Source organism: Mustela putorius, unplaced genomic scaffold (assembly GCF_011764305.1).
Source record: "Mustela putorius furo isolate JIRA1106 unplaced genomic scaffold, ASM1176430v1.1 tig00000698_pilon_pilon_pilon, whole genome shotgun sequence".
NCBI classification, from domain to species: Eukaryota; Metazoa; Chordata; class Mammalia; order Carnivora; family Mustelidae; genus Mustela; species Mustela putorius.
In genome coordinates this window covers 136,252-360,255 of record NW_025421449.1, presented here as the reverse complement: position 1 = coordinate 360,255, position 224,004 = coordinate 136,252, and the positions used below count along the sequence as shown (strand labels likewise).

At 39.8% G+C, this 224,004-nt stretch overlaps 5 protein-coding genes and 1 pseudogene across 27 annotated transcripts; 4 read left to right on the top strand and 2 right to left on the bottom strand.

Annotated features, from left to right (window-relative positions):
- The first annotated feature begins 8,790 nt into the window (after positions 1 to 8,790).
- On the top strand, positions 8,791 to 64,180 carry DNA2 (DNA replication helicase/nuclease 2). 2 transcript variants are annotated; one of them, XM_045083434.1, is made up of 21 exons: positions 8,791 to 8,975; positions 11,036 to 11,218; positions 12,049 to 12,232; positions 15,276 to 15,421; positions 22,530 to 22,661; positions 31,022 to 31,241; positions 34,405 to 34,522; positions 35,900 to 36,065; positions 38,455 to 38,649; positions 40,053 to 40,283; positions 44,296 to 44,412; positions 44,493 to 44,602; positions 45,719 to 45,828; positions 46,634 to 46,858; positions 54,991 to 55,184; positions 55,277 to 55,366; positions 55,451 to 55,655; positions 58,182 to 58,271; positions 59,263 to 59,412; positions 61,832 to 61,978; positions 62,612 to 64,180. In XM_045083434.1, exons 1-21 carry the CDS (start codon positions 8,803 to 8,805, stop codon positions 62,678 to 62,680), a joined length of 3,255 nt encoding a protein of 1,084 aa, XP_044939369.1. In that variant the 5' UTR covers positions 8,791 to 8,802; the 3' UTR covers positions 62,681 to 64,180. The 2 variants fall into 2 exon arrangements, with proteins under 2 accessions (XP_044939369.1, XP_044939368.1); XM_045083433.1 differs by having other exon boundaries at positions 8,792 to 8,975; positions 59,263 to 59,445; positions 62,612 to 64,179.
- On the bottom strand, positions 24,422 to 24,541 carry LOC123393017 (annotated as a pseudogene).
- A 4,318-nt stretch (positions 64,181 to 68,498) lies between the features above and the next one.
- RUFY2 (RUN and FYVE domain containing 2) lies at positions 68,499 to 125,633 on the top strand. Of its 12 annotated transcripts, none has more exons than XM_045083422.1 (18): positions 68,523 to 68,943; positions 70,853 to 71,026; positions 74,910 to 75,027; positions 79,185 to 79,286; positions 82,503 to 82,626; positions 82,807 to 82,868; positions 83,561 to 83,626; positions 86,868 to 86,934; positions 89,679 to 89,780; positions 89,923 to 90,039; positions 93,396 to 93,563; positions 96,107 to 96,204; positions 98,845 to 98,964; positions 105,963 to 106,092; positions 107,056 to 107,150; positions 117,293 to 117,341; positions 123,200 to 123,277; positions 123,357 to 125,633. In XM_045083422.1, exons 1-18 carry the CDS (start codon positions 68,538 to 68,540, stop codon positions 123,498 to 123,500), a joined length of 2,220 nt encoding a protein of 739 aa, XP_044939357.1. In that variant the 5' UTR covers positions 68,523 to 68,537; the 3' UTR covers positions 123,501 to 125,633. The 12 variants fall into 12 exon arrangements, 10 of the variants coding, with proteins under 10 accessions (XP_012904063.1, XP_044939361.1, XP_044939362.1 ...); XM_045083421.1 differs by having other exon boundaries at positions 86,865 to 86,934; XM_045083425.1 differs by lacking the exon at positions 68,523 to 68,943 and adding an exon at positions 68,950 to 69,382 and having other exon boundaries at positions 86,865 to 86,934.
- Positions 125,634 to 126,887: 1,254 nt separating this feature from the next.
- On the bottom strand, positions 126,888 to 137,868 carry HNRNPH3 (heterogeneous nuclear ribonucleoprotein H3). Of its 9 annotated transcripts, none has more exons than XM_004777837.3 (10): positions 137,758 to 137,868; positions 132,274 to 132,408; positions 131,606 to 131,744; positions 130,902 to 131,086; positions 130,354 to 130,440; positions 129,931 to 130,046; positions 128,358 to 128,493; positions 127,499 to 127,594; positions 127,325 to 127,417; positions 126,888 to 127,186 (listed from the first exon to the last, which is right to left on the bottom strand). In XM_004777837.3, exons 2-10 carry the CDS (start codon positions 132,383 to 132,385, stop codon positions 127,110 to 127,112), a joined length of 1,041 nt encoding a protein of 346 aa, XP_004777894.1. In that variant the 5' UTR covers positions 132,386 to 132,408; positions 137,758 to 137,868; the 3' UTR covers positions 126,888 to 127,109. The 9 variants fall into 9 exon arrangements, with proteins under 9 accessions (XP_004777894.1, XP_004777893.1, XP_004777895.1 ...); XM_004777836.3 differs by lacking the exon at positions 137,758 to 137,868 and adding an exon at positions 137,339 to 137,504; XM_004777838.3 differs by lacking the exon at positions 137,758 to 137,868 and adding an exon at positions 137,339 to 137,504 and having other exon boundaries at positions 130,947 to 131,086.
- A 20,059-nt stretch (positions 137,869 to 157,927) lies between these two features.
- PBLD (phenazine biosynthesis like protein domain containing) lies at positions 157,928 to 180,654 on the top strand. 3 transcript variants are annotated; one of them, XM_004777833.3, is made up of 9 exons: positions 157,928 to 158,051; positions 170,275 to 170,374; positions 170,749 to 170,847; positions 173,687 to 173,796; positions 173,884 to 173,913; positions 176,257 to 176,345; positions 176,611 to 176,789; positions 179,290 to 179,352; positions 180,405 to 180,654. In XM_004777833.3, the coding sequence occupies exons 1-9, from the start codon at positions 157,968 to 157,970 to the stop codon at positions 180,515 to 180,517; spliced, it is 867 nt and encodes a 288-aa protein (XP_004777890.1). In that variant the 5' UTR covers positions 157,928 to 157,967; the 3' UTR covers positions 180,518 to 180,654. The 3 variants fall into 3 exon arrangements, with proteins under 3 accessions (XP_004777890.1, XP_004777889.1, XP_004777891.1); XM_004777832.3 differs by having other exon boundaries at positions 176,215 to 176,345; XM_004777834.3 differs by lacking the exon at positions 179,290 to 179,352 and having other exon boundaries at positions 176,215 to 176,345.
- Positions 180,655 to 215,565: 34,911 nt separating this feature from the next.
- On the top strand, positions 215,566 to 217,647 carry ATOH7 (atonal bHLH transcription factor 7). The gene has a single exon (XM_004777831.3). It carries the CDS (start codon positions 216,681 to 216,683, stop codon positions 217,137 to 217,139), a length of 459 nt encoding a protein of 152 aa, XP_004777888.1. The 5' UTR covers positions 215,566 to 216,680; the 3' UTR covers positions 217,140 to 217,647.
- Positions 217,648 to 224,004: the final 6,357 nt, after the last annotated feature.

Genomic DNA, 224,004 nt, shown 5'->3' with positions numbered 1-224,004 from the left:
GTAAGGACTATGTGGGGTACCTGGATGGCTCAGTTGTTAAGCGTCTGCCTTCTGCTCAGGTCATGATCCGGGAGTCCTAGGATCAAGCTCCACATGGGGCTCCCTGCTCAGCGGGAAGTCTGCTTCTCCCTCTCCCACTCCCCCCGCTTGTGTTCCCTCTCTCGCTGTCTCTCTCTCTGTCAAATAAAGAAAAGCTTTTAAAAAGAGTGAGAGAGATGGGTGCCTGGGTGGCTCAGTGGGTTAGACTGCTGCCTTCGGCTCAGGTCATGATCTCAGGGTCCTGGGATCGAGTCCCGCATCGGGTTCTCTGCTCAGAGGGGAGCCTGCTTCCCTCTCTCTGCCTGCCTTTCCATCTGCTTGTGATTTCTCTCTGTCAAATAAATAAATAAAATCTTTAAAAAAAAAAAAAGAGTGAGAGAGAGAGACTATGTTCACCTCTTAAATTTGGCTTGGTGCACCTAGGACTACAGTGGGAGTAAGGCTATGTGACTTTTGAGGTTATGTCACAGTGCTGAGATAGCTTCTTTTGGAATTCTTGCTCCTGGAATCCAGCCACCATGCTATGAGGAAGCCAAGCAGCCTCTGCAGAGAAACTAACAGCCAGCCTCAACTTACCAGCCATTTAAGTAAGCCATCTTCAAATCAGGTTCTTCAGTCCCAGCTGATGGCTTTGTGGAACAGAAACAAGCTTTCCCCAATGAGCTCTGTCCAAATTGAAATTTCACAAACTAAAAAAGATTATTGTTGTTTTAAGACACTAAGTTTGGGAAGTTTGTTTTGTTTTTATGTAGTATTAGATAACTGTAACAGTTACCCATGAAAACCCAACAGCTAGCATCATACTTCATGGTGAAATATTGAATGCTTTCCTCCTAAGAGCAGGTAAGGATACCCAGTGTCACAACTTCTATTTAACCAATGAACATAGGTAAGAAAATGAAATAAAAAGCATAAAGAGCAGAAAGGAAGAAGTAAAACTCCCTCTATTTGTAGATGACATGATTATTTACGTAGAAAGTCTTAATGGACCCATAGCACAATTTCGAGAAATTATAAGTGAATTTATATCTCAGGATATAAAGTAAATGTAAAAATATACATTTTTTAAAAAGATTTTATTTTCATTTTTATTTGCAGCCCCTGCTTCTGTCAAAGATTTTATTTTTAAGTGCTCTCTACATCCAATGTGGGGCTTGAACTCACAACCACAAGATCAAGAGTTGTATGGCCCACCAAGTGAGCCAGCCAGGTGCCCCTAAAAATATATACTTTGATTCACTATCAGGAAGCAATTCGGAAGCAATTTTTTAAAAAGATTTGTTTATTTATTTGACAGAGAGAGACAGTGAGAGAGGGAACATAAGTTCGGGGAGTGGGAGAGAGAAGCAGCCTCCTGCAGAGCAGGGAGCCTGATGTAGGGCTTGATCCCAGGACCCTGAGATCATGACCTGAGCCGAAGGCAGATGCCCAATGACTGAGCCTCCCAGGTGCCCCTGAAAAAAACAATTTAAAAGCAATTTCGTTTAGGGGTACTTGGCTGGTTCAGTCCGTAGAGCCTGCGACTCTTTTTTTTTTTTTTTTAAACATTTTATTTATGTATTTGACAGAGATCACAAGCAGGCAGAGAGGCAGAGCCTGTAACTCTTGATCCCAACGTGGTGAGTTCAAGTCCCACATTGAGCATAGAGCTTACTTAAAAAAAAAATTCAGCAGGTGCCTGGGTGGCTCAGTGGGTTAAAGCCTCTGCCTTTGGCTCAGGTCATGATTCCAGGGTCCTGGGATCAAGCCCCGTATTGGGCTCTCTGCTCAGCAGGGAGCCTGCTTCCTCCTCTCTCTCTGTCTGCCTCTGCCTACTTGTGATCTCTGTCTGTCAAATAAATAAATAAAACCTTAAAAAAAAAATTCAGGAGTGCCTGACTCCCTCGATTGGTGGAGCATTGAAGTCTTGTGTGGGTTGTGAATTTGAGCCCCACATTGGGTATAGACATTACTTAAAAAAATAAAATCTTTAGGGGCACCTGGGTGGCACAGTCAGTTAGGCATCCGACTCTTGGTTTTGGCTCAGATTGTGATCTCAGGGTCATGAGATCCAGTCCGGCATTGTGCTCCATGCTTAGCTCAGAGTCGGCTTGAGGATTCTCTCTCCCTCTCTCTGCCCCACAAACTCATGCCCTCTCTCTCTCAAATAAGTAAATAAATCTTAAAACAAACAAACAAACAAAAAACGAACAACCTTTAAAGTACCTGGGTAGCTCAATCAGTACAGCATGTGACTCTCGATCTTGGGGTTTTAAGTTCAACCCCATTTGGGGTATAGAGACTACTTAAAAAAAAATCTTTAAAAAACAATAAAATCTGTAAGTTAAAAAAAGGAACACAAGAAAAAACAATTAAAAAAAAGATTTTATTTATTTATTTGACAGAGATCGCAAGTAGGCAGAGAGGCAGGCAAAGAGAGAGGAGGAAGCAGGCTCCCTGCTGAGCAGAGAGCCTGATTCGGGGCTCGGTCCCAGGACCTCGGCAGAAGGCAGAGGGACCATGACCCGAGCAGAAGGCAGAGGCCTTAACCCACTGAGCCACCCAGGTGACCCAACAATTTAATTTATAATACATCAAAAGTATAAAACATTTCAACTTAGTAAAAGATGTGCAAGAGCTCTACACTGACAATTACAAAATGTTGCTAAGAGACATTAAAGATCTGTATAAATGGAGAGATAACCCATCTTTATGAATCAGAAGACTATAGTGTAAAGAAATTAATTTTTCCAAGTTGATGTATAGATCAAATGCAATCTCAATCACAATTCCTGTAGGCTCTTTCAATTATTATTATTATTTTTAAAGATTTTATGTATTTATTTGAGAGAGAGCGTGAGGCAAAGATAGAGCACGAGCAGGGAGGAGAGGGAGAAGCAGGCTCTCTGGTGAGTAGGCAAAGACTCAATCCCAGGACCCTAGCACCTGAATGGCAGGGAGGACTGAGCCACCCAGAAGCCCCCAGCCCTCTGAAGGCTCTTTTCTAGAAATTTACAATCTGATTCTAAAATCTGTATAGAGGGTGCCTGGGTGGCTCAGTGGGTTGAGCCGCTGCCTTCGGCTCAGGTCATGATCTCAGGGTCCTGGGATCGAGTCCCGCATCGGGCTCTCTGCTCAGCAGGGACCTGAGCCCTCCCAGGTCCAGTCCCCCTTTCCCTCGTGAATTTCTCTCTTCTAATAAATTTACAAAATCTTTAAAAAAATTCTAAAATCTGTATAGAAACTCAAACATCTAGAATACCCCAAACAATCTTAAAATAGAACAAAGTCATCACCACCTGACTATATGACTTACTATAAAACTGTAGTAATTATAACATTGAGGAACTAGCATAATGATCAACAAACATCAAAAGAACAGATAGAGAGTGCAGAAACAGACTTGTACTTAAATTGTCATTTGACTTTTTAAGGGTGCCAAAGCAATCCAATGGGGAAGGAAAGCCTTTTCAACAAGTGCTGCTGGAAAAACTGGATATGCACACAGTGGGTAAGGGAAATTCAATCTCTACCTTGTACCACACACATAAATTAATTTGAGATGGATTATGAACCAAAATGAAAAATACAGCAATCAAGCTTCAAGAAGAAAAGAGGAGAATATCTTCATTACTTAGGGGTTAGGAAAGACTCCTTAGGCCACAGGCAGCAAAAAGCATGGAAGAAACATGGACAAATTATACTTCAGAAAGACTTAAACTTCTCTATGTCTAAAGATCTTATTAAGAAGGTGAATAAGTGGGGTGCTTGGCTGGCTCAGTCAGAAAAGCATGTGACTCTTAATCTGGATGTTGTAAGTTTGAGCCCCACATTGGTTGTAGAGATCACTTAAAAATAAAATCTTAAAAAAAAATTGATGAATAAGCATGCCACAGACTGGGAGAAAATCCTTGCAAACTTATGCAACAAAAGTCTTGTATCTAGAATATAAAGAATCTCTGTAACTTAATAATAAAAGAACAATGCAATTTTATTTTAACTTTTTGATTTTTTTAAAAAAGATTTAATTAATTTATTTATTTGACACAGAGAGAGAGAGACTGTGAGAGAGGGAACACAAGCAGGGGGAGTTAGAGAGGGAGAAGCAGGCTTCCAGCTGAGCAGGGAACCCAGTGTGGGGCTGGATCCCAGCACCCTGGGATCATGACCTGGGCTGAAGGCAGAGGCTTAACGACTGAGCCACCCAGGCATCCCTATTTTAACTTTTTTTTTTTTTAAAGATTTTATTTATTTATTTGTCAGAGAGAGAGCGAGCACAGGCAGAGTGGCAGGCAGAGTCAGAGGGAGAGGCAGGCTCCCTGTGGGGCAAGGAGCCCGATGTGGGACTCGATCCCAGGACGCTGGGATCATGACCTGAGCCGAAGGCAGCTGCTTAACCAACTGAGCCACCCAGGCATCCCCCTATTTTAACTTTTAAAAAAGATTTTATTTTCAAGTAATCTCTCTACCCAACATGAGACTTGAACTCACAACCATGAGATCAAGAGTCCCATGCTCTACTGAGTAAGTTAGCTAGGCACCCCAAGAGCAACGCAATAAAAAAAAAGAATAGATAAAGGATTTGAACAGACATATTATATTGAAAGGTATAGAAATGACTAAACATGCCAGATAGAAAATAGTGTGTATCATATGATTCCATTTATGTGGAGTTCTAGGGTAGACAGATCTAATCTGTAGTGGAAAACAAAGAACAAAAACATACTAGTGGTTACCTCTCTAGCAGGGATGGATGTAGGAATTGCTTGAAAAAGGGCATGAGAGAACTTTCTAGAGTGATGATAACACATTCTTTGTTTAGTAGGGGTTTGAATTAAACTCGTTTGTCAAAATTCATCAACTGGTACACATAAGATCTGTCCATTTTTAAAATGTAAACTTTAAATCTTTACATATAAAACATATTAAATTTAAAAATTTTTAAAAAAATATTGGGAAAAGGGACTGAATTGCAGAGAGCCAAGTGTGGAAACACATTTAAGTGTGCTGAAGTTTTTTACGATAGAGATAATGATTGGATAGTGACCTTGGAGACAGAAAGGCATGAAGAGATTTAAGAAAGTTCTAAAGGCTGAATCTATGGGTCTGCCTAGGGATTGAATGTGGGTGGTAACAGAAAGGAATCAGGAGAACTTCTGGGTTTCTGGCCTTATATTCTGGGTAGATAGTGCTATTACTGGGAAGAATAATGGGTCTGTCGAGAAAATGAAAAATTCCATTTTGGCCATGTTATAATGAAAGACTTCCCCTCCACCCCTAAATATTTCAAAGTGTAGCTATCAAGTATATAGTTGGATTTTTGAATTCAGAGGAAAAGCCCAGCTATACATACGAATTTGAGAATTGGCAGGATAGAGATGGTATTTAAAGCCATGAGCATAGGTGAAATAACCTAGGGAGCTGGTCGATAGAGAAATTTGTTCAGAACTGACCTCTGAGAATTTTCAGTGTTTAGAGATTGGGCAGAAAATGAAGAGATAGTAAAGGAGACTGAGGAGGGCCTGTGAGGCTGGAGGAAAACAGCTGAATGTGGTATCACAGATAGAAAATCTGTATCTAGGGGTGCCTGGGTGGCTCAGTGGGTTAAAGTCTCTGCCCTCAGCTCAGGTCATGATCCCAGGGTCCTGGGATTGAGCCCCACATAGGTTCTCTGCTCAGCCGGGAGCCTGCTTCCTCCTCTCTCTCTCTCTGCCTGCCTCTCTGCCTACTTGTGATCATTGTCTGTCAAATAAATAAATAAAATGTTAAAAAAAAAAAAAAGAAAAAAGAAAATCTGTATCTATTCCAGGTGAGCATTTTCCATTTTTTCCCAAGAAGTTTCTCATAATTTTTGTATGAATTAACATAAATGTAAAAGATAACTTTTTAATTGTTTATTTTTTAAAAGTTTTTGTTTGTTTGTTTGTTTTTTATTTTTCAGAGAAAGAGAGACAGACAGAGTTCAAGCAGGGGGAGCAGCAGAGGGAGAAGCAAGCTACCAGATGAGCAAGGAGTCCAATTTGGTACTGAATTCCAGGACCCTGGGATCGTGACCTGATCTGAAGGTAGAGGCTTAAGGGCCGAGCCACCCAGTCATCCTTAAACAACTTTTTTTTTAAAGTCTTTTCTTTTCTTTCTTTCTTTCTTTTTCTTTTTCTTTCTTTCTTTCTTTTTTTTTTTTTTTTTTTTTTTTTTAAGATTTACTTGTTTTAGAGAGAGTGTGAGCACCAGCACAAGCTGGGAAGGGGGAGAAGGAGAGAAGCAGACTCTTCTTCCCTGAGTGCTGGGTCCCAGGACCCTGAGATCATGATGTTAGCCAAAATCAAGAGCTGGTCACTCAACTGCCTGAGTCACCCAGGCGCCTGCTCCAAAAGATAACTTTTGATAAAGATTATTTTAAAATTGGATGATGGGAGGGGCACCTGGGTGGCTCAGTGGGTTGGGCCTCTGCGTTTGGCTCAGGTCATGGTCTCAGGGTCCTGGCATTGAGTCCCGCATTGGGCTCTCTGCTCAGCAGGGAGCCTGCTTCCTCCTTTCTCTCTGCCTGCCTCTCTGCCTACTCGTGATCTCTCTCTCTGTGTCAAATAAATAAATAAAATCTTTAAAAAAAAATAAAATTGGATGATGGGGGATACCTGGGTGGCTCAGTTGGTTAAGCATCTGCCTTCGGTTTGGGTCATAATCCCAGGGTCCTGGGATCAAGTCCCATATCAACCTCCTTGCTCAGTGGGGAACACGCTGCTCCCCCTGCTTGTGCTCTCTCTCTCTCTTTCTGTCAATTAATAAAAATCTTTAAAAATAACAATAAATAAATAAAATTGTATAATGGGGGCACCTATCTGGCTCAATCAGACAAGCATGTGAATTTTGACATTGGAGTTATGAGTTTGAGACTCATGCTGGGTTTAGAGATTCCTTAAAAGATAAAATCTTCTGGGGAGGGTGTTGGGAGGCATGGGGTGGCTGGATGGTGGATATTAGAGGGTATGAGAAAAAATAATTTAAAAAATAAAGTCTTCTAAAAATTGTTATTTTTAGAAGATTTTATTTATTTACTTGAGAGAGAGCAAGAGCCAGAGAGAGAGAGAGCATGAGTGGGGTGAAGGGCAGAGAGAGAAGCAGAATACCCGGTGAGCAGGGAGCCTGTTATAGCACCCGATTCCGGGACTCCAGGATCATGACTTGAGCTGAAAGCAGACTCTTAACCGACTGAGCCACCGAGGTGCCCCCAAATCTTAAAAAACTGTGATAAAATAAAATTGGATGATAGCTTTATGAGGTGATTATTTTATTATTTTTAACACATTATATTCAGAAATATTCCCTAGTATATTATTTTTTTGAAGATTTTTTTTGGGGGTAGGGAAGCCTGGGTGGCTCAGTCAATTAAGCCTCTGCAGGGAGAAGCAGGGAGCCAGCTTTTCCCTTTGTCTTCTGTTCCCCCTACTTACGCTCTCTCTGACAAATAAATAAAACTCTTTAAAAATTTTTTTAAAAAGGATTTTATTTATTTGAGAGAGAATGAGAGAGAACAAGTAGGCAGAGAGGCAGGCAGAGGAAGAGGAGAAGCAGCTTTGCTGAGCAAGGAGCTCTGATCCAGGGCTCCATCCCAGGACCTGGGACCATGACCCCAGCCTAAAGCAGAGGCTTAACGGACTGAGCCACCCAAATGCCCCTTAAAAACTTTTCAAAGTTAAACTAATATCTAAACCCAATGATGTCATAGATGAAGAAGCAATGCCCTTGAGAAGGAGTACAAGGAGGGTGGTTCATTGATCAGTATGGACTTTGTCTACTGTTGAAAAATGTGGAAATAGGTTATAAGACAAGTACAGATATTAGTACTTTTATAGATTTAGTTGTGTCTTGATGAAGAAGTTCTTATCTGACAGCTTCTATTTTCTCAATGAGTTTTCCACATTAAAAAAAAAAAAAAAAGAGGAGGAGGAGGGGCTCCTGGGTGGTCTCAAAATTCAGCCCCACCTGGGGCTCCTCTATCTATTTTCCCTCTGCTCTTCCCCCTGCTCATGCTGCCATAAGCTCTTTCTCCTTATAAAATAAATCAATCTTAAACCAGAAGAGGGGCGCCTGGGTGGCTCAGTGGGTTAAGCCTCTGCCTTCAGCTCAGGTCATGATCTCAGGGTCCATGAATGGAGCCCCGCATTGGGCTCTCTGCTAGGCAGGGAGTCTTCTATCCCTCGCCCCACCTGCCTCTCTGCCTACTTGTTAATCTCTGTCAAATAAATAAATAAATAAAATCTTTAAACAAAACAAAACAAAACCAACAAAGACAGGGGCACCTGGATGGCCAGTTGGTTAAGTCTCTGCCTGCCTTCCACTCAGGTCAAGATCCCAGGCTCCTGAGATCCAGCTTGCCTGGGGCTCCCTACTCAGCCCGGAGTCCGCTTCTCCCTGCTCGCCCCCCCCCCCGCCCCCGTGCTCTCTCTCTCTCTCTCTCTCTAAAAAAAAAAAAAAAAAAAGAAAGAAAGAAAGAGGGGAGGTTGTTTACCCCCAAATTGGAAAATTCTGCAAGCTAACAAGGGACGGCTGGGTTTGGACAATTGATTTTAAAAGTGTGAGTTGAGCAAGGATTGGCGTGTCTAAGAGAAAGAGCGGGAGCACTTAGTCTGGGCCAGATTAGATTTCTCGTCTACGACAGCCGAAAGCAAGGGAGTAAAGACTTTGTTCAGACTCCCGCGACCGAGTGGGGGGCTCCGCGTGGAAGCGCCAGACCAGGAGGGGGCTCTTTCGCGCAGGTCCCTTGGGGCCACAGCGGGAAGGCGCATGCGCACAGCGCCTCCCCAACTCGCGCTTCTTTTTTTGTCGTGGGAGCTGCTGGGTTTCTCTGATTTTACCTGGCGACAGTTTGCATTTTCCGCGCTTGCTATGGCGCAACTGGAAGAACTGGAGCTGCTGAAGAAGAGTCTCGGGGAAGAGGCTGAGCCGCCGGCGGAGCGGTGAGCGGAGCGGAGGGAGGGTCTGGGAGCCCGGCGGGAGATTTGAAAGGAAGGAGCGGGAGAGGCCGCCGCCGCGCCTCGGAGGAGCCGGGCTCGAGGTTAAAGGACCCCACTCGGGGCTCCCGACGAGTTTGTAAAGCTGGGGTCCGCTTCGTAGTATTCTCTTTGGGGCCGCGCTCGGGCCAGAGCCCAGAGACGACTCCCTTAACGGTTCATTTCTTTTTCTAGATATCACTCACCCGAATTCCGGGAGGGTAAGGCACCTTAAACGCCTTCATAAAGGGAAGTTGCAACTGTAGATGCTTTCCTCTAGGTTTAAGTCGGGGAAACTTGCTCCAGGAGAGCTCTCTACCCTCAACTTGGACTAGTCAGGAGGACAACTTGACCCATAATCATGGTGTGGAATTATTTTCAATTAATAATGATACTAATTATTGTTGACGGATCTTTGCATTTTGGTTTTTTTTTTTTTTTTAAAGATTTTATTTATTTATCAGAGAGAGAGGGGGAGAAAGCAAGCACAGGCAGACAGAGTGGCAGGCAGAGGCAGAGGGAGAAGCAGGCTCCCTGCCGAGCAAGGAGCCTGATGTGGGACTCGATCCCAGGACGCTGGGATCATGACCTGAGCCGAAGGCAGCTGCTTAACCAACTGAGCCACCCAGGCGTCCCTGCAGTTTGGGTTTTGATCAGCATTATCCTTTGCGAAATCCTTAAGGCGTCCAGCTGACCCCGGGAAATTCATGGCCTGAGGCCTCCTGAAGTAGGTGAATGAGGTGATTACAGAGTAAGAAAGCCCAGGGTTGGGTGTTTATAGAGGTAACGACGTTGGACTCAGGTGTACTGTCACTGACAAAGACTGCAGTCAAACTGGAAAGACTAACGAGGGACTTAGTGTTTTCTATAATGATTAGAGAATTCTGCAGTTTTCAGGCGGATTAAGGATTGATGGATAAAAGTGTTGTGAAGTTGACCTGCCCGTTATAAATAAGAAATGTGTGAGTTACTCCGTGAAGGAATGAGCGAACATGACAGGTATTAAGCTTGCTTTTCTCTGCGAGGTAGGGGCTAGTTGTTTCTCACTGAATTTTATAGAAGGATTTTCTTCCTGAAATAGTAGTTTGGAGTAGTGATTTCTTTTTTCTTTTTTTTTTTTAAGATTTTTAAATTTTTTTTATTTATTTGACAGAGAGAAATCACAAGTAGTCAGAGAGGCAGGCAGAGAGAGAGAGAGGGAAGCAGGCTTCCTGCTGAGCAGAGAGCCCGATGCGGGACTCGATGCCAGGACCCTGAGATCATGACCTGAGCCAAAGGCAGCGGCTTAACCCACTGAGCCACCCAGGTGCCCCTGGAGTAGTGATTTCTAAGTAGGCCTAAAGGTTAATGTAAGACTGTGGCTCACAGTAGGACATCACCAAACCACCCACACTATGCTTTTCCCTGACAAATATCCCTTTCATTTACAAAAGGGTTAGTGTCCAAGTCATTTCCTTTCGCTTGTACTTTGGTAAGGTTTGCACCAGTGGTAGGAATTTGTTATTTAATATTTTTCAATTTATCCTTGATTTTCGTGATTATGGATGTCCCAGAGAGCTCCTCCTAAGAACTAAGAGTGTGTTTGGAAAAATCCATATCATAAGCATGTTTTAAGTGTCATTACGTCTGGGAAGTTTTTTTAAAAATTTTTTTAAAGTTTTTTTATTTATTTAATGGAGAGAGAGATCACAAGTAGGCAGAGGCAGGCAGAGGTGGGGTGGGAAGCAGGCTCCCTGCTGAGCAGAGAGCCCTATACAGGGCTCCATCCCAGGACCCTGAGATCATGACCTGAGCTGAAGGCAGAGGCCCAACACTCTGAGCCACCCAGGTGCCCCATGTCTGGGAAGGTTTTTAATAGGAATTCTGCTATGCCCTTAGTCTCTTAATTTTTACCTATTTAGCTAATGATCATTGTGATAAGCTTTCTACAAGAAGCAAACCTAGAAAATTGAGAAGGTTGGTTTGTAGATAAAGGAAATTGGATGACTTATTTTATATTAAAGTAGTTTTGTTTGTATATTTTTCAGATTTCAGAAGAAGGTGGAAGGTTCCATTTCTAAAATGGTTTTGAACGGAGGAATGGATAACCGGTACCTGGTGTTAGCGGTCAATATTGTACAGAATGAAGAAGGAACCCATGAAAAACACCTAATCATTACTGCTTCCCAGTCACTAGAAAATAAAGAACTGTGTATCCTTAGGAATGACTGGTAATTTTCGTGTTACTTTGAGCACTAATCTGGCTTAAGGGGACCATTTTAAAACTCATCACATTGGCTTTTGTGGATGTTGCTATAATTTAATTGTTAATAAAGGGAATAGAAATGAACCTGAATTAATTTCTTGTAGAAATTGTGCTTGTTACCCCAGCATCTCAAGTTCCTTATTCTGAAACTTGGTTTTTATTGTCATTTGAAAATTTATTACAAAGGTCCTTATTAAGCGACTACTTCTAAAATTTCCCAGTACTTTTTGTCTTAAGATTGCAGCTTTTCACTAAGAGCAAAATTAATTACAGTATTAGAACATTCTTAAACCCTAGAGTTCTCTACTCAAGCAAAGTATGGTTTGTGAGGGGTGAAGGGGAAATGCCCAGAAAGTGGAGGTCTAATTTTGTCTATTTAGGCTTTTTGTCCAGATAAAAATGATAAATATTTTATGCTTAACACATTGGGTTTGGCTTCATGCCTTAGGACTTACAGAAACTAGATACACTAGAAGTTTTAGGAATTGGAGCAATGTATTAACACTATTAAAGATTTGGTAGCTTTTGTGTTAGATGATGCTAACATTAAGCAGTTTTCCTTTTTGGTATTTCAGGAAGACCCCTGAGTATTCTCAGGTATATTTCAAAGGTAGAAAGGAGTAGAGTGACTAGGAGAAGATTCAAAAGACTACATCCTAGTGTTAGATTTTTTTGAAAGACCCATAAGTTTACAGATACCCTTCCTTTAGATAAAATATTTGTTTACTTTTTGAAGCTTCTTTAATATGTTTAAATGTAGGAATCTAAACTATGTATACTATGCTTTATTTGTAGGTGCTCGGTACCAGTGGAGCCAGGGGACATCATTCATTTGGAGGGAGACTGCCTATCTGATACTTGGATAATAGATGAAGATTTTGGATATTTGATTCTATATCCAGACATACTGATTTCTGGCACAAGCATAGCCAGTAGTATTCGGTGTATGAGAAGAGCTGTCTTGAGTGAAACTTTTAGGGTGAATAATATTAACAGCTGGTGTTTCTACGGGTATTAGAGTTACAGAGCACTTTCACACTTTCAAAAAAAAATCTTTTTAAAAATTTATTTACTTGACAGAGAAAGAGAGCACACAAGTGGGGGAGTGGCGCGCAGAGGGAGAGGGAGAAATAGGTTCCCCACTAAGCAGGGAGCCTGATGGGCTCAGTCCCAGGACCCTGGGATCATGACCTAAACCAACGGCAGACACTTAACTGACTGAGCCAGCCAGGCGCCTGATAACACTTTTTTTTTTTTTTTTTTTTTTTAAGTAAACTCCCATGTGTCCATTTTGTTGTTCTCAAACATTCTATTATTTTGCAAGTAAATGAAAGCTGAAGATATTTAAAATATAAATATAATATCTTTATCATACATAATATAAAGAATCGTAATTCCTTAAATTAATATAATGCTCAATTTTCTGTAATGTCTTTTTATTATTTCTTATTTTTATTGTTTAGAGAGAAGGGGAGTGCTTGCGGGGTTCGGGGGGTGGGGGGAAAGGGAGAGAGAATCTCAGGCAGGCTCTGTGCTCAGTGTCAAGCCAGACACGCTCCATCTCACAACCCTGAGATCATCATCTGAGCTGAAATCAAAAGTTGGATGCTTATCCGACTGAGCCACCCAGGCGCCCCTGTAATGTGCTTTATTGAAAATATCTTTTTAGGGGGACCTGGGTGGTTCAGTGGATTAAGCGTCTGCCTTCAGTTCAAGTCATGATACTGAGGTCTGGGATCGAGCCCTGAACTGGGCTCTCTGCTTGGTGGGGAGTTTGCTTCTCTCTCTCCCTTTGCCCCTCCCCCTTGCTCATACTCTTTCTCTTGCTTGTGCTCTCTCTCTCTCAAATAATAAATAAAAGCTTTAAAATTTTTGTCAGAGGGAGAGAGAGAACACAAGCAGGGGGAGTGGCAGGCAGAGGGAGAGGGAGAAGCAGGATCCCCGCTGAGCAGGGAGCCTGATGCAGACTGATCCCAGGAGTCTGGGAGCATGACCAGAGCTGAAGGCAGGCCCTTAACTGACTGAGTCACCCAGGTGCCCCAAGAAAATATCTTTTTATTCAGTTGTTTTATTAGAATTAGTCAGAATCCAAAAGATCCAAGATCTTTTTCTTTTTCTTCCTTTTTTAAAAGATTTTATTTACTATTTTTTGAAGATTTTATTTATTTGAGAGAGAGAGAGCACATGGGAGGGAGAGACAGTCTGAAGCAGACTCTGTACTGAGTGCAGAGGGCCCTTTACAGGGCTTGATCATATGACCGTGAGAGCAGATGCTTAAGCAACTGAGCCACCCAGGCATCCCTTAAGATTTTATTTTTTATTATTTTAAAATTATTTTTATTTTTTTAAAGATTTTATTTATTTATTTGTCAGACAGATCACAAGTAGGCAGAGAGGCAAAGGGGGAGGTGTGGAAGCAGGCTCCCTGCTGAGCGGAGGGCCTGATTTGGGGCTTGATCCCAGAACCCTGAGATCATGACCTGAGCCGAAGGCAGAGGCTTAACCTACTGAGCCACCCAGGTGCCCCAAGATTTTATTTTTTTTTAAGTAGTCTCTAATCCCAACATAGAGCTTGAAACTATAACCCCAAGATCAAGATTTGCATGCTTCTCTGACTGAGCCAGCCAGGTTCTTCCAAAAAAAATTTTTTTGCATTATGTTTGGTTGGTATGTCTCCCTCTTTGCTTCAGTACCATTTGTTGAAGAACCTGGGTTTTATTTGTTAAAGAATTTCTTCTTTTCAGGGTATTTTAAAAATTATACAATTTATATGTATATAGAAATCCAAAAATACAGCTGAGCAAAAAGAAAAAAAAAGAGAAGGAAAAATCCCTAAATAGACATTTTCTAATAGTCTTAGTTGTCAATTAATTGTAGTTTTAAAAAATCAGCTTTATATTTTCATTTGTGGGTAAGGGCTATCAACTTGTCTTTTAACTACATTTTATAAGTTAGCCCTGAATATTTTTTAATTCTTAAAAACTTTCTATTTTAAGTTCTTAGGACTCACAAAGAACTTGCATAAGTAGTACAGAGAGTCCTCTGTAAATTAATTTTTAAGATTTCTGAAGCGTGTTTTGGTGGCTTTATTATATCTTTAAGAGGAAGGTCTAAGCTAAGAATAGAGTTAATTGAGAAATATGGTGTCTTTTTTTAAAATACTGGTTCTTTCTGAGTGGAGGGAACATTTTTGACAAGTCCCCTTGTCAAAAATCTTTGTTGTAAGTTTGAAGTTTATGGTTTTTGTTTGTTTTTTTAAGATTTTATTTATTTGACAGAGAGAGACACAGAGAGAGGGAACACAAGCAGGGGGAGTGTGAGAGGGAGAAGCAGACTCCCTGCTGAGCAGAGAGCCTGATGCAGGGCTCAATCCCAGGACCTGGGAATCATGACCCAACCTGAAGGCAGACGCTTAATGACTGAGCCATTGAGATGCCCTGAAGTTTATGTTTGATAATATCTTTTACTTACATGAATTTATGAGCTATGGCTGCATTTAATTTGAGTAGATTATAAAGTGAAATTAGAAAATAATATGTTAAGCATTTGAGAATACATTGAAATTTTACATAGAGGTTATTTTTAATGTTTTCAAAATGGAAATCACTGATTAAAAAGAACATGCTTGTAAAATCAAGTAATTCTGAATAGAAGAAAGTAAAAGTTGGGTGCCTGGGTTGCTCAGTCAGTTGAGTGTCTGCTTTTGGCTCAGGTCATGATCTCAGGGTCCTGGGATCCAGCCCTGCATTGGGCTCCCTGCTCATGGGGAGTCTGCTTCTCCCTCTCCCTCTCCCCCTGCTTGTGTACTCTCTTCTCTCTCAAATGAATAAATTAAAAAAAAAAAACTTGAAAGTTAAAATCATCTATAATTTTACTCACTAGAAAAAAGTTATTTAATATTTTGACATTTGTCTCACCTGTGCACTTTGGCTGTGGTGATCTAATAGGATAGGTAATAAAATATGGGATCGTGTCTTTAATATGTTTTGAAATAAAATGTATGATTTTTTTTTTTTAAATAGAGCTCTGATCCAGCCACGCGCCAAATGCTGATTGGTACAGTTCTTCATGAAGTATTTCAAAAAGCAATAAGCAATAGCTTTGCCCCAGAAAAGCTACAAGAATTTGCTTTTCAAACTGTTCAAGAAATAAGGCATCTCAAGGAAATGTAAGTAGTTACAACATGTGCTATAGGTACTATTTTATTATAGAGAATTCTCTCCTGGAATCCATACGGTATTTCATTATTAGACTATTAAATATAAATCAGAATAATACTAGAATTGCAAGTTCAAGGTTGTAGTACCCCACTGCAGTTCTGTGATGATCTTCTGAAATTGCAGAATAGAAACTCTTGAGCTAAAAATATCTGTACACGTGCACAATAGACTCCAGTTGCTCTCCAAGAGTATGAAAAACATTTTGCTTTATTTCTAGAAATGTGACATACTATAAATTGTATGGGTTTGGGAGTCAGATGGACCTAGTTTTAAATTTTAGCTTTGCCAGTTTTAGGTTTGAACAGGTTACCTAAAGATTTTGAAAAAGGCGGTAATACCTATTTTGCAAAATTTTTATGACAGTGGAGCGAATATACGTAAACCCACAAATGGCTAATCATTGACATTTTATGAGTGACTATATGCAGAGAGGTTGGCATATTCTGCTTCTTTGAATATTTGAATAACAGAATATAGGCATATTCTGTTTCTTTGTGACTCTTATTGCAAACCGTGTTTTTTCACAGAATTATTTTTATTAGGGGTAATTTTGATTTCTAGACTAGTTGTCGTAAACCTTTTCCCAGATGTAATTCTCTTTCCCAGTTTATTTATTTATTTTAAAAAAGATTTATTTGTTTATTTATTTATTTGACACAGAGAGAGATCCCAAGTAGGCAGAGAGGCAGACAGAGAGGGGGGGAAGTAGGCTCCCTGCTGAACAGAGAGCCCCATGTAGGCCTTGATCCCAGGACCCTGGGATCATGACCTGAGCAGAAGGCAGAGGCTTAACCCACTGAGTCACGCGGTAACCTCTTTCCCTGTTTATATGGAAAAAATGTGTTCCAGAATGCCATACAGTTGTATGCTAATGCCATATGATCTATTGTCCTAAGAATTTTTTCTTTTGTTTTTCTTTTTTTCTTTTTAATTTTTATTTATTTATTTGAGAGAGAGAGAGAATGAGAGAGAGAGAGAGCATGAGTGGAAAAAGGTCAGCAGGAGAAGCAGACTCCCTGCCCAGCAGGGAGTCCGATGTGTGACTTGATCCCGGGACTCCAGGATCATGACCTGAGCTGAAGGAAGTCTCTTAACCAACTGAGCCACCCAGGTGCCCCTCTTTCTTATTTTTTTTTAAAGAAGATTTTATTTATTTATATGAGAGAGAAAGAAGAGGAGAGAGCGGGAATGGGGGGAGAGGCAGAGGAAGAGGCGGACTTCCCACTGAGCCAGGAGCCCAATATGGGACTCGATCCCAGGACCTGGAGATCAGGACCTGAGCTGAAGACAGATGCATAAACAACTGAGCCACCCAGGCACTCCATCCTAAAAACATTTTAGAACCCTGATGTGTGTCAGGCCCTGTGTTTAGTGCTTTTAGTCATCTTATATGATCCGTTATAAATGAAGAAACACTAACACAGAGAGATTGTGCCTTGGTCAAGGTTTTACTGTAAAACAGATAATTTTGCTTTTTTATTTATTTATTTTTTTTATTTTTTTTTATTTTTATTTTTATTTTTTTTTAATTTTGCTTTTTTAAAAGAAATGTCATATATATAAAGTAACTTACCTTTTTTTCTTTATTAAGTTTTTAATTACACTTCCAGTATAGTTAACATACAATGTTATATTAGTTCAGGTGTACAATGTAGTGATTTAGCACAGCCACACATCACCCTGTGCTCATTGAGATAAGTGGAGTCTTAATCTCCTTCATCTATTTTACCCATTCTCCCACCCACCTCCTCTCTGGTAACCATCAGTTTGTTCTTCACAGTTAAGAGTCTGTTTTTGGGTCAGGACCTTTTTTTCCCATTGTTGGTTTTTTTTGTTTTTGTTTTTGTTTTGTTTTTTTGATTGTTTCTTAAATTCCACATATGAGTGAAATTGTATGGTATTTGTCTTTCTCTGACTTCCTTCGCTTAGTGTTAAACTCTCTAGGTCCATCCATGTTGTTGTAAAAGACAAGATTTCATTCTTTTTTTATGGCTGAGTAATATTCCTGTGTGTGTGTGTGTGTGTGTGCGCACGTGCGCACACTCTCTTGCCATCTTTATCCACTTATCTATTGATGGACACTTGGGCTGCTTCTACAATTTGTCTATTGTAAATGCTGCTATAAGCATAGGGGTGCATATACCCTTTGAATTAGTGTTTTTGAATTCTTTGGGTAAATACCCAGTAGTGTGATTCAGGATCAAAGGGTAGTTATATTTTTAATTTTTTTGAGGAACCGCCATACTGTTTCCACTGTGGCTGCACCAGTTTGCATTTTCACCAATAGTACATAAGGGTTTTTTGGGTTTTTTTTTCCCTACATTCTTGCCAACACTTGTTTATGGCATTTCAGAGTTTTAATTTTTTTTGTCCTACTCTAATCAACACACAGTGATGCCTGTTGTGTGTTGTATTGATCATTGCCCTGAAACAAATCACATCAAAACTTAGTAGCTTAAGGGGCGCCTGGGTGCCTTGGTCAGTTAAGCATCTGCTTTCCTCTCAGGTCGTGATCTCAGGGTCCTGGATCAAGCCCCACCTTTGGCTCTCTGCTCAGCGGGGAGCCTGCTTCTCCCTCTCCCCCTGCCTGCCACTTTCCCTTCTTGTGCGTACTCTCTCTCTGTGTCAAATAAAACAAACAAACAAACTTAGTGGCTTAAAAAAAAAACCATAGTGGCTTAAATGACAAGTATTTAATCAATTATCTCATAGTTTCTATAGGTTAGGAATTCAGAGGTACCTTAGCTGGATGGCTCGGGCTCAGGGTCTCCTGTTTGGAGCTGCAGTCCTTTTTTTTTTTTTTTTTTTTTAAGATTTTATTTATTTATTCAACAGACAGAGATCACAGGAAGGCAGAGAGGCAGGCAGAGAGAGAGAGAGAGGGGAGGAAGCAGGCTCCCCACAGAGCAGAGAGCCCGATGCGGGGCTCGATCCCAGGACTTGGGATCATGACCTGAGCCAAAGGCAGAGGCTTTAACTCACTGAGCCACCCAGGCGCCCTTGGAGCTGCAGTCCTTTGAAGGGAGGATCTGTTTCCAAGGTGGTAACAGTCATGGCTGTTGTCATGAGGCTTCAGTTTCTTGCCATGTGAGTCTCTCCTACAACACAGCAGCTGCTATTTCAGATTAAAGGGTCTAAGAAAGTGTGCAAGCAGGAAGCTGTAGTGACCCTTTTTTAAAGTAAACTCTACCCCACGTGTGGGGTGAAAACTCACCACACCAAGATCAAGAGTTACAGGCTCTACTGACTAAGCCAGTCAGCCGTCCCATCAAGAGAAAACTTATTTTTTTTTTTAAGATTTTGTTTATTTATTTGACAGAGCGAGATGCAGTGAGAGAGGGAACACAAGCAGGAGGAGTGGGAGAGGGAGAAGCAGGCTTCCCGTTGAGCAGGGAGCCAGATGCCGTCGGACCCCAGGACTCTGGGATCACGACCTGAGCCAAAAGCAGACATTTACTGACTGAGCCACCCAGGCACCCCAAGAGAAAAATTTTTAAAAATTCCCAGACCCTAAAACAACAGGTTGAAAGTTCTTTTCTACCCTCTCATAGGTCCTTCTACCTTATTATAGATCTTAGAATAGATTTTTAAAGATTTATTTATTTGTCAGAGAGAGCGAGCACAAGTAGGGAAGCTATAGGCAGACGTAGAGGAAGAAGCAGCTTCCCCGCTTAGCAAGGAGCCTGATACGGGACTCTATCCTAGGACCCTGGGATCATGACCGGAGTCAAAGACAGCTGCTTAACCGACTGAGACATTTAGATGTCACTTTTTTTGTTTGTTTGTTTTTTTTTTTTTTTTTTTTTTTTTTTAAAGATTTTAAATACAGGAGAGATCACAAGTAGGCCAGTGTGGAGAGCCCAGCACTCGATCCCAGGACCCTGCATGACCTGAAACTCCACCCAGCCCCCCTGTTTGTCAAGGTGTGGAGCCCAGCAGGGGCTTAAACTCACAGCCCTGAGGTCAAGGACTGAGCTGGGATCAAGGGTTGGATGCTTTTTTTTTTTTTTTTAAGATTTTATTTATCTGTTTGATAGAAGACACAGCGAGAAAGGGAACACAAGCAGGGGGAGTGGGAGAGGGAGAAGCAGGCTTCCTGCCAAGCAGGGAGCCTGATGCAGGGCTCTATCCCAGGACCTTAGGATCATGACCTGAGCCGAAGGCAGATGTTTAATGAGTGAGCCACCCAGGCGCCCCAAGAGTTGGATGCTTAACCCACTTAACCCCCCAGGTGCCCCCAGATTTTTATCTTCTATGCTTTATCTTCTTGTTAATACCTATAAAAGTCTAGGCTCGGAGAGCCTACCTTAAGTATCTTAATAATTTCAGGAAAGACCAGGCTGTTACGTGTTGTTTTTCTGTGACTTGGCTAAAATTAATAAGGGAGAATTTAAATGCAGAAGATGTTAAATAACCAGTATGGACTGGTTTGGAAATTTTAAAGGGTCTACTCTGTAAAAAATAAAACACTGGGAAGAATTTACCTAAGGACATCATGACAATGAAGAATGGCTCCAAAATGGTTGGAGAAAGTTATTTAGGAAAAGATTACCCAAATGTGTAGATTTTTTTTAAAATAATGAATTATTATTCCTAAAAAGGTTTTAAATTTGTATATACCCTATTATGGGAGTATAAGAGGCTCTCTGGTACAAAGTAAGTCCTTTTTCCCTGCGTCCTCCTCGTCACGTAGTTCCTCTTCCCAAAGGCATCTACTGGTTTTGGTTTCTTTTTTTAAGATTTTGTTTATTTGACAGAGAGCAGAAGTAGGGGGAACAGCAGGCAGAGGGAGAAGCAGGCTACCTGCTGAGCAGGGAGGCTGATGAGGGATCCAGTCCCAGGACCCTGGGTTTATGACCTGAACTAAAGGCAGACACTTGACCGACAGAGCCATCCAGTTGCCCCAAAGGCAACCACTGTTACCAGTTTCTTGTATGTCATTTTACAGAGATTTCAAGTGTTTATATGTGTGTGTGTGTATGTATGTGTACATATATATTTTTTGTTAGGTAAATTGTAGAATACTGGGGCACCTGAGTGGCTCAGTGGGTTAAAGCCTCTGCCTTCGGCTTAGGTCATGATCCTGGGGTCCTGGGATCGAGCCCCGCATCGGGCTCTCTGCTCAGCGGGGAGCCTGCTTCCCCCCCGCCCCGCCCTGCCTGCCTCTCTGCCTATTTGTGATCTCTGTCTGTCAAATAAATAAATAAAATCTTAAAAAAAAATTGTAGAATACTATGTATGTTATTGTGCACTTAAAGGTTAAGTGTGGTGATCATTCCTTGGTAGTACTTTCTGAGCTTTTATTTTTTGAGAGAGAGAGCATGGGTAGGGGGTGGTAGGGGCAGAGGGAGAGGGAGAGGGAAAAACTTAAACAGGCTCTACACCCAGCCCAGTGCCAAGCCTGCTGCGGGGCTTGATCTCATGACCCCATGGTCATGACCTGAGCTGAAATCGAGAGTCTGACGCCCAACTGGCTGAGCCACTCAGGCACCCCTGAGCTGTCTCAATTTTAATTAATAATGGTGTAATATTTCATCGTATGGATGTACTGTAATTTATTTAAGTATCCCCCTGGCATTTCAGTCTTTGCTTTTATTAGCAATCGTGTAAGAAACACCTTTAGGGGCCCCTGGGTGGCCCAGCTGGTTAAGCTTTCAACTCTTGATTTCAGCTTAAATCATGATCTCAGAGTCGTGGGATTGAGCCCTGCCTTGGGATTCTGTGCTCAGTGTGGAGTTTGCTTGAGGTTTTCTCTCCCTCTCCCTCTGCCCCTGTCTTCCCTCTCTCGCTCTCTGTCTCTCCAGTAAATAAACAAATCTTTAAAAAAACTACCTTTATATATCCCTTATTTCATACCTTTGAGGCATATATCTGGCTTAAATACTTAGAAGTAGAATTGTGGGGCCAGAGAATATATGCCCTTAAAACATTTAAAACATCTTTTTATTTGGAAATAATTTGAAATTTAGAGAAAAGTTGCAGGATTAGTGCAGACAGCACCCATATGCTTTTTACTGAGATTCACCTATTAGATGTGTGTAGATTCTAAGATTAAGTAGTATATGCCATGGTATACACGATGGGCTGTATACCACGATGACAGTACCTGTAGAACAGGCTGAGCAGGGCTCTGGACAGTCCAGCGTTCCCCGTGGGCTCAGGAGCCCCCACTACATTGGGCAGCGCTGGTCTTGCTCACCTTGCCTTCAGGCCTCTCCCCACACAGCCCGGTGGCTGGGGCCTGCAGGTGGTGACATTCGATGTCTGTGTCAGGGGTCTTTGTGCTTGGTGTGGCGTCCAGCTATTAGCCAAGGACTTGGCCAGATTTCAAGCAGCCTTTTGCAAGGATAACCCTTGCCTTTGGTCGTCTGAATATGTGATCATTTGGAGCTTTCTGGTATCAGCATTTGCTCCCCTGAGGAATTTCAGCTTGTCTTGTAGCTTGAGGTTGCTACTGTGCTCAGGAGAAGCAATTTTGGCAGAACTAGGTTGCTAATATTGTTTTCTCTGCTGAACCAGTTCTTTTGGAGGACCGATAGGCCTCTGCTTTCTTCAGTTTTAAGGCTGAATAATATTCCATTGTATGTATACACCACATTTAAAAAAAAGATTTTATTTACTTAATTTTTTTTTTAAGATTATTTATTTACTTATTTGACAGGCAGAGATCACAAGTAGGCAGAGAGGCAGGCAGAAGAGAGAGAGGGAAGCAGGCTCACCGCTGAGCAGAGAGCCCCATGTGGGGCTTGATCTCAGGACCCTGGGATCACGACCCGAGCCAAAGGCAGAGGCTTTAACCCATTGAGCCACCCAGGCGCCCCTATTTACTTAATTTTTAAGTAAACTCTTTCCCCAATGTGGGGCATGAGCTCACACCCCTGAGATCACGAGCCAGTCACATGCTCTGTGCTCTACCAACTGAAGCAGCCAGGTGGCCCATATATATCACATTATATATCCATTAATTAGTTTGTGGATAACTTGTTTATTTGGATGTTTTGGTTCTTACTTACTTTTTCATGTTTATGCTTTCTTGTTTAATCTCTTATTTTGCAGGTATCGATTAAATCTGAATCAAGAAGAGATAAAACAAGAAGTAGAGGAGTATCTTCCTTCATTTTCTAAATGGGCCAGAGATTTCATGCATAAATATAATTCAGCTGACTTACCCCAGATGCAGCTCTCTCTGTAAGAAACTCATTTTGTTTATATGGTGTTCATATGTTCAGATCAGGATTTTACTCTGTGTGTTGAAATACAATTTTTTAAAGGTCGAGTTAGTATAACTAGCTTTTTTGTTTGCTTATTTTATATGTTATGGTCCCGAGTGTCTTTACAGGACAAAAAAATAATCTAATGAATAGAAATTCTACTTTCATTATCATACAAATCTTCTGATTTTTATATCTCAGTTTGTTTTTTTAAGATTTTTTTTTAAGTAATCTCTATACCCAACGTGGGACTTGAACTCCTAACCCAAAGATCAAGAGTTGCATTCACCTGAGCCAGCCAGGTGCCCCTGTCAGTATGTTTTTTAAATAAAATAACCAATTTATAGATCTTCTCGGGATTGTAATTTGTATGTATTTCTATTACTATCCTATATGGTCTGTGTCACATGCTAATTGTCTTGTGGATTTGTGCTCTATGTTTAAATACTGTGTTGAAGCATTTAACTCATTTTGGCATTTGGCAGTTTATTGGTTTTTTTCCCTTAAAGAAGCGTTCATGTAAGTTTATAAGTCATACATTTTTTTTCCTCTTTCATTTTTACTCATTCAGCAAGTGTTTATCTAGTGCCTAATATGTGCCAGGTAATGTTCTAGGTTCTGGGATTATCATGGGTGTTGGGGGGAAGCAGCTGACTTCATGACGTTTCTATAGTACTGAACAAGTAAACAACAGACTGTGATAAATGCAGGGTAGAACAACATAAGAAAGAATGTGAAGTTGGTGGTAGTGGTGGTGGACATATTATTTCCAGTGAATGGTTGTGAAAGGCCTTTCCAATAAGATGACGTGGAGATGAAGCCTGAAGGAGATGAAGGAGGTAACTGAACAGCTCTTTTCAGGACGAGTGTTCCAGGCACAGCCCCTTGGGTGATGACACCTGCCAGTGAGGTGGGGGCAGAGCAAGGAGGGAAGGAACAGAAGTAGCCTTCCGGGGCCTCGTAAGCCATGTCAGGACTCTGGGTGCTGTTCTGATTAGATAAGAGGCCACTGGAGAGCTCGCTTGCACAGAGGGTTTTGATGTAATTTCCTGCCTCCCACCCCTCCCCCTTATCAACATTTTCTTTTTCTTTAAAGAGGCACAGCTTCCATTTATATAAATTTTCTTACCTTTTCTCAGTATTCTTACTATTTTATCGCAGGACACTTTGTGATCTGAAAAACTTGTTTAAGATTTGTGCATCAGAAACTTAGGAACCGTTAGTTCTTTGGACCAGTTTGTTGTTTCAAGTTCTCTGTGGTTCAGAGAGATCTACACTGAACCTGGATGTGAATCCCAGTTTTGCCGCAATTTAGCTCTGTAACTTAACTTCTCTGTGTGCATTAATCAGATTTACTTTATTTTTTTAAAAGATTTTATTTATCGGGGCACCTGGGTGGCTCAGTGGGTTGGGCCGCTGCCTTCGGCTTGGGTCATGATCTCGGAGTCCTGGGATCGAGCCCCTCATCGGGCTCTCTGCTCAGCAGGGAGCCTGCTTCCCATTCTCTCTCTGCCTACCTCTCTGTCTACTTGTGATCTCTCTCTATCAAACAAATAGATAAAATCTTTAAAAAAAAAAAGATTTTATTTATTTGAGAGAGAGAATAAGAGAACACAAGTGAGGAGTGGAGAAAGGGAGAAGCATGCTCCCCGCTGAGCAGGGAGCCTTATGTGGGACTCGATCCCAGCACCCTGAGATCATGACCTGAGCCGAAGGCAGACGCTTAACCTACTGAGCCACCTAGGTGCCCCCAGATTTACTTTATTTTTATATGTTTTTTTAATTTTTATTTTCAATTAGCAATAATCGCGCCTCGGATAAACCTCATTGGCTACGATACTGCCACTGTGCAAAGCTTTTTTATTTTTATTTTTATTTTTTATTTTTTTTTTTTTTTTAAGATTTTATTTATTTATTTGACAGAGAGAGAACACAAGTAGGCAGAGAGAGAGGAGGAAGCAGGCTCCCTGCTGAGCAGAGAGTCCGATGCGGGACTCGATCCCAGGACCCTGAGATCATGACCCGAGCCGAAGGCAGTGGCTTAACCCACTGAGCCACCCAGGCGCCCTATATGTTTTTTTATTTAAGTGACCTCTCCACCCAGCATGGAGCTTGAACTCATGACCCCGAGATCAAGAGTTGCTCTTGTTACTGAGTCAGCCAGGCGCCCCCATCAGATTTCCTTTTTTTTTTTTTTTTTTTTTTTTTTTAAAGATTTTATTTATTTATTTGAGAGAGAGAGAGAGAGGAAAGAGGTCAGAGGGAGAAGCAGACTCCCTGCTGAGCCGGGAGCCGGACAGATTTACTTTTAAAAGGATCATTCTGGCTACTCTTTCGAGACTGCGTTGTAGGATAAGGGCAGAGGTAGAGAGACTAAGTTGGAGGCTCTTAAAAGAACCCAAGTAAGGGATGTTGGTGGCTGAGACAGTGCAAGTGTGGAAGTGATGAGAATCAGTTGGACTTCAGTCAGACTTTAGTGGTAGAACGGATAGTTTTGGATTGGATGTGGAGTGTGAGGGAAGGAAAAGTCAGTAGTGATTCCAGGGCAGAAAATGTGATGAGAAGGATGTCAAGAGAGAATGGTAGAGGAGGATTTGGAGACAGGGAGTTAGGCAGCTGTAGTGAGGGGTTGTTCTATGAGGGGCACATAGAAATGAAATGATAACCAGAGGCTTATGTGGAGGCCAAGAGAGTTTTGTTGTTTTGAAGATGGGAGCTATAAAGTGCTCATGTGCTCATGGGGAGAATTCCACTGAGAGGGCAGAATTCATCATGAGAGATGGGAAAGGTCAGATATGTGTTGATCATGGCAGAAGGAATGAGAGTACACAAGTGGAAGGGTTGACTTATGGGACACTTATTTCTTGCCGTTAAAATCTCAAGTGGAGGGGTGCCTGGTGGCTCAGTGGGTTTAAACCTCATGATCTCAGGGTCCTGGGATCGAGCCTTGCATCGGGCTCTTTGCTCAGCGGGGAGCCTGCTTCCCAGTCTCTCTCTGCCTGCCTCTCTGGCTACTTGTGATCTCTGTCTGTCAAATAAATAAATAAAATCTTAAAAAAAAAAAATCTCAAGTGGACTACTTCATCAAAGATATTTGGAAATTTTACAACCTTTTACATAGTGCTAGAGTTCTCTGAGAATTTTGTAATCATTTTAGAAGGTTGTTAGCAATGTTTAAATGTCCTGTATCTGGATTTTATTTATTTTTATTTATTTAATTATTTTAAAAAGATTTTATTTATTTATTTGACAAAGATCACAAGTAGGCAGAGAGGCAGGCAGAGAGAGAGAGGAGGAAGCAGGCTCCCTGCTTAGCGGAGAGCCTGATGCGGGACTTGATCCCAGGACCCTGAGATCATGACCTGAGCTGAAGGCAGAGGCTTAACCCACTGAGCCACCCAGGCGCCCCCTGTATCTGGATTTTAATTGTTTTTAATTGTTTTTATTTCTTTTATTATTATTTACAATTCAGTGACTTTCAGTATATTTGTAGAGTTGTGTAACCATCACCATAGTTCGCCATGATTTTGATATATATTTTAATAATGGTTATTTAAAAAAAAATGAGGCTTATCGTGCTGTTAGAATTGGGTTTATTTTTCATATTCCTTTTATTCTAAAGTGGTCTTAAATATACCAGTAGCTCCCTTCCTTAAACAAATTAAAAAACTGTAATAAATGGGTTAAATTTATAAGCGCTTCATTCTTTGTTATTTCTTTGAAGCAAATTGCGTATGTCTAGAATAGGGGGTGGGTCTCTGTGCATTAGTCTTCACTGTGATAAACAGGGAAGTGTTTATTAAGTAGTCGTTCTTCTCATAATTTGTTTCATTGTTTTGTAGTAATTCTGTTATTCTAGTTTCTTGATTTTCTATCATGATTACAAACTTAATTTTTGTCTTATGGTGTTCCTAATCATTTCTTTATCCTTATTTACCCTTTCTCACTACACACCTCTCTTTTCCTTCCTTATTATTTATTTTGGAGTCATTTAAATTTGCTTGAGGATTAAAGTTGTGGTGGATATACCTTTTCTTTGTTGTTTCACATATTAGCTTTTATTTTACTCTTTAATTGTTTCAGCTTTTGTCTGCATGTTTTTTCTTTTGGTTAAAATGTATTCATTGTTTTTGCGGTGGTAAGCTGCCATTTTCTCACTGACCCATGGGTTTAGCTCTTTAGCAAACACTTATTCCATGCAGTATCTGCTCAGCAGTGTGCTAGGACCTGGTGTTCCAGGGAGACTAAACCCCTCCAAGAACTCTGTACTGGTGGTAGTTGAAAACATAGACCTGGAGGGTATTGCTTAGAGAGAACATGTAGGGCAACAAGAGGCATGAAAGAGTGTGCTATGTAAGGAAAGAAGTAGAGAGGAGTAGAATCCATCAGTGGAGGCTGGGGAGGCTTATGATGGACTCGTAAGGAATTAGGTAGCCTGAAACAAGCCTTCCTGATAGGAAGCCAGGGAAGGTGTGGGATTCAGATCCCTGAAAGGGATTTTTGAGGTCAACTCTTAGTTTCACATAAGGAAACTGAGATCCAGTGAGAGGTATGACTTTTCCAGGTTTTATGTGAAAGAAGAGTGGTTTAGCTGAGTCTATAGTAATAATTCTTGATTCCTAGCCCAGTGTCCTCCTCTCTGTATCTTGGTATAAGACTTTTTTTTGTTTCAGTTACTTCCAATGGAGCCTTCTATGTCTGTGAAGGAAGAGCTCCTTTATGTTTTAGCTTGTGTCATTTTTGCAGCAGTTTACAGCCACCTTAAAAAAAAATCTTGGGGTGCCCGGGTGGCCCAGTCGTTAAGCTTCTGCCTTCAGCTCAGGTCATGATCTCAGGGTTCTGGGATTGAGCCCTGCATCAGGCTTCCTGCTCAGTGGAAAGCCTGCTTCTCCCTCTCCCACTCCCCCTGCTTGTGTTCCCTCTGTCATTGTGTCTCTCTCTGTTAAATAAATAAATAAAATCTTTAAAAAAAATCTTTTTTAGACTTTAGCACAGAGAATAAGACTTTTTTTTTTTTTAAAGATTTTATTTATTTATTTGACAGAGAGAGTGAGCACAGGCAGATAGAGTGACAGGCAGAGGCAGAGGGAGAAGCAGGCCCCCCGCTGAGCAAGGAGCCCGATGTGGGACTTGATCCCAGGAGGCTGGGATCATGACCTGAGCCGAAGGCAGCTGCTCAACCAACTGAGCCACCCAGGCGTCCACAGAATGAGACTTTTAAAGGTCATTTAAGGAAACAAGTTTTCTCACCCATTTGGTAGTAAGAGTAAATCTTCATTTTTACGGTATCATATTCTCCATCAGAGTTTTACAGCATTATTTGGTCAAAATCATAGTAGTTAAATTGAAATACTGTCATTTATTCCACAGACCTAGGTCTAAAATCACATTACTGGGGCGCCTGGGTGGCTCAGTGGGTTAAGCCTCTGCCTTCAGCTCAGGCCGTGATCTCAGGTCCTGGGATCAGGCTGGAGTCAGACTCTGTGCTCAGCAGGGAGCCTGTTTCTTCCTCTCTCTCTGCCTGCCTCTCTGCCTACTTGTGATCTCTCTGTCAAATAAATAAATAAAATTTAAAAAACCACAAAACACAAAATACATTACTTCCATTTTCTAGGGGAATGAATTTCAGTAGCAATTTTAAAAGTTTCATTACCTATCTTCTATTAAGTATACATGTGATATTTTATAAATAATGAAGTTTGCTTTATTTCATTGGAGCATATTTAAATATATAACACAATTAGATAACATTTGGAGAAAGAAAACAGAACAATATTTAAGAAATTTTGGATAAGTTGTAGTTTCCTTGAATTCCTCTGTTGTCTTCCTCAGAGACTGCAGAAGTATACATATATTCCTGGAGACTATATATATATTTTTTTTTTTTTAAGATTTTATTTATTTATTTGACAGACAGAGATCACAAGTAGGCAGAGAGGCAGGCAGAGAGAGAGGAGGAAGCAGGCTCCCCGCTGAGCAGAGAGCCCGTTGCGGGGCTCGATCCCAGAACCCTGGAATCATGACCTGAGCCGAAGGCAGAGTCTTTAACCCACTGAGCCACCCAGGCGCCCCTGGAGACTATTTTTAAACCAAAACAGTAAAAAAAATTACTGAAATGTCATTTTTTTCTCTAGAAAATATTCTCATTTGTTAAGATGTAGTTGCTGATCTAAATAACATGAAATTAGCAAATCAAAGTCAACTAAATCATGTATTCTGATAGAATTCTTAAGCTTTTAAAATCTCAATTCTCTCTTTTTTTTTTTAGATTTTTATTTATTTGACAGAGAGATCACAAGCAGGCAGAGAGGCAGACAGAGAGAGAGGGAGAAGCAGGCTCCCCGCTGAGCAGAGAGCCCGATGTGGGGCTCGATCCCAGGACCCTGAGATCATGACCTGAGCCGAAGGCAGTGGCTTAACCCACTGAGCCACCAGGTGCCCCTTAAATCTCAATTCTTATTTTATTTAATTAACATTTATTTTTAAAGATTTTATTTATTTATTTGACAGAGAGAGGGCACAAGTAGGCAGAGCCGCAGGCAGATCCGAACCTAGGATCATGACCTGAGCTGAAGGCAGAGACTCAACTGACTGAGCTACCCAGGCACCCCAAATTTCGATTTTTATGATCTAAAATATATTTTATTACTAGAAAATTTATCCTTTTCCTGTAAGATTTCTTTATTTTTTTATTTTTTAAAGAATTTATTTATTTGACAGAGAGAGATCACAAGTAGGCAGAAAGGCAGGCAGAGAGAGAGAGGAGGAAGCAGGCTCCATGCCAAGCAGAGAGCCCAATGGGGGACTCGATCCCAGGACCCTGACTGAGATCATGACCTGAGCCAAAGGCAGAGGCTTAACCCACTGAGCCACCCAGGCGCCCTCGTGTAAGATTTCTATTAGATTAAGTATCTTATCTGGCTTTGAGTCTAGAATAGGTTTAATAAAAGTTGGTGCTATCTGACTTTTTTCTCATGCTGAATAATTTACTGCTCTGAAAATGAGTAAATCTTAGATAAGAGCCTTAGGTAGGAAGCTTTCAAAGTTATTTTCACCTCCTAATTCCTTTGATGTTTATATATATATTTTTCTCCTTCCTGTGCTCTTGGTTATTTAAGTTAGGATAGTAGACTCAGAACTTCTTTTGTAATATAAAAAACAATGCCGAGGGGCGCCTGGGTGGCTCAGTGAGTTAAGCATCTGCCTTCGGCTCAAGTCATGATCTCAGGGTCTTGGGATCGAGTCCCCTATTGGGCTTTTTGCTTGGTGGGGAGCCTGCTTCCTCCTCTCTCTCTCTCTGCCTCCCTTTCTGCCTACTTGTGATCTCTCTCTGTCAAATAAATAAATAAAAATCTTAAAAAAAAAAAAAAACAATGCTGAGTACTTAGTTTTAAATATTGGTAGTGATGGAAATGGATTCATTTAACGTTTAAGTAAAGAAAACAATGAGGAATTGTAGGTGCACACGATGTCCTTTGAAGATTGTTATGGGGAGTGTAGGAGCAAAGTGTTTGATAATCAGGCTTCATAATGCATGGATGATGGGGAAAGACAGCTCATTCTTAAATAGTTTAATATGGTATCACTGAAGGAATACAGCCTTTGCTACCTTGGGTGCAACCACATGCAAGCCATTTTATATTAACCTGTGTAATAATTGTATATCAGAATATTCATATTGGTATTGTGGCTTCATTAGGTCCAAATAGTGATACTTGTAGTAATCTAGGCCTGAGGAGATAAAGGCCTGAGTTAGGAAGATTATAGTAGGAATGAACTCAAAAGTATAGATGGTAAGTATTAAGACTTAAATTATGTGAGTTAGAGGCATTGGACAGCGGTTCTCAATCTTGAGCATGCATCAGAATCACTTACAGAGTTTGTAAAACAAATTGCTGGGTTTTACCTGCAGACTTTCTGATGAGTAGGTCTGGAGTGGAGCCTGAGAATTTGCTTTTATTAGAAGTTCCTAGATGAGGGCGCCTGGGTGGCTCAGTGGGTTATGCTCAGGTCATGATCTCGGGGTCCTGGGATCGAGTCCTGCGTCGGGCTCTCTGCTCAACCGGGAGCCTGCTTCCCTTCCTCTCTCTCTGCCTGCCTCTCTGCTTACTTGTGATCTCTCTCTGTCAAATAAATACATAAAATCTTAAAAAAAAAAAAAAAAGTTCCTAGGTGATGTTGATGATGCTCGTCTAGGCACCACATTTTGAGAATCGCTTCGGTAAAAGTGTATGGATGATCTCCCATCCCCCAATCCTCTGTCTGTCATAGAGTCAGTGCCAGAATGTGAGAAAAGTGAAGTGTTCTAAGGAAGTATTCTTGTGTTTCATTTTTTAGGCCGAGTGATGGTAATAACAATAATTCAACATGTAATATTGAAGTCATAAACTCATTGGATATTGAAGAAAGCATTTGGTCCCCTAGGTTTGGATTGAAAGGCAAAATAGATGTCACAGTTGGTGTGAAAATACATCGAGGATATAAAACGAAATATAAGATAATGCCACTGGAACTTAAAACTGGCAAAGAATTAAATTCTGTTGAACACCGTAGTCAGGTAGGTATAAGTCTTAGTAAGAAAATTGTCTGAATATTTAGTACACTGAAAAATGTAGGTCTGCTTTATATATTTTGGTTCAATTTGGGTAATTTTTAGTTAAGTTTCATATAGTACTTTTCAATTTGGGATGTATCCAGAGTACTCAAATTGTTTGTAAATGTATACAAGGCTAGCCGAAAGTTTTCTCTAGTGAAGAAATACAGCAGCTGAATTTATAAGACAGTGTTGCCAAGTTTATGTTGCCAAACTACTAGTCTAAACAGATATTCCTAAAGAATTCTTTGGTGATAAAATTTGCTGAAACCAAGTATATTTGGAAATTTAATGATGCATGGTAGCCTATTAAAGTTTCTGAGAAATCAAAGTAATACGGATTTGGTTTAGGTATGTTTAAACCTGTTGTTTTCTAAACTTAGTTTAACATGGGACTATTGTTTTCATGTAACATCTAACATAGGATACTCTTAGAAAACATCAGTCTAGGGTGCCTGGGTGGTTCAGTCCTTAAGCACCTGCCTTTGGTTCAGGTCATGATCCCAGGGTCCTGGGATTGAGCCCCGCATCAGGCTCCCTGCTCAGAGGGTAGCCTGCTTCTCCCTCTCTCACTCTCCCTGCTTATGTTCCCTCTCTCGCTGGGTCTCTCTGTCAAATAAATAAATAAAATCTTAAAACACACACACACACACACACACAAATCAGACTAAATCCATTCTTTTATTTTTGTCTTTTAATCTGATTTTAATGATTATTATCTAAAATGAAATATAGGGTCGCCTGGGTGGCTCAGTGGGTTTAAAGCCTCTGCCTTCTGTTCAGGTCATGATTGCAGGGTCCTGGGATCAAGCCCCTCATTGGGCTCTCTGCTCACCAGGGAGCCTGCTTCCTCCTCGTTCTCTGCCTGCCTCTCTGCCTACTTGTGATCTTTGTCAAATAAATAAGTAAAATCTTTTTAAAAATAAATAAATTTAAAAAATGAAATATAGAGCCATGTCTTATTACCATTATGTTAAATTCAAGTTCTTATTAATCTTTTCTTCTCTTTGGTAAACATAACGATCTTTTGTTGTCCTTGAAAATTATCTGAAATTTATATTATTTATAGTGACATAAAGTAATTAACATAAATCTTTCTTTCCTCCTACCTAGGTATGTTAATTATAATGACTGGTCTTGGTGTTTTGGAATTTCATGATTTATGTATTATTTATTTGGGAGAGTGAGACAACATGAGCTGGGGCACTGGGGGAGGGGTGCATCAGGACACTGAGATCATGACCTGAGCTGAAGGCAGATGCTTAACAGCTGAGCCATCCCATGCCTCCCAAGTTTCCAACTCTTGATCTCAGCTCAGGTCTTGATCTCATGGATGAGAGTTCTGGTTCCACACTGGGCTTCAGGCTGGGTATGGAACCTACTAAAAAATAAACAAACACATAAATCATTCAACATTTTAATCTTGTCCTGGAAAGCATACTAGCTTCTTTGCAGGTTGTATATGACTAAATGACTTGCTATTGTTGCTAAGGTGGTTTTATGAATTGTAAACCAACTGTTTCTAACTTGTCTTAGATGGTTTCTTTGGAGAGTACCACATAAATTTAAAGCAGCTAATAATGATTCATGCTGTGCAAAAAACAGTGAGCTTTGTAGAGTTAGTCTCATTTAGTTGTCCTAGTAACTATGATGTAAATAATATGCATTTTAGTGTTTAATTCACTTATTTTATTTACTTATTTATTTATTTTAAACAGGGAAATTTATTTATTTACTTATTTTAAACAGTTCATTTATTTTAAACAGGGAAAGTAGTGTCTAAAGACTGTTAACTTCAGAATGTAAAATATAATTTGGCTAATTTCCCTCTCTAATTTATTGGAAATCTTAATATTTACTGTCTAAGAAAAATTCCATTTTTTTTTTTTTTTAAGATTTTATTTATTTATTTGACAAAGAGATGATAAGTAGCCAGGGAGGCAGAGAGTGAGAGAGGAGGAAGCAGGCTCCACGCTGAGCAGAGAGCTTGACGACGCAGGGCTCCATCCCAGGACCCTGGGATCATGACCTGAGCCACCCAGGTGCCCCAATTCTATGTATTTTTAAAAAAATATTTCATTTACTTATTTGAGAGAGAGAGAATGACAGAAAGAACACAAGCAGGGAAGGGGCAGAGAGAGAGGGATTAGCAGACTCCCCACTGAGGAGGGAGTCTGACGTGGGGCTCAATACTAGGACCCTGGGATTAAGACCTGGGCCAAAGGCAGGCCCTTAACTGACTGAGCCACCCAAGCATCCCTCTATGTATTTCTTTATTGTGTAAAACTGGAAGCACAGACAAGTGTTTGTGTTGTAGAAGTTCAATATTTGACATTGAATTATTGTGTTATCTTTATTAATTTGCCTAATGTTATTTTCAAAATGGAAATAGTTTAATGGACCTTTTGATTTTTTAATTTATTTTTAAAGATTTATTTATTCATTTTGGCGCCTGGTGGCTCAGTGGGTTAAAGCCTCTGCCTTCGGCTCAGGTTATGATTTCAGGGTCCTGGGATCGAGCCCCGTATCGGGCTCTCTGCTTAGTGGGAAGCCTGCTTCCTCCTCTCTCTCTGCCTGCCTCTCTGCCTACTTGTGATCTGTCAAATAAATAAATAAAATCTTTAAAAAAAAAAAAAGAATATGTGTGTACATGTGTGCATGCAATGGAGGTTGCAGAGGGAGAGAGTTTTTTTTTTTTTTTTAAGATTTTATTTATTTATTTGATGAAGAGAGACACAGCAAGAGAGGGAACACACGCAGGGGAAGTGGGAGAGGGAGAAGCAGGCTTCCCACTGAGCAGGGAGCCCGATTCCAGACTCGATCCCAGGACCCCAGAATTATGACCTGAGCTGAAGGCAGTCGCTTAACAACTGAGCCACCCAGCCACCTCAGGAGAGAATCTTTCAAGCAGACTATCTACTGAGCAAGGAGCTGTTTGTGAGGCTGGATCCCACGACCCACGAGATCATGACCTGAGTTGAAACCCATAGTTTGTTGCTCAACTGACTGAGGCACCCAGGTGCCCTGACCTTTTGATTTTAAAGTTACAGTATGTGTTGATTGCTAAACACGCATGGACATATGAAAGGTAAACTTTTATTTGACAAAATGTACAATGTTTTCACAGCTTGTTCTGTACACACTGCTGAGCCAAGAGAGGAGAGCTGATCCAGAGGCCGGCCTGCTCCTTTACCTCAAGACTGGCCACATGTACCCTGTGCCTGCCAACCATCTTGATAAAAGAGGTTGAGTTGTTCTCTCTCCAGTTACTTCTCTGGCTGTTGTTTGTTTCTTTTTTTCCTTTAACCTTTGGTCATCTGTATATATACCTGAAAAATCATTCACTGTACTTGCTAGGCCTAATACAGGTTATAATATATAGTTGTGGTTTTATTTATTTATTTGCTTGCTTCCTTATTTATTTATTTTTAGTTGTAGTATTTTTTAAAAAGGAATTTTAACAATATACTCTATATTTGAAAACAACTTTAATCTTTTTTTAAAAGGTTTTATTTTTATTATACAAATTTTTATTATACAAAATTTATTTAAACTTCCTGTGTTATTGAGACACTCTGGATAGTTGTATTTATCCTTACCATTTAGCTAAAAAATCAACTTCACAATATTTACTAGTTATGAGATATATATATGACTGTTTATTTTTTTTTATTTATTTTTTTTTTTTTAAAGACTTTATTTATTTATTTGACAGAGAGAAATCACAAGTAGGTAGAGAGGCAGGCAGAGAGAGAGAGAGGAGGAAGCAGGCTCCCTGCTGAGCAGAGAGCCCGATGCGGGACTCGATCCCAGGACCCTGAGATCATGACCTGAGCCGAAGGCAGCGGCTTAACCACTGAGCCACCCAGGCACCCTATATATGACTGTTTAAAAGAACTTATGAAATGACCCAAAGGGGCACATGCACCCCGATGTTTATAGCAGTAATTCCACAATAGCCAAACTACGAAAAAAAGAGCCTAGGTGTCCATCAACACATGAATGGATAAAGAAGATGTGATCTGTATATACAATGGAATACTCTGCAGCCATCAAAAAATTTGCATCAACCTGGATGGAACTAGAGGGTATTGTGCTAAGTGAAATAAGTCAATTAGAAAGATAATTATCATATGATCTCATTCATATGCACAATTTAAGAAACAAGGCAGAGGATCATAGGGGAAGAGAGGAAAACATGAAACAAGATGAAACCAGAGAGGGACACAAACCATAAGAGACTTTTAACCTTAGGAAACAAACAGGGTTGCTGGAGTGATGTGGGGGAGGGATAGGGTGACTGGGTTATGGACACTGGGGAGGGTATGTGTTGTGGTTAGCGCAGTTAATTGTGTAAGACTGAGGAATCACATTTCTGTACCCCTGAAACAAATAATACATTATATGTTAATAATAAAAAAAAAGAACTTACGATGTGAACAAAATTTAAGCAAATATATACCAAAATTTTTTTTTAATATACACCAAAATGTTAACAGTTATTCTAGTGTAATGGGAAATAAGAACGTTCATTTTATGTTTTTAACTCTGAAAGTTTTACAAGAGAAAGATATATAAATAAACTTAATTCTTAAACACACACCTACCTTTTTGTTCCATAGAATTATTAAGGCTAAGAAACCAGATGGCATTCTCTTTGTTTCACCGTATTAGTAAATCTGCTATTGAAAAGGAGAAGACAAAGCTTGCTCCTTTACCACAAATAATTGAGGACCAGCAAACTTGCAAATATTGTTCACAGATTGGCAACTGTGCTCTTTATAGCAGGTAAAAACATTTTCTTCCCAAAGTATTAATTCCAGTTAAGTATTTACTTAGCTCAACATGATTTAACTTTGTTGTCTGATCTGTAACTGATGATTTCATTTTAGTGATTTTTCTTCATGGGTAGTATTTCTAAAATGAAGGGAATAGAAAAAAACAAACCACAGTTCATATTTTGTAACCAGCCTATTTCCTTGGGGAATAATAGAATGCTTTTTAAACTTCTTTCAAAAGTGGTTATTTTAATCTTGCTGCAGATAGTTTCTGGGGAAATGAAATACTTTTAGGACTTAATGGAATCTGGTTAAGAAGGGGTAATCTTCTGTTAAGAAGGGGGATCTGGCAGGTTCATTTAGGGGAGCATGTGTTTTGATCTCAGGGTTTTAAGTTTGAACCCCATGTAGAGTGTAGAGATAACTTAAAAAAACTTAAATTTTTTTTTCTTTAATTTGTCAGAGAGAGGAGCACAAGCTGGGGGAGCAGCAGGCAGAAGGAATAGCAGACCTCCCTGCTGAGCAGGGAGCCTGATGCAGGACTGATCCCAGGACACTCGGATCATGACCTGGGCTGAAGACAGATGCTTAACTGACTGAGCCACCCAGGTCCCCCAGGAAATTTTGATGTTGTACGACTTTTTTTAAATGTTTTTAAAGATTTTATTTATTTGAGCAAGAGAGTGAGAGCATGAGAGGAGGGAGGGTTAGAGGAAGAAGCAGACTTCCCGCTAAATAGGGAGCCAAATATGGGGCTCAATTAGGGCCCCTGGGATCATGACCTCAGCTGAAGACAGGTGCTTAATGACTGAGCCACCCAGGCACTCCAGGAATTTTAAATATTATACAGGTTTTTTCCCCATTATTTTACTTATTTATTTGACACAGGGTGGGGAGAACATGAGCTGGGGTAGTGGCAGAGGGAGAAGGAGAAACAGACTCCTTGCTGAGCAGGGAGCCCAACACTGGTCTCGATCCAGGAACCCTGTGATCATGACCTGAACTAAAGACAGATGCTTAACTGACTGAGCCGCCCAGGTGCCCCAAGACTTTTTTTTTTTAAGTGATCTCTACACCCAACATGGGATCCTAACTTACAATCCCAAGATCAAGAGTTGAATGCTCCACTGACTGAGCCAGCCAGGTGCCTATATGTCTATTTTTCTACCTATGGGAAGTTTATTAGCTGTCTTAAGACCAGTCATTTGTATTTATACCTCCATCAGCCAGTGAAAGTTTTGAAAGACATAAAAAAGTAGTTAGATGTAAATATAGAGTAGGAAACAAGTTCAAATCAAGACCAAAATTTACAATTCAGCCTAAAAATTCCCATAAAGGACTTTTCAAAGTATTATATCAGATAAATGATTTCTTAATGCAGAGGAAAATGAGCTTTGGGAAGTTTGGGCCTATAGCACAAGCACATTTTTTTTGAAAGTCTTATTCTCTATGTTTTGTATGCTATCTTATAATTGTTTTTATATAAAAATTCAGAAGTTAATATTAAGCACAATTAATACTCCATATAATTCTCCATTTTTTAAGACTTTTTTTAAAAAAAGATTTTATTTATGTATTTGACAGACAGAGATCACAAGTAGGCAGAGAGGCAGGCAGAGAGAGAGAGGAAGCAGGCTCCACGCTGAGCAGAGAGCCCGATGCGAGACTCGATCCCAGGACCCTGGGATCATGACCTGAGACGAAGGTAAAGGCTTTAACCCACTGAGCCACCCAGGTGCCCCTGTCCATTTTTTAAAAAAAATATTTATCTGGGGGTACCCTTCCTCTCTCTCTCTCTGCCTGCCTCTCTGCTTACTTCTGTCAAATAAATAAAAATCTTTATAAAAAAATATTTATCTGTTGGACAGAGAGAGAGAGAGACAGTGAGAGAGGGAACACAAGCAGGGGGAGTGAGAGGGAGAAGCAGACCTCCCGCTGAGCAGGGAGCCCGATGTAGGTCTCAGTCCCAGGACCCTGGGATCCTGACCTGAGCTGAAGGCAGATGCCTAGTGACAGCCACCCAGGCATCCCAGTTCTCCATGTTTTTTGTGTTGACTTTCTAATGTTATAGAGCTGGATGTACACAAATTGTGATTTTGAGAAGTGCAGTTGTACAAAAAGCCGGGTACTGATACTATTATAGTAATGAAAATTAGAGTATACCAAACTTAAGTAGGTATTAGGTTGTAGTCCTTAAGGGCAAAGTAATACTATACTGGGTTTCTTAAGCATTTTGCTTTGTAAAAAGCCATTTGGCTTATAAAATGTTGAAAAGACTTTAAAGAAAATTAGGACCTGTGGTTATAGGTTACAGTGATCATCATATATGTTGCTTATTTTAGAAATAACCTCATTTTTATAGCCAGCCAGTAAAATGTTTTTTGTACATCTCTCTTTAGAGCAGTGGAACAACAGATGGATGACAGTTCAGTCCCAATTGGCATGCTGCCCAAAATAGAAGAAGAAACCCAACATCTAAAGCTTACACACTTAGAGTATTTCAGCCTTTGGTGTCTAATGTTAACCCTGGAGTCACAGTCAAAGGATAATAAAAAGAATCACCAACATATTTGGTTAATGCCTGCTTCAGAATTGTAAGTGGTCTATCTAATACAGTAAAACTTCAGTAATTTGGATTACCTAATGGGATGGTATTCGGAATTCATGAAAAATACAGGATACATGATATCATGTTAGGGCTGTGCAGTTTCATATATTCATGCCAACTGTAGATGGTTGTCCAGGAATTGTTTCGAAGTAGAGCACTATTCTTATTTTCAGTAGGTTAAATATGTCTTGAGAAATCATTTTTTTTTTTTTTAAGATTTTATTTATTTATTTGATAGAGACACAGCGAGAGAGGCAACACAAGCAGAAGGGGTGGGAGAGGGAGAAGCAGTTCCCCACTGAGCAGGGAACCCGATGCAGGGCTCAATTCCAGGACCCTGAGATCATGACCTGAGCCGAAGGCAGAGGCTTAACCCACTGAGCCACCCAGGTGCCCAGATTCAAATTTTCTAAAGGTGGTCCATCTTTTATTTTGTGAGATCTATTTTTTATTATAAAAATTTTTTTAAATTTTTTTTTTTTTTTAGTTTCAGGGGTAGAGTTTAGTGAGTCATTGTCTACAACACCCAGTTACAGTGCCTTCCTTAATGCTCATCACCCAGTTATCCCATCACTCTACCCCTCCCCTCTAGCAGCCCTCAGTTTGTTTCCTCTAGAAATCTTTTTTTACAAGTTGTTTATAAGGAAGTAATTCTGTATATCTTTGCATAGTATTTTTCTTTATGTAGTATTCCATTGTTTTTGATCTACCTATTTATAACTTTTAGAATGAATATTGATTTTAATGTGACTTTAGAAATAATTGGAACATTATTTTCTTAACAGTAAATTTTAACACCAGGAATCATTACAGTGGATTAAGTTGTTTTTGATAGACCATGTCAGCACAGTGAATATGTCAAGTGTACATATCAACAAGCTTCTGAAGCTGTAATTTAACAGTTGTGCCTGAGAAATTGTAAATGCTTAAAACTTGCTTCTTGGAAGCTGTGGAATTATCAGTTTGCTTATTATTATTTTAATAACTGATTATAAATCCTCTTGTAAATACTAAAGAACATCAAGTTCAGGGAAAGTATTACCATTTATCTTCCTCATTGTTATGTGTATCAGCATAGGAAGTAGGGACATCATTCAGAGTTCAGAGTACTGAGACATATGTTGTTCAGCGATCCCAGCCTGTGGCTGCAAGAAGGGATGGGCTACCTAGCACTCGTCTAGAGGTCTTTTGATGAGAGATTATTTTTAAATTAATAGAATGTTAGCATTTCTAACACTTGAATGTAGATTGTGGAAAATGTAAAAATGAATGAGTCAGTATTATGGCTTCCAGGGGCCAGATGAACAAGTAAATTGTGGAAAAATGCTAATATAGTATTTATATATATGATGTAAATGGAAGCTTTCTCTCTTTCTTTCTGTTTCATAGGGAGGAGAGTGGTAACTGCATTGGAAACCTGATTAGAACAGAATGTGTGAAAACAGTTTGTGATGGACAATATTTACATAATTTTCGACGGAAAAATGGTGACATGCCTGTCACAAATCTAATGGCAGGTGATAGAATTATTTTAAGTGGAGAAGAGAGAACACTGTTTGCTTTATCTAGGGGATATGTGAAGGAGATTAATGTGACATCAGTAACCTGCTTATTAGACAGGTAATGAAATGTTCCTTTGGTGGGGTGGCAGCTTTATGGATATGTAAATTGCATCCTATTCACAGTTTATTCATTTAAACCATTATTCATGGTTTCTAGTATATTATAGTTGTGCAGCCATCACCAAAATCACTTTTTCTAGAATATTTTCATCACTCCAAAAAAGAATGCTTGTACCCTTTGGTATTCATTCCCCCTACTCTAGGCAATCACCAGTTTCTTTTCTGTCTCTGTAGGTATGCCTGTTCTGAACATTTCATAGAAATGGGATCATATATGAACTTCTGTGACTGGCTTTTCTTTACCTAGCATACTGTTTTGTTTTTTTTAATTTGAGAGAGAGAGAGTGACAGAAGGAGCAGGGGGAAGACCAGTATAATGTTTCTGAAGTTCATCTTTGTTTTGGCATTTATCATTACCTTATTTCTTTTCTTTTTTTTCTTCTTTTATTTATTCATTCATTCATTTTATTTTAAAAAAGATTTATTTATTTATTTGACAGCAGAGATCACAAGTAGGCAGAGAGGCAGGCAGAGACAGAGAGGAGGAAGCAGGCTCCCTGCTGAGCAGAGAGCCAGCCGCAGGCTTGATCCCAGGACTCCGGGATCATGATCTGAGAAAAATGCAGAGGCTTTAACCCACTGAGCCACTCAGGTGCCCCTCTTTTCTTTTTTTTAAGGATTGTATTTATTTGACAGACAAATATCATAAGTAGGCAGAGAGGCAGGCAGAGAGAGAAGGGAAGCAGGCTCCCAGCTGAGGAGAAAGCCCAATGTGGGGCTCGAGATCCCAGGATGCTGGGATCATGACCCCAGCTGAAGGCAGAGGCTTTAACCCACTGAGCCACCCAGGTGCCCCTCTTCTTTTTTTAAAAAAGAGATTTCAATTACTTATGTGATGAGAGACAGCGAGAGAGGGACCACAAGCTGGGGGAGTGGGAGAGGAAGAAGCAGACTCCCTGATGAGCAGGGAACCTGATTCGGGGCTTGATTCCATGACCCTGGGATCATGACTTGAGCTAAAGGCAGATGCTTAACGACTGAGCCACCCAGGTGCCCCGGTACCTTCTTTCTTTATGGCTGAGTAAGATTCCATTATGGGGATAGGCCACATTTTGCTCTTCCATTCACCAGCTGATGGACATTTGAATTGTTTCTACTTTTTGGGTGTTAAGGCTAGTGTTGCTGTAAATATTCATATAAAAAGTTTTACATGAATATATATGTATTTTTAGCGATTTATTTATTTTGGAGTGAGGGAGTATAAGTGAGGTGAGGGGGAGAGGGAGAGAGAGAAGCAGACTCCCCCTGAGCACAGAGCCCAATATGGGGCTCAGTCCTAGGACCCTAAGATCGTGGATTGAGCTGAAATCAAGAGTTGGACTCTTAACCATCTGAGACCCCACAAGTGTCCCTATGTAAATATATTTTTACTCTCCTTTCTAGATGCCTACTGGTGAAATTGAGTTTAGCATTTTGAGGAACTACCAGAGTGCTAAGGTTTGGTTGGTATATTCTGTTTCATGATGCTAATGTGGACGTGATCATACCTAGTTCTCATCACCACATGAGTGTCAGACAGGCTAGATCCTCAGTTAGCCATGAAGCTTACTTGTAGCACTCTGGGCACTCACCATTTCATTTTCTCCTCCTAGAAAGAACCATTTTGGGGTGCCTGGCTCACTCAATCAAGCATACAACTCTTGATCTCTGGGTTATGGATTTGAGCCCCATGTTGACTGTACAGGTTACTTAAAAATAAAATCTTTTTCTAAAAAAACATTTTTTTCCTATTTGTAGTTGGAAAATAAAGTATATTTATAAATAAAGTATATTTATCTCTGTTAAAACAAAGTGAGTTTATTTAAAGAAAAATTAAAAGAAAAAGTTTATTTAAAGAAAAGTAAATCGAATAGTTGGTATGAACATTTGTGGTTGAGACTGCTACCCATGCTCACTAATGTCTACATTCCCCTCTTCCTGCCCTCCCAGCCTTCCTTGCGTGAAGTGCAGGCCAGGCCTCCCGTATCTTAATGGATGGAGATTAGGAATTGGGATGCAGTGACTTCTGGGTAACTGCCCTGGATGTGTCCGGGCTTGTCCTCTGCCAGTCAGTAATTCTAGTTTAGCTACAACTAGCCGCAGACTGGGTTTCATGATATGGGATATGAGGCAAAGTACTTCTTTTGTCTCTTAGGATTTCTGGCAGTCACTTGCAGTTATTTATTTAGTGAGTATCCTGCTTTGCAAATTGTTGAGGAGTTTATAATCTTGGGGGTAAACAAATAAATGTATTTCTGGTCTAATATGACAAGTGTTTGAATTGAAGAGAACACGGATGAGAGGCATTGAACCTAATTTTAGAAGGCTCAGGGAAAGCTTTTGAAAGAGGTCATTCTGGATCCTTCACCTGGTGAATTAATTGCCTGGTGTAGCAGTGTGAGAAGAGTGTGCCGGACAGAGGAACGTGGTGCATAACAACATGAAGCGTGACAGTATGTTCAGCAAAGTGCAGGAATGTAAAAGATGAAGAAGATAGTGTGACTGGGGAGGTAACTTCATAGAAGATCTTACATAACATGTTAAGTTGTGACTATTCAGATGTATTAAAGAGTTTTAAACAGAAAAGCGATAATAATTGGATTTGCATTTCTCTGTGGTTGCATTGTGAAGAACAGTTGATTAATAGAGATGAATCTGAAAGCATGGAAACCAGGAAACTTGTAGTGGCCCGGGCCCAGATGATTGAGGGCAAGGTAGCTTTGACAGAGAGCATGGAGTGATTTTGAGAAGTATTTGGAAAGTAAAATTGGCTAACATTTGGATGCTGATTGGATATGGAGGTTGAGGAGAGGGTGAGGGGAAGGGAGAAGGACGGACAAGGCAGTGGTGTAGAGGCACGTGCTGTTGACTGGAATCAGAGCCACATAATAAGGATCAGGTTCAGCGGGAGTAAAGATTTGTTCAGTTTTGAATGTATTGAGTTTTCATAGCCTGGGTATTGACCAAGTGGAAAATTCTTGCTGCCTGCCAGATATCCAAACCTGAAGCTCAGGTGAGCAGCCAGGCAGAAGAAGAATGTGAGGTCAGGCCTCAAGATGTAGATTTGGCATTTAGAGCTAAATGAGGGGATGGAACCAAGGGAAAATGACAAGAAAGAACAGTATAGAGGACCAGGGGTGGGACTCTAGGGAACCCCGGGGTTTTAGGAGTTGGAAGAGGAGTGGGAGAAGGCATCAGGAAAGAGACCTGTGCTCCAGGCTGGAGGAGAGAGGGGCCCTGTGCTCAGGATCCTTCTCGGTGTGGTGAGTCCAGGCTAGATTGCAAAGCTAGGCCTAGTGAATTGTCAGCAGGTGTTGTAGGTTCCTGATTAATTGATTTGACCTTAGTGTCTTGAACCCTACTTTTCTCCCCTTTCCGGCCAGTGCACCATTCTTTTTTCTTTTCCTTTTTTTTTTTTTTTTTAAGATTTTATTTATTTATTTGACAGAAAGAGATCACAAGTAGGCACAGAGGCAGGCAAAGAGGGAGAGAGGAAAGCAGGCTCCCTGCCGAGAAGAGAGCCTGATGTGGGGCTCGGTCCCAGGACCCTGGGATCATGACCTGAGCCCAAGGCAGAGGCTAAACCCACTGAGCCACCCAGGCGCCCCAGGTAGCCATTTTAATAGCTATTGTGGCTCATTTACTCTTTCAGCAAACAGTAATGTATTCCTTCCTCCCTCCCTTCCTTCCTTTCTTCCTTCCTTTTTAAAGATTTTATTCGTCGGAGAGAGAGAGAGAGAAATTGAGAATACAAACAAGGGGGGGCTGGCAGGCAGAGGGAGAAGCGGAATTTCTGCTGAGCAAGGAACCCAATGCGGCACTTGATCTCAGGACCCTGGGATCATGACCTCTGCTGAAGGCAGCGGCTTAACTAACAGGCACTCGGGCATCCTACAGCAATGTATTTCTTATGCAGACCAACTGACTATGTTAAATGAAGAACATTCATGTCAATCTGTTTGCTGTTTTAGGAACTTGTCAATACTCCCAGAATCAACTTTGTTCAGATTGGACCAGGAAGAAAAAACTTGTGATATAGACACCCCCTTAGGAAATCTTTCTAAGTTGATGGAGAATACTTGTGTCAGGTTTGTAACAATGAGTGAATCTGAAATTTACCCTTCTTTCTTAAGGAATATTACTAAAAACACCTTTTTTTTCTTTTCAGCCAAAAACTTAGAGATTTGATCATTGACTTTCGTGAACCTCAGTTTACATCCTACCTCAGTTCTGTTCTTCCATATGATGCAAAGGATACAGTTGCCTGCATTCTAAAAGGTACGTGATAATCAGCATGTCTGCTTCCATTGATTGTTCTTGGTTGTATATATAATTCAGTGTCTATTATAGCCTAGCATTTTTGTAACTTAATAAACTTATAATTTTTAGACAGATTTTCTTGGGAAGTAGTTTACCTATATGCTTTAATATCTCCATGACATTTTCTTACTTTAAAAAGACATATTGAAAAACAGACTTGAAGAGAGGCTGCCTTTTTTTTTTTTTTTAATTTTTTATTTCTTTTCAGCATAACAGTATTCATTGTTTTTGCACCACACCCAGTGCTCCATGCAATCCGTGCCCTCTCTAATACCCACCACCTGGTTCCCCCAACCTCCCCCCCTCCCCGCTCCTTCAAAACCCTCAGACTGTTTTTCAGAGTCCATAGTCTCTCATGGTTCACCTCCCCTTCCAATTTCCCTCAACTCCTGTCTCATTTCCACCTCCCCATGTCTTCTGTGTTATTTGTTATGCTCCACAAATAAGTGAAACCATATGATAATTGACTTTCTCTGCTTGACTCATTTCACTCAGCATAATCTCTTCCAGTCCCGTCCATGTTGCTACAAAAGTTGGGTATTCATCCTTTCAGATAGAGGCATAATACTCCATAGTGTCTATGGACCACATCTTCCTTATCCATTTGTCCATTGAAGGGCATCTTGGTTCTTTCCACAGTTTGGCGACCGTGGCCATTGCTGCTATAAACATTGGGGTACAGATGGCCCTTCTTTTCACTACATCTGTATCTTTGGGGTAAATACCCAGGAGTGCAATTGCAGGGTCATAGGAAAGCTCTATTTTTAATTTCTTGAGGAATCTCCATGCTGTTTTCCAAAGTGTCTGCACCAACTTGCATTCCCACCAACAGTGGAAGAGGGTTCCCCTTTCTCCACATCCTCTCCAACACATGTTGTTTCCTGTCTTGCTAATTTTGGCCATTCTAACTTGTGTAAGGTGGTATCTCAATGTGGTTTTAATTTGAATCTCCCTGATGGCTAGTGATGATGAACATTTTTTCATGTGTCTGATAGAGAGGCTGCTTTTCTTACAGTTAATTTGCTCATTGAAATCCAACATTCTTTTTCCTCTTATTTTAAAATTTAAATGTAGGTTTGAATAAACCTCAGAGGCAAGCAATGAAAAAGGTACTTCTTTCAAAAGACTACACACTCATCGTGGGTATGCCTGGAACAGGAAAAACAACTACAATATGTACTCTTGTAAGGTTATTCTTTTGCTTAGAAACTATTTAAATCAGCTTATCAGTTTGGAGAATGTGATGTTTTCTATTGAAAGGACTGAATTTTAAATCAAAAGGCTTTATTTCAAATTAACCTTTAAGAATGACATGAGGAGGTGCCTGGGTGGCTCGGTGGGTTAAGCCTCTGCCTTTGGCTCAGGTCATGATGTGGGGTTCTGGGATCGAGCCCCGCATCAGGCTCTCGGCTCAGTTGGGAGCCTGCTTCCCCTACCCAACTGCCTGCCTCTCTGCCTACATGTGAACTCTCTCTCTATGTCAAATAAAAAAATAAAATCTTAAAAAAAAAATGAATGACAAGAGAAACATAAAAGCTAAGTCACAAAAAGTTGTGATCATATTGTAGGTTTTTTGCATTTAGGATTATCTGAGATGTCTTTTGGTTGGTGGCATGTGTTTCATTGTATGTTTTCTTTGCCTTAAAAATTGATAAATTATACAGAGATGGTTGAAATAGATTTTTCTGGGATTTATTATTCCATGTCAGTAGATTTCTGTGCTAATCTTAGATTAATCATAATGATGGCAACAATTATTTGTTGATTGATACTGTGTGCCAGGCACTATTCAAAGTTTGGACTTTGTACTCAATTTTATTATCAATAATAAATAATAAAATATACCTAATTTTATTATCATTAATAATATGGTATTAATATATCATTAACGAGATAATGTAAATTGTAATGTAAATTGTATTTGAAGCATGTTGAAAATTATTTGGAATTAAAAGTAATGTTATTTTCCTTTCTTTTATTCATTATTAGGTAAGAATTCTCTATGCCTGTGGTTTTAGTGTTTTGTTGACCAGCTATACACATTCTGCTGTTGACAATATTCTTCTGAAGTTAGCGAAGTTTAAAATAGGATTTTTGCGTTTGGGTCAGGCTCAGAAGGTACATCAAGACATCCAGAAATTCACAGAGGAGGAAATTTGCAGATCCAAGTCCATTAAATCCTTAGCTCTTCTGGAAGAACTCTACAACAGCCACGTAAGTACAGTTATTGCATAATAATACCAGCAGGAATTTTTGTAGCCAGACTGAGTGGAGAAACAACATTCTGGGAAATTCAGTCACATTGACCAGTTTTATTAATTTATAGTTTGCTCTTTGCTTTTGAACTGAAATGAGGATTCTGGTTTATTATTGAGGGCTCCCATCTCCTAGTTTAAACTATCCTAGTTATGGAAAATGCTTGTTTCTCTCCACTCATAATACTTCTGACTCTAGTTAGTGGAGGTAGTGCTGATTCTGCAGCTTACTGCTCAACCCCTTAATAGGATTGCACCATCCACTTCAGTTCCCAGTTGTAAGTCCGGGCCTCCTGTGCAACTGAGCTAACAACCATAAATCAGGGTTCCCATGACCCCATCCAGGGATACCTTGCTAGAATGGCTTACAGAATTCAAGTAAGTGCTTTACTGACGAAATTACTGGATGTATTCATAGGATGCAATTCAGGAACAGTCAAATGGAAGAGATGCATAGGGTTAGGAATGCGGAAAGGGATCTAGAGCTTCTATACCCTCTCCAGATGAACCACCCTTCCAGCACCATGACCTGTTCACCAACCCAGAAGCTCTCTGAACCCCTTTGAGTGGGGGTTTTTATGGAGATTCCATCATGTAGGCATGATTGATTAAATCATTGGTGTTAAATCATTAACACCAATGATTAAGTTAAGTTAACTTAACTTATCTACTGATTCCCTCAGTAGAGGGGTGGGGTTGGGGGTGGGGTCCAAAAAATTCTAACCCTTTAATCTCTAGATTGGTTCCTCTGGCATCCGGCTCCCATCCTCTAATTAGCATAATGCAGATATGGTTGAAAGGGGCTTATTATGAATAACAAGAGATGTTCCTCTCTCCCCTTACACTCAGGAAATTCCAAGGGTTTTAGGATCTCTGTGTCAGGAACCAGAGGAGGACAAACGTGTATTATTTTATTATAATATCACACCTAGAAAACTACTAATTATTTATTATTAGTAAATAATTTACTAAAAATTAGCAAATAATTAGGATTATTTAGCCTGTTTGAATTCCAAACAATAGTACATGAACAGTCTAATGATAGGTTTTTCTAGACTTAGAGACTTTTGATATAGAGCCTAGATTTTATTTTATTATTTAATGTCTGTATTTTGGGGGGAAGTTTTTATTTTATTTATTTATTTATTTATTTATTTATTTAAATTTTATTTATTTATTTGACAGAGAGAAATCACAAGTAGATGGAGAGGCAGGCAGAGAGAGAGAGAGAGAGGGAAGCAGGCTCCCTGCTGAGCAGAGAGCCCGATGCGGAACTCGATCCCAGGACCCTGAGATCATGACCTGAGCCGAAGGTAGCGGCTTAACCCACTGAGCCACCCAGGCGCCCGGAAGTTTTTATTTTTTAAAGATTTTATTTTGGGGGGCATCTGGGTGGCTCAGTCATTAAGTGTCTACCTTCAGCTCAGGTCATGATCCCAGGGTCCTGGGAAGTCTGCATTGGGCTTCCTGCTCAGCAGGAAGCCTGCTTCTCTCTCTCCCACTCCTCCTGCTTCTGTTCCCTGTATTGCTGTGTCTCTCTCTGTCAAATATATAAATAAAATCTTAGAAAAGAAAAAAAGATTTTAATTTTGGGGGCACCTGGGTAGCTCACTTGGTTAAATGTCTGCCTTCAGCTCAGGTGATGATCCCAGCATCCTTTTGCTCATCAGGGAGTCTGCTTCTCTCTCTCCCTCTGCCTTTCCACCTGCTTGTGCTCTCTCTTTCTCAAATAAATAAGTAAAATCTTTAAAAAATTTTTAAATTTAACTTAATTTATTTTTATTTTTATTTTACTTTATTTTATTTTATTATTTTTTTAAGATTTTATTTGTTTATTTGACAGACAGAGTTCACAAGTAGGCAGAGAGGCAGGCAGAGAGAGAGAGGGAAGCAGGCTCCATGCTGAGCAAAGAGCCCTATGCAGGGCTCAATCCCAGGAGCCCGAGATCATGACCTGAGCCGAAGGCAGAGGTTTTAACCCACTGAGCCACCCAGGTGCGCCCAAAATTTTTAATTTTTAAGTAATCTCTACATCCAACTTAAGACTTGAACTCGTGACCCCACGATCAAGAGTTACTTGCTCTACTGACTGAGCCAGCAAGGCACTCCCCACCCTGGGAAGTTTTAACTGATAGTTTTGTCTTTGAAAAAAATCATCTAAAATAAATAAAATAAATTTAATAGGCTGTTCCTTCTATTCCTTTTTCTATTATCTATACCAGTTATTGAAAAATTTTGAAGGGCACCTGGTGGGTGGCTCATTTGGTTGGGGGTCTGCCTTTGGCTCAGGTTATGGTCCTGGGGTCCTGGGATCAAAACCTACATCTGGGTCCCTGCTCAGCCGGGAGCCTGCTTCTCCCTCTCTCTCTGCTGCTCCCCATGCTTGTTCTCTTGTTCTGTCAAATAAATGAATAAAATCTTTAAAAAAAAGAGAGAAAAGAAAAATTTTTAAGTGTCTAAAATGTATATCTGATTAACTTCTTAAAAATTAAACTTATTGCGGGACGCCTGGGTGGCTCAGTTGGTTAAGCAGCTGCCTTTGGCTCAGGTTATGATTCCAGCATCCTGGGATCGAGTCCCACATCGGGCTCCTTGCTCGGCTGGGAGTCTGCTTCTCCCTCTGCCTCTGCTGCCACTCTGTCTGCCTGTGCTCACTTGCGCGCGCTCTCTCTCTCCCTCTCTCTCTCTCTCTCTGGCAATAAATAAATAAAATCTTTAAAAAAAAAAATTAAACTTATTGGGGCGCCTGGGTGACTCAGTGAGTTAAAGCCTCTGCCTTTGGCTCAGGTCATGATCCCAGAGTCCTGGGATCGAGCGCCATATCTTGCTCCCTGCTCGGCGGGAAGCCTGCTTCTCCCTCTATCTCTGTAGCTTCCCTGCTTGTGTTCCCTCTTTCACTATGTCTTTGTCAAATAAACAAAAAAAAAAAAAAACTTAAAAAAAAAAAACCTATTGGGCGCCTGGGTGGCTCAGTGGGTTAAAGCCTCTGCCTTCGGCTCAGTTCATGATCCCAGGGTCATGGGATTGAACCCCGCTTTGGGCTCTCTGCTCAGCAGGGAGCCTGTTTCCCTCTCTCTGCCTGCTTCTCTGCTTGCTTGTGATCTCTGTCTGTCAAATAAATAAATAAAATCCTTAAAAAAATAAAAACCTATTGGTTGTATTTGACTGATACAAACATTCTCAACAGTGTATTCACAGATCAAATTTAGCAGGGCATTAAAAGGTTTGTACACTGTGAACAAGTGGGATTTGTTCCCACGATAGAAGGATTATTGAGCAAGAAAATCTATCAGTGTGATCATTCATCCTTCAATTTTTAACATGCCTTTTATCATTAAATTTGAAGTGACTTTCTTGTATAAAGTATATAGCTAAATAATGTTATCTGCTCTGCCAATCTTTTTTTTTTTTTTTTTAAGATTTTCTGGTTTCTCTTCAGATCGCATAAATCTTTCGCCTTTTACTAAAGATTTTATTTATTCATTCATGAGAGAGAGAGAGAGGCAGAGGAAGAAGCAGGCTCCCCACTAAGCAGGGAGCCTGATGTAGGACTCAATCCCAGGACCTGGGGATCATGACCTGAGCCGAAGGCAGATGCCCAAACATCTGAGCCACCCAGATGCCCCTGCCAATCTGTTTTTTAATTGTTTTGATTCCTGTCTTTTTTTTTTTTTTTTTAGATTTTATTTATGTGACAGAGAGACAGTGAGAGGGAACACAAGCAGGGGGAGTGGGAGGGGAAGAAGCAGGCCTCCCACTGAGCATGGAGCCCAATGTGAGGTTTGATTCCAGCACCCTGGGATAATGACCTGAGCAGAAGGCAGAGGTTTAAACAACTGAGCCACCCAGGCATCCCTAATCCCTGTCTTTTAAAATATACATGACACATATATAAATTGTTTACATTCATCATAAACATTGATACATGTTAGGTCTTAAGTCTGCCATTTTATTTTTTGTTTTATGTTTCCTATGGTTTTTATTGTTGTTGTTTATTTTGTTTTTATAATCACACCCAATGTGGGGCTCAAACTCACAACCCTGAGATCAAGAGTTACATAAGTGCCCCTCTTTTTATTGATTGTTTTCTTTTTCCTGCCTTATGGTTTACTTGAACAGTTTTTATTCCATTTTGATTTTTGTGTGATCACTTTGAATAGCTTTTAGTGGTTGGTCCGTTGCTCTGTGTATTACATCAGACACACATGCACACGTAGTCTGTTGATTTTGTCCTTTTACTAGTGCTTGTGAAGTTAGAGAGCTTAACTCCATTTATGTCCCTTTCTTCTCCTGTTTATGATTGTCTTTTTTTTTCTACATAAACTATGTCAGACTGTGTTCTAATTTTTACTTCAACCATCAAATATAATTTTTAGGAAATGAAAAACATATCTTATCCATCCATATATTTGTTTACTATGTTCTTCCCTCCTGATTTTCCAAATTTCTGTTCTTTTATCATTTCCTTTCTGTTTAAAGATCTTTCTTTATCCATTCTTTCAGAATAGTAGGTCAATTAAGAACAAATTCCCTTAGTTTTCCTTCATTGTGGGAATGTCTCAATTTCTCCTTCATTTCTGATGTATTGTTTTGTTAGTTATAGGATTCTGGGTAAATAATTCTTTTATTTTGGTACTGGAAAAAATATTATGCCCCTTCTATAAGGCTTCTGTGATTTCTAAGAGAAATGTGCAGACATTTGAATTAGAATGTTTTTCCCCTAGAGCAAGGTATAATTTTCTTGGGCTGCTTTCCAGACTTCTTCTTCTTCTTCTTCTTTTTTTTTTTTTTTTTAAGATTTATTTATTTACTTTAGAGAGGGAGAGAGAGAGCACACTCAAGTAGGAGGGGCAGAGGGAGAGGGAATCCCTGAGCATGGAGCCTGAGCTGGGACTCAATCCCAGGATCCTGAAATCGGGACCTGAGCCAGAAGCAGATGCTTCACCAACTGAGCCACCCGGGCACCCCCTCCGACATTTTTTAGTTTTTAGAATTTTAATTACTGTGTGTCTCATAATGTTTTTTTCTTTTTTTTTTAAATCATGTTTGAAGTTTTCTCAGCTTATTGAATCTGTATATTTAGTATTTTTTGCCAAGCTTTTTCAGCCACGATTGCTTCTAGTACTGTTTCAGCTCTTCCCTCTTTTTTTCTTCTTCTAGGACTTTGAAGACAGAAATGTTTGATCTTTTGATTATTCCACAGATCTGTCAGGCTCTGTTCATGTATTTTCCTTCAGGCTATTTTCTTTCTGTTATTCAGCCTGTATAATTTCTTTTTTCCTATTTCTCAGTTCACTGCATCTTTGCCCTGTCCTCTGCTGTTGAGTATATTCCATGATTTTAAAGTTTCAGTTATTTTGTTTTCAGTTCTAAAATTTCCATTCGCTTTTTCTTTTGTGCTCTATTTCTTCGTTGAGACTTTCTATTTTTTATTTGATTCAAGTATGTTTGTAGTTCCTCAGTGAAACATTTTTATCATGGCTGCTTTAAAATCTTTGTCATGCACTCTTGATCTTGGGGTCATGAGTTTGGGTGCCACATAGGGTGTAAAGTTTACTAAAAAAAATAAAAATAAACTTAAAAAAATAAAATTTTTGTCATACAATTCTAACATCTCTGATATCCTTCTGGTTGGCATCTTTTGAGTACCTTTTTTTCATTCAGTACAAGATTTTCCTGGGTATTTTTTTTTAATGTATTTTTTACAAGATTTTATTTATTTATTTATTTGACACAGAAAGAGAGAGAGAGAGAGAGCGCACAAGCAAGGGAAGAGGGAGAGGCAGGCTCCCCACTAAGCATGGGGCTTGATTCCAGGATCCTGGAATCATGACCTGAGCCGAAGGCAGATGCTTAACTTTCTAAACCCCCTAGGCTTCCCTTGTTTTTGTTTTTTATGTAATAGTTTCTTACTTCCTTCCTTTCTTTCTTTCTCTCTCTCTTTCTTTTTTTAAGATTTTGTTTATTTACTTGAGAGAGAGAGAGCCCAAGCAGAGGAAAGGGGTAGAGGGAGAAGCAGGCTCCCTTCTGAGCAGGGAGCCTGATGTGGAACTTGATCCAGGACTCTGGGATCATGATCTGAGCCAAAGACAGAGGCTTAATCAACTGAGCCACCCAGGTGCCCCCCCCCCCTTTTTTTAAAGTAGGCTCTGTGCCCAGTGTGGGGCTTGAATTCAGAACCCTGAGATCAAGACCTGAAGTGAGATCTAGAGTTGGACACCACCAATTGAGCCACCCATGTGCCCCTGGCTATGTATATTTTATGACGAACCTGAACATTTTGCATTATTTTATTTAAGATTTCTGTTTTAGCTGGCTTTCCAATTCTACTCTGATAGGGCAAGAGAGTACATCACTTCATTACTGTCAGGTGGAGTTGAGGTGAGGTTCCCATTTGGCCTCTTAACATAAAGCGGTAGGGGCTCCTCATTACTGATGGATAGGGGTAGAAGTCTGGGTTCCCCACATGGTCTCCACCAACATTGTGAGATGGGGCCTTATTATCATTCAGCAGGGATTAAAGTCTTGGCTGCCTCCTTGCCCGGCTGCCCCAGTAGGACATTGGAGTTCCTTTGCCTACATCAGTGGGGCATAAGACTACAGTGTTTTTTGTGGCCTTTGGTTAGGGTAGAGTGGCTATTATTGAGTGGCTATTGTATACAAGTTTTCTGTCTGCTAGGCTTTCTCTTTTCTCCTCCTTTGGCTTTTTTTGAGGTTTGTTTTTGTTTTTTGTTTTTTTTTTTTGTCTATGCCTATCAGCATAGACAAATTCCTGGGTTAAATTCTTCAGATCCAAAGTTGAGACAGATGAGGGCCAAAGAAAACCCAGGAAACAAACTACTGTTCCTCAGGTCTCAAGGTCCCTAGATGGTCCAACTTTTCTCCACTTTTCAGAGTCCTTATGTTTGTTTTATATATAATGTTTAGAGTTTGTAGGTGTACTTTGTGGGAGGAGTGAGGAAAAGCACTCCATTTTACCAGAAGTGAAGTCCTGTTGATATTTAAAAAAAATTATTGGAGGTGCCTGGCTGGCTTAGTCTGTTAAGCAGCTGCTTTCGGCTCGGCTCATGATCCTCGGGTTTTGAGATTGAGCCCTGCGTCGTGCTCCACCCTCATCCCCTGTACTCTCTCTTGCTCTCTCTCAAGGAAATAAAATCTTTAAAAAAAAAATTAAAAAATTATTGTGACACTTGATCTCAGGGTCATGGGTTTGAGCCCCACACTGGGTGTAGAGATTACTTAAATAAATAAAAACTTAAAAAAAATAATTAACTTACTACCTCTTGAGTGTTTCAGATTTCCATTTGGAAATATCCAAATTTGAGCAATGTCAGAGTGTCCAGAAAATTTACTTGATTTTTCTTTCTTTTTTTTTTTTTTAAGATTTTATTTATGAGAGAGGGAACACAAGCAGAGGGAATGGGAGAGGGATAAGCAGGCTTCCTGCTGAGCAGGGAGCCCAATGTGGGGCTCGATCCCAGGACCCCAGAGTCATGACCTGAGCAGAAGCCAGATGCTTAATGATTGAGCCACCCAGGTTTCCCTTGTTTTTAAATTTGCAGTAAAAAGTTAATTTTTTTTTGCATACTACAGATGTTTCAGAATTAAATAATATTGGTGGATTCCTGTCGTTTGGGACAAAAATCTTTTTGAACCTTAAATTTTTTTTTTAAATTTTTTTTTTTAAGATTTTATTTATTTATTTGACAGAGAAAGATCACAAGTAGGCAGAGAGGCAGGCAGAGAGAGAGGGAGGGAAGCAGGCTCCCCGCCGAGCAGAGAGCCCAATGCGGGACTCGATCCCAGGACCCTGAGATCATGACCTGAGCCGAAGGCAGCGGCTTCACCCACTGAGCCACCCAGGTGCCCCTGAACCTTAAATTTAAAAAATGGTGGGGTACCTGGCTCCCTCAGTTGGTAGAGCATGCAACGCTTGATCTTGGAGCTGAGTTCAAATCCCACATTGGGGAAGAGATTACTTAAAAATAAAATCTTTAAAAAAAATCAGTAAGTAAATCAAAATATGGGAAAAACAAGTTATGTTTCTTGGATATGTTACATAACCCATCTATTTTCTTTCTTTGTTTTTAGCGTATAGTTGCAACAACATGTATGGGAATAAACCATCCAATATTTTCTCGTAAAACCTTTGATTTTTGTATTGTGGATGAAGCCTCTCAAATTAGCCAACCAGTCTGTCTAGGGCCACTCTTTTTTTCTCGGAGATTTGTGTTGGTGGGCGATCATCAGCAGCTCCCTCCCCTGGTGCTAAACCGTGAAGCAAGGTAAGCTGACATTGAGGTTTTAATTTTAAATTAGATTCTTCTTCTGGGACAGTGTCTGGGCTCTGATAAGCCTGAATCTGATTTGTTGACAGAGCTCTTGGCATGAGTGAAAGCTTATTCAAGAGACTGGAGCGGAATGAGAATGCTGTTGTACAATTAACGGTGCAGTACAGAATGAACAGGTATTTGTAAGAGTGTCCACTAGGATTGTTTTTCATGTTTATTTTCATCTGTCAAAACTAAAATTATTTTTGTAATTGCCTTAGTCAAATTATGTCCTTAAGTAATAAGCTGACATATGAAGGAAAGCTGGAGTGTGGCTCAGACAAAGTGGCCAATGCAGTGATCAGCCTGCCTAACTTTAAAGATGTAAAGCTGGACCTGGAAATTTATGCTGATTATTCTGAAAATCCTTGGATGATTCGAGTATTTGAGCCAAACAATCCTGTTTGTTTTCTTAATACAGACAAGGTAAGAAAACAAACAAACCCTGAATATTTTGTTTTTTCCTCCTTTTGTCCTATTATTTAAATTCTTTAGTTTTTAATAGGGCTTTAATAGAGTTCAGTTAAAACTACTGTATTTCTTATACTTCAACACAAAAGAATCTTCTTTCTATAGAGCCAGTGTCTTTGGAAGGAGGTTTATTCTGGGAATTAATAGATGTCAAAATCGACTTTTGAAGTAGAAGAGCTAGAAAGTGAACTCAAGTGTATAATTACATTTCTTAAAAAAGAAATTGGCATTGATATTGTTAAAGGGCTGGGTTTACAAATGGAGACTTTATTTTCTAGAGCAGTTTTAGGTCCACAGCAGAATTGAGCTTGACAGTACAGATAATTTATTACCTTCTGCCTCCACATATGCACATAAAGACCTCTTTACAAACTTATCATTCAATAGTACTTCACAAGGACTTTAAATTGACTTGATTCTTATTTCTAGGAACTAAGAACAAAGTTTTGACCCTGTTATTTCTGTAGTTTGTTTTATGTAGTGCTTCTTGGCATTCATTTGGAAGTCTTTATATGACCTGATAAAAAGTAGCAACCAGGGAGGCCTGGGTGGTTCAGTTGGTTAAGCATCTGTCTTTTTGTTCGGGTCATGATCCCAGTGTCCTGGAATTGAATCCAGCGTTGGGCTGCCAGCTCAACAGGGAGTCTGCTTCTACCAATTGAGCCAGCCAGGTACCCCTGCAAGTAAGGCCCTATTTTTAATAACCACCCATCATAATAACAAATGACATAATGATTTATGGTAATATGATACATATAATTGGTCACTATTTATTTTAACTTTAAAAAAAAACAATTTATTTATTTATTTATTTATTTGACGGACAGAGATCACAAGTAGGCAGAGAGGCAGGCGGAGAGGAGAGAGAGGAGGAAGCAGACTCTCTGAGAGCCCAATGCAGGGCTCTATCCCAGCACCCTGGGATCATGGCCTGAGCCAAAGGCAGAGGCTTTAACACGCTGAGCCACCCAGGTTCCCTAGGTCACTATTTTTTTTTTAAAGATTCTATTTATTCCTTTGCCATAGAGATAGAGTATAAGTAGGGAGAGCCCCAGGCAGAGTGAGAAGGAGAAGCAGGTTCCACTGAGCAGGGAGCTGGATCTCCATCCCAGGATCCTGGGATCATGACCTGAGTGGAAGGCAGCTGCTTAACTGACTGAGCCACCCAGGCATCCCCAGCATTAGGATTCCAAATAAATTTTTTTTTTTAAGATTTTATTTATTTGGGTGCCTGGATGGCTCAGTCAGTTAAGCATCTGCCTTCGGCTGAGGTCATGATACCAGGATCCTGGGATCAAGTCCCACATCAGACTCCCTGCTCGGCAGAGAGTCTGTTTCTCCCTCTACCCCTCCCCACTGCATGTGCTCTCTGTCTCTCTCTCTTTCATGCTCTCTCATGCTCTGTCTCAGATAAATTTTTTTAAAAAATATATTTATTTATTTATTTGAGAGAAAGAGAGCACAAGTAGGTGGAGGAGCAGAGGGAGAGAGAAGGAGACTGTCCATTGAGTGGGGAGTGATGCGCGGCTCAATCTCAGGACCCGAGATCTCAATCCCAGGACTCTGAGATCAGGACCTGAGCCGAAGGCAGATGCTTAGCTGACTAAGCCACTCAGGCGCCCCTGCCCCCAAATAAAAGGTATTAAAAATACTCAAGATTGGAATACTTGGCTGGTTCAGTCAGTAGAGCATGCAACTCTTGATCCCAGGGTTCTGAGTTCAAGCCACATGCTCTGCATGGAGTCTGCTTTAAAAAGTTTACGCCTGGGTGGCTCAGTTGGATCCCAGGGTCCTGGGATCAAGTCCTGCGTCAGGCTCCTTGCTCAGCCTGCTTCTCTCTCTGCCTCTGCCTGCCACTCAGCCCGCTTGTGTTCACTCTCTCTCTCTCTCTGACAAATAAATAAATGAAAATTTTTTAAAAAGTTAAAAAAATTAAAAAAAAAAAACACATAATAATCATGATTACTTAAGGATTATGTAGGAGCAAAGTAGTTCCTGGAGAGTTTTACCAGCTATGGTAGAACCTGGGGAATTTTATCTGCTCCATTATTTGTATGAAAGGCAACAAGAAAATGGAAAGAACACAGATATGAGAACCAGATCCGGGTTTGAATCCTGCAGTTGTGATGTACTGTGAGGCCTTGGCCAAGTTACTTATCTTTTCTGGCCTTTGATACTTATAAACTACGGGGTAAAAGAGTAAAGTATGAGAAGCCCAATGTGTGCTTGGCTCCTAGAAAGATTTTAATCTAAACTGTAGAATGTTTAAGATGTGTTGTTTCTGGGCTTTCTGAAAGTGACTACTATCATTCATTTTTGTTAATTCTTTAAGCTTCAACTTTTTATTTATTTGTTTGTTTATTTTCGTGTACCTTCACCTTTTAAAATGAGGATATTTTTCATTTTTCTCCACAGCTGGTAATGTACTCCCTATGGCTCTCTGTGTACTGACCATACTCTTAACTCTTTGTTTCTGTTTAGGTTCCGGCACCAGAACAGGCTGAAAAGGGTGGTGTGAGCAATATCACAGAAGCTAAGCTAATAGTTTTCCTGACCTCTGTTTTTATTAAGGTAATTTAGAATTTAATTATGTGGGCTAGCAAATACTAAGATGAAGTGTAAAATAATGTTAGAATGCAAGGAACTTAAGGCCTAGCATAATCCTTGTTCATTAAGAGGACTGAAGCCTGATTGCTTTTGTTCTATTTTGGGAACATTATCTAAGATGTAATTTTTTTTTTTTTAAAGATTTTATTTATTTATTTGACAGACAGAGAGAGAGGAGGAAGCAGGCTCCCTGCAGAGCAGAGAGCCTGATGTGGGGCTCGATCCCAGGACCCCTGGGATCATAACCTGAGCTGAAGGCAGAGGCTTTAACCCACTGAGCCACCCGGGCGCCCCTAAGATGTAATTTTTTATAATGGCATTTTGGGTTTCTGTTTAAGGTAATGTTTTGTAACATCAGATAATTCTGATTGTGTCAACATAAGGTTGCTTCAGTGCGATTGGGGATTGAAAACTTCAGTGTAAGGGATAGCAGAAAGTGTAATGTATTTCTTTGTGCTTTTTTTTTTTTTTTTTTTAAAGATTTTATTTATTTATTTGACAGAGAGAGATCACAAGTAGACAGAGAGGCAGGCAGAGAGAGAGAGGGAAGCAGGCTCCCTGCTGAGCAGAGAGCCTGATGTGGGACTCCATCCCAGGACCCGGAGACCATGACCCGAGCCGAAGGCAGCGGCTTAACCCACTGAGTCACCCAGGCGCCCCCTTTGTGCTTTTTCTTTTCTCCTATAGCAGCACTGTTCCAGTGGCATGCAAACCATTATACTGTCATTAATCTACAGAAACCAAGAGAGCAATGTTTGAGAACATCATGAAGGCTCAGAAAATACGGATATAGATTTAGAGCAAATTTAGAAATTTTATTTACTCCTTACAACAAGATGATCTATTATAAAAATTAATTGGGCACATTATGTAAACATTTAATTTAATAAATTTAGTAAAGCTTAAATAACAAAAATCAGGATTTTCATTTTCATTGTGTTTCTTTTCTGTTTAGGCTGGATGTAAACCCTCTGATATTGGTATCATTGCACCCTACAGGCAGCAATTAAAGATCATCAATGATTTATTGTTCCTATCTTCTATCAGGATGGTTGAAGTTAACACTGTAGACAAATACCAAGGAAGAGATAAAAGTATCATTCTGGTATCTTTTGTTAGAAGTAATAAGGATGGACCTGTGAGTTCATTGTATTTTCTGCTGGGACATTTTTTTCTTTGCTTTTTTTTAGGTTGTGGTAAAAACTCTATGTAATATAAAATTGAAAATCATCACTGTTTTTAAGTACACAGTTCAGTGGCATTAAGTATATGCACAGTGTTGTGCAGCAGTTTTCTGATATTTTTTCATTTTGCAAAACCAAATCTCTATACCTACGTGTAACCACCGTCCAGTTCTGTGTCCCTCCAGGCCTTTGCAATCACCAATCTGCTGTCTCTGAATTTGACTATTACAGTCATCTCATATTGGTGGAATTATACAGTATTTGTCCTTTTGTATTTTTTTTGTATTTTTTTAAAGATTTTATTTATTTGAGATGACAGAAAGAGTATGCTTGAGCACAAGTATTGGGGAGGGGCATAGGGAGAGGGAGAAGCAAACTCCCCACTGAGCAGGGAGCCCAATGTGGGGCTCGATCCCAGGACCCCACGATCATGACCTGAGCCTAAGGCAGATGCTTAACTGACTGAGCCACCCAGTTGCCCCAGTATTTTTCTTTTTGTGGTTGGCTTATTTCACACAGCACGTTATATTATATTGTTGTATATGTTGTATTATGTTATATATGTTATGTATCAGAATTTTGTTATATTATGTATTAGAATTTTGTTCCTTCTTAAGGCTGAATAAGATTCTGTTACATGTTTATGGCATAGTTTGTTTATTCATCAGTGGGCATTTGGGTTGCTTCCACCTTTTGGCTGTTGTGTTAGGGACATTTTAAACAGAGAAGCTTTCTTAGATATACTTTTATTTTATATATAATTCCAGGGTGGTTTATTTTTGCATGTTTATCTCTTTTTCATTCATTTTTCTTGATTATATGATACCTTCATATGGTTCTAAAGATAGAATAAGAAGTCTTTCTACCCAGTAACTCTTCTACTCAATTCTTACCCTCACAGATAATCACAATTTGGTGTTTTTTGTTTTTAATTTTAATTCCAGTATAATTAATATACATGTTACATTAGTTTCAGGTATAAGATATAATGATTAAAAAATTCTGTACTTTACTCAGTGCTTATCATGATAAGTGTACTCTAAATCCCCTTGACCAATGTCACCCCCATACACTGTCCCCCACAACTTCCCTCTGGTAACCATCAATTTGTTCTCTATAGTTAGAGTCCATTTTTTGGTTTGTCTTTTTTCTTTGTTCATTCGCTTTATTTCTTAAATTCCACATGAGTGAAATTATGTGGTATTTGTCTTTCTTTGACTTATTTCATCTAGCATTATACCCTTTAGATCCATCCATGTTGTTGCAAATGGCAAGATTTCATTCTTTCTTAAGTCTCAGTATTATCCCAATTTACATATATATATATATATATATATATAAATGTATATATATATCTCTCACATCTTCTTTATCTGTTCCTCTGTGGTTGGACACTTGGGCTGCTTCCATAATTTCGCTATTGTAAATAATGCTGCACTAAACATAGGGGTGTGTACATCCTTTGAATTAATGTTTTCGTATTCCTTGGGTAAATGCCCGGTAGTGGAATTACTGGATCATATGGTAATTCTATTTTTAATTTTTTGAGGAACCTCCATACTGTTTCCCACAGTGGCTGCACCAGTTTGCATTCCCCCCAACAATGCATGAGGGGTCCTTTTTCTCCACATCTTTGTCAACTCTTGTTTCTTGTATTTTTTATTTTAGCCATTCTAATAGATGTGAGATGATTGATAGCTCATTGTGGCTTTGATTTGCATTTCCTTGATGATTAATGATTTTTCTCATGTATGTCATCTTTGGAGAAATGTCTTTTCCTGTCTTCTCCCCATTGTTTAATTGGATTATTTGGGGTTTTTTGGTTTTGGGTTGGAGTAGTATACAATTTGTGGGTTTTTTGGGGTAACTTGTAATTCCTATCCTTTAAACATATACAAACAGATATGAATCAGTATTCATATTTCCCTTTTTTCTTAATAGCTTGGAGATCTTTCCCTGTCAATATACAGAAAGAGACTTCATTGTGTTCTTACAGTTGCATAGTTTTCTGTTGTACATACATGTCATGGTATATTTAATCACTTCCCTTAGTCTAAGTGTATTATAGGTTTTTATTACTGTTACCAATAATGCTACAGTGAGTGGAGATTGCTTCATTTCCTTAAATTATTGTTCAGAAATCACATCCCAGGTAGAATATTTGGAAGTTAGCATTATGGGCAAGTTTTTCCAACTGTCCAAAGAATTTTAAATGTGCAATGAATCCTTTTTGGAATATATGCTTAAAGTAGGGAAATAGTTCATAACAAACTGTGTTCTTTGCCAAAACAAACTTAAATGTATAAGAAAACTCAAATAATTGAAAATTATTTATTTCAGCTTGGTGAACTCCTGAAAGATTGGCGACGTCTTAATGTTGCTATAACCAGAGCCAAACATAAACTGATTCTTCTGGGATGTGTGCCCTCACTGAACCGCTATCCTCCTTTGGGAAAGTTACTTCATCATCTAAACTCAGAAAAATTAATATCCTTTTTGTTTTGTATATGGTCATATCTGTGCCATTGTGAGTACTTTATTTATGTACTTATATAAATTGACAACTTAATGTTTTGTGTTTTCCATGGGCACATTTCAAAGACCTGATTCTATAAAGGGAAAAGGGAAAATAATTCATGGAAAATAACTTTAAGCAAAAAGTGAAATAATGAAGCTGTTGGAAAAGGATATTTTTGAAGTGAGAAAGGAGAAGAAAAGAGACTTGATTTGGTGCCCTAGGAGGAGGGTACATTTCCTAGAACACATCTAGGGAAAGTGGTTACCCCTTCTGGTTCTTCTCACCCTAATTTATAACCCCCCGTCTTTTTTTTAAAGCTAAGACAAAGCATTAAAATTTTTTAAAAATTAAGAGAATTTTTAAAATGGAGAATTATTCCTTGTCATAATTGTAGATTATGATTAAAATAAATTATCTTTAAGAAATTATATGCAGGTCTTGGGCTAAGATATATAAACCTTATTAAGTACATTATTATCCATAGAATGTCACAAAAAGTTTTCAGTGATCCTGTAAACCAAATTATAAAATGTTAAATAATATCATAAATGTTTTTGTGCAATTCCATTTTTTGTAAAGTATATCTTCCTTAATTTTTTTACATCATGGATCTTCCATCAGAGGAACATGAAAGTCTTTGTCGTGTATTGGGCGATTTTCAAAGAAGATAAAGCACTATTTTCCTTGATTTCTTATACTGGCCTATGAGATCTCCTCTAAATATTACCTGTTATTTGCAGTTTGGATATGCTGTAATGCAGTGCCTGGTTAGATTGTGAAGATCACTTTTATCCTAAGAGTAGGAAATGGTGTAAATGTACTTTGTTGAGAGTTCCAGTTTTTTGTTATATTTATTTATTTATTTTGGGGGGCTATAATCTTGTTAAAGTTCTATCACTGTGTAAAACTTAACACACTATTAATTTTTTCACTATAGGTGTACCCAAAACTGAAAAGTCTAAGTTTTGTAGGTACTATCAGTGTGTTTTGTGTGACCTAGAGAGAGTTTGATAAAATTTTACCAGCTTTAATGATAGATTAACTTTTGGATCTGAGAAACTTAAAGTCTAAAATTTCAATCCTGATTTGATTTTGTAGATTTTTATCATATTTTCTTTATTTAAGAGATTAGGTAAAAAAGAGTTGATTTGTTTTTATCACTTAAGCACAATCTTGTGATGTTAACACAGGTGTGATTCTTTTCTGTGTTTCAAGGTCTGTGATCGAAAGGCCATTTTACTGGTTTTTTTCCCCCCGACTGTTGCTTTTTTGGAAAAAAGTACATTTTCACTTTAAACCTAGGCTTTTAAATTATTACTTATAAATGGATTCTTTCCACTTAATTTCTTTTTTTTTTTTTTTTTTATTTATTTATTTGAGAGAGAGAGCGAGTGAGAGAGCACATGAACAGAGGGAGAGGAAGAGGGATAAGCAGACTTCCCTGCTGAGCAGGGAGCCGGATGGGGGGCTTGATCCCAGAACCCTGGGATCATGACCTGAGTTTAAAGGCAGATGCTTAACCAACTGAGCCATGCAGGTGCCCCTTCAATTAATTTCTGATTACGCTTTCTCACTTATTATTTTTAGTATTCAGTATTCTGCTGATTTTTATATAAAAGAAAATAATTCTTTGAGTTTTGTTTGCTGAATTGATGACAAATTAAAAAGGCATATCCCTGTTTTCACCTATTGTTCAAATGCTCCCTTTGTTTTGAGACACTACTCAGTTTTCTCAAATTTTTTGAATAAAGATATTTTTGTAGGGCGCCTGGGTGGCTCAGTGGGTTAAGCCTCTGCCTTCGGCTCAGGTCATGATCTCAGGGTCCTAGGATCGAGTCCCACATTGGGCTCTCTGTTCAGCGGGGAGCCTGCTTCCCCCCAACCTCTGCCTGACTCTCTGCCTACTTGTGATCTCTCTCTGTCAAATAAATAAATAAAATCTTTAAAAAAAAAAAAGATATTTTTGTAAATCAGAATTACCTCAAAGTGCTTAGTTAAGTGACAAATTTTAACCTCAGTTTATCCACTTTTGGTTGGAGTATGGATATCTCTGTCTCAAAGTTGTTTTTTTCCTTTTAAAAAATGAATGTGAAATATGTCAAAATTGTTTCTACCTCATGTTTTAAAAAAATTACTTGCAGTTTTTTATTAAATGAATTGTTTTCTACTATTAAGTCTTAGTGTGTCAGTTATTAATTTTGAATAATTAAGTTCGGGGCTGTCTAGCAGTAAAAAGTCAAATATTGATAATGTTCTAAATCTGTGTCTAAGTAATATTATACTAGCATAAAAATGAAAATCATTCTTTTGTCAGAAAAAACCAGGAAAAGCTTTTTGGAGAAGGTAGCATCTTAAAGTCTGGTTAAGACTGGGTACAATTACATAAATTGCATAAATTCTAATGGAGGAATAGACAAGTCTAGACAGAAGGTATAACAAGTGGGAAAAGGAAAAGACCTGTACAGGGAGTAGCCTAGTTATAAGAAATATACAAGGAAGTATTAGAGACCATGGGTTACAAACCATGATTCCCCAACCTGTTACTGGCACATGAAAGCAATTTTAATAGGTTGCAACAAGCTTTATTTTGTGGACTAGAGTGGAAAATAGGAGGGTGTATCACATATAAAAAATACACAAAAGTAGAATGAAATAAGTGAATTCCTATACAACCATCATCATACTCAGTAGGTAGAAGATTTTGCTGCAATTGTTTTCAATGTCCTTTCTTTTTTTTCCCTTTGCTGACATGTTTTAAAGCAAATTTTAGATATCTTTTAATTTCACCTTTATATTTCAGTATATGATGAGCTTTTAAAAAATAATATTTTTGTTATGTGATGATACTAGTAAGTTTAAAAACCTAGATTGTTGGCTTTAGTAAATCCAGGGCTCAGTATAGATTAATATTCTACTTTAACTCTATTCATTTAGTTTAAACAATAGATACTAAATTCCAATTCTAATCCCAATCGGAATTGGAATTTAGTATCCAGCAAATGTATATTTTGGAATTTAAGAATATCCACCTCAACAGTAGAATTTATTTGCTTTCTTGCTTGCTTTATTTATTTAGCTTGCTTGCTTTAAATAAAACTTATTTACTACTGAATTAAATTTCTTTCCTACCTATTACCTATGAAGGTAATTTCTTCATAGGTATTTCCTACCTATTACCTACCTAATTTCTTTCCTTCCTGTTACCTATGAAGTCACTGGGGGAAAAGCAATCTAGGAAATAAAACTCTTTTCCTCTGTTCTCATGATTCTATAAAGTTAGTATGTACTTTATTTGCTTTTTTAAATGCACATAGAATATAAATACTTACTTTTTTACCCATCATTTGGAGAGAAGAAAAAATAAACAAGTTAGTCATATTTCAATGCTTAATAGTAAGATGGAGGGGGTTAGACTTGCAATGAGTTTTAGACTCCTAAACTTTAAAAACCTTTATTTTGAGATTATGAAAATTGGTGCTACTTTTGTATTGGTTCAGATTCTGGTTCTGTCACGTAGTTTTTCTGAAGTTATTTAACCTTTCAGAAGTTAGTTTAACCTGCAAAGTGCAGACAATTCCTTCCTCATGGGGTGGTTTTGCAAAGGAAGACTTTGGCCTAGGAACTGATGTAGAGTTACATGCTCACTGATACCAAAGGGGTATGGAAGATCAGTGATGAAAGGATAATGGGAGGAGTGTCTGGGTGGTTCACTGGGTTGAGCCTTTGCCTTCGGCCTGGGTCCTGGGATAGATGATCTCAGGGTCCTGGGATAGAAACTGGTGTGGGGCTCTCTGCTTGGCGCAGAGCCTGCTTCCCCCTCTTTCTCTGCCTGCTCCTCTGCCTACTTGTGATCTCTTTCTCTGTCAAATAAATAAATAAAATCCTTAAAAATAAAAAACAAAAAGAAGGAAGGATAATGGAATAGTTAGCTATACTTGTAGAAAAAATATTTGATCCTGTTCCATACCATTCACTAAAATCAATTCTGGGTGCAATAATAGGCCTAAATATGAAAGATAAAACTTTGCAACTTCTTTTTTTTTTTTCTTAAGATTTTATTTACTACCTCTGAAACAAATAATATGTGTTAATTAAATAAAAAATTTAAAAATATATTTTATTTACCTATTTTAGAGAGAGAGAGAGAGAGAGAGAGCATGAGCTGGGGGAGGGGCAAAGGGTGAGGGAAAGGGAGAGAATCTCCAGCAGAATTCCGGCTGAGCATGGAACCCAGCAACAGGGTGCTCCATCTCATGGAGATCATGACCTGAGCCAAAATCAAGAGTTGGATGCTCAACCCTACTGAGCCACCCAGGAGCCTAGCACATAAATTTAAAAAAAGGCATACCTTATTTTCAGTTACTTTATTCTTTTTTTTAAATTTTTTAAAAAATTTATTCATTTGAGAGAGAAAGCACAAGCAGGGGGAGAGGCAGAGGGAGAAGCAAGTTCCCCGCTGAGCAGGGAGCCCGACGTGGACTCCATCCCAGGACCCTGAGATCATGACCTGAGCTGAAGGCAGACGCTTAACTGACTGAGCCACCCACGTGCCCCAATTCTTAATTATATGTTCTAGTGTCTCTCTTGGTCATTGGCATAAGGATATATGTACACTGGGGCACCTGGGTGGCTCAGTGGGTTAAGCCTCTGCCTTCGGCTCAGGTCATGATCTCAGGGTCCTAGGATTGAGTCCCACATTGGGCTCTTTGCTCAGCAGGGAGTCTGCTTCTCCCTCTCACACTCCCCCTGCTTGTGTTCCCTCTCTCGCTGTGTCTCTCTCTGTCAAATACATAAATAAAATCTTAAAAAAAAAAAAAAAAGGCAAGGAAATGATTCTCAAAAAATCCAGAATGGTATTTACCTTAAGGGGGACAGTGAATGGTGGCTAGGGGCAGTTCCCAGGGAGGATGGCTCTGCCTGTGCTCAGTTGATCTGATGGTGGTTACTTAGCTGTTCACTTTATAATGATTCTTTAAACTGTATGTAGAGAGCAAGATGGAGTCACTTATGTCAAGTAGGGGCCTCTGTCAAGCAATGATGTAAACACTTAAGTGTAATGCATTAATCAGTTATCTACCAAGACCAACAACAGCTGACGGTCCCCCAGAACTGATAACAAGCGGAAGCAGAGGAGCTCTGTAGGGTCCTAAGACTGATTAATCCTTTTTTAAAAAGGGAAGATCCTTTTTCTTTTAACAGATCAGCAGGTTTCTTCTTTTTTTTTTTTAATTTTTAAATTCTAATTTTTTAATTATGTTCAGCTAGCCAAAATCATTAGTTAAAAAGGGAGGATTTTTTAGCAAACTGTCAGACTCCTGAACATCCTGTATGTCTGACTCCTTAACAAAAGACAGCTGCTGGGGCTCCTGGGTGGCTCAGTCTGCTTAGTGTCTGCCTTCAGCTCAGGTCATGATCTCAGGGTCCTGGGATCCAGTCCTACATCAGGCTCCCTGCTCAGTGGGGAGTCTTCTCTGCCTCTCCCCTGGCTTGTGTGCATTCTCTCTATCACTCAAATAAATAAATCTTAAAAAAAAAAAAGAAAGAAAGAAAGGCAGCTGCTGGGGCGCCTGGCTGGCTCAGCCAGTTTAAGCAGGTGCCTTCAGCTTGAGTCATGATCCCAGTGTCCTGGAATCCAGCCCAGAGTGGGGCTCCCTGCTCAGTGGGGAGCCCTTCTCCCTTTCCCTCTGCCTCCCACTCCCCCATTTGTGTGATTGCTCTCTCTCTGTCAAATAAATAAATAAAATCTTAAAAAGGCAGCTGCTGCTGACAGGCTCTCCTTGATTGATCTTGGAACAGAACTGAGATCCTTCACTGCTGGAACTTAATAAGCAGTAAGTGCCTGGAGGTGACCCTGAGGAGACCTAGCCTTATCTCAACTGTGCACCCACAGACTGACTTCTTGTTTGGTTCCTTAAGTTCCTAGTCCGTTATCTTTTGTTGTGTGACTTGTGTTCTGCTTTGTGTGTCTAGGAAGAAGCCAAGTTGATCACGTGGTGAAATGTCATTGAGTTTGAAATCCTTAACTTGCTTTATGACTGAATAAAGCTGACATTGAGGAAAGACAACTCGTGTGTGCAGCTTCATAGCCTGCTCATTACAGTTTGTTTTATACTTTTCTCTCCGTGTGTGATTATCTCACAGTAATGGAAATTGTTAAAACCAAAAGAGGTAAAGAAACATGAAACTATTCTAGCCAAGGTGATGAGAAAAACAGCCCCATTTTCATGACGTATCTCCGTCTTTCTAGCTCAGCCACCATCTTAACAATTGCTAATCTAACTGCGGAATAGCTTATTCTTCCCAAACTGCTAGAGCTTAACCTAGTGTCATCTGACCACGAGAGGTTTTTTTCCTTCCCTGAGTGAGAAAAAATTGGCTTTATCTCTACACGTCTGTCCCTTGACGAGTGCGGCCCTTCCCACGGCCGTCGTATTTAACGGTTTAAATGCCGTGATTGGGCTGCCTAGTTTTAAATTCTTGGCTCCTAAGACCTCGTGAGGCGGGAAGGGAGGCGGTCAGGTGTCTCAGATGAACCCCGCCGCCGCGTGGATGAAAACGTTTGCACGTGGCTCGTACCCCTTGGCAAAGCCGCGGGCACAGCCCCTTGGTGAGAGGTCGGTGGTCCGACCAGGGCCCGGCCTCCAGCTCCGAACACTCGCGGTCTCCTTCGCGCTCCTCTTCCTCCTTCTTCCGGTCAGGCTGGACGCGAGGAGGCCGGGCGAGGGCGGGCTTGTCTCTTGCGGGTTGCAGGCCGGGTGGCCCCCTGCTCCACTCGCCGCGCCGGGGGACCTCCCGGGCGTCCTCCGGCCGCCGGGAGCGCTGTGGGCCGCGGCGGGCCTGCTGGTAGACGCCGTGGCGGCCGCCGCCCGCCTGAAGGGAGCTGTTGGCGGGGCCCACGGCGTCCCCGCCCGAGATCGCGCCACCGACGCCATGGGTAAGGGGAGCGGACCGAGAGCGGACGCGGGGCTCTTGGTTGGAGGCTGAAGGCCGAGGCCGGGAGAGGAAGACTGGTGGTGGTGGGCACCCAGGCCCCGGGTCGCAACTCCGGCCCGAACCCGGGTCTGGGGCTGGGCGGGGGCAGCCGGGGACTAGGGGGCGCCCGGGGTCGCCATGGCAACGCGCTGCCGCCCCCCGTTCCTTCTGGTTCCCGCCAGGGTTCTAGGGCCTAATGGCCGAGGGCTTGTGCTCTGACGGCTTCCTAGGGGCGAAGACACGGCTGGCTGGGGGGCCGCTCCCGGGTCGGTGGAACAGTCGGGGACGGGCGATGACTTTTCAGGTTTGGGGGTGGCGGAGGGAAGACGCGTCTCAGGTTTTGGCCTGGGTGCCCGACGCCGAGGGCGGGAGAGGTGCAGCGATGTCGCGCAGGACCCCGGGTGAGCCCTCCGCGGGGGTCCTGGGGCGCCCTGGACCTTTTCGGCAGCCTTGCTGCGGGGAGGAAGGGAGGCTGGGAGGGGGGCTCCAGGCCCGGGCAAGATGCAGGGACTGGCCCTTGGCCTTGTTGGGGCTGCGACCAGCGGGACATGTCTGCTAGCCCGGGCGGGGCGCGGCCGGCGTGTAAACGCTTCTGGGGCGAGGGTTCCCCCAGCACGGACCCGCCTCGGAGCAGCTGTAGATGCGCCCTTTGTCTCCTTGTCGCATCGCAAGTCACGGATCGTAATGGGCACTGTGAAAAATGAGGATTGGTACAGATTATGAAACATCAAGTGTCCCCCTCCCCTCCCGAAAAAAAGAGGGAATCATACCAAGCTGCAGATTTGAAGTCATGATGTGTGTGCAAATTTTTCACCGCCTAGCTTGGTCATAGCGATGTGGCTGTTTGCATTTTTAGTTGATTAGGGTGCCGCGTCAGGCTTTGCCCTTAGGTATCAGTTCAGAACTCGAATACTAGATCATTGGGACCCCTGGACTTTTGTTCAGTGAAGGAAAACCAGACACTTGGTTCACTTGGACTAGTAACCTTGCCAGAGATTATGAAACGTTAAACGGAGTGCTTCATTTTTCTGCGCTTCATTTTGTCATCTGTGTTTGCTGAAAATATTCCTGCCAGTCACTGTGGGAAAGAAAAAAAAAATAGCTTTTTGTGATTTGAAAATATCAGTTACAAATCATTTTTTTAAAAGTGCATCTATTAACTTAGTTTTTGACCGAATCAGCTGTGTGGAAGGGCAAGGAGCTTAAATGTGAAACAGGACTGCTTTTATTTCCTCTGGGAAAATAAAGGAGTTATGCAATACAGAATTACAGTTGCAATGAAAATACAAGATGGAAAGAGGGTTAAAATGAGTGAAAGAATCGAATGGCTTTTCCTGTATTCCCTAATTTTTGTGTTTTAACCCATTATGTTTATGGATGATATTGTAATCTTGGAATTGTAACCACCTTTTATTGCCAGTTTATTCTGAACATTTTTTTGCCTTGAGATTCATCCTTCGACCATGCCTGCTGTCCACCTTTTGCATGAGATCCTTAATATGTTGCTTTATTATTCCAATTTTATCTCCACAAAAACGTTATTAAAAAAAAATTTAAAAAACAGAACAAAAAAGCTTGTTCTCTCTGAAGACGTACCACAAAAGTAAAATAAATACTACAAAATAACCAAGTTACAAGATCTTGAGAATAATTCATAAACTTTGTCTGGGGTGGGTATGGTAGTGTTCTGTGGTACCTGTGAGAGAGAGATGAAGAGAAGTTACCTAGGGGTGTGGATTAGTTAGGGAGACTAATTTGTCAACCAAGGAAAAACAAACCATTGTTGTTTTTATAGGGGAATGAAAGGTTTTCTGTATTTTTCAATGTCATGTCTTGCAAATGATGTTGGACTCCTTTCTTGTTGCTTTCAGCTACAAAAGACCCCACAGCTGTAGAGAGAGCAAACTTGTTAAACATGGCTAAATTGAGTATCAAAGGACTCATTGAATCTGCTCTAAGCTTTGGCCGCACTTTGGATTCTGACTATCCCCCCTTGCAGCAGTTCTTTGTTGTTATGGAACATTGTCTGAAACACGGTCTTAAAGGTATCATGAAATTTTAAAGAACTAATTAAGTTTAGAATCCCACCACTTCCATCTTAGACGTCTTTGAATTGTCGGGGCTCTAATTATTGTTACTTTACATTTAAAAATACTGGGTGGGTTGGCTTGGGGAGAGAAGAGCCTACTGCTTTGTTTTATAATCAGATGCCTTCACAAAATGCCTAGTTATTTTATTTTATTTTTATTTATATTTTATTTTAATTTATTATTTTATTTTAATTTTATTTTATTTTTTTTTTCTCAATGTACTCTGATTTCTATTTTCTAGGACAGTTGTAGAGTTATTTAAAAATTTTTAAGCTTAATGATTCCAATATGAAATCTTATTAGTAGTTTGAACCCTATTGAACAAATACATTAAAATAATTATTGAAATATAAACCTCCTTGGCCCCCTGGAATGTATCTAGAAAAATTGTCTTTTGGATTAGACTATTGTAGAAATGTAAGTTCTCCCTGGAAATGATGAAAATATTGATTATAATATAATAAATGATAATATTCTACATAGTTGACACTGATTTATTGTTACATGTAGAATTAGACTTCGGTATTTAATGTACATTGTATAATTGTTCTTTTACTTAGCATAAAAACAGTTGTTGGTAGTTTTGGATCAACTGTGCAGAGGGCTATGTAAGAGTTTATATTAAAGTGACTATTCTAAAGCTAAAAGAAGCTTGTTTCCTTGTGGATATACTAGGAACCTGGGTAATTGGGAAGGCCTAGAAGTTCTGACTAAGGTACATGGAATTAGGGGTAAATGTAAACAGCACAAAAGGAGATTTACATAAACATGGTTTTATTAAAATGTTCAAATTTTAATGAAATGTACTGCCAAAAGATCCTTGGCATCAAAATTTGAGAAACCCTATGTGATATTATTAAAATATTCATTTCTTTTTTATTTAAGAAGTTTTTAGATATAATTAACATATTAGTTTCAGGTACACAACATAATATTTTTATGTATGGCGAAATGATCAGCACAGGAAGTGTAGTTGATATCCATCACCATACATAGTTAAAAAATTTTGAGGGGGGCCACTTGGGTAGCTCAGTTGGTTAAGCCTCTGCCTTCTGCTCAGGTCATGGTCTCAGGTTCCTGGGATTGAGCCCTGCATCAGGCTCTCTGCTCGGCGGGGGGGGCCTGCTTCTCCTCTCTCTCTGTCTGCCTCTCTGTCTACTTGTGATCTCTCTCTCTCTCTCTCTCTGTCAAATAAATAAAATCTTAAAAACAATTTTTTTCTTATGATGAACTTTTAAGATTTACTCTTAGTAACTCAAATATACAACAGTATTTTTTTTTTAAAATTTTAAAGATTTATTTATTTATTTATTTGGCAGAGAGAGAGAGCGACAGACAGACAGACACAGAACACAAGCAGGGGGAGTAGGAGAGGGAGAAGCATGCTTCCTGCTGGGCGGGGGGCTGGGGGGGGGGGCTCGATGCGGGGCTCGTGGGATCATGACCTGAGCCGAAGGCAGCTGCTTAACTTGACTGAGCCACCCAGGTGCCCCCATACAACAGTATTATCACCTGTAGTCCTCATGCTGTATATTACATCCTTACGACTTATTTTATAACTGGAAGTTTATACCTTTTGACCACCTTTACCCATTTCCTCTACCTGCATCCTTTGCCTCTGCTGACCATTAATCTGTTCTGTTTTTGTTTGGCTTTTGTTTTACTTTTTTAGATTCCACTATTTTTTTAATTGAAGACAAAGTAATTTTTTAAAAAATTATATAAATAGTAAAATCTCTTTTTGTACATGACTCAAACAAAATAGAAGCACCTAGAGGAAAAACCATATCCTTCATTCTCTTCCATTTATCTCCCTAAAGGGAATCCTTATCATTCTTCTGGCTCTTTTCTGTTTGGTTTTTTTTTCCTTTTGCTCTGCATAGAATTATGCTATAAGTATTATTATTTTGTGACTTTGTTTTTGTGTGTGTGTGTGGTTTTTTTTTTTTAAGATTATTTATTTATTTATTTGACAGAGATCACAAGTAGGCAGAGAGGCAGGCAGAGAGAGAGGAAGGGAAGCAGGCTCCTTGTAGAGCAGAGAGCCCGATGCGGGGGCTCAATCCCAGGACCCTGAGATCATGACCTGAGCAGAAGGCAGCGGCTTAACTCACTGAGCCACCCAGTGCCCCTTGTGACCTTTTTTTTTTTTTAAACAAAGATGATATGTTGTTTGGAGAGCTTTCCATTTACATAGAGTTCTTTATCACATTTTTATTTTTATTTATTTATTTAAAAGATTTTTATTCATTTGACAGAGAGACAGGACAAGTAAGTAGAGTGGCAGGCAGAGGGAGAGAGAGAAGCAGCTCTCCGCTGAGCAGGGAGCCTGATGTGGGGCTCCATCTCAGGACCATGGAATCAGGACCTGAGCCAAAGGCGGAGGCTCAACCACTGAGCCACCCAGGCGCCCCACATTTTTAATGGCTCTATAAAATTTCATAGTATATATATACCAAAACTTACTTAACTGCTCTCCTCTTAATGTACTCTTAGGTTGTTTCCTATTTTTTACTATTAAAATTGTGCTGTTAGAACATCTCTGTGTGTATGTGTTTGTATAGTTGTTCTTTGGGATAAGGTTCCTAGGAGTAGAATTCCTGGGTCAAAGGATATCTATGAAGGGTTTGTGGATTTATCAGACATCAGTGGATGTTAGTGTTTGTTTTCCCACATTTTTGCCCACTCTTGATATTACAGGTTTTTGCTTCTTTCAGTACATCAGAAACTCACCAGTCTAATCTGACAACCTTTAGCTTTTTTTTGGTTTTGTTTTAGTTTTAGTTTTTTAATTTTTAATTTTTTTAATTTTAATTTTTTTAACACCTTGAATTTTAATTTAATTTATTTTATTTTTTTTTAAAAGATTTTATTTATTTGTTTGATAGAGAGATAGAGAGCACAAGCAGGCAGAGCGGCAGGCCGAGGGAGAGAAAGAAGCAGGCTCTCCACTGAGCAAGGAGCCTAATGCAGGATTCGCGATCCCAGGATCCTGGGATCATGACCTGACCTGAAGGCAGCTGCTTAATGGACTGAGCCACCCAGGCATCCAAATTTTAATTTGCTTTTTGGAAAACTTTTAATCTTTGTTTTCTCTTGGGTTGCAGAAACGGAATTTGCTAAATGATGGCCAAATAAAGTTTAAGCTCTTCTCTGAATTTATTTCCTTTACTTCACAAAATACCATAGGGCATGTCCTAACAGTCCTATCATAGGCTTGTCTTAATGAATCCTTGTGAAGCTACTTTGTATTGATTGATCCCCCTCACCCACCCAGCAAAGAAAAATTGCCTGTCTTGGTGATTGTCCTTGGGTGGTACATATGATAGGGGCCCTTGATCTGCAGGAGATCTGGTCAATATTAAGAAAGAAATATATAGTGATTTATGGTATTATGTTGCCTGATTTTCAGAATAAAATAAGTCACAATTTTTCATATTAAAAATAACTTTTTATTTGTCCTTGATTTATTTAATTAACTGATAAAAATTAACCTGCTAGGGCTGCCAGCCTTTTTGTTTTGGTACTGATAAAGAATAAGGCCAGTTGTTTTTTTACTTTAATTACCTGCCTGCATATTTCTGATAAGGAAGAATGGCCAAGATGCATATTTATTTTCTTTCTTTCTCTCTTTCTTCTTTGCATATTTCTGATAAGGAAAAATAGCAGGATCCTGATGAACAGGTCCCTGATCAACAGTGCTGTGTAGTGATAAGAGAGGAAAGTCTCTGAGCAATTGTATTTTAAGTTAGAAATGTTGAAACTAAATATTTAAAAATAAATTATTACAGTTTTATATGTTGGAGTTGTATGCATTACATATACTTTTTTTTTCCAGTAAGAAAATCATTTTTGAGTTATAACAAAACTATCTGGGGCCCCTTGGAATTGGTGGAAAAGCTGTACCCGGAGGCAGAGGAAATAGGAGCCAGTGTCCGGGATTTACCTGGTCTTAAGTAAGTAAGCTTATTACTTGTTCATTTTTTTTTTTTAAGATTTTATTTATTTATTTGACAGACAGAGATCACAAGTAGGCATAGAGGAAGGCAGAGATGGGGGAAACAGGCTCCCTGCTGAGCAGAGAGCCTGCTGTGGGGCTTGATCCCAGGACCCTAGGATCATGACCTGAGCAGAAGGCAGAGGCTTTAACCCACTGAGCCACCCAGGCGCCCTTACTTGTTCATTTCTAACTGCAAAAGTGTATTTACTGTTCCTTAAAAGTACCTCACACTCTATTATCTTCTCTCAGCCTGAAGTAGTCTTCCTCCATTCTTTCCTAGTAGAATTCTGTTCTTTGTGGCTCAGTTAATATTTCCTTTATGAGATTTCTTAGTCCCTTCAGTAAGAATTAGCTGCTTTTTCTTTTATACCCTATAGCTATATTCACTCCTTCACTTCAATTCTACATTATATTGCAGGAAACTGCAGGTCCCTTTAAGATAGGATGTATCAATTATGCATTTCTGTTTCCTGAGTGTTAAGCTAGTTTGCAGTAGTAAGCTAGCTGGCAGCCGGTAACTCTTTGTTGAAGACTGGTTTAGACTAACTCCAGGGCAAAGGCTCAGGAGATTTGCATTCTCAGATAAGCCATTTATATATATGGGGCTTGTGCAAATTACTTTTCTTTCTCTGAAAATTGGGACCTATAGTGTCACCTGTCCGTTTCACTAGACAAATCTATACAAAATATTGTAAGAGCTGAATAAAGGTATAAGGTGTGGTTAAGGCTAAGTTCTTATGTTTTCCTTTAGTTTATCTTAATTCTTGTGAATGAGATGACCTTTTTTTTTTTTCCTTAGCATTTTCTGTCAGATTACCAGTTCGCTTTCTCTTAGCTTTATAATTGAGAGTTTTGCATTTTTTTTTTTTTTTGAAAGATTTTTTGTTTTGGTTATAGAGAGAGTGAGCAAGAGAAGAAGGGGAGGGGCAGAGGGAGAAGCAGACTTCCCCCCTGAGCAGGGAGCCTGATGACCACAGACTCCCAGGGAGCAGGGAGTCCTGATGACCACAGGACCCTGGGATCATGACCTGAGCTGAAGGCAAATGTTTAACTGAGCCACCCAGGTGCCTGAGGGTTTTACATGTTGTAAGGAATACCATCGGGTTTTCTGGCTGTTAACACAACATCCAAATATTTCCAGGTTGTATTTAATTGAATGATAAAAGTAAATGGCTACTAGTAAGCACTGTCTCAGGGTAATAAAATAATTGATTTACATGAATTATCTTATTTAGTCTTTACACCAGTCTTAGAGGGTAGAGATTATTATAATAATTGCATAGATGTAAAAAATAAAGGTCAGAGGAGTTAACAGTTAATCAGTGGCAGAGCCAGGATTCAAACCCAGTTTTTAAATTTTATTTTATTTATTATTATTATTTTTGTAAGTAATCTCTCCGCTTACTGTGGGGCTTAAACTCCTGATGCTGAGATCAAGAATTGCATGCTTGACTGAGTGAGCCAACCATGTTCCTTAAATCTAGTTTTTAGAGTTAAATATCAAGTGATATTCACGGTTGATGTTTCTTATAATAGTATATTGGGTGTAGTGATTTTTAGCAAAGATAGAAGAAAAAGGGAATTATAACTCTCAAAGAGAGAAATATAAGAAGGGACACCTGGCTGACTTGGTCAATGGAGCATGTGACTTTTTAATCTCTGAGTTGTGAGTTCAAGCCCCACATTGGGTGTAGAGATTATTTGAAAAATAAAACCTTAAATTCACAAATGACATATCAGATAAAGGGCTAGTATCCAAAATCTATAAAGAACTTATCAAACTCAATACCCAAAGAACAAAGAATCCAATCAAGAAATGGTCAGAAGACAGGAATAGACATTTCTGCAAAGACATCCAAATGGCCAACAGACACATGAAAAAATGTTCCACATCACTCAGCATCAGGGAAATACAATTAAAAACCACAGTGAGATACCACCTTATACCAGCCAGAAGGGCTAAAATTAACAAGTCAGGAAATGACAGATTTTGATGGGGATGCAAAGAAAGGGGAACTCTCCTACACTGTTAGTGGGAATGCAAGCTGGTGCAGCCACTCTGGAAAACAGTATGGAGGTTCCTCAAAAAGTTGAAAATAGAGCTACCCTCTGACCCAGCAATTGCACTACTGGGTATTTACCCTAAACATACAAATGTAGTGACCCGAAGGGGCACGTGCACCTGAATGTTTATAGCAGCAATGTCCACAATCGCCAAACTATGGAAAGAGCCTAGATGTCCATCAACAGATGGATAAATGGATAAAGAAGAGGTGGTACACACACACACACACAGGAATACTATGCAGCCATCAAAAGAAATGAAATCTTGCCATTTGCAATGACCTGGGTGGAACTAGAGGGTATTATGCTGAGCAAAATGAGTCAATCAGAGAAAGACAATTCTCATATGATCTCACTGATATGAGGAATTTGAGAGTCAGGGCTGGAAGTTGTGAGGAGTAGGGAAGGGAAAAATGAAACAAGATGGGTTTGGAAGAGAGACAAATCACAAGAGACTCTTAATCTCAGGAAACAAACTGAGGGTTCCGGGGGGCAGGGGCAGGGAGGGATGGGGTGGCTGGGTTATAGACACTGGGGAGGGTATGTGCTGTGGTGAGTGCTGTGAATTGTGTAAGCCTGGCGATTCACAGACCTGTACCTCTGGGGCAAGTAATACATTATACTTTAATAAAAAATAAAAATCTTAAATAGAAATGTAAGATTTGGTCATTTTAATATGAAAAATACACGCTCATATTATTTTTAAAAAGCCTTACTCTTGTGGCGCCTGGGTGGCTCAGTGGGTTAAGCCTCTGCCTTTGGCTTAGGACATGATCTCAGGGTCCTGGGATCAAGCCCTGCATGGGGCTCTCTGCTCAGCAGGGAGCCTGCTACCCCCTTCTCTTTCTCTCTGCCTGCCTCTCTGCCTACTTGTGATCTGTTTGTCAAATAAATAAATAAAATCTTAAAAAATAAAAGGCTAACTCTTCAAAAGTTATGTTTTCTGACGAATGGTATTCATTCAACTGCTAAACCATAGAAGCTCAGTAGCTGTTAGTGAAGATTAACTTACCTCCCACACTACATGCCAAAACGTTCTTTGTATAAGAAAACATAAAAATGTGAATGATATCCTTCTCTTTGAAAAACCGTAAATATTTTGTAAAATCTGATTTTACTTTTACTAAATGATAGCACTTGGTTAAGAAGTATGGGATTGAGTTTTTTAAGGACAACCTCATAGAGAAACATTTGAAAAATAACACGCAGCCTGGTGATTTCTCTCTTTTTGATTACCAGCTCGGTGCCCTTCTAGCTTTATAATCTTTTTTAAAAATTTGTTATGATTTTTAAAATTCAGATATAATGTCACTTTTCGAAGGCATTATACTGCCTTATTTGATGCATTTTGCATATTCACATTTAAAAAAAAATTTTTTTTTTTTTTTAAGTAACCTCCACTCCCAGTATGGATCTTGAACTCACAACCTGGAGAATAAAAACCACATGCTCTAATGATTGAGCCAGCCAGACCCCTCTTGTATATTCATCCTGAGATGGTTAAGCCCATTCAGTCAAAATATTTTTGTAGAGATAATCCTCGGTATTTAGAGTCATTTCTTCCAAGGCATAAAATGGTACTTCTATGTCCTGTATGTGCAAATTTACCTTAGAGACCAAAATAGCTCCCAGGGGTTGGTTTGCATGCTCAAGCAACTGGCTTAAAAAACTGTAGAAACAAACAAAAAAACCCCAAACACCTGTAGAAACAGACAGAACCATGGTGAATTGCAGTTTTCCTTTATTAATATGAACCTTGGCAGAGATAAAATATGTAATCTGTTACAATATATGGACTGGGCTTGTCTTTTTTTTTTAAGATTTTATTTATTTATTTATTTATTTATTTGACAGAGATCACAAGTAGACAGAGGCAGGCAGAGAGAGAAGGGGAAGCAGGCTCCCTGCTGAGCAGAGAGCCTGATGTGGGGCTCTATCCCAGGACCTTGGGATCTTGACCTGTGCTGAAAGCAGAGGCTTTAACCCACTGAGTCACCCAGGTGCCCCTGGACTGGGCCTGTCTTCTGACTAACTGGTTTTGCTTTTTAGGACCCCACTAGGTCGTGCAAGAGCATGGCTTCGATTAGCCCTCATGCAAAAAAAAATGGCTGATTACCTGCGTTGCTTAATTATTCAGAGGGATCTCTTAAGGTTAGTACCATTAAATCATATTCATTTCCATTTTAAAAATTTCATTTGTATCCTGTTTTCCAAAAAGAATTAAAGATGTAGTTTAGAAGCATACATAAAATACAATAAGATGGCATTAAAAGAACAACATGAGAGAGAAAATCATTTAGGGACATAATATAGATCATGAATTTGCTTAAAAACTGAATACCATAAGCTTTGCATTGACCAGTAGGAGAATAATTTATTTATATGTTATATTTCTTTCTTTTTTTTTTAATTTTTTATTTTTTATAAACATATATTTTTATCCCCAGGGGTACAGGTCTGTGAATCACCAGGTTTACACACTTCACAGCACTCACCAAAGCACATACCCTCCCCAATGTCCATAATCCCACCCCCTTCTCCCAACCCCCCTCCCCCCAGCAACCCTGTTTGTTTTGTGAGATTAAGAGTCATTTATGGTTTGTCTCCCTCCCAATCCCATCTTGTTTCATTGATTCTTCTTCTACCCACTTAAGTCCCCATGTTGCATCACCACTTCCTCATATCAGGGAGATCATATGATAGTTGTCTTTCTCTGCTTGACTTATTTCGCTAAGCATGATACGCTCTAGTTCCATCCATGTTGTCGCAAATGGCAAGATTTCATTTCTTTTGATGGCTGCACAATATTCCATTGTGTATATATACCACATCTTCTTGATCCATTCATCTGTTGATGGACATCTAGGTTCTTTCCATAGTTTGGCTATTGTGGACATTGCTGCTATAAACATTCGGGTGCACGTGCCCCTTTGGATCACTACGTTTGTATCTTTAGGGTAAATACCCAGTAGTGCAATTGCTGGGTCATAGGGCAGTTCTATTTTCAACATTTTGAGGAACCTCCATGCTGTTTTCCAGAATGGCTGCACCAGCTTACATTCCCACCAACAGTGTAGGAGGGTTCCCCTTTCTCCGCATCCTCGCCAGCATCTGTCATTTCCTGACTTGTTGATTTTAGCCATTCTAACTGGTGTGAGGTGATATCGCATTGTGGTTTTGATTTGTATTTCCCTGATGCCGAGTGATATGGAGCACTTTTTCATGTGTCTGTTGGCCATCTGGATGTCTTCTTTGCAGACATGTCCTCTGCCCATTTCTTGATTGGATTATTTGTTCTTTGGGTGTTGAGTTTGCTAAGTTCTTTATAGATTCTAGACACTAGTCCTTTATCTGATATGTCGTTTGCAAATATCTTCTCCCATTCTGTCAGTTGTCTTTTGATTTTGTTAACTGTTTCCTTTGCTGTGCAAAAGCTTTTGATCTTGATGAAATCCCAATAGTTCATTTTTGTCCTTGATTCTCTTGCCTTTGGTGATGTTCCTAGGAAGATGTTGCTGTGGCTGAGGTCGAAGAGGTTGCTGCCTGTGTTCTCCTCAAGGATTTTGATGGATTCCTATATGTTATATTTCTAAACTCATTTTTTTTTTTAGATTTTATTTATTTGAATGAGAGAGAGAAAGAGAGACAGTGAGAGAGTGTAAAAGGGGAGAAGGTCTGAGGGAGAAGCAGACTCCATGGAGCTGGGAGCCCAATGCAGGACTTGATTCCGGGACTCTGGGATCATGACTTGAGCCGAAGGCCGTGGCTTAACCAACTGAGCCACCCAGGTGCCCTCTATGCTAGATTTATTTTTTTTTTCTAAATTACAGTTAATTTTACGAATTTTTCTGTTCTATGCAAATTTCTGTTGGGATTGGGGGCTTTAATTTGACAGGTTTCTTATTTTTTTTTTAAGAGGGAGATGGGGGAGCTGCTGAGGGAGAGAGAGAGAGAATCCTAAACAAACTGAGTGCCCAGGGCGGAGCTCGCATGGGTCTCAATTTCATGATCCTGAGATCATGATCTTAGTCAAAATCAACAGTTGGACGCTTAACCAACTGAGCCACCCAGGCTCCCCAACAGGTTTTAGAACCTGAATGTCTAAACTGTTGCTTTGGCTGTATTGTGGGCACTTTTTAAACTGTCAGTTTAAATTGAAGGCCAGTGAGTGCTGGCAGTTAAGTGTCAGAGTGAAGATGACTGGAAAACATTAATTTGTTAGTTGACATCATGCTGAAGTTGATGGGAAGTCGAGTTTATAAATAGTCTAGTCTATGCACTGATCTACAAATCTGCTCAATTACAAGAATAGCTCTCATCATAGGGACCATTCATTGATTACCTTTGAAGCTTTTTATTTAACACAGAATGGATTCATCCTTTTGAAAAATGTAAATGTAATACTGAGCATAGCTCTGATATAACCCTCATTGAAACTTTTGTTTTCAGTATTAACTTCTTGAATAAATTGTAAATAAATAGATATTATAAATAAATAGATAGGCAGATGTTTAAGACAGACTTTCTAAGTATGGTAATCAGGTGTTAGAGGAAGTGGCCCATAGCAGTCTCTCTGTTTGCCCTTGTTCTCTTGGAGTGCCTGTCTGATGTTCTGGAGAATCTGGTTATTATGACTGTGGTTGTACATCTTGGTTTTCCCATTGTTAAATGAGAATGACCATACATTAAGCACCAGCAGTTTCTCAGTAATATTTTGAAGCTCAATTAAAGTGACTAAACAGTACATGGGTCTTCTTGAGGAAGGCATGAGACAGTGATAATTAGTTCTATGAATACATAATTGTCAAGTCTTCTCTGTTTCTTTCCTAAGTCTCTTGTTTAAACATTTTTTAGAATGTAGATATCCATAAGTATCCTTAAGTGATGATTATTAAGAATACTTGGAATATACATATCAACTACACTGATTTGAACATGGGTTTTGGAATGTTTCATATATTCATTACCTACCTTAGTCTTCATCTCAAGATTCTTAATAAATCCTAGAATTAAAAAGTCAACTCTAATAAAAAGTTTTATAATCAAATCAGTAACAGTTACTGTGTCTTCTGAGAGTCCCAGATAGTCTAGGCCTCAGTGATGTCTCTTTTTCTTTTGATCTATATCTCTTTGCTTCTCTTCTCTTTTCTCTCAAAATTCCTTTTCCTCTTTCCTCTCCTTCAGTCCCATTCTTTTACTGTGTTTACATGGACATGAACATTTCAAAATGTTCGAGTTACTCATGTATAGAAAGGCTATTTTGAAGAGACCAAATTTGAATGGGTTCCATGTTTATATTATGGGGCTGAGATTTTAAAATTTGGTGCTTAAATTTTTATTTTAAGGTTTTTATTTTAATTCCCACAGTGAATTTTATGAGTATCATGCACTAATGATGGAAGAAGAAGGAGCAGTAATTGTTGGGCTGCTGGTTGGCCTGAATGTGATAGATGCTAACCTGTGTGTAAAGGGAGAAGATTTAGACTCACAAGTAAGTGAAAGTGACTTGTACCAAATGCAGAGTGTTTTTAGTTTGCCCTGTTCCTCTTGGATCCAGTTGTAAACAATGCTGTTAAACACTAAAGAAAAATTAAGAATGAAATTCAGTTGCATGTGAAATATACTTCTAATATTTTCCCCCTTTAACTAAAATTAACATGATTTACTTTAGGTTGGAGTGATTGATTTTTCCATGTATTTAAAGAATGAAGAAGATATTGGAAATAAAGAAAGGTATGTTTTGTAAGTTATTTCTCATGTTGTATTTTTTATGCAGCTCTTTACAAATCACCATGAGGTCCATCTATTGATAATGTAGTTTTCTGGGTCTTTTTGCTTGTTTTTTTTTTTTTGGACAGTGTAGTTTTTATTTCCTTATTTTGTGTGTAGTTCCTGCTTTGTTTAATTTCGCTTCCATATACAAGTTCTACAAAGCAAAAATCTTTGTTTCGTTTTAGACTCACAAATGTTTTGTTTTACTTGTTTTATTTCGCTTACATATACAAGTTTTATAAAACAAATCACACAGAAGGAGGTGGCTTTAGTATGGCTTGTGGTCAGACTTGTAGTTCCTAAGATCCATTTTAATTGCTGGGTTTTTTTTTTACGATGCGGGGCTCGATCCCAGAATCCCAAGACCCTGACCTAAGCTGAAGGGAGATGTTTAACCCACTGAGGCACCCTGGTGCCCCAAGAATTCTTAAATATACTTTTTAATGGTTTTACTTGCTAATATTAGACTTAACAAAGGTTATATAATTAGTACACAGCCTACTGCTACATTATTAAAAAGATGCTTGAATTTTATTCTAAAGGCAAGATAGTATTTTTTGTCATTATGGCAATTTTAGGTGATGTAGACATTTTTTTGGTCAGCCAGTAAACACCTTTCCATCTGACGCAAAGCTTCCTTTCCCCCTCTTTAGGAATGTTCAAATTGCTGCCATATTAGACCAGAAGAATTATGTTGAAGAATTAAATAGACAACTGAAGTAAGTATTATGGATACTTGGATATTTTTGACTATTGTTTTAGAGGTTTTCTTCACCATTTTCAGGTCTGCTTTGTCCTGTTCCTACCAACATCTTTGAGAAAGTGTTGAGGGAGTAGAGAATGGAGTTTAAGAATACAGAGAATTATTGGAGATAATTCATTTCCAAAAAAGGAGAGCAGACTTTATATTTTATATTTTAAGATTTTTTTTTTTATCTGAGAGAGAGAGAGTAGAGAGAGCGCAAGCATGGGGAAATAGCAGAAAGAGAAGCAGACTCCCTGCTGAGCAGGAAGCCTGATGTGGGTCTTGACTCTGGGGTCATAACCTGGGCAGAAGGTAGCCTCTTAACTGACTGAGCCACCCAGGTATCCTAAGAGTCAGATTTTCAAATAGAACATTTGGAGAACTTAAAAACAGAATTTCTGGGGAGGGGTCAAAAAGATAAAGACGGGGGGCGCCTGGGTGGCTCAGTGGGTTAAAGCCTCTGCCTTCGGCTCAGGTCATGATCCCAGGGTCCTGGGATCGAGCTCCGAATCGGGCTCTCTGCTCAGCAAGGAGCCTGCTTCCTCCTCTCTCTCTGCCTGTCTCTCTGCCTCCTTGTGATCTCTGTCTGTCAAATAAATAAATAAAATCTTTAAAAAAAAAAAAAAGATAAAGACGGAATTTCAAGCTTATCTCTTTATCCTTGAGAAGAACAGACTAGGTAGGGTGGAAGTTTATGTCATTTTCATAGTTCACAGATTCATTTTTCCTACTTCAGAGAGCTTCATATGTAAATGTGGCTGTCGCCTCCCATGGTGGGAGTTTTTGCCTTATCGTGTCAACTGGCATTGAAGCTGTCAGTGAATACTTGGAAGAATTTCTGAGATCTATGTCTAAAATAGTACGTGCAGCTCTAATAGAAATAAAATGTGAGTCATATAGATAATGTAAAATTTTTAGTAGACACATTAAAAAGGTAAAAAACATGAAATTAATTTAAAAATACATTTTATTCAACCCAGTATACCCAAAATCTTATCATTTCAACATTAATCAATATAAAAATTGTTCATGAGGTATTTTGTGTTCTTTCTTTGTATTGTCTTCATAATCCAATGTATATTTTACAGTTATAGTACGTTTTGGACTAGATAGCACAGGTATAGTGAGTAATATTTGCTACATAGTTAGAAATGGACTGTTCCATTAATTAAAATAAATAATTAGCAAAAATGGCTATCTCTGAGTGATGGGATTATGGATAATTTCTCTTTTATTCTATGTACTTCTCTGATTTTCTAAGTTTAATTCAATAGTCAGAAATACAATTAAACACTTTCCATTTTAGAGAAACTAAGAAGCTGTAACTCTTGCTTTCTCTGAACTTGGAGAGATAGGAACTATGTTGTGTCATTGTCTTTTTTTTAAAAGTGGAGTTTTAATAAAAGATATCATAGGAAATATATGTGTATCTATGTGTATTTTATAATTTGTAATTCTGAGATTATATTTCCAAATGCAACTTAGTATTGCTTATTTACTTACTGTTAAAGCTTTATTCACTTTTGGCAACAGGTAATATATTCACATAGTTTAAACTTCAAAACTTCAATAGGAACATGAAAAAAAAATCCTCCCTCTTCCCTGATCCAACCATCTGGTTTCCCTCTTTGGGAATAATTAATAGGTTCTTGTGTATGCCTCCAGAGATATTTCATACAAATAGACAAGAATATATATATATTTTCTTGAAGTTCTCACCTTCCCGTCGGTTTTTTTTACATAATTTTTATACTCTTCTGTAGTTCACTGTTTTACTCAACAGTTTATCTTAGAATCTGTTCAGTTTGGTTCAAGGAGTTTTCTCATTCTCTTTTAAATTATGCGTATTAACTCATTTATAGCAGTACTAGTGACTTACTTTTGTACATTCTACGAATTTAAAAATGTTTCATTGTTTTTCCAGTTGGAATGTTTTTGTATACTTAGAGTATTTTAAAAAATATAGAAAACAGATGAAGAAAAAATTGGAACTCACATATTAGCCCTCATTCAAAGAAAACTCTTGAGGGTTTATTTTCAAAAGTACTTTTTTGATTAATGTTTTATTGATTCTCACATAAAGGCAGGACAGATATTATTGTCTGATTTAAAGACAAGGAAACTGAAGCTCAGAAAGGTCTTAAAGCTTTCAAGGTGACACAGAAAGTAGAAAAGCAGGGACTCTTAACTTTGGTCCTCTGTCTCTTAGTCCCACATCTGTTAATGTCTCACCATCCAGATACCCTCTTGCTGTTTGTGAAAAGCTCAAGTTGTTTCCCTAAGAATGATTGTATTTAAAAATGATTTAATATGAATGAAAAAATATGTTTCTTGTTTCACCTGTTAAACTAAAATGCCAATATTTATTTCTGAGGCTGGCATAAAATTTGTTTAAATCTATTAAATTGTAATGTAAAGAGCATATTGTGTTATTAAAGCTTGAGATGGTAGAAACAAGGCCTTGAAAAACAAATAAAACATACAGTAATGTCCAGTCTCAGAGATGCCGAGTGAAGTGTGTGCATTTTTGATAGCTGTGTACTTCTGGTGACTGTACAGTTTGAAATACAATTTTTTTTAAGATTTATAAAAATGAAGAAAAAAATACACAGTAATGTCCAGTCTTGATCAGTTTAAGTAACTATGCAAAAAACCAGGTTGTTCATTTGGCTTAACCTGACTTTTAACTATATCTTTGAAAGTCAGGGTGTTTGCTTAGCTGCAGGCTGACCGGGTACCCGATGGGAATTTCATATTCACATTGTCCCAAACTATGGTGACTTTAGAGGCTTTAAGTGATTATGAAAGTGGCGGGTGGAAACCGAATGGGGCTTGTGTTGAAGACCGCTGTAAATGCTAATTAAGCCACTTAATTATAGAGTGGATATTTAAAGTTCATCCTTTAAAAGATAATTTTAAATTAAATTTTAACAATATTTGGTAGTGTTTGTGTGGATTCCATTCCTAAGTATTACAATTTAAATGTAAGAAGGACCCTAAGAAGACTGCAAAAAATAGTGAACAGCAAAAAGCTTCAGTCTTTTTTGTTTTCCTAGCCAAATTTGGTTATTCAACTTAATGAAATTGCCCACACTCAAAAATTCAGGGTAGTTGGTGCCTGTTAGGTACCATGGTAAGTCCAAGATAACATACCTTTTCTGACTTTTGTGAATTTGTGTGATTTGAATGAGTTTTTTCTTTGTTAATTTCAGCAGCACAGTCAGCAGTCTCCATTCAAGAGTTGACTCATTAGAAAAGTCAAATACTAAGCTGATTGAAGAGGTATTGTAACCCGGCCGTGGATAATTGCCTGACACAGACCGAGTATTTGTGATCCTTTTCCATTTTAAGTATGAATTCGCTAAGTATGTGTGTGCATACACACATTTCCATCATGATGATGGGATGCTTGCAATGTACTTATAATTGACGATTGTAAGTCTAGAAAAACCTCATTTTCTCAGGTAAAGTCTCAGGTAAATCTGTGAATTGTGTGAAATACTCCCAGAAATGAGCCCCACAGATGATGCTTACAGAAGCTCTTCTGTAAATAAGCTGTGATACTCTTTAAAATCTGGGTGACCTCTAGTTAGATAGTGAATATAGTTAGAAATTCCCATTAAAATGATACTGTTCGTCTTGTTCCACTATTCGATTACTTTTCTTTACCAGCAGCACTGTATGATCATGGCCATCCTTCTCCACACAACCACAGATCAACCTCATCTCGAGTGCTCTGGTTTCTTGCATTGTCAGAGCGGCTATCTAGTGGTCCCAGACCAGAAATTGATCTCCGTAATACTGTCTGTAAAGTTGCTTTAGATAAGTTTTTTTTTTTTTTTTTTTTTAATCTTATCAAGCCACAGAGTTACTGCTTTCTGTTTTCAGAATTATTTAGGCTAGAGGAATAAATCTGTCACGAGTGCTCTAAACCCTAGTTTCTGTGTTAATTAAAATTCTTATTTCTTTTGGAACTGGCCTAATTTTTTCAAACCAGGGAGCACATCATTATTTGCATGATGGCAGATGCATCTTTATTTTGATAGTTTGGGACCATTTGATAGTGTTTCTGTTTTGTTTTGTTTTTTAAAGATTTTATTTATTTGACACAGAGAAAGAGAGATCACAAGTAGAGAGGCAGGTGGAGAGAGAGGGGGGAAGCAGACTCCCTGCTGAGCAGAGAGCCTGATGCGGGGCTCCATCCCAGGATTCTGAGATTGTGACCTGAGCCAAAGGCAGAGGCTTAACCTACTGAGCCACCCAGGCGCCCTCTGTTTTGTTTTTTATTTTTATTTTTATTTTTTTTTTTTTAAAGATTTTATTTATTTATTTGACAGAGATCACAAGTAGGCAGAGAGGCAGGCAGAGAGTGAGAGGGAGAAGCAGGCTCCCCGATGAGCAGAGAGCCTGATGCGGGGCTCGATACCAGGACCCTGAGATCATGGCAGAGGCTTAACCCACTGAGCCACCCAACACCGTTGTTTTGTTTTTTAATCATGATAAGTGTATTCTTTAATCCCCGTCACCTATTTCATCCATCCCCCACCCATTTCCCCTCTGGTGACCATAAGTTTACAGTTAAGAATCTGTTTCTTGGTTTCTCTCTCTTTTTTTTTGTCCTTTACTCATTTTTTTTTTTAAAGATTTTATTTATTCACAAGAGGGAGGCCGAGGGAGAGGCAGGCTCCCCATGGAGCGGAGAGCCTGGTGTGGTGCCGGATCTCATGACCCTGGGATCATGACCTGAGCTGAAGGCAGGTGCTCAACTGACTGAGCCACCCAGGCACCTCTGCTCATTTGTTTCTTAAATTCCACATATGAGTGAGATCATACTGTATTTGTCTTTCTCAGACTAACTTACTTCACCTAGCAGTAAACTCTGTAGCACTATACATGTAGTTCCAAATGGCAAGATTTCATTCTTTTTCATTGCTGAATAACATTCCATCCACATGCCTCATCTTCTTTATCCATTTATTTATCGATAAATGCTTGGGCCACTGCCATAGTCTGGCTGTTGTAAATAATGCTGCAGTAGACAGGGATGCATGTGTCTCTTTGAATTAGTGCTTTTGTATTTTGGGTTAAATACAGTAGTGCAATTACTGGATTGCAGGGTAGTTCTATTTTTAATTTTTTGAGGAAACTCTATACTGTTTTCCACAGTGATTGCACCAGATTGTATTTCCACCAATAGTGCACTGAGGGTTCCTTTCCCCTACACACATCCTCGCCAATACCTGTTGTTTCTTGTGCTTTTGATTTTCGCTATTGTGATGGGTGGTCTTTCATTGTAGTTCTAACTTGCATTTCCCTAATGATGAGTGATATTGAGCATCTTGTCATGTGTCTGTTGGTCATTGGGACCATTAGAGCTGCTCTCAAGTTTGTGCTTCTTTTTGGCCCTAGGTGCACTGCGAAGTTCAAGTTATATCCCTGATGAAATGTTCAGAAACTCATTTACAAGCCAACATTGGGGGTGGTGCTTGCTTTCCTTTCTTAGAATCCCTCTTTTCACTATAGGCCTCAGAACCAGGCCACTTGGTTTAATTCTGATGGTGAGAAATGTCTCATAGTTGTAATGTTCCCTCTGTGTTCTCTATTTCAGAGGGTGTTCCAATTTGATTATCATGAAGGTCTGTATCACATGTGTGATGATACACAGCCTTCTTACAGATCTTTTTATCCTTATACAGGACTTTACAGTCTTACTGTTTCATGACACTTTGTATTCAGAACATATTTAAATCAGATATGCATGATATGTTTTAACATATATTTTGACTAATAAGAGGAAATGCTTAAAAAAAGAGGAAATGCTAGAAATAAGAGCTCAGTTTTTTTTTTTATTAGTATCTTAGGATAATAGCAGTTTTTTTTATGAAAGCTTCTGTAGATGTGAGACATTTGACTAGTTTAAGCTTTTATATTCTATTGTTTATAGCAATGAACATAACCAAACATAAAACAAGTATAAGTAAAGATGTTTAAAATCTTTTTTCTTGTCCCTGTTTCATAATCTTTAGTTAGCAATAGCAAAAAATAATATCATTAAACTCCAAGAAGAAAATCATCAATTACGAAGTGAAAATAAATTGATTTTAATGAAAACACAGCAGCACCTGGAGGTACGTATGGACTAATTGCAAACAGACTGTCTTGTGTCAGAAATTGCCGCTTTTGGGAACTTTTGCATATACTGGATATTTATTTCTGTGCTGTATTGATAGTAGTGATTATACAGTAAAAGGCTTGTTGTTTTCTTCCTAGGTTACCAAAGTGGATGTGGAAACTGAGCTTCAGACATATAAGCATTCTCGGCAGGGGCTGGATGAAATGTACAACGAAGCCAGAAGGCAGCTTCGAGATGAATCTCAGTTAAGACAGGTAGTTCACATTAGCAAAATAATCATCATCATCATAATTTACCTTTAAGCATCACTTAAAATCTTTTTAAAAAAAAAATTCTTTTAAGACTTTTTTTTTAATGTGATAGAGACAGAGTGAGAGAGCACAAGTTGGGTGAGGTTCAGAGGAAGAAGCAGACTCTCTGCTGAGGAGGGAGCCCTATGTGGACCTTGATCCCAGGACTCTGGGATCATGACCTGAGCCAAAGCAGACACTTAAGCTGACTGAGCCACCCAGGCACCCCTTAAAATCTCTTTTTCAGCCTTATCTTTCTTGCTGCGGGATAGAAATCTCACTCCCTTACAACCCCTTCAAATTCTTTACGTTCTCATTTTATCAAGTGTTTTTAAAGTGGTTTTAAACTCTGAAATGAATGATTGTGACCAGCATTAGAAAACCAAAATTGAATAGAATGATAGATTCAAATAGGACTAAAATGATATTAAAAATTTTTTTTAAAGATTTTATTTATTTGAGAGAGAGTGAAAGCGAGAGGTCACAGAGGAGGGAGAGGGAGAAACAGACTTGCCACTGAGCAGAGAGCCTGACGAGGGGCTTGGTCTCAGGACCCTGAGATCATGACCTGAACTGAAGGCAGACGGTCAACTGACTGAGCCCCTCAGGCGCTCCAGATCATATTTAAAGTTAACTTATTTTGGGGTTACCTGGCTGGCTCAGTTGGTAGAGCACACAACTCTTGATCTTGGGGTAATTTCCAGCCCATGTTGGGCATAGAAGTTACTTCTAAAAAAATGGATGGGGTACCTGGGTGACTCAGTCGGTTGAGCGTCAGACTCTTGATTTTAGGGCAGGTTGTGATCTCAGGGTGGAGAAGGAGCCCTGCAATGAGCTGTGTGCTCAGTGCAGAGTCTGCTTGGGATTCTCTCTCTCCCTCTCCCTGACCCCTTCCCAGCTTATCCTCGCTCGCTCGCTTTCTCTTGCTCTGAAATAAATTAATAAATAAAATCTTTTAAAAAATGAACGAATTTTTTAATTCAAATTGATCTAATGCCTACAGCAAAATGGGTTATAACATAAATACCTGTGTAATCACCACCCAGATCAAGAAGAGACTTTCCATCTTGCCAGCCTTTCCATCCCTTTTTCTGTTTGTTTTTAATATTAGGAAACTTCTTTTTGTTTTGATGTAAAAAATTAATTTAGTTCTATTTAAATTCAATTGAGGGGCTCCTGGGTGGCTCAGTAGTTAAGTATTTGCCTTCGGCTCAGGTCCTGATCCCAGAGTCCTGGGATCAAGCCCCGCATTGGGCTCCCTGCTTGGCAGTCAGCCTGCTTCTCCTCCTCCTTCTCCCCCTCCCCCTGGTTATGTTCCCTCTCTCGCTGTGTCTCTCTCTGTCATATAAAATCTTTTTTTAAAAAATTTCACTTGAACATGTAGTTTATTATTTGTTTCAGAGGTAGAGGTCAGTGATTCATCAGGAGTATATAACACCCAGTGCTCAGCACATCACATGCCCCCCTTCATGCCCATCATCAGGTCACCTCATCGCCCCACCCCCAATGTAAAATTCTTTAAGAGAAGAAATTAAAACTGTGAAGTGGGGTTTTTGAGTTATCTTTGGCCTTCACTTGTATGGACTACTTTATTTTTGTGTGTGTGTGTGTGTTTTTAAGTTTTATTTATTTAGGTAATATCTATACCAGTGTGGGGGCTAGAGCTCATGACCCCAAGATCAAGAGTTGTGTGTTCTTCCAACTGAGCCAGCAAGGCACCCCCAGACTACTTTATTTCTTTGATTAAGGAAAATTAATCCTGACGTTTTGAGGCATAAAAATATTTAATTTTTTAAAAAAATTTATTTATTTGACAGAGATCATAAGTAGGCAGAGAGGCAGGCAGAGAGTGAGAGGGGGAGCCACCCAGGTGCCCCTAATTTTTGAACCAGTAGAATAGTGATAATTAACAGTATCTAGAAAATGCTTTTATTTTCACAAAATACACAGTTGAAAGTATTTAGTGTTTTATTGTTATACGACCTGGTTGATTCCCTCTAGTGGGGCTTAAACCTCAAAGAGTAGTCTATGTATCTTTTAAAAAAATTTTTAAATTAATAAACTTTATTTTTTCAAGTAGGTTCATAGCAAAATTGCGTGGAACTTTATTTTTTTTTAAGAGTGGTCTACGGGCTTTAAAAAAAAAGGAGGGGCGCCTGGGTGGCTCAGTGGGTTAAAGCCTCTGCTTTTGGTTCAGGTCATGATCTCGGGGTCCTGGGATCAAGCCCCACATCAGGCTCTCTGCTCAGCCAGAGCCTGCTTTCCTTCCTCTCTCTCTGCCAGCCTCTCTGCCTACTTGTGATCTCTGTCAAATAAATAAATAAAATCTTTAAAAAAGGGGGGGTGCGCTTGGGTGGTTCAGTGGGTTAAAGCCTTTGCCTTTGGCTCAGGTCATGATCTCAGGGTCCTGGGATCGAGCCCCGCATTGGGCTTTCTGCTCAGTGGGGAGCCTGCTTCCTCCTCTCTCTCTCTGCCTGCCTCTCTGCCTACTTGTGATCTCTGTCAAATAAATAAATAAAATCTTAAAAAAAAAAAAAAGAGGGATATGGGGACTCTTGGGTGGCTCTTTGGTTAAGTATCTGCCTTTGGGTCAGGTCATGATCTCAGGGTCCTGGGATCGAGCCCCGCATCGGGCTTTCTGCTCTGTGGGGAGCCTGCTTCCTCCTCTCTCTCTCTGCCTGCCTCTCTGCCTACTTGTGATCTCTGTCTGTCAAATAAATAAATAAAATCTTAAAAAAAAAAAAAAAGAGGTCTATGGGGACTCTTGGGTGGCTCTTTGGTTAAGTATCTGCCTTTGGGTCAGATCATGATCCCAGGGTCCTGTGGTCGAGTCTCTCTTCTGGTTCCTTGCTCAGGAGGAAGCCTACTTTTTCCTCTGCCTGTTGCTGTCCTTGCTTGTGCTGTCTCTCTGACAAATAAATAAAATAAAATCCTTAAAAAATAAAAAGATATATATCTAGTGACATGAAACCATTAAAAGAAAAAAAAAGACTAGTCTACATAGTGATTAAAAAACTCTTTGTGAGGGCGCCTGGGTGGCTCAGTGGGTTAAGCCGCTGCCTTCGGCTCAGGTCATGATCTCAGGGTCCTGGGATCGAGTCCCGCGTCGGGCTCTCTGCTCAGCGGGGAGCCTGCTTCCTCCTCTCTCTCTGCCTTCCTCTCTGCCTACTTGTGATCTCTCTCTGTCGAATAAATAAATAAAATCTTTAAAAAAAAAAAAAAAAAAAAAAAACAACTCTTTGTGTTCTCATTAACTGTCTTGTGTCTGACTTTTGACATCCCGAAGTGGTATGTGAATTGAGGATGTGTTGAAATTTCAGGATGTGGAAAACGAGCTAGCGGTACAAGTTAGTATGAAACATGAAATTGAACTTGCTATGAAGTTGTTGGAGAAAGATATCCATGAGAAGCAGGATACTCTGATAGGCCTTCGGCAACAACTAGAGGAAGTTAAAGCAATTAACATAGAAATGTATCAAAAGTTGCAGGTAAGGATCTTTTTTTTTTTTTTTTTTTGTAATTTTTATTTAAATTCTAGTTGCATTAACCTGCAGTGGAGTAGAAATCAGTGATTCATCACTTATATACAACATCCAGTGCTCAAGTGCCTTCCTTAATACCCATCACCCTTCTAGCCCATCCTGCACCCACCTCCCTCCAGCAACCTTACATTTGTTCTCTGTCATTAAGAGTGTCTTATGGTTTCTCTCTTTATTTCTTACCCCCTCCCATATGTTTATCTGTTTTGTTTCTTAAATTACACATATGAGTGAAATGATACAGTATTTGTCTTTCTCTAACTTATTCCACTTAGTATAATACACTGTAGCTCCATCCATGTTCTTGCAAATGTCAAGATGTCTTTTTTGATGGCTGAGTCATATATTCCATTATATATATACACACACATACATGCATATATATACACCACATCTTTATTCACTCATAGATCAGCAGACATTTGGGCTCTTTCCATAGTTTGATACATTGTTGATAATGCTGTTATAAACATCAGGGTGCATGTACCCCCTTCAACTCTGTATTTTTGTATTCTTTGTGTAAATACCTAGTAGTGCAATTGCAGGATCGTAGGGTAGTTCTATTTTTAACTTTCTGAAGAACCTCCGTACTGTTTTCCAGAGTGGCTGTACCAGTTTGCATTCCCACCAACAGTGCAAGGGGTTCCCCTTTTTCCGCATCCTCGCCAACACCTGTTGTTAGTTTTATCCGTTTTGACGGATGTGAGGTGGTACCTTATTGTGGTTTTGATTTGTATTTTCTGATGATGAATGATGTTCAGCATCTTTTTATGTGTCTGTTAGCCATCTGGATATGTTCTTTAGAAAAGTGTCTATTCATGTTTTCTGTTCATTTTGTAACTGGATTATTTTGGGGGGGCATTAAGTTTGATAAGTTCTTTATAGATTTTGGAGGTAAGGATCATTCTTAAATTCTTAGAATTTCTTGAGTTTAATGTAAATTGGATGTGACTTTTGGGGAGTTGTTAAGCATCTGCCTTCAGCTCAAGTCATGATTCCGGGGTCCTGGGATCGAGCCCCGCATCGGGCTCTCTGCTCACCGGGGAGCCTGCTTCTCCCTCTCTCACTCCCCTGCTTCTGTTTTCTCTCTTGCTGTGTCTCTGTCTGTCAAATAAATAAAATCTTAAAAAAAAAGAAAAAGAAAATTACTTTTTGTATGAAGGTTTGGTTTTTAACTGTGCCATACTAGTAATAAAAACCAGCAGCTTCTTTTTCTATATGGAAGCTTAAGAAGTGTAGCAATGGAATAGGTATCAAAGAATAAGCAAATCACTTATATGAATTTCTTTTTTAATACCAAAAGGTGTTAAGTGTGAAGATTAAATCTTTTGGGAAAAGTCAATCTAAATATGCAGGACATTTTTGTGAATTCTTTTGTATACTACAGTCCTGAGAAAGATTTATTTTTTCTTAAAAAGCTATTATTTATTTGAGAGAGAGCATAAGCTCAAGGGAGGGGTAGAGGCAGAGGCAGAAGGAGAAGCACACCCTCTGCTGACTGTGGAGACCAGCACAGGCCCTGACTCCAGGACTCCAAGATCATGACCTGATCATGTCAGACACTTAACTGACTGAGCCACCCAGGTGCCCCTTTAATTTTTTTTTTTTTAAAGATTTTATTTTATTTATTTTTTTAAAGATTTTATTTATTTATTTGACAGACAGAGATCACAAGTAGGCAGAGAGGCAGGCAGAGAAAGAGGGGGAAGCAGGCTCCCTGCTGAGCAGAGAACCCGATGCAGGGCTCTATCCCAGGACCCTGAGATCAGGACCTGAGCCGAAGGCAGAGGCTTAACCCACTGGGCCACCCAGGCGCCCAAAGATTTTATTTTTTTAAGTAATCCCTACACCCAACATGGGCTCAGATCTATAACTCTAAGATCAGGAGTCACATGCTTTACCTACTGAGCTAGCAAGGGCCCTGAGAAAGATTTAATTTTGACTGAAATGCTTTACTATAGGGGTATCTGGGTGGCTCAGTCAGTTAAGTGTTTACCTTCCACTCAGGTCGTGATCCCAGATCCCCACTCAGGTCATGATCCAGCCCCACATTGGGCTCCCTGCTCAGTGAAGAGTCTGCTTCTCTCTCTCCCTCTGCCCTTCTCCCCTGTTCATGCTCTCTCTCTCTAATAAAAAAGTCTTGGAAAAAAAAAGCATTACAATAATAATTGTTATGAATTCTCTCATAAAGTGACATCACTGTTTAAGTAGATTTATTGCCAAATGTTTTTTATTTAATTTGAAAAATAGCATAATTTACAAGAGTTTATTCTGCTGTCTTCCAGAAATACTGAAGGCAGTATTTTTTTAAATTCCATTTTAATTGAAGACTGATAGTTCTACTGCTTTATATCATAGGAGTATTTTAATCTACAAATTAGCTGTACTCATTTCAAAGTAAAAATTCCATAGTAAAATGGTATACAAAACTTAGAAATATTTAGGTTTAAAAATCAAAGCCACTATAGTGGTTCTTTTTCTTTTCTAAATAGGGTTCTGAAGACGGCTTGAAAGAAAAAAATGAAATAATTGCCCGACTAGAAGAAAAAACCAATAAAATTACTGCAGCCATGAGGCAACTGGAGCAAAGGTACAGCATTTTCAGTCTTAGTTTCTCTTTTTCCTTTTTTTCTTCCTTTTCTTTTTTTTTTTTTTTAAAGATTTATTTATTTATTTATTTGACAGAGAGAGAGATCACAAGTTAGGCAGAGAGGCAGGCAGAGAGAGAGGAGGAAGCAGGCTCCCTGCTGAGCAGAGAGCCCGATGTGGGACTCGATCCCAGGACTCTGAGATCATGACCTGAGCCGAAGGCAGCAGCTTAACCCACTGAGCCACCCAGGCGCCCCTTTTCTTCCTTTTCTTTATTCAACTCTGATACCTGCCACAAAAACCATTAGGAAAATTTAGATTAGGACTTTTTTTTTTTAAGCCCAGCAGAATTTTGCTTTTTTTGTTTTGGTTGTTGCATGGAATCAAGTTGCTTTATATTAGGCTGATTTCATTTGAATTTGCCATTTTGTGGATTTTTTAAAAAAGATTTAATATTGGCAATTTCATGTGATTCAATCTATTACATAAAACAAATACACAAACAAAAACTTTAAAAAAGTGAAAAACGAACAGAATCTATGGTGGAATTATCCCTGATTGATTTCCATGCATATTGATTGTCATATTCTTTGTCATTCACCATCCCTTTATCTGAAATCAGGCTTTGAGTTGGCAGTTTAGTTGTTTCTTTGAGCTAGGACCTTCAACCCAAACCAAGAAATAATTTTATTTAAATTGAATTGTTTTATATTGGCATTTTTCACTTTTATTGTTGGAAAATGTAATGTATTTCCATTGACCTGTCATGTTGGTGTCAACATATGTCTTATCATTGCTTTCTTTGAATCTACTTATGAAAAACATAACTATTAATGCTTTATTGACATGAATATTCTTTTATTGACATCCTCTTTCTTCTTTTTTCTTTTTTGTTTTCTTTATCCCCATTTTTACATTTTGGACATCTTTATTACCTTTTTCTGTCTTTGATTTCTGTCCATTCCATTATGAAGTGACAATGATTTGTTAACTCAAACTAGGACAATTGCAATGTCATTGGTGAAATATGCCAGCAGTGACACTCAGGACCAGTACAAGCTGGTCAAAGATATATCTTTCTGAAAACCACTTGTATTTAAATAGACTAAAAGAGACTCAACAATTTTATAATATATTAAATAGAAAACAATTTATGCTATTAAGTATTTGAAAAGGGTATCAGGAACCCTCTCCACTTCTTGATCTGCTGCTGTGGTAATGCACTGCCATAGAGCAGAGTGGGTGCACTTGGATTTCCAAAAACATACTCCTCAAACCTTGTGCACAAAGGCTGATTTGAGTATTGGCCTTTTGGAGGTCAGGATTTTCAAGTGCAGTTTTATCTTTTTAGCTACTTTTTAATGGAAAATATAAACATTGTTTAAAAATAAGTTGACCCTTTGATTTCACAGTGTGTTGGCACAATTTTTTTCCCCATTGGCCCACTCCTTGCCTAATGGCTTCTTTACTGATTTTTTACTGATGTCTTAAAATAGTTTATAATGCAGATTGGCCATTCTTTTGTGCTCTAGCACCTCAGTTTTCCACTTCTCTTAGCCCTCTTCTATGATAGCACAACTTCAGGCCCTACCTCACTCTGAGTTTTATTTTAGTTTCTGTAATCTTAGAGAAATGCTTGGGTCCCCTGTCCCTCCACGTTAATATTTTAAAATTAAATTTTGATTTAGAGATAACTTGAATGTTACTCTCTTGCTCAGAAGTGGCATTTATACTTCTGAAATGTGTCAGGTTGCCCCACTGGCATGTTTTTAGGAAGAAAAGAAGAGGCCCTGTTTTCAACTAGTTGAATAGATGATTTTGCCTGAGATTCCCTACAAGGAGTTAATGTCTCTTTAATAAGTGGGAAATGTTTTCTTATAAAAATATTGAAGTTAAATCTAAGGAATCCTAGATGGGAGGCAGGGAGTGGAGCTAAGCACAGGGAGAATCAGTGACTTACAAACAAAAACAGAACAAATGGAAATCACATTTTTAGGTAATATTTAAACATCAGCGATGAACAAAAATGATCTCTAGAGAATGTTGCCAACTAGTACTATATTCTTTTTAATCTTAACACACACACACACACACACACACACACACAGCTTTTGGCATAATTTAGTAAATGCATAAAGATTCTATAGGGAGGACTTTGCTGTTCGAAATAATTTCAGGTCTTTGCTCTTGGCCTTGTAGCACACTTGATTCCTGGCATACACATCCTAACATAATAAATAACAATGTGGCTTCTTCACCTAGTGTAGTCATAAATACTGTGTTTTACATGGTTTTGTAAAAAAGGCAGTAACGCACCCATTATACTTTCAAAGTTAATCCATTCTGCTCTACGTAAGTGGTAAAGACTGTATTGCTTTGCATTGTTAATTATGAACAAGAAATAAAACAAATTTGAAGATAGTATTCTGGGCATATCATATGTTATATTGAAAAAAAATCACAAAACAATTTCTAGACATTGTGTGGCTCTTTCACGTTTGAGTTTGTGAGTTTCCCCCCAAACTTTGTTTTCATTTAGAAATGTTTCTATTTCCCCATTTTTCTTTTATTTGTCTTCTTCACCCTTTTACACCCTAGTTCTAGCCTCAGTTTTACCCAAAGTTGATTTGAATTACACCAGATTGCAGCAAGCAGAGAAGGCGCAAATGGAAGCTGAAGATGAAGACAAGAAATATCTACAAGAGTGTCAGAGTAAATCCGACAATCTGCAGAAACAAGTCTCCCAAAAGGAGAAACAGCTGTGAGTATTTCACTCTTGGAAACAAATACTTGTATTAACATAATTCCCTCCCCAGGCCCCCCCCCCCTTTTTAAAGATTTTATTTATTTATTTGACAGTGATCACAAGTAGGCAGCGAGGCAGGCAGAGAGAGAGGGGGGCAAGCAGGCTCCCTGCTGAGCAGAGGGTGCGATGAGATGCTGGATCCCAGCACCCTGAGATAATGACCTGAGCTGAAGGCAGAGGCTTAACCCACTGAGACATCCAGGCGTCCCCACCCCTTCTTTTTTGCCCATAATGGTAGCATACCTTTAGTTAATGATGCCAGGTAGATTATGGAGTTCTCCTTGAGAAATTAAAAAGAAATTAGAAAACACAATCGATAAACTTGAGTTTTTTGTCCCTTTATTGTTTTCAGAGCTTTTCAACTCTGTTGTTATCTTGCTCAAGGAGAATTTTATTCTTTCCGCTGGTGCATAACAGCAGATGGCCGTTATATTTCTAGATACTGAGTGTAATAGACCTTTGTAACTCAAAGGAACTTGTATTATCAAAAAACAAGAGATTATCTGAGAACGTTTTTATTAATACTTTAGATAGCTCTATATATTTCTTACAAGCTAAGAATGATGTCCATATATGTCACTGGACTGAAAAAAGCAAGTTGCAGACAGTATGTAAGGTATCCCAATTTTTATAAAATTAAAACTGTGCATATATTCATAGTTACATGTATAATAACTATTCACATATGCATATATATTTAAATAAGCACATATGCGTGTGTGTGTGTGTGTGCGCGTGCACGCTTAAAGAATATAGATTCTGGGGAATGATCTCAGGGGAGTGATGGCAGATTGACAGGGGTATTTCAGTTTTTACTTTATAAACATCAGTATTTTCTCCTAGTAAACATGTTAATTCTTTTGTTATTAAAGCAACAATAGCAAATAGTTATGTTTAACAGATCATAAACAAGACTACATGTCATTTATGATATATAACTTGCTAAGCTGTCTTGAGATCCATTGTTTGAGGTGGCATTAAACTCCTCTCAGTTTGTGCTAATTTTCTAATAGTTATGTCAATTATTGAGAGAGGATTTGTTGAATATCCCAGCTGTAACTGTGGATTTGTGTATTTCTACTTTCAGTTCTAATGGTTTTTGCTTCTTGTATTCTGAAGCTTCTTGTATTCTGTTGTTTGGTGCCGACACATTTAGGATTGCTATGTCTTTTTGGCGAATTGACCTTTTTATCAAAACAATATACCTTTTATGAGCCATGATATGATATGTTTATGATATGATATGATATGTTTATCTCTGGTAATTTTCTTTATCAGATGTTAATAGAGCTGCTTCTGTTTTCTTTTGTTTAGTATTGTCATATAATAGAACATGACTGTTTGCATTTTTCAGTATTTAAACTTTCAGCCTAATCTTTATTATTATCATCAGTATATTTGAAGTAAGTTTCTTATAGTTCATGTTTTTTATCTGTTCTGACAATCTCTTAATGATATATTTAGTTCATTTACATTTAGTGTAATTGTTGGTATGAGAGCATAAGTCTGTTCTTTTATTGTTTTTTTTGTTTTTCATTCCTTTATTTTTTTTCCTGACTTCCCAGGGATTACTTGAATATTATTTAGAATTCCTTTTTGATTTATCTATAGTGTTTTTGAGTGTATCTCTTCATATAGATTTTCTCATGATTGCTCTAGATGCTGTCTTATATATTTGCAGATTTTCAGTCTACTGGTACCAATATTTTACTACTTTGAGTGAAGTGTGGAGGTCTTACTTCCACTTAGATCTTTTTACTCCTTTTCTTTTATAACATAATTCACTTAAATATTTTCTCTGCATAATATTGAGAACCACATCAGACAATATTAGAAATTTCTTTCTTTTTTTTTTTTTTTTTTTTTTTAAGATGTAAACTCTAAGCCCAATGTTGGGTTTGAACTCATGACTGAGATCAAGAGTCACATGCTTTATGACTGAGCTAGCTGTGTGCTCCCACATTAGACAATATTATAGTTTGTGCTTCAAACATTATATATAATTTAGGAAACTTTATTTTTCTTTCTTCATTCCTGATAAAAGTTTTCTTCTGTATCTGAAGAACTTCTTTTGTGTTTCTTTCAGGGTGGGTCTCTTGGCAACAAATTCTCTTATTTATTTTTTTTCATATGAGATCTTGATTTCATCTTCATTTCTGAAAGATCTTTTCAGACTTTTCCTTAGAATTCTGAATTGACAGTTCCTTTCTTTCAGCACTTGAAAACTGTTGTACCATTTTCTTTTGGTTTTTGTAGTTTCTGATGAAAAATACTGTCATTTGAATGACTGTTACTCTATCCAAGATTATTTCTTTGGATTTATCCTTTTTAAGCTTTGGTCGGCTTCTTCAGTCTTTATGTTTATCTTTACCAAACTTGGATAGTTTTCAGCTATCTGTTTTCTAGATATTTTTCCAGTCCAGCTGCTTTCTTTCTACTGGAATTCTTTCGTTTGTTTGTTTGTTTGATTTACTCACTTTAGCGCTCAGTTGGTGAAGCATTTGCCTTTGACTTGGGTTATGATCCCAGGGTTCCTTGGGTTAAGACCGCCATAAGGTTTCCTTCTCAGTGGAGAGCCTGCTTCTTCCTCTCCCTCTGCCCCTCCTCCCCACTCATGTTCTTTCTCTCTCAAATAAATAAATTAAAATCTTAAAAAAAAAAAAAAGATTTATTTAGACAGGGAGAAAGGGAGTGGGGAGGGCCAGAGACAGAGGGAGAGGAAGAATTCTAAGCAGACTCCTTGCTGAGCATGGAGTCTGACACAGTGATTGATCTCACGACCCTGAAATCATAACTGGAGCCAAAATCAAGAGTCGGATGCTTAACCAACTGAGCCATCCACACTTTCAGCCTCCCCTCTCTTCTCTGGAATTCTGATGACCTTGAATATTAGATTTTTTGTTTTAAATAATCCTATAGGTCTCAGACACTTTTTTTCCCCCCGTTTATTTTCTTCTCTCTTGTTCAGACTGGGTTTCTATTGTAGTGTTGTTGTTGTTTAAGTAGGTTCTGTGCCCAATGTGAGGCTTGAACTCATAACTCTGAGATCAAGAGTTTCGTGCTCTACTGACTGAGCCAGGCAGGTGCCCTTGTGGTGTAGTGTTTTGAAATCCATTCTTTCCTCATCATTCTCCTACTGAGCCCATTTCGTGAGGTTATTGTATATTTCCATTTGACTTTGTTTCCTTCCTCTCTCTTTCTCTCCTTACCAGTCTACAGCCATTCCATCCTGAACGTGCCCAATTTTATCCGATGTTTTATGCTTAAACTTACTCTTTTGTTTCCGGTGTGTTCTTAATTGGTCATAGGAGCATATTCATGATGACTGCTTTAAAATTCTTATCTCTTCAGAATTATCTGACATGTTGGCATCTTTTTTTTTCTCATCCACGTTAAGATATTTCTTGGGTCTTGGTATAACAAATGTTTTTCAGTTGCATTCTGGACACATTGAGAATTATGTTATGAGACTACATCTTATTTAAATTTTAGCAGCTTTCCACTGAAGCCACACAAGCAGGGGAATATAGATGCTGACTCTCTCTCCCTCTCTCTCTTTAAGATGTATTTATTTATTTTAGAGTGCAAGAAGGAGGTGCAACGGCAGAGGGAGGGGGAGAGAGGATCTCAAACAGACACTACTCTGAGCGTGGAGCCTGATGTAGGGCTCAATTTCGTGACCCCTAAGATCGTGACCTGAGCCAAACCAAGAGTCAGACACTTAACAGCTTCTGACTGAGCCACCTGAAACTCACTCTTTATACCAAGTAGGGATAGTATAATCCTAAAACCATTCTGGATGGAATGGAGAAAGGTACTTAACTACTGGGCAGGGATTGAAATCTGTGCTTTCCACTCAGTCTATACTGACATTGTGGAAAAGAAGGGTAGTGCCAGGTGAGGATGGAAATCTAAATTCCCCACTTGGCCTTTGCTGACAGTGGTTGGGGCCCTATGGTTTTTTCCTCTTTTTTTTTTTTTTTTTTTTTTTTTTGCTACAATAGGGGCTTTATTGTCAAAATGGTGTGGTTTTTTTTTTTTTTCAATTAACATATAATGTATTATTTGCTTCAGGGGTACAGGTCTGTGAATCATCAGTCTTACATAATTCACAGCAATCACCATAGCACATACCCTCCCCAGTGTCCATAACCCAGCCACCCCATCCCTCCTCCCCCACCCCCTAGCAACCCTCAGTTTGTTTCTTGAGATTAAGAGTCTCTTATAGTTTGTCTTCCTCCCCAGTCCCATCTTGTTTCTATCAATGCTAGGCTACCTTTTCTCAGTTATTTAGCAAGAGAGAGCAGACTTTTCTTTCTCTCTCTCTCTCTCTCTCTTTTTTTTTTTTTTTGTCTATATCCATTATAGGTAGTGGCTTCTTCAGCACCCACTCTGAGCTATATAGGAGGCAAAAAGAAGCCTCAGGAAACTCATCACCATGTTATTCTGTGCCTTCTGGGGTTCCTACTGCTATGGGGCTAACCTGGTCACTAAGTCTTGGATACTACTATAGAGAGAAGATGTTTCTTTCTGCTAAAACCATGTAATAAACCAAGTAATTTTGTCTCTCAGTTGGTGCCCTGTTGGTAGAGCATGACCGTATGAACAATTTGGAGATCAGGGGAATCCCTGATGGTTCAGAAAAACTGAAACTGTTTCTGTAGAAAGGGGCAGCTGGGACTATGTCCAAGAAAAACGAATTCCATTTTTTTCCTCCTAAAATGGAAATAAATGATTTCTTTCTACGAAAGTATTATATGTTGTTGGAAAATGTAGGAAAATGTGAAGAAAATAAAAATTAGAGACAGGTATTTTTTTTTTAATATTTTGATGAATACCCCTTTTTTTGCTATGCAGAGATGCTTTTAAGTATTTTAGAAAGAGGGTCATACAACATGCTCTTTAGTACCATCTTTATTGCATGTGCTGTGTCATGGGCAGTGGTTCCTATCAATTAGCATAGGTCTGTACCATCGTATCAGTTAATCTAGAGGAATCCTTTAGTCTGAAAAATTGTGCTTTGTCGTTGGAGTTTGCATATCTTTGATTATTGGTGAGATCCATTTGTATTTATTTTGTGAATTGCCAGTTCATATCATTACTTTTTTCCTTGGAGTGTTCAGCTTATTAATATTTATTTATAAGAGTTCTTTACTCTGCGCATTTCACATACAGTGAAATATTTTTTAAATTTACTGTTTTTATTTTTTTCTATAAAGATTTTTATTTATTTATTTGACAGACAGAGATCACAGGTAGGCAGAGAGGCAGGCAGAGAGAGAGAGGAAGGGAAACAGGCTCCCAGCTGAGCAGAGCGCCCGATGCGGGGCTCGATCCCAGGACCCTGGGATCATGACCTGAGCTGAAGGCAGAAGCTTTAACCCACAGAGCCAGGTACCCCAAAATTTACTGTTTTTAAACTTTATTCATTTAGACATTTTAAATTTTCAGTAGTTATTTTTCCTTTTTTTCTTTATAGTTTCTGCCTTTGGTGGTCAATGTGTATTTTGACAATATATTTATAATAACTTAAAAATATTTTTCCTTTGCTTTTTCACTCAGTTTTTTTCTGATTCTGGATGATAAGGCCACTCAAGGCACTCCATACTTTCGTTCCTTCAGTGTTAGTAACATATACCTGTCTCTGTATTCCTTTGAATTTGTAGTGAAATAGTATTTATCAACAATCTGTAAATTCCATTTAGGGGTATCTTTTCTCTGCAACCTGAATTATAAAGTCTGAAATTCACTTCACAGAGAAATAATGTGGCCATAGATAGAAATGCTAACTTTATGAGGAAAAAAAGTAATTAGAATATTAACAGAAGAGTATTAAAATGATATATTGTGATAGTCTCAATATTACATATTGCTATTAAAATTTATTAGAGGGTGCCTGGGTGTCTCAGTCGGTTGAGCATCTGCCTTTTGCTTGGGTCATGATCCTGGGTCTTGGGATCCAGCCCTGCATGGCAGAGAGCCTGCTTCTCGCTCTCCCTCTGCCTGCTGCTTCCCCTGCTTTTGGCTCTGTCTCTCTCTCTCTGTGTCATATAAATAAATAAAATCTTAAAAAATAAATAAATGAAATTTAAGGTATTAGAAATTGTAGCATTGTTTATGCCTCATCTGTTATACCTACCTGTGAGCAATAATTTTCAAAATGATTTCTTCTTGGTATCTTAAAATGTAGGAATTTGACTACTTTTGTTTTGCCAGATTGTACCTGTTAGAATGATGAGGTAGCACTTTGAAATGTGAATTGGCATTTCTGAGCAGTATGGGTTTTCCTCAGGTCTCTTTGGGCTTAGCTCTGTCCTGGAAGCAATCTGTAAAGTAGCACTCTATACCAGGGTTGATTTTTCTGTGACTAATGTTTAATTGGTTTAGTGATTGCTGAAATTCATAGAGCAAGAGTTCATTGTAAAATTTTGCACATGGCATAAAATGTAAATAATTAAAACTTCACATTTTTCTCCTTTGTTTCATTCCTCCAAGATACAACCAGTGTTAATAGTGTGGTATATACTTCCAGGCATTTTCTCTGCTCATATAGCATTTATGTACACAGAAATAAGAAGTGACAAATTATTGTTTAGCCAGGAATTTTTGTGGTTGGCAAATATATTGATAAGTTGGGATTAGAAAACCCTGTGCTGCTGAAAATAATAAAACAGATGTTATTAAAGAAAGTAGACTGCTGGGCGCCTGGGTGGCTCAGTGGGTTAAGCCGCTGCCTTCGGCTCAGGTCATGATCTCAGGGTCCTGGGATCGAGCCCCGCATCGGGCTCTCTGCTCAGCAGGGAGCCTGCTTCTCTCTCTCTCTCTGCCTACCTCTCTGTCTACTTGTGATCTCTGTCTGTCAAATAAATAAATAAAATCTTTGAAAAAAAAAAAAAAGCAGACTGCTGTTCTGTGAGAAATAGCACTAAATTTCCGTGTGTTTGTCCTTTAAGGGTGCAGCTGGAAACTGATTTGAAGATTGAGAAGGAATGGAGACAGACTTTGCAGGAAGATCTTCAAAAGGAGAAAGATGCCTTATCTCATCTTCGAAATGAGACCCAACAAATCATTGATCTTAAAAAAGTAAATGGCGGTAAAACTTTAAAAATTGTATCTTTGAAAACTAAGTTACTCAAAAAGAGAGGGGCACCTGGGTGGCTCAGGCCTCTGCCTGATCTCAGGGTCCTGGGATTGAGCCTCCGCATCAGGCTCTCTGCTCAGCAGGGAGCCTGCTTCCCCCTCTCTCTCTGCCTGCCTCTCTGCCTATTTGTAATCTCCACCTGTGTGTCAAATAAATAAATAAAATCTTTAATAAAAAAAGAAATCATAATTTATATTTATACTAAAGAGGCAGAATATTCTGGTTGTATTTAAAAATACCAATAAGAAGGGGTGCCTGGCTAGATTCATGAGTTCAAGCCCCATCTTGGGTTGAGAGTTTTCTTTAAAAAAAAAAAAAAAAAAAAATCATGGGCCACCTGGGTGACTCAGTCAGCTGAGCATCTGACTTTTGGTTTCAGCTCAAGTCATGATCTCAGGGTCATGGAATTGAGCCCTGAGCCCTTACTAGGCTCCAGCTTGAGATTCCTTCTGTTCTTCCCTCCACCCGAAATAAGTCTTTCTTTCTTTCTTTTTTTTTTTTTTAAGATATTTATTTATTATTTGACAGAGAGAGATCATACGCAGGCAGAAAGGCAGGCGGTGGGGGGGGGGGTGGGGGAGGCAGGCTCCCCGCCGAGCAGAGAGCCCGAAGTGGGGCTCGATCCCAGGACCCTGAGATCATGACCTGAGCCAAAGGCAGAGGTTTTAACCCACTGAGCCACCCAGGCACCCCAAGATAAGTCTTAAAAAAAAGAAAACTAGTAGAGTTTAAATGAATGGAAAATAGGTGATAGTTGATGGCATAGCTATGAGAGAGCTTGGACATAGAGTTCTGTTTTTTATAAAAAGCTAAAGGATTTGTTCCTAATTATTAGTATGTAAGTGGTGGGGAATTTCTTGTTTATTTCTTTTAAATTGCATTTTCTGTCTTTTATTGTTTTGAAGGAGTTCCTTAACATCCAGGATGAAAATCAGCAGTTGAAAAAAATATATCATGAACAGGAGCAAGCTCTTCAAGAACTTGGCAACAAACTTAGCGAGTAATTTCTCTTTTTTTCCTTCATCTATGTAGTCGTTGACTTTTTTAAAGGTAGGAGTGTGCCAAACCAAGTAGGCAGAAGAGTTTAAATATAGAAAGAAATAGATGAACTATTAAAATAAAAAACCTTGGGGTGCGTGGGTGGCTCAGTGGGTTAAGCCTCTGCCTTTGGCTCAGGTCCTGATCTCAGGGTCCTGGGATCGAGCCCTGCATCGGGCCCTTTGCTTGGCAGGGAGCCTGCTTCCCTCTCTGCCTGCCTCTCTGCCTACTTGTGATCTCTCTGTCAAATAAATAAATAAAATCTTAAAAAAATAAAAAATAAAAAACCTTAAAGATAAACAAAAGTTAGGTTCAGTTTAATACATTGTAGCTTTAGACACTTAAAAAGACTCTTATTTAATTTATTCAAATTAGAGAATTCAAAAGTTCATTTAGTATATTTTCCCCAGAACGAGAGAAATCAAATTTCCAAAATATCTGGAGAGATCGTTTTCAGACTGTTTTGAGAAGGAGCTAACGTGAGAAGTGGAGAGTTTTATGCTAGAGTTGGGGCTTAACTTCATGCAATGTGGTTGGTTCTGCCACATTCAGGTGTTACTGGGTTGCTAGAAAGACAGGAAGGAGCAACAGGGTTCTGTCTTTCTCACCTTCCTCCTTGTTCCACGTGGTCTGTGTTTGGGGTTAGGAGCTTCGTCCTTGTGCCCTGATTGAACATATTCCCAAGTATCTGGGATGAGCCCTGGAAGGTTTAGTTTAGATCGAAAGTATCACTGACATGTTAAAAAACAAAAACAAACTATGGAAAAACAAAAGAAAGCTGTAGTGCCCATAATCTTAACACCTATATAACTCCCTTTGATGTTTTATGTGATTAAAAATTCAAATAGCACAATTTCCTCCCTCTCCCAAGTATCAGTCCTCAAAGTTGAACCTCATAGCAAATTCATATGTGAACATCTCATCATATATATTAGTCATATATATGTACGTATATATCATTTGTAACAAACTCAATAGAAATCCTAACTGGAATGGAGACTTCACTGCTAAAGATGAGATTAAGAAATCTCAAGACCGGGGCCCCTGGGTGGCTCAGCGGGTGGCTCAGTGAAATTACTCTGCCTTCAGCTCAGGTCACGATCTCAGGGTCCTGGGATCAAGCCCTGCGTCAGGCTTTCTGTTCAGCAGGGGGCCTGCTTCCCCCTAACCCTCTGCCTGTCTCTCTGCTTACTTGTGGTCTCTCTCTCTCTCTCTGTCAAATAAATAAATAAAATCTTTTAAAAAATTCGAAAGCAGTTGCCAAGGCCATAGAAAAGAGTAGTTCACTAAAACCACAAAAGGAAATACAGGTTCTCAAAAAGATAAAGCTACTGGGGTGCCAGGCTGGCCCAGTCAGTAGAGCATGTGACTCTTGATCTCAGGGTCAGGTTGTGAGTTTGAATTTCACATTGGAGATAGAGTTGGCTTTAAAAAAAAGGGAAAGCTATTTTTGTTTCTATAAATTCAAAGAACAATTTACATTATGAGTCTAGTAAGCAAGATTTCAATTCTAATGTGGCATTCACCTAGTGAGCACTTTGACCTTATGCTAAGCGCTTATTACTTTATTTCTCATTTATTCATTTGACAAATTCTAAGGTTGTATAACATGTCGGGTACTATTCCAAGTGCCAAGGACTCAGCAATGTACAATCGCACAATAAAAATAATACTTACATTTAAGATCATAAAGGGTTAATATTAAAACAGATTAGGATAGTAAAAGGGGAATGTGTATTATTTTCCACCCATCTCCCATGTGATGCTAAAGACTGTATGGTTTATTAAAGCCATGATCATTTTTTATTAATTTATTTTTTAAGGCATGATCATTTTATTGTTCAGATAGCTAAATTCACTTTTAAATTTTATTTAAGTTCAAGTTAACATATAATGTAGTATTGGTTTCAGGAGTTGAACTTAGTGATTCATCACTTAACATATAACCCCCAGTGCTCATCCAAGTAAGTGCCCTCCTTACTACCCATCACCCATTTAGCCCATCCCCCACTCCCCTCCCCTCCAGCAACGCACGGTTTGCTCTCTTAACTAGAGAGTCTTTTATGGTTTGCCTCCCTCTCTGTTCTTATTTTTTCCTCCCCTTCCCCTTTGTACATCTGTTTTGTTTCTTATATTCCACACATGAGTGAATCATATGGTATTTGTCTTTCTCTGAGTGACTTCAATTAGCATGATACACTCTAGTTCCTCATTTTTTTTAAATTTAAGATTTTAAGTAATCTCTATACTCAATGTACTGAACCTATAACCCTGAGATCAAGGGCTTGGTCAGTTCAGTGTCCATCTCTTGATCCTGGCTCAGGTTTTGATCTCAGAATTGTGAGTTCAAGCCCTGCATTGAGTAGGCCCAGTATGGAGCCTACTTAAAACAGAACCACATGCTCTACCAACTGAGCCAACTGGGCACCTCTGAATTCACTTTTTCCCCCTTTTTCCTTTAGTCTAGTTCATTGTTTATCAAATTTTGGTTTGCATGAAAATTACTGCTTAAGGTTGGATATATTCAAAATCTATACTGAACTTTATGGGCTTTTTTTTTTTTTTATTAACATGTAATGCATTACTTGTTTCAGGGATACAGGTCTGTGAATCATCAGTCTTAGACAATTCACAGTGCTCACCGTAGCACATACACTCCCCAGTGTCCATCACCCAGCCACCCCATCTCTCCCACCTCCCTCTACTCCAGCAGCCCTCAGCTTGTTTCCTGAGATTAAGAGTCTCTTATGGTTTGTCTCCCTCTCTGGTTTCATCTTGTTTCATTTTTTTCCCCCCTCTCTTCCTCTATGATCAGTCTTGTTTCTCAGAGTCCTCATATCTGTGAGATCCTATGATAATTGTCTTTCTCTGAATGACTTATTTCGCTTAGGATAATACTCTAATTCCATCCATGTCGTTGCAAATGGCAAGATTTCAGTTTTTTTGAAGACTGCGTAGTATTCCTGTGTGTGTGTGTGTGTGTGTGTGTGTATGTGTGTGTATCTCACCTCTTCTTTACCCATTCATCTGTTGATGGACATCTAGGTTCTTTCCATAGTTTGGCTATTGTGGACATTGCTGCTATAAACATTCAGGTGCATGTGCCCCTTTGGGTCACTACATTTGTATCTTTGGGGTAAAATACCCAATAGTGCAATTAGCTGGGTCATAGGGTAGCTCTATTTTCAACTTTTTGAGGAACCTCCATGCTGGTTTCCAGAGTGGCTGCACCAGCTTGCATTCCCACCAACAGTGTAGGAGGGTTCCCCTTTCTCTCCATCCTTGCCAACAACTCTTGTTTCCTGACTTGTTAGTTTTAGCTATTCTGACCGGTGAAAGGTGGTATCTTACTGTGGCTTTGATTTGTATTTCCCTGATACCAAGTGATGTGGAGCACTTTTATATGGGTCTGTTTGCCATCTGGATGTCTTCTTTGCAGAAATGTCTGTTCCTGTCCTCTGCCCATTTCTTGATTGGAATCTTTGTTCTTTGGGTGTTGAGTTTGAGAAGTTTCTTTGTAAATTTTGGATACTAGCCCATTATCTGATATGTCATTTGCAGATATTTTCTCCCATTCTGTTTGTTGTCTTTTGGTTTTGTGCACTATTTTTTTCTTTGCTGTTTGTAAAAGCTTTTTATCTTGATGAAGGCCCAGTAGTTCATTTTTGCCCTTGCTTTCCTTGCCTTTGGCAATATGTCTAGGAAAGAGTTGCTGTGGCTGAGGTTGAAGAGGTTGCTGCCTATGTTTTCCTCAAGGATTTTGAGGGATTCCTGTTTCACATTTAGGTCTTTCATCCATTTTGAGTCTATTTTTGTGTGTGGTGGAAGGTGAAGGTCCGGTTTCATTTCCCCCACACCATTTGTTGAAGAGAGTATCTTTTTTTCTATTGGACATTCTTTCCTGCTTTGTTGAAGATTAGTTGAACATAGAGTTGAGGGTCTATTTATGGGCTATTTAAGGAATTTTCAAGGGTTATTTTGACTAATTTTTTTTTTTTTACCAAGTTTTTTTTTACACATGCCTAACGCCTCTGTTACTGCTATCTGCATGTTCTTCTGAAGTTTGTGAATTTCTTTTTTTACTTTAGAATATATTAGAGGTTTTTCCATATCAGTACATCAAGATGTTCCATAGGATGGGTGTGCTATAATTTAAACTTCCTAATTTTTTTTTCTTTTATAAATGATATTGTATGTGTGTGTGGATATATCTTGATATACTTTAGTGAGTATATCTAAAGAGTAAGTTCCTAGAGGTGATTGCTGGGCCAAAAAGAATGTGCTAAATAGGGCACCTGGGTGGCTCAGTGGGTTAAGCTTCTGCCTTCGGCTCAGGTCATGATCTCAGGGTCCTGGGATCAAGGCCCGCATGAGGCTCTCTGCTCAGCAGGGAGCCTGCTTCCCCCACCCCTCACTCTCTGCCTGCCTCGCTGCCTAAATGTGATCCCTCTCTGTCAAATAAACAAATCTTAAAAAAAAAAAAAAAAAGGAATGTGTTCTGTAAAATTCTGTAGTGCCAAATCATCCTCTATTTCCAGTCTTAGACCCCTTCAATATAGCTAAAATTAGTAGGAGAAAATGCTTTTGCCAGTCTGATAGTTGGAAAACTTGTTTTGTATTTTTTTAACCATAACCACAGTTGACCATCTGTATTTATCTACTTAAGTCATCTCTATGCTCAATGAGGGGCTCAAACCCATGACCCTGAGATCAAGTGATGCATGCTCCAGGGGTGAAGCCAGCCAGGTGCTCCTGATCATCTGTATCTATCTGTGTCCCATTTGTATTCATAGCTTACTGCCTGTTCATCTCCTGTGCATATTTTTGGTTGCTCTTTTTCTTAGGGGATCTTTTTAAATTTTTATTATTATTTATTTATTTAAAAGATTTTATTTATTTATTTGACAGACAGATATCACAAGTAGGCAGAGAGGCAAGCAGAGAGAGAGGGGGGCTCGATCCCAGGACCCTGAGACCATGACCTGAGCTGAAGGCAGAGGCTTTAACCCACTGAGCCACCCAGGTGCCCCATTAGGGGATCTTTTTTTTTTTTTTTTAAGATTTTATTTATTTATTTGACAGAGAGAAATCACAAGTAGATGGAGAGGCAGGCAGAGAGAGAGAGAGAGAGGGAAGCAGGCTCCCTGCTGAGCAGAGAGCCCGATGTGGGACTCGATCCCAGGACCCTGAGATCATGACCTGAGCTGAAGGCGCCCCAGGATCTTTTTTTTTTTAAAAAAGATTTATTTATTTATTTGACAGACAGAGATCACAAGTAGGCAGAGAGGCAGGCAGAGAGAGTGGGGGAAGCAGGCTCCCTGCTGAGCAGAGAGCCCGATGCTGGGCTCAATCCCAGGACCCTGAGATCATGACCTGAGCCAAAGGCAGAGGCTTAACCCACTTAGCCACCCAGGTGTGCCTTTCTTAGGGGATTTTAAGAATTGTACACATTGTACATCTTCCATTTGTCTTTTTACTTCATTTATGAGGTTTTTTTCCTTGTTAATCTTTGAATTGTTATGGCAGAGATTGTTAGTTTTCCTCTGCTGTTTCTGGGTCCATAGTGCCTAAGACATGCGTAGGGTGAGCTTTGAGTCAGAACTCCTTTTACCCTTTGCTTTTGTTCCCCGCCTCGTTTTATCCTTTCTTAACCATAGTCCTCTTAAGTGGTGAGAATAATTTATCAAAGCTGGAGGAGGACCAGTGGCCCCTATGAAGTCTCCTATATACCACAGCAGATTATCTGTGAAACGCTTTTATTCTTCCTCTTCATCCTCCTGCTCCTGTGATTATAAGATATCAAATTCTTCCCTAATACACAGGGTGATGAATGGGTATCTTTTTAAAGATCTTTTTAAAAATTAGTTGAGGAGGGACTGAGATTGGATCAGTACTTTGCTTCTAATTTACCAGGAGCCTTTAGGCTTTATGTAGACCATTTGGGTATTATTTAAAATGTATTATTTAATTTATTTAAAATTAAATATGGTTCATATTATGGTTCAAATAACCTTTATCCTCCCCATAATATGAACCATATTTAATTTTATTAAAAGGAAAAATTTAGGTTTTGGAAAGAACCATTCAAGACTTTTTTTTTTTTTTAAGATTTTTATTTACTTGTCAGAGAGACAACGAGAGAGGGAACACAAGTATGGGGAGTGGGAGAGGGAGAAGCAGGCTTCCTCCCCCAGCATCCCCCTTCCCCGAGCAGGGAGCCTGATGTAGAGCTTGATCCCAGGACCCTGGGATCATGACCTGAGCCGAAGGCAGACGCTTAATGACAGAGCCAACTAGGCGCCCCGAGACTGTGTTTTCAAGTTATGATTAAACTTACAAATTAGTATTCATTAGTATCACTCACAGGAATAAGGATTCCTCTACCATTTACTAGTTTTGTGACTTAGGGTTATTTAATACCTCTAAGCCCACTTCCACATTTGTAAAATGGAGAGTTATAAAATCCCCAAAGGGTGCTTTTTCTAATTAACTGAGAATAAGCATGTGAAAGCCTCTAGCACAGTACCTTTGCATTATCACAACCAGAATATCCGTTTTCATGTCAGATGAGGTTGGATATGAAAATTACTTTCTACTGCTCCAGTTTCTGAACCTGTGATTTTAAATGTAAACGGTTAATTTTAACTAGAAAAATAAATTTACTCGGGATTCTTTTTTTTTTTTTTTTTTTAAAGATTTTTTATTTATTTATTTGAGAGAGAGACAGTGAGAGAGAGCATGAGCGAGAAGAAGGTCAGAGGGAGAAGCAGACTCCCCATGGAGCCGGGAGCCTGATACTTTCACTAATGAAGTATTTACTCTTATTTCTTATTAAAGGATTCTTAAAAAGAATTTTTGAGAAATTTTGAAAGGTTTTAAGTGTTATTCTAAATCAGTTATGTTATGGAGAGAATAATTTGAGGATTAAACAAAATGAAAATGAGCTGTTCATATTTGAAGAAAATGTGGAACATGAAATATTAGGATGGAATATTCAAGGAAGAGAACCTAAACTACTGTGTGTGTGTTAGAGTGACTGAGTTAAAAATATATGAAGGATGATAATCAGCTTTTCTCTTACACTCATCAAAGCTTAAATTCCAACAAGAATTTTTAGTTTGGAAAGACAAATTTCCTGGACTCTTGCAAACAGTATTCTGTAAAACAGATTCCTTCCACATAAAGAAAATGACGGATTTTTTTTTTTTTTTCCTCCTCAAAGCAGAGGTTTCAGGATTATCAGGGGTTGTATCATTTATGGATATTTTTCCTGTAGTGTCATCATCAATTGTGTCTCATTTATTACAGCCTCATGTTTTATCTTGACCCTTCTCTCTGCTGTTTTCATGCCACGGTTGAATATATTTTTACACAATTAAATATTTCTAAATAAAAGCTAATTAAAATGAATAATATGGACCTCTGTTTCCTCCCTGCAGAGAGGAGATGTTCTGGTATATTTTGCTTACTCGAACTGTGGCTACTATTCCTTTCTTTAGGGTAGTATGGCAGTTCATATCGGAGGGGGCAATATTAGCTGTGTCCCTATTTGTAATTAAAGGCATTTTACCCAGAAATATATCAATGCCAGTGAATTTTCATAACAGTTTCTGTAGCAAATGCCATTAAGCTAAATTCATTCCATATTCTGGTTTTCTGTGTAGCACAGTTACTATTTTGACCATTATTCTCTCCAGCATCCATTTTTTTCAGCTACATTTTGTAGATGCGAATTTAGACAAGAAAATTTTGTGTTGTATTTTTAATCTCTGTAGTTTTACATTGATTTTTCCTACTGTAGAAATATGAACTAGATTTAAACTACATTTTGGGGCGCCTGGGTGGCTCAGTCATTAAGTGTCTGCCTTTGGCTCGGGTCATGTTCCCAGGGTCCTGGGATCGAGCTCCGCATCGGGCTCCCTGCTCATTGGGAAGCCTGCTTCTCCCTCTCCCACTCCCCCTGCTTGTGTTCCCACTCTCTCTATCTCTCTCTCTGTCAAATAAATAAACAAAATCTTTAAAAAAATAAAAAATTTAAGAACAAATAAAAGAACTTAAAAAAAAACTACATTTTGTTTTTATGTCTTGGAACAAGGAACACTAGTAGTATGAAGCCATTTCCTACTGTTCTGCTTCAGGAGCAGAGACTTTATATATCTTTTGATCCAGTAATTTCATTTTTAAGTAGTTTTCCTATGAAAAAGAATACAAATATTTTGGTCATTCCAATTTTTTTTTTAAAGATTTTATTTATTTATTTGACAGAGAGAAATCACAAGTAGTCGGAGAGGAAGGCAGAGAGAGAGAGAGGGAAGCAGGCTCCCCGCTTAGCAGAGAGCCCGATGTGGGACTCGATCCCAGGACCCTGAGATCGTGACCTGAGCTGAAGGCAGCGGCTTAACCCACTGAGCCACCCAGGCGCCCCAGGTCATTCCAATTTTAATGAACAATTTTTGTGGTGAGAAATTTGAAATAAGTTGAAAGTTCCACAGTAGATGATGATATAAACTACTTTATATTTTTCATTGTCTACCATGTAACCATTTTACCATAATGATGTGGCAGATGCTTAACGACAAGCCAGTAACTCTCGGCCTTTCAAGATCTATGATTACCTGAAAAGAGCTGTTTATGGAAAACTATATAAATGGTGATTCCATTTAAAATATACACATACTCAGGTGGATGGGGTTACTGGGTGATGGGCATTAAGGAGGCAGATGATGTAATGAGTGCTAAAGGTTACATAAGACTGATGAATCACTGACCTCTACCTCTGAAACCAGAAATACGCTATATGTTAAGTAAATGAATTTAAATAAATTTTTAAAATATACACATACTCGGGGCACCTTGGTGGCTCAGTGGGTTAATGCCTCTGCCTTCAGCTCAGGTCATGATCCCAGGGTCCTGGGATCCAGCCCCGCATCAGGTTCTCTGCTCAGCAGGGAGCCTGCTTCCTCCTCTCTCTCTGCCTGCCTCTCTGCCTACTTGTGATCTCTGTCTGTCAAATAAATAAGTAAAATCTTTTAAAATAAATAAATAAATAAAAAAAATAAAATATACACACACTCACCAACATGCAGATTATCCTCTCTGGGTAGTAGGATCACAGATAAATAGTGTTATTTATAATTTGCAAGTTTATTGATATGTATTTTCAAAAGGTGAAAAGTATCACAATTGTATTTTCCTTAATATTCCCACTCTTACCGTTCTTTTGCATCTGGTAGAGAAATAGTGTGTATAATGGCTAGCGTGGGCTTTAGCATCACAAAGAACAGAGTTTGAATCCTGGCTTCCCCAGTTACTGCCTCTGTGACCTGTTATGAGTAATGAAACCTCATCAGGCTTCACTTTATCGATACTGATTAATCTTTTTTTTTTTTTCTTAAGACTTTATTTATTTATTTGGCAAAGAGAGACAGCCAGAGAGGGAACACAAGCAAGGGCAGTGGGAGAGGGAGAAGCAGGTTCCCTGAAGAGCAGGGAGCCAGATGCCAGACTCGATCCCAAGACCCCAGGATCATGACCTGTGCCGAAGGCAGACTGAGCCACCTAGCTGCCTCTGGTTGATCTTCAAAAAAATAGGTGGGTTTTGGGGGCGCCTGGGTGGCTCAGTTGGTTAAGCCTCTGCCTTTGACTCAGGTCATGATCCCTGGGTCCTGGGATCAAGTCCCAGGGAGCCTGCTTCTCCCTCTGCCTCCCTCTCTCTCTCTGTCTCTCATGAATAAATAAATAAAATCTTAAAAAAAACTTGTTAGGGCTTTTTTTGAAGATTAAATGAGCATATACATGCAAAGGTCATATAACATGTCTGGTGCACTGTGAGCTTACAGTAAATGCTATTACTGATATTGTCATAGCCACATGAAAATGCCAGTATTCTTTTGCTAAAGCAATTTTTTAAATTTAAAAAGGACATTTTTCTTTTTAAAAATACAGGAAAATATAAAATATAATCCCACTAGTCAAAGAAGATCATTAGAATCATTTAGTATATACAATTTTATATCCTATGAAAAACCAGTACCTGAATGAGTTGCTAGATGTTCTGTGTTTAATATATTTACTGACACACGGACCCATTTGTAATCTTTTCAGATCAAAACTTAAAATAGAAGATATAAAAGAAGCCAACAAAGCATTGCAGGTGAGTAGAAACTCTTTCTCAAGTAGGAAAGTAGGGATATATGTGTGTCTCCAATAGAAGGTAAAGCCCTGTATCAACCTAAGGTACTGTTCCTGAATCCCAGGATTATAGAGGCACATGCCCCAGACAGGTGTCCGGGATGATGGGGATCCAACACTTCCCTGTTACATCTCTAGAATCAGTCAGTAATCATGTTGGAAATGGCCTTGGAAAGAATTTTTTCTATCTTCTTGTGCAGCATGTCCTGATAGTGAATCTTGTCTTCAAGAGTCCTTGATTTCCTGTGCTGGTCTGTTTGACTGGCAACAAGTCATACCTTCATGGAGTTTGTTTCTTCTTCTGAATGGCTTCTGAAATGGGCATATGATTTTGCAGGTTGCTTTGAATATTGAGGTTAATATGTGAGAAAAGTGATTAGTACAGTGTTTGAGTATATGGTTCCGAATGCATCTGGACACAGAGTCCCTTCTACAATACAAAATATTCTCTCTCTGAGTAGTTCAGTGAGATTGCCTCCTACCACACAGCTTCGCATCCTGTTTTTTTAGCAGTGTTACGTGAAAATACTTTAAAAAGTCAATTAGTGCTTGGGGTGCCTGGGTGGCTCAGTGGGTTGGGCCGCTGCCTTCGGCTCAGGTCATGATCTCGGGGTCCTGGGATCGAGTCCCGCGTAGGGCTCTCTGCTCAGCGGGGAGCCTGCTTCCCTCTCTCTCTCTGCCTGCCTCTCTATCTACCTGTGATCTCTCTTTGTCAAATAAATAAATAAAATCTTTAAAAAAAAAGTCAATTAGTGCTAGAAAGAATTTTTAAAAAAGAATGGTAGCAGTCTTCTGTTCTTCACCCCCCTCCCTTATCCAACCTAGCTCCTGCCACCTGAAGGGAGCTACTTCCAGTTCTTTTAGTTGTTTCTTCCGGCTTTGCCCCCTATTTCTAAATAATAGGCAGTATATATTATTCGCTCACTTATTTAAGAGCTATTTTAGACCTATCTATAGCCTAGTTAAGATGGTGGATGAGAAATTTTGCTGACTTTCACCCTGGTCTGTTTGCTCTTCATTGTCCTCCCAGTGTAATTAAGTTTTCATGTAATTCATTTACTCTCCATTCTTTGACTATTTAAATGTTGTTCTTTGCTGGGCCATGTAGTGTATTGTGATTATGCTTGCTTTCTTGAACTATTTCTTTTTCCCTCTGGAATTAATAATTGCCTTTCCCCTGAAACTCCTATTATACTGTATGTTAACTAAATTGAGTTTTAAAAAATAAAGTTTTGTATTAGAGCATTTGAGCTTTCTTATACAAATGCTTTTTATAATTTTTTTTTTTTTAAGATTTTATTTATTTAGGGATGCCTGGGTGGCTCAGACAATTAAGCCTTTAGCTCAGGTCATGATCCCAGTTCCTGGGATCAAGTCCTGCATGAAACTATTTGCTCGGTGGGTAGCTTGCTTCTCCCTCTGCCTGTCATTCCCCCTGCCCGCGCTCTCTCTGACGAATAAAATCTAAAAAAAAAAAAAAAAAAAAAGATTTATTGAGAGGGTGTGGTAGTAGGGGAGGGGATGGGCAGAAGGAGAGAGACAAACGGACTCTACACTGAACATAGAGCCCCAACACGGGGCTCAGTAAGGGGCTCAGTCATGACTTAAGCGGAAACCCAAGAGTCAGATGCTCCACCGACTGAGCCACCCAGGCACGCCCCTAACATGCTTCTTTTTTTAAAATTTTATTTATTTATTTGACAGACAGAGATCACAAGTAGGCAGAGAGGCAGGCAGAGAGAGAGAGAGAAGCAGGCTCCCTGCCTAGCAGAGAGCACCATGCGGGGCTCAATCCCAGGACTCTGGGATCATGACCTAAGCCCAGGTGCCTCCCTAACATGCTTCTTGATTAAAGCTTTTCCCATGTTGGACCACCTGGGTGGCTCAGTCAGTTAAGCATCTGCCTTTGGCTCAGGTCATGATCCTGGAGTCCCGGGATTGAGTTCCATATCGGGCTTCCTGCTCAGTGGGGAGTCTGCTTCTCCCTCTGCCCTTCACCCTGCTTATGCTCTCTCTCATTCATGCTCTCTCAAATAAATAAAATATTAAAAAAAAAAAAAAAGCTTTCCTATGGCAAAATGAATCAGGTTCTTTTTCCCTTGGAGTCACCCCTCGTGGAGTTCTTCACTCTTCTACTTCAGTCAGATTTGGTCACCCCCCCATCTTGATATTTTCCTTTGCTGCCATTTTTAGAATTCGCTTATATTTTAGAGTTCCTGTTACCTGAACCCTTTAATGTCTTTCTTGGCTTACTCCCTTGTTTTGGGAAATGCGTCCTTCTGTAGCTTCCTAGAAAATGTGGAATTGAAAAGACAAAGGTTTTAAGAATTTGTGCATCTGCGTATAGGCATTTTATTTTGCTCTCACATTTTTTTGGATGGGTAGGGATGTCTGCCCAACTGTCATTTAAGTTCTGTAAAAGTTTTTTCATTATGAAACATACCATATATATAACTGTATAAATATAACTTAAAAACCCTAGCATAGGGCATCTGGGTGGCTCAGTGGGTTAAAGCCTCTGCCTTCAGCCCAGGTCATGATCTCAGGGTCCTGGGATTGAGCCATGTGTCAGGCTCCCTGCTCAGTGGAGAGTCTGCTTCTCCCTCTCCCTGTGCCCCTTCTTTCCTCTCTCTCTCATCCTGTCTCTCACACTTGCTCTCTCTCTCTAATAAATAAAATCTTTAAAAAAAACCAAACACTTATTTAAAAAAAACATAACACTGGCATACTCTGATTAGCTTATAATAGAATGTTTGCTCCCTGATTACATTCTCTTCCTTATACTAATAATTCTCTATTTTGTGTTCATCATTATGTTGTTTTTCTTTGTAGTTTTATCATTTATGTCTGTCTTCAACAAAATATTATGTGTTCTCTGTTTTGATCTGTATGAAAATTGATTTATATTTGACTGGATTTTTTTTGTCCTTGCTGTTGACCAGTTGATGGTCTAGGATAGCTGTCCTACAGAGTTTCTTACATTCTGGATTTTATCTGCTGGCCCACAGTAACTTTAAACTTGTTCCTCTGTTCTCTTACTGCCTGTAAACTGGAAGTTAAATGTAAAGGTTTGGTTAGATTCATGTGCAGCTTTCTAGGAGAATTTTTAATTCTACCGTATTTTTAATTAATAGGCCCTTATTTACTCATTTTTCCTTTTAAAAATGGCATCCTGCATTTTCTCTCTGAGGATATTCGTTATAGTTTTTCTTTTGCTACCACCTTTCTTCCTTCTGAATTCCCTTCCTGGGTTTATTTGGCTTAAGTACCTCATCATGCCTGTTATTCCTTAAATGTCGGAAAATTCCACTTCAGTAAAGGCACAAAAAATCTTGAAAAGCCCTGTGGGTGGTGGTTGGGTAGATGGGAATGGGTTTTTGTAGACTGGTAGGCCTCACCATAGAGAATCTGTTAATAGCAAACTGCTGGGTACTCTCTCCAAATTATGTTAGTATCTACAGGAATTTTCTCTGAGGCAGCTAAGTTTCTCCAGAGAAGGATCCTCTATCCTTTTGGCACGGTGTGGTTGGGTCGCTGACATTCTGGAATTAGGCAGAGAATAATAGCCATGTTTACAGAGGAATAGCTTGCTCCCTTTTAGTTTTGACTCTGCTTTAAAACAGCTGTTTCCTTGAGGAAGCAACTTTAGCTTTCTGGACAGGTTTAACCTTCTGGACAGGTTTTTCTATTTGTAAAATGGGAGCTGTAGGTACTGATCTCTGAGGTCTCTTCCAGCTGACACACTAGGCCTACCCTGCACTGTATAGCTTTTCTCCTTGGGAGACGGGAAGGGTAAGTTTAGTCAAATGAAAAAAAAAAAAAGTCTAGTGGTACCTGGGTGGCTCAGTCAGTTAAGCATCAAACTTTCATTGAATTTGGCTTGAGTCATGATCTTGGGGTTGTGAGATCAAGCCCCGCATTGGGCTCTGGGCTCAGTGGAGCCTGCTTCTTTCCCTCTACCATTGTTCCTATCCCCCCCCCCCCCCCACATATACTCTTCCAAATAAATAATTCTAAAAGAAAAAAAAAAAAAGTAAACATTCTGGAAGGGGCACCTGGGTGGCTCAGTGGGTTAAAGCCTCTGCCTTCAGCTCAGGTCATGATCTCAGGGTCCTGGGATTGAGCCCCCCATTGGGTTCTCTGCTTAGCAGGGAGCTTGCTTACCCCTCCTTCCCTCTGCCTGCCTCTCTGCCTACTTGCGATCTCTGTCAAATAAAATCTTAAAAAAAAAAAAATTCTCAAGACCAAGCCCTGATGTCAGAAAGATTACTTTTGCTTGGAAATTTGCTTCATAGCAGGCTCTCCATCCCCTAAGGTATAGCTTGGCAGGGAGCAAAGCTGCTTCCATTAGATGGCTTTTGGACATTTGGGAAGTTACTTTCCTTTTTAATAGTATTCAACAAGTTGCATTGGATTATCTTTAAGGTCCCATCTTAGTTTTAAAGAAATTCTACAGTTCATTTGATTATTTACTGGTGTGTCTGGTATGAGCTATCCAGGCCCTGCCCCTCACTCCCCAGCTTGATTTTAAGAATACAATAGTATATGAATACATGTAATAGATATACAGTATGTATGTTAACTGTTACTGGTAAGGCTTCTGGTCAACAAGTTATTAAATGAAAAGTTTTGTGGGGAGTCAAGAGTTACATGCAGATTTTTGTTGATGTGGAAGCTGCCACCCCTTATCCCCATTTGTTCAAGGGTCAGCTGTACTTGGTTCTTTGGCAGCAGCAACATGGCTTAGTCTGACTGTTTTAAAATGGAACATGTGATGGCACAAAACAGAAGCACTGAAGACTTCCTTCACCTGGGTCTTCTATACAGAATTGCTTTTGTAGGGAAAAAAATGTTCCTACCCAGGATCTTAGGTCGGTTAAGATCCGACCTAAGATCAATTTAGAAATTTCAGGAGTCATGTTCTCACCTGTTAATGACTTACAATACATACAATTTCTACTCATCTACACAGTAGCCATTACATGTGTTATAGAATTTAAGGGAATTAATAGCCATGTAAAACTTAAGGTGAAGTCTCCTCTAAAATAATGAATTCTAACGTGATTTCCAAATTCTCTTCAGATTTTAAGGACTGACTGTGGTATATGGAATGCATATTGCCAAACTCATATGTATTTCATAGTGAAAATGTATCCTTACTGTTGGACTAGATAACCTCTAAGGCTCTTTGTTCTTAAAGAATATTCCCATTAATAAATTTTTTTTTTTTTTAAAGATTTTATTTATTTATTTGACAGAGAGAAATCACAAGTAGATGGAGAGGCAGGCAGAGAGAGAGAGAGAGGGAAGCATCCCTGAGAGCAGAGGGATGCGGGACTCAGGACTCCCCGAAGGCTGAGCGGCAGAAACTGAGCCCGAGGCGCCCCACCCATTAATAAATTTGGGATTTTATTTATTGATTCACAGGTACCCTGGGATCATGACCTGAGCCGAAGACAGAGGCTTTAACCCACTGAGCCACCCAGGCGCCCCCCCCCCCCATTAAGTTTTTAAACATTTGATAATGGCAATGTCCAAACAGTTGTACAGAGAAAAAACTAGCCCATTAGCCAGTTTCAATATTTCACAGCATATGGCCTTTCTTGTATTTATATTCAACTATCCCTTCTCCCTCACCCAGATTATTTTGAAGCAAATCCCACACATACTTAATTCTCCCAACTATTTCAGTATCTCTCAAAGAAAAGGACTCATTTCCAAGTCATCTCTATATTCTTAGATGGTTTTTGGTTGAAAATGTTCACATGTATAATTTTTAATGTTAACTTTAGCATTAATTTTCATGCTTCTTCCTTCTAGGGACTGGTTTGGTTGAAAGACAAGGAAGCAACACATTGTAAACTTTGTGAAACAGAATTCTCACTTTCTAAGAGAAAGGTAAGGGAGATAGGAAGTGAGTCTGAAGGACTTGATGCAAACATGACTTCTAATTTTTTTTTTTTTTTCCATTTAATAGCACCACTGTAGAAATTGTGGGGAAATTTTCTGTAACGCTTGCTCTGACAACGAACTGCCTTTGCCTTCTTCACCAAAGCCGGTACGGGTTTGTGATTCCTGTCACGCGTTGCTGATCCAGAGATGCTCGTCTAATTTGCCATAAGACTCCAGACTAAGTCCTTGTGTATGAAAGTACCTATAATGAATGGTCAGTGTATGAACCATGTACATGATGTATTTAGTTAGCCCTTCTTAAGCAGCTTTCAGACCGTACTGGTACCAGTTTTATCTTCCACATATACAGCACATGGGAATTAGAAGCTGTAGAATAGCTCATTGTTATTCAAAAAGAACATTCAACAGGGCATGCTTTAAAATAACTTAATTCCTAATTGATGTAATAGTTGTGTAACTTGTAACACCACTAAAAAGGCCAGATAGCAGAGCTAACACACATTTGCCTTATTGTGTAAAGGCCTTCTTAAAAATAGGGGTTCAGATTCTTTTACTCTGCAAATTGTCAAGTATTTGATGGTGCCTGTAATTTTCTTAATGCACTTTAAAGATCACAGTTCTCAGATCAGAAATACATTGAGCTATTTGCAAGTATTAATATTCCAGTTCAACAGTCTTTTCATTAGCTTGCTAAGGTTTCATCCTTAATAACTTGTCCTTTCTGCCCCACTTCCTTTGTCCATTTTCCATTAGAAGAGGCCAATATTTTATCCTGTAAAAATTTCCTTTTGGTCTTCCTCTAATCAATGTATTTATTGGTATTTTCAGATATAGTAGGTTAAAGAGGTATTATTTTACCTCAACTTTTTCCATATTTTGAGAGGGAAGTTGAACTAGTCTTTAAATTATTACTTACATATCTTTCCACGTTATACCTGACTCACCAAACTTGAGGGAGGGCTCAACACCTCTTAGAAAAAAAAATCCATCCCCAGAAAAAAATGTTTATTAATAGTAAGGGGTTACAGGCTCCTGATTGATTCTCCTCTAAGCATCAAAGGAGAAATCTAAAGTAGTTTGCCTTTGATGGAATTTGAGTAATTAAAAATTGTATTCTATTTACATTCCAGTAGATTTTAGGAAGCATTACAGTGTAGTGATCCACTACTGCAGTTCTGTATAGAGTGAAATATTCACCCTATACTGAATGCCTCCAAGCCAGGATCCTGAGCAGATGAAGATGTGGTCTCAGCCCTGCCACGAAATACATGGTCTATTTCCAGCATGAAAGAGTCAAACACTAATCCCATTTTACCATTCTTGTAGCACACCAAGAATATGTAAAAGGTTACTCATCTCATTAATCCTATGAATAGCATCACCACTTAGGAGATCCTTTTTCGCCCCTTTGGTGTTAACTTTAGCCATGCACTTTAAGTCTGTGAACCTTTCAAACAGATCAGATAGGAATCTTTGATTACTCCTAGGAGCATTACATTTAGTAAATTAATCATGCCCCCCACCCACCTAAAATGGGGTTACTTATTCTGCAGGATCCTTTCCTCAGAGTATATATACTTTCACTGGGGCTTAATTTTCTAAATTGCCAAAGTATGAAATCAGTATTTTACTTGAGGATTTATTTTCTCCAAATCCCGTTAGCTTTTGAGGTCTTCAGTTAGAACCTGCTGTACAGATTTTTAGGTGGTCTTTCTTGAATGCCGACAGAAATGCTGTCAAGAGAATTATATTCTTGAACTGTTTTGTACTGATGGGATGATTAACATTTTTATGATTGTTAAAAATGAGAATAAGCAACTATGAAGTTCCAAATACTGTGTTTTTTTATTACTGTGCTTATTAATACACACTTTAAAATGTGATTTTGCTTAAATCCCAAAGCTGGGTTTCATTCAACAAATAAACCATGATTTTCAGTTCCCCGTTAAATTCTTTCTTATTCAAAACTCCTGTTTATCACCACTGGTTTTGGGCTTTTTGTAGTCAAGCTTTTATGATACCAATACACTTTGCTTCATTTAGTTTTGGTTCTTATTTAAAAGCTATTTATACTAAATGTTGGATTTTGTTGTAAAACTTCATTTGTATTGTGAACCTACACTTTCTAATCTTCAAGATCTGCCCTCATTGAAAGTATTTATCTTCATGAATTTCACATACCATTTCTTCGTCTAGCCAGTACTACCCACAGTAATGCTATGTATCATAGTGCCAAGGAATTGTGACTGTAATTCTTCTACTCTGCAATGTTTTAAAATGTGAATTTTATAAACCAAATAAAACATGAAAAATTAGCCCTTCAAAGGGCAACTTGCACTTATAACTTTTTATACCTTTACTACTTAAAGATTTTAATAGAGCAGGTCCTGGGAAATCACATACAATCCTTTAAAAAAAAAAGGTAAGTGGTATTAGCCTAATATGTAAGTGGATTAACTTAGGAGGGGTACAAACATTAAGATGGATCTCTGCTTTAGCAGATAACTGTGTTCGCCTATGGAACCTCTTCTTTCTGCAACAGTAGAAATCACTCCTTAGGTGTCACTCTGTCTAATGTTCTCTTAGAATATCGTCCACCAATCTGATTTACAATCAGTAACCGACACAAATCATTCTAGGACAGAGGCCACACTATTATCTCCCACGTTGATATTTATTACATTAATAACATTTCTAGCAAAAACAAGTAACAAGGTCAATAACTGAATTCACATTGACAGGTTTCATTTTGATCCATTAGCCAATTTTGGGGAAAAAAGCCATATTGATCAAAGGGATTAAAATTAAAAAGCACCTTTTCCTTGCTACACATAGTATTTTTTAATACAATGGCTCTAAAACTCCAGAGATCAAATGCAAAATCCAACTTCCAGAACTCTCATTTTAAAACTATCACATGGACTTGTCTCTTATATTTGTTTAATCATTTATACAATTATTGAGAAACCATATGCTATACTGGGCAGAAAAACTGAAAATACAGCTGTGAGAATTATACTCCACAGTAAATACTTTTGTACTTATATTGGATTCTCATGTCACTGAGAATCTTAAGCTAGTCTAAGACATTTTGAGATAACTTACAACTATCACTTTTTTGGAAACATTTTTTTGGTACTTCAGTCAAGTGCTGAGTGAATTTATTCTAAAATCTAGGGCTAGAATTTTAAACGTCCAACATTCTCATCCCCAGGTAACACAATTATGAATATTCAGAAATCCAAGTACCTCAAGATCTTCAACATTTTATAGCTATGCCTGATAAATGACATTTGAAAAGAATGACTAAAATAGAAATTAGCTGAATTTACACTCCTGAAGCCACCTACACTCATCCTTAGGTTTTTATATTTACAGTACTGTCCAGGAGAAAAAAAGTTACACTATTTTCCAAGCTCTATTCCAGATGTCTGCTTATTAATAAGACTTGTAGTTTATGAAAAGGTGAACCATTGTCCTCTACAATTATACTATACTACTACTTGTAGAGCTAATAGTAAAATACATCAACCCAAATCTTAGGAAAGCAGCACATCCTCAAGAATAACTAGTATATAAAAAGTATCAACATCAGTGGTTTGAATATAAAAATTTATTTTTAAGTCAAAGTATGCAACAAATAAAACCTACAGAAAACAGATTTTTCCATCACAATCTGTTGCTTTACCAAATAATATTTTGAAAACACATTCCTTCAGTCATTATAAAGTTCTTAAAATACAAAAGAAATTAAATCTGTAAGAAAGTCTAGTAGACCAGACGCTATTGTCAGGACTTTTATGTTGGTGGTTATGCTTTAATACATGCCACGCCATCCACCTCCACTCATGCCCCCTTGCCCATAGTAACCGCCACTGCCTCCACCACCACGGCCTTAAAAAACAAAAACAACAAAAACAACTTGTTAGAAACTATCAGTACATACTTCATTGATGATAATACATGAACTTAAACAAGTGTCTACACACATGGGGACTAACATATCAAACTTCAGTAACCAATGACACTTACCATAACCACCCAAGCCATCAGGAGTGCCATATCCTCCACTGTAATTGTTACCCATTCCCATTCTTCCAACAGATCCATAACCTCCCTGATTATCTTTAAAAAGAAAGAAAGAAAAAAAAAGTGAGATTGACTGCTACATGTGTTAACTCTGCTCATTTAAAAAACTTTACCTACCCATTCCATCTCTGCCGTAGCCTCCCATTCCAGAACCTCCCATTCCAGAACCGCCTCCAGGAGTAGAATTCAAGAAGAGTTCAATGTACCGATGTTCTTTAAGACAAAGAGTAATAAGGAAGGAATGATGGATCAAAATTTATCAATAAAATGAAAATTAGCTAATATTAATTAAGCTAGTATTACCCTGGGAATATATTTACATACTTCCTAGTGCAGTGATAAGATGAACACCAGAGGCTAAAACCTAACCTACCATGTTTTGTTCAAATTGTACAAGGCTAAACGTAAAATGTAGTTGGGGCCTCCATTCCCTTATCTATAAAAGGGCTGATTCCTTATTTTGGAACCAGTTACTGTGCTGCTTAAAATACATTCCACGTCTAAAGAAATGAATTCAAATCATGTCATGAAAATAATGTCCATGAAAGATTACTACAAAGTGATTTGTGTGTAGCCAGGTTTACGAATCACTGGTCTGGGTAAAATTTAATGATTTAAAACCAGTTTGATGGCATACAGAAATAACTCAGCCAACTAACTTGATGGATGGGTTAAAAAGTCCCAATTTGCAAATGGCATGGGAACTCAAGAACATGCTAGTAATATACCTATTTTCCCTCTTTAATAACTTAAGCTTAGATAACACTGTTAAGTACTGAGTATGAATTAACTCTTCAACCTCCCTCCCCGCGAATGAAATCTTAACTTCTTAGAGGCCATATGGTTTCAGTCCCAATGACTACCAAGGGTTACTTATCTAAAAACCTTGTAGCATATTACATTTGAGAAATTACAAATGTTATTTTATAAACAAGTTCACACCTAAGAAACTAGATAGCAAGCCAAGGATACTTACGCATGTTATTCTTATCTTTAGACATGGCAGCTACAGCATCTTCATGTGTCACAAACTCTACATCTGCCTCTCCTGTTGCTCTGCCATCAGCTCCAATATCAATATGCACTCGTATTGGATTTAGTGGTGAGAAGAACTAAATAAGAGAAAACATTTATTAAATCACCATATACCTTGGTTTTCCCTCATTCACTAAAACAAATCTTTTTACTGCCTTGTATTGCAAAGCTAACAAGTCAACTACGAACATTCTAGGACCATAAACATGGAGGAAAATGCAAAAAAATTATTTCTTTAAAATAAACTCAGTTGGGGGCACCTGGGTGGCTCACTTGATTAAGCGTCTGCCTTCAGCTCAGGGTCCCGGGACGGAGCCCTGCATCAGGCTCTCTGCTTATGAGGTAGCCTGTTTCTCCCTCTGCTTGCTAGCTGAATGAAACAGAAATAAATATAACCTTTTCTTTTAAGATAGCGAGCACAGGCAGGCAGAGTGACAAGCAGGCTTCCAGTCAAGCAAGGAGCCCGATGCAGGATTCGATCCTAGGACACCGGGACCACGACCTGAGCCAAAGGCAGCTGCCCAACTGACTGAGCCACCCAGACATGCCTATAATCTTTTTTTAAAAATAAAAAAATAAAGTAAGCTAAATGAAAGGGGCCGGAGAGCTAAGTGATAATGGGGGAGGGGATCTAACCCAGAGCACAGTTTACTCTAAACAAATGAAAACATCTCATATGCTACCATTGAAAGGGAGGAGAATTAAGTCCTCCGTTCCTACTCCTCCCAAGGAAGTATTTCACAATTATCGTTTGAAGGATAAACAGGTAAACAGAGACTTAGAAACATGTGCAAAGAATTTAGGTGTTATGATTCAGACCAGTGGAATTTGACAAATTGACACAAACTGTACATGGATACCCCTAAAATGTATCACTTAGTTGTAAATCACAAGTTAATCAGGTTAAAGGGATCCTAAAAGGTACCTGAAACTTAGGACCAATGAGTTCCCTGTAAGATCTACAGGTACATTTCTTTTAGAGCCAGGTAACTAGTCCTGGCTTTTGCAGGTCCCTAGATCTCTACTGCAACTACTCAATAGGTAAATGAATGGGTGTGACTAGATGCATATGTGCTGAAGTCCGCAGATACTCTAACCAACTTGAAACCAACCAGTTTTAAGCAAGCAGTAGCATCTATTCCCATTATTTTCACAGCTCCTCTAACTGTAATCATTCTGTAGTTACAAAGCTGAACCAAACAACTAAACCTTTTTCGCTTTGTACATTTTCCACTTTCAAAACTTGACACAAGGGCAACACTCTATGCTGATAAATCTTTTCCCTAAATTCTTAACTGGATTTTATGAATCTACTTCCTTGAATCCTAGGTAAGTCAGCATACAATGGACAAAAAAATATTCATTAACCAGTATAGATAAGAGTGTGTATATTTTTCCCTATTAAAGGCACTTGACATAAAACTATAAAGAAAAAGAGAACATTAAGAACACTTCAAGATTAGATACCAGGATAAAAATTTAAAATTACTAATAAAATTACTAAAATCACTCACATTAGCAATGTCATTTTCAGTTGCACGAAAAGGTAATCCTCTCATATGTACAAAATGACCACCATGAAAACCTGAACTTGCATCACCAGCTCCACCATAGCCATGTCCTCCCATACCTAAGAGAATAAAATGTCCAATTATAATCCACTGAAACATGTAGTAAAGCATTTCAACAAACTTACTCCTGATACATACCTTTTCTTATTTATACCTTTTTCTTTGACCAATTAATCTCAGGAGTTGATATAAGTATCAAAATCAAGAATTTACCTTTAAGCATACATCTATATAAAGCCCCACACAGGTATGCACTGAAATATGCTCAATCTGTCAATTTCATAGAAGTCACCAATTATCACCACTAAATGTTGTATAAAATATTTAACATTCACCTAAAAATGAGTATGTCTTTAATATGTTTACCTCTTCCATCTCTCATTCTGTCGTCAAAGCCATCATTTCCGTAGCCGTAGTTATTATAGCCACCATAGTCATCAAAACCTCCATAACCTGTGTAATTTAATGAGAAAATACATGAATACATTTTTAAGAGATAAATTTTATAAACGATTTTATAAAATCATTTTGCGGTAAGTAGTCTAGTTATATTATTTTTACAAGTTTACAACTTCCAACTCAGTGCACGCAAAAAAAAAAAAAAAAGCAGCAGTTAGTAACAATCAGTGGAAATAAAAAAAAATCCCAGAGTACATTTAGGACATCAAAATTAACTTTCATCCTGATGTCAAACAAAAAAGTGTCAAAATATGCCAATATCTTCATTTTACTTTCTGTATAACTTATATAGGTGCAAATATGTGCATCAATCAAGTCCCATAGCTGGCTATTTTCATGAACAGGTTTTAAAACCTAGTAGGTACTGAAATTACTGCCATTTCTGTATTTCTTGACAAAGTGTCAGAAACATTAAGAAAATGACAACAGAACCTTTGTTCATTAGATACACATACCACCATCATATCCATCACCTCCTCGTCGCATTCTGTCATACATACTTCCACGCCCAGCTCCATAATAACCCCCTCTTCCTCCTATCGGTCTATCATATGGTCCCGGTCGCTGGCCCAGCAATCTTCTTGGTGGATCATAAAATCCTTTGATTTCACTCCTGCTACTTCTGAAGATCTCAATATACCTATTTAAAAATGTTTAAGGTACAGGTTTCAGCATAAATGTATTAGAATAAGTAAGATATTGGGCAAAAATTCAGTAAGTTTTTCTACATCTAGATACATAACCCAATTTAAATTGCCTAAATACACCATAAATTAACATTTTTATACCTACAAACTTAAATAATTAATATTTAAGTTTTACATAGACAAATTAGTCACTTGAAAACAATTCATGTAATATAAATATATTTTTAGCTTGTTTCCTTTAGTACATGATAGGTGTTTAGAGAAAACAGCTGATTATACAAAAGCATTTATCAACATCCTACAGAGAAATGGAAACAATCTAATTTTAATTTAAGCAAACTATTAGCATTAATTCCCCACCCAAATCTGTAGTTTTCAAGTTAAATTTAGATAATTATCAATTCTTTTAAACTACCCCAGAAAAATGTTATTGTAACCCCCCCATTAAGCAATAGTGACCCACAACCCCCAAAAATAAAAATTTAACACCATCCCAAACTCTCCATCCCCACCTGTGCCCTATTCTTTCCTTGTGTTTCCCCAGAGCATTTTCTGCTATCTCCTTTGAAGCAAACTGCACGAAGGCCTCCCCTGTGCTTCTCCCCTGGTAGTCCATCGTCAATGTTATCCCATTTGGCACGATTTCCAACCCTTTAACCCAAGGACAAATAACCCCATCAAGGGGAACAGTGTTAAAGGCTGAAACATTCCCATCTGAATCAAATATTTAAAACAAGTCTAAACAAAACAAAACAAAAACAAAACAAAAAAGCTTAAGTTTCCCATCACCCCATAATACAAGCGGAAGATTTTTTTCAAATATTATTGGATTACATTTTTTTTTTGCAACCAGTCTTTTTAAATTACACACTAAAAGCTCACCTATAATACATTAAAAAGCTAAATTAAATTTAACTATGCTCCATATGATAATTCATGGTTCATTTCATCATACATAATTACTCTCAATTAAGTTTATTGCACATTAGTTAGGTTTTACATATTCTACACATTCTGTATTCAGTATTAACTGGAGCATATTTCATAACTTAATACATTAACCAAGATATCATACTCAAAAAGTCCCCAAAACAAATGGGTCTTACAAATTAAAAACTGAGTAATACAATAAAAATATAAAATTAAAATACTACTAAACTTTGACTAATACTAGAGGTACCTTGAAAGAACTGAACTATTTCCTCTTTGCTGCAACCAAATGGCAGTCCACGAAGTCGTACTGTCCCATCACTAGCGTCATTTGGACCATTATGTTTCATAACCCAATCCATCTCAATAACGTTTGATTTAAATGCTATAAAAAATAAACAAGCACATAAAGCAGTCAATCAAAATATACTCTTGCTACAGGTACTGAAGAAACACCACTCAGTGGTGCACAACAGGAAATGTAACATATGGCTTGTTGATAATGCCACGGTTCAGCAAGATGACACCTTCCCACTTTGGGGTAGGCAAAGACTGGGAAAAGTCAGTGATACCTGACCCTTCTAAACTCCAAAAGTACCCAATTCCAAAGGACCAAATTTTATGTAATGCCCAATCTTAAGAAAATTTACACAATTCCAGTATCAGTCTTCAGATTCTCCCTATTTCCTGACTCTGTCATCTGTAACAACTCTAGCCTTTCCCTCATCTAATTTTCATTCACATTTCTCCAGGTTTTACTTATTATTCATCTGAGTTATGTAAACTCTAAAAAACTTAATCACTCCAAAGCTGCACACTGCACCAATGTCCATTCACAGAAAGAGCCTAAGCCAGAAGTTCAGAGAGTACTTTTTTTGATGTTAGAAAAATGGCATTATAAAAAGTCTTTTTAGATGCACTTTTAGTTCTGAACACATAAAATTGTTTTTGAAGGAGGAAAAATTCTCAACTCTGTTTTAACTAAATCTCAACACTCCTCAAAAGCCAGTTTTAAAATGAGTTAATTAGGTGAGTTTTAAAATTGAGGTAAAATTCCACCCAAAAGTGAATGCTTTGCAACAGTATGGGTGTTTTTTGAAGCCACCTATTGGGAAGTTATTGGAGATAGTACATTCAATACCAGTTCACTCACTGCTTTACATTTAAACACAAATTTTAAAATACGTAATACATTCACATTCAAGAAGTATTTTAGGGTACAGTGAAAAGCCCTCCTAACCCTCCAGAAAGAACCCATCCACACCCAGTTCCCTTCCCAAAAGACAACAACAATCCTTTCTTTTAGAATTCCACAACACTTCAAAGAGGCTAACGCAGAAGTCCTTCAGCTGCAAAAACTTACCAGACCTTACAAATTTCACTAAACAGCTGTAGGAATCCTACTCACCTGAGTATTTCAAACCTTTCCCTCACCACCTCCTCCCCTGTAAACAAAACAATTTGTTCACTTGATTCCTTTATGCTTCAAGATAATTTCATATCAGTGTTCACTAATACTTGATTTCACACCATCTAATTATATCGGTCCAACTGTTAGAAGGAGCATCTGCAAAGAGTAAAAATTTTTTTCCTAGAATACGTGCATTCAAAATAGCCTAATGTTGAAATTTTCTAAATGTGCTTATTAATCAAATACCTCTGCATTTAAATCAACTTTCATACTTGTTTTGCTTTTTAAAAGTCCCGAGAGTCACTCTAGACATAGAAATCCAAAGTGGGATGGCTATGATTTTTGTTATCAAACGTTACAACTGATTTTCAGCACCTAAACAACATATTAATTTTTTTTTGAGAAAGGGAGAAAGAGAATCTGGTTTTGAATCCCTATTCTGCCACTCACTGACTGATTAAAGCAAACTTAACCTCTATGTTCAGCTCTAAAATACAGCAGTGGTGCCCGTAACTCTCCAGACTGTTTTAAGACCTAAAATGCTCAGTCTACAACATGGTAATCAGTCAGTAACAGCCATTGCTATTGGATTTTAAGGGCCCCTCCTGTAAAATTACTGCAATAGACCACAAAATAAATAAATGAACCTTAAAAGGATGGAAAAGTATCCTGAGTCTTGAAAGCAAGTAAGGATAGGTACAAGTGGCTTCCAAAGTAAACACAGGCTTAAGGCTTCAAGACTCCTTAGGATTTGGGTGGGGCAGGGGGCAATGTTTACTACAGCACGTGTTAGCTAGATTAAAAAAAATACTGTTCTGGAGTAGTTTCGAAACAAGTAGACCCTCAATCAGTTTGGGTTTGGCTTAAAAAAAAAAAAAAAAAAAGCCAAACAAAAAACTAAAACAAAACAAAAACTCTTTCTTATTAAGGACAATTCAAGAATAGAACAGTAAATGGAGAGGAGGTAACATCACATGTTACTTCCTCCCGGAAAATATTAAGTATTTAACAAAACCAATCTGTTGTGAAAAGACCTTAATGTGATACTTTTTATCATTTAGCCCATTTCTTTCTACAATAAAGATACTGGGGAAAAAAAAACCACAAAAAAGGATGGAAACTAACTTTACTACAAAATTTAGCCCTTTCCAAGAAACACTAAGCAAGCAAACTAGTTTTGATTTTTGGATCAGTCCATACCAAAGACACTTATAAACAAAGTATTAAGTCTATAAAAAAAAAACCACACACACTATACTGTTAACGCAATTTTAAGTTGATGAGAAATTAACCAGATTCAGAAGACAAACTATTTATAGGATGACTCTCCACCCCACAGGCATTTAAGAGCACAAAACATAAAGCCACACTAGACTTCTTCAAAACTCAAAATTTGATTGTAGAATTCTACTTCAAGAAAACCAAGACAAACTCTGAAGGCATACAAAAAGATCATCTGCTCTAATATGTTAATAAAGCTGTCTAGGAACTACCCAGAGTTTACTAATTATTCAGGATAATCCATTTCAACCTTTCTTTTCAACATCGTCATGACTATCTCAATTGTTTTAAGACTGCCAAGTGTTAGCACCAATTAAAAATACCAGCAGTTGAACTAGGATAACTGTAGTCAATTCTGAACAGAACTAAAATTTCCTAAAAGTTATGCTAAGTGAAAGAAGCCAGTCACAAAAGTCCACGTATGTAGGATTTTAAATGGATGAAGTTTATGGTCTTTAAACTGTATCTCAAAGCTGCTAAGCACCTCTTAACAAAAATCAAATGAAACATCAAATTCCTTTGTAACACAGAGGCACAGACTATCTTCTTAAGTATAATATGTAGTTAGGGTGTGATGCACCAATAAATAACTTAATAAATGGTACCCCACTGGTCCTAAAAAAATGAAAATGAACTTCGGAATTTGGCAAAAAGTGGTGATATGTTTAACTAAAATGAAAAATTTACATCATTTTCTCTTTCCAGTGTGCTTGCTCCTTAATTTTCAGTAGAAAAAGTAGACACACTACTAATACCTAAAATGAGGTGAAGTCTAAAATTATAAAGTTCTCTTCTAAAACAAAGTTACCATCACCTACTGCAGCTCAGCCACTTATTTACCAAAATAAGAACACCAAAAAAACCCACATGACTATTAAAAATATAAAGGCAATCAGCAACCAGATGGATTTCCAGATTCCAGATGATGATGCAGAAAGAGGGCAGAAAAAAAGGTTTCTAGGGTAATCCAATTAGGAAAGCGGTTTTATCATGTACTATTTTACAGGAAACTGGGCTTTTCTAAATGCTACCACAAACCAGACCGTCTTAAATAATACGAGGTTTTTTTTTTTTTTTTTTTTTTTAAAAGGCTGAAAAAACAGAGTTCCTGTAGGGATTCAGCTATTATTGGAAGCTTATTCTCAGGCTACCTGTCACTTTGTACCTACTCAAGGAAAATTACAGACCCAGTTCTCTTGTGTTCTAAGGACCAAAAATCATCACACAACATGACTGGACTTTCTTTTTGTTATGTAGGCTTATTTTCTGGGTCAAAATATTACCACAGTCCTATAGTAAATAAAAAAACATGCTTAGCTACCAAAAGGAAAATAAACGCTAACTGTATTTTTATATATTTTTCTTCCACCGCCCTCTTTGCACAATATGTAACCTTTGGAGATTAATATTGAAAAGTCAGTAACTCAATTGCTACACAAACTTATGCCATCGCTGACTGCATTTTAACAACTGTTTCCCAAAGGTAAAACTCCTACTTAAATTATAACCGAGTATGTGCCAAACTACACAAAACCATTGCTAAACCACCCACCCCCACCCAAAAGTTCAGAAAGCTCTAACACAGTTAACTAGTCCTAAACGACCTATTTGAAATATGCCCATTTCACATTCCTATTTGATAAGTCACCCGCTTTACTGCTTACAAAACAATTACCCACCAAGTGTTTAAGATAAATGGGAGAAGAAGGAAAAACAAACAAACCACCCTTTGGAAAATGAGTACGTACTCTTTTTCGAAGTTCCAAATCTGGAATATAAGGGCCGGCTAAGCGTCCTTTATTCCTCCCCGGAGACTTTCGTTTATCTAGCGGCCCTAGAGACCAGAGAGCTAAGGAGAGTACGCCCCTTTCCCCCCCTCATCCCCACCTCTCCGTCCGGCAGCCAAGCCTGGCTTTAAAACCTTCGCCACCGGGCGGCGGAATTACAAAGGAGGCCGTCTGCCTCCTTTGTCCTGGATTTGGGAGTTGAGCGCCTTCGTCGCCATTGGCTTTCCTCCCCCAGCTCCAGCCTCTCTCATCTTGGGAATCTGCGTCAGAAGTCACTCGCAGTCCCGCCAGCCCCGGTAGCCCAGCAGAGACTGCGGAGGAAGGGAGGCCGCGGTGGGAGGCCAGGCCCATCCGGCGCCATTTCCATCGGGAGCGCGCCCGCCAGCCCAGGACCTCCCCCACCCAAGTGCCCAGCCTTTCCCTGCTCGCTTCGTTCCCCACCCTCATCCCTTCCGGGGTGCTATGACCTCCCCCCCGGCCTTCTAAATCAGTTTTCGGAAGCTGAAGGGCAAAAAGTATTAAGAGAGGGGAAGGGCGGGAAGCCGAGGTGGCCGCGCCACCGTACCCAAAATGGCGGCGGCCAAACCAGCAGGGAAAGAGGGGAAATGCTGGATGACCCCCACTCCGGTCCTCAGTTTCGTTCACTGAATTTCACCCGAGCAAGTCCTCCCCACGGCAGGCCGCCCTCCCTGAAGTGGGAGATCGCCTGGGAGGCGCAGTCTGGCCGACTCCGAGCGGCGACCTCCACACTTCCCCCCCACACACACCCCACCCCCTCCCAGTCTCTCTTTCGTCCTTCTCCCGACTCCGCTCTCGACACTACCAGCCCAACCTACCCCCTTTTACTTCAGATACCCTGTCGAGCGACAGTAACGCCGACTCCGGTACTCGCGGGGTCGGTCGGGAAGAGGAAGAAGTCGCTCGCCTCGTGTAGCGCTCGCCACAACGGTTCTTCCAACCGTCTCCGGCAGCGGCAACCGCTAAGGGAGCTGCGCAGCAGAGAGACTGGCTTGGGGGGATGGGAGAGAGCGAGCGAGAAGGAGGGGGTGGGGCGAGAGCAACGAAGACTGGCCGGCCCACTCTCGCGAGATAAGAGATCCGATCCCGCGTTGGAAGCTACGGCAAGAAATGCGCTTGCGTGCTAATGGGTTGTCCTGTTTGTTGGGTTGTTGGGGTAGGAGTGGAAAGTAGTCGAGCTCGTCCAGTTAGAAAAAGACGCGGATTACTGTAAGACTGTTAAATGCCTAGAGCTTACCTTTCTGCCCACTCTGGAAGGATGTGAAGTGGCAGCAATTGTGTGCGTGTGTTGAAGTGGTTCGGAGAAGTTCGATTCTCTGTCCGCACCAAGAACAAATTCCGTAGAGGCCCCACCCTGACCCCAGCGTCACGGGTAGAGAAGGGATGCCACGTGGTTTGGCGGCCAAATGCGAAGGAGGGCTTTTCTTGTCAGGTTTGCGTTATGCAGTAAAAATAAGTGTTTTACTCCTGCGAAGATAAAGTGTTCACCAGACCCCCATTTTGGCTCTTGGCCTGGGGCTCCTCTTCTCTGCCCTGACACTAAGGCAACCGGCCTCACCCCACTCCCCACCAGCGGGTCTCCTTCCCTGAGTCCTCTTGATTTCAGATTTCCTCTGATAGTCCCAAGAGAAAGTACTCACTTTCTCCTTGTGCCTTCCTTTTTCATCTCTCCTCCTGATTTTAATGAAGTATAATTAACATACAGTGTTTGATTAGTTTTAGGCAGACAACATTGATTGGACAACTCTTTCTCAGTGCTCATTAAGAAAAGTGTAGTCACCATCTGTTACCATATAACATTATTATATACTATTGACTATATTCCCAATTCTGGGCTTTTCATCTCTGTGACTTACTTACTTTATAACCAATTTTGTACCTCCTAATCCCTTATATCTATTTCACCCATTCCCTCTGCAGCCACCAGTTTGTTCTCCCTACTGAACTCATTTCTTCATTTTTGTTTGTTAGTTTCATCTCTTTATAACCTCAGTGACAAATCAGACACTCATGACTGAGGAATTCGGGTTGTTTTCTTTCTTTCTTTCTTTTAAAGATTTTATTTATTTATTTGAGAGAGAGACAGGGAGAGAGAGCATGAGTGAGGAGAAGGGCAGAGAGAGAAGCAGACTCCCTGTGGAGCTGGGAGCCCGATGCGGGACTCGATCCAGGGACTCCGAGATCATGACCTGAGCCGAAGGCAGTTGTCCAACCAACTGAGCCACCCAGGCGTCCCTCGGGTTGTTTTCTAAATAGGGCTTTGCATTCTTGACAATTGCGTGTACAAGTGATACCTAATACTTTGGGGTTATGCTGGCCTACCCCCAGGGTCCTTAGGGACACCTTACGACTTTTTTTTAATTAAAAAAAATGCAAGCCATATTTCTTTGGGGAGGATGCAGGGTGGTCCTGGTAAAGAGATCAATGCAAGGTGAAGTGCTAATGTAGGAAACATTATGAAGTGCAAGGGAGGGAAAGAAATGAATTTGAACACAGGGATGTTCCTTGTAGGCTGGAAATGTGGACCAAACTCTGTTGCAGGCCTTTAATATCCAGCCAAAGACCTGGTACTTTGTACTGCAGATGTTGGGAAGCCCTTAGGGTGGAATGAGGGGTGTATAAGCGGTGTTAGCAGTGGAGAAGCTTGAATAATTTTTTTACCTCATGAGATCTCAAATGTGTATGGTGGAGGCAGTTACCTCCACCAGTTACCCGCATGTAATGGCCATTTCCATGTCATGGTTTAATTCACCTTCAAATCTGCTTTAGACAAGTGTGGGACAGTAAGAATTGGCTAGGTCATAGTGCCCTATGCTATTTTTCACCCCACTCCCTCAAAATACTTCTTAGGTAAAGGGGGATGGAACAGTGTGGTCATCATTACAAGACACAAAAACAAAACCTGATAATGTAACATTATGGTCCATATTTATTAAGAGTTTGCTTGTGGAGCGCCTGGGTGGCTCAGTGGGTTAAAGCCTCTGCCTTCTGCTCAGGTCATGATCCCAGGGTTCTGGGATGGAGCCCTGTATTGGCTCTCTGCTCAGAGGGGAGCCTGCTTCCCCCACGCCTTTGCTTCCCTCTCTGCCTGCTTGTGATTTCTGTCAAATAAAAAAATAAAATCTTAAAAAAAAAAAGTTTACTTGAGCTAGTGCTGTGCTCAATCCACTGATTCCTTATAATCCTAAAGGATAATTATTATTATTGTCCCCATTTTACAGTGAGATACTGGAGTTTGAGAAGTACGAAAACTCATTTAAGATCACACACCTAGTGGGTGATTCAGTTGGTTAAGCATCTGCCTTTGGCTGAGGTCATGATCCCAGGGTCCTGGGATTGAGTCCTGCAGCCAGTGGGCTTCCTACTCAGTGGGGAATCTTTCTTTCCCTCTGCCCTTTTCCCCTTCTCCTGCTTGCTCTCTCTCTCTCTCTCTCTCTCTCTCTCTCTCTCAAATAAGTACATAAAATCTTTTTTTTTTTTTTTTTTAAGGGTCACTCACCTAGTGAAGAAGCTAGAATTTGAATCTAAATGGTTTTACTCAAGGGCCTAATGTCTTAAAGCACTCTGGACCTTCTTGGTGTTGCAAGAAACTTAACTATCCATTCAAGGAACAAGCATCTAAAATGAAGGCAAATTGAAGTTACTTGAAGTTACTTCCCCTAACAAACATTATCAACTAAGGGGAACTGCAGTTAATGGTTCATTGGCTGGAGACTTTTGAACAGGTCTGAAATTTGATGTCCTGGTGTCACTGACACCTTGAGCCCCTCTCCACAGTTAAAAATTTTTGCTATATTATTAAGAGTCCAGGCTACCACACCTTAGATGGAGTTCTTCCCTGGGTACAAGTTACATCACTATTTTACTCTTTAAATCTTTCAACCTGATTTAGTAGATGGAATTCTGTAATCCCTTTCACCCCTTGCCTGAATTCAAACAATGTATTTAGTGCCTGATTGAGTTTGGCATTCTTTCCACGTAATTTGTATGATTACAGGCCACAATCCTAGAATCATTCTATGTTTTCTTTGCGTTTTGGCCGCAACTCCCTTATATCAGGCACTCTGCTGTTTGCCAGTATGAATGCTTAGGAAGGACTTGAAATTAGTACATTCATTCCTTTGCTTTTTTATTATTACAGCAAGTAAAAGGCTTTGAATTTTTTAAAAAATGTATACTAATTTTGGGGCAGACCTAGTCTTTTTTTAAAAAATGATTTTTGTTTTTATTTATTTGTTTTAAGTAATCTCTATACCCAATGTGGGCTTGAACCCACATCCCAGAGATGAAGAGTCTCATGCTCTACCAACTGAGCCAGACAGGCACCCTAGGCCAAATCTAATTTTTATTTGGCTTCCTATTTTACTGCTTCCCCCGCCCCACCAAAAAAAAGTCTATCAACTATTCCCATTTGCAAATTGTATTCTGTAAGTCTTGGTGAGATTGGTTCACCACCGCTCCAGTGATCCCTACAGAATTGTTTCCAGATTGATCTCTGTGGAATTGTTTCCATAGAGATAGTTAGAACTGAGGGCTCCCAGCTGCTTTCAGGATTTTGTTTTCTTTGTCTTCCTTTCTGTTATTTCAGTGCTTCAGTGCTTTCCTGTTAGCGTAGAGATTAGAGGTTCTGTGGAGAGGATCTTGTTAGAGGCCATAATGAGAGAAAAGATGAAAAAGGAGAAGGAAATGGAAGTACCCACAACACTAAGAGGAAAACAAGAAAACGAACATGTGATTATGTATTACACCATCAGGATGAAGAGGAGAGGAAAATTCCATGCAGAGCCCAGAGAAAGAGAAAGAAAGAGAAATTGAAAGACCATGCACCCTTCTGGGAGAGAGAAGGCATATTCACTAAAAATTAAGATAGTTGTTTGCATGACCCCAATGACATTCTAAAATAACAAAAACTGGATTAACATAATCTTTTTGCCATTATGGAAAGCAAATAAGCTAAAAAAAGGTAGCAAAACCCACAAATAAGTTTCTAGGAGTATGTTTAATTAGTTGATGCTTTTTTAACACTAAATCTGCCTTACTGAGTAGTTTGTGAAATGCTTTTTCATATTTATCTACTATCTTTAGACAGGAGTGATCTTCCTTGTCATGATTCAAAATTTCTCAAGGCAAGGCTTAATTACACAGCTTACATTCTTGATACTGTTTTGTTTCAGTCATCAAAGTGTTCATTCTGGAATTCGGGAAACCAAAAGGTCTCTTCCAATTTTAATTATTATACAATAAGTAAACAAATGGAAACCTTAAAGGAAGAAAACACCTAACATACTTTCTCTGATTTTTAAAAATAATCAGAAGTATTGAGTATTCTTTTTGTTGTAGTGGATTGTTGTGAAGAACAGGGACAACAGGTACAAAAGATAGCTACTTAGGAGTTTAAATCAGATTATTGTACAGCTTTTAATGTGTCAGAAGCACATTAATAACTTAGAAGCAGCACAGATAATAAGAGTATCAGACTGTTTCCCATTGATCTTAAGTTTCTGAGGGGTAAATAGAAATATAGTTTTCATTATATATATATACCTATGTCTCTCGGTGTACAAACAATGATGGTTATATTGTGGGTAGAGCATTTTAAGTAACTTTTCTTTTTTTTTTTTAAGTAGGAGCTTGAACTCATGACCCTTCGATGGAAACCTGAGCTGAGATCAGGAGTCAGATGCTTAACTGCCAGAGCCATGCAGGCACTAATTTTCAGTATAGTCTAGGAACATTATTATTTTATGGACCAAGAAATAGAAGAACCAAAAGATAAATTAATGCTTCCAAGTTTACAAAGAAAATCAATGGCAAAACAGAATTACCTTCATAATCAAAGATTCAGACATGTCTTGGTTCCAATCCCAGCTTTGATACTTCCCTACCAGCTGCTTGATTCTGAGGCATTTAACTTTTCTGAACCTGTTTTTAAATCTCTAAAATGGGTGGTTAGGTTGTTGTGTAAGGTAGATATTAGTAATTGAAATGATAATTCTAGTCCCATCCTCTTTCATGGATGTGTATCATGTTAGTAAATGTGGCTCATTATTGATAAATACATTTCAACAGTGAATTTAATAGAATTTTTTGGGAAGTATGGTGTCCTAAGCACTGTGTTGGGGGGCAGCAAATTATTTCAGGGAAATCTGTGAACTCATATGAATACCAAGTATCACCTCTGGATAGAATAAGTAATATGTCACATGTAATGTAGTGCTGTTTTTTTAGTATAGGCAGATACAGTTGCTGTTAATGGAAATTGGGGGGTTATGGGTAACTGGGAAATGGACTTTTTAAAAAAGATTTTATTTATTTATTTGACAGAGCACAAGCAGGGGAAGCAGCAAGAAGAAAATCAACATGACTTATCAGTGATAATGTTAGCCTTGGTCACCTGGCTGAAGTAGTATCATCTGGTATTTCTTTGTCCTGGCTGTACAATCAGCCATTTTTCCATGAAGCTTCAGTTCCTTTTATTATCGAGGAATATTGTTTAATTTTCACATTTCCCCAAACTTCCATTTCCTTTTGTTGTTGATATGTAATTTCATTCCATTGTTCTTAAAGGACATACTTTTTATGATTCCAAGTATTTAAATTTACTGGGACTTAATAAACCTAAAAAAAATTTACAGGGACTTGTTTTATGGCCTAACATATAATCTATTTTGGAGACTGTTCCATGTGCACTTGAGAAGAACATATTGTTTACTTCTATTGGGAGATGTTGTACAGATGTCTGTTAGGGCTAGTTGGTTACAGTGTTATTAAAGTCTTCTGTTTCTTTCCTAATCTTCTGTCTAGTTGTTCTGTTACTGAAAGTAGGCTGTGAAATCTCCAACTCTTATTATTAAATTGTCTGTTTATCTGATTCTGCCAGATTTTGCTTCAAATGTTTTGGGGTTCTATTGTTAGGTGCACATATGTTTGTAATTATTATATAGTCCTAATGAACTGATCCTTTTATCATTATAAAATGTCTTTGTTTCTAGCAACAACTTTTGTCTTTAAAGTTTTTTGTCAGAGTGCCTGAGTGGGTCAGTCGTCAAGTGTCTGCCTTCAGCTTGGGTCATGATCCCATGGTTCTGGCATCTAGCCCCACATCAGGCTCCCTGGTCAGTGGGGAGCCTGCTTCTCCCTTTCCTATTCCCCCTGACTGTGTTCCCTGTTTCGCTGTGTCTCTGTCAAATAAATAAAATATTAAAAAAAAAAAAGTCTATTTTGTCTGATATTAGTAGTCACTTCAGCTTCATTTTGGTTACCTTTTATGTGGCATATCTTTCCCATTTTTTTTACTTTCAATCTATTTATGTCTACAAATTTAAAGTGTGTCTCTCAGAGAAATCATAGTTAGACATTAAAAAAAAATCAATTCTGCTGATCTCTGCTTTTTGGTTAGAGAGTTTATTCCATTTACATTTGATATAGTTACTGATAAAGTAGGTTTTAAGTCTGCCATTTCCTATTTGTTTTCAACATGTCTTATGTCTTTATTGTTTCTATATTCCTTCATTACTGCTTTCTTTTGTGTTAACTACATATTTTGTATCTACTATACTACATATATGAATTTGCACATATGCTATTTCATATATATTAATATATATAAAGAACATATGTATATTTCTTTTTTTTTAGAGAAAAATTCTTCTCTAAAAGTTCTTTTTTTTAAAAAAAGATTTTATTTATTTATTTGACAGACAAGAGATCACAAGTAGGCAGAGAGGCAGGCAGAGAGAGAGGAGGAAGCAGGCTCCCTGCCAAGCAAAGAGCCCAGTGGGACTCAATCCCAGGACTACAAGATCATGACCTGAGCTGAAGGCAGAGGCTTAACCCACTGAGCCACGCAGGTCCCCTATATGTATATTTCTTGTAAGCATGCACTGGTTTGTTTGGTGCCAAAACCTGGGACCGAAAGTAAGCATGCATTTGCAAGTATCCATAAAAAGAACAGAAGGATATATATAAATAAAGAAGGCTACAAAATTTTAAGAATTATTTTGTTTGCTTATCCCTAAGATCCATAACATTAAAAAACTCACTATTTCCCACCATTGCTCAAGTTAAACCCAAGTAGTAGATATAGAGATAGTATTTTTTCTTTAAATACTGTAGACTCACTTTTACCATTAATTACAAGATAGAGCAAAACTTCACCTGTGCTTTACAAAAAGATTGATGAATCTTTAACTATGTGACTACTTAAAAATTCACAATTCAAAATATAAATATGCAATATAGTTGAGTAGTCAAATATAGCTTCTTTATAGAGCAATAGAAAGAGCCTAAGCAATTTTGGCATCTGTTGAGAGTTTTATTACTGCAAACAAAATACTGAATCATGTTTTTATTACTTAGAATCATAACATCAGGTCATAATTTATTTTCTGCAGTCCATTCTAACTCCTTGAACTTCTTAGGGGGCAAGAATGTGGGTCTTAATTTCAAGTAGTCCAAGTATTTTTTAAATTAACTAATTTTTTAAAAGACTTTATTAATTTTTGTCAGATAGAGAGAGAGAGAGTGAATGAGCAGGAAGAGCAGCAAGTAGAGGGAGAAGCAGGCTCCCTGATGTGGGACTCGATCCTAGAATCCTGGGATCACTACCTGAACTGAAGGCAGACACTTAACAGACTGAGCCACCCAGGGGCCCAGTATTTTTTTTTTTTTTTTTTGGACAGAGAGAGCGAGGGAGCGAGAGCGCAAGCATAGGGAGTGCAGGCAGAGGCAGAAGCAGGGAGCCCAGTGTGGGTCTTCATCCCGGGACCCTGGGATCATGACCTGAGCCAAAGTCAGACACTTAATAACCAACTGAGCCATCCAGACACCCCAAATAGTCAAAGTATTTTTTAAAATTTTGGTTGATAGGGCACCTGGGTGGCTCAGTCTGTTAAACATCGGACTCTTGGTTTCAGCTCAGGTCATGATCTCAGGGTTCTGAGGTTGAGCACTGTGTCAGGGGACCCCACTCAGCTGGGAGTCTGCTTGAGATTCTTTCTCTCCCTCTTCCTCTGCCCCTTCCCCTCCTCACACACACACTCTTTCTCTAAAATAAATCTATGTATATTTATTTATTTTTAACAGATTTTATTTATTTGACAGAGAGACACACGTGAGAGAGGGAGCACAAGCAGGGGCAGTGGGAGAGGGAGAAGCAGGCTTCCTGCTGAGCAGAGATCCTGATGTGTGCAGGGCTCCATCCCAGGACCCTGAGGCATGACCTGAGCTGAAGGCAGATGCCTAATGACTGAGCCACCCAGGTGCCCCTAAAATAAATCTAAAAAATATATATATGTGTGTGTGTGTGTGTATGTGGTGTGTGTCTGATAAATAGTAAGTCATGATTATGAGAACCATAAATCAACAGAAAAAGTGAAAAATTACAGAATAGTTGGTGTTTGAACATAAAAGTAGTTGAGGAATTCCAAACCAGGCTATTGTTTTAACAAAGCCAAGCTAATATTTTTTTTTTTTAAAGATTTTATTTATTTATTTGACAGAGAGAGATCACAAGTAGGCAGAGAGGCAGGCAGAGAGAGAGAGGAGGAAGCAGGCTCCCTGCTGAGCAGAGAGCCCGATGCGGGACTCGATCCCAGGACCCTGAGATCATGACCTGAGCAGAAGGCAGCGGCTTAACCCACTGAGCCACCCAGGCGCCCCATCCAAGCTAATATTTTAAGAAAGGCAGTGTTCCAGAGCTCCACCAAGTCTAGAAAATATGCGTAAGAGTAAACACAAAGTAAGAGAGTGCCATAGAGAGAGAAAGAGAGAAAGAGATTCCGTGTAGCTAGATGAAACTAATTTAAACATACACTTCTTCCAAATTTTGATGTAAAACTTATTTTACTTATCATTGTAATTCTTTTTTATAGTTATTTCCTTTTTACCAGCTAGTAAAGTAGATGGAGTTCATGTACACGTTGAATGCTATACTCTACTTTTAAGTATTTATATTTTCAAAAAACTAAACTGGTATTTACTAATGAGTAGCCTAGTTTTGAGGCAGCAGTCATAGCAAAAGCTAAGTAGGCTCTTTTGTACTAACAGCTGGGGAATAACAGGAATCAACTTTCTGTTGTTTGTAGCCACAGGAGACTGTAAACAAACTAAGAGTATTACAGAGGGATGAATAAGCATTAGTGTTCCCAGACACACCCATGGGCAGGTTTAATGACTAAGCTATTTGAACAAGGGAGGTTTAGGATTTATCTATATTTACATGGTAGATTAGAATTCAGGAAAGTGTCCAGAGTGTTCTCAGAAACACACCTGACAGAGCTCTGAGGAAGGTGGGGGGGACAGGGAATTGTCAAGTGGAATTTTTGTTTTTTCTGGACTAACTTTTTTTTTTTTTATAAGATTTTATTTATTTAAATAAATAAGAAAGAGAGAGAGACAGCGAGAAAGGGAATACAAGCAGGGGAGAGGAAGAGGGAGAAGCAGGCTTCCTGTGGAGCAAGGAGCCTGATGCAGGGCTCGATTCCAGGACCCTGGGATCATGACCTGAGCCGAAGGCAGATGCTTAACCTGACTGAGCCACCCAGGCGCCCCAAACTTATTTTTTATAAGGAGATCATATTCATATACTAAATTGATGGCCAAAAACTAACTTTAAAAAAATAAGAGATACAAGTAGTTGAGAAATCATTATACCTTCTGGCGGTGATTGATTTTTATTAAAGAACAGATTTGTTTTAATGAAGGATAGTTGCAAGAAAGCAGGCAGAGGTAAGGGGGGGGGGCTCCCGCCCTAAGAGGAAACCACCCTTAAAAGGATGTTACACCACCCTGAAAGGACCCTTTCACCCTTTCCCACGTGATATGCAAATGATAAAAACCAGACTTGGTGACAGGCTCTTGGAGGGTTAACATATTAAAACAGCCCGCCAGCAAACTCATAAATACCCTTAGACTTAGAAACGACAGTTTCTAAGTGAGAGAGAGACAGTTTCTCTCAGGTCCTCTCCCTCTTTGGGAGCCCTGTATGTTCACCCAGTAAACTTCGTTTTGCTGCCTATCGATCTGTCTGGTCTACCTATTCATTCTTCAAAGCAATGTGACCAAAAACCGCGGGCATCAAAGGAAAAGAAATCTTGTAATAGTTTAGGGGTCTAATGGAACGTGAGTAAAACTGGAGAAGAAAATCTTTAATTATTTTGGTCATTTGAAAAACACCCTGCCTGGTAGCTGCACCTCAGGCACAGTCATTTAGGTTACCCAGGATGCCAGAATTTGTGCAAGCCCATTTACTGGGGAAAGAAAGGCAAGCTGCTTAAACTTCATCTGCCTCACATTTTCTCTCAGTAATTTAGTGGGAGGTTACGCTGCTTTTTCCTTACAGAAAAGAAATAAAAATTAATTGCGGGGGGAGGGTAGGAAGTAGAAAAGAGACATCCTCAGAAAAAAGATTAGAAGCTTGGGATAGAGGGCTCTAACCACTCATGAGCCTCTCTCCTCTCCCTGGGTGTCTGGCACTGGAGCCTGACACATAGTGCTGTTGAACTGAACTTTGGATTTCTGAACCTACAAAGATGAAGATCAAATTGTAGACATTGGGTCCAGGAGATCTTTAAAGTATCATCTCATAGTTCTCTCCTATCCTCTCTCCTCTCTATTTCTTTTCTTTTTTAAAAAATTTTTTTTATTTGACAGAGAGACACAGTGAGAGAGGGAACACAAGTGGGGAGAATGGGAGAGGGATAAGCAGGCTTCCTGAGGAGCAGGGAGCCTGATGCGAGGCTTGATCCAGTCCCTAGGATCATGACCTGAGCCGAAGGCATATGCTTAATGACTGAGCCACCCAGGTGCCCTTTCCCCTCTCTTATTTCTGTATCAAATTTGTTTGCTCTGACATCAATCCATGCACTGTGCCTAAGATGCCGTTCCCACCTTCTGGAACTGCTGAACACTTTTTGTGTGTATTTTTGGACTAACTCAAATGTTAATTCATCTCTGGAGATCCCTCTCACTGTTTCCTGGGCAGAGTTATTGCTCTCTTATTGTGTTCCTAAGCATTTTATCTATATTACTTTCATATTATAGTTTTTATGTTGGTCTCCCCACTGGTTAAGAATTCTTTGAAAGACAGTGACTTATTTATCGTTTTATCCCCAAAGTCTAGCATATGCCTGACATTTAAGAAATACAAAGTATTTTTTTTTAATTTTTAAAAGATTTTATTTATTTATTTGAGATAGAGAGAGCAGGGGGCAGGAGAGGGGCAAGCAGACTCCCTGCTGATCAGGGAGCTTGATGTGGGACTTGATCCCAGGATCCTGGGATCATGACCTGAGATGAAGGCAGATGCTTAACTGACTGAGCCATCCAGGTGCCCCATGGAAATGCAAAGTAATTTTTGAAAAATAAATTGTTAATGTGAGCACTACCTTAAGCGTACTCTGTCACCATAGGGTAGAAACACGGACATCAATTGGTTAAACTGAACAAATAAAAAAACCCTTCCTTTCTCTACTTTTTGACCAAGAATAAAAATTAAAATCAAATTACATAATACATTTTAGAAAAATATTTTTATGTACTTAAGGTGTTAGAAACTTCATGCACTTTTTTAAAAGATTTTATTTTTATTTATTTGACAGAGATCACAAGTAGGCAGTGAGGCAGGCAGAGAGAGAGAGAGGAGGAAGAGAGAGGAGGAAGCAGGCTCCCTGCTGAGCAGACAGCCCTATGCAGGGCTCGAACTAAAAAATTTCATGAAACAAATGAAAATGAAAACACAACTGTTCAAAACCTTTGGGATGCAGCAAAGGGGTACTAAGAGGGAATTATACAGCAATACTGGCCTTTCTCAAGGAACAAGAAAGGTCTCAAATACACAACCTAAACTTATGCCTAAAGGAGCTGAAGAACAGCAAATAAAGCCTAAACTCAGCAGGAGAAGAGAATGAAGATTAGAGCAGAAATCAATGAAATAGAAACTGAAGGAACTGTAGAACAGATCAGCAAAACTAGGAGCTGGTTCTTTGAAAGAACAATAAGATTGATAAACCCCTGGCCAGACTTATTAAAAAGAAAAAAAAGGACCCAAATAAGTAAAATCATGAATGAATGAGGAGCGTTCACAACCAACACCAAAAAAATACAGTTATAAGAACATATTATGAGCAACTATATGCCAACAAATTAGGCAATCTGGAAGAAATAGATGCATCTCTAGAGATGCATAAACTACCAAAACTGAAGTAGGAAAAAATAGAAAACCTGAACAGACCCATAACCAGCAAGAAAATTGAAGTATTCATCAAAAATCTCCCAACAAACAAGAGTCCAGGGCTGGATGGCTTCCCAGGGGAATTCTACCAAACATTTAAAGATTTTATTTTTAGGGGTGCCTGTGTAGCTCAGTCATTAGGCATCTGCCTTTGGCTCAGGTCGTGGTCCCTCTCTCACTGTCTCTGTCTCTGATAAATAAATAAAATCTTAAAAAACGATTTTATTTTTATTTATTTATTTGACAGAGAGTGAGAGAGCACAAGCAGGGGGAGCAGGGAGGAGTGAGAAACAGGCTCCCTGTTCAGCAGGGAGTCTGATGTGGGACTCAATCCCAGGATCCTGGGATCATGACCTGAGCCAAAGGCAGACACTTAACCATCTGAGCGACCCAGGTAACCTCTACCAAGCATTTAAAAAAAAAATACCTATTCTTCTGAAGCTGTTTCAAAAAACAGAAATGGAAGGAAGGTTTCCAAACTCTTTCTAGAAGGCCAGCATTACATTGATCCCAAAACCAGATGAAGATCCCACCAAAAAGGAGAATTACAGTCCAATATCCCTGATGAATGTGGAAGCAAAAATTCTCACCAAAATACTAACCAATAGGATTCAACACTACATTAAAAGGATTGTTCATGGGATGCCTGGGTGGCTCATTCTGCTAAGTGTCTGCCTTTGGCTCAGGTGGTGATCCCCAGATCCTGGGCTCACAGCCCACATCTGGCTCCCTGGTCAGTGGAGAGCCTGTTTCTCCCTTTGCCTGCTCAGCCTGGCGTTCCCCCTGCTTGTACTCTTTCTCCGACAAATAAATAAATGTAAAAATCTTAAAAAAAAAAAAAGGATTATTACCATTACCAAGTGGGATTTATTCCTGGGCTGCAAGCATGGTTCAGCATCCTCAGATCAATGTGATATACTACATCAATAAAGGAAAGGACAAGAACCACATGATCCTTTCAATAGATGCAGAAAAAGAATTTGACGAAGTAGAGCATCCTTTCTCAATGAAAACTTCACAGAGTAGGCATAGGGGCTACATACCTCAATATCATAAAAGCCATCTATGAAAAGCTCACAACAAATATTATTCTCAAAAAACCAAAAGTTTTCCCCCTAAGGTCAGGAACACAGCAGGGACATCCACTATCATCACTATTGTTCAACACAGTTCTAGAAGTCTTAGCCTCAGCAATCAGACAACAAAAAGAAATGAAAGGCATCTGAATCAGCAAAGAAGTGACATTCTCATTCTTCGCATATGACATGGTACTCTATTTGGAAAACCCAAAAGACTCCACCCCAAAGTTGCTAGAACTCATATAGGAACTTCAACAAAGTTGCAGGTTATAAAATCAATGCACAGAAATCAGTTGCATTTCTATACAATGAGACAGAAAGAGAAATTAAGGAGTCCATCCCATTTACAATTGCACCCAAACCTAAAGATACCTAGGGATAAATTTAACCAAAGAGGCAAAGGATCTGTCCTCAGAAAACTATAGAACACTCATGAAAGTAACTGAGGAAGACACAAAGAAATGGAAAAACATTTCATGCTCATGGATTGGAAGAACAAATACTGTTAAAATGTCTATGCTACCAAGAGCAGTCTACACATTCAATGCAAACCCTATCAAAATACTATCAACCTTTTTCACAGAGCTGGGACAAATAATCCTAAAATTTGTATGGAACCAGAAAAGACCCCCAAGTAGCCAGAGGAATGTTGAAAAAAAAAAAAAAAAGGTTGTGGCCTCACAGTTCTGGACTTCATGCTCTTTTACAAAGCTGTGATCATTAAGACAGTATGGTACAGGCAGAAAAACAGACACATAGATCAATGGAACAGAATAGAGAGCCCAGAAAGCCCTCAACTCAATGGTCAACTAATCTTTGACTAAGCAGGAAAGAATGTCCAATGGAAAAAAGATGGTCTCTTCAACAAATGGTGTTGGGAAAACTGGCCAGCCTGCCGCTTCCTGACGGTGCACAGAAGAATGAGGCACGAACAAGTCAGCTGCAAGAGAAGGGACCAGGGGTTGGCAGTTGAGAAGACTGCCGCCCTGAACAACTCCTCAGTCCTGTATTTATTAGATACAAGACAAAAATCAACAAAGGAGTTGAAGATTACAGATAAGCAAGATTGCTGGTACATATTGATATCCCAAGGTAAAATTAATATGTGTCCTCTTCTTAGAGCAATAATGGTAATCTAGGATCCAATATTCCAGGTACCCAGTTCGAGGAATTCAAATAAATTGGTATTATATCTCCTCCCCATTCTACTGGATGGAGCAGGGGAGGATTGGGTATATACACCCAATAAGTAAAGTTATCTATTTGTGCATAACATCTTGGAAAACTTACAGCTACCATGATGAGGGCCATCATAGTTCCTGCCATGTTGCTAAGGATGAAAGGATGCTGTTCATTTTCCAGAACTTCTTTCGCTTTTTTGGCCAGTTTCTTTATCTGACCCATGTTGGGATCTTCGCTCTATTCGTCCCCAAAGGTTAATAGGCAACTCTACAATATGTGGCTGCATATAGCCCTTGTGACCTTCAGCTCCTTCACAGGAAAGAACATTGGAGCCCTGACGCACATTGCTAGCCTGTTTCAAGTACTTGTCAGTGGGCTCTAGATAGTAAGGAAATTTAATAACTTTTCTTCTGCCTCTGTTTCCCACATCATTCCCCCCTGAATAATTTTGACCCTTAAATCTTTAAGGTTGCTGAGGGTGGAAGGTCTTGTCTTCTGTAACTTCTTGCTGAAGAGGGGCATAGAGCTTCCCTACCTACAGGTCAGCGTGGGTCAGTTGGGGAATGTACACGGGAGTTATGAAAGATGGAGGCACTGAATCCAATACTGACAGTAAAGAAGTAGATCTCTGAGTGGTAAGGATCATTTTGCCCAGTGGTTTCCTTTTTTACATATAGGACAGAGAACTGGTGATTTATTTCTTGCATTTCAAGGAGGGAGTTTTCCTTTTTGCCTACACTGAACCTTAGTATGCCCTGTCTGCCCACAGTTAAAACATTGTCCTTTAAATTTTTCTGTGGTCAGAGCAGCCATTGCTTGAGCTAACAAGTCAGCTTTATAGGTCTCTGTTCCCACTCCTTGGCATAGCTTAATATAATCTGTTAGTGCTCCCTTGCCTTTAAAGGGTGCAATCAATTTTCTACAGTCAGCACTGGCATTTTCATACTCCAACAGCTGAAGAATAGTATCAGCAGCCTCGAGACTATCTACCCATCTTTTTATGCCTTCTTGTAATCTCGCAATAAAATCAGTATAGGGTTCTTTTGGACCCTGTACCACCATTTGAAAAGAAGAGCAGTTCTCTCCTTGGGATTCTATTTTCTCCCTGGCTCTCAAACAACAACGCCAGAGCTGCTCAATAGCTTGATCATTTGTACCTGATCTTGCTCCCAGGCCAATGGCCCAATGCCCATGAGCAGCTCCGCCGAAATAGGAACATTATTAGCTCTATTATGGGCAGCTGCGGTTTCTGCATGATCTTGCCACCATGTTTTAAATTGTAAAAACTCACTCAAAGATAGAACTGTTTTTGCTAATAATGACCAACCAATCGGAGTAAGTCAGTTGCCTTCTGTGATACCTTGAATGATTTCTGTTGTAAGTGGGGGATTAACTCCATAGTTTTGTACTGCCTGTTTGAATTCCTTCAATAATTTTGAAGGTAAATGACTCCTGTACGGCCTCATAAATACCATTAGGGTTGTTGGGATCATGCCCTGGAGAGACACATTCTCTAATAGTAACCGGGAAATTAAAATGTAAGGCATCTAGATCTCGTGCTCGCTTTGCTTCAGTGAGGCCTTTTTGAATAGCTGATAGCATGGATTTCTCATCCTTTTCACTAAATGGTGCCTTCTCATAGGATGGTGGAGCCGATGACAACAGTGCCACTTGCTATGGCACATTAGCAACTGTTTCCTCCTTTTGTTGTTATTGGAGGAGGAGGAAGGAGATTCCTCCTTTATATATTCCTTTACGATGACTTTCATAATTTCTTTTCCCTCTGGAATGGCATGTGCAGGTTCCTCTTTAGTTTCTCCTGAACACTCATTATTGCTCTCTGAATCAGAGGATTGTAAAGGTTCCAGAATGGAGGGAATAAGAGTCCAAGTAGGCCATAGAGTAGTTGGAATTGGTTTTCCTTTAACATGCAAAAGTTTTTTTTTTTTTTTTAAAGATTTATTTATTTATTTATTTGACAGAGAGAGAGATCACAAGTTAGGCAGAGAGGCAGGCAGAGAGAGAGGAGGAAGCAGGCTCCCCGCTGAGCAGAGAGCCCGATGTGGGACTCGATCCCAGGACTCTGAGATCATGACCCGAGCCGAAGGCAGCGGCCCAACCCACCGAGCCACCCAGGCGCCCCAACATGCAAAAGTTTTAACTTATGACCTACTTTCGCCCATGTCTGTAAGTCTAAAGTCCCTAATGTAGGGAACCAGGAGCAATGTTCTTTAATTACTTTTTTTAAAAGCTCTGAAAGTTTGTGCTAGCTGACTTTTGCTCCTCCCACCTTTAGGAGCCATCTCAATAAACATATGTCAGGGGGATATTCTTTTTTTTTTTTTTTAAGATTTTATTTATTTATTTGTCAGAGTGAGCACAGGCAGACAGAGTGACAGGCAAAGGCAGACAGAGAAGCAGGCTCCCGCTGAACAAGGAGCCTGATGTAGAATTGATCCCAGGACACTGGGATCATGACCTGAGCGGAAGGTAGCAGCTTAACCCACTGAGCCACCCAGGCGTCCCCAGGGAGATATTCTTTTGTGCTGTTTATATCACTCATATCCTGCTATAAGTACCCACAATTCACCAGCAGGAAAAAGGCATGGCTGTGCAAAAACTCACGTTGGGGGACGCCTGGGTGGCTCAGTGGGTTAAACTGCTGCCTTCGGCTCAGGTCATGATCCTAGGTCCTGGGATTGAACCTCATATCAGGCTCCTTGCTTGGCGGGGAGCCTGCTTCTCTCTCTCTGCCTCTGTCTGCCACTCTGCCTGCTTGTGGGTACTCTCTCTCTCTCACTGTCTCTCTGACAAATAAATAAATAAATAAATAATCTTAAAAAAAACCCAAAAAACAAAAAACAACTCATGTTGGGGCTTCTTCTCCTGTTTCGTTTCTCATCCTATTTGGACGCCACTTGCTGCTTCCTGATAGCGCAGGGGAGAAAAATGAAGCACAAACACATCAGCTGCAAGAGAAAGGGACCAGGGGTTGGCAGTTGAGGAGACTGCCGCATGGAACAACTCCTCAGTCCTATATCTATTAGATATAAGACAACAATCAACAAAGGAGTCAAAAGAGATTATAGATAAGCAAGATATGCCTGATCAAGTAGTATAGGATTTGTGGCTGAGTAAACACATTTAAAGGACCATCTAATTAACTACAGGTGATCTCTGGAGAAGGGAAGATAACAGAAAAAAAGCAGCAGGCGGAGTTCCACCCTGAGTGAGTGGGCTTTCCCAGATGCGGGCTTCAAGGAGGTATACCATCCTCTCCCCAAGAGGCCTGTTGCCAGACCATGCTTAAGCATGTCTGGTCAGTCCATCCTTCTGAGGGAGGGATACACAACCACATGCAGAAGAATGAAATTGGACCATTTCCTTACAAAGTAGACTCAAAATGGATGAAGGACTTGAAGGTAAGACTGGAATCCATTAAAATCCTAGAGGAGAACGCAGGCAGCAACCTCTTCGAACTTCGGCCACAGCAACTTCTTGCTAGATAGGTCTCCAGAGGAAAGGGAAACAAAGGCAAATATGAACTCTTGAGACTTCACCAAGATAAGCAGCTTTTGCACAGCGAAGGAAATAGTGCACAAAACCAAAAGACAACCCAACAGAATGGGAGACAATATTTGCAAATGACATATCAGATAAAGGGCTAGTATCCAAAATCCATAAAGAACTTCTCAAACTCAACATCCGAAGAATAAAGAATCCAACGGCCAACAGACACATGAAAAAATGCCTAACATCACTCAGCATCAGGGAAATACAAATTGAAACCACAATGAGATACCACCTCACACCAGTCAGAATGGCTAAAATTAATAAGTCAGAAACGACAGATATTGGCAAAGATGCAGAGAAAGGGAACACTCCTACACTATTGGTGGGAATGCAAGCTGGTGTGGTCACTCTGGAAAGCAGTATAGAGGTTCCTCAAAAAGTTGAAAGTAGAGCTACCCTATGACCCTGTGTAGGGGCCTACTTAGCCAGAGCAACTCCATCTCGGTTAAACAGCCATTTTGTTGTTTATGTAGTAAAACTTTTTTTTTTTTTTATAAAATATTTTATTTATTTATTTGACAGAGAGAGATCACAGAGGCAGGCAGAGAGAGAGGAGGAAGCAGACTCCCTGCTGAGCCCTGATGCGGGACTCCCCCCCTGAGATCATGACCCTGAAGGGAACGCCCCTTATGTAGTAAAACTTAAACTGACCCTGCACCCCCCCATCCCAGGGGAACTTACTTAAAAGCAAGTCTGGGAAACCAGTAAAATATGGTCAACCAGTCCCTGATAACAGAGCCCAAACAAGGATGGGTCAGGTCAGGTGGAGACATCCAATCAGTAAAGCGCACATACTATCTCCCTAACCACCAAAGAATGTAAGCCCTGCCTTTTGGGCGCCAAACTAGGGCACCAATTCTGACCAGAGTGATAGGCTAGTTCAAACAGCTACTATAGGGTAAATTGTAATTCAATTGACCACCCGTGTGTGACCTAGCATGACGATGCAACTTTCTCTGTGTATTACAATCTCACTGGCCAGGCTCAACCACATGGCCTCTGCTCTATAAAAGCTAGTCTGTGAGGCTGGGGGTGGTCGCTCTCTCCATAAGAGACGGCTCCCAACCAGTTGGTTTGATTCTTGGTGCTGGTGTGAAATAAAGCTTTGCTTGACCTTCGCTTTGTATCAGTCTTGCTCCTTTGATCATGGACCCCATCACCAGCAATCGCACTACTGGGAAAAATACAAATGTAGTGATCCAAAGGGGCACATGCACCCCCAAAGTTTATAGCAGCAATGTCTACAATAGACAAACTGTGGAAAGAACCCAGATATCCATCGACTGTTGAAGGTAAAAAAGTTGTGGTATGTATATACAATGGAATATCATGCAGCCATCAAAAAATGAAATGACGTGGATGGGACTAGAGGGTATTATGCTAAGCAAAATAAGTCAATCAGAGAAAGACAATCATATGATCTCACTTACATGTGGAATTCAAGAAACAAAACAGAGGATCATAGGGGAAGAGAGGAAAAAAATAAAACAAGACAAAATCAGAGAGGGAGACCAACCATAAGAGACTCAATCATAGGAAACAAACTGAGGGTTTCTGTGGGGGAGGAGGCTGAGAAGATAGAGTAACTGGGTGACGGGCATTAAGGAGGGCATAAGATGTTATCAGCACCAGGTGTTATATAAGACTAATGAATCACTGACTTCTACCTCTGAAACTAATACTACACTATATATTATTTAATTGAATTAAAAAAATAAAAATACAGGATGTTACACCGCCCTTGAAGAAGCCCTCCACCCTTTCCCATGTGATAGGTAGATGACAAAAACCTGATTGGGTGACAGGTGCTTGGAAGGTTAAACAGATTAAAACAGAGCCAACAGGCTCCTAAAATCCCTAGACTTAGAAACTCTAGTGGCAACCCTCTTAGGTCCCCTCCCTCTTCAGGAGCTCTGTATTATTGCTCAATAAACTTTGCTTTGTTGCCCACCACTCTTCATCTGGTCCACCTCTTCATTCTTCATGTGGCGTGACCAAGATCCACGGGAACTGAAGGAAAAGAAATCTTGCAGCATGTCCCCTCGGACATTTCAAGCACTTCATTAAAAACATAACCTAAGTTAGTTTGGCTATCCTAAAAAATGATATGATTATGTTCTTAAGTATACGGTCAGTATAAATATCAATATGAAATTCCAGTATTTTATTTATTTATTTTTTGAAATTCCAGTATTTTAAAACAAATTCAATTTAGGGACTTAAATATTAGGGGATCACCTATCTTTAAATGCAGGTGTATTGGAGTCATTGCTTGACTTGGGTTGTTGGCTGTTTCTGTATCCGAAGTAAAACATTAACTTACTGAATTTTTGCAACAAGTAGAAGTAGTGCAGGCTACCAGCAATTTTGAGAACAAGAAAAATGAAGCTCCCTGTTTTTGTAGTAGATGCATTTACAGCAAAAGCATTTTGTGGGAATCCTGCTGCTGTTTGCCTCCTAGAAAATGTAAGTACTTGGTTTTCAGGTGCAGTACCTGATTCTAGATTCATATTGAGCCAAATATTTCCTACAAAAAAAAAAAAAATTAGACCCACCTGTTTGACTTTGGTTCTTGTTCTCTGTCAAATGATATCAGCAACGTTCATGTCTGAGAGTTGATTTTAACCAAACTATGAGAGTGCTTGCGCACAGACGCTCTAAGTATGAAAAAAGAAAGATTTATGTAAGGAGGAACTAAAGCCAGTTAAAAAAACCAAAACAAAAACAGAGGACTCTTTGTTAGCCATCAGGTTTTCATTGAGTGAGCACCAAATGTGAAGGTGAATGAAATTAGGTGAGTTTTATGTGACTGGACATAGCTGATATTATATTTAACATAAAAATTTTAGCTGAGTATCTTTAACCTTACCTATTTCAGACAATTAGAAATTCTTTTCAGGACCAAGCAAAAAACATTTTGCAAGGAATTAAGTTATTAAGTAGAAGGAAGTACTTAAGCTCTAATACAGGGAGAATTCTGTTTCCTGAAAGTCTCATTTTAAAAATGGCTTTTGAGGGGCACCTGTGTGGCTCAGCTGGTTAAGTGTCTGGCTCTTGATCTCAGCTCAGGTCTTGATCTCAGGGTCATGAGTTCAAGCCCTGGTGGGGCTCCATGAAAAAAAAAAAAAAGGTTTTTGATTAGGATAAGTATTAACAGAATAGTTAAATATTCATTGACCTTCAGTGCTTTGTGTTTCTACCTGGCTATTAGGAAACAAGTTAAGGAGCTCTTCCACTCACAGAAGTTAGTTCAAGAGTAGATTATCTGAGAATTATTCCAGAAACACAGTAAGCAATTGATGATTTTAAGTAAGTTTTACTAATTTGGGCAAAGTATGTGTTGGGGACTTCAAGTGGAGTGAATGTCAACCTGCACATGAAAATCACCTAAGGTGGGGCGCCTGGGTGGCTCAGTGAGTTAAGGCCTCTGACTTCGGCTCAGGTCATGGTTCCAGGGTCCCAGGGTCCTGGGATCGAGCCCCCATATCCGCTCTCTGCCCAGCAGGGAGCCTGCTTCCTCCTCTTTCTCTCTCTGCCTGCCTCTCTGCCCAACTGTGATCTCTATCTGTCAAGTAAATAAATAGAATCTTTAAAAAGAAAAAAAAAAATCACCCAAGGAGGTGGCTCGTTTGTTAAGCCTCTGTCTTTGGCTCAGGTCATAACCCCAGGGTCCTGGAATTGAACCCCGCATTGGGCTCCCTGCTCGGTGGGAAGCCTGCTTCTCCCTCTCCCACTCCTCCTGCTTGTGTTCCTTCTCTCTCTGTGTCTCTCTCTGTCAAATAAATAAATAAAATCTTAAAAAAAAAAAAGAAAGAAAGAAAATCACCCAAGGAGCTTTCAAATTCCTACGCCAGAATCTCTGGAGGTGGGACCCAGGCAGCACTGTTTTTTAGTTCCCCAAGTGATTGCAGTGTGCTCTCAAGATGATGAATGCCTGGGGTTTTACTGAGATGGGTGAGTATGGTTGGTTGAGACCTTGTACACTTATTTTGTCCCTCCAGCAGAGCAGCAAAATGATGATGAAGAGTCCTCATCTCACTTTAAGAATACATTCATTATGCGACTTTGCAGCTGGCATTTTCCTACCCTAAAATGCGGAAAGTAATAAAGTTAATAGGTTTTATCAAGTAACACAAGAGTTTGGGAGGATTAGTGAGAGAATGATTAACAAGCAGATTTTAAATCGTGAACGTTCTTTAGAAACAAGCTGGCAAACAACTTCATGTCAAGGAATTGTGGAAGTGACTGAAATTGCTTGTCAAGAGTCTTAGTATCTTTGTTGCATGTCTCCATGTAGTATTCTTGAAGAGTTCTGAAAATAGCTTCAAGGGATTTACATACTCAGTTTTCACCAGATGACAAGAATTAGCATCATTCTTCAACTTATTCCTCTTACTTCCAGTACACTCACTGCACACCAGAGCCTTTTTCTCCTCTCTTCAAATATATTTTATACGTTATTTATGTATTTGGAAAAGCTAGGATGCAAAAATTTAAGCAAAGAACTTAGCATAGTTCAATGTGATCTGCCTCAGTAAGAATGGAAAAAAGAAAAAGAAAATAAGGAAGTCCATGACTCAGGGCTGCTCTCTAAAAAGTATTCCAATTCACTTCCGGGCTTTGCATCTATGATACCAGGCTAATTTGGTGGCCTGTCAGGGACAACTGAATAGATAATCAAAAGAATAATTTGCTAGTTTTAGATTCTGTGGATGGGAGAATCCTGTTCTCCTGGAGGCGAATTTGGCACTTTCCCTAATTCATAATCAATAAAAATTCTAGTGGAAGCATAAACTCGTGGTTTATGCCCTTAGATTCTTTGACCCATGGCTGGACACACTTAGAGAGAACACAAGTAAACTCAGGAAAATATCAGAGACTAAACCTTATAATGTGCTAAACCTTATAATGTTGCCCACAGTTCAGCAGGCGTTAGCCCATCATTACCGTACTCTACAAATATTTATCGACTTCTACCACAAACCACACTTTGGGGTAGGGATAGGAAGTACAAAGATTAGTAAATTGGCCTGCCCCTGAGGTGCTCAGAGTCTAGTGAAAGAAAAAGACATGTAAATCCAGTCATTATCAAATAGTTAACCACAGAGGCTAAAAGATCTAATGGACATCTAGGTTCTTTCCATAGTTTGGTTATTGTGGACATTGCTGCTATAAACATTTGGGTGCACATATCCCTAGATGTCCATCAACAGATGAGTGGATAAAGAAGATGTGGGGTATATATACAATGGAAAACTATGCAGCCATCAAAAGAAATGAAATCTTGCCATTTGAAACGACGTGGATGGAACTAGAGGGTATTATGCTAAGCGAAATAAGTCAATCAGAGAAAGACAATTATCATATGATCTCTCTGATATGAGGAATTTGAGAGGTAGGATACGGGAGTTGTGGGGGGTTAGGGAAGGAAACAATGAAACAAGATGGGATCGGGAGGGAGACAAATCGTAAGAGACTCAATCTCACAAAAGAAACAGGGTGGCTGGGGGGGGGGTGGAGGGTAGGAATAGGGTGGCTGGGTTATGGACATTGGGGAGGGTATGGTGAGAGCTGTGAAATGTGTAAGCTTGATGATTTACAGACCTGTACCCCTGGGGCAAATAATTCATTATATGTTAGTAAATAAAATAAATACATTAATTAAAAAATAAATTTTAAAAAGATCTAATGGAACCAGGTACAATAGGGACTCAGAGAACAGAACAGTGTTGGATTTTACAAAGGAGAAACTACTTCAGATTTTAAGTTAAGAGCTTCAAAGAAGTATTCTTTTTTTGTTTTGTTTTGTTTCAAATTATTAAAAAATTTGACTGAGTTGAGACTAATCACCAAAAAACAAACAAACAAACAAACAAACCCCAAAACAAAAACAACAACAACAAAACTTGATGGGCAGACTAAAGACAAGGCAATTGCACTTTGAACTGTTTGAATACTTGCAAAAAAGACCTTCCTACTTCTTCTCCTTCTTCTTTGACAAAAAGACTTCCGGAAGGAAAGGAAAAGAAAGGAAAAAATTCTGGGTGGCAATATTCCAAGAGCTTCTAGAATATTCTAAAGTTTGTTTTGTTTTCTTTCCTAGACAAGTCCATTTTTAAAATTTTCACATGAGTAACTCATAACACCGTACATTAGCTGAAAATAAAAACAGATTAAGAGCTAAATGGAACATGGAACAGATATTTGAAAAAAATATTTAAAACCTTATAAAATTGATAGTGTCCTCAAGTGCCTGACAATCAATCTGACAATAAAGATCACGTCATGGCATGGAAAGTGTATAGAAACAATGTTTTTTTTTTTTTTTTAAAGATTTTATTTATTTATTTGACAGAGAGAGATCACAAGTAGGCAGAGAGGCAGGCAGAGAGAGAGGAGGAAGCAGGCTCCTTGCTGAGCAGAGAGCCCGATGCGGGCCTTGATCCCAGGACCCTGAGATCATGACCTGAGCCGAAGGCAGCGGCTTAACCCACTGAGCCACCCACGCGCCCAGAAACAATGTTTTTTTTTTTTTTTTTTTTTTTGTCATAGAGAGAGAAGCGAGAGCAAGTACAGGCAGACAGAGTGGCAGGCAGAGGCAGAGAGAGAAGCAGGCTCCCTGCCAAGCAAGGAGCCCAATGTGGACGCTGGGATCATGACCTGAGCTGAAGGCAGCCGCTTAACCAACTGAGCCACCCAGGCGTCCCAACAATGTTTTTTTTTTTTTTTTTTTTAAAGATTTTATTTATTTATTTGACAGAGATCACAACTAGGCAGAGTCAGGCAGAGAGAGAGAGGAGGAAGCAGGCCCCCTGCCGAGCTGAGAGCCCGATGTGGGACTCGATCCAAGGATCCTGGGATCATGACCTGAGCCGAAGGCAGAGGCTTTAACCCACTGAGCCACCCAGGCGTCCCCCAACAATGTTTTTAAAAAGATTTTTTTAGGGGTGGCTCAGTCTTTAAGCATCTGACCTTTGGCTCAGGTCATGGTCCTGGGATCCTGGGATTGAGCCTCCACATCAGGCTCCCTGCTGGGTGGGAAGCCTACTTTCCCTCTCCCACCCCCCTTGCTTGTGTTCCCTCTCTTGCTGTCTCTCTCTCTGTCAAATAAATAAATAAAATCTTAAAAAAAAAAAAAAAGATTTTTTAGGGGAGGAGGGGCAGTGGGGGAGAGAGAGAGAATCTGGCTCCATGCCCAGCACAGAGCCCAATGCAGGGCTCGATCTCACAATCCTGAGATCATGACCTGAGCTGAAATCAAGAGATGGATGCTTAACCAACTGAGCCAACTGGGTGCTCCTAGGAACAACATTTAAAACAAAAACATTTTATTTATTTATTTGAGAGAGAGAGAGAAAGCAGGAGGGAGAGGGAGAGAAGATCTGAAAGCAAATACCACACTGAGCAAGAGCCTGATGTGGGGCTCTGTCTCACAATTGTGAGATCATGACCTGAGTGGATATCAAGAGCTGGATGCTCAATCAACTGAGTCACAAGGCATCCCCAGAAACAAAATTTTAAAGAATGAAATAGATATATTACTTTGACAGCTGTGTAGAAACTACAGGAACTCATGACTAACTACTTGAATAGGTCAGAGGGCTGGGGTAGTGCTAAGGGGTGATAGGTTGTTTATAATTCTGTCAATCAGCTTTATTTTTTTATTTTTATTTATTTTATTTTTATTTTATTTTTTTTTTTAGATTTTATTTATTTATTTGACAGAGAGAGATCACAGTAGGAGAGAGGAAGGGAAGAGATCACAGAGAGAGAGGAAGGGAAGCAGGCCCCCCGCTGAGCAGAGAGCCCGATGTGGGACTCGATCCCAGGACCCTGAGATCATGACCTGAGCCGAAGGCAGCGGCTTAACCCACTGAGCCACCCAGGCGCCCTTATTTTTATTTTTTAAAAGATTTTATTTATTTATCTGAGAGAGAGAGAGAGAGAGAGAGAGAACACAAGCAGGGGGAGGGGCAGAGGGAGAAGCAGGTTCCCTGGTGAGCAGGGAGCCTGATGTGGGGCTCAATCCTGGGACTCTGGGATCATGACCTGAGCTGAAGGCAAACACCCAACGACTGAGCCACCCAGGTACCCCAACCAGCTTCAATCAGTGAAAATAACATAACAATGGGGTAGAGAGCCCATATTTTATTCTTCATATTCTTTTTTTTTTTTTTTAAGATTATTTATTTGACAGACAGAGATAGAGATCACAGAGAAGCAGGCAGAGAGAAAGGAGGAAGCAGGCTCCCCGGAGCAGAGAGCCTGATGTAGGGCTCGATGCCAGGACCCTGCAATCATGACCTGAGCTGAAGGCAGAGGCTTTAATCCCTTGAGCCACCCAGGTGCCCCTATTCTTCATATTCTAACAAATCCTCAAGTTGTTTTGTTTTGCTGTTCTTGCTGCTGTGTGTACGTGTTTATGTATATGTAGGTGTATGTGTAGGGTGGGGTTTCTCAACAGTGGCAGTGTTGATATTCTGGACTGGGTAGTTCTTTGCTGTGTGAGGCTGTCATGGGCAATGTTGGTAACCGTGGGCTCTGTCCACTAGATGTCAGCAGTCTTCCCTTCTCCCCCTGTTATGAAAATGAAAAACCGCCCCCCAGTTGAGAACCACTGTGTCAGAGGATCTTTCCTAAAGATTGTATGTATGTATGTATGTATGTATGTATGTATGTATGTATGTATTTAGCATGAGCAAGGCAAGAGGCAGAGGGAGAGAGAGAATCTTCAAGCAGACTCAGTACTGGGTGTGAAACCTGATGCGTGGCTTGATCCCAGGACCTGAGATCATGACCTGACCGGAAACCAAGGGTTGGATGCTTAACCAACTGAGCCACTCAGGCACCCCTCAGGGGATCCTTTCCAAACACCAGTTTATTCTTGGGTTTTCCTGTTACAATTATCCATAAATAACAACTTTGCCGTGTGCCTAGTGTATGCATTTATTCCAATTCAGCTGGCATTTACTGACCATGTGCCATGTGCTGGACACTACGCCAGGATAAAATATAATATTCACATCTATGCATTTTTATTCTTTGAAACACTAACCCAATCATTTCCAGAGACAGCAAGGAGGACTGGCTTTGCAGTTTTAGAGGAATGCCTAGTTTTAGTTTCTAAACTACTTGCTGTTCCAGTTTTCCTGGTTAAATTTAGAGGGTAACAAAAGCCTTTTTCAAAAAAAAAAAAAAAAAAGCTTCTTTGCAGCTTGGTGTGTTATGTATTTAAGGAAGAATGAGTATATAGAAGTACTGTGTTTAGTTTGTGCTTTAACTCATTTGGGAAAGCTTATGATACAATGGCCATTTCCAAACTTGGTGCCCTTCCTCAGTGGATCATTGGCTCTGTATGCCTACACTGAATCAGAGGCTTCTGCGGTTTCTAGGGGGTTCCAAAGTCATATCTCATTTTTATCCCCAGAAAAGGCATGTGAAGAGTGCAGAGATTTTTCCAGGGCGTTGAAATATTTTCTCTTGTCTAGTATTTGAGGGAAAAGAGCAATGCAAGGGAGGAGGAGATTTTGATGTAGGAATTTCTGCTTCACTGGCTTCTAGAACATAACCCTCAGGTTTGGGAGTATTAACTTCAGGTAAGTTCAGCCAGATACTGTGCTAAATTGATTTTTATTTGTTATCTCATTTTACCTTTACATCTACTCTAAGAGAAGGTCTTTTTTTTTTTTTTTTTTTTTTTTTTTTTAGACTAGGCTCCACACCCAGTGTGGAGCCCAATGCAGAGCTAGAACTCATGACCCTGAGATTAAGAGTCAGGTGCTCAACGGACTAAGCCATTCAGGCACCCCTAAGATTAGGTCTTATTATTATCATCACCCCCATTTTACAGATGAGAAGACAGAGGCAGAGGAGGGTTAAGTAATTACCCAAGTGGCTGACCTGATCCTACCACAGGTCTGCGTGACTGCAGATCCTGAGCTTTTAACCTAGTCTGCTTACTACCAGACTAGCTGTCCTCCCCTTTTAATCTCCCATGGCACCCCTTATTTCCCAGTTGGTAGCATGCATTGCTCTTGTTGTAATTCATTCAATGCCTGTCTTCCTCACTAGACTGCACATTCTTTGACATCTTAACCTATTCTAACTTACTCCATGACACATGGCTTAACACATGAGAGGCACTAAATAGCTATCTTTTGAGCAAAAGCAAATCTGTTAATTGAATTATAGCAAGTTCTCTATCTTAGGAGTTCTAGCTGATTAACAACTACTCATCTTTTATTTATTGGTGAGTTGGGCTGGGCGGGATGTGCAAAGAGAGTATGAGCTTTGGGTTCTATGATGGGGCTGGAGATACAAGACACCCAGAAGAATTGTCAGGAACAACTGAAGACAGCCTACAGTTTAAGTGCTGCATTGTACAGACATCACTTCAAAATAGGAAATCCAAGTGCTTCAGAAGGAATCTTCCCTTTCTTCCAGGATCATTTAGAACTTTCCATACCAAGTGATTTTCCTCTGCTGGGATCTACCTACAGAAGAGGGACAAATGAACAAGGAAAGATAACAGGACAGTCATGTTTAGGCTGTCATATTTCCAAGCAGCCACAAGATGGGAGTATTTTAAAACTTTGCTCTGATTTTTTGATCATTAATGTTTGTGGGCCTTATGGTGATGAAACCTCAGTGTCCCTCGGCAGCACACCGAAACTCAGAAAAACAAACATGGCTCTGTCTTTGCTGTCAGAAATTTGATTCATGAGATTGCCAAAGGGAAATGTATATTAAAGCAAGACGAAAAAATTATTGGAATAAAAATTCAGTTTTTTTGCATGAACACAGTCTCCTGTTTCTCCAGCTCCCAAAGTTGAAGCAACTTTAGTCTTCTGATGATTCACTATTATCTTGACCTTTGGTTCCAGTGTAGAAATTTGGCTGCCTGTCATGCATATCGAGGACAGCTACTATCAAACTTTCTGCAGCGTCTCTGGTCCCTCAGGCAAATAGCAAGTGAATTTTAGGTGTCCTGGGGCAGAAAATACAGTTACAGAAATTCAAACTGTAATTGGTACAATACGCCAAGGTAGAGAGGACAGAAGAGTTGATGGTCAGTGAAGTGTGTATGCTAGCTGATGTGCCAAAAAGCCCATTTGCAAAGAAATCCATTAACAACAGACAGTGAGCTTGGCTATAATGTGGGATGCTTTAACGCTTTTTGAGACTCTTGTCCTAAAGGTGGAGGGAAACAAAAGACAAGAAGAGGAAGGACGAGGTTAGGGCGTGTGGCCAGATCAGAGGAAGGCCTGGCAGGCACTGCAGGTTCTCCCAGCCACGGCAGCAAATCCAGAAAGACCAACACAAGCTTTTGTTTATCACCCCTTCCATCCCCACCGAGGCCTGTGATTGCACACTCTGCAGTAGGGACTTAGTTGGCTCCCAGTTTCTCTCAGGGGTCGTTAGCCCAGGCACGTGGACCAGTTTCCACACAGAAAATTCAATGAGCCAGGGGGAGTGCTGCTGAACATCGTTGTCTTGTTGGCTGGGATGCCCAGCAGACCCAGCCCATCTACTCAGCGGGGAAGACTCACTCCCCAGGCCCCAGGCGTGACAGGTGTTTATGCCACTTCATTCCCACCATCCTGGTTCTCCTTACCTCGGCTCACAGAACCTTAGAGTGTCAAAGATTTAACAGAAGGAGAACAGAAGCGAGGTCAAGTGACTTTCCCAAGAAGCATCCCCAACACAAAACTCTTTGCCCATATTTTCCTGTCCAACTCACCCAAATATGCTCTTTTTCTAAGTCTACATCTAAAGTCCTAGAGTGTGTGTGTGTGTGTGTGTGTTTAAGATTTTATTTATTTATTTGACAGAGAGAGACAGCGTGAGAGGGAACACAAGCAGGGGAACTAAGGGAGGGAAAGCAGGCTTCCCGACGAGCAGGGAGCCCAATGCAGGGCTCTGAATGCGGGGCTCAATCCCAGGACCCTGAGATCATGACCTGAGCCGAAGGCAGACACTTAACAACTGAGCCTCTCAGGTGCCCCTAAAGTCCTAGAGTATTAATTGTCAAAAATCTATTTGTCTCAATTACACTCTGGTGTTGCTCCCTGTTGCTTTCTGATTCCCTACAAGATGCTAAGCCCCTTGAAAATGGGGTTGTATTGTATCCAAGAGGGCTGCTCAAACTTTAACCACCTAGAAATCTAGTTATAAAAAAAAAAAAAAAGGAAATTCTAATTTAGAAGGTGGAGGGGGGTAGCTAAAACTGTATTTCTAACACATTCCCTCGGTAGTGGTGCTGGCCTAGCACAGCATTTGGTAATTGACTGATTGCAGCTTTCCTTTAGAAACGCTGTTGTGGGGGCGCCTGGGTGGCTCAGTGGGATAAGCCGCTGCCTTCGGTTCAGGTCATGATCTCAGGGTCCTGGGATCAAGCCCCACATCGGGCTTTCTGCTCAGCAGGTAGCCTGCTTCCCTTCCTCTCTCTCTGTCCGCCTCTCTGCCTACTTGTGATCTCTCACTGTCAAATAAATAAATAAAATATTTAAAAAAAAAATTAAGAAACGCTGTTGTGGGGGGGGGGTGCCTGGGTGGCTCAGTGGATTGAGCCGCTGCCTTCGGCTCGGGTCGTGATCTCAGGGTCCTGGAATCGAGTCCCACATCAGGCTCTCCGCTCTGTGGGGAGCCTGCTTCCTCCTCTCTCTCTCTCTGCCTACTTGAGATCTCTGTCTGTCAAATAAATTAAAAAAAAAAAAATCTTTAAAAAAAAAAAAAAGAAAGAAACGCTGTGGGAACCCATCTCATCTGATAGACATTGGTTTTCTGGTCTGCAGTGTGCTAAAGGGATAATAATGGTTTGTCTTTGTTATGGGGAGGCAGAGTGGTGTGGCTGCTTAAAGCATGGATTTTGAGCTACTCAAAATAAAAGCTAACATTTTCCAAGTACTTGTTGTGTGTTGGGCACCGTGATGAGCACTTTATTTGCATTATTAGATTTAATCTTTTGAAAGAAAAATGTTAAGTAAAACACAAATCATTGTGTTTGAATTGCAGACAATACATCTCAATTTCTTAAGTCATTTCTCTCTCTCTAGAACCCCACAGCGTCTATAGATTTTGAAGACAGTGCCTCTTTAAGAAAAGCTTAGTAAGTCTGCTAGGATCTTTATATCAGCTGATAGTTTAAAAAATGACTGACTTGTCACAATAACCACCGTTTTGTGCCTTATATGAGTACGTGGAACATATTTCAAAAGAATTTGAATCAACTAAAAGATAATGGGTGCTTAACTTGCCTAAGTCAGTTAAGTGAATTTTGAATTTATCAGTATAAAGTTATAAATCTTATTTCTGGGTTTTGGGGGCTCAAGAATAGCAAATTTGGCCAAAGCAAAAATACATTTGTCTTGAGACTTCTTTAGAATTCAAAATCTAACTAGCAAGTATTTATTGATTAAAAATTTGATTTTCATTCTCTAAAGGAAAACTCATGTTTCTGACCCCCCCCCTTTTTTTTGAGTTAAGAAGAATGTCTGTGCATGTATATATATGTATTTGTGTGTCTTCACAGGAACTTTTCCACCTAAGTACTGTTGTCCTCATTTTAAAGGTGTGGAACTGAGACACCATGAGATTAAATGACTTGCCCAGTTTTGCACTGCTACTAGGACCTGACCCAGGATATAGTTCACATTATTTTCTTAACCATTTATTTTGAAAAGTTTAGAACTTAAGAAAAAGTTTTGAGAATGGTACAATGAACATCCATATACCTTTCCTCTCGATTCACTGGCTGTTACCATTTACAAAGCCCATTCTTAACCATTCTTCCGTTTATTCGGCATATTGTGACTTAAGGATTTATACAACCTCTCTGTGTTTGATTTCTTTATATGCATGTGGACAAAATATTTACTTTGAGAGTTTTAAAGATGAAGATGAAGTGGGGCGCCTGGCTGGCTCAGTTGGTAGAACATATTACTCTTGATCTTAGAGTCGTGAGTTCAAGCCCCATTTTGAGCATAGAGCTTACACATACAAAACAAGTAAAAATGAAGATGTCGTGAATAATATATTCTTCCAGCAAATGTTTATTGAGCTCCTACCATTCTGGGATGAGTATAAGGTATAAGTAAAAAACAAACAAACAAGATAGAACATTGTATGCCCTCATAAACTCAGATGTTGGGGGACAGACAGTGAAGGGACACAGTGGGTAAATTCAGGTGGTTTAAGCATTGCGAGGAGACAAAGCCTTTAGACAGAGCACCTTGGAAGACTTCCTGGAGGAGGTGAACTCTAGCCTGAGGCCTGACTCATAAAAGGGAGTGAACCCTGTATAGATGGGAGCAGAATGGGCCAGCCTACCCAGAGTGGATACTGAAAATCTTTTTATTCAACAAGAAAGGGAGATTGTGGTGTTTCCTTTGTGGAGATTGTTTAGAAGAGAACATAATCTCTCAGGTAGACTAGATAAAAGACAGGGCTGGCCAGTAGGTTTTTGAGTCTTTCCTAGCTTTGACATCTACAGCTCTTCATAGAGTGCTACAAGCATAGATTTCCAAGAAACAATCTTTATAAAAGTGTCTTGACTTCCTTGGAAATTATTTTCTTTTAGGCAAGTAACTTTTAACATTCACAAGTTGTGTTATTAACTAATGGCAGTTGCTGTCCAAGGAAGTCTGATTTGTATTTTTGGAGTCTCAATAAATTTTTGTTTCCAATTTAGAAACTGGATGAAGACATGCATCAAAAAATTGCAAAAGAAATGAACCTCTCTGAAACCGCTTTTATCCGAAAACTGCACCCCACTGACAACTTTACACAAAGTAAATATGCCTTTTTTTTTTTTTTTTAAGCCATTCTTGCACGGTACCAGAAGCTGCTTTTCCAGTGGGGGAATGGTATTGCAGAGAGATGCCCACTAACTATTTGCATGCAGACAGGAAAGAAGGTGGGGAGATTCTGATTTGGTTTTCAGCTCATCCGGGGGAGTAGGTGTGGGGTTATTTGAATGTTTCAGCTCTAGATCTGGCACTGGGGAGCCTTAGGATGCTGGCGTAGACTTTACTCCTCTTTCATAATGCATTTCAGCTATTAATCATGCTAGGGAAATATTTAGAAAAGAATAAGAAAAATGAAATTTTGTAACCCACTTGTATGAGAATGATCTTGTCTCTCTTTGGCTTATCCTCCTTCAAAGGTTCCTGCTTCGGATTAAGGTGGTTTACGCCGGCGAGTGAGGTACCCCTATGCGGCCACGCCACCCTGGCTTCTGCAGCTGTGCTGTTCAACAAAATAAGTAACATGATTTTCTTTTATGAACCTATCACTAAGCAAATAGCAAGTTGTTTTTTGTTTTTTGTTTTTTTTTAATTCTCACTCTTTGTGATGAATCAAAGTCACTGGTATCAAGACATTACAGAGTCCTATTCATGCCATTCAGGACGCTGAAACAGATACAGCTTCCCAAAACTCTGGCCTTTCTGATTATGTGCCAGGCCTATTGGAGAGCTCTGGTTGTTGTTCCCTAGAATGTCATTTTGTTTTGAACAGGAGCTGTCTGGTCTCTGACCAGCACAGGAGGGGAGCTTGCAAGACACAATACGTGTTTCACATGATGTGGTATCAGAGAACCATAAGGCACATTTTGCTCCAAGTGTGTCCCCACCCACACTAAGATTCATTTCACAAGAGCTGCTTCTTCTTCTTTTTCTCTTTCTTCTTCTTCTGCTTCTTCTTTTAAAGTAAACTCTATGCTCAACATGGGGTTTGAACACGCGACCCTAGAGTCACATGCTCTGTGGGCCGAACCAGCCAAATGCCCCTCACAGGAGCTTCTTGACTCTGATGTTTAAAGATCCATGAACCGCAGCTAGATATACATCCCTTGTGAAGAGACGATGTTGGACCTCAGTCCTACCAGTTTTCATCTTTGTTACATTTAGTGTAACAAAGATCAGGGCTCTGTGGGAATGAGGCAGAGAAGAGATGCATAGAAATGCCCTAGAAATGGGGATGGAAACAGCCATGAATGGGTGTAGACAACAAACAGAGGCTTAAGTGAGGAAATAAACAGGATGCTATGACAGAGGGTAACAGTGGGGAGAGCAGCATTGGAAAAGGAGGTTCTCTGGCCAGTTACATAGATGGGGAGGGTAGGGGGTGCTGTTACAGAGCCAGTTCCCCCGGGAAGCACACTGCATGCTGGGAGAAGTGCAGGCAGTATTCTTGGAGGTCAATATTGGCAGGGGAGTAAGGGAAAGCAGAATAGAACAGAGGGACATGATGAACTGCAAAGTGGTAGCAACAAAGAAAGGCCTAGGCCAAATCCACAGGGAGAGGTGAAGCTGTGAAGATCCTTCAAGTACTATAGTTCCAAATAGAAACAAAGGTATAGGCCTTTATACCCTCCATTGACCTGCATCCAATGCCCACAGAAGCAGCCTGACTTTGGGGAATGTGACTCACAGAGTGGGACTCAGCTGAGGTGTCAGTCCTCAATACCCCTGGCAGCTGGGGCAGGGCTGTGTGAAGGCGGAGACAATCACGTCTTCAGGCTGCATCTGAGAGCAGCTGCCTCCTTCAATGCATGCGTCGTCTTTCTTTCCTTGCCTCACCTAGTCCTGCCTTCAGAGGGGAAGGTTGAGATGCTGGACAGCAGCATCCACTTAGAGAAGGGGATCTTCAGGCTGAAGAATATCAAGCCATATGTGCAAAGAATTCGAGTGGGAGGAGGACTATTGGGGCAGAGGCAGCAGCAAATGCAAGGATGTAGTTGGTAAACCTGGAGTGGCTGGAGTTTCGGCGGGGTGGGGGGGGACTGGCAGGAGGTAACACGAGGCCATGCTACCATGTAGCCCATTATATGTCTTAACAAGATAATTTTTGTTTCTGTGGATAAGGGACAAAAATGAGAGCAGGAATATACCCTGAAATATTGCTTAGGAACTCAGTCTTGAAAAAAGATTTTACTGGGGCGCCTGGGTGGCTCAGTGGGTTAAAGCCTCTGCCTTCGGCTCAGGTCATGATCCCAGAGTCCTGGGATGGAGCCCCCGCATTGGGGTCTCTGATCAATGGGGAGCCTGCTTCCCCCCCACCTCTGCCTGCCTCTCTGCCTACTTGTGATCTCTGTCAAATAAAGAAAAAAATCTTGAAAAAGATTTTACTGAAGTTGGATTGCGTGTCTTTTGAAAACCCCACAGTTTTTGGTGTGAGGCAGAGATCTGGAGTAATAGCCTTCAGATTGATGCCCCCATGGAGTGTCTTAAGTTTCGATAAGATAAACTAAGAAAAAAATTCTTTGCAAATAATGATGTCTTCCACCAATTATAATGAGAAAAATTAAACTTTGGGTTTTAAAGTATACATTTTATAGTCAGTGAAAGTTAACCAACCATGCCAAATTTCCTTACCCTTTTAGATACGGTTACATTTTATAGAAATATGAAGGAGGAAAAAAGAATTAGGTCACAGATCTTTGTTTTCACTAAAAATGTCACCCACACTGAGGTAGATAAGTGGGCCAAGTTGTATCAGTAACATGAAGGGCTAGTATATCAGCATTTGTGGCCCAATATTTAAATAAAAAATTTTTGTGTAGCTTGGTTTATTTAGAGTAAACTTGATTTGTTTCTAGTAGCCTGTCATTCATAATTTGTATGTTCAATTCATCATCCCCCCGGCATATTTTAGATTAGTATTATTTGTAACAATCTAGTATTGTAGATGGGTACTCAAAAATCTGCTTTAGAAAACACTATTACATCCCTATGAAGTAGGTTTAATTATTACCCCATTTTATTGATGAGGAAATTGAGGCTTAAGGAGGTTAAATAATTTTTTCAAGGACACAGTTAGCATAAAGGAACTGGCATTTGAAGCCTTGCAAGTCCAATCAGATACATTCTTGGTTCTCAAGTGAGAATCCGGTGGGGGCTATCTCTACGCTGGACCCCAGTAACCCAAACCTGAACCTCTCCTTACAGGAAAAGGCAGCACTGCCAGGGAATCTAAGACAATGCAATAGTGATCAAAACAGATGTGCAAATCTATGACAAAGTTTATTTCCCTATTTCTTGTTTTCCTTTCAGAGAGTTTTCTAATTGATAAAGTAAGACTCTTTTTTTTTTTTGGTCCAGAAAACGTGAATAACGTTCTAACCTTTGTCACTCTGAGTGGGGAACTGAAGGCCAGAAGAGCAGAGGACAGTATTATCTTGGATCTACCTCTTTATCCTGCCCACCCCCAGGTCAGCTCTTTCTCACTACTGCCATGAGCCTTGTTGACCGACAGCTCATGTACCTTACAACGGTTTTGTCTTTTTTTCCCCATCTAGGACTTCCATGAAGTGGAGGACTTGATAAAGGTTGGTGAAAAGAATTAAACCTAAGCTCTTGTGATTTGGTCATTTGTTGTTTGAACACAAAGATTCAGTACCATTTGGGGGCACCTGGGTGGCTCGGTCAGTTGTGTCTACCTTCGGCTCAGGTCACGATCCCGGAGTCCTGGAATTGAGTCCCGCACCAGACTCCCTGCTCTGTGGGGGAGCCTGCTTCTCCTTCTGCCTCTCTCTCTTTCTCTCTCTCTCTCATAAAAAAATAAACAAAATCTTAAAAAAAAAATGTTCAGTACCATATGACCCCCAAAGTAGGCCTTCTATTGGTATAAGCAGTCCAGCCTAAGCTTGGATGAAAAGTGAATGGTACATTTGAAGTGTGAATTTTAATGTTGAATCTGTTTGGTGAGAAGCTTGAGCAGTTATCCCTGGATTTCCATTGCCAGCATTACCCTTCATGAAGGAAGGGGGAGGAGAGACTGCTGTGCAGTGGGCTGAGCACAAAGGAAGTGGAAACTGCTGGGCAGGGCAGCCCCGATTTCTGTGGTGAAGGAGGCTGAGGTGAGGGAATGTGATTTGATGGAGGCAGGCAGGAGAGCATGGGCAACTTGACAGAGAAGGCAAGATTCATAGCCTGGCTTCCTCAAGAGGTCTAAGAAGGGGTGTGTCTTCATAACTTTCATAATGATCCTGCTAATGAACATTTTGGGGAGCTTCCCTGGACAGTACCAGGTGCTAAGGTTTTCATATGTACTATCTAACTTAACACAGTCACCAGGTGAGGTTGGCACTACTATCGTTCCATGGAGATTCCAGGGGACTCGAGCAGCCCTACATGCCCCCGTTCTTAGTCTGTAGAGAAGGAAGGGCCCGGTTAGGGCCAGGGCAAAGGCTGCAGTGAGAAAACCAGTTCTCACTAAATGGCCTGTTGTGGGTACCACTGGGGTGTTTCTCAGTGAATGTTCAGTTACAGCATTTATGATCTCTTTAGGGTCTTGCATTATCTATGTTTTCCAAGAGTAGAAGCAAGCATTACAGATTCTGAATTTACACTCAGTCCCATCTATGGCCTGGGGTTTGAAAGACAAGCCAAATTCATAAATGAGCTGCTTTAAGCATGTTGACAAGAAAATGGAGAATATTCACAGTATAGATGTTCATGGCAGAAAGAACTTAACGTGGTGTCTCTAAGCCTCAGGATCAGCATTTGTAAGGTGGGGATGCTAAAGGGTTGTTTCTCCTGAGTATTGTTATTTTGTGTTCCTAGAAATTGGCCATAAGATTCTCCGCCGAGAATCGGACTTTCAGATTGACATCAGAACTCATGCAGAGGAGGGTGAATGCCCCTTGCAGAAGCTAACAGGCCCCAAGAACAGATGGGATCTGGCTGCAAGAGTTTCCATTTTCAGAGGGAGGGAACTTGTTCAGCTGTGGTCACAGGGGCAGACAGCCAAGTCACCACCCAAAGCAGAGGGAGTCTTGGCTTTGGGACCCCGAACATCTCAGTTCCTGAAGAAGGTTCGAGAACCTGAAGCGACCTAATGATAGCCAGACAAGTACTGTGTAATTCTCATCTGCTCTGAGGCTGGCCAGTGGTGGTGCCAAATGACTTGGAGGGGCTTCCCCGCTCAACAGCCCCCTCAGCTCTCCAAGTCAACAGGCAAACAGACAAACAATGTTCTAGGATGTGAGCATGATTATACTCAGTCTCAGGTAAAGTGTGGATGCAGGAATCTTTAGGAAATATTGCTATGTTACTGATATGCAGCCTACCATCAAAATGAAAACACTGGTTGCCAAGCAGAGCAGTGTTTAGATGAGTATGCTAGTCTCCAGTTCCATTCAGACTGCTGACCCTGAGTCCTTGCCTTGTAGAGTCTTCTAGCTACTGCTGCTGGGACTCCACATGTATTATTTCATTTAATCCTTGCAGCAATGCTAAGAGGTGGGCCTGGGCCCTCCATTTCTACAGACAGTAGACACTAGTGATTCAGAGCTTTGATTCCAGGGCCCCTCAGATCTGGGTCAAGGCGTGTGTGTGTGTGTGTGTGTCCCTGTCCCTGGGCCTCTCTAAGTCTTCTTCCTTACTTGTGGGGAAAATGTCCATTTGAAGGATTAGCATGTTGAGGTCCATAGTAATACTTGTGAACAATGCCTTTCTTCAGCTCTCAGAGGGTGAGCTCAACCCCCTTAAAGGTCTTTGGTCTCCAGAAAACTGGCCTTCCCTGGGCAACACCTTGAGTCCTGAAACTGAACTAAAACCCTTGGGATCGGGGACATTGGGTGTGCCTGGTACTCAGAAGATGTTCATGAGAGATGTTCCCCATACAGAAGATCAATGATTTGACCCTGAGGAGTTTTTGGTCTCTGCAGACTGCCATAGGTGATACACGGGTCCAAGACATCCGCTATTCTCCAGATACCCGAAAACTCCTTGTCCGACTCAGTGATACTTACAAGAGGTAAACAAAATTTTTGGCTTCGGCAGCACTTTGGGGAGGGCTGAGAACCCAGATTTATAGCGCTGTCTTTGTCTGGCTGTGCTAGGTCCAGTCAAAGCATGGTTTATGCAGAGACTTGTTCTCAGAGAGGAAAATAATTCTACTTGCTCTCTCATTCCGTCCTGCTGAGCCATTTGGGCAAAAGCTGCACCCTCGCTGGCTTTACAGAGTCTGTGTCGTGGTCTGTGAGATGGGTTTGTCCTAATTCATCCCATTTATGAACCAGGTCATTCCTGGAGAACCTGAAGGTGAACACCCAGGATCTGCCACAAGTGGAAAACACAGGGAAGGTGAAAGGACTCATTCTCACCCTTAAAGGAGAGCCTGGAGGGCAGACCCAAGCATTTGACTTTTACTCCAGATATTTTGCACCGTGGGTTGGTCTGGCTGAAGACCCCGTAACAGGTACTTTTTGATTTGGGTCCTGGGGAGGGTTCAACAGTGGAGAAAGTGCCCTTCACAAGACCTTTCAGGTTGTTTGGGTTTTGAGCTGTTTTTGTTTCCCTTTATGCCGCTGCCCTATTCCTTCCTGAAGTCTCCTGTGAAAACTACAGAACAAAGGAGGCAGTATAGCTGGGTTAAACCTTCACACCCCACAGCCTGGGTTTGCAGCCTCGCTGCCTAACTGTTGACCTTGGGCCAATCTCTTAACTTTTTAAAGTTTCTATTCCCCTTGTTGTGATGAATCACTGAATTCTACTCCTGAAACCAATATTACACTGCATGTTAACTAACTAGAATTTAAATAAAAACTAAAAAAAATGTTTCTATTCCCTCTTCTATAAAGTATGAGTAATACTTCATAGGGTTATGTAAAAACAATGCATGGTAAATGCTTAGCACAGTACTTGGCACATGATAAATGCCCCATAACTATTAGCTATTTTAATAATAATGACAGAACTTGTTCCCTGAACTAACACTTCCAGATCTACCATTTGCAAAATTCAGGGGCCAATGTCCTCTATAGTCACAAAGCCTTTTGTTTTTTCCAATGACCACCCTGCATGATCATTGAAACATAAATAAGATTTATTTTCTGAAGGATAAATTCCTGGGTTGTCAGTGGGAAACACAAAGTGGGTGGGATGGGTTTGGGAACATGGTTATTCAAGATCTACCTGCTAGAAGCAGAGGGATGAAATCAAAGATGGGCAAGAAGGGGAAGCTTCCTCTTTTCATCCTCTTAGAAAAGAGTGGGCTGAGCAGAAAAAAGGGGGCGGGGGGGGGATACTTGACGGAGGAGGTTGGTGGATGTGACAATGGCCAGGGCAAAAGGAGGCTGGGAGGAACCTTTGAAGCTCCGGCTCCAAACAGAAGACAGAGGCTGAGACGGTTTCAGGACTTTGACCTAGTTCACTCTCTGAGAAACAAAACACATGAAATTCAAAGCTCAGAAAAGCACTTTTCTTAAAGAGTCGGGAAAATGCCCAATGACATCCAAATAGTACACATTGACCCTTCCCCAAAGAAAAGAAGTTTCTAGTGGATTTACACATGCACAGCTGCTTCACAAAGATTTTAACTGGTACAGAGTCTTTGGGCTATCATGATCAACAATCTCAGCTTGCTTGAGACTGAGGGATTTCTCAGCATCTAGGACCTTTGGTGCTAAAACCAGGACAGTCTTGGGTGAACTGGGATGACTGGTCACCCTAGGTGGACCTCCCTTGATCTTTAGTAAGTTTTCCTGAATAAAACCCATCCTTGTCTCTCCCAAAGACTCTTCTGTCAGCTATTACTTTGAATTTTATTTCTTCATTTTAATATCTATTCACTGATTTAAACAAGGGCACAGTCGAATGAAAAAAAACAAACCCTCACTAAAAGAAAGTTTTTTTGGTACTAAAAGCCTAACAATGTTGGCTTGGTGGAAAATTTAACCTATTGTCAGAGTTCCCAGTATTCCTTGCATATTCATCCTAGGAGGAAGGAGATAATTCCCTTGAAATATTAGGGAAAGATTTAGGTAAGTCCTTGGTCGTCCTACCATGGGCTGACAATGAGCTGATAGGACAAGAATTAAAACCTCCATTTAACTAATTCAAAAGATATATGCACCATTGTGTACCATACATAGCCAAGATGTGGAGGCAACCCAAATGTCCATCGACAGATAAATGGATAAAGAAGATGTGATGTGTGTATATACACATAGCCACACAAACACTAGAATATTATGCAACCATAAAAAAAGAATGAGATTTTTGCGATTTGCGACAACGTGGATGGCCCTAGAGGTATTACGCTAGGTGAAATGTCAGACTGAGGAAGATAAATACATATGATTTCACTCATGTGTGGGATCTAAAAAGCAAAACAAACAAATAAACAAAACCCAGAATCAGACCTATAAATACAGAGAACAAACTGATGATTCCAAGAGGGAAGGGGGTTTAGGGGATGGGTAAGAAAGGTGAAGGGGAGTGGGAAGTGTACCTACAGGCTTCCAGTTATAGAATAAATAAGCCACAGGTATTAAAGGCACAGCATAGGGAATATAGTCAATGATATTGTAATAGCATTGTATGGTGATGAAGGGTAGCTATACTTGTGGTGAGCAAAGCATAACATAGTTTAATCACTCTGTTGTACACTTGAAACTAATGTAACATTGTGTGTCAACTAGACTCAAATGAAAACATAGGAAAAAAGGCCCTGCAGTTTGATTTGGCCTTCAGAAAGTGTAAAACATAGCAGATACACTATTTGGAGAAACTTCTCTATAAATTCTGTGTTTTCCTTTCTATGTCCATTCATAATCCCACATTCTACTGTGGCCATGGCCAACATCATGACCAAGTCATCTAAGGTTTAGTTAGACTGGATAGTTGGTTGTAACTGCTTAAAAATTTACCACAATGTCACCTCTGTTTTTGTATCATAACTTCTCACTTCTTTTAAGGGTCGGCACATGCTGTTCTCAGCAGCTACTGGTCTGAGCAACTGGGGAAGAAAGACATGCATGGTAGGGTGGGTTTTTGGTTTTGGGTTTTTTTTTTTTTTTTTTTTTTTTTTTAAAAAATATTTAAACTTTAGCTAGCATTCCTTCTCATATGTATTATTGATTTGAAGACGTAATTAAATGTCCTATATCACCCATATGAAAACAAAAGATTTACATTCCTTCACTCTGAATCCTCTGTTCAGATCATCTTCCACCCCTGTCCCTCCCAACCCACAGACACACTTCTAATACAGTAAGTGCCCAAGAAATGTTTGTTGCTGTATAACTTTGGCCCAGTGAGGTTGCTTAGACCGTGACACATCGAGATGGGATGATTACCAAAGTCCCTTATTGCCATTGCTAGTCATGGGATTGAATCAAACAAATTGCTTTTGAACCAAGTCCCCTAATGACTTGGGGGAGGGGCGAGAGGAAATAGATTGCAGCCAATGGAGGCCCAATAGTCAAAGTGGGAATCTGACCCTCCAGGAAGGAGGTTTTATGCAGTGGGAGGGTCATGCCTCTGACTCTCATTTGGGGATACCAGGTTGGCCGGTCTTTCTTTGGTGAGCCTAGTTACTCTCCTACACACCAGGAAGGCAGAGGCTGTGCCTCTTGTTTGCCTGACTTGTGTGGCTGCTTGATTAAAGCACAGGGGTGAACAAGCTTTGTTCTTTGTCTTTCAGACCTGGAAAGATGGGGCTCTCTGTGGAGGGCCAAGATCACTTCCCTTTATCTTTTTAGATTTCTATTCCATGCCTCTCCTAGACAGAAGTGGGGAGGAAGCTCTAGGCGGGATGCGTCTGGGACATTACAGGAAGTGACAGAGGAGACTCAGGAAGAGAAGATGTGGGCCTGTGTGTTTTGTGGCTCAAATTGCATTTACGGTCTCTCAGTCCTCAGAAAAACAGGGCAGGCTGGGCAGTGCTATGGACAGAGGAAAGAATACATTCTTTCCATTGAGCTGGGAGGGTTCTGGAGCTTATAAGAAGAGGTCTTTAACTATGCCCTGTGAATTAGAAAGGGTGAAAATGAACAATATTAATTTATGACTTGTTTTATGTTTCCTTTAGCCTTTCAGTGTTCCCGCCGAGGAGGAGAACTGGAGATTTCACTGCGTTCTGATGGACGGGTTGACATTAGGGGAGGCACTGCTGTTGTTTTGGAGGGCACTTTGACAGCCTAGAAATGGTTATGGTTCGGTGCTGTGATTTTTGAATAACAAAGTATTTTCTGCATAAAAAGAAATGTAGGGGCGCCTGGGTGGCTCACTCGTTAAGCCTTGAGTGTCTGCTTTTGGCCTGGGTCACAATCCCAGAGTTCTGGGTTCGAGCAGGGCACAGGGCTCCCTGCTCAGTGGGAAGCCTGCTTCTCCCTCTCCCACTCCCCCTGCTTGTGTTCCCTCTCTGGCTGTCTGTCTCTCTCTCTCTGTCAAATAAATAAAATCTTAAAAAAATAAAATAAAAAGAAATGTAAGCGGCTGCCTTTACCAAATTTGCACAGCTGTTCAGTTCACTCACAGGTTAGAAACAGAAAAACTAAGACATATTAATGGAAGTTTCATCATGCTTCCTAAATACTTCATGGAGTTTTGGCTCTGTCTGTGAGTGTATTTGACATAGAAGTAACCAGTAACAAAGAATAATGTTGTCACCTTCGATTGTGACTACCAATCACAGAATGAAGAGCACGTTTATGAGAAGATCAAACCATTTAAGCTTAGGTGTGAATATATCTGATAGCCATTAAAAAGACCCAATAACTGGGGCGCCTGGGTGGCTCAGTGGGTTAAAGCCTCTGCTTTTGGCTCAGGTCATGATCCCAGGGTCCTGGGATCGAGCCCCGCATCGGGCTCTCTGCTCAGCAGGGAGCCTGCTTCCTCCTCTCTCTGCCTGCCTCTCTGCCTACTTGTAATCTCTGTCTGTCAAATAAATAAATAAAATCTTTAAAAAAAAAAAAAAAAAAAAAAAAAAGACCCAATAACTATGTGGAAATATTGAAAAAATATCTCATGACATAATATTAAGAAAGGGAATTGGACTACAAATGTTAGCAAAATTATGTCTATGGAAAATATGAATGTATATGGACAAAAATGGGGCATGGGGATAGAAAGGTGACAGCTGTATATATGTGTGTCTGTGTTGGGGGGTAAAATTGGGAGTCATTTTAATGCACCTAAAAAATTATTTTCCTTATCAGAAAATACTCATGTTCATTAACTAAAAATCAGGACATACCACAGAATAACCAAAAACCCAGAAATTTCAAAAAAGTGTTTGTGTATTAGTGTAATACACATTTTATCAGTGATAAAATTAAATACTAAAAGCAGTATAATATCTTTATCTTGATACATAGTTTTGGAGTGATGTCTTAAAAAACATTCTTCTCTTAATCTTAATAAATATTAAGGTTAATAAAATTGGTTCTAACATATTTTCAATTCAGTGAATGTATAATGTTGAATATCTATAACTGACTTTGGGATGGGGACTTTTTCAAGACATTAAGAGGGTTTCAGGTGATCTCATCGATGGCAATTCTCAGCCATCTCAAAAAACTGCAAGCTAATCAGTTAGAAATTCCAGTAGTGTCCCAATTTTTTGTGACCTTACTGCTACCACATTTTCTATTTTTATTTATTTTTGCTAAGGCATGTGACAATGAATTTATTCTAGCAGTAATCTTGTGTTTCTGCTGATTTGCAATGAAGTAAACGATTCACTGGCTTCAGACTTTAGCTTAATGAGTACCCAATGACCTGGTGCATAGCTCACAGCTTCTCCCAACTCATCAGTGGGTCATGACACCATGGGTGACAATCACTGGAGGTTTTTCACAAAGTACAAGGTTTTCTCCATCTTGAACTGAATTGTTTGAGTGATTTTATATAAATGCATAGTTGTAAGTTTCTGAATTTTATCTCCACAATGTATGGTAAGTTCTTTTTAAACTTACTTCTTTTAAAAATTCAAGTATAATTAATATACAGTGTTATATTAGTTTCAGGTATGCAATATAGTGATTCAACAATTCTATATGCCTAGGGCTCATCATGATGGAGCATACTCTTAATTTCCTTTTAAGTTCTTAATAGATATTTTTGGGATACAAGTCCCTGAGGTTATTTGGAAAAAATTTTTTTTTTTTTTTGCATGAAAGTTGCTAGTTGAAACATCTGAGTTGACTTTGCATCCTATATTTTTAAAGATTTTTATTTATTTATTTGGTATAGAGAGAAGGAGAGCATAAGGAGGGTGGGAGGTGGGGAGGGGCAGAGGGAGAGGGAAAAGCACACTCCCCACTGAGTCGGGAGCCCGACTCAGGGCTCAATCCTAGGACCCTAAGACCTGAGCTGAAGGCAGATGCTTAACCAACTAAGACACCCAGGTGCCCCTTTGTCTTATATTTTTTAACTCTGTATTCACTTTTGTAAGTGATTCTTAAAGAACTGCCCATTTAGAAATGAGCAGTTGAGTCAGAATAGTCAGGGCAACTGATCATACTTACTGGGTTTACTGCATCAACCTGGTCAAAGGTTGAGTGGCTGGAGGGGCCATAGTGCTCCAGAAGTAGCCACGAAGGGAGCAGGGGTAGGGATGGGAGAGGCATACCTAAATAGATAAAAAGAAGAAATGAAATGACCTCTGTGGGTAGCAGGAGCAAAGAGCTTCTGGAATTAGCATACTGTGCAGAGTGAGTTATTTGCTGATATGAGTATGGCCGGTTTCTTTTGCTTCTGCCCATTTCTTACCCTACCTGATCTTACTAGTGGGCATAGGGGAATGTGTAGAGAGATTGTTAGAGATGTGTCCCAGCACTCAAGTATAATGTTACCATTGCTTGAAAAAAGCGCCCTCCTCAAAGTCAGCATCCCCTGGCATATTGAGTTAGACTGGGTTGTCTTAATGTAGGAAATATCTACAAAATCACAGAGGCTTAATATAACAAACTTTTATTTTCACTCCTATCACTGTCTAGTACAAGTCAGGAGGGGTTCTGTTCCATGGTCCTGCAGGGGTCCCGGCTGATTTTGCCTTCTGCTATTTCAACACGTGGCCTCCTTGGTTGCTGCCCCAGGAGGAAAGAGTGGATGGAAGTCTTACTCTGTTTGCCTCAGAAGTGAAAGGTGTCAATCTGCTCATAGCTTCTTGGCCGGAACTGGTCATATACCCCCATCTAAGAGCAAGGGAACTGAGAAATGCGGGGGAGCTCATGGATATATACTGCATATGGTAAATAGAGCTGCCACACCTGGGGGAAATTTTTAGGCTACTCAGACAGTTCCCCTAGGGTGCTATTACTTGAGTAAATTCATCACAGTGCAAGGGTTGAGCGGTGCAGGCTCAGAAGCCTTTTATGTAAACGTACCAAGAGCAAATCGATCTTTCAGATGTAGAGTCACATTTAACTAGAGTGTAGAGACTGATGTATAGAACCAGAATACCAATTTTTTATTTTACAGTGAGAAGTATAATCACATAATGGATTAGATCAGAGCATTTCTCTCAATTTGCATATCTGTTTGGGAAGCCAAATTATAATCAGAAAGCGGCTTCATGACTGTGAAGCTGATAAGAGGAGAGTCGGTTAAATGGACTTAAATGGCAGATGTCATCAAGACATAAGTTTCCCCACTTTAACAATGCATTAGAATCCCATCCTAATGCATTTGACTTACTTGAATTTAACTATATATGCTTATGGCATGGCCAAATGTGATTTCAGTTTTAAATAGATTTATTTTAAATACATTTATTTTTCGAATGACCATGGTCCCTAATGCAAGCCAACAACTTCATCTAGCACTCAACAAAACAGTGAAGTGTTCTAGCACTCGAGAAAAACCTGGCAGTATTGGGCTTGTGCACTGGGATATCAGTCGACTATGATTTATAGGTTATTTACAGGATTTTCAAGGATAATTTGGACAGCATTCAGTTTTTGCTTTATGCACCATGTATGGCAGCTTGCCTCCAAAATGGCTCTCAACAATCCCACCTTCTGGGGCTCAGACCCTTGTGCTGTCCACTCCCACGTTTCACCAGGGTTGGTCTATGTGACCAATAGAATATTCAGCAGTGACAGCATGTTACTTTTGAGATTAAGTTATAAAAAAAACTTCAGTTTTTGTTTTGGTAGATGTGTGTGTGTGTGTCTTTCTTATCACTTGCTCTGTGGGAAGTCAGCTGCCCCTCGTGAACTGCCTTAAGGAGAGTCTGGTCAACAGTGCCATGAATGGGCTTGGAAGCGGACCTGACAGCCCCATCAAGACTCCGACGCCTGAAGTCTGGCTGACACCTTGACTCAGCCTCCTGAGACCCTGAACCAGAGGCCCTAGCCTAAGTTGTGCCAAATTCCTGACCTACAGAAACCCAGATAATAAATGTTTGTTTTAAATGACTAGGTTGTGAGGTAATTCGCTTTGAAGCAATAGATAACTAATACACATGCTGTCTGTTTATTCATTTTTAATTCTGAAAATTTCATTTATTTGACAGAGAGAGATCACAAGTAGGCAGAGAGACAGGCAGAGAGAGAGGAGGAAGCAGGCTCCCCTCTGAGCAGAGAGCCCGATTTATTCTGAAAATTTCAAACATGTACAGAAGTATAGAGAATATGTGATGAGCTCCCACGAACATATCATCCAGGCTCAACAATTTCTCACTCATGGCCAATTATTTATGCCTCCACCTGCTTCTCTTCCGCCTCAGGATTACGAGGAAGAAAACCCATTGTTTTGAAGCAAACCCATTGACAGACATCATACACTTTTGTTGGCAAATATTTCAGGATTTGGCACTAAAATATAAGGGTTCTTAAAGAAAGTATGTCAACTATACTTCAATTAAAACAAACAAAATTACTTTAATACCAATATCATACCTATGGTACACAGACTCTTAAGCTGATCCTATCATTCCTGCCTCCTTGCATTCATGCCTTTGAATAACCACTTTCCCTTTGAGTGTGACCTGCCTCTAACCAAGGAAGTATGACAAAGATACTTCGGGATACATGTGATTACATGTACATGATTCCATGATTGTGCTACTTCTATAAGGCTGTCACGCTGGTCTTGCTGGAATCTCTCACTCACTCAGAGGAAGCAAAGTACTGTGTTGGGGAAGCCCCTGGAAGCTGAAGGCAGCCTCTAGCCAACAGCCAGGACCAGAGGGAGGCTCTCAGTCCTACAGCAGCAAGAAACTGAATTCTGCCCACAACCTGAATGGCCTGGAAGGAGACCTTTCCGCTCAGTTGTAGAGAACTCAGCCCCACCTAACACCTTGATTTAGCCTTGCAGAAGACCCAGCTAAACCATGCCTGGATTCATGACCCACAGAACCAGTGAAAGGACAAATGTGTTTATGTGTTTAAGATTTTATTTATTTATTTGATAGAGAGGCTATGTGGCGGAGCACACATGCTGGGGGAGATGAAGAGGGAGAGAAAGAAGCAGGCTCCCTGATGAGCAGGGAAGCCCTATGCGAGGCTTGATCCCAGGACCCTGACTTTCAACTAGAGTCGAAGGCAGATGCTTTAGCCATTCGGGCGCCTCAAATGTCTGTTGTTTTATACCATTAAATTTGTGATAATGGTTACACAGCAATAGAAAACCATTGAAGCATTAAAAAATTAGAAACAGTAACTCAATATTTTTGAAAGTCCAGTTAATGTATCTATTTCCCTGTCTTACAAAATTTTTTTTATAGAAGATCTCTCCAAGATCCAACTTGACTGGGACTTGCTGTTGCTTATCTCTCTGAGCAACCTTTCCCAGGCCTTCATTGCTGACCAGCTCTGTCTTTCCATTTTGATGGAATCAAATTACAGTCAAGCTATTCCATTCCTTTAATGTTGTCAGAAACTGCCCAATACCCTTGAGATAATAGCAGAGGGCAATTTCAATCACCCTGGTTGAGAACCACAGCTTTAAGTTGACCTTCTTTTTTCCTTCTCTGATTTGCTTTTAAATTTTTTTATTTTATGTATACATATATATATATATATATATATATATTACTGATTTTATTTATTTTGTTGAGAAAGAGAGAGAGAGCATGAGCTGGAGAGAGGCAGAAGGAAAGGGAGAAGCAGACTCCCCGCTGAGCAGTGAGCTGATGCAGGGCTCCAGGCAGGGTTCGATCTGGGGCTCCATCTCAGGATCCAGAGATCATGACCTGAGCCACCCAGACACCCCTTATTTTTTAAATATATATATATATATATGATGGCTTAACTCTCAGAGGGTATATTATTTGTCTCTTTCCAAGTTCAGGGTAGAAATCCCCCTTGCTGTAGCTCCTATGTATTCTGCAAGTTAGGGGCCCAACTGGGATCTGAATTTGGAGCCTGTGGGTCAGATATGCTATTCAGCAATCTGACATGGTTGGTAAAAAGCAATTTACTGTCTCCTGTGTATAAGACACCGTGCTAGAAGCTGGCGGAGTGGAGAGCTGGGGGGCAAGCTGCAAAGGAGATTAGAGAGGGAGTTTATGGACCTCTCTGGGGACTATAACTGGGGAGATCAGGCTCATACTTTCATGACAAGATAATGAGGCCTTGTGCTGTCTGTGATTCAGACCTACATATGGCGCAGACACTAAGTGCTATGGCAGAGGCGGGAGTATTGAAGAACAGGCCGTAGAAAGATGAGGGTGAGCAAAGATTCAGAGATGAATATGCAAAGCATGTCCAGATTTTGTCGAGAAGTTTCCCCTCTAAAAAGTAGTTGTTAGGATTTATGGGGGGGCAGAGAGAAAAATAAAGAAATAGAACAAAATAGAGAGAGATAGAAGAAAGTAATTCTTACATTGTCAATCCACTTGAAGAGATAGCGCGTAAGAACAAGGACAGATAAATAATATGGAGAGCTGTTCTTACTGTTGTTTTTGTTTTGAACTATTAAAATCTATAGAAAGGACTTGGGAATTGTGGCCATTGTGAGTCAGACCCTGTGTATGAGAAAGGGTAGAACTGTGGTTCTCCATGTGGGGTCCCTGGACAAGCAGGAGCTGGGAGCTTGTTAGAAAAGCATATTCTCAGCCTCCTTCCCAGACCTACTGAATCAGGTCTGGAGGTGGGAACCAAAAATCTGGTTTTTAACAGGCCCTCCAGGAGCATCCTGAAGGTTGAGAATCACTGGCCTTCCAGACGTAGACACTGCTTTCTTCCTTCCAAAGCAGTAACTGTGTATGCAGCCCTGTCACATCCCTTGCAAATTGCTTTAACATCTCCCTGACCAGACTAATATACTTGCTACTCAGTGCAGTTTTGGAGGAGCTGTTATGGTGATGGTGGTGGTGGTTTTATTAGCTTCCAGTTCTGTACAGCATAGAAAAATTAGCTGTGCTCAGGTGGGAGCTGTTCAGTAATGTGTTGGTAATAAACAGATTAGTTAATCAGCCATGATTTATTAATGATGAATTAATTATACCTGATTGTGCAGTTCTGCTAGCTAAGTGGAGCTTTAAAGGAGTTATTTTATTAATCATCACAGTGCTAATTGCAGACACTTACAGAAGGACCACTAATTAAACATGCAACCATATGCAAAACAAGTTGGGTTGCTGAGACCTGCAAGAATAAGAAACACCGAGTTTTAGGGGATCCAAAACAAACCTTGTTTTATGCAATACTGGGGGTTGGTTGGGCAAAGTTAATCATTCCCTGCAAATAAATATTGTAATCTTTTCCAGCAGGAATTGATCCCCATATCAGAAAGCATATAGCACTCTAGTGAGATTCTGTTAAAGGGGAAGACTTTTCAATCCTCTTTCCTGTTTTACACACATGCAAACTGCTATACTGAGTCTTTGCTAAACAGAGAGCACTGATTGACGGGATGCGACTTAAAGCAGAGAGAATCAAACTAACACACCAGTCCTCTGTGCCAGAGAACATCAGGTGAGTGAGGGGAGGTTCTGAAATCTTAGACACCAGGAACACCCTGTGTATTAAATCACAGTAAGCAGATTCACAGCCTTGTGTTATTGGAGCAGAGAAAGAAATGAGACTGTCCACTTAAAGGGTCATCAGGGAAACAAGGATAGCTAAAAAAGGGGAAATGGTTTTAAAATTTTAGCTCAAGATTGATTAAAACCATTTCATGACTTTCTGTTGTTATGCAGCATCTGAATGCCATTCTCCTTGGATGGGGAACTGTCATCATGAATGGTCGAGGAGGTAGTGTCCACATTTCACCGAGGAAGCCAAAGTGGCCAGGCTGTGGGCATGCTACTCAGGCAAAGTCAAATCAGGAAAGATCTCCCAGGAATTTGGATCCTGAACAAAGGCAGCGGTGCTGTGGAGGTGGCTGGAAGCCCTGGTCCCTGCAGTGGCTGCTCCGTGAGCTGACATAGAACTCCGACAGCTGGGAGAAGGTGCTTGGAGTAATGGCTGCAGGAATACTTGTATAATTTTGGTCCAGTAGGTAATACAGCCAGGTCTGTAAGGTAGGATGATAATGAGGATGATGAGGACACCATCAGCTTGTCCTGATTTCTTGGGCGCCCCCCTCCTCTCCTTCCTCAGCTTCCTGCACATTCCCTAGTCTGTTCATTAGATTAGGATTGAGCATGTGATACAACTCTGGCTAAAGAGACATAAAGATAAGTTTTCAGTTCATAGGAACATAGGAAAAGAACCTGGATTGGGGTGAACCAGCATTTGGCACGCATAGGTTTACTTAATTCCCCAGTTTTTGGCATGGCATCCTCCCTCATCTGTACAGAGATCTTCTGTTTTATATTCTCCAAAGGAAAAAAATCACCAGGTCTTTGAAGAATGGGGAGAAGGAACTGCCCAGTGTGTGAAATTGGACACATACATATTACATGTATATAATAATATATATATAATGTATAATGTATATAATTATATATATAATATATAATAAATACATATTATTTATTTCTTATTTTATTATTTTAAAAAATATTTTATTTACTTATTTGATATATAGAGAGGGAGAGCACAAGCAGAGGGAACAGGAGAGGGAGAAGCAGTCTCCCTGGTGAGCTGGGAGCCCAATGTAGGAATCCATTCTAGGACCCTGGGATCATGACCTGAGCCGAAGACAGGGGCTTAACCAACTGAGCTCCCCAGGTGCCCCTCTTATTTTATTATTATTATTGCATGCACTTTGATATATCTATACAATGTATATCTACCATCTAGATCATGATATAAAATATTTCCATCACACCAGAAGATTTCTTCATTCCCCTTCTCAGTAAAAAAAAAAAAGAGAGAGAGAGAGAGAGAGAGATTGGGAGTGTGTGCACCTGTGAGTGGGAAGGGGCAGAGAGAGAAAGAGAGAATCTTAAGGAGGCCGCATACCCCACAAGGAACCCACCGCGGGTCGGGTCTCAGGACCTTGAGATCATGACCTGAGCCAAAATCTAGTCTGACGCTTAACCCACAGAGCCACCAAAGCGCCCCTCTATAATCACTTCTTAAATATCTTTCAACCAGTCCTGGTCTTTCAGCACCCTCCTCTTATCTTACTTACAGCACTCCCACCTTCAAACTTCTGGTGTACTTAGTGCTGCTGATTCCTGAGCCTTTCGAAGATCCAGTCATGGTTCTTTTCTTTCCCTACTGTCAGTGTAGAATCTGATCCTCAATTCATGTATGCTGATAAACCACTTGTTCATTTTTAGCTATGAAAATTGTACTGTTGTTACTCCTCACTATTCTCTTGATCCTTGTGGACTATGCCTTTAAAACAAGTATCTTGGGCACCTGGGTGGCTCAGTGGTTAAGCCGCTGCCTTTGGCTCAGGTCATGATCTCAGGGTCCTGGGATTGAGTCCCTCATCGGGCTCTCTGCTCAGCAGGGAGCCTGCTTCCTCCTCTCTCTCTCTGCCTACCTCTCTGCCTACTTGTAATCTCTCTCTGCCAAATAAATAAATAAATCTTAAAAAAAAAAAAAAAAACAAGTATCTTTCCCATATGATCCAGTAATCTGATTCCTAGGCAAGTACCCAAAAGAACTGAAAACAGTGACTGAGCACATACCTGTACAGCAATGCTTATAGCAGTATTGTTGACCCTAACCAAAAAGTAGAAACAACCCAATTGTGCATCAGCAAGTGAATAGACAGACCGAACTGGCATACAGAGAAAATGCAATGCCATTCAGCCATAGGAAAGGACTGAAGTTCTGATACAGGCTACAACAGGGGTGGGTCTTGAAAATATTATGTTAAGTGAAATCAGCCAGACACAAAAGGACAAATATCGTGTCACTCTACTTATATGAATTATCTAGAATAGGTTCATTCATAAGTGACAGAAAGTAAATTAGGTTACCAGGAGCCAGGGGAAGGGGAGAATGGAGTTAACATTTAACGGTAACAGTTTGTTTCAGGGTAATGCAAGAGTTAGGGGGATACGTAGTAGTAAAGGATTGCTGTCTTAGTCATCTGGGGCTGCTATAACAAAATATCATAGAATGGACACCTTTAAGAGCAGAGGTTTATTTCTTCCAATTCTGGAGGCTGGGAATTCCAAGATCAAGATGTTGCAAATTTGGTTCCTGATGAGAATTCTCTTCCTGGCTAGTGCTTGACGTGCCATTCTTCCATCCTTGCACAGGGAGACAGAGGTTTTTTTTTTTTTTTTTAAGATTTTATTTATTTATTTGAGAGAGAGAGATCACAGCAGGCAGAGAGGCAGGCAGAGAGAGGGGAAGGGAAGGAAGCAGGCCCCTGCTGAGCAGAGAGCCCGATGCGGGACTCGATCCCAGGACCCTGAGATTATGACCTGAGCCGAAGGCAGCGGCTTAACCCACTGAGCCACCCAGGCACCCGGGAGACAGAGATCTTTCCTCTTCTTGTAAGGGTATTAATCTCATCATGAGGGCCCCCGACTCAAGACCTAATCTGATGCTAATTACCTCCCACCCCAAATACCATCATGTTGCTGATTAGGACTTCAACTTATGAATTTGGAGGGACACAAACATTCAGTCCTTAACAGTTACACAACATTGTGAATGAATTCAATGCCACTGAGTTGCACAATTAAAAAGGGTTAAATGGGAAAGTGCCAAGGAAGTGTGCAAAATAAACATTCTTTAAAAAAGAAAAAAATGGGAGCGCCTGGGTGGCTCAGTGGGTGGCTCAGCTCAGGTCATGATCCCAGGGTCCTGGGATCAAGCCCCGCATGGGGCTCTCTGCTCAGCAGGGAACCTGCTTCCTCCTCCCTCTCTGCTTGCGTCTGCCTACTTGTGATCTCTGTCTGTAAAATGAACAAATATAATCTTAAAAATAAAATAAAAAAAGAAAAATTGGGGTAAATGGCAAGTTTTATATCACATTTATGTTACTGCAACAGAATATTTTTTTGAAGAATTTTTATTTATTTATTTGACAGAGAGAAACATAGCGAGAGAGGGAACACAAGCAGGGGGAGTGGGAGAAGGAGAAGCAGGCTTCCCGCTGAGCATGGATCCTGATGTGGGGCTCTATCCCAGGACCCTGAGATCATGACCTGAGCTGAAGGTAGACGCTTACAACAAAATATTTTTTTAAAAATACATTTATTCTAGGGGCACCTGGGTGACTCAGGGGGTTGAGCCTCTGCCTTCGGCTCAGGTCATGATCTCAGGGACCTGGGGTCAACTGGAGTCAGGCTCTCTGCTCAGCAGGGAGCCTGCTTTCCCCTCTCTCTCTGCCTGCCTCTGTCTACTTGTGATCTCTGTCAAGTACATAAATAAAATCTTTTAAAAAATACATTTATTCTAATTTGGAGTTTGGAATTGAACTAAATTAGAAGCCTGTGTTTATTTATTTTTCTCTCTTTGGCATTACCCTTTTTTTCCTGTCAAAATAAACTTACAGAAATATTTGTAGTACAGCAGAAATGTTCCCCTGAACTATTCAAGAATTAATTTGCTAATCTGATACTCCATTATCCCAAATACTTTAGTATGTATTTCCTGAGAACAAGCACTTTTTTTCTCTTTTTTAAAAAAGATTTTATTTATTTGAGAGAGACAGAGAGACAGAGAAAGCATGAGGAGGGGGGAGGGGCAAAGGGTGAGGGATAAGCAGACTCCAAGCCCCATGTGGGGCTTGATCCTAGAACTCTGAGATCTTGACCTGAGTGGAAGTCAGACATTTAACCGACTGAGTCACCCAGGTGCCCCCAAAAGGACATTTTCTTAAATATATACAATTAAATCATCAAAATCTGGAAGCTAACTTGCATACCTTACTACTCATTTATCCTCAGACCTGATCCACATTTCAACAACCCTTTATAACAAAAAGGACTGCCCTTTTTAGGGCATACGCCCTTTATAGCAAAAAGGATCCAGTCCTAAATCACACGTTCCATCAATTTTTCAAGTCTTTTCAGTTTTCAGTCTGAATATTGCTTAGTCTTTCCGTGATGTTCATAACATTTACACTTTTAGGAGACTAGTTTTTGTGTGGAATGTCCCTCAGTTTGGGTTTGCATGAGGCCTTTTTGTGGTTAGATTCAGGATGGGCATCTACAGCAGCAATATTGCAGAGGGGACACTGTGTCCTTGCAGCAATCCTTTTGGATGGCACATGATTTCGATCAGCCCTGGGAGTGATGACCTTAACTCTGATTATTTGATTAAGGTGATGTCTGCCAGATTACTTCACTGTATAGTTACTCTTTTCCCCTTTGTGATTAATAAAGAATTTTATGAGGTAATACTTTAAAACCATTTAAATACCCTGTTTCTCAACAAAACTTTCAACTTATTCATTTTTAAAATATTTCTATGGATTCATGTTTTTCTACATTATATAATGAACTATAATTTATTACTGTTGGTATTTGTGTTGTTGCTCAAACATCCCAAGTCTGGAATTTGGGAGAGAGTCCACTCAAGCTGGCTTTTGTCCATATCACTCTTTGAGCATTTCCTTGCTTTTTGGCACAATAAGATATTTCAGTTCATTTTGTACTTTCTATGCCCCAGATTTGGAATCAGCCATTTCTCCAAGGAGCCCTGGTTCCTTCTAGTGCAAAATTACATTTAGAAGCCAGGATCTAGTTGTTAGGCCTAATGGGTATTGCGGTTCTAGCCTCTCTCAGTAGACAGAGTTAGGGAATAAATGTTTTTCCCCCCAGTTTTATTGAGAAATAATTTACATAAATCACTGTATAAATTTTAAGTGTATAGCTTGATGATTTGATTTACACATATTGTGAAATGATTAAGGAATATATGCTTATACACACATATTTATTTCTGTATCTATATATTTTGAAAATCATGCAGTCAAATGAATACCTCCAATTCTAGTCCAACATCACCAGTCCTTTCTGTATTTATAACTCCCTTCACCAGCTGAAAAGTTGCCTTCATTATCCTCATTATGTTTACTTATTCAATCAGTGCCCCTGTTTTTTTTTTTTTAAGATTTTATTTATTTATTTGACAGAGATCACAAGTAGGCATAGAGGCATAGAGGCAGGCAGAGAGAGGACGAAGCAGGCTCCCCGCCAAGCAGAGAGCCCGATGCGGGACTCGATCTTAGGACCCTGAGATCATGACCTGAACCGAAGGCAGCGGCTTAACCCACTAAGCCACCCAGGCGCCCCAGTGTCCCTGTTTGTAACCATTCCTATCTCTCCACCCCGGACCCTGCAGGGAAGTTCTGTTCTCCCTGCTTGGACTCTGATTCCCATTTCAGGTTACCACTGTTATTACATGGATACTCTCCTTCCCTTGCTTGGATTCTGAACCCTGGTTCCCATCAGTATCTGTGTGCCCTACATTAGGTATAGTCACCCCCTTGTATAAATTTACCTCTTTCTTACCTCAGGGCTTTTACTGAGTGCTGAGTGCTTAGTTTTGTTCTCATGTACTGATAAATACGGAGTTGTTAGGTGGAGGAAGGTCAATAATAGATCCTCCAGACTGAGAAGTCATTTTAATACTGAAAAATGAAGGAAGCCACTCCTTACCATTGACAGAGTTTTGTTCAGGATAACTTAGTGACAAGGCATAGAGGGGGCAGATGGACGACTGAGGGCACTCTGAAGCTATTCTCTGTTGCTATCTGGACCTCAATCCCCAGCTTTTATGGAGTGAGAGGCTTGGTGGTAAGGTCACAGGGTAGTTATCTAAAGTGGTGCCATCTGTGACCCAGAGGGGATCTCTACTAGTTAGCTAAAGCGGTGCCATCTGTGCACCAGAGGGAGCCCAAAATGGAGGGCCAAAGATGGAGTCAGTGCGGCCAGCGCTCTCAGCTGAGTCTTCTTCCTTTTCTCTCCAACTGTCACTCCTTCCTTTCCCAACTAGTACTTCTTCCCCATTCCCCACCACAGGAAATTGTTATTGATAACCTGGTATATTCTTCCATGCTTTTCTCCATGATGATATAATCCATCAGCTTATACATATGGAGACATATAATTTTGGTTTTGTATGTTTGTCTCAAAATAATAGTGTCTATACCTCTCTACATCTTTTTTCATGCAACAGTCAACCGCTTTAGATCCTTTAGCTCATTCTCCAGCCTATTCTTTCTAATGGTTGAACATTTTTCCACATACTAACTGTTCCACAATTTATTTGATCAGTCCTCTCAATCTCCTATTGAAGACTTTTATTTTATTTCCAGATTTTTACCATTACAAGCTATACTACAGAGAGAAAATTTATTTTATTTTTTAATGTTCTGGTACTTTTATTTCTTGAGGGTAGGGTGAGAGAGGCAATTCCGGTTTGAGGAATGTATGTATTTTTCATTTTAGTAGATATTGTCAGGTAGATTTCCAAAAAAACGCAGCTGTTCACATTACCACCAACACTGCATCCTTTTTACCACAAGCCCATGGGCAGAATTTTGCTAATCTGGTAAGTGATAGCTCATTGTTACTTAATTTGCATTTACCTGATTAGGGAAGTTAAGCTTCTTTTGATATATACTTGCCATTTGTACCTTCTCTTCTCTGAACTCTCTATTAAATATTTTGCCTATTTTCAATTGCATTTTGTTATCAGTTTGTAAAAACACTTCATATATTACGATTTTACCTGTCACAGGTATGGAAATATTTTCCCCAGTATTTTATCTGAGTGATTTTCATCAGACAATTTTTTAAAAGATTTTGTTTATTTATTTGGGGGTGGGGGAGAAGGAGCTGGAGTAGCAGCAGGCAGAGGGTGAAGGGGAGCCCGATGTGAGACTCAGTCCCAGGCCCCCAGAATCATGACCTGAGCTGAAGGCAGATGCTTAACTGACGAAGCCACCCAGGTGTCCCACCTGTATTTCTGTATTATTCAAAAATGGTTTATTTTCAGGCTTTACACAAACGAAATCATTCTGTATGTGTTCTTTTGTATCTTCTTTGCTCCATAATATGTTTGTGAGAATCATCTACATTTTTGTGTGCCGCCAAAATTTGTTCATTTGTCTTGCTGTATAGCATGCCATTGAAAGAACAGATCACAACCTACGTATTTAGTTGTTCCTTGCTTTAGTTTTTGTCAAAAATGCTGCTATGAATTCTTCTTTATGTGTTACAATGTACACATGCAAAATTTTCTCTATGGTATGTACCCAGTGGCAGGCTTGCTGGGTCACGGGCTCTGCCTATCTTCAGCTTTTGTAGATACCTACTAACTGGCTTCCAAAGCAGTTGTACCAACTTACAGACAATCCTCTCTCCCATACAACAGTTCCCATTGTGCCACATCCTCACCAACCCCTATTATCAGATTTTTAACATTTTTTGCCAGTCTGGTTGGTAGGTGGGCTACATATATCTCATTGAAGTTTTAATTTCCATGTCTAGTTTATTAGTGAAGTTGAACATATTTTAGTTTATTGGCAATTTCTAATTCCTTTATTGTGAAACATCTTTTCAAATTCATTGTTCATTTTTCTATTGGGCATTTTGTTTATTGATCTGTAGGAGTTCTGAATAATAAATTTTCCTTCCACCTCTGATCGTTACTAGCTTACCCTTCCCCTCCTCAGGGATAGCTGGACTTCCTCCATGCCAGCTTGCTCCCCAAGGCCTCAAGAGAGTCAAGTGGAACTTGAATTCCCTTTTATGACCTATTAGTCACATAGTTTTACTTTTGCTCCTGGGGCAGGAACACAAATCCCACACCTTGATGGAGGATTATTAATGTCACATTATAATAAAAGCCTATGAGACTACAGCCATCCTTGGAAAAATACAATCTACCACATGGGTGTTTTGGAAAATTTCCCATATTCTTGGAGAAATTGGGACATAAATGGTTAGCAGGAACAAGGAATACCTTCATTTAAAAGAATGAAATTTGGGGGGCGCCTGGGTGCTCAGTGGGTTAAGCCTCTGCCTTCAGCTCAGGTCATAGTCCCAGGGTCCTGGGATCGAGCCCCGCATCAGGCTCTCTGCTCAATGGGGAGCCTGCTTCCTCCTCTCTCTCTCTGCCTTCCTCTGCCTACTTGTGACCTCTGTCAAGTAAATAAAAAAATCTTAAAAAAAAAAAAAGAATGAAGTTTGGTGTAAATCCTGAGTCTTAAAAAATTTTTTTATATATAGAGGAAGGGCAACTCCAGTCACTGGACTGTCATCAACTAACATAATGGATGTGCTTATAGATCATTATCAAAAACTTTCAAAAATGTTCTTAGCCTACTGAACCAGAAGAGACTTTCCATGAACCAGAAAGAAACATTAAAGTGTCAGCTTTTAAAGACATTGGGGCTCAGAAGCATACTTTGCAAAGTGGATGGGCCACTGAATTTGTACCACACTTACAGAGCAGAGCAGTGTTCCTTGGCTTAGCTCTTTGTCTTCATTTGTTTGGACTGCTGCAACAAAATGCCATAGACTAGGAGGCTTACAAACAGCAAACAATTAGTTCTCATAGTTCTGGAGTCCAAGATGAAGGTAGATTTGATGTCTGCTAAGAGCCTGCTCCCTGGTTCATGGATGGTGTTCTTCTCACTGTGTCCTCACATGGTGGGAGGAGCAAGGGAGATCTTTAACGTCTCTTTTTTAAAGGCACTAATCTCATTCATGAGGGCTCTGTCCTCATGATTTAATTATCTCCCAAAGTCCTCGTCTCCAAATACTATCATATGGGAGATTAAGTTTCAACATATAAATTTTGGGGAGACACAAATATTCAGTCTATAGCAGCCCTTTAAAAAAATTAACATATAATGTATTTTTTGTTTCAGGGGTACAGGTCTGTGATTCATAGTCTTACACAATTCCCAGCACTCACCATAGCACTCCCCAAAGTCCATCACCCAGCCCTCTCATCCCTCCCACCCCCTTCCACTCCAGCAACCCTCAGCTTGTTTCCTGAGATTAAGAGTCTCTTATGGGTCATCTCCCTCTCTGGTTTCATCTTGTTTGAATTTTCCTTCCCTTCCTTTATGATCCTCTGTCTTGTTTCTCAAATTCCTTGTATCAGTGAGATCATATGATAATTGTCTTTCTCTGATTGGCTAATTTCGCTTAGTATAATACCCTCTAGTTCTATCCATGTCATTGCAAATGGCAAGATTTTGGTTTTTTGATGGGTGCATAATATTTCATTGTATATATATGCCACATCTTCTTAATCCATTCATCTGCTGATAGACATCTGGGCTCTTTCCATCATTTGGCTATTGTGGACATTACTGCTATAAATATTGGGGTGCACGTGCCCCTTTGGATCACTACAGTTGTATCTGGAGTAAATATCCAGTAGTGCAATTGCTGGGTCATAGGGTAGCTCTATTTTCAACTTTCTGAGGAACCTCTATACTGTTTTCCAGAGTGGCTATAGCAGCCCTTTTAAGGTAATACCTTGAATCACTGTTTCTTGATACTCTCAAATGCTTTTAGAGAGGCCAGAGCAGCTACTGTCAGAGTTGAGTGGTTTATGACTTTGTGCAAGAGGCAGTTGAGGTTATCACAATACCTCTGGGCCAGGTTATTTTAAGTTACAATAGACAGTTTATGAATTTCACTAACCAACTGGAGGCTCTTCCTAGCTAAAATCATGATTTCAGCATAAAAGAAAAGAAGAGGTAAGTTAAATGTGAACACCTGTTCTTCTAAAATTGCTCGACTGCAGGTACCAGCCCTAGAGAGTTGGCAGATGGTTTTGTGTTTCTAAGCCTGACCTTAGCAGCCCTTCATCAATCTTTCCCTGATTGATTTTCAGGCAAGAGGAGACTCTGGCTTCCTGGAGTACCCAAGACACCTTTGATTTAGTTACTACCTGAAGACCAATTAATTAGCCCACACTGGTTCTCTCCAGTTTTCCTAACAAAGCTGGTTCTCTCCAGTTTTCCTAACAAAGCTAGGAAACACTGGCTGGGACAACTTTTTACTAGCTCATTAATTACTGTCACCCCAGACGTGGATATTTTTAAAAGATAAAGAAAAGAGCATCATTTTGTATGGGGGGTAAATGGAGAATCTCCAAAGCCTGCAGCCCCTTCTCCAAGGGGCTCTTGTCTTTCAGAAACCTCCACTGTTAGGACTGAAGCTACCAACTGCTTTTCCCGTTGCTTGCATCTTAAGTCATGGAAGCCAAGGCAGGCTTGTTAATCATGAGAGAATTTGCCCTTGACTATGAGGGACTTTTTATTTTTAAAATTTCCTTATTTTCCTTTTCTTTCTTTTCTTTTTTTTTTAAAGATATATTCATGTATTTGGGGGGAGGAGAAACAGAGGAAAAGGGACAGAGAGAATCCCAAGAAGACTCTTGGTAAGTGCAGAGCCCTGTGTGGGGCTCAATCTCACAACCCTGAGATCATGACCTGAGCCAAAACCAAGAGTCAGATGCTCAACTGACTGAGCCAGCCAGGCACTCCAAGTTTTTTTTTTTTTTTTTTTTTTTTTTAAGTCAAATGGGATTGTGTGTGTTGTGTTTTTGTTGTTGTTGTTGTTTTTAATGACACAGAATTAATTCATAATCAACTCTCAATTCTCCTTTGGGTAGATTATCTGGGGATCTCACTTCCCCCCACCCCTTTTTAAAAAGATTTGAGAGAGAGAGAGAGACAGCAAGAGAGGGAACACAAGCAGGAGGAGCGGGAGAAGAAGCAGCGGGCTTCCCGCCAAGCAGGGAGCTGGATATGGGGCTGGATCCCAGGACGCTGGGATCATGACCTTAGCTGAAGGCAGACGCTTAATGACTGAGCCACCCAGGCGCCCCTCCCTTTTTTTCTTTCTTTTTTTTTGGGGGGGGGGAGGATTTATTATTTTTTTTAAAGATTTTATTCATTTATTTGACAGACAGAGATCACAAGTAGGCAGAGAGGCAGGCAGAGAGAGAGGGAGGAAGCAGGCTCCCTGCTGAGCAGAAAGCCTGATGCGGGGCTCCATCCCAGGACGGTGGGACTATGACCTGAGCCGAAGACAGAGGCTTAACCCACTGAGCCACCCAGGTGCCCCTTTTCTTTCTTTTTTAAAGGGAGAGGATCTTACGCAGGGCATGGAGACTGAAGTGGAGCTCAATCTCATGACCCTGAGACTATGACCTGAGCCAAAACCAAGATTCAGACACCTAACCTACTGTGCCACCCAGGCTCCCCTGGGGATCTCACTCTTGACACCCACTCAGCCAGCTTCCCCTTGTCCATCTCTCATCTGGCCCCATTTCTCTCCTAGTCTTTCCTCAGTCTTTGCTCTTCATTCCCAGCTAGGGCAAAGCTAGGAAGAGTCAGGGCTGGATGTGGGGATGTGTTGGATTTGATAAAAAATACCAGAACAGGGGCACCTCGGTGGCAGCTCATGTCATGACCTCAGGGTCATGAGATTGAGCCCTGAGTCTGCCTGAGATTCTCTTTCCCTCCTTCTCTGCTCCTCCCCACACTCTCCCTCTCTGTCTCTTAATAAATAAGAAAAATCTTGAAAAAAAAAAAAAGTACTAGAACAGCATACCCATTTTTAGGATTCGTTACTTTGACTCTTCTCCTTTAAGAGTAAAACCATGGGGTGCCTGGGTGGCTCAGAGGGTTAAAGCCTCTGCCTTCGGCTCAGGTCATGATCCTGGGGTCCTGGGATTGCGGAGAGCCTGCTTCCTCCTTTCTCTCTGCCTGCTTGTCTGCCTACTTGTGATCTCTGTCAAATAAATAAATAAAATCTTTAAAAAAAAAAAAAAGTAAAACCAGAAGTTGATTTTGGCTACCAAGAACTTCCTCCTCATGATGGCATTTACACATGATATTTAAAAGATAAACTGAGGCATATTAAAAATTTCATGAGTTTGAGCAAAAATCAATTCCAGTCTGGCAGTGCTAAGCCAGAAAGTGGTTCGAAATGCTCCACCATCAGGAGCTATGGGCCAAACGTTTATAGAAAAGACTTGGAAGCAGAGCAAGTAAATTATTTGATTGGCTATAGCTTAAGGAGCTGCCTTATTTGTGAAAGCCTAGTTGGCTGTTTATGACTGGTTGTCCTTAGGTTTTGGTTTCTTAACCTCGAGGCATTTACAGGCTTAGGTATTGATTTGCTTATACAGGGGCTAAGGCATTAGAACCACCTCAGTCTTGTAGCCTCCTTGTTTAAGTAATTTAAAAGTAGTGTATGCATTAAATTTTTTGTATTATGGAAAATTTAAAAAGTGCACAAAAGCAAAGAAATACCATAATTACTCCTCCCAGTCCCTTCCACTCTATATTCATTATGCAGCTTTGATGTTTATCAACTCATGACCAATTTTGTTTCATATACACCCCCAACCCCAAGTGTTTTATGTTCTGTGCTTGGATTCACCTGAAACCCTGTTTCCCCAGTTGAACCTATCCAGGAGGTGACCCTGGGTGCTGCAGATTCCTGTTGGTCTGTCTTCCACTCCATCTTGTGGACCAAGGCTTGAGAACACCTCGAGTGTCACATTCTATTATACTTGATGGGGAAACTCGAGGCGTCCTGGTGGCGGGCAGGACAAAAGGACAGCTGTGCCGGGCTGATCACAAATTAGGGCATCTTTGGAGGTTGTCCTTCAATTCCCAATTAATTTTTAGGAGAGCTTTAATTATGCCATCAACAGCCCTCACTTAAACAATCACAGGCACTCTGGCTAGGGGAGACAGGAGTGACAGACTAGATTTGCATAACCATTTACCCTAATTAGAATGTCAAAAGTTGGTGGCTAAGAGGCCAAGTTGTGCTGTGACTTAGTATCATTTTAATTTAGACCAATTTCCTATTATCACAACTGTCTTCCTCTTTGCCTCTCAGGTCCTCTTTCCTTTTAACTGATTTGTAGCAAAAACAGAATGGAAAACAGAGCAACTAACAACTCACTTGTAGGCTGAACTCCCGAGAAGCTCTAAAAGGTTTCTTTCCTTAATCCAAGCCATGATTTTAGCTTCTAAATAAACATAATTGCATGGACATTTAGATGTAGCACTAGTAATTTAGGTAGACAGTTAGCTTTGAACCCAGAAGCCTGCTCTTTGTGTATGTGTGTGTGCACGCACGCGTGTGTGTGGGTATGAAGTGGAAGAATCATCTTCAGGTTGTCCCAGGAGAAAAAAATAGTGTCTTTGTATAGTCACTTTTATTCCAGTGCTTTAACACAAGGATTAGTGTGTAATATCACTTGTAAGATACACTCATTAATAGATAATTTTGTTTTTAATAACGTGGAAAGCTTCTGTAATAAACGTTTTGGACTATGAGATTTGAAAACTACAAAGCAGTCTGAGAATAAACAGAACTCTAGGTCTCAGGCATAGGAACCACCCTAACCCATTAGAGACTGTTTAGGCACGCATGGGTGATTTCTGGGTCCAGAGGCTGAGCTACTTACCCAGGTCGTAGTTAAATCAGGCATCCTCTGTCTTTCCGCCCTCATTCCCTTTTAGCAGCAGGAGGCCACCTATTTAATTAGTTGGGGGTGGGAGCGTCTGTAATCTCCTGGGGGCAGCTTTAGTCCCAGGATTGGATAAGAGGTGAATCCAAACCCGGGTGTGGCTGGCCTCTCCCCTGCAACATATGGGGAACCCACCATGCCTTCAGCCCAAGTTCCAGTGGCAAGCATTAGTGGAGAGGCCTTCCCTGCTGGGAACACACCCTGTAAAGCCAAGGGCAGGTGGCGTCACTAGTAGAGGTCAAGCAGTTCTTAGACCAAACAGCATCTGGCAAACTATGCCAATTGGAAATCAATGTCCCTCCCTGGGTGGGTTTAATTTTATGGTTGTTTGCACAAACTTACAGCCCCTAATGGGAAGGGCAGAGCTCAGAGCAGCCTCCCAGGATTGTTCCAATGGAGTCTGATGTCTTCACAGCCCATCGATAAATTGAATTAAAGAGTTTTGTTTAGTAGAGGCTAGGGTTGGAGCCTGGTTTCAGGCTAAGCCAGACTATAGTAATGGTGGGGTTAGCCACTATTTATCCAAGGCCTGGAGGTCTGACCACAAATGCAATACATGTAAGCTCCCAAAGCCTACCACATCATCTCCAGCCAGAGGGAAACATGTGGGCTCCTCTGCATGTGGCAATATTGGATCATTATGTCCAATATTCTGATGCCATGTTAAGCAGGCCGGTATTCTCTGGACTGACATAGATTTTGTTTAATTTTTTTTTTTAAGATTTTATTTTTATTTATTTATTTGACAGACAGAGATCACAAGTTGGCAGAGAGGCAGGCAGAGAGAGAGAGAGAGAGAGAGAGAGAGGAGGAAGCAGGCTCCCTGCAGAGGAGAGAGCCCGATGCAGGGCTCAATCCCAGGACCCTGGGATCATGACCCAAGCCAAAGGCAGAGGCTTTAACCCACTGAGCCACCCAGGCGCCCTGGGCTGACATAGATTTTAGAGTGGTTAAGACACTATGTTCTGCAGTCAGACAAATACAGTTTCCATCACTCACCAGCAGAAGGAAATTGGGACAAGTTTCTAACCCCTCTAAGCTTCATTTTCCTCATAAATCTCAGGTACTAAAAATGGCAAAAAAGACAATAATGAAAATTCTAGCCAAATATGAGTAAGATAGACATGTTAAATAAATACGCAGGAACCAAGTGAGTAGTGCTGGTTTTAAAATCTTGAATGTTAACATTTTTACAATGGAAGTCCATAGTCTTAAAGCTGTATGGGAAGTCTTCAAGTTGCTCATTTCTCCCCTGTTTGGACTCACTAGTCTTTCTTGTTTTTCAACAGAGATGAAGATCCAGGCACACATTTTGATTTACCCTGTAATGAATGGGTTCTTGTGTTCGGAGGACTACATGCCAGTCTCTGGTCCAATCAGAACCAGAACTCCAGGGAACCCAGCAGTAGTCATGTAACAGCTTCTGTCACATTCCTTAGGTAGGTCACTCCCCCGAGAGAGCTGGGTAATCAGGATCTAGTGATGACTTAAGGGAGAAAAACTTTTGTGTAGCTGGGGATGGGGTTGCTTTCTTCAGGGCCAAAACTCTGCTGGAGGTGGGCATGCCTGGCCATATGTACCACAGGCTTCCTTTCCCCCATCAAAGACAGTTTCATTGCAACGGACACCAAGGGAACAGGGGCAAGGAGCCCCGCTTCTGGGTGCGGCTGGGGGAAGAGGACAGGGGAAGAAGGGCCAGTTCTCTAAGATGAGCAGAGAGCAGCAGCGGTCATAGAAACTTTGCTACAGCCCAAACTGCAGCTTCCCTGAGATGCCTGGTTACTTTCTCCCTTATCTGCAGCTTCAGCTGAATCCCCATCACTGGGGCAGGATGAAAGGGTACCCCTTTCTCTAACAGACACAAACTGCTGTGGCTTCTGGTCACAACCAAGCCCCTGATGACTCCACTGTTGTTCCCTAGCCACAGCTAGAGACACTTGACAGGCTGGTCAGTCCATTTCTCTCTCCCGGGTATTTGAAAACTTGACTGGAATAACAAGTGGGCTGGGCAGTCATCTCATGATAATGCTCTAGGACCAAGAGCAAGAGCTCCTCAGGTCCCAGGTCACCTTCATTCATTCACCTGCCAGAGAATACGTTAAGTTTCCTTTGATTTGGTCAGCTACCCTCATATCATTTCTTGTCTCCATTTTGCTTAAAGACTGGTTCTGCTTTCCTTTTTCCTTCTGCAATAACCTTAAGTGATACTGTTTCCTACTGAAAACTTTTTAAAAAGAGGTAGAGAGAGGTGAATTTTGTACAGTAGGTTTATGATGTTTGCAAGTGGTTTAATGTAAAACTTTTGGGTTTTCCAACCTTGAGAATATCATTCTTAACTTAAAATTTCCCTCATAGAAGGCATCTTCAACCATGAGACCTATAAGACCACCTGGAGATGCATGGTGGCTAGCCAGCTGGAGTTGTCCCTTGGCTAAGTGATTTACATCTGTGTCTGGAAGGCTAGGCCTCCACAAAATGACCAAGTTGGCTTCCTCAAGAATAGGTGGCATTAGGGACGCCTGGGTGGCTCAGTTGGTTAAGCAGCTGCCTTCGGCTCAGGTCATGATCCCAGCATCCTGGGATCGAGTCCCGCATCGGGCTCCTTGCTCAGCAGGGAGCCTGCTTCTCCCTCTGCCTCTGCCTGCCATTCTGTCTGCCGCTCTCTCCCCCTCTTTCTCTCTGATAAATAAATAAAATCTTTAAAAAAAAAAAAAAGAATAGGTGGCATTAGAGTGCTATTCCTTCAAATGTCAAAGGTCTCTGAAAAAGGGTCTTGGGCTCATCTAAGCCACACAAATGCATGAAGCCAAGTACACTAAAAATTTTTTTTTAAAATTTTATTTACTTGACACAGAGAGAGAGAGAGAGCAAGAGAGGGAACACAAGCCAGGGGAATGGGAGAAGGAGAAGCAGACTGCCCGCCGAGCAAGGGCCCAATGTGGGGCTCGATTCCAGGACCCTGGTATCATCACCTAAGCTGAAGGCAGATGCTTAACAACTAAGCCACCCAGGCATCCCTAAATTTTTTTTTTTAAGTTTTATTTAAGTAATCTCTATACCCCACATGGGACCCAAATTCACGACCCTGAGCTCAAGGTTGCATGCTCTTCTGACTGAGCCAGCTAGGTGCCCCCATTTTATTCTTTATGAACTACAATATTACCTTCAGTGATTAATTGGAACAGCCTCAGCTATGCCAATAATACAGTGAGCAGGCCAAGGGTTTCCTTCCATTACTACTAGAAATGGCTTCTTCCAAAGGATCCATCCTTCTAGTCCATGTTCGGATGCTGATTCAGACTGGGAAGGCTCTAGCCCCATCTTCTCCAAAGAGCTTCCTCTGAGGATCCAAATGTGAGGTTGGGTCCTTTTATCAATGACAACTCTGAAGATAGGTAATATTCCAGAGCAAGAGATCAAAGTCTCCCAGCTCCCTCAAATAGGGAGACTTTCTATATGATATCACCAAGGGTTGGTTAACTCCACAGCACAGCTAAAGACACAAGTCCCCTTCAATTTCTTCTCTTTTCTGGCAATGGAGTTCATCCTCTCCCCATGGCCATGATCAGATCTTCCAGATGGCTACCTTTGGCACAATCCAACTTCACTTTTGTAGGAGCCACTCAGAATATGAGTGGTACTGTTTTAGCTTCCCATAGACCACATGATTCACCAAAACTTTCTCCACGCTTCTGGAGTTTTCATGTTTCCATGTCATGAGTTAGCAGTTAGAGCCCTCTTAATGGAACTCCCCACCTGATGACTCTTGAGCCTTCCATTTGTTTCTCTGTCTCCCACCCTCCCTTTCCTACCCACGTGGTAGATAAAAGGACTAGGAACAGACCAGGGGGAAGCAACTAGGTGCATCATCAGGCAGATCTTGGGTAAAATCAGAAAAGAGTTGGATTAACTTCTGGGAATTCAGAAGCAGACTCTGTGGTTTGAAGTACAAAGAGGGTCACCTCCTTGACCCCAAAGCACTGATGCTGACCACTAGCACCTAAAGGCACACACTGCTCCTGTTCTGTCTCCATTTCTGAAGCATTACCCAATATGACCCTGAAATGGAAATTTTCTACTGACTAATTTCTTTCTAATTTCAGAAGCTCATATTGTGTGATAAACTTGTGGCAGCACCCCCCTTTTTACTTTGTATTTTACAGAATTTCAGACAGGAAGCATAGTATAATGAACCACAATATGCCCATCACCCAGCTTCAACAATTATTAAGTCATAGGCAATCTTGTTTTACCTATACTTCTACTTATTTCTCTCTGTCCCAGATTATTTTGAAACAAACTCCACATATTTTATAATTTCATTTGTGAATATTTCAGTATGTATCTCTAAAATATAAGGGCTTAATGTAACCATGATATCTATTTATCTAAAATAACTTGCCAACAATTAATAAATTATTATTATTAATTCCTTACTATTAAGTATGCAATCAGTATCCAAATTTCCCTGACTGCCTCATACATATTTGTAATATTGGTTTATAGATTCAGGATACAGACAAGATCCATACATTGCATATGGCTGATATTGTTCTAGTCTCTTATTATAATTCCATAGGTTCCCAGTTCAATTTTTCTTTTTTCTCAGGCAGTATATTTGTTGACAAATGACTTTTTGTCCTATTGAGGTTTTCAGTTCTGGATTCTGCTGATTGCCTCCCTACAGTATCTCTTAACATGTTTGTCTTCTTATTTATTTATTTATTTATTTATTTTTCAAAAGATTTTATTTATTTATTTGACAGAGAGATCGCAAGTAGGCAGAGAGGCAGGCAGAGAGAGAGAGAGAGAGAGAGAGAAGCAGGCTCCCCGCTGAGCAAAGAGCCCGATGTGGGGCTCGATCCCAGGACACTGAGATCATGACCTGAGCCAAAGGCAGCGGCTTAATCCACTGAGCCACCCAGGTGCCCCCACATGTTTGTCTTCTAAATGTTAGGCAAATTGTTAGATATAGAGGACTAATAACATTCAGGTACAAATTTTTAGTAGGTATACTAGTAATGTTGTATTTTTCTATCAGGAGGTACAATATCTGCTTCTGTCTCTTAACTCTTTCTAGTGGGTTAACTGAACAGTAATTAGAAGCACTCAAATAGCAGAGGTGGGTTATTTGCAGGCACTGGTCCACCAGGAGGACTTGGGCAATAAACTGTGGGCTGGGACAGTTTGAATCTGACCCTGCTACCAATGCCCTTCTCTCTACTGGCACTTCCTTCCTTTCTGGGTCCCTTTATATTCATTCAAAATCTGTCCTGACTGAGCAGCGAACCTCTGATCATCCTCCTTGACAGCTAGTTTTTTGCCCTGAAAATTTTCCCAGCCTCAGCATCTCCCAGCACAGCCATCTAACCATTGGAATTACCAGAGAATTTACATGCTTCAAGTAACTTTGTAAGAGATATCTTCAGGACTCAAAAGAATGACTAGAATGCAGTGGAGAAGGAATTAGTTCATTAATTTCAGAACTGCAAGTTAGACTTTTGAGTGTAAAGATACACATATTTTTAAAAGACTTTTGTTTATTTGAGAGAGATGGAGAAAGCATATGAGTATACAAGCTGGGGGAGGACCAGAGGGAGAGGGAGAAGCAGACTTCCCACTGAGCAGGGACTCTGAGATCATGACCTGAGCTAAAGGCAGATCCTTAACTGACTGGGCCACCCAGGTACCCCAAAATATACAGATATTTTTTTAAAAAAATCAAATGCTAAAATGTTTTAAGATAGTCTCTTCCTGAAATGTAAGATTACGGATTGTGCTTGGATACTGCTCTCTGGATATCCTCCAAGATGAAGAGTTTCTATGGCCACATAATTTGGGAAACTCCATATATCTCATCCTGAGAAGGACCATGATCATAGTAAAAGGTCTGAAAAGTTCTACAGTAAAAAGCCTGTATAGCTTTGTTAAAACCAGAATTTTCTTTTCTTTGTTGAAGGGTAACAGTTTCAGAATACTCTTTGGGAAACCAATAAAGCTGATCTTCTGGGTAAAGTGAGGCATGAGAGAAAGAGGGCACTGGGGGCTAGAATCAGCACTTTGGAATTTCTTTGACCCACTGAGGAGATTGAATTGATAAGAGGTTCTCATAATGGGCTTCTGCTGAAAAGTTGTGTTCTAGGTGTATTTCTTGGCCTAAAGTCATCAAGTATTAAAGTAAACTTTTGGCTTCCATCTGAAATGACTTACCTGTATCCTGCATACCATCATGGGGCATGGAGGCACAAACCTATGTTTCATGGGCCCCAAATCAACATTCATCAGTTAGTAGCAGAGCAAATCTGCTTAGTGATTCATGCGACTTAGAGTGACAGATTATATGGAAAGCGGGCTTTAGCTCCTGGGGAATAGGATGGATGTGCTGGAGGAAGGGGGCTATGGGCATCACTTGGCATCAGAGCAATGCAGCCGGCAGTGGTTGCATAACTGGTAAAGCACAAGGTGCTCAGCTGTCTGGGTCCCTGAAGCCTCAAGAAGAGGCAGTGGTGAGAGGTAAACAGCAAGTGATGGAAGACCAGGGTTGGAAGAGCTGACTCTGGTGAACTTGGCTTATGAGGGGGATGGTCAGAAGCCCAGGGTCAGAGAGGTATTGAAAACTTAGGCTCTCTCTCTTTTGGTATTGACATCCAAGAATCTGATATGTGAGGAGATGCAGAAGCAAGAAGCTATAGGTATGGTGAGATGTGGAGATGACAAGTCCTGGGGCTAGGGAGGTGTATGTGGGTTGAAACAGGCCATGAGTCCTTTGCTGTGAGAACAGCAAGTGTCCATGTCCTGGGAAGAGAGAGCTCGTGGTAAATGAGGGATCTCATTAACCACACTGAGGGTCAGGACAGGCCTTTAGGAATCTAAGGAGGAGGGCATACTGCGTGTGTGTGTGTGTGTGTGTGTGTGTGTGAAAAGATGTAATTGCAGGAGGGTCTGAAGAGGAAGGATAAACTCAGTAAGTCCTCAGGAACCTTTGATTCTCTCCCAGGTACATCAGATACCAAGCTCAGGGCTAGGTACTAATTCTAAATTTTAGTAGGAGATGGAGCTCCAAGGAAACCTAAGATTTGGTTCACGGAAATAGGCTAATCTGTGCCTGCAAGGTATCAGTCTCACTGCCTACTCTTAAGGAGGGCTAAGACAGGTTGGAACTGACACAGTGGTGCACATAAGTCTCAGCACCTTTAATGAACTTCCGCTATGGGCCGGCCATAATACTAGGCACTGGGGGTACACTAAGGCCCTGTCCCTAACATCACAAGACCTAGTGCAGCACAGAGTGTGCGCTCTAGGGAGAAAGAGAACTGGGTTTCAAATCTACTCACTGGCTATGCAGTTTGGTTTAATCAGGGCTTTGAATTGTCTTGGTCACAAAATGAAGATTCTAACAACCCCTACACAAATGGTATTGTGAAGATAGGAATTAATGCCTGGTAACCATTTAGTGTTTCCTGAAGGCATTACTTTATTTATGGTGATGACATTGGTTTCTTTAGCTTAAGGTCAGCCTGAATAAAAACTTCAGTCAACCAAGCAGCTAACCCATATTTATCAAACACTCTAGCAAGACCCAGGTATTCTGAAATTTGCCCCTTCCCTCAAAGAACTTATAACTTATTTGGAGAAATAGGAAATGAATTCATAAGAAGATACCAACAATACCAGTTTGAGGGTAGAGATTTTTGCACTGTGGTCAACTCTATTTCTAGCACCCGGCACATAGTAATTTCACTAAATATTTGAATAAATGAAAGTTTGAAACAATGAAACAAATTGGTATATGGTTGCCAAAGGAATAGGAAAGCACATATACTCCTACGGCTACCAATGCTGGATTCCACTTGGAGACAGCCAGGAATCTGACTGGTATAGATATCTAGTGAGCTAGGCATGACCTCTTTTTGCTCCCTGCTCAGTGAAGGTCAGTAGGAGGCTGGGGCACAGACAGGAAAGTAAGACTCAAACATGATCGTGAGGCGGAACAGGAAAACAGGAATTAAAAGACCCAAGTCTTCGGACATTTAGAAAAACTTGTTCAGCCAAGCTGCTGAAATTGCACAAAGAAACTAAAAAGCAACATCAACTAAAATAGAGAGAAAACCACTTCCCCCTGGGGCAGGGAGTGGGTATCAGCGGCTGGCCCGGGCCAGCAAGGCCTCTGGGCTTTAACTGTGAGCTGACTCAGGTACTGCCTGAAACCTGGATTGTAATGAGAGCCACCCTTTGGGGAAGTCAGCCACCTGCTCACTGTGAAACAGCGAATACCACAATTTCAGAGCAGAAACAAAAGCAGCAGGTCTGTTGCCACTGCTTTGGAGGGCACAATTTCCCCCAAAAGAGTCCATTTGAGCAGGAAGAAAAAGAGCTGTGTTCCTAGTGGAACAGTGTCTACTCTCCCTTTGTGTGTGGGGTCCCTTCATCTACCTTTTCCTCCTCTTTTCTTTTTTTTTTTTTCCAACCAAATTTCTTTTTTTTAAGATTTTATTTATTTATTTATTTGTCAGAGAGAGAGAGAGAGGGAGGGAGAACACAAGCAGGCAGTGTGGCAGGCAGAGGCAGAGAGAGAAGCAGGCTCCGACTCGATCCCAGGATCCTGGGATCATGACCTGAGCCGAAGGCAGCGGCTTAACCAACTGAACCACCCAGGCGTCCCTCAACCAAAATTTTTGAGCATCTGTTATAAGCTAGACACAATTCTACGTACTAAAGATACAGCTAGGAATAGTACAGATGAAACCCCTGAATTCCTGGATTTGCCAAAGAGCGAAGGACATAAAGCATCAGATAGAACAGGAGTTGAATGACACAAGAAGCCACCTGGGAGTGGGAAGAGATCTGGGGGAGATCTGGGGAAACTGTATTTGAGGTCAAGGGAGCAAGCAGAGAAGAAGCTCCAAGGAGGGGGAAAGCATGGGATGTGGAGGAGGAGCAGCCTTTTGAGAGGGCAGCAGTAAGAGATGATGTCAGAGGGCTGGGGTCACCAGCCAAAATCCTTCTTCCTCCAGAGCACAGTAAAATCTCTCTGCTCTGAGCCCCTAATGGTACTAATCACATACTGTTTCATGCCTAGGACAGTGGTCCCAGCTTTTCTGATCATACGCTCCTATCAGAGAAAAAACCCAACAACACTGGTATATACTCATATATAAATACACGTTTTTATATTTTGTGTGCCATAAATACGCCCCAAGATAGAAATTTTAAAAATGAGATCAAATAATTATCAGCAGAATTTCTAATCTTCTCACATACTCTAATGGATTGTCTTGTGTGCTGTTTGGGGACTATAACACTGGTTTATGACTCAGGGTTAGTTTTTTGATGGGTGGCGGGTCTTATCTCCACAACTGGATTGTGAATTCCATTAGGCTAAAGGCTGTCATCCCTGATGTTGTCTGGCACAGGGCTGAACAGATGGAAACAATAATTACTGGTGGATACACAGACGAGGAGACACCTTTGTATAGGGTCTTCGCTGGGAGGCAGGGATGGGTCCTATGATTTTGCTTTTGCCTGGACAAAAGATTCCTTGTGCCAGTCCAGGGTTCAACCAGTGAAATGGGGCCACTGTGTGGACTATGGAAGAAGGAATTTATTATAAGGATGATGACTTACACAATAGGGCAAGGGGCTGAGAGTGCAAGGGTCTAGAAAGGGTTGTTGAAGCATCAAGGAATAGTCACTAAGCAACTCTGGCTTGGGTGAATGAGGAAGAGCTTGCAGTTGGGTCTGGGAGGCATGTATTTCCAGGGGCTGAAATAAGACTAGGTGGGGAGGTGTTGTGCGGTAGAGCTGGCAGTCGGGAGGGAGGAGTAGAAACACAGTGAAAAAGTTCAAGAACAAACGTGAATTTAGGTGCACCCTTATGTCTGTTTTCCATGGCCTCTAGCCTGCAATAATGTTCAGAACATGTTGACTTCACTTCTGCTTCCCAAAGCTCAGGTAACTTCCTTTGGCCCACCTCAAATCCAGAATGACACAGGGAAGGGCATTCTGAAAAACATAGCTTCTGGTCCAAATTTACCATAGAACAGTGCAACCCATCCCTTGGATTGATTCCCTTTGTTCTGCTTCTAGACTCATGAAAAGAAATCATAACTGATTTGTCTTCTCAAAAAGACCTCAGTACCAGGAAGGGAAGGCCCTGGATGGTGAATGCAAATATTCCAGGCACTGGAAAAATAGAGCATCCCCTGAAAATTAACACTTTAAAATATGTGTCTGTAACTACAAAATTGAACCTTAAACTATAATACAATCCCCAAATTTACTAGCCAGTAAGTCCCTGAGCAGCAAAAGGGAAAAGGAACTCCTTTCAATTTACTCCTCTCTCTCTGTTCCTGCTCCTATGGAAGAGAAGGAAAATAAAGCAAAAATGAGCAGAAAGGAAGGGAGGCTAATCTACATCTTGAACAATCGCCACAGGTCATTTTATGTACCCAAATAAGCACCTGTACCACATTTAACTGTATGCCAAACACATACCTAAGTGTTTACAAAGATTAACTATCTAATCCTCATACAAAATCTGTAAATTGGTTCTATTATTATCCCTCTCTTTAACAGATTAAAGTTAAGAGGCATAGAGAAGTTAAGTAAGTTGCCTAAGATTGCACAGCTGGGATTCACATCATGACTAACTGTAGCTTTATGTATAAAAGATTCAAACAATGATTCATTAAGTTCATTTTCATTATCATTTGTAAAATCTACTCACAACATGAAGTATTAGTTGTCATTTAAAGAGTGACTTCCTTAGGGACCAGGCAGGTTCTTTACAGCTACAGTCTCATCTAATGCTCTCTACTGCCCTTTGAGGTAGGTATTATGATTCCACTTTGCAGATGGAAAAATAGAAGTGATCTGTGTAAGGGCACACGGCTAGCTGACAGGAGATACAGGACTCAAAACTGACTCCAAAGATGGTGCTTAACCCAGAGGAGAAGGCTAAGATCCTCCTCCTCCTCTCAGAGGAGGCTAAGATCCACTATGGAGAAGAGTGAATGCAGAGTCTAAACCATGCAAGTCAGTCTCGCTCATGGTGAGGAGAAACTAAATCAGACTGTCAAATCAGAATTTTCAAGCAGTGTGTGAAGCGATGGGGGTTGGAGAATCACCTGGGGCACTGTGGTAAGCCCATACTTTCTGGAGATGAGTGATCACTTCTGGGGCCTGGGATGGGAACCTCTGCATCCTTGTCAACTATCTTTAAAATAATATTGCTCCGATTTTTCTACTCCTACAGGTGTAAACTCCTTCTATGTCTCCCTCTCCTCCCATCTCCATCTGTTAGTTTTGATTTCTGGCCAACCCTGAGATATAAAGTAACTGCCAGTTCCCTTGGTAAGATCATACCTTCAGTACAGAAACAAAGTGGGAATTTCTGAGATGCATGTTCTTCTGGCTCAAATGGTGCTATTTTCTGGTAAGAATTAATTTTGCATTCAAAATGTGGAGCTAATGTGTATGTTCTTTATGAGGTGAAGGAATGCAAATCATTCATATGGGTTATTCACTAGGAATGCACTCATTCTGTAGCATCTATCTCTCATTTACCTAATTTATTTTTCTAGCCATTCAGTTTGTGTATTAACCTTCAATGTCTAAGTGCTCTGCTAGACATTAGAGTTATAAAATAAGTAACACTGTCCTTTAAGTACACAATTTTTAACTTTATTTCTGAAACCTTCACTAGTGACTTGTCTGACTTTGGGAAGTCACTGGTGGATCTCAGTTGCCTACCATAAACTGAGTGGCTCATATTAAGTGATCGTATAATTTGAAACCCTCTAAAATCAAAGGACACAGGATATTTTAATACAGTCATAAAGTTGCTCAATACCTCTGAGCATACTGTTTAGCTTCTATGACACACCTTCTCTTCTATAAAATAAATGGGAGGTACTAGAGCAGGTTTGAAAAGTGTATTCCAAGGATCTTTGTGAACAGGCTTTTCTAGGAAAAAAAGGTCTGTGTTCAAAAAGGTCTAAGAAATGCTGGAGTCAGGAGATTTCTTTATCTTAGGACTTCTCAGAAACTTTACTATACTAATTTTGCTTCATGTCTCTCCAAGCAGGAGATAGCAAATATGTTTTCCAAACTTGCTTGACAATGAAATCCTTTTCCCCTAAGGCCTCTCTGTAGTACTAATAAATTGTCCTTCAGAATACATTTAGGAAATGTCTTACTTTACATACTGTATACTCCTAAGGCCCTTTATTATAGCAATGTTCTCTATGTATCTCTATCTTAGATCAATTCATGTCATAGATATCTGGTAGTTTATGTTCTTATGTGCTGTATGCATACTGCTATTTTTCCTTTTTGGAAAAGTTGTGCTTTTGCTTCTCTTAGTACACAGGCTATAATCTCTCCAAACATGAATACATGGCCTGCAAAATCACACCTTATTAGCACTTTGATCAGTAGAGTCCAGAAGAAGCACACAGTATGTTTTGTGAGGCAACATTCCCAAGAGTGTCACAGAGGAGACTTCTTGGGGAAAGGGATGAGATATGTGAACATGACAAATAATAGGATTAATAAAGCAGATTTCCATAAGAATTCAAAAAATATATTTGACATTTTGATGATGAAATACTGTGGTCTTTCCTGTCATAGAATTACCATTCCTGACCAAGACTATTAGGACTCAGAGTAACAGAGCTGAGTGGCTCTGTGCAAAAGTCTGTGTTCAACATCTGTCACGCTGGAGATCATTAAAGTTCAATTGCATCCTATTGTATTCCTGCTACTCAACTTCATTTCACTGTCATTGCTTCAGCTGGGATTAATCAACTATTTATGGGAAGACTGGACTTGGGGAGTCAGGACATTCACAATGGGGTTTCAGTCTGAGGCTACAGTGGGGGAAGAAAGTTATAGGTAAAAGACTCCTGCTTTGTTAGAGTTTGTTGAAAACTGAATTAAACAAAAATATCTGAGAATAATGCTGCCATCATTCATATTTCAAAAGAAGAAAGAATGTACTTGGTATTCCTGAAGAATCCAGAAATGATCCTGGCTTGAATCTATTTGGAGCTGGTTTCTTTGCCACTTTACTTTTCCTTAAGAGCTAGAAAAAAGCTTTGATGAGAGAATCAAATTAACGGGTTCTCTGTATAAATCATATCATTATCAATAGTGGAAATGGTGCTTTGTTATTGTTCCTGAGGACAGCTGATACAACTGAAACATCCACATAGTATGAAATATTTATGGCTTTATGAGATGGGGGAAAAAACTTCCATTAGGAATTATTTTTAAAAATCTCACAAATTACTTAGCTGTTTCCATTTTGCACATATATGCACATTATGATTAGTTTTATTAGATTTAAATGTCAAATTAAATAATTATCATCTCGATATATGTTCCCAAAACATTTATGAACCTTTATCAGGGGAAACAGAGTATAAATTTTGAGTATCCAAAGTATCCAAACTCATGCAATCCAACTATGTAGCTAGAGTATTTTTGATATACCATTAATATCTTTTAATATGTTACAATAAATTATTCTGCAGAAAACAGCCAAATTATTTGGACAGTAGAATTTCAGGTCTGTAATATTAGGACCTACTAATTTGTCCCAACTTCCTTAATAGCTAAGATAAAAATGTCAGTATATCAGATTGGCATTAACCAAAAATGTCACACATCTTGACAAAGCTAACTCTCCTTAAACTTCTAACGTATCTCTTAATTCCAAGACCAACATGTTCACACAAACAATGTCTAATAAATGTAAAACCTCGGTTACGTTTTTGATACATAAGCGGCTACTTGATATGGGAAAAGATGGACCAAGCTCTTTCCCCACCCCCACCCTGTTATTCTTTTGGGGACAGCCAGGCCACTCCAGATGGTGTGTTACTGTTCGACATAGCTTTGGAGAAACTTCAACAGACGAAGGCTGTAATGTCAGGATTTTGCTGTGCGTCGTCCCCCTTCCCCCCCTGCAGTTCCCAGGGTAGGAAGGTGCTGAGATGGAAGCTGAGGGACGCCCGCCCACCTGCCACCACCTGTTCCCTCCCTCAGCCCTCTGCTATAAATTCTCCTCCTTCAAAGCTTCATCCAGCACTCTCCGACAGCTACTGCGGAAAAAGCGCTCCTTCTCTCCCTGAGCATCTGCAAAAGATTTCGTCTTCCTGAAAAAGAAGTCTCGGGCTTTCCCAGAGGACTTGAAAGATCTTCCCCAAACCAGCCACACCACACTCTGCAGCAAGAAGGTTCCCTTCTCTTTTCCAACCTCACGTTGGGAAAATGACTTTCTCTTCAGCACCTCAGTTTCCCCTAAATTTGAGCAAGTGAAGAGACAGCAGTCTGGTTATCCAGTAGGACGGAAGGCGGGGTCCCGTACTCCCCACTGTAAACTCTGATTCCACGCGAGTCGCTTCGTGTATGACTTACTCGCTCAGAAGAGCCACGTTGCGGAGCGGCTCCACAGACCAGCTCGCGCGCAGGTCCTGAGCGGGCGAGCGAGCTCAGAGCCGCCCTCCTTCCGGCCTGGGATGAAGTCCTGCAAGCCCACCAACCCCGCGGCGGGAACGCGCGCCGCGCCCGCGTGCGCAGGCGGCGCCGAGTGCGCGGGTGCGTGCGCCGGGGCTGGGCGGCTGGAGAGCGCGGCGCGCAGGCGCCTGGCGGCCAACGCGCGCGAGCGCCGGCGAATGCAGGGGCTCAACACCGCGTTCGACCGCCTGCGTAGGGTGGTGCCCCAGTGGGGCCAGGATAAAAAGCTGTCTAAGTACGAGACCCTGCAGATGGCACTGAGCTACATCATGGCGCTGACCCGTATCCTGGCCGAGGCCGAGCGATTCGGCTCGGAGCGGGACTGGGTCAGTCTCCACTGTGAGCACTTTGGCCGCGACCACTACCTTCCGTTTGCGAGCGCGAAGCTGCCGGGTGAGGGCGAGCCCTACGGCCAGAGGCTCTTCGGCTTCCAGCCGGAGCCCTTCCAGATGGCCAGTTAGGGCGCGCCCCCTGCCAGGGGGAGATGCCCAGAGATTGAGCTCCAGAACCGTAGCCCTTTCCCCAGGAGGTGGCCAAGGATGCGTTCTTAGATTAAAATAGCAAACTTTCAGGTCACTTTTATTCGCGTCACTGGTTTTATGGACACGATTTTATTGCCTTTCTCTTCCTCCTTATTAGTATTTTGTAGACTACATTGATGGAACTTGTGAATGGTTTTGATTCCTGTGAAAATAATGCCCCCTCTCCCTTTTGGGGGACGACTTTAAGGGAAAACAATCTTAAGAAAAAATAGGATTAGGCTATACTGCAGTGTTAGTCCTCAGAGAAACAATCACTTTCTTAAACTTTGTAAGTTTGACGTGTTCGGGTGAAGTTACAGTATTCATTACGTGTGTATGCTTAAGACAGCTACCTACCCGTCGTGTAAATACATTTATGCTTACTGCATTGTGTGTGTATGCATGAAGTAGTCATACTTTTTTTTTTTTGCTAGAGTACCTGGCGTGAGTGCTCTGTATTTTTAAATGTAATTATTAAAATATAGATTTTGTAATATAGAAATAAAAATGTGAGCTTGTTTTTTATGCTAAGTGCCCTGCTAGTTTCCTGATGGCAATAAAGGCCTATTGGGGGCGAAGATATTGAGTGCTTCCCTGAGTGAAGATGTGAAATGTTTAAATCTAATTGCACCAATTGGCAGATGTGCTCTTTTCTAATACTAAAAAAGGCAAGCTGATGAGAATACAATAATTAAACTGAAGGCTTTCTCTGTAACTTGGAACTATAGATGTATTATTTTTCATGTTTTTTTTAAAGGTTAAATTAATCTAAATAACATTTAGCTATTAAGTAGATATACAATTCCTCAATATTTTACTGAGGCCAATTACTACTAATTCCTTACAAGTACCCAAATATATGTTTGTTCCTATATAGGAATACATATATGTTAATATTACATATATAAAGATAACTAACACTGAGAAATTTTAAAATGTTGCTTTTGTAAGTTATTTCCTTTTAATCAGTACAAGCAAGCAAAAGGGGCATCACTGCCATCAAGGCTAATCAAGATTAGAGCAAAATAATATGCATGGTATTTGTTTGAATTACTTTCATAAATTTGCTTAACCACTGGATGCGTAAACCAAACCCTTAATGTAAACAGTGACTTGGTGATCAATAACACTACATGCATTATTAGAAATAGCAATTAGAAATAATAATTAGAAAAAGCAGGACTCTAAGTTATGTGTGCATTTGGCATTTTTCACAAGTTAACAGAAACAGCAATGATATCCCCCAAACATACTATGGATTCCAACACCTAACATCAGATGCAGCCACCTACTTGCAATTTATATTATTTCTATAGAAAGTCTCCGTAGAATTTTTACTTTCTTAGTTAACCCTAATTAGCAAAATCCATTTGGTATATAAGGAATGAAAGTATCTTCCCCGGGGCATAAACTTAAACTTACAAAATCGCAAGTGAATCCCTAGAAAGCTTGGAGAAACAATTGCTGAATTTCTCTTTCCTTCTGATATCTGTTAATAAGAAACTGAGGAGGGCTCGGGACTTTGCTTCCTCACTGCAAATTAGAGGGTAAAATGTTTAGGCTTAGAAGATACTATAGTTTACACTATACAACTCTAGAAGAGATGATACCATGTCCTCTTTCTGGCCACACTCCACACCGCAGTGTGTACTTGAACTAATGACAAGGCTCTGGGCCTCTGTCTTTCTTACAATTTGGGCACGATAGTTTATTATTTAGACTCGGAAAGCGTCATTAATAACCCCAGTAAGTTTGTAGAGTTTAAGAATGAATAAAATCAGGGGGCGCCTGGGTGGCTCAGTGGGTTAAGAATGAATAAAATCAGTACTAAAAGATATGTTAATAAAGATGTGTTAAGATGGAGTCCTTTTCCCAGTAGGCTTCATATCCCATTCTCTAGACTGTAAATTACCTTGTAAGAGAGAGCTGTGCTTTTCATTTTATCTCTAATGGCTTTTAGTATAGAGGGATAGACAGAATAAACTCTCAATAAATATTTCCTTTTAAAATTATAAACAATAGTTTCTTAATGAGATTGAATAAATTAATTAATAGATATTAATAGATAAATATCTATCTAATAGATAAATAGATAAATAATTCATTAGTAATAATAATTAATAGATAAATAGATAAGATCCTAATCCCATGTCTCTTCTTCCCCATCCCATTCTCTGAAAGAATGGTAATCTGTCGGTTAAATATTTTGCCTATAGTTTCCTTTTCTGTGTTTTTGAAATCTCTGGAAGCAATTTAGCTCTTACCAAATCCCTAAGCTATCCACCCCACTTGATGTACTATTTTTTCCTGGGAGACATTTGAAGGAAAAGTAAATGGGTCTTAGTGATCAAATCCAGTCTTGGATAAAACTCCAAAAACTGTACATTGGGAAATCCGTTTTGATTTATGGATTAGGAGCTTGGGTAGCACAAGTATAAAATCTTTTTGAAGTTAAGATTCATATATTATTATACATAATAGATTTTAGATTATCAAAACACTTAAGCGTTGCTACAGTATTCTATACATTTGAAAAATCTGTGTTCTTTCTAGTTTGACAACAAGGCATATTGAAATTCAAAAATATTCTTTTACCTGGGCTCCCTTTAAAAAAAAATCAAATATTATCAAGCACCTACCCACACCCAGGCTTACTCAACACCACCCTGGTCCTTGGATATGCAGCCAAGATGAACACACGTACTAATGAATAAGCAGTCCTAAACAGAGTATTGCTGAATACTTCAGTGGTGTAGCTCCAGTAACATATACCAAAAGAACCCTTTAAGAGGGGGCATTAAAATAAAAGAAGACTCCCCTGGGCAGGTTGTCAGTTTGATTAGTTATTATATCTGGGCTCTTCCTAGGTGCTAACTGGAGGCTGTATCTGCAAACACCAGGGTCAGAAGTCTTGAAGAACCATATACAAATGAGCAGGCCTATGATGAGGGGAAAGACCATCCAAGCCAGTGGTTTTCAACCCTCACTGCTCATTAGAATCACACCTAGGAGTCTTGAAAAAATACCAAGTCTGGGACCCCCAGCTCAAGAATTTATTTAACTTCTCCAAGGTGAGGCTTGGGAATAGTTTGAAATTCTCCCCAGGTGATTCTAATGGGCTGTCAGTATTAAGAACCACTTAACTGAACAATATGTACTATGACACCATTAAGCTCATTACCCAAAACTGATTATATTGACTTCCAACTTTGGGTATTTGCAGATGTTAAGAGAATCTGACTATCTTTTTAAACATCCAATACAGCCAGTTTCTTAGTTAATGAGGTGGCCTTTATATTAATGAAGATCTATAATTTTTGTTAGATATGAGCCAGGTAGAATGTATTTCGGTTGTGGTTGATAGAACTGTAGGATTCAACAATTAAGGCTCAGTTAAACTTAAATTTTGCCATCTTCCAGGAAAAGCAAAGTGCTGTTTTGGACTGAATTTGACTTACCCTCTGCTCTGCTTAGAGATACCTCTTTTTGCTAACTACAGTGAAAACAACTTCAAAGTGCATATAAAACCATAAATATATGACTTGTCCTTTCACATGGGTATACACCCATTCCCTTCTTAGGTCATGAATACAAGTGGGTACAAGCTTTGATAATTGTTGTATAGAAGTAACACTGGTCTTTAAGGTTGCTATTTTAAACTGACAGTGTATCCAAAAAATACCTGAGCTGAAAGAAAGCCACTAAAAGCAAGAATTTACCTATCTCACATAGTCTGGAACCAAGCTACAAATCAAAACAAACCCAACAATTAATTGAGAATAAATAAAATTTTATTTAATGCATAAACAGTCCATCACATCCTCTAAATTTCTTTTTTAAAATATCCAGGTTGAATTAAATACTGGTTCTTAATTTTTATTTTTTCTTCTAATTGCAAAGTTTCCAAACAAAGCACAACCCCTAATAAATCTTTAAGAAAGCACGACTAAGAAACAGTAACAATATCATGGAGATGACTGGTCTACTGGAATACAGTACCACATACCTTTTGAAGAAAGACAGTTTATGCTCACAGACATTTGGGCTTAAGGGATCACTTGTTTTCAGTTCCAGAGGTTATCTAACATGCATGATCCAGAAGAACAGGAATAAAAGCCAAGATCCATTAATTGCTTTTTAGTAACGGAAGCAAAACATACAGTTTATGTAATGTGCACATTTCAAAATGGCTGCTATAATGGTTTTTCCATTAGGATTTCAATAAACAAAAAAGTACTTTAGAAAATAAGTTGACTCGAGCTTCCTAAGATGGAAGCGTACCATGTTTGTTAGAGGCAACTCTTGATTCTGATTGAATTATGTTAGCTGTGGGTGCTCCACGCCTCAACTGAAGTCTGTGTGTGTGTGTTCATGTACATGTGTGTACATGCCTGTGGGTATATGTACATCCTTTGTCAGTCCTCATGGCTGAAATGAATCACTGGGGTTAAATTCAGACTTGTTGTAGCTGAGAATGCAAAAACAGTGACCGAAGGCTACGCTCATTTTTGTGGGTCTTTATCTATCTGTTACCCTAAGTTGATTCATTTCAACATAAGGTCATTGACATGCTAGCATGGAACGTTTTTTCACTGGGGTCTGGAATAGTACAATGAAGTTGCCCTGAACTGCTTAAGCCAGAAAGGAATACAGAAACTCTTTTGCTCTTTCTCTGTGGTCTGCAGAGTCATTTCCACTAACTTCATTCGGGGACACAGGAGTCAGAGTTCCTGTTGGCTATTCTACCTATGCCAAAATAAATTTTCCTGGAATCTGCCTGCAGAAAGCTGATAGAATATTTTTTTTAATTCATTTGGTTTTTCTCTAGATTCTTCTTTTAACTGCATAGCATCTAGAAGAAGATTCCACCATTATGTACCACCCTTCTAAAGAGAAACAAAGTAATGGGGCAGGAAAGAAATGCGAACCTTTAAAGCAAATTTAACTACTTACTTTGGAGAAAATTACTTTAAATGTTTCCTTTGGAATAAAAAACCCGCTATTACTTTTTTTAGGGTCTCCAAGTAAATTCTTCATAAATGTTTGTTTATCCTAGCCTCCATCCTGGAAAAGGTGAAATCAAATATTTTGTTTACAGATAAAGAAACAAGAGACCTCAGAGTTACAGAAAAATCAGAGAATGTGTCTGATATTCATCTGAATTATTAAAATCCCTCTTGAATTCCTAAGAATTCACCTAAGAATGCCTAGAAATAAAGACCTTCCCTAATACTGCTAAGTGTTTTACAGACTTTTCAGTCTCAACAGAAAGGTAACAAATGGAGAAGAGTAGGTTAAGAAACTTAATGCCGAAGATTGGAAAAGTAAGTGAGAATCAGAAAAGAAGATAAAGTTTCTCTGAAATAACGATACTGAAAAAGTAAAATTTAATTTACCCATGTGCATTAAAAAAATGCAGTTGCATGCAAATTATTTCATTTGTATTATTTGAGAGGTTTAACTCTCCCTTAACACAGTAAAACTGTTTATACTCTGTACACATACACATTTAGTAATCTTTTGGTAGTAACTGCTGTAGTCAATATTAGCATATGATTCACTGAATTCTTGCACTATTAATTGTGGGAAAATTACAAGAATCTGCTAGTTTGCAAAATAACTCACTGAATCTGTGAAAAGCATCACATTCTTTGGAATTTCGGAACGTTGAATAGTTCACTCTTACTATATGAAAATAACTCATGTTTCTTATGGGTATAAAAACACTTTTTTTAAAAAAAGACTTTACTTTTAAGTAATCTCCACAACCAATGTTGGGCTCACAGTCACAACTCCGAGATCAAGAGTTTCATGTGCTACCAACTGAGGCAGCCATGTACCCCCAAACCCCTTTTTACTGTATCTTCATTAATTTTCAGTCCATACTGGTCAAGCTTCTCCACCCCCATCTTTCCCATCTTTAAGTCTCATTTTTTAATGTGTCTGTTTTTAGTTAGGAGGCAGAATGAATTTTTATTTAAGAGATTTAACATTCTATAAGAAGTCTACTGGATTTGCTGGATATTTTAGGAAGATTAAAACCTAGTTATCTTTCTGTTGCTCTGTTAATATTTAATCAGCTTGTAATTCATGTTGTAACATACAATTTGAATAAGAATATTTTTGCAAAGTCACTTCCAAGTGTCAAATATACTTATACATTAAAAAATTGGTTGAATCACCATCAAAAAGTTTAAACCTGGAAACGAGAACTGTTTTCTTCATTTTAAAGAAAAATATACATTTACTTCGGCCTTAGAATATTTGTTGTCAAATAGTGTTGAACTCTTTTAGTTTTTATTGTTAGGGAAACATTTTCTATTTACTCATATGTTAAAATCTTCTAGTAAATTAGTATTTTTATGCCTCTACACTACCGCCATTCTCTTTATGCTTACTCTTAGCATTTTTGGCTCAATTCTCAGAGGACTGAAAGTATGTTCTTTCTCTATTTCTTGCAATTTCAAGGCTACTGCTTTTTGGAGTTTGAGGTGGCCATTGTTTACCTATTAACAAAAGGCAGCCTGTTTATCATTCTATAATACCAAGTGTGCTAGCTAATATAATTAGAAATAGGAGGCAAACATAATTTCAACAAATACGCATTTTTTTTGCACAGTACAGATTTTTAAAAACATGGTATTAGCAACTTTTTTTTAGCATACTGATGACCACTGCATTGTCAAAGTTTAGAAGATGTTTGGCATTCTTCAAGCAGTGTTTCAGTAATTAACTTTCTAAAATCTTGATCCACGTAAAACAAGAAAAGGCGATTAGTGGTGAAAAGGACTTCAAAAAGCTTCTT

What these genes read in the sequence shown, in the direction of transcription:
- ATOH7 (XM_004777831.3), top strand. Translation starts at nt 216,681, where the DNA reads ATGAAGTCCTGCAAGCCCACCAACCCCGCGGCGGGAACGCGCGCCGCG.
- PBLD (XM_004777832.3), top strand. Translation starts at nt 157,968, where the DNA reads ATGAAGCTCCCTGTTTTTGTAGTAGATGCATTTACAGCAAAAGCATTT. An exon ending in TGTGCTGTTCAACAAAATAA is followed by an intron (nt 170,848 to 173,686) that starts GTAACATGATTT and finishes TTTTTGGTCCAG; the next exon opens with AAAACGTGAATAACGTTCTA. An exon ending in GGCTGAAGACCCCGTAACAG is followed by an intron (nt 176,790 to 179,289) that starts GTACTTTTTGAT and finishes ACTTCTTTTAAG; the next exon opens with GGTCGGCACATGCTGTTCTC.
- DNA2 (XM_045083433.1), top strand. Translation starts at nt 8,803, where the DNA reads ATGCGCACAGCGCCTCCCCAACTCGCGCTTCTTTTTTTGTCGTGGGAG. An exon ending in GCTGAGCCGCCGGCGGAGCG is followed by an intron (nt 8,976 to 11,035) that starts GTGAGCGGAGCG and finishes TATATTTTTCAG; the next exon opens with ATTTCAGAAGAAGGTGGAAG. An exon ending in AAGAACTCTACAACAGCCAC is followed by an intron (nt 46,859 to 54,990) that starts GTAAGTACAGTT and finishes CTTTGTTTTTAG; the next exon opens with CGTATAGTTGCAACAACATG.
- HNRNPH3 (XM_004777837.3), bottom strand. Translation starts at nt 132,385, where the DNA reads ATGGATTGGGTTATGAAACATAATGGTCCAAATGACGCTAGTGATGGG. An exon ending in AGGTGATGGATATGATGGTG is followed by an intron (nt 130,441 to 130,901) that starts GTATGTGTATCT and finishes TAAATTACACAG; the next exon opens with GTTATGGAGGTTTTGATGAC. An exon ending in CTGAAAATGACATTGCTAAT is followed by an intron (nt 128,494 to 129,930) that starts GTGAGTGATTTT and finishes TCTCTTATTTAG; the next exon opens with TTCTTCTCACCACTAAATCC.
- RUFY2 (XM_045083421.1), top strand. Translation starts at nt 68,538, where the DNA reads ATGAACCCCGCCGCCGCGTGGATGAAAACGTTTGCACGTGGCTCGTAC. An exon ending in CGGGATTTACCTGGTCTTAA is followed by an intron (nt 75,028 to 79,184) that starts GTAAGTAAGCTT and finishes TTTGCTTTTTAG; the next exon opens with GACCCCACTAGGTCGTGCAA. An exon ending in AAATCATTGATCTTAAAAAA is followed by an intron (nt 106,093 to 107,055) that starts GTAAATGGCGGT and finishes ATTGTTTTGAAG; the next exon opens with GAGTTCCTTAACATCCAGGA.